The sequence below is a fragment of the Dama dama genome, chromosome 4 (genome assembly GCF_033118175.1).
Source record: "Dama dama isolate Ldn47 chromosome 4, ASM3311817v1, whole genome shotgun sequence".
In the NCBI taxonomy this organism is placed as follows: Eukaryota; Metazoa; Chordata; class Mammalia; order Artiodactyla; family Cervidae; genus Dama; species Dama dama.
In genome coordinates this window covers 58,511,852-58,788,967 of record NC_083684.1, presented here as the reverse complement: position 1 = coordinate 58,788,967, position 277,116 = coordinate 58,511,852, and the positions used below count along the sequence as shown (strand labels likewise).

Sequence of the window (277,116 nt, the reverse complement as noted above, 5' to 3'; positions counted from 1 at the left end):
GGGGAGGGGACGCTGCCCTCCCAGGGCCTGGACGTTCTTCCTGTAGTATTTCCTGCAGTTGTCCTACTCTGATTTGGCATTGTCTCCGGAGATGAGCAGGAACTCCGTCTCAACGGAGCAGCTCTGATGGAAGGAGTGGCAGAGCCCACAGCCCTCTCGGTGCCCTCCCTGGGATCCAGGGCCGCACTGCCTCCGCTGGTCACCTGTGCATCGCCTGGGGGCCAGGGACAGCTCAGCCTGGGCCTGGGCAGAGCTGGGAGGCGGGGCTCCCTGCTTGGGGGCATCTTGGCCCCCTCTCCTCTTCACTCTAGTTCAGCTTTTATCCCCCTTTCTGGGGACTGCCCTCATCTCCTGTGGTATTTGTCGACTTCACCCAGCTAACATCCGCTGCTCTTCCTTCCTGGCTGGCTTAGTCTGTTCTGTTCTATTTTATATTCTTCTGTTTTTTTGTTTTTGTTTTTGCCACACCATGTGGCATGTAGGATCTTAGTTCCCCAACCAGGGATTGAACCCACATTTCCTGCATTGGAAGGTGGATTCTTAACCACTGGACTGCCAGGGACGTTCCCTCTTAATTTTTAATGACTTTATTGAGGTATAATTGACACACCATAAACTGCACATATTTAAAGTGTACAACTTAAAAAAAAATAAAGTATACAACTTGATAAGTTCTGACAAACGTGTACACCCGTGAAACCATCACCACAGCCTAGACAGTGAACATAGCCGTCACCCCAGGGTATCCCCGTGCCCCTCCCAGCCCCTGCCTGCAACTCCCCGATCCCCAGGCAACCACTGATCTGTTGGAGAGCAGCTTGCATTTTCTAGAATTTTATGTAATTGAAGTTACACAATGTGAATTTAAATGTTTTTACTTTAAAGAGACACTGGTTACCACACACCGAATTGATTCTGCAGCTTATGATCATAGATCTGCAGTTTACAACCCCTGCTTGGAAGGCTGTCATACCCACAAGCCACCTCACATTCACCGCCCTTCAGAAGATCCTGGCCTTCACACCTCCGGTCCCTATACTCACCCTGGGTTCTTGGCTCGGGGAGGGCAACCTGTTAAGAGAATGGCCACAGCAGGAGGCAGAGGAGAGAAGAGTGAGGACTGACTGGGTCCAGGGGCTGCCCAGCGGGGCAGTTACTGGAGAAGATGATGTGTCAGGTCCTCCTGCTAGAGTGGACCCTTAGCCCCATTAACTGGCTGCTGGCGGGGCCCGCCACCCTCTGGGGTTTCTCCTGGCTGGTGCTCACTGACTCTGCAGCAACAGAGCTTCCCGAGAAAGATCCAAAGTCTCCTCAGATACTTCGTGACTAACTTCCCAAGAACCTGTCTTGCCCATGAAGGTTATTCAAGTGATCTTATCACATGGCCATAAAACTTTAGGTCATCAAATGGTGTCATGCACCACTCACGTGCCTCTGGCCCTAATAGTCACCCATAAAGTCCCCCCTCCTGGTGAGTCCCAGCGGTCCCGCAGATCAGCCCCTCAGGAGTGGCTGGTGTTCAGGGTGCACCCCTGGAACTGAATGCGGAACAGGTCCCTGGCTAGCAGTTGAAAGAAGCTCCCTGCTAAATGGTCCCAGCCTGTGGGGGTTAGCATGCATTCCTCTGGACTCCAAATATTTTGATAAACCCATACATACTTCCTTTCTTGGAGAAGAAGGTGATAAATTCCTAGAATCAGAACTGTGAGTCAGTGTTTTCGTTTTCTTCCAATAAATACCCAGGAGTGGGATTGCTGGATCATATGGTAGTTCTATTTTTAATGTTTTGAGGAACCTTCATACTGTTCTCCATGGTGGCTGCACCAACTTAACTATCCCAACTTAACTGTCCACGAGTTCCCTTTTCTCCAAGTCCTCACCATCATTTGTTATTTCCTGTCTTTTTTATAATAGCCATTCTCATAGGTATGATAGCTCATTGTGGTCTTGATTTGCAGTTCTCTGATGATTAGTGAGTATAATAGCTCATTGTGGTTTTTGATTTGTAGTTCTCTGATGATTAGTGACGTTGAACATCTTTTCATGTACCTGCAAGCCATCAGTATATCCCCTTTGAAAAAATGTCTGTTCAGATCCTCTGCCGGTTGAATTGTTTGGTTTTTCTGTTGTTGAATTAAATGAGTTCTGTATATATTTTGGATATTAACCCTTTATCAGATATATGATTTGCAGATATTTTCTCCCATCCCATATGTTACCTTTTCTTTTTGTTTATGGTTTTTTTTTTTTTTTTTTTTTTTTACTGTGTAGAAGCTTTTTTAGTTTGACTTGTTTATTTTTGCTTTTGGTGTCAAATCCAAAGAATCATTGCCAAGACTTACGTTAAAGAGCCTACCACCTGTTTCTTCTAGGAATTTGATGGTTTCAGGTCTTACAGTCAGGTATTTAATCCATTTTGAGTTAATTTTTGTATGTGGTGTAAGATGTGTGCATGCTAAGTCGCTTCAGTTGTGTCCAACTCTTTGCGACCCTATGGACCATAGCCTACCAGGCTCCTCTGTCCATGGAATTCTCCAGGCTAGAATACTGGAATGGTTTGCCATTTCTTTCTTCAAAGGATCATCCCAACCCAGGGGTCAAACCTGCATCTCTTATGTCCACTGCATTGGCGGGCAGGTTCTTTACCACTAATGCCACCTGGGATAGTGGTACAATTTCATTCTTTTACATATGGTTGTCTGGTTTTCTCAGTGTCTTTTATTGAAGATAATATTTCTTCATGATTCAGTCTTGGAAGATTGTATGTTTCTAGGCATTTATTCATTTCTTTTAGGTTGTCCAATTTGTTGGCATATAATTGTCTGTAGTACTCTCTCTTGATCCTTTGTATTTCTGTAGAATCAGTAATAACTTCTTCATTTCTGATTTTATTTGATTTCTGTCTCTTTGTTGGTCAGGCTAGCTAAAGATTTATCAATTTTGTTTATATTTTCAAAGAACTGGCTCTTGGTTTCATTGACCTTTTATATTGTCTTTTTAGTTTCTGTTTCATTTATTTCTGCTCTGATATTTGTTATCTCCTTCCTTCTATTACCTTTAGGCTTCATTTGTCCTTCTTCTAGTTCCTTGAGGTATAAAATTAGGTTGTATATTTGATATTTTTCTTGTTTCTTGAGGTAGGTGTTTATCACAATGAACTTCTCTCTTAGAACTGCTTTTGCTGAATCCCATGAGTTTCGGTATGGTGTATTTCATTTTCATTCATTTCAAAGTATTTTTTATTTCTCCATTGACCCATTGTTTGTGCAGTACATGTTAAATCTGCACGTATTTGTGAATTTTCCAGTTTTCTTGTAATTGATTTCTAGCTTCATACCAGTATGGTCAGAAAAGATACTTGACATGATTTCAGTCTTCTTGTTAAGGCTTGTTTTGCAGCCTAACACATGATCTATAATTGGAGAATATTCCATGTACACGTGAGACTTGAGAAGAATGTGTTTTATGTGACTTTTGGATTGAATATTTGGCTTAGAGAAGTCTTTTAAATGTATTTGGGTTTTCAAAATTACATTACTTACTAATGTTGTCAAAGGAACATGAGTACTTAAAGAGTCAAATACATCTATGATTTATGATAAAAAGAGGAAAACTCAACTGTCTTCTTTTCTACCTCAGTTCCTGTTCCCCAGTTTAACTATTTTATCTCTTTTATTGTATTTACCACTGCATTTTCTTTTTTTTTTCCCAATTATTTTTACTAGTTGGAGGTTAATTACTTTACAATATTGTAGTGGTTTTTGCCATACATTGACATGAATCAGCCATGGATTTACATGTGTTCCCCATCCTGAATCCCCCTCCCACCTCCCTCCCCATCCCATCCCTCTGGGTCATCTCAGTGCACCAGCCCCGAGCACTTATCTCATGCATCCAACCTGGACTGGGATCTGTTTCACACTTGATAATATACATGTTTCGATGATGTTCTCTCAGATCATCCCATCCTCACCTTCTCCCAGAGTCCAAACATCTGTTCTATACATCTGTGTCTCTTTTTCTGTCTTGCATATAGGGTTATTGTTACCATCTTTCTAAATTCCATATATATGCATTAGTATACTGTACCACTGCATTTTCAAAAATTGTTTTCCCTCTTAGAACTGCTTTTGCTGATTCCCATAAGTTTTGATATGTTGTATTTCATTTTCATTCATCTCAAAGTATTTTAAAATTTCTCTTTCAGTTTCTTCATTGATCCATTTGTTGTGCAATATATGTTGCTTAATTTCCTTTAAAATTTAAAAATAGAACTATATACAACCCAGCAATTCCACTCCTAGGCATATATCTGGAAAAAACAGAACACTAATTTGAAAAGATACATGCACCCAGTGTACATAGCAGCACTTTACAATAGTCAAGACATAGGAACAACCCAAGTGCCCATCAACAGACTATTGTGATTTTGCTGGGAAGAAGGGGGACCTCAGTTCTTGTCTTCTTTGAAGGAAGAATTTAGCAAAGAGACTAAGACTGTGAAACAAAAATAAAGCATTTATTAGAAGCAAAGTATGTGTGGAAGAAAACACAGGGGAGCTCAGAGTGAGCCGTGTGTCAGTAGGAGAGATGTAGGCCGCTTGTATCCGGGCAGTCTTTGGGTTGCCTCTGGCACCATCTTGTCCGTGTCCGTCTCCGGTGACTCAGGCTCCTCCCCAGTGTGTGTGTGTGTCTCTCAGCCAAGATCAGTTCCAACGTGAAGGTTTCTGGGAGGTTGGCAGGACAAATTATGGGCTGGTGTCTCCTCCCTCCCTTTTTGTCTCCCCTCCCTGAGGACCTTTTCTGCAGTGTGTCAGGCAGGGAAATCCCCTTAACCACAAGAATTAGAAGAATGTGGTTGCTTTGGCTTTTACCCGATCAAGGCCCAGTAGTCCTGATGGTACCTTATATCTCCAAGTATCAGCCAGGAGACTATTTGGAGCTATTCAACCTGGGGCCCCATCTAACTCCTGCCTCAGTTGGATTAAAGGATGTGAGATATATATCTAATATGTGTGTGTGTGTGTGTACGTATACATACATACATATATAGAGAGGTGTGTGTGTGTATATATATATCATGGAATGTTGCTTGGCCATAAAAAGTAAATAGTGCCATTTGCAGCACCATGGATGAACCTAGGGAGTATTATGCTTAGTGAAATAAGTCAGACAGTAAGAAAGTAAAATACTATTTGATATCACCTATATGTGGAATCTAAAAAATAATACAAATGAATGTATATGTAGAACATAAGCAGACACACAGATACAGAAGACAAACTTGTGGTTACCAAAGAGGAAAGGGAGGTGGGAAGGGACTGATCAGGGGTGTATCTGTTTATCTGTTAATCTGGGATTAACAGATACAAACTACATGTAAAGTAGATAAGCAGCAAGGATTCACTGTGTAGCACAGGGAATTATATACGTTGTCTTGTCATAATCTGTAATAGAGTATAGTCTGCGAAAAGACTATCACTATGCCGTACACCTGGAACTCTTGTCCACAACACGTAATATATTCACAATATTGTAAATCAGCATACCTCAGTTCAGAAGAAGTGAAGGTTGCAGTGTGCCACCATAGCATGATGTCAAAAATTCCAGCAGAGTGACTAAGGGCAGATGAGCAGGTTAGGCCAATCCTGCCTTTCTCTTGGCTAAAGCGACCTGTGAAATTCTCTCCTCCTTGGGAAGGGCAGCATTCTTGACTCCTGAGAGATAGGATAAACATCAAGCTCTATTTAAGATATAAACTTCAAAACAGACAAGAATGTTTGGACAAAACTTGGATGCTTATAGTGACATTAAATACAGTAAATTTGAGGACACCTGAAGGAAAGATGAGCCTCATCCACTCATTAAACATTGCCTGAGTGCCTTCTCAATGCCAGGTGCTGGACTGGGCATTTCTGGGAACCTGCCCTTCAGTCTAGCCTCCAGGCAGTGACAGAGGAGTTCCCCATGAAGCAGGGAGAATTTGCCAGAGGCCTCAAGAAACTTGAGAACAGTGAAACCAGCATTTTTGGTGAAAGGTCAAACAAGCCTGAGTGAAACTGATTTCTGTAACCATTTTAGAAGCAAGGAGTTCTACATCCATATTTAAAGAAAAAAAAATTCAACCTAGAATAAACAGTGTCATGATAAGGAAGCCTGGGGAGCTTCGGGAGCCGAGAGTAGTATTTGACGCAGCCTAGCTATCAGAGAGGTGTCTTCCTCTAGGAAGAAGAGACACTCCAGCTGAGACCTAAAAACGAATTGGGCACAGTGGGAGAGGAGGAGTGGGGGGATGGTATCCCAGGCAGAGGTGAACTCAGGTGTGAGATGGAAGGGCGAGCAGAATGGGCCTGCGCCCAGCCCTTGCAGAGTGACCCAGTGGGGGAGACAGATCTGTCACCAGTGACACCCAGGATTGATCAGGGCTGGGATGTAGGAGCCCAAGGAGCTGAGGATGCCCCGAGGGGTCTTAGTCCTGAAGAAGGAAACACCTGAGACACATCTTGAAGAACAACTAGGAGTTAGCAGGCATTTCATAGAGAAAAATCAACAAAGTCAAAAGATGGTTCTTTGAAAAGGTTAATACTACTCAAGGGGAAAGACAAATTTCCATTAAAAGGGATGAAAGATGAATTCAGATCCTAACTCTAGGATGACAAGAGTATATCATGATCAACTGTAGCCCCAAAATTTGGCAATGTAGAGGAAATGGACAGTTTCCTTGAAAAACACAATTAACAGTATTGACTCAAGAAAAAGTAGAAACTCTGAATAGCCCTTTATCTGTTAGGGACATTGAATCTATAATTTAAAACCTTCCCCTTAAAGAAAATCGCAGGCCCAGATGGCTTCAGTGATAAAATTCTTCCAAACATTTAAGAAAGAAACGAGGTCATTACCCAAACTCTTCTAAATAATAGAGAAAGTGGAACACTTCCTTATTCATTTTATGAGTCGAATGAGATACTGATGCCACAACCTAACAAGGTCATTATAAGAAAGAAAACTTTTGGGCCAAGATCCTTCTAAACATGGATTCAGATATCCTGAACAAAAATGTTAGCAAGTAGAATCCAGCACTGTATAAGAAAGATAATACATTATAACCTAGTGGTATTTATTCCAAGACTACAAGGCTGGTCTAGCATTTGAAAAGCAGTCAAATATGTGGGGGCCTAGTTTTGGACAGTCTGTTCTTTCCCAGTCCTCTATTTGTCTGTCCTTGTACCAGTACTGTCTTGTCTTAATTACTTTAGCTTTGTAGTTAGTCTTGAAATCTGATTGTGTAAATCTTCAAACTTTGATCTTCTTTAAAATTTTCTATTCTTAGGACCTCTGCATTTCCTGTAAATTTTAGGGTCAGCTTGTCCCTAACAACAAAATACTTCATTAAGATGTGTGTTGAAAAAAAAGAGACGTGTGTTGGGATTGTCTGGGTTGTGCAATGCCCTGTGATTCAGCAGTTTCATTCCTGGGAAACCTTCCTACTGTAGGCTCCCTGAGTGTCCATCCGCGGGGTGTGGGTGAATGAACTGTTCAGTCAACACAGTGGATGAACTGAATGCATGGCAACACCATGAATCTCACATATTGTTGAACAAAAGAAGTCAGAACAGAAAGAGTGATAGAGTGATCTATCACAAGGAAGACAGAATAGGATTTAAGGGAACATATCATCTATCATAAGAGGTCAGAATAGTGATTTTAGGAGTACTGACTGGAAGAGGGCCATTTGGAGTGGGGGAATGTCCTAGATTTTGATCTAGGTGATGCTTACATATTACAGAATTATCCAGCTCTTGGGGGAGAATGGGCACATGTGTATGTATGGCTGAGTCCCTTCACTGTTCACCTGAAGTTGTCACAGCATTGCTTGTTAATCAGCTACACCTCAATACAAAATAAAGGTTTTTTAAAATTATCTAGCTCTGCAGTTAACACTTGTGTACTTTGTGTAAGTTATATTTCACTAAAAAGGGAAAAAAAGAATGGATTGGGGGGGGGTCACTGCAGAGAAAGTTATTTATATAACTCAACTGTATCATCACTGTGTACCAGCCCCAGCCAAATGGAAAATGGAGTTTAAAATACCATGAATAATAATGGCAAAACTGTTAGTACCTAGGAATAAATAAAATTAGAGAAGTGCAAGGCTGGCAGAAAGAATGGGAGGCTAAGTGGAGAGAGAGACACACTCATGGATTGAAAGACTCAGTGCTGGGAAGATGTCACTGTCCTAAACATGATCTGTAGATTTGGGGATTCCAACCAAAGTCTAGGACAGTGGCTTTCAGCCTTTTGCCCATGTTCCAGTTGCACACACAGTCACATAGTCCCACGCAAAACAGGAATAAAAGTTTTGTGAAACAGCCCTTGCCCTGAGTACATAAGATTGGCTTGGATGTTTTATATTCTTTTTTGTTGTTGTTATATCTATGAGCTTGGTCTTTTGTTGTTGTTTTAGTTCCACATGTAAGTGAGATCATAGGGTATCTGTCTTTCTCTGACCAACTAGGGTGATGCCTGCAGGAAGGGGTACCCCTTCCAGGGCCCGAGAGGGTGCTCTTTTCTAACACCTGGAAATGCGTTGTCTGAGGAGACACACATGCTGACAAAGCGAAAGACTTCATTGGAAGGGGCACCTGGGTGGAGAGCAGAAGGGTGAGGGAACCCAGGAGGGCTGCTCTGCCACGTGGCTTACAGTCTCAGGTTTTATGGGGATGGGATTAGTTTCCAGGCTGCCTCTGACCAATCATTCTGACTCAGGGTCCTTCCCGGTGGTTCGTGCATCACTTAGCCAAGATGGATTCCAGCGTGAGGGTTTCTGGGAGGTTGGCAGGATATATCATCTCCTCCCTCCTCCATTGGCTTCCCAGGTGGCGTTCGTGGTAAAGAACCCGCCTGCCAATGCAGGAGGCATAAGCAACTTGGATTCAGTCCCTGGAGGAGGGCACGGCAACTCCCTGTAGTATTCGTGCCTGGAGAATCCCATAGACAGAGGAGTCTGGCGGGCTACAGTCCATGGGGCCACAAAGGGTCAGACATGAATGAAATGACTTAGCTCTCACCCTCCTCCTTGGGCTCCTCCTGAATTCTGGGTTAATTTTACAAGACATGCTGTGGGCGGGCATATCCTCCCTCCTCTGGTCCCTTCTGAATTCTCCAGGTTAGTACTTAGCAGCAGTACCTCATTCTTTATCAGGACCTCCTGTTGCAATACAGGTCATGCAAGTGGTTATCATCATACCTGACCAGGGTCAGTCACCAGTTGCCTAAAAATTACATTCTTGCTTATACTTTTAATGATAGTTTGTGCAAACACACTGATCTCATGACCCACTTATGAGATACGCAGTTTGAGAACTGTCATTCAAGAGAAAGTCAAGTCATCCTAGAAAATCATTGTCCACCTGAGAGCAAACTGCCATGTGCTCCATGGAGTAAGAGGAGAGAAGCTGGCTGACCTTGATCCTGAGGACACATCAAGGCATCCAGACCCCTCTGCCAGCCGGCCCTACCTTGACACAGCCCATCACAGGGACTCCTTTCTAGTGTAGTCACGTCACACCGAACAGTGTCTCCATGATTGTTGCCTTGTATGTGCCATTTATTTTCATTTTTCTGACTTGTCTGATGCACAGAGGGCAAGGGACTGTACTGTGGCCCGGAGGGGCTGCTGGCTTCCTCCTCGGCCATGTTGGGAGCCAAGGGAGATGGTGAGAAGAGTATAAATATAAGAATAAAATATATATTACAAATTACTTGTAGGAATGGGGAGCAGAGGGGCCAGGGAAAGATGAGGTGCTCATCTCTTACGGTGTGACTGGGGGACCAATAGGAAATACAAAAGATATCATTTCTGTTGTGTTAGAATACAACATTTTCAAACACCTGGAGCATCCTTTCTTTGAAGTATTACCGAAATCCACATACTTTTGTGATTTGGTGCCTGCCGTTGCCCGGTTTATAAGAAAAAAAAAAGAAGAGCAAGTTCTTTTACAGTCAAATTTTGTGTTGTCCCTTTTTGTCCTTGAAATTATACTTACAGTTTCCTTCCCTGAAGAATTCTGTCTAATGAATGATGTATCAGCAACCAAAATATGTACAGAAATTCAAATTTGAATCTGTTTAATTTCCTGTGTAAGGTTCTAAATGTTAAAATGTTTTCTTCTGGTTTGAATTGCCTTTAAAATTATTGGTCCAAAAAATAAAATTATTAGTCCACAATTAATTAAAATATTTTATGTGTTCTACATTTTCTGGATAATTATTAAACATTAAAAGTAAAAGGAGAGGTAGGAAAATGAATCTCCGGATGAGCCAGAAAACAGGGCATCACCACCAATAATCCCAAGTATCCTTGGGTGAATGTTAACTGTCACATGAGTGAGTCAGGGTTCAGCATCCATTCTGCCTTGGTTTCTAAGACTCAAATGCTGAGAATCTTCCTTCACAAAGAAACAGCTAGGCAAGGAAGTTTTTTGTTCTAGCAGCATCAGTCAGCTCTGAGCTTCTTCTAGGATATGTGCCCAGAACCTCAACGTGAGGAGCTCCATCTTCAGGGTCGATGAAGATCTAGGCTGGAAGCCAGACTTGCAGAGGATTGGGCACCCTGTGCTCACAGTCGCTTAGCATCCATTCCCACATTTCAGCTGCCCCTTCTTTGGATCCAGGAGCCGCCCCCCGGGCCCCGCCCGCCCGCCCGCCCCCCCCCCCCCCCCCCCCCCCCCGCCACTGCATTTGGGGAAGATCTGGAAAGAAAGGTTTCTGCCTTTCTCAAGTGGGTGGGATGATGGTACCCAGGGAGGTGGCTTGAGAGACAAGCAGGAGCTAAGCTTTCAGCAGTTGACCCTTTCTTTACACCTCCTGGGACTTTGCACCCTGGGAGCTCCTAGTAACCTTCTAGGATCTTGGTCCCCAGTCTTAGAACCTCCCCTCTGGGGCACAGTTTCTCATTCCTGGCCCCTTGCCAGAATCTTCTGGGAGATTTATTATTATTTTTTTTGGGGGGGGGGTAGATTTAAAGGATGCCCTCAGGGTCACTCCAAGAGGGGTGACTGGCGTTCCTCAGACCAGGCCAGGGGCAGGGTCTTCTTTAAAGCACCTCCCTGGTGATTCTGGCGGCTGTGTCCCCAATTCTCTGACCTAGAAACCGAGACGTGGTGGGTGGGCGTGGCAGGGGGCCCCGAGCGCACGACCTGACCCCTCTCTTCCCTCGCAGTGTACCACTGGGTGGAGATGCGGACCAAGATGCGCATCATGGGCTTCCGGGGCACGGTCATCAAGCCGCTGAACGAGGAGGCGGCCGCCGAGCTGGGCGCCGAGCTGCTGGGCGAGGCCACCATTTTCATCGTGGGCGGCAGCTGCCTGGTGCTGGAATACTGGCGCCACCAGACGCAGCAGCGGCGCAAGGAGGAGGAGCAGCGCGCCGCCTGGGACGCCATGCGGGACGAGGTGGGCCACCTGGCGCTGGCGCTCGAGGCCCTGCAGGCGCAGGTGCAGGCGGCGCCGCCAAAGGGCGCCCTGGAGGAGCTGCAGGCGCAGATGCGAGACGTGCGCGCCCAGCTGCACGCCAGGGACCTGCCGTCCACACCTGTGGCCGCATCCACGTCCCAGGCAGTGTCCTCACCCAAGAAGTAGGAGCTTGCTGAAGCCTGAACTTGGACGTGGCCTTGTGTGCCCTGATGTGACCTTCTCCCTGAATTACCCCTGCCTGTGCTGGCCCAGGGGAAACCACCAGGATGTGGATGGATGGAACTTGGCTTAGGTCACCCTCCTGCTGACCCGTGATACTTCCTACTGTGACCAGCGGCCCCTCCAGCCTCTGACTCAGGTGGTGCAGTCCGCAGTGCTCAGCTCTCCCACCCACTCAAAACTGCGCAGACCCAGGGCCCAGCCAGCAGGACAGCAGGCTCACTCCTCTGGCAGAAGACCTGGAACTGGACTTGAGCCAGATCAACCTGTCAGCCCCCATTTACGATGATCAGTGTTAAGTTTCCCTGGGACGCTCATCCTTGACACCAGAATACCTCCTTCCCTTTGTCAGGTGGCGCCGACCATTGTGAGGAAATGTGCCTTTCAATGTGCTTCTGCCTCCCTCACCTTCCAGGGTGGGCTCTCTGGGCATCACTCCTCTCTTTGAGGGGAAAAAACGGGGGATCTTGGCTTACAGTTGATCCGCCAAATATTATATCTTTCCCCTTAACCTGATCCATGGTCTCTTCCCCTGAGACACTCAAATGGAATTTTCCAACAGAACCAACTGCCACCCCCTTCCCTTCTTTCAGTCTAGGGCACAACCCGCTGGAATGGCTGTGCAGGGCCTTCTAGCAGTGCTCTGCCACTCCCACTGCTGGTGGAAGATTCGGTCCTGCCAATGGCTGGTCTGGACTGTCTTGCAGCCTGAGCCCTCTGCTTACCTGTCCTCAGAGTCCCGGGCCTTTCCTGACGTGTCCTTTCCTGCCTTCCCACCGTCTTCTGCAGTGGCGTCGCTCAGGGGACTGCCCGCCATGGATTAGATGACCGCATCCCCGTGTTCCATCAGATCTGTAGATCTGTGTGCTCTTGCTCTCCTCTCATGGGGCTCTCGTCCAACAGCCCCTCTTCACGCAGCGTTACCCTCCTGCCTCCAATCCCCAGGTTCCACCTCCATCCCACTGGGCTTGGCTACCAGTTACCTTTGTTATTAGTTTCCAGGACTGCCATAACAAATTACCACGAACTCGGTGGCTTAAAGCAACAGGAGTTTAGGGACTTCCCTAGTGGTCCAGGGATTAAGGCTTTGCGCTTGTAGTGCAGGGGGCGCAGGTTCAGTCCCTGGTTGGGGACTCCACAGGCTCCCTCCCTCCACAGGCTCTAGGGGAGGATGCTTCTTGCCTCTTCAGCTTCTGTGGCCTCAGTCACCCCTGGGTTTGTGGCCACATGTCTCCAGCCTCTGCCTCCATCTTCCCATGGCCTTCTCTTCCTCCCTGTCTCTTTGTGAAGACTCCTGGCATTGGATTTAGGGCTCACCCTAAATCAAGGATGATTTCACATCAAGATCCTTGACTTAATTACATCAAAGACTCTTTGCAAATAAGGTCCCATAACTTCCTGGGTGAGACAGCCCAGGCATACGTTGGGACTCCTGCCACCCCGTGGGACATTTGGGGAAGCACGGGGGTGAGAGGAGCAGTCCGGGAACCATCCTTCACAACGTGGCTTCTCTTCCAGGACTCACCTCTGAAGCGGGAGGGGTCTGGGCCCCACCAGGCAGCATTCAGTCTTTCAGGCTGTTGCTGTTGTTTAGTTGCTAAGTCGTGTCCGACTCTTGCAACCCCATGGACCATAGCCCACCAGGCTGCTCTGTCCATGGGCTTTTCCAGGCAAGAACACTGGAGTGGGTTGCCATTTCCTTCTCCAGGGGATCTTCCTGACCCAGGGATCAAACCTGTGTCTCCTGCATTGGCAGGCAGATTCTTTACTACCGAGCCACCTGGGAAGCCCCTTTCAGTCTGTAGATGTTGCTTACTTAAAGGAGCCCTGGAGTCAGCTGACGGATGTTTGAGAATCATGCGCTGATCTCCAGAACAGGTACAAGGCTTATTAAAATTAGAAGAGAAGCAAGAAAGATGAGAGGGAGGTGGGCCACTCCGGGAGGGGGCAGAGATCTCTACACAATAGCGAAAGGAGGGGGTGCAATTCTCTATCAGAACAGCCCCCCATTACACCCAGTATCTTCGCATTTGACGAATGAGGTGAGACCCATTCCACCTGTTTCCTAGCAGCTGTAGGTGGAGTGGGAGGGGCCAGCTTTCTCTCCCTCCCTCCCTCACCTCATTTCCCCAGGGGAGTGAAAACCATCTGGACACAAGACCTACCCAGATAGAAAACCAAGAAGCTGGGGTTCTGAGACAGCATCTTAATTCCTTCTAGAAGAGCCTCCACTGATGTAGAGGGAGCTGAGGAGGTGGGCCCAGGCAGGGATCCTTTTAAAATGGGAAGTGACTTGAGTGGGTTAAATGATGAAGAAGGCAAGAGACAGAGCTGGCACGGCATGATGGAGTGGTTGATGGAGCCAGGTGAGCCGGCTCAGTACCTGTTTCCATGGTTACCTCTGGTGGGGAGGGGTGGGGCCACCCTGGCGCTGACACATCTCTGGAGCGGGGTTTCTGGAGGCCAGGGACTGTAGCTGCCCTCCCCGCATCACGTCAGTGTCAGTGACATCAGTGTCAGTGACCTCTCTTGTCAGTTAGATGCGGTCATTATCAGAGTGGTGGCGGTGGTGGTTTAGTTGCTAAGTCGTGTCCGACTCTTGCACCCCGTGGACTGTAGCCCGCCAGGCTCCTCTGTCCATGGGATTCTCCAGGCAAGAATACTGGAGTGGGTTGCCATTTCCTTCTCCAGGAGATCTTCCTGACCCAAGAATAGAACCCCGGTCTCCTGCACTGCAGGCAGATTCTTTACCAACTGAGCTACAAGGGAAGCCTCTGGTGGAGTTAATTACTGAGTTCCAGTTAGGCGCGGGGCACTGTTCTAAGTGCTTCACATAATCGGCATAACATTATTTTCTTTTGTTTCCTTGATGAGGAAGCTGAGGCACAGAGAGGGAACGTCACCTACCCAGGGTCACACAGGAGGGGAAGAAGCAGAGGTGGGAAGAGAAGACGGGCAGTCTGGGTTGGAGCGCCTACCCCTGCGCCACCTCAGATCTCGGACTCTGAACGCAGCCCTGATGCATACTCATGTGTGGCGAGACTTTGTGGGGTGTAGCCGCTTCACCCACTGCGTGTGGGTGGGGTCAGCGCATGTGAGGGGAAAGAATCGCCCCCAAAACGCACAAGACCAGAGGATGGCTCATCGCTCTGGTTTCCTGCTAGCTAAAATTTTGTATCTATTTGTGACTTGGGAAAAGGGGTTAGAATAAATTTGTAATTCAAATTGGGTGTCTTCAAGTTGATGTATTTTTCCCCCACATTTAAAAATCCCTGTTAACTTTAGAAAAGCTGTCCTTCGTTTATTCTTTCATTCAAAGAACTGTCACCGAGGGAATTGCCTGGTGGTCCAGTGGTTCGGACTCTGCGCTTCCACTGCATTGTGCAGGAGCTTGATCCCTGGGTGTTGCCGTGCCTGACCAACAAACAAAAAACTGTCACCAAGGCGCCCACCATGTTCCTTACCATGTTCTGTGCAGAGCTGGTGTCCCAGCCATGAAGGAGACAGCCCCAACCCTACCGCCCAGGGGCTTACAGTCCAGTGTTTCTCTTCCAGTGTTATCTGCCCTGTGGTTTATTTGGGAAGGAGGCACTCCTCCCCTCCTGAGGAGGGCTGTAAGCCATAAGAAGCAAATTCTTCAACAGTGGCTCACAAAAGCCTCATCCGGTGTCCTGAGGACTCTGCCTCTCCCATCTCCTGGCAGGCCCTGTTGACCCCCATGTTAGTTTCCCCGTTGCACAGGCCCTTGCCTGGGGAGAGTCACCCCAGGAGAAAATGGACTTCCTAAAGCCCCCACCTGACCCCCTGGCCCATCACTGGGCTGGCCACTGTGATGCTGTGGGCCAGGCTGGGGTCCCCCAGCCCCATAGGCAGAAGGAGAGGAGAAGCATGTCCAGAGGAGGGTAGAGAGGGCACCATCTACCCGCTTACTGGACAGATGTTTACTGCGCTCCTGGCTGCATTCTATCTAGTAGCTGGGAGTCAGCCAGGGACTAGACAAGGTTGCCGCTACCACGGAGCCATCAGCTAGTGCGGGGACATGGACAGTAAAGGAAAAAAACTAGGGTCTTCCCTGGTGGCTCAGTGGTAAAGAATCTTCCAATGCAGGGGATGTGGGTTCGATCCCTGGGGGTGGGGTGGGGACTGAGATCCCACATGTCTTGGGGCAATTAAGCCCGCGAGCCACGACTGCTGAGCCCATGTGCCACAGCTAGAGAGCTGTATACTGCAACGAAGACCCAGCGCAGCCAAAAACAGGAAGGAAGAAAGAAGAAGAACTAATCCCTGTCTGGGTGATGAGGGCTGAGAAGAAAGTTTCAGGAGTAATGGAGATGGGGATGTAAATTGGCTGGTCAGGGAGGAGATGCGAGGATCCCTGTTGGCAGCCGCCAGAGTGAGAAAGGGTTAATAGGCCCTGCAACGGTGTGGGGTCTGCCTCTTCCTGGACCTGCAAGAGGCTCTGCTACAAGAACAGAGCTGGGGTCAGCCTGGCGCTGCCTGTCTTTGGGAATAAAGATTTATTGGAATCCAGCCACACTCATTTGTTTATGTCTTTTTATGGCTGCTTTTGCACGGCGATGGCAGAGTTGAGTCATTTGTGAAAAATACCATTTTGCCTTCAAAGATGCAAATATTTACTATTTGGCCCTTTACATAAAAAAGAGTTCACTGACCCCTGGAACAGAGTAAGCAAAGGAAGAAGGATGGGCAAAGGGCTCAAGAGGACAAAGTCTGGCCCCCTTGCCTCAGCTGGCACAACTCTGGAGGGGCCAACCAGCTCCAACATCCCCATCCGGTCAGCTCTTACGCCCCCCTGCCTGGTCCTGCTTCCATCACTCTTCCAGTCCCCACCCACGGGAGCTACTCCCTGGAGACGCCGCAATAACCCTGCCGTTCTCAGATTGCAGAGTCTCCATCTCAATCTACAGCAGCAAGGTGAAATAGGACCTATATTTTACATAATCCACCATATATATGTATAATAATTCACAACTCACCCTCTATGTTGGATAAACATTGTGTAATTCCTGCATTATGTGACATAGCATATAATGGAATATAAAAACATTTTATGTAATATGTCACATAGCACTATATATGTTGTGTGTGTTTGTGTGTAGAATTTATCATTGCAATGAACATTTCAGTAATTTACCCTTAATATGTGCCGTGTAGTCTGATATGTCCTGTTTTATTGTGTTGCATTTAGAAAAACTACAGATAAATATGTATCATAAACATAAAATCCATCATATCATAAAACACATGTATGTTAATATCATGTGTTATATAAGGTAGAGCGCTGAAGAATTAATGCCTTTGAACTGTGGTGCTGGAGAGTCCCTTGGACAGCAAGGAGATCAAACCAGGCAATCTTAAGGGAAATCAACCCTGAACATTCATTGAAAGGACAGATGCTTAAGCTGAAACTCCAGTATTTTGGTCATCTGATGAGAAGAGCTGACTTATTGGAAAAGTCCCTGATGCTGGGAGAGATTGAGGGCAGAAAGAGAAGAGGGCGTCAGAGGAAGAGATGGCTGGATGGCATCTCTGAAGCAGTGGACGTGAAGCTTGAGCAGACTTCACCGGAGATGGTGATGGGCAGGGAGGCCTGCGTGCTGAAGTCCATGGGGCCGCAAAGAGTTGCACACGACTGGGCGATGGAATGACAATGTTAATATCATACATACCTTGTCAGAACAAAATTTCGCTAAACAATAATTGCCCTTACTTGTTTGTGATGAACTCTTGTTACTTTCTATTCACTTTTTTTTTTTTTTAAAGAAAAGCATACACATAGGTATGGATTATACTAACCTCCATAAAGCAGGCTGCCTTGGGCCTCAGTGAAGACTTTGGCTTTTACTATGGGGTGAGCAGGAGCCAGGGGAGGGCTCTGAGTGGAGGAGCAATGCAAGCTGGCTTAGTTTTAACGGGAGCCCTGTACACACTATGAGCGCGGGGCAAAACTGGAAGCTGCCAGCCCAGTGAAGAGGCGACTGTGATTGTCCAGACAGAGGTGATGGTGACCGGACCAGGCAGAGGAAGTAGGGGTAGGGAGAAGTGGGATTCTGGGCAGGTTAATATTTCAAAGGTAGAGCAGACAGAATTTGCTCAGGGATGGGAGATGGGGAGTCACTGATGGCTTCAAGGTTTTTGCTCTGTGTACCGAGAAGGGCCACGTTGGTGCCCAGGGGCTGAGGCTGCAGGAGAACCAGTGTGAGGAGATGTGGATAACCTTCCCCTTCCCCACCCCTTGGTTGTCTCAGATCTGGGTGCCCTCTGGCAGGCTTCGGTTATTCTGAATTGTAGCCGGCGGGGGCTGGTCCTGGACGCTGTCCTCACACTATGTAACTGACATTGTTTATCTCCAGCGTACCTCCATCAGGGGACACTCCTAGGGTCCATATGGGACACCCTGGAGAAAGGAGGCAACTGGAGGTGGCGGGCTTGGACTTGGGACTCTGGTCTTAGGGCTGTCCTCACCCCTGGAACAACAGTGCTCAGGCCAGGCTCCCCAGAGGCACCTCCACCAAGTCAGGGCTCATATGGACCTGGTTTGGGGGGTGCATGAGTACAGTGGGCTCTGTCTCACTCAGGGGTCACATCCCTGTACCTCGATATTTATATTTGGAAATTGCACAGTCTCTTCCTAAAGTTCAGCCACTTCAGAGAGACAAAAGTTCCCTCCCTAAAAGGAGTCTTGTTTCTGGTGAGGGCGAGGGGAACACATTGGCAAGAACCCTTTTGGGAGTGGTCTGGCTGCAACACGTCTACTAAAGATCTCCCTTTGTGGGCACGGGTGCTGTCCCCCTCTTCCCTCTTGTGACAGTCAGAGATCTGCCCATGCCTCTGTGGCCACCATGAGCGTTTCCTCAGGAAGATGCCCAGAGCTGAAAGAACCAAATACATTAAAGATATTTATTCTGGGCTGTGTGCTTAGTCACTCAGGCGTGTCTGACTCTTTGCAGCCCCACAGACTGTAGCCCGCCATGCTCCTCTGTCCATGGGATTATCCAGGCAAGAATATTGGAGTGGGTTGCCATGCCCTCCTCCAGGGGATCTTCCCAACCCAGGGATCGAACCCACGTCTCTGCGTTGCGGGTGGATTCTTTACCGACTGAGCCACCAGGGAAGCCAAAGACAATTATAGTTAATATAAAAATGCCTCGTAGGGACATCCCTGGTGGTCCAGTAGTTAGCACTCTGCGCTTCCACTGCAGGGGGCATGGGTTCAATCCCTGTTTGGGAAACTTAAGATTCTGCAAGCTGCGTGGCTCGGCCAAAAAAGGAATGCCGTCTAAAATCTCAGTGAAGTGTCAGAGGAACTGTCGACACTTGCAAGGATCAAACTTAAAAAAAAAAATTTTCAACCCACACAAGTGCACGGTGGAATTTCATTATTCTTTTAATTTGCACTTTCTTGTTTTAACCCGTAGGATGAACATCTTTTCCGCCGCTCATTGGACATTTGTACTGCTTTTGAAAGATGCCTGTTTTCACTGTCTGTGAATTAATGTCCATTTCTGGTGTGTTTTGTCCTGCTGAAGTTTTTTCGTTTTAAAGTAACCAAATCTATGAGTCTCTTTCCTTTTAGGCAGTTGTTTTGTTTGTTTGTTTCTGTGTTTATTTGAGAAGGGCCTCTCTACCCTAAGAATTTATATCTTCAATGTCTCCCTTCTTCTCATATTTGTGTTAATGTTTCCTTTGTGCTTGTTGTCCACTAAACTTGTGTTGTGTTGCATTTTGGTTTCTGATGAGTGTAAGGTTGGGTGCGATTTGCGATCTTCAGTTTCCAGATGTATGAGGGACTGGTGTCTCGGAGTGCGTGGAATGGTACATCCTTTCCCTCCTCATCTGAGACTGGACAGCAACGTCCGCTACGTTCCCCAGACACAAGTACCTCTTTCTTGATCCTGTTCTGTCTACCGTTTGTCCGTCCTGCACCAGCACCAGGTCTTTTGAATGCCAAGAGCTTGAAGATATTTTTTGGTCTCTTCAAGGCAAACTGGTGGCCTCGTCCTTGTTTTCAGACTTATCTGAGTACCTTTGTTCCTTGATATATTTTCCAAAATTAATAGACTTTATTTTTTGAGAAGTTTTAGGCTTACAGAAGGGCTTTCCAGGTGGCTCAGTGGTAAAGAATCCACCTGCCAATTCAGGAAACAAGGGTTTGATCCCTGGGTTGGGAAGATCCCCTGGAGGAGGTCATGGCAACCCACTCTAGTATTCTTGCCTGTAGAATCCCATGGACAGAGGAGCCTGGTGGGCTACAGCTCACAGAGGTCACAAAAGAGTCAGACATGACCTGGTGACTAAACAACAAGAAGGCTTACAGGAAAATTGAGCAGAAAGTACAGGAAGGGCTTCGCTGGTGGCACAGTGGTAAGAATCTGGGTTGTAACTCAGGATGCGGGGTCAAGGATCTGATCCCCACGCCACAACTAGAGAGCAGCCTGCTCACCATCATGAAGAGCCCGCATGACTCAACTGAGGCCCTTCACAGCCAAATACATAAATAAAAGCTCGTTTTAAAAAATATGGAGACTTTTGGATAGCAGCCATCCTGACTGGCGTGTAATGGTACCTCATTGTGGTTTTGATTTGCATTTCTCTAATAATGAGTGATGTTGAGCATCTTTTCATGTGTTTGTTAGCCATCTGTATGTCTTCTTTGGAGAAATGTCTGTTTAGTTCTTTGCCCCATTTTTTGATTGGGTCATTTATTTTTCTGGAATTGAGCTGCAGGAGTTGCTTGTATATTTTTGAGATTAATCCTTTGTCTGTTTCTTCATTTGCTATTATTTTCTTCCAATCTGAGGGCTGTCTTTTCACCTTACTTATAGTTTCCTTTGTAGTGCAAAAGCTTTTAAGTTTCATTAGGTCCCATTTGTTTAGTTTTGCTTTTATTTCCAATATTCTGGGAGGTGGGTCATAGAGGATCTTGCTGTGATTTATGTCGGAGAGTGTTTTGCCTATGTTCTCCTCTAAGAGTTTTATAGTTTCTGGTCTTACATTTAGATCTTTAATCCATTTTGAGTTTATTTTTGTGTATGGTGTTAGAAAATGTTCTAGTTTCATTCTTTGACAAGTGGTTGACCAGTTTTCCCAGCACCACTTGTTAAAGAGGTTGTCTTTTTTCCATTGTATATCCTTGCCTCCTTTGTCAAAGATAAGGTGTCCATAGGTTCGTGGATTTATCTCTGGGCTTTCTATTCTGTTCCATTGATCTATATTTCTGTCTTTGTGCCAGTACCATACTGTCTTGATGACTGTGGCTTTGTAGTAGAGTCTGAAGTCAGGCAGGTTGATTCCTCCAGTTCCATTCTTCTTTCTCAAGATTACTTTAGCTATTCGAGGTTTTTTGTATTTCCATACAAATTCTGGAGAGGGTGTGGAGAAAAGGGAACCCTCTTACACTGTTGGTGGGAATGCAAACTAGTACAGCCGCTATGGAAAACAGTGTGGAGATTTCTTAAAAAACTGGAAATAGAACTGCCATATGACCCAGCAATCCCACTTCTGGGCATACACACTGAGGAAACCAGATCTGAAAGAGACACGTGCACCCCAATGTTCATCGCAGCACTGTTTATAATAGCCAGGACATGGAAGCAACCTAGATGCCCATCAGCAGATGAATGGATAAGGAAGCTGTGGTACATATACACCATGGAATATTACTCAGCCATTAAAAAGAATTCATTTGAACCAGTCCTAATGAGATGGATGAAGCTGGAGCCCATTATACAGAGTGAAGTAAGCCAGAAAGATAAAGAACATTACAGCATACTAACACATATTTATGGAATTTAGAAAGGTGATAACAATAACCCTATATGCAAAACAGAAAAAGAGACACAGAAATACAGAACAGACTTTTGAACTTTGTGGGAGAATGTGAGGGTGGGATATTTCAAAAGAACAGCATGTATACTATCTATGGTGAAACAGATCACCAGCCCAGGTGGGATGCATGAGACAAGTGCTCCGGCCTGGTGCACTGGGAAGACCCAGAGGAATCGGGTGGAGAGGGAGGTGGGAGGGGGGATCGGGATTGGGAATACATGTAAATCCATGGCTGATTCATATCAATGTATGACAAAACCCACTGGAAAAAAAAAATAATAATAATAAAAATAAATTAAAAAATTTAAAAAAAAATATGGAGAATTCCCACATATCCTCTCCCCCCATACACACATATAATTGCCACTATTATCAACATCTTGCTTTAGTATATTTGTTACAATTGAGGGGTCAATATTGATATATCACCAAGGTCCATAGTTTACATTAGGGTTCACTCTTGGTCTTGTATATTCTATGGGTTTGGACAAATTTATAATGACATCCACCATTATAAAATACAGAATGATTTCACTGCCCTGAAATTCCCCGCTGTGTCCATTTATTCATCGGTCCCTCTCCTACCCTGAGACCCTGCAGCACTGATCTTTTTACATTCTCCACAGTCTTGTATGAAATGAGACCTCTGTCACCCACCAACACTCCTGCATTTGCTGAGTCAGTGAATCCATGAGTTTCACAACGTACCTGGTCAAACCCCAGCCAACCTGTAGCCTCCAGGCCCTCCCACCCTACAGTGGCAAGTGGTGGCCCTCAAAGAGCCTCGGACCCCGTCCCTGCATTCCACAAATGTGATCTTGTCCCATAAAAATGTTTGCAGACATGATCAAATTAAAAATACTGTGAAGAAGAGATTTTACAGTGTGCTCCTAAGAGACAGTCAGAGGGAGGTTGCACACCCAGAGAAGAAGGTGATGTGAAGATGGAGGCAGAGATTGAAGTGATGCAGGCACAAGCCAAGGAATGAAGCCAGAAGAGACAGAGAATAGATTCTCCCCTTTGGCTAGCTGCACTGCAGTATTCTGGGCTTTCCAGGTGACTCAGTGGTAAAGAACCTGCCTGCCAATGCGGGTTTGATCCCTAGGTCGGGAAGATCCCCTGGAGAAGGAAACGGCAACCCACTCCAGTATTCTTGCCTGGGAAATACCAAGGATGGAGGAACCTGGCGGGCTACAGCCCATGGGGTCACAAAAGAGTTGGACACGACTTAGCAACTAAGTGACTAAACAAAAAATCTGAAAGACATCTGAAAACATTCCTTCACCTAACTGAATATTCTTGTGTGTATGTCACAAAATATTTATTATATAAACTCTTTCTCCTTAAACTCAGCATCGCTCTAACATAGAACAAAAATTTGACTATGGGGAGTTCCCTGGCAGTTCAGTGATTAGGACTCCACGCTTCCACTGCAGGGGGGATGGATTCAATACCTGGTCAGGGAACTAAGATCCCGGAAGCTGCGTGGCAGGGCCAATAAAGAAATAAATAAATTTAAAAGGTTCTTATTGAACCAATTTAAAAAATGATTATTATAATTTTCATTAGGGTTGACAATGCACACGAAAGACCTTCTGTATTTATCAAGGGTCATACCAAAGAAAGTCTCTGGATCTTCCGTGAACAGTTGTCATGGTCTTTGAGTTGAAGATATTTAAGTTGATATATTTAACATAAACTTTAAAAAGAAACAGGATTTTGCTGTTTATTAACACTGGGTTATTTTATAATTAACATCTGGAGAGCTGATCTCAAAGCATGGTGTGGCAGTAGTGAAGTGAACATTGTTCTCCAAGGCAGGAGAAATACATTCTGACCCTAGCCCTTTTCCTGTGTGGCCCAGAGAAGGTTATTCTCAGAACCCCAGTTTCCTCATTTGTTTTAATGGAGATGCAGACTTGATGAACAGGTGATAGATGACCAGGACATCGAACAACCATGACTCAGAGTATGATGAAACAAACAAAAAAGAACAGGTTCTCCCCTCAGGCTTTGAGAGTGAGTGAAGCCCGCTCACAGCTTCATTTTGGGGCTGGTGACGCTGATTTTGAACTTCTCTCCTTCAGAACTGTGAGAGAGCAAGTTTCTGGGTGGTGGTTGTGTTGTTTTGTTTTCTTCTGTTGTTTTAAGCCATCCAGTTCACAGTTACGTGTTACGGGAGCCACAGGAAGTTGATCCACTCCCGCAGTCTGTCTAATGGCTCATCCCGAGTAACTCTGGCCTCTCAGTTAAAGAAAGGACAAGCCTACTTCATTTGGCTGGGGGTGTGGAGGGCCTGGGTTTTCCAGAGACTTCTCATGGCTTTCCTCTGTGTTGCTGGAGAGAAGGTAATTCCTCAGCTAGACACAGGGATTTTGATAGCACGTTTAGTAGTCTATGGTGAAAGAGTAGTCGTGTCTTTACTAGCTTGTATTTTATCGAGCAGTTAATTTTTTCCAGATTTTCAAAGCTCTGTTTCTAACCTTGGGCCATTTTTTTTCCCCATTACATATTTCCCTTTTCTTTCTTTCTTTCTTCTTTTTGGCTGCACTAAGTCTTCACTGTGAAATGTGAGCTTTCTCTAGGTGCAGCCCGAGGGCTTAGTTAGTCACTCCACGGCATGTGGAATCTTCCCCGACCAGGGATTGAACCAGTGTCCCCTGCATTGCAAGGCAGATTCTCAACCACTAGACCACCAGGGCAGTTCCTCTGATTGTGTTTTTTTCTGTTTTGATTTAATGTTTTTTAATTGGAGGATAATTGCTTTACGATGTTGTGTTGGTTTCTGTTGTACAGCATAAAGAATCAGCTATAAGTAGACACATATCCCCTCCCTCGTGAGCCTCCCTCCCATCATCTGCCACCCCATCCCTCTAGGTCATCACAGGGTCCCAAGCGGAGCTCCTTCTGTTACGATTATGGTTTTAATTTGTCTTTCTCTGATGAGAAATGATGTTGAGTACCTTTATGTGTGCTTATTGGCCATGCTCATCATCTTCTTTGGCAAAGATAATAATTGCATCTGTTAATACCATTATTTGATAATAATTAGATCTGTTCAAGTCATCTGTCAGTCGTATTAGTTTCCTGTGGTTGCTGTAACAAATTACCGCAAATTTGGTGGCTTAAAAGAATACACGTTTAGACCTAACAAAACAGAAAGAGACTCACAGACTTAGAAAACACACTTATGGTTGTTTAGGGACAGTTAGGGACTTTGGGGTGGTCATGTACACACGGCTATATTCAAAATGGATAACCAGCAAGGACCTGTTGTATGGCACATGGAACTCTGCTCAATGTTATGTGCCAGCCTGGATGGGAGAGGGCTTTGGGGGAGAATGGATACATGTATGCGGATGGCTGAGTCCCTTTCCTGTCCACCTGAAGCTACCACAGCATTGTTCATCGGCTATACCCTAATACAAAATAAAAAGTTCAAAACAAAAATACACATTTATCCTCTTAGCAATCCCCGAGGCCAGAAAACTGAGATCAATATCACTGGACTGGAATGTTGGCAGGGCTGTGCTCCCTCCAAAGGCTTGAGGTGAGAACCGGTTCCTTGCCTCTTCCAGCTTCCGGTGGCTCCGGGCTTTCCTTGCCTCATGGCAGCGTCAATCCACTCTCTCCCTCCTTCTTCACATAGCCCCCTCCCCTGTATGTCTGTGTTTTCTTTTCCTCTTCCCTCTCATATAAGGACACTTGTCACTGGATTTAGGGCCCACCTGGGTAAGCTAGGATGACACCACCTTAATCAGCAGCAGAAAAGACCCTTTTGCCAAATAAGGCAACAGTCACATGTTCTGGGGACTTGGGTGTGTTCATCCCTTCCTCCTACTCCAGTGATCAAATCTCCCCCTGCCTCCCTCACACAGGGACCCTTTGGGTTACATTTAGGGTCCACCTGGATAATCTTGGATCATTCCCCATCTCAAATCCTTAACTCCATCACATCTGCAAAATCCTTTTTCCACATAAAGTAAGATTCACAAGATCTGGGGATCAGGACCCACTATTTACCACATCCCCTTTTTTTAGGCTGTTCTGTCATGATTTCTAAGTGCTCTACAGAGAGTTTGCATACTGCCCCTTTGTTGGTCCTTTAATGGACCGGAACCTGGTGGTCCGGAGTCAACGATGAGAAAGTGAAAGAAGGAAAGAGGCTAATATTCCCTGGGTAATGCAGCCGGCTTTTGCATTCCAGGGAATTAGCCAGAAATAGAGAGATAAAGAGAGGAAGAGAAAAGAAAGAAAGACACGGGAACCAAAGCTCTGATGGAGCAAAGGTGTTTTTATCAACATGGCGTGGGCATATATACTGTCTTACAAGGTAGTTACTCTCAGCAAAGATAAAGATTAAAATTCCAGACTTACAAAACACAGTTCAGTTCAGTCACTCAGTCGTGTCCAACTCTTTGCGACCCCACGAATTGCAGCACGCCAGGCCTCCCTGTCCATCACCAGCTCCTGAAGTATACTCAAAATCATGCCCATCGAGTCGGTGATGCCATCCAGCCATCTCATCCTCTGTCGTCCCCTTCTCCTCCTGCCCCCAATCCCTCCCAGCATCAGGGTCTTTTCCAATGAGTCAACTCTTTGCATCAGGTGGCCAAAGTATTGGAGTTTCAGCTTCAGAGTTTCCTCCCTTGTCTGGGAAGAGCTTCCTTGCCCCAGGTTAGAACCATCCCCGCCCTAAGGGTGCAGAATGGTAATAACGTTAATTTTACAGAGAAGGAAACTGAGACACAGAAGAACATAATCTCTTCCACTTCACATTTCTTAGGTTCCAGGCACTGCAAGAAGGATTTTACAAGAGTCATATCATTGAACCCCCGAATCTCCCTGTGTCATGGGTCCTCCAAACCATCCTCAGACCCTATAACTTATCCAAGGACTCAGAACAGCCAATATAGCATTACAGTGAAAGGATACAAATTCTTATCAAAGGGAAAACATAAATGGGGTGAAGTCCAGGTGCAGAGAGAACAGCATGTGCAAAGGCCCAAAGATGAGAGTGAGGAGGGATGATTTTGTCACGCAAGTGTATGCTCCTCGGTTCTTTCACAACAAAAATTTGGAGTGACAGACATTGAAGCCCCCTCGGCAGGTCACAGCTCTTGGAGGACAGACTGTGTTATAGCTCTTAAATAAATCAGTGTTACAGCTCTATTTATTTAGATAATAGCAGGAAAATCCATCTTTGAGGCATGAGGGTACGTCGATCCACAGACTCGAAGAGAAGATCGCCCCATCACGCAGCAGGGGAAGAGAGAGAGAGAGAGAGAGAGAGAGAGAGCTTTGGCTCCTCTTTTTATATGTTTCTCTGTCCCTGGGCCTGTCTTATGTAAATTGGGCCAGGCAGGAGTGTTGTTTGTTTTACCTGAGGTTCTCACTCCTCTTTTTCCCTATTCTAACTACCTAACAATTTAATGGCATAGTCTTGGAGCTTAGCAGGCAGGACGAGAGGCGGGAGACCAGATCACACAAGGCTTGGGGCCATGGAAAGGAGGGTATGGCCTTTCTTGACTTGGGAGCTGAGGGCACTGGGTGGTCTGGAGTTGAAGGTGTCAGTACAGAAAGGAATTCCACTCCAATCACGTTATTTCCCAATCATATTTAGGAGACAACAGGTTCATTATAGAAACAGCAGTGAAAACTGAGAAACAATGAAATGAAAAAAAATCATCTGTAATCCCACTACCCAGAGATGATCATTGTTAACTTTCAGCTGTATTTCATGATCCTAAATGCACACATGCGTGTGTGTGTACAGAAAAAAGTTATGCATTGTGTATATATTGGTGTGTGCTAAGTCTCTTCAGTTGTGTGACCCTATGGACTGTAGCCCACCAGGGTCCTCTGTCCCTGGGATTCTCCAAGCAAGAATACTGGGGTGGGTTGCCATGCCTTCCTCCAGGGGATCTTCTCGACCCAGGGATCGAATCCACGTCTCTTAGGTCTGCTGCATTGGCAGGCGGGTTCTTTACCACTCGTGCCACCTGGGAAGCCTCATATATATTGGTAGATATACACATATGTATTAATATAAAGTGGGAATCATTCTATAAAATGCTCTGTATCTGTATGTTAAGTGACCGAGAAGGAGTCTTGGAGGAGAAGGCATCAGATCCCCTTGGCCAGGTGAAGGTGGATGGATCTATGAGCCCCTGTTACGCACTAGCAGCAGTGTGGGAGGGAAGGATGATCTAGTAAAGGGCACGGCTTGCGCAAGTATCCGGTGGCTGCAGGGAGCAGTGGCAGTGGCTGGAGCAGGGTGGGGCAAGATGAGTTGGGCTGGCAGATTTGTTCAGGACCTCAGGGGCCCGGAGAGCTCCTGGGAACTGTGCGAGTTTTTCCTGCTTGTTTGTTCGTTGGTTTTGTTTATTCAAGCCCGTGCAGGACTGAAGGGTGGGCTGGTGTGGTGAGGGATCCAGCAGGGGGCTAAGGTCCCCAGGGACCGGATACTGCCTGGAGATGTCAGACAGGCACCAGGAGGACTTCGCTGGTGCTTCAGTGGTTAAGAACCCACTTGCCAATGCAGGGGACACAGGTTTGGTCCCTAATCCGGGCACTAAGATCTCACGTGCTTCGGAGCAACTATGTACTTGCACCACAACTGCTGAGCCCATGTGCCTAGAGCCCATGCCCTGAAACAAGAGAAGCCACTGCAGTGAGAAGCTTGCACACGGCAGCTAGAGAAAGACTGCGTGCAGCAATGAAGACCCAGCCCTAATAAATAAATAAATGCCTGCATGCTAAGGCACTTCAGTCATGTCTGACTCTTTGCAACCCCATCGACTGTGGCCCTCCAGACTGCCCATGGAATTCTCCAGGCAAGAATACTGGACTGGGTTGCCATTTCCTTCTCTAAAATAAACAAATAAATATTTGTAAATGTCTTTAAAAAGGGGGGGGGGGAGTACCAGAAGCAGGACCCAGATGGGCAGATGCAAGAGCTTGCAGCCCAGCCACAGAGGGGAATGGGGAGACAGGCCCCACCTCCACCTTGTCCTGTTCCCACCTTTTTTTTTTCTTTATGTTAAAGCTTTTTTGATGAGGACCATTTTTAAAGTTTTGTTACAATATTGCTTCTATTTTATGTTTTGATTTTTCGGCCCAAGGCACATGAGTCCATCTTAGCTCCCCGGCCAGGGGTTGAACCCACCCCCCCTGCACTGGAAGGCAAAGTCTTAGCCACTGGACAACCAGTGAGGTCCCTATCCCCTCCTCTCTTGAGGGCACTTCCCGAAGTCAGTGTCCCCCAGAAACAGAGGAGAGGCACTGAGCTCCCCAGGAGTAGAGAAGGGCAGCCGAAAGTGGAGAGAGGGGGTCTGGGGGTGGAGGGAAGTATCGTGGCCCCAGTATTCCCCAACTTTCCAGGTGAGCATGAGACCAAGACCACTGATATCAACGGCTCATTTAAGCTGTCCACACTCAGGGGCAGACCCTCACCCATCACATTTTTGCTGTATATTTAAGCCCAGCCTCTGTGCCACTAGTTACCTGGTGTAATCTTGCAGAGTGAGACCTAAGGTCCTGGACGTGGTGAGTCACACTCGAAGCATTGAGTTGGTTCCAAGGTTTTTGCCTCCCTCCCCAAGTGTGACTCAGAAGGCAGGTGAACAGGCTGCCCTGCAACACAGAATACTACAGGTGACTGCGGGTTAGTGCCCGATTCCCAGGGGACCTCCTCTCACAGGGCCGGTGGGGCTCGTGTCCCTGGGAGAGAAGTTCACTTGGATCCACAGAGGTTCCAGTCCCAAGAAGGGAGATTGCTCTTGTTCCTGTTCTGTAACACCTGTTCGTGAAATGTAATCAGCCAGAAGGAAAAGAAGAATGTCCTGCATTTCTAGCCAGTTAACACGACGATTTGCCTTTCATCAAAGCCAGATCAGAATGTGTGCCCATCAGTATCAGGCTTGTTCTGTTAAGGACATGTCTGCTTGAGAACGCACACAGATCTAATCATCAGTCTTTGTTTTGTTCTGTAATACACGGAGAAGAGAAAAACAAACTCAGGTCACCACCAGCCCAGTTCAGAGACAGGGCTGCCTGTGACCTTGGAAGTGTCTGTGGGACCCTCGAGGGAGGCAGCAGGCCCGACTGCAGTGTAGTGGCCCTCAGGGGATTTCCACCTGGTGGCGGCTTCCAAAAACCAGGAGACCCCACCCCTGCCTACGTTTGGAGTTGGCCGTTCTTGTGAGACACCCAGAGGACTTCCCATCACACATGCACACACACACACACACACACACACACACACACACGTGAGGATCTGGGACCTGGGACGGGGAGGGGCTCAGAGGAGGGCAGAACACAATTGGGACTGCCCCTGATGCCACTTCAAATGACTTTGAAAGGCCCTGCCCCCCACTCTGTTTGGAAGAGAAGTTCTTGTGCCTGCCCTTACCCTGGTGACAGGTAGACTGGGCCCAGAGAGGTCAGGACACTTGTCTGAGGTCACACAGTAGGTAGAGAGCTAGAACGCAACTAACTTCTTGGCACAGATCCCTTGTCTGGTAGCAGACAAGCCCCAGGGAGGAGGGCAGAGCTCCCGGGAAGGAAGGAGTGAGAAAAGGGTCTCTGTGACCCCCAGAGCAGACAGAGAGGCTGCCAGCGGGGTCAGGACCTACCTAGAGCTTTCTGGGTGTACACCCTGCAGTCTTCAGCCTCTGACTTTTCCGGGTCCATGGGGATGACCATGAACTTCCCCCAGGTTTGGCAGCACCTCTGCGTGGGGCGGTGGAAAGGGTAGAAGCCTCTGCAGCAGCTCCACTTCTGGTCCTTGGGGTCCAGCGCCAGGCTGCCGCAGAGCTGCCAGCGCTCCTTTCTCACGACCAGCACCATGCCTGCGCCTGTGGGCCAGACTCGGCTCAGTGGGAGGGCCCGGGCGGAGGGGCCCTACCGGTGCCCTGCTCCTGTAGCTTATCGCTCTCACATCCATTCATTTCTGGGGGTGGGGGATGTTTTCTGTCTTTTGTGTGGTTTCTTGGCTTGCTCTGGAGACGTTGGCAGTGAAAGCACGGAGTCCTAACTACTGGGCCACCAAGGATTTCCCTCTTCCCTTGTGTTTTTTTCTTAAATACCTTTATTAAGATACAATCCAGCGGACTTCACTGGTGGTCCAGTGACTAGGACTCCGAGGTCCCAGTGTAGGGGACCCAGGTTTGATCCCTGGTCAGGGAACTAATGGGGCTTCCCTGGTAAAATGGGGCTCAGCAGTAAAATAACCTGCCTGCGATGCAGAAGACGTGGAGACGCAGGTTCGATCCCTGGGTCGGGAGGATCCCTTGGAGATGGAAATGGCAACTCTCTGCAACAATCTGGCCTGGAAAATCCCATGGACAGAGAAGCCTGGTGGGCTACAGTCCATGGGGTCACAAAGAGTCAGACACAACTGAACGACTAAACAACAGGGAACTAGATCCCACATGCCACAACTAAACCATTCTGCACGCTGCAGCAGCAGATCAAAGATCCCATGCACCACAGCTAGGACCCGGCACAGCCAAATACACTCAGTTCAGTTCAGTCACTAAGTCGTGTCCGACTCTTTGCGACCCCACGAATTGCAGCACGCCAGGCCTCCCTGTCCATCACCAACTCCCGGAGTTTACTCAAACTCACGCCCATCGAGTTGGTGATGCCATCCAGCCATCTCATCCTCTGTCGTCCCTTTCTCCTCCTGCCCCCAATCCCTCCCAGCATCAGGGTCTTTTCCAATGAGTCAACTCCTCGCATGAAGTGGCCAAAGTATTGGAGTTTCAGCTTCAGCATCAGTCCTTCCAAAGAACACCCAGGACTGATCTCCTTAAGGATGAAATGGTTGGATCTCCTTGAGGTCCAAGGGACTCTCAAGAGTCTTCTCCAACACCACAGTTCAAAAGCATCAATTTTTTGGCACTCAGCTTTCTTCACAGTCCAACTCTCACATCCATACATGACCACTGGAAAAACCATAGCCTTGACTAGATGGACCTTTGTTGGCAAAATAATGTCTCTGCTTTTTAATATGCTATCTAGGTTGGTCATAGCTTTCCTTCCAAGGAGTAAATACATTAGTAAATACTAAAAAAGAGAGAAACTGACAACAACAAAGAGATAGAATTCAGGGGCTTCTCTGGTGGTTCAGTGGCTGAGACTCCAAGCTCCAAATGCAGGGAGCCAGGGTTTGATCCCTGATCAGGGAACTAAATCCCACAGGCTGCAACTGAGTTTAAGTGGCCATAACTAAAAAAGATCCCACATACCCGAACTAAAAGATCCCCCATGCACAACGTTTAACAATGAAGATCCCGCCTACAGCAACTAAGAACCGGCAGAGCCAAATAAATAAATTAAAAAAAAATTTTTTTTAAAGGTAGAATTCACATATACAATTCACCCATTTCAAGCGTACGATTCAGTGGTTTTTAATATATTTTAGAAGATGTTCGATCACCCTAAAAGGAAACCCTGTGTCTATCAGCAGTCGCTCCTTTCTTCTGCCCACTTCCCCACATGCCCCAGCCTCGGGCAACCACCACAGGAAGTCTACTTGCTGTCTTTTCTGGACACGGCCCCATTTTCCATTTCCACCAGCAGTATATGAGTGCTGCTTTCCCCACATCCTTGCCAGCCCATGATGTCTGAGTTTCTGATTATAGCCACTCCTTTGTGGGTGGGAAGTGGTATCTCCTTGTGGTTTTGATCTGTATTTCCCTACATCCATTTATCCCTCACCCAGCACTGAGGTCCAATGTCCAGTTCACCTCTGTCCCCAGAGCGCACGTGCCCCCTTTCCTCTGGCTACCCCCTCATCTGCCTTCCTCCTGGCCCAGGGGCGTGGCTTCTGTGCTGAGCTCTCTGGCCCTCAGTGGGCAGAGTTACAACCACTCACCTTGGGTGCCCCGTCCCAGCAAAAGAAGTGCATACAGCCAGTGGTCATTAAAAAAAAGTACTGATCAGCCTTTCTCAGTTTCCAGAAAGAGAATGGGACAGTGAGGAGGACTTCCCTGGCAGTCCAGTGACTAAGACTCCATGCTCACATTGCAGGGTGCCTGGGTGGGTTTGGTCCCTGGTCAGGGAACTAGATCCCACGTGCAGCGACTAAGACCCAGTGCAAATGGAAAAATAAGTTGTTTTTTTTTTTTAAGTAGAGGAAAGACAACTTGCCGGGTCAAGGTTTAAGCCCTGTTTTTTTCCCCTCACCTCAGGCAATTAACTTCACCCTCTGAGCCACACTTTCCCCATCCCTAAAATGAGATTGTCTGCTTCATGGGGGTGTCACCAGAGTGAAAGTGGTTGTCAGGCAATGATGATACAGAAGCTTCCCCAACTGAGCCTCTTGTAGAAAGGGACTTTTGACCATGACTCATCTGGGCTTCCCAGGAGGGACATCGGTAAAGAACCTGCCCGCCAGTGCAGGAGATACAAGAGAGAAGGGTTCCATCCCTGGGTTGGGAAGATGCCCTGGAGGAGGGCATGGCAACCCGCTGTAGTACTCTTGTCTGGAGAATCCCGTGGACAGAGGAGCCTGGTGGGCTGCAGTCCAGGGGGTCGCAGAGGGTCGGACACGACTGAGCACAGCATGGTTACAATTACTGGACTCAGCTGACCTCTCCCCATCTCCCTCCAAGCCCCATGTCTCCTCCCTCCTGAGAAGTCCCCCTACCCCCCAGCACAGGGGCCTGGCAGAGGGGATCCTCCCAGAGGCAGCCCCAGAACCTGAGGGTGGAAAGTGGGTCAGAATTCCGCACCCAGGCTGGCATTTCAGTTGAGCAGGAGCACCGAGGTGGAAGCCGGGCCCCTCCCCACTGCCCGGCCACCCCAGAGGAGCCAGGCTCCCCTGCCCCCCACACCCCTGCTCACCTTTGGAGGCGTGGGGCCAACCTTGCAGGCCTGGGAACAGCAGGAGGAAGAGAGCTGCAGGAGAGAGAGACATGAGAGCGGACCGGGGAGCTGGGCCGGAGGAGGAGGGTGGGGAGAGGCCTGTACCCAAGAAGATGAGGCGTCGGGACCCTCTGCTGACTCTGGCCCTGCGCCCCAGCCTGCCTCTGGCTGCTCCTGGCTGCCACATGTCTCGGGAGGCCAGCAGCGCCCCGGGAAGACAGCTTCTGTCTCCGGCCGTCCGCCCTGCAAAGTGAGTCGCCAGTGAGCTCCAGATGACAAGGTATCGAGTAATTCCTTTGTATGAATAATAATATATGCAGGTGTTTTTGCAACTCCTAACAGCATTTCAGAATCATCCATAAATTCCTAAAGGTTGGGTGTGTATCTGTTATGCTAATGAGATTACTCAAACCAGGCTGGTCACCAGAAAGACCTATGTATAAGGTGTAGATAGAAGATATACAGCGTTGTGATTTTGTTTTTATTTTATTGGAGTATGTAGTTAATTTAGCACATTGTGTTAAATTATACATATGTATTCAATTATACACATGTAATTTTTTTCAGGTTCTTTTCCATTATAGATACAGAGTAGAGTTCTCTGTGTTGTAAAGTAGGCCCTTCTTATTTACCTATTTTATATATAGTAGTGTGTTTGTGTGAATCCCAAACTCCTAATTTATCTCCCCCCACCTCAGACCCCCAGAGGGTTGTGACTTTAAACTAGCCATATTGAGACCGCCAAGTTTAATCACTTGGCGGAAGAGTTCATCATTCCTGATGGAACAGTGCTTTCTGGGTGGCAACCTGATTCCTGTTCTGATCCTCAGGGAGAGAGCAGGAAGCTCTCTTAAACTCTCTGTGCATCCTTTATAATGAAACGGTAATTGCAAGTATGTTTATAATGTTTTTAGGGCATCTATGAGTTATTCTAGACAGTTTTGAACCTGAGAGAATTGTGGTCACCCCGAATTTGTAACCAGTCGGTCAGAAGTGCACCTGGCTTGGGAACCCCACTTGTGGTTGAGGTCTGGAGTAGGGCAGTCTCCTGGGATGAGCCCATACCATATGCGGTCTGCACTAACTCTGGGTGATCATCATCCAGGTCATATTGCAGCACACCCAGTTGGTGTTGACCACTTGGGGGTGAAATAGAGCAGTACCTAAACCAATTTCTCATTATCAGGTTACCTTTTCTTTTTAAATTGTGGCAAGATATACATGATTTTCCCTGGTGGCTCAGTGGTAAAGAATCCACCTGCCAATGCAGGAGATGCAAGAGAAATGCATCTTTACCTCTTCAGAAAGTAATTATGGGAATAATAAATGACTATTATTCTTTGACTCTTAGAAGGGTAGGTACAAGGGGTGCCTGGAGAGGGAGGTGAGACAGAAAAGGCAGGAAGTCTTTATAGGATATGTTAGTGAGCAGGTTACTCCTGTACCTGGGGCTCAGTCTTGCAGGGACCCCTCCAAGAGACAGCGTATAAGGTACCCCAGAGTCTGCCACTCTGTTCTTCTAAGTTTCCCATGAGCTTTGAGTTTTAAGCTTGGAAGATGGACATGTCACACACCAAACAGCTTTAAGCTTTAAGCTTAGAAGATGGACATGTCACACACCAAACAGCAGCTCCACTTCTACTTGATCTGAGAGGCAGTATCAGGACACCTTGGTGACTGGGAGGGAAGGACCTTCCCAAACAGCCACGCTAGGCAGAAAGGTGTCCACAGGGACCTTGGACTGAATCTTTGTGCATGCCAGTGAACCCACCTGCCAATAGAGAAGATGCGGGTTCGATCCCTGGTAGAGAGGAACCCCTGGAGAAGGAAATGGCAACCCACTCCAGTATTCTTGCCTGGGAAATCCCACGAACAGAGGAGCCTGGCAATCTACAGTCCATGGTGTTGCAGAGTCCTACAGGACTTAGTGATTAAACAATAAGAAGATTCTTCTTAAGAATAACACCTGGGTGAAAAAAAGAGAAAGAACTTCCCCAACAATCCCGTGGTTAAGACTCTGTGCTCCCAAAGCAGGGTTTGATCCCTGGTTGGAAAACTAAGATCTCACAAGCTTCTAGGTGCTGCCAGAATTTTTTAAATAATTAAAAATAAAAAATAAATGTAAAAAAATCCCATTGGGCCTTGTGGCCATTTTAAGGAGTCAGGACATTTTCTGTGAACAAGTAGAGACCACTGTAGTAGGGTTTTCTGCAGGAGAGGGCTGTGGCTTAACATTGCGTTTTTACTTTCTGGGATGATCACTTCTTGGTGGGGAGATGCAGGGGGCGCCAAGGGGCAGAGACTGCGATACATCAGACCTGGCGACCAATCAGAGCAGGGGGCTGAGGATAGGGGCTGCAGTTCTCAGGTCCCATGAATATTGTGTCTGTGCCAACGCGTGTGTGTAATTACACAGTTCAGTCGCTCGGTAGTGTAATTACATTAAACGTTTATTTTTTTAATTCTCAATTTAAAGAATAAACATTCCTGGGGCTTCCCTGGTGATCCAGTGGTTAAGAATCTGCCTGCCGATCCAGGGGACACGGTTCGATCCCTGCTCTGGGAAAACCCACATGCCCAGGAGCAACCAAGCAGGTTCAGCAACTACTGAAGCCGGCGCCTCTAAAGCCCGTGCTCTGCAACGAGAGCAGCCCCCTCAGTGAGAAGCCCGCACACCACAACTAGAGAGCAGTCCCTGCTTGCCGCCGCTGCAGAAGGCCGCTGCACAGCAAAGAAAAACCCAGGGCAGCCAAAAAAAAAAAAAAAAAAAAAATCAATTAAATCTTTAAAAAAAATAAATAAGCATTTTCTAAGGCTCCTCATAAAAAGCAGCAATTCTCAGCCACACACCACCCACTCTGCACCCCTTCTCCCGCCACAAACTCTTCAGTCCTTCCTCTCTGTTTCTAAGTAAGTTCTTACCCTGCCTTCCCTTGGATATTTTTGTCAAAGCACCTTTATTGAGGTATAAGTGACACACAATACAATGCATGTATATAAAGTATAAAATTTGATGGGTTTAAAATTTTTAAATTGTATTGAAGTATAATTGACTTACAATATTTTTTCTATATATATAAAATATCTCTACTTATAGTGTTATCAATTTGATGAGTTTTTTAAAAATTTATTATTTTTGGCTGTACAGGGTCTTCATTGCTGTGTGTAATCTCTAGTTGCTGAGAGCAGGGGCTACTCTTCTTGGCAGTGCGTGAGATTCTCACTGCAATGGCTTTTCTTGGTGCCAGGCTCCAGTAGTTGCAGCAAGTGGGCTCAGTAGTTGTGATGAGCGGACTTAGTTGTCCTGAAGCATGTGGAATCTTTGAATCCATTTATTGAACCGAAGTGCCCTGCATTGGAGGCGGATTCTTCTTGCAGGGAGGGTAGCTCAGGGAGGGGCGGGGGGCAGAAGCGGTAGCTGAGGGTGCCCTGCTGGCTAGGACGGTCATAGAACAGGTCTGGGGCTGGCCTGCCCTGACTCCAGAGCATCCCCCCTCCCCTCCAATTCCATATGAGACCATTGTACAGTCTTTTTTTTTTTTTTTGCCTGAGTCAGGTTTTAGTTTCAGCACCAGAGATCAAATTGCCAACATCCAAATTGGCATCATAGAGAAAGCAATGGAATTCCAGAAAAACATCTCCTTCTGCTTCATTGACTATGCTAAAGCCTTTGACTGTGGATCACAATAAACTGTGGAAAATTCTGAAAGAGATGGGAATACCAGACCACCCTATCTGCCTCCTGAGAAACCTGTATGCAGGTCAAGAAGCCACAGTTAGAACCGGACATGGAACGGCAGACTGGTTGAAAATTGGGAAAGGAGTATGTCAAGGCTGTATATATTATCACCCTGCTTATTTAACTTGTATGCAGAGTGCATCATGCAAAATGCCAGGCTGGATGAAGCACAAGCTTGAATCAAGATTGCCGGGAGAAATATCAATAACCTCAGATATGCAGATGACACCACCCTTATGACAGAAAGTGAAGAGGAACTAAAGAGCCTCTTGATGAAGGTGAAAGAGGAGAATGACAAAGCTGGCTTAAAACTCAATATTCAGAAAACTAAGATCATGGCATCCGGTACCATCACTTCATGGCAAGTAGATGGGGAAACAATGGAAACAGTGACAGATTTTATTTTCTTGGGCTCCAAAATCACTTTGAATAGTGACTGCAGCCACAAAATTAAAAGATGCTTGCTTCTTGGAAGAAAAGCTATGACAAACCTAGACAGTATATTAAAAAGCAAGAAGCAGAGACATCACTTTGCCAATAAATGTCCATGTAGTCAAAGCTATGATTTTTCCAGTAGTCATGTTTGGATGTGAGAGTTGGACCATAAAGAAGGCTGAACGCCGAAGAAATGATGCTTTCAAACTGTGGTGCTAGAGAAGACTCTTGAGAGTCCCTTGGACAGCAAGGAGATCCAACTAGTCAATCCTAAAGGAAGTCAGTCCTGAATATTCATTGGAAGGACTGATACTGAAGCTGAAACTCCAACACTTTGGCCACCTGATACAAAGACCCAACTCATTGGAAAAGATCCTGATGCTGGGAAAGATTGAAGGCAGGAGGAGAAAGGGGTGACAGAGAATGAGATGGTTAGATGACATCATCGACTCAATGGACATAAGTTTGAGCAAAGTCCTGGAGATGGTGAAGGACAGGGAAGCCTGGTGTGCTGCAGTCCATAGAGTCGAAAAGAGTCAGACACGACTAAGTGACTGAACAACAACAAAGTGTGTGTGAAATAGAATCTCATGTGGATTTGATTTGTATTTCTCTGCTGACTAATGTACTGAGCATCTTTTCACTTGCTTATTAACAGTTTTCATATCATGTTTGGTGAAGTGTCTGTTCAAATCTTTCCCCCATTTTAGCTGGGTTGTTTATCTTCCTGTTGTTGAGTTTTAAGAGCTCGTTATGTGTTCTGGAACAAGTCCTTTATTAAATATATGATTTTCAAATATTTTCTCCCAGTCTATGGCTTGCCTTCTCACTTTCATAATCGTATAAAATGTAAAATTCCTTTTTTATTTAACAACATTTTTGAGATATAACTTACATGCAGTAAACTGTGCTTATTTTAAGTGTTCACTGTGATGGGTTTTTTTTTTTTTTTTTTTTTTCACTAATGACAATTTATTATAATTTGCTGGAAGCACACAGGTTGACTTTGGTTAAACCAGAACTATGTCTACATAGAAGTGGGCAATAATAGGTAGCCATTCTATGGAGAACTTTGCACTTAGTCATCATCCTCACTCTGTTTTAGTTTCTTGATCGACTGCTTATGCCGCTCAATTTCTTTCTGCAGGCGCTCAATCTCCTTTGCATGATGAGAGATCTCATTTTCATGGTGTTTCTTCAAGGTGGCCAGCTGTTCTTTAGCACGAGCTCGGAAGTATCGTTCCTCTTCGGCCTGCTCTCTTTTTCCGAAGGCCCCACCGGCGTCCCGGATCACGCCCGCACTGGACCTAACATTATCTCCCTGTTCCGAGCCAAAGCCTCGGCCTTGCATTGCCCAGACGCTCCAGACGGCCTGCCGGGTACGCGCGGCCAACGCCGTGGCTGCCATTGCTGTCAGTGAAGCACCCCTCCAGTGACCTGAAGCGCAGCTTGTGATGGGTTTTATCATGGGTATTTGCCATGAAATCACCACTGTTAAAAATATTTCTATCATCCTCCAGATTTCTTTGTGTTTTTTTTTCAGTCCATCCCTCTGGCCACCCCTGCCTTCAGGGAACCAGTGACCTGATTTCTATCACTGTGCATTCATCAAAGTCTCTTCCCCTGCCCCCAAATCGCAAATGTTTATATATATATATAAACATTGCTTCATATATATATATATATGTTTATATATATATATGTTATTTTTTTGAAATAATCTTTTACTTTTAATATATTTTTATTTATTTATTTGGCCACAGCAGATCTTAGTTACGGCATTCGGGCTCTAGTTCCCTGACCGGGGATCAAACCCTAGCCCTTGCACTGGGAGCTCGGAGTCTTAGCCACTGGAGCACCAGGGAAGTCTGTAATCTTTTACTTTCAATTGTTACATATTGCAGACATAGAGTAAATAATGTAACAAACACCTATGTACCTACCACTTAGAATTAATGGAGATGAACATTTTGCCCTACTTGCTTTGGGGGTTTTTCCCCCTTTTTTAGGAGATAAAGTTAAAAAGCCTCTTTTCTCCCTACTTCCTCCCTCATCTTCCCTGAAGTTGCTGAGTATTATTCCACGTGAGATTTTACTTTTCCTAAACATGTGTGTGTCCACAGTCAGTGCACATTCTTGTTTTTATCACACTATTTGTATCTGTTGGAACTTGCATTTCTTCTCTCCGTGTTATGCTTGGGAGATTCTTGTGTGTTGAAATATATAAAGCTCCTTTGCAAATTATGAGATTTATTTATTAGTAGTGAAATAACTCTGAAGTGTTGGTAAGTTGGCAAAAATATGCCTGGGAATTTAAGACACTCCTAGGGAAGCAAACGTGAGTGATTTCACCATTTTTTGTTTTGTTTTAACTACTGTGCTTGATAACCATAGCTGCGTTTATAGATGGTGACATAAAATCCTCCGCAGTTTCAAGCTGAGATTCCCTTTAGAGCCTTTACCTTTAAGGAACTGTCTAGATTTGTGGAGGCAATTGACTTGTGGAATTTGAATATTTTTAAAACTTGTGGTTCAAATCATATAATAAAATTATATTATAAAGAGTCTCTTGGGGACTTCCCAGGTGACCCAGTGGTTAAGACTCTGTGTTTCCAATGCAGGGGACACATTTTAGATGCCAGGTCGGGGAACTAAGATCCCACATGCTGCTTGGCCAAAAAAAAAAAAAAACCTGCCTTAACAGCTCAACAAATTTTGTTTTTTAAACAAGAAACGAATGTCTTCTGCTATATTCAAAATGGATAACCAACACGGACCTACTGTATAGCACAGGGAACTCTACTCAATGTTTTGTGCCAGCCTGGATAGAAGGGGGTTATGGAGAATGGATGCATGTGTATCCATGTATGGCTGAGTCCCTTCCCTGTTCACTTGAAACTATCACACCATTGTTAATCAGCTATGCTCCAATACAAAATAAAAAGTTTAAAGTTTGAAAAAAATAATAAAATTACAAATGTTTTAAAAAAAGAGAGAAAGGAATGTGTCTTTGAGTCCCTTTAACACAAGCCATAGTCATACCCCTTCCCCTCCCATTTTGAGTGGGGGACTGGAATTTCTCAGGCCTGGCTTCTGAATCCATTTTACCTTCTAACAGACCTCAGGGAGAGTAGAGAATTCATGGTTCCATCACAACCCTGTTCCCTGCTCCCTGCACGCAGGCAGAAGCCTGGAGGACATCATAAGACTGGGATTCCTCTTGGGAGGGGTCCGTACAATTTCCCAACTGGAAGAGGATTAAATAGGCAGTCAGGGCACCTTGAACTTTGATATCTCAGGCTCATCTGACAGGTGGCCAAGGCCAAGTCTGATCGCCCACAGGCAACAGGGAGGAACAGACTGATGAAGGGCAGGGCACCGGACGGTGGCATTTCTCTGGCCTCTCTAGATGTTGCGAGTGAAACCCACTTGGGAGAGACCAGGAAGGTGGGTGGACAACACTGGTTCATTTGGGTTATGAAAAATTTTAACTGGATTGTAATGTACCTAAAGCAAAGTGTACAAATCCTAAGTGTCCAGTTTGATAAACTCACAGAAAGAATAGCAAACAGAACATAACCAGCCCCCTAGAAAGCCCACCATGCCCCCTTTCCAGTCACTAAGCCCGCCAAGGGTAACCACTCTCCTGACTTGTAACTCCGTGGGTTGAGGTTGCCTCTTGGGGGATGTTACATAAACGAAATCACACAGCAATGTACGCTTGTGTGGCCTCTTTCACTCGACACTATTCAATTTGCTGTATGTTGTCATGGTCCACTTGTTCTCACTGCTGTTGAGTGTTTCACTGTGTACATTTTTTAAAAAAAAACCAATCCTGCTATTATGGGTGGGCATTCAAGTTGTCTCGGGTCCTTTATTCATAGCACTGAGATGAACATGCAGGGACGTGTCTTTCGGAGAACATGTGACAGGTTTTGGTGGGTGTCCACCCAGGAGCGGAATTGCTGGTTTATCAGGATTGGATGCTAAATTTAGTAGTCACTGTCAAACAGCTGCCAGAGTGGGTGGGTGTGCTCAATGACTTCCTCCAAGTCTGACTGCAGTTTGTCTTTGGCAGCACTTAGGATGTGTGGAAAGAAGCTTCCCTCATAGCTCAGTTGGTAAAGAATCCGTCTGCAATACAGGAGACCTGGGTTAGATTCCTGGGTTGGGAAGATTCCCTGAAGAAGGGAAAGGCTACCCACTCCAGTATTCTGGCTTGGAGAATTCCATGGGCAATATAGTCCATGGGGTCCCAAAGAGTTGGACACGACTGAGTGAGTTTCACTTCACTTCAGTTGTGTGGTTTTCATTTCAGCTCTTCTGGTGGGTAGGTGTACAGTGCTTTCTCTTTGTGATTTTAATTAGTATTTTCCTGATGTGTAATAGAGGGCAGCATTTTTTTTTTTAACTTGTCTAGTGGGCTTCCCTAGTGGCTCATATGGTAAAAAATCTGCCTGCAATGCAAGAGACCGGGGTTTGATCCCTGGGTCAGGAAGATTCCCTGGAGAAGGGAATGGCAACCCACTTCAGTATTCTGCCTGGGAAATCCCAGGGAAAGAGGAGCCTGGAGGAATACAGTCCATGGGGTCTCAAAGAGTCATGGTTGAGAGTCTAACACACACACACACAGAGTGGCCATTTAGTTCTTCTCCTCTTAGGTGATTCAAGTCTTTTTCTATTGACTGGTCTGACATCCTCTTATTGATCCCCAGGAGGTCTTTGCATATCCTGAATCGGAGTTTTTTGTCAGATAGGCGTGGTGCAAATGGCTTCTCCCAGTCTGGAACGTGCCTTTTCTTTCTCTTGCTGGTGTCTTCCCCCCCCCCCCCCCCTTTTTTGGTCACATTGGGTCAGCACGTGGAAACTTAGTTCCCCCACCAGGGATCAGACCAGGGCCCAAGGCATTGGATGCATGGAGTCTTAACTACTAGATTGCCGGGGAATTGCCCTCTGGGGTCTTTTGAGGAATGAAAGTTTGTAATTTCAGAGCATTCCAGTATGTCAAACTTTTCCTTTACGGCTGGTCCTTATCATGTTTTGCTTAACAAATGTCAACAGAAAAAGATCAAAAGCGGTCAACCTTTGGAGTCCCCTGGTGGTCAGATGATTGGGATTCTATGCTTTCATTGACGTGGCCTGGGTTCAATGCCTGGTCAGGAAACTAAGATCCTGCAAGTCACCGAGTGTGACCAAAAAAAAAGAAAAAAAGGTGGTTAACCTTTGAGGACTAGGAGGACCAAAACTGGAGGTGAAAAGATGGACTTTTGTCTTGCAACTTACCCACTTCTGTGTAATCTAAATGATCCCCACCCCCACCCATGTGTATGTTATTTTTCTAACTTAAAGGAAAAACAACAACAACAACAAAATTATTAGGTCAGCCTGATCGCTGTGGAGGATGGTTGGAAAGAGTCAAGTATAAATGTTTTCAGAAATTCATCCCTTAATGAGCCCAAGGAACCTTATTTTTCCCATCATTTCTTGTATCAATGAATGAATATTAATTATTACTGCAGGGATTCAGGCTTAAATATCAACTCTAGGACACTCTTGCATTGACAAACGAGGACAATGGTGATAACCCTTGTTCACACAAGTGATCAGATAAGGAAGTTGGCATTAGAGCAGGAGTCCCAGCCCTGAGCTCCGTACAAAGCCCCAAACCCCACAGTGAACTCACTTCAGGACGGAGTGCATCACCATCAGCTCCACCTTCGGGGAGAGGGAAGGAGCCTGGCTGGTGGGTTGGGGGTGGGGAAGGAGCAAGGTTTACACCTACCCTGGGCTTGTGACCACTCACCTCCCCCTAGAGATGCAGCCCCACACCCTGGACCTTCCCTCCAGGGCAGCAATTCTCATCTGCAGTAGTTCACCAGAACCTTCTGGATGTTTTCAAAATAAAGCCCTCAAGACCACTTCTGGCCAGGTAACTGAGAGGCCCGGTGGTCTTGGTTAAGGCGCCCATTTCCCACTAGCACTCACGATTCTGGCCGCTGCGTCCCGACTGCTCCGACAGGGACACCGAGCGTCGAGGGGCAGGGCTTGCGGTCCCAGCCAAGATCCCCAACCCTTCTCTTCCCCTGTAGTGTACCACTGGGTCGAGATGCGGGCCAAGATGCGCCTCATGGGCTTCAATGCGGAAACCATCAAGCCACTGAATGAGGAGGCGGCCGCGGAGCTGGGTGCCGAGCTGCTGGGCGAGGCCACCATCTTCGTGGTGGCCTGCAGCTGCCTGGTGCTGGAGTACTCGCGACAAAAGACGCAACAGCGTCGCAAGGAGGGGGAGCAGCTCGCCGCCTGGGACGCGATGCGGGACGAGGTGGACCACCTGGCGCTGGTGCTGGAGGCCCTGCAGGCGCAGGTGCAGGCGGCGCCGCCGCCGGGCGCCCTGGAGGAGCTGCAGGCGCAGATGCGAGAGGTGCGCGCCCAGCTCTGCATCCAGGACCTGCCACCGGCGCCCCAGGCAGAGCCCACACCAGAGGATGAGGGGCCGCCAGACCCAGGTCTCGGACAGGACTGATGTCTGGGCTGCCATGTCTGTCCACACTGTCCCTCCCTGATCCCGCCCAGCTAATACCACCAGGCCCCTTTAGGGGCAGTCGGGATTCTGGACAGGGGTTGAGCCAACCAGGCTTTTGGTCACCTCCCTACTAACCTGTCCGATGAGGGCCCTACTAACCTGCCCACCTTCTACTGGGACTCCCCCATCCACTGGTGAAACGTTCCAGCCCAACCCCCCACCCCTACTCCACTGGTTTAGCACTTTGGAATGGAGAGGCCGTGTCTTCATTGGACCCCACCCGCCCACCACTACACCATCTCTCATTTTATCACTCACATCTTCAACCTACCTGAGGAGTGGTCCTCTTCCTGGGACCCCCATCTACCTTTCCCCCCTTCTTCACTGGTACAGAACATTGTAGTGGAAATACAGAAACCTGTGATGGACTTCCTGACCCCATGACCTTCCATCTACCTTACTCTTTTAGGGGGTTAGGAATAGGATGGATCTTGGCATGCATTAGCTCTTCTGAGTCACTCTGTGTCTCCTGTATTTAGTCCACCATTGGTATCCTGACTGGGATCCTCCCCTCTTTAAGTGGATCCCCCCCCCCCCCACCCTTCCCTCCATCCAAATCTGCTCTTCAGAGTACTCAGGGATTCCCCCTTACTTTCTGCCTTTGAACTGGACACTCAGTTACCACCCCTCACCTTCATGCAAAGTCTTCCGCCAGTGAAGTCTGCCTCTCAGCCCTGAAGTTCCCTACCTCCAACAGAATGGAATAATTCCACCAGGCAGTTACCTACCTCACCTACCCCCTGCCCACCTAATGAACCACTGAAGGGGTATGTATGACAGCTGATTCCTGAATTCTACTTTTCTTTTTGAGACTGTAAATATTGTAATAATTAAAGGAGCTCTGGGAGGAAAAATGTCATCTTAAGAAAGTGTCTTGAGAACCATGATGTACATCTGCCAAATGGGTACAAGGCTCCCTAAAATTAGAACCTCAAAGGGTTCCCAGTGGGAGAAGGCCTGAGTCATCCTTTGAGCCCTTTCCCAGACCAAAACACCAAGGTCCAGGAGAACCAAAGGGTCTGGCCCAAGGGCAGACGTTCAATGAGGGATGCCCTTGGCTTTCTCTAGGGCTGGGTGGAAAGGAGTAAGGAAGCTGCCTGTTGAGGGGCACCAGGAGGCCAAGAAGGGGCAGAGGAGCAGGTTCGGGTGGGAAGGAGGAAGGTGAGGGAAGGTGGGTTACTGGGGGAGGGAGGGACACGACCATCCTCATGAGAGCAGCCATTCAAATGACTCCAGAAATCTTAGCATTTATAAAAACTGGCAGATTTATTCCGCAGGGGCCCATTTCCAAGAAGCTAAAGGTGAAGGTTAAGAGGAGAGGTTTCCTCTCCTATTCCTTTCCCCCTTATCTTGTTTCTCCCCAGGGGGTAAAAATGGCCTGGACCCCAAAACCTACCCAAATAAAAAACCAAAAAACTGAGGTTCCAAAAAGTTACAGCATCTTAATTCCTCATAGAAAAGGGGAAGGAGCCAGAGGGAAGGGAGGGAGGTCCCTGGGGTAGGGGGAGGCACCCCCAACCTGGTGGGACAACCCTCCTTACACAGCTGTCCCAAATGGGACAAGCCAGGGACACAGCATTTAAAAACTCCCACATCCCATTTTATCAAAACCAAAGAGAAAAAAAAATTTCCTCCCCCCCACAAACCTAAATATATATATATATATACTTTTTTTTTCCTTAAAAAAAAAACTTCAAAGGCATTAAGCGTTAAAGTGAATCTACAACAAGGGAATGTGAAATTCCCTCCTTCCCTCCCCCTTACTGTGGGGTTACTTGGTACATCCCCAGCAGAGGAACCAGCCCCAAGGGGATGGCAGAGGGGAAGGACCAAAGGGAACAAAGAGTGGGGGCTTCCCCATCCAATCAGCAGCCAATATGGGTGTGGGCGTGGTGCTGGGGAAGCCACACCCCCTTGGAATTTTCCAAGTGATATAGGGAGTGGGGAAGATGCATTCCTGTGTAGTCTTCAGCCAATTCCAAGTCAAGTCGAGGCAGGGAAAGCAGGGTGACAGGCGGAGGGGATGTGCGGAAAGGAGAAACTGGATTTTCTGGGGCCCAGTGGTCAGGGGGCACCCCGCTTCCTCAGCTCCTGGACAAAGGCTGGAAGGAAACAGTGGGCAGAGGTCAGGGGCAGAGCCTCTTCCCCTTCTCCCTTCCAAAACAAGGGCTTGTCAAGGGACACCATGCCTCCAAAATAAATAAATGTTTAAAAAGAAAAAGAAACACCTCACCTTCAATTATTTCCTCTTTCACTTTTTGCAATTCCTTCCTCACCTCTTCCAGAAGCTCCTGAAAATAATGGGGGTACAACCAATAAGGAAGAGTACCTGGACTTACAGAAGTGAATCCCCCGTTTCTTATTAATGACTGAGGGGCCAGAGGAAGGAGGGTCAAGACCTGTATCCCACACACACCATGACATCACTGGCCAGGCCACAAAGTGACTGAGATTTCTAGGGGAGAATTCTGGATCCTCTAGCCAGAGAGAAAAGTACTGGAGAACATCCAGTACCAGGGCTGGCAAATAAGACATTCCAGTCTCCTGCCAACTCCGGGTGGTGATAAATGTCTGCGGCCAGTGTGCTGAAAAGGATTCTGGATACTCATCAGGAATGAGTGCAGTGATAGATTAGTAAGGTCTGTCATGGGCATTGGACAAAGCGGTTATGGGGTCTGTCATCCCTGACACGACCCAATTTCTCCAGTTCTGAGACTGGGAAGCTGAGGGTTCCAAGGCCCTTTCTAGAATCACATAGCAGGTCAGTGGCAGAGTCTAGGCCCAGATCTCTTTTCTATCCCCTGAGCTTCACCCCCACTCCCCTCCCCTACCTGTTTCACCCTCTCCAGGTCTGACTCGTCACTGGAGCTAGGCGTAGGGGGGTGGGCCTCAGAAGTGGTTGCTGAAGAAGACGACTTCATCCTGGGAGAGGTGGCATGGTGTGGGGCAGAAACGAGGTTAGAGAGAGGGTCTCCCTCCCCTGCCTCCCATTCCAGCGGTCACACTGTGTTCCTCCCTACAAATTTGGCAAGTCCAACTCTTTCTGGGGGTGGGGCCCCAGTATTGATGGCCCACCTTGGCAAGGTTGTGCTGTTCTTCTCCCAGGGTCTCCGCACAGATTCTGGGGGACAGACAATAAGTCAAAAAGGTCAGAAACAAGGAAAGCCCTGCCTCAGCCTTTCTTCCCGAGCCTCATCTGCCCCCATTCAAAGAACCATCTCAGGAGACTACAATCCACAGAATTATCTGTACAGACTCTCCCATGAAGGTGTGTTATATATGAGAAGACGGCATCCTGGAACTCGAAATTCCTGTGACTAGACTGGGCTCTCACTCACCACTGTGGGCTGGGACTCTGGCGTCTGACTCCTCCTGCTGGTGGGAAATAAAACTGTCACGAACCAGACATGGCCATTCTGCTCCTTTTCTTCCTCCGCCTTCAAATATCGCCAATCCCTATCACAGCCCCCACCCCAATATTCCTACTCTAATGGTACATCCTAAGATGTATGAGGCAGGAAGGGTCCCTAACTCACATTGGCAGATTCATCCTTGGCGGGTTTCTCCCCAACTTGCGTGGCTTTCCTTCTGTGAGAGAGAAAGGCAAAAACAGATGGCTCCAGTCCTCTCTCAGCTACTCAACAGTTCCCTTCCCCAGAGTTCTGGAAAAGTGGGTCCTAGGGTGCAGACTTCTGGAATTCGTCAAGGCTAAGCACATTTTAATTTTAGAAGTTAAAAAGGGAACTGTTCGCGAATTGGGGTGGGGGGTTTAGGATTCCTGCATTTGGGAATCACAAAATTCTCAGGGCAGAGTCCCCAGCTTCTGAGGTGGGGTCACCTAAGGTCCTAGAATTCTGGGTTCCAGAACATTCCAGAGGCTACCTAGGGGGTTGCAAACCTCAGCCATCTCAGGAGAATGCAGTCCCCATCATTATATCTCAAACCTAGCTATCAAAGGATGAACTTTCACCCAAAGAAACAAACTACCCAGGAATCCGAGCCCTCCTCACACCTGGTCCTACTGAACTGGAATCCCAGCCGTGATAACTGCTGGGCTGAGGGGTTTGTTTTGAGAGCTTTCTGCGACCATTGAGAGCTCTGGGCTCAGGCTCACCTCCGGGCCAGCATGGCGTTCATCTCTTCCATGAGGCCCCCGCCTGTGCTTCGACTGCTCTCAGCTTTGGGGGCCACGGGCCCCGCTGAAGCCTCCTCCTGCTGGAGAAATTACAGAGAAGAGGGGGCTTACGGGCAGGCCTCCCAGCCCTCCTTTGAGGCTCCCAGGCAACTCTGGCCTCTTTCCATTATTATACCAGACCCGTCACCCCATACCCACTGCACCTGCCCCTCACCTTGCTAACTTTCCTGAGTTTGGCGCCGGCAATGGCTGAGGCCAGGCTGGGGGCCCCAGTCCCTCCACCACTGGGACCTTGTGCTGTGGGGAGAGGGGGTGCCGGGGGTGGGCCTCCCCCTGCTCCCTGTGAGGCGGCCGAGACCCCTGAGGAGGAGAGACCAGGGGGTGGGGGTGGACCCGGAGGAGGGGGAGGTCCCGGGGGCGGTGGTGGTCCCCCAGCTGGTGGAGCAGGCGGGCCTCCTGTAAGAAACACAAAACAGGAGGGGTGCTAAGCGAGAAGCTTCATTCTTTATTGTCCGGCTGGCCCACCCCCTCCTCTGGGGTGGTCCCCTGACCCCCGAGGCCAACTGGGCAATCACCTGCGTTGGAGGCTCTGCGCTCTCGCTCCATGAGCTCTGACTGCTGCTGCCTGGGGAGGGAGGGTGAGTGGCTATCACTCAGGGCCCCCAGATAGACAGCAACCGCCCAGATCGCCCCTCAGAGGTGTCCCGGCAGGGCTGGTTCCTAAGCCCCACTCATGTCCTCTATCCCCCATGGGCCCAGGAGAGGGCTGGGGGGTGGGGTGGTAAGGGCAGGGACAGGGCGAGACCAGGATATGAGCTATCTAGTCATCAGACCATCAAGAATCACAAAATGCCCAAGATCCTTTAAACAATTCAGTTCTGGACTCTGGGAGTCCAGGGGACTGGGATTTGAAGGGTCAGAAGGTTCTGTAACTTTGGGCATCAGTTTTTCAGACTCCACGTGGGGAAGGGTGGTTCTTAAAGATGTGGATTTCTAGTCCCCTGGGAGTTGGAACATTCTGAAAATCGAAAGTTGGAGAGGTGTGAACTCTAGGCGTCAGGGGTTTTGGAACCACCTAGAACTCTGGCCGGGGGAAGGTTCCCCACCCAGGGACCGGCCCCACCTTTTCTGCTGCTCCATCTCCTCTGGGGAGGGGCCATTCTGGGCAGACCAGGTGGGAGGCGCTGCAGGTGGTGGTGGGGGCGGGGGCCCACCTCCTGCAAGTGAGAGTAAAGGCTAGTGAGTCACACGGAAGCCAGCCCCACCCCTTGGCACGCTCCCAAGGGGCCCCCGGGTACCCTGTGAGGAGGGTTGGCACCCGCTTCCCCTGACTGAGCTGACAGTCAGGCGGTGGAAGGATACCCAGATCACAGGCAGGACAGCGAAGCCCCAGAGAAGGGGGTCGTCCGCCCCAAGACCTGCAGATGGGAATCTGCAGGGACAAGACTTGATTTCAGGCAGATTCCAGAATCCAGGCTCTTGACGCACAGTCACAGCTGCTCAGACCCCCTACCTGAGAGCTCAGAAGAGGCTGACAGCCCCCTCCTCACCCACCCCCAGGCCTCTGGCCCCCGTGTGTTTCCTGTGCTTCAGACTGCCACTGAAGTTGCTCCTGGAAGCAAACGCCTCCACCATTTGATGACTGGCAAACCTCGATGCACAGCCATCACCTAAAACCTTTGCTCCTCAAAGCGCTCTTTATGGACTGGTAAACTTTGGCATCCATCAGGGAGCTTGTTGGAAGCACAGAGGCTCCGGCCTTGGCCCACCTACCTGATTCAGAATCTGCATTTTTTCCTAGATGACTCGCGGGCACATTCCAGTTTAAGAAATACCAACTGGAAGTTTTTTCTCAACATTGTGGCTGACAATGTGACTGACAATGACGTCAGTCCATCTAATGGTTACCTGGAGAAAGGGCACAAGAAACCTCCCGGAGGCCTGAAATATTTCTATCTTGATCTGGGAGGCGGTCACACAGAAGTGTGCAAGTGTAAAAATTCGTGGAGCAAAATGGGCTTTTAGGAACCATGCATTTTACATGTGGGTGCCCTCAGGGCAAAGAGGAGCCCACAAAACTGGGCTGGCCAAAAAAATCCATTTGGGTTTCTCAGTGACATCGGAAAAACCTGAATGAGCTTTTTGGCCAGCCCAGTAACTCTCCATAGCAGCAGTGAATGAGCCCTGTTTTCAGATGCGTAAACTGAGGCCAAGTGGAAAAGGGGCGGCCCCAGGCCCCACGGCAGGGCTCAATGGTCCCCTCTGCTGGCTGTCTCTAACCTTCCAAGGCCTCTAGGGCGCTGGCCATGCCGTTGGCAAACTGCGTGGCATCTTCCTTGCTGCCAAAGTTGAGGCCCCAGACCTGCCGGGCGTCACGCCACTGGTGGAAGTTGGGGGTGGCCTGGTTATACTTGACACCCCGGACGATGGCACAGTTGATGACCACCTGGCGGGAGTTGGGGGGGAGAAGTGGGTGAGGGATGGTGAGGTACCACAGGCAGAGGGGGCGAGGAGGAGGGGAGCCTCACCTGCTGGTCCGGCAGCATCTTGCGGCCGACCACCCGGAAGGAGTTGGCGGTGGGGTTGTGATAGATCTGGACGCGGCTGAAGGCCTGCGGGCCCGTGCCGGCGGGCAGCCAGCGCTTGTTGCTGTCATCGTAGAGCATCACCGTGGCCCGGCTGGTGCACACAACCGTCTCGCTGCAGAGAGGTGGGCGGGGGAAAGGGAGAGAGGCCAGTTAGCTGTGGGGAGCCTGGCATCCTCCCCCAGGGGCTGGTCACCTTTTCGTACCCCCTGGGAGATTTGGAGACACAAAGACAGTGTGCCAGGAAGAGGGACCCATGGAGAGGAAGAGGAAGACAGACCGAGAGAGAGGGCTGAGGACGGGCCCTCAGAGAGACCCAGATAGGGAGACGGGAGGAGAAAAAGACAGGTGGGACGGCGAAAGACAGACTGGGAGAGACAGACAAATAGACAAGCTGGGGGATGTGAGACAGACAAGGAAAGAGACAGACAGTCAAACGGGGAGCAAAAGACAGGAAGAGGAAGAGTCAGACCGGCTGGAAGAGACAAAAACATACAGACTGATGATGGGGAGAGAGAGGTAAGAAAGGGGGTCAGATTGGTACAGGGGAGACGGACCGAAAGGAGTAATGGGGAGAAGAGATGCAAAGGCAGAGAGCAGAGAAAGAGGCCGATGGAGAAGGACAGAGATGGACAGACAGGCGGAGATGTGGTGTGAGAGCTGGAAGAGGGGGGCCCGGGAAAAGCAGATGAAAGGGACAGAGCAGGTGTCCTGGGCAGCACTGGGAACAAGCCCCTGCCCGATGCCCTTGGAGCCTCAGTTTCCCTGTCTCTGTCGGGAGGCTTGGACCTTCCCGCCCCTACTCTCCACTGTGGAGGAGGAAGCTGAGGCTCAGGGAGGTGAAGGGTGAGGCTTGCAGCAAGTTGGGGACCGATGCCGAGATCCCAGCTCTTCCCCTTCCTGCTGCCCACCCCATCCATCCGGCGCCACCCACCCTCCCCCACCCCCTGGCGCCAACAGCCATCAGCAGACACTCCCTGCTCTGTGTCAGGCAGTGACCCAGACAGCCCCGGCCCCACCCTCCAGGGCAGGAGAGCATCGCAAGGGACTGTCCTGTCCGCACATGGTGATAATCCAAGACCAGGCCTGGGGTTGCCCAGAAGAAGGGCCTGCCCCTGCCTTTGGATCAGAGAAGACTTCCTGGAGGAGGTGACATCTGACTTAGCCCTGGGGTGGGGGTCTCAGTAAACTGGCTCAGGATCTGATCCAGACATAGGTTCAAATCCCTGCTGGGCCACCTACTCCATGTGACTCAGGCGAGCAACCTTCCCACAGAAGTCATCTTCTTTGCCCGCAAACTGGGGAAATGACAGACCCCACCTCCCAGGGCAGTGGGTGAAGTAAATGTGTCTGGGCATGTGGAGTGCTTGGCGTGGGGCCTGGCATGAGTGCTGAGTAACTGTCAGCATCCCTTCCCCGGGCGCTCTGAACAGGCACCAAGGGGCCCTCCTCCACCCCCCACCAGTCCTTCTGGGAAGGTTCAATGCCCTCCTCTCTCAGTGGGGAAACTCAGGCTTCCAGACGGGAAGTGACTTGGCCAAGGTCACCCACAAACCAGGGGGAAGCACTAGTCCCTGCCCGGCCCCAACCCCCACCGGACTTTTTCCTGAAAAGAGGAAGTTGGTGGTCAGAGGTTTCCGGGGAGAGAAATTATACCCCCCAAAGGCTCTGTCTCTACCAGGGCTACGGGCTGGAGCGTGACAGGGACTCTATAAACGACAAGGCAGGGAGAGCCCCTTCGGACCCAGATCTGAGTTCTCAGGCCAGGGAGGTAAGCCCCCAGGTTATAATCAGGGGGCCTCGTTCTCCTGAGGCACTTCAACCCAGCCCTTTCTCCAGAGTCTCTCATTTTATTTTAACTGCAGCTCTTCTAGGTGGGCTATTTCATCCTCATTCTGCAAGGACTGCAAACAGTGGCACAGAGAGGTCGCATGACTCACCCATGGTCACACAGCGAGTAGCTAGCAGAGTGAGGATCTGAACCCAGGCCACCTGGCTCCCCAGTCCACTGTCTTCACCACCGCGGACTGTGTGGGCCCTACCCACACACCAGGTGCTGGTTCTAGACAAGCGCAGCCTCAGGGGCTGTTTCTGGCTTCCACTGCCCCTGGCAGGGCAGGGTTAAGGCCTTGCCCACACCTGCCACCCACACCCAGAGCAGACTCTGGCCAGGTGCCCAGGGCCTTTGTTGCTACCCCACCCTGGCTGCACTTTGCTCTCTCCAAGAGCCCCTGCCTGCTCAGTCTCTGGACTAGCCTGAGCACTGGCTATTTGCTGAGTGACCCCGGACTGGTCTTGTCCCTCTCCAAGCCACGGTGTCCCCATTCCAGCAAAAGGATCCTGTTAAAACACAAGTCAGATTGTGTCTCTCCTCTTCTTGGAAGCTCCCCTGGTGGCTCTCAGCAGAATTTTTATGCTGGCCAAGTTCTCTCTGGGGCCTTCGTGATCTGTATGATCTCTGATCTCCCCTTGACTGGCCCCACCAGCCATTCTAGCCCCCACTTCAACATGCCAGACACATTCCCACCTCCGGGCTGTGCTCTCATTCTCCCTCAACCTGGATTTTCACCTCCTTCGGGTCTCTGCTTAGCCATCACCTCTTCCGAGAAGCCCTCCCTGACTACCCTACCAGGAAACGCTCTCACTGCATGAACCATGTTTCATAACACCCAATTCCTGCCTGACAGGGCCCTATCTGTCTCCCCCACCAAAATGTCAGGACCACAAGGGCAGGGATTTTTGTCCTTTCTGTTCACTACTGTGTTCTCAGAACCTAGACTAGTGCCTAGAACCGAGCAGGTATCCAGGAGTTGTTAAATTAGCCATCTATAAAAAAAAGGAAAGTTTTTTCTAACAGCAGCTGACATGTATTGGTTAGTCTGTGTCCCAGACACTGTTGCAGGTACTGAGCTCCAGCTGCCACAGTGAACCTGGCAGTGACCTCAGTGCACACCCTTTTTCCAGACAAGGGACTGTGGCCACAGAGAGATGAGGACAGTCATCCCAGGTCACACAGCAAACAAGCAGAGGGGCTCATATTTGAACCCAAGTCCTGATCTTCCCCACCCCCAATGTTCTTAACCTCATTTAAAGATGAGGAAACAGCTAAGCTGATTTTTTTTTTTTTTTTAAGGCAAGGTATAAAGTGGTGTGAGAGGTTTTTTTTAAAAAAAAAAAAAAGGTGGGGAGGATATAAATACCTCTGTACCCAGAGTGGTGAAAAGCAGAGGTTGCTTCTCAGGGGACTAGCCTCCCTTGCTCGCCTCTGAGGCATTGGGGCACCGGGGGTCTGACGAGGGAGGCAGGAAATGGACAGTTCGCACTGTTTACCCACTTGAGTTGCTTGATTATGTCTTTTCTTTTTGCTTTGTTTTACCATGGGCTGGTATTACCTATAAAAAATTAATTCATTACTTAAGTACAAAAAAAAAACACCACCACCTATAAACCAGACAAAAAGCTAGATCGGAAAAATCTCACAGCCAGGAAGCCAGGAGTGAAATGCAAATGAGGTCTGCTTAATTCCAGTGGTCTCTGGGGGCTTCCCTGGTGGCTCAGACGGTAAAGAATCTGCCTGCAATGCAGGAGACACAGGTTTGATCCCTGGGTTGGGAAGATCCCCTGGAGAAGGGCATGGCTACCCACTCCAGTATTCCTGCCTGGGAAATCCCATGAGAGGAGCCTGGAGGGCTCCATGGGGTTGCAAAGAGTCATACACAACTTGAGCAACTAACACTTTCAACTTGACACTGGGGTCTCACAGCCTCAATGTGACATGAGACAGCCTGAATCCTCAGTCAGCCCAGAACTCTCCCACAAGCCCTCCCATTCTGGAAATCTCCAGTATGTGGTCACTAAAGGAGGACTGAAGTCACCCCCTTGCTGCATGGCTTCACCTTTCTGAGCCTCACTTTCCAGCCCTGGAAACCATAACTCACTGGGGTTTGGTAAGGATTGAAAAAGATAAGAAAAGCCTTAAGCGCAGGACCTGGAATTTGATACAGGACCAAAAGGGAGAGTTTCCTGATGGCTCAGAGAGTAAAGAATCTGCCTGCAATGCAGGAGTCACAGGAAGTGTGGGTTTGATCCCTGGATTGGGAAGATCCCCTGGAGAAGGAAATGGCAACCCACTCCAGTATTCTTGCCTGGAGAATCCCATGGACAGAGGAGCCTGGCGGGCTACAGTCCAAAGGGTCACAAAGAGTCAGACTCGAGTGACTAAGCACACACACAACATATAAGGGAGCCGAGAAGCAATACAGGAAGGAGAGAGCTTCTCATCACGGGAGGCAATCAAGCACAGTCACTCTGGTTTACTGAAACTTTCCTGTTGAGAGGTTTGTCCTTCCTTCTACCCCTTCATCTGATAGCCCCTTAAATTGTAATCCACCCCACAAAGACCCAGGCATACACAGCCTTTCCAAACTACGAAATCTTTGAAGCAATCCTGCATAGAAACACAGGTTTAGGGTTTGTGGGGCTTGTATGGGTTCACTCTAGTCCCTCCTTCCTGACAGGCCTCAGTTCCCCATAAGTGAACAGGAAGGTAACTGGGTTCCTTCTTGCTTATCAACATTATCTTCAGTGTTTGTACAGTAAAAGCAGGTTGCTTGTTTTTTTCTAAGGCCACTAAAGGTTTGATTTTGCTTTTCTTTAAGAGTATGATAGTCTGGAAAGAGGCCTGGGTTCATATTCAGACTTGCCTACTGACTTTAATAGGTAATCTGTTTAATTCCCCTGTGCCTCAATTTTCCCATCTGGGAAAGGGGGGACGATCATAACAGTATCAATCTCTTAGAATTGCCGTGAGGATTAATTTGAATGACACCTGGTACAGTGCCTGGCACAAAGGAGTTGCTTGATCAAATGATCTCTCATTATGAAAAACAATAATAAATGAACCAAATTCTTCTAGAGGCTCCTCTGCCCCAAGAGTCTCAGACCTCTGCCCCTCTTCCCAGAATTCCAGCAGAGTCCCGGACACAGCAGACACTCAACAAATATTTGTCAAACTGAGAAAAAAAAAACTGTAATTTTCCATCTTAACAGCCTCTCTTCCAACTGTCCCCAAGACCGTCTCCAGCCTAACCAGCCAGAAATCAGAGGATCCCAGTGCCCTCCCACCCCTCAACACTACTTAGAAATTTCTGAGGGATCTTGGGCCAGGCCTTTCTCTCTTTGAGCCTCCCTCAGTTTCCCCAGCAGCCCCTAGACAGGGCTGTGGGTCTTTTTGAATCCTAGCTGTCCTGGGAGAAGGGGCACAGCCCAAGAAGGCCAGTGTGGCCATCAGCAGAAGACCCTTTAGGAGATGGGAGTAATCCTCTGGTGGGACAGGCATCAGCTAACTTCTGCCCACCCCCCAGGAGATATAGGAGGTTTGGTCAAGGCTCGCAGTAGCAGGGGGCCTTGTGGGAGGGCCAGGGCCTCTGGGACTGGGGGAGGCGGGGGCGGGAGGCTGGCCCAGACATTGCTCCTGCCCTTTTACGGTCTCAGTGAGTGAGGCAGCACTAACTCGGACATCCGCCATCCGCCTTCCACCGTGCCTGGGACCGGAAACGCGAGGGGGGGGGGCACAAGGGGCGGGGCTGGGGGCAGTGGGAGAGGAGAGTCCCCAGGGAAGAAGGTGAAGGAAGAGGGCCTGACTCTCCAAAACTGCCCTCTCTGCCGGGCAGACCTTTTAGAGGTGTTGCTATAATGGGGGAAAGGGTAGGCAGGAAGTCTTGTGGGTGTCTGTGGGTGCCCCCATCGCTCCAAATTTTCCAACAATCCCTTTTCAGCAGAAGGAACAAATGTGGGAGGGGGGGGATTCTCTAATGACCACAAAAAGGAATGCCACCCAGATGTCAAAGGGCTGGGAATGTGGCGGATGAGAGAGGATGTGGGCCCCAGGGGGTTAATCCCCAGCGGCCCCCCAGGGGCCTCTCCCTCAAGCTGGGGGCTTTGGAGCAGGAAGTCTCTGAGAGAGTAGAGGAAGGGAGATAGTATTGTCAGGCTCAGGCCTCAAGGGAGAGATTATGGGGGGCCGGGGGGGGGGGGAATGGGAGAGTGAGGGGGAGGGCCAGTCGGGTCCCCCAGTCCGCACCGGCCCCGCCCTCAGGTGAGCCCAGGAGTTTGGAGGGAGGCTCCGGGAAAAACAAAATCCCTGGGTCCCTTGGGCCCCCCAGCCAGGATTAAATTCCTGGGAAGATAGCTGGAACTCTCTGGGAAGCCTGAATCCCAGGGGGAGAGGGCTATGACCTTGAGGCTTTCCAACGCCCCCTCCTCCAACGGCACAACTCCGGACGGCTAGGGAAGGGGGAGCGGTGTTGAGAGAAGGGGGAGGCGCCGTGGTGGGGAAAGCAGCCGGCCCAAGGCGCTCTCAGCCCGCCCCCCCCCCCCCCACACCAGCTGTCTCGACAGGTGAGTCAGTTAGACAAAGGGCCCCCTTCCCCCAGCTGCTGCGCCCCCTCCCTCTCCAGGGCCGCGCAGGTGGGGGAGAGGGGCCGCCCTTCGGGCCGGGGCTGGGGAGGCGCCCTCAGCACAGAGCGCTCGCTCCCTCCTAGGCACAGCCTGTTTTAAGCACATTGTGGGTGGGGAGCGGCGAGGAACTGGAGTCCCAACCAGACCCTCCAGGCTGCGTCTGGGTCCCTGGATCCGTCCACTTCAACCTCCTTCACAGGGGGATGAACCACCCAAATTTAGGGGTTAAGTACCCCCGAAGTTAATGATCAAAGTCCCTCGTGGGAAGAATTTCCAGCGCCATGTATGGGGGACCCCGAAAACCAAGCTCTACGTTTCAATCTCTCTTCCAGGTCCCAGGGGACTCCCAAACCGGCCCCCCATAATCCCTCTCAGGGCCACGTTGAGATTTGGGGGCAGTCTGAGTCCCGCCTAACCCCTAGCCTCTATGAGGGGATTATTTGCCAACTTGGAGGTTCTCTGAAAAGTCTTAAAATTTTCGGGAGTCCTCGGAGCGCCCCCAAACCTAAGGGCTCCCAGGAGAATCTCACGGCACCACTCAGAGCCTTGAGAGTCAAGGGGAAGTGGTCAGTGTTTGGAGCTCGTCCAAGGGGGCTCGGCCTCAAATCCGAGGCTCCCAGTGCCCAGTCCCCAAATTCCAAGCGGGACCAAGCTGGGGGGAGGAGGGGACAAAGGCAGGGCGGCAGGAGCCCGCGCCGGCCAGGGAACGGTCTGGAGGCAGTTGGAGGCTCACCTCATGGCTGCTCGGCGGGCGGGCGGAGCGCCCACGGGCTAGGTGCTCCCGGGGCGCCCCCGGCTCGGGGTTCAGAGGTTCAGCGCTGGTTCTAGGTTCTGTTCAGTCTCCCCCAGGGTCCCGCCCCATAGAGTCCGGCTTCCTGCGGAGGAACGTGGACAGGGCCGGGGCGGGTCCTCGGGCGCCTCTTCCCTCTGGGGTTCTGCTCGGGGGGTCCGTGCGGCAGAAAGAGGGTGCGGCGTCCCCTCCCCGGCGCGCCCCCTCAGCCGGCGGCAGCTACAATGTTACTCTTACTACTGTACTTCTCTTTGCTACATTTCGTTCCAAAATTCCACTCCCCGCACCCACAATGCCCTGCGCCTTAAAGGGGCCGCGGACACCTTAAGGCGGTGGGGTTGGGGGGGGTGTTGGTGGAGGGCGCTTAAAAGGGCAACGCGGAACCTTCGACTTCCGCTATTTCCCTCTTCCCCAACGTTTTTGCACAGCGATGCACTCTGGGGGTCACCCCCAAATTAGAGGGGAAGCTTGATAGAGGGGAAGGGATCCTTCCTTGATCCTGAGTTCTCTCCCACGATGGAAATTCTTAGGGGAATGAATATCAGTGGGGGCACAATTTCTTCTCACTCTCCTCATCGACTTTTTTTCATTTCTTTACATTCTACTCAATTTGGGGGGCGAGGAGGGCCCTCGGGTCAAGCATAGATTTTCTCCGATTTTCTCCCTTAAATCCTACCTTCGGGACGTCCCCCCCGCCAAGGTCTCCCTCCTCCCCCAATTTATGAGGGGTCACTAAGGGGTGATCCACCTCTCTCGCCGAGGAGGGGGATGGGTGGGGAGGGGGCCCACCTCTCTTGTTGCCCCCCACCCCCGCCCGCCCAGGGAAGGTGAGGAGGAAGTGGGCCGAGGGGGCGCGGCCGGCCGCTGACTCACAACCGCAGGGTGTGTGTGTGGGGCGGGGTGGGGGGGTGGTGCAGCGGTGGACCTGGGTGGGAATGGGACTCCCGATCCCTGTGTGAATAAGGCTCCCGGCCCCCTACCCACGCATGCCCCGCCGTGACTCAGTTTCGCGTGCGGAGGATGGTGGGATCATGCAGCAATCCGAGGGCACGGAGTTGGGGGACCCTCCCTATGCCGACTCCTGCGAGCCCCCTCCCCCACGCGCCAGGTTCAGGCTGAGTCCCTACACCCTCCCGGGCTTCCGCCACGGGACCCGCAGGCTCCACCCCCACGTGACGCAAGCAATATGACCACGCCCCTCCCGTAGAGCGCCACCTGGCCTGGGGGGCAGGAGTCTGGGAAATCAGCTGGAAGTTTAGAAATGGATAAACTGAGGTCTAGAGGCAGGGAATAAATCTGGGCTAGAGCCCTCTTGATTGAGCCACCAGGACTCCAGTGGTTAATGAGAGTAAAACAATTTTCAGGGCCTAGCTGACTTGGTGAGGGAATCAAGCGTCCTACCTTTTTCCAGAAGGAGACTGCTGCTTGGGTGATACCCGGATCTCCTTTACCTCATTATTCGAGGCCAGTCTCTGATATTCTTCTCTGAAGAACTGAGTAATCCTCTCCCCTTCGCTACCCCCCACTGCTGCTGCTGCTGCTGCTAAGTCACTTCAGTCGTGTCCAACTCTGTGCGACCCCATAGACGCAGCCCACCAGACTCCTCCGTCCACAGGATTCTCTAGGCAAGAATACTGGAGTGGGTTGCCATTTCCTTCTCCCCTACCCCACAGCGGAAAGCCTTAAACCCTGAACCACTGTAGGTTATAATTGTTTCTCCGCGTGTCTCCTCAGGCTGTGAGTCGTTTGGGGACAGAATTGAGAACCCCAGTTCTTTGTGACCATGGGCAAGTCCTTATTCCTCTCTGGGTCTCAGCTTTCCCATCTGTGAAATGGGAAAGTGGTGCTTCTGTGTGCCACTTGCACTATAGTCAGCAAATGTTTTGGTAAAGATCCAAATAGGGACTTCCCCCGGTGGTCCAGTGGCTAAGACCACAAGTAGGGGGCCCGGGTTCCATCCCTGGTCAGGGAACTAGATTGCACGTGCTGCAAGTAAGACCCAGAGCAGCCAAATAAATAAATCCAAATAGAAAATATTTTAGGTATATTAGACATAGGTCCTCTTTTATGTATTTTTTTACAACCCTTTAAAAATGTAAAAATTATTCTAAGCTCAAGTGCTGTACAAAACAGGTGGCAAGACCCCAGCACTAGAGAAACTCTTGCATGTGTACACAGGAGTCTGATCAAGAATCTTTATGGCAGCAGCAATGTAAGGGTAAAAAACTGGAAACAACCTAAATATCCATCAAGAGGATGATGGGTATTGAAACCATTCCATATCTCTTGTCTGAAGTGCTGAGAGGCAGCTGAAAAGAATGAGGTGTGTGCAAGTAGCAGGAAAGAAGGCTCCAACACATTATTGAGTAAAAGGAAACAAATTACCAAATGATACATAGGGTATGAGTAAAAATCAAGAAAACATTTTAAGGTACCATATATGTGTGTGTACTTGCCTAATAAAAGTTCTCGAAACATCCACTCCAAACTCATTGCAGGGATTATCAATAGGACAGTGAATGGCATCATGGAGAGTTTGATGGTCATAATCTCAAGCCTCATCTCTAAAATGCCAAGTTTGGGACTTCCCTGATGGTCCAGTTGTTAAGAATCCAACTGCCAGTGCTGGAGACACGGTTGGGGAAGATTTCCACATGCCCTCAGGGCAACTAAGCCCATGTGCCACAACTACTGAGCCCAGTGCTCTAGAACCTCTGAGTTCAACTGCAGAGCCCATATGCCTCAACTACTAAAGCCCATGTGCCCTAGATCCCAAGCGCCTGAAGTAACAGAACCCCTCCCTCACTGCTGTCAACTAGAGGATGCCCATGGGCAGCAATGAAGACCCAGTGCGAGCAAAATTTTAAAAAAGAAAGAAAGAAAATGTCAAGTTCAATCTTTCCTCTAGGCTTTCACACTAGCTGTTCCTTCTGCCCCAAGGGGTTTGTGCATGGCTGACTAGTTCTCTGTTAGGTTTCTATTCAGCTGTCCCCTCCTCAGAGGTCTTCACAAACCCCCCTGTCTAAAGTGACCATCCCCAGGTGGAAAATAGAGTGATTATGGGTGGGGACTTGTCATTGTATACCATTTTGTGCCCTGTGAATTTAAAACCAAGTGAACTTATTACCCATAGATAGCAATGTAAAAAACCAACATAGTTCCCTTAGATGTTTTCTTAATCACATCCCCCATCTCCTTTTTTTTTTTTCTAAGACCCTTGTCAGTGTCTGAGATGACCTTGTTATGGGTTCCCTTGTTTGCTGTTCCCCCACCCCGCCCACCCCCCAGACCAGGAGGTTCCAGGGGGAGGAACTTCAGTGGGTCTGCCAGGTTGATGGCCATGAGCAGGGCCTTTTGCCCACAGCAGGTGCCCCATACATATTTGCCAAATGACAGAGCAAATAATGCCTATGGGTTTTTTTTTTTTCCACAAGAAAAATATATTTTGAATTATGTAATTAAAATTTAATCATAAAAACTTTCCCCAACCTCCCTGCCAAATAGATGAAAAATAGGAAGCGAAGAGAAGGTTATTGAACTGGGTGCTTTTCAGGGTCCAGTCAGCTCTAATTATTAGACATTTGGTTTTGGGGTTTGGATTTTTTTTTTTTTTTTTTTTTCGGTCTAGCTGGTGGGTGGAATTTCCCCTCTCTCATAAGACGTCTTATGAGAGGGAAGTAGGAGAAAGGGAAATAAACATTCTGGGGTTCCTCCATCAGCTTCTCTTCCTTCCGCTGGTCTGCATAACTGGGGAAGGGGAGTTCTCTTCCTTAATTCCGCTGAGGTCCCAGCTGGGCAGTGGGTTCCTCAGCCCCTTTCTGCCCCTTCTGTAAAAACAAAATGTGGAAGACGGTGAATAGGAACCCCTTCCTGCCTCTCAGTATTTACTCCCTGGTATTCACAATGCTCCACTTCTATTTTTTCCTTCGGGGAACCAACATTCCTCATCTCTTCAACCCCTCTGTTTTAGGGCGAGGGGACTCCAAGGCCAGGCACTAAGGGATGGGCCTGCCAGCCTGGCCAATCAGAGACACGGCGGGCACGTGACCCAGTGTGGCCAATGAGAAGCAGCTCTGGAACCGCGGCTGCCCGTACTGGGAAACGCATGCTCTCCCCACTGGGGATGTTAAGTTCCTGGGATGTGAGCCTGGAGCAGCAACTCTCTGCCACCTCATGTGGAGACCCTGCCAGGAAATGAAGCCAACTCAGAGAAAATAAAACTAACCGCATGACATCATTTGACAACTGGATGCAGTCATGCCTTAAGTCCCTGAACTCTTCAATTACACGGACCAGTAAATTCTCTGCTTTGTCTTCGCAGTTTAAATGAGGTTTCTGTCACAAATCAAAAGAATCCTTACGAAGTTCTCCTTTCTGCTGCTAAGAAATTATCCATACCCTCCGCCAAAGAGTAATAAATAACCCAGCTCTCTTCTCTGCCCTGCAAAGGCCTTCCAGTTTCCATTCTCACATTTCCTCCCAGACTTCCACCCCATACCTTAGCGTATATGGCTTCACCCACCACCTCCTTGGACATCTTCAAATAAGCTTTGTGATCCCATGGACTGTTGTCCACCAGGCTCCTCTGTCCATGGAATTTTCCAGGCAAGAGTACTGGAGTGGGTAGCCATTCCCTTCTCCAGGGGATCTTCTCAACCCAGGGATTGAACCCAAGTCTGCTGCATTGCAGGCAGATTCTTTACTGTCTGAACCACTAGGGAAGCCCCCCAAATAGGGTATCTGGGCCCAATCCACAATCTCTCTCCTCTAAGACCTAGACCACCCTCAGAGATGTCCTGGTGGTCTCTGCAGCGCAGTCAAGTTGGTCATTAACATTCCGTAAATTTTTCGGCCTTATTCCTGGATGGAGGGGGTGGTGCTTGGGATGATGGCACTTCATGGAGCAATGTTGTTGTTGTTCAGTCGCTAAGTCATGTCCGATTCTTTGTGACCCCATGGGCTGCAGCAGGCAAGACTTCCACGTCCTTCACTATCTCCTGGAGTTTGCTCAAACTCATGTCCATTGAGTCGGTGATGCCATCCAACCATCTCATCTTCTGTTGCCCCCTTCTCCTCCTGCCCTCAATCTTTCCCAACATCAGGGTCTTTCCCAATGATGGAGCAAAGTCAGAGGCATATTTCTTGGAGAAGAAGCACAATCTTTTCTCTGCTTCTGCTTCCAACCCCACCCCCCTCCCCCCCATCTATCACAATTCTTCAGGACCAGGTGTGAGAATTTATTAATATATTGGGCAAATCCACCCTGGCTGCAATTTCCCCATCACTTAAAGGAGTGGGGTGGGGGCCTGAATTACATGCTCCTGAGAAACGTTAAAGAATACAGGGTCCTTACCACCCAGCGCTGTCTTGAGGCCTGGCAGAACTGAGAATAAGCTTCAGCGATGACTGTGGCCCTAGAGAGCAAAGGAAGGCCTTCAGGAGGGCATCCTCCTCCTGCCAGCAACGCTCCCATTCCAACCTACCCCCCCCCCCCAACTCACTTGCAGTATAGCCCTCCCCCAGGAGGTAAATCCGGGATGTCCTCAGAGGCCAGAGTCCTGAAAACTGTGTTCAAGCTGGGGGGCTCTGAGGCAGAGGCACACAGCTCTGAGAAAGAGACAAGAATTGTGAGGTTGCTTGGCTGGCAGACAACCCTTTCTGCTGGACTCCCAACACTGCTCACCTGCAACTCTGCATCCCAGGGCTGCATCGAGCAGTACCTCCTTCCTGATGGCCTCCTCACAAGGTCTGGGAGCCCCTGGAAAGCAGACCAGGAGGCAGGTCATGTTGTCCAGGCTGCCCTGGAGAAGGTGGAGAAAAGAGAGCCTGGTGGAACACGTGTGAGGGCCAGGGCTCTATGCCTTGGGCAGCAGTGTCCCAACGTTCCCCTTGTTCTAGTGCCCCCTTCCCAATCTGGTTATGCGCATTTCTCGAAAGTACCACCTTTCTGCCACTCTAAAGCATGCCTTTCACAAAGACCAATTGCTTAGGCCACGCCCTCTCCTTCTGTCCTAGCCCCACCCTGTCAAGGAGAACCACTTTGGCCACCTGATGCAAAGAGCCGACTCATTGGAAAAGATCCTGATGCTGGGAAAGATTGAGGGCAGGAGGAGAAGGGGGCAACAGAAGATGAGATGGTTGGATGGCATCACCGACTCAGTGGACATGAGTTTGAGCAAACTCCAGGAGATAGTGATGGACAGGGAAGGCTGGTGTGCTGCCGTTCATGGGGTCGCAAAGAGTTGGACATAACTGAGCAACAGCAACGACAACTTCTCTTTTCCAAAGCTCCTCACACTATGCTGCTTAGCTGCTCTTCCTTCTGCCACTAATCACACCTCAGTACCTACCTCTAGGCCTAAGCGTTTGTGTTCAGTCACTTCAGTCGTATCCGATTCTTTGCCACCCCATGGACCGTGACCCACCAGGCTCCTCCGTCCGTGGAATTTTCCCGGCAAGAATACTGGAGTGGGTTGGCATTTCCTACTTCAGTGGATCTTCCCAACCCAGGAATCGAACCTGCGTCTCCTCCATCTCCTACATTGCAGGTGGATTCTTTACCACTGAACCACCTGGGAAGCCCTAAGAGCTGTCCCATTTCAAAAGACCACGCCCTTTCTCTTAAATCCTTCCTGCGTATCTATCCATAGCATCTTGTCTCCAGTCTTCCCTCAGTCTCCGCCCTCTGCATCTTTTGACCCTGACCTGTTCCTGCAGGCCCCGCCCCCTAATGTAGCCCCACTTATCCTCTAGTTTTACTTTAGCCTCTCCATCAAAGCTCCTCTTCCCTAAGTCCTGAGGTTCTTCCTTCAAAGATCTCAAACCCCGCCCCCAGGACCTTGCAAAGACACGTGTCCAACAGCTGCGCGCAGAGAAGCTCTGGGGCCAAGCCCAAACAGAGGCGCGATGCCACCAGTCCCGCTAGGGCAGACCCGGACATCGCATCCCACACGCCATCAGAAGCCAAGAGCATGAACTCGTCCTCCGCTTGGCGTGCCAGGGCGGTCACCTCAGGCTCCGCGGAAACGAGTTGCTGTTCTGGGGGCCTTCCCGGAGCCTCTTTGTAGGCAAAGTCTCCCAGTGCTCTGGACACTGCCAAAGAGCCCTCGAGGCGCCGACGGCTGATGGTGCCGCCCGCGTCATGGATGCGTTCACGTTCTCGGGGACGGAGGGGCCGATGGTCCTCGGTGCTGAAGGCCACGGCGCCGGCGCGACTCAGCACCGCGCGGGAGTCACCGCAGTGCGCCAGGTACAGAAAGCGCGGGGAAACCAGTAACGCCACAGCGGTGGAGCCACCCGGCTCGCCGCGGGGCCAGAGGGCACGCAGGCGCGCGTCTGCGCTCAGAAAGGCGCGGCGCAGTGCTTCGCACACGCCCTGGGGCTCGCTGGGCGCCGGGCCCAGCGCCTCGAGCACTTGGCCCTTCAGGTGGCGGGCGCCGAAGAGGGCGGCTCTTGCCCCGCCGTGGCCGTCGAGGACTGCGAAGAAGGCCCAACCCGGGGGCAGCCCGGGTAGCGCAAGCCAAGCGCAGTGAGCGTCCTCCATGTGTGCGCGCCAGCCCTGCACTGCGCTAGCCCCGAAGCGCAGACCCCACGCTGCCGCCGCACCCCCGTGCGGCCGCTGGGCGCAACGCGGCGCGTCTAGGAGGGACTGAGGCCGGTTGGGAGACCTGCATCCCTCCTCTTCTTCCTCCACCTCCTCTTCCTTGCGGGCTGGCCAAAGGAGACGTTCCAGCAGGCGGGCAAGGGCCGCCATCCTTCGGCCTGGGGATCAGGAAGGCTCCACCCTCTGCACCTGCTAACCATCCCCGCCCCACCCGCTCACTAATCCCCTGCCTTGTGACATCTTAAACCACCTAAATCTCCTTCCTATGCCCTTGACTTGCACTCAAGTCACTAGAAAGCGTTGAACTCTTAGGGCTTCCCTCCTTCCGCATCTTCAAAGCGAGGCTTTGGGTTTGGATCAGAGAAAAATGACAATAGTGCCAATCTAGCACTGACCATAGCTACACATAATTTTACATCATCATCTCCGGTTTACCGGAGAGGAAACCGTGTCACAGAAGTAAACAGTGTTATTGGGAAAGGATTTCTAGAATCTGTATTCTCAACACAACACTCGGCTCCGGATACCCAGCCCTGCTCTGTCCAATCTTCTCCCATATCAGTGGTCCCATCCTGGGTTTCAAAAGCTTTCGATCCTTAACTTTTTTATTTCGACCTCTCGTTCTCTGTCTAGTCCCCGGGTTTCAGTCCCTTCTCTTCCAGGTCCCGCCCATCCATTCATACATACAGTGGCTCCAAACATTTGCTATCCCGACTGGACTCTAGCTCCGCCTCTTAGCTACAGGCCCAGCCCCCTCACTCCAGATTGCGCTCACCTTCTGAGCCAGACCAACTCCCTTGTTTGTTCTGCCTTATTCCCCCTAGGCCACGCCTCTAGCTCCTCTGTCTCGGACTGACTCCGCCCAACTCTGAATAATTCTAAATTAGCTTAAGGCCCTTCAAGTCTGAGCTCCTCCCCTTGTCTCAAAAGTTTCCAAGTAGTTTCTTCCCGCCCACTTTCCCACTCCCGTTGAGATTCAAAGCTCAGGCTTTATCTCCCAGCGGTAGAATCTTTGTACCCTCCCTTTATTGACACCTCTAGCTCCACCAGAACCGGGTCTGAGTTCCACGCCTCCATCCTCTCCGCCTAGGCTCCTGCATCGTTATCTCGCTGAGCCCGTCACCCCACTCTCGGCCCCACTCCGTACCCACCAAAGGCCCCGCCCTCTTCTCTCCAGACCCCGCCCTTCAGACCGCCTTCCGCGACTTCTCGGCCAGTAGCCTACTACCCTGGCTCCGCCCCTCTATTAGGAAGGCCACACCCCTCCATCCTCCCGAGCTTTTCCCCGCCCCCTAGCCCTCCCTCAGTTTCCGCCCCCCGGTCTGTGGCCCCGCCCCTGGCCCCAGCGCTGCAGTGCCCCCCCTCAGCGGCCCCGCCCGCCCCTGCCGAGCCGAACTGAGGGCGGCGGCGGCGGCGGCGGCGGCGGCTGCTGCTGGAACGGCCCGGCAGGAGGAGGCGGCGAGGATGGCGGCGGCGGCGGCGGCGTCCTGGGCGCGGCGGAGATGAGCGCTCGCGGCCCCAGGCCCAAGGCGGCGTGGCCGGAGTGGGCGGGGGTCCCGATGCAGTCCCGAGGGGGGCCATGGGGCAGGTCCTGCCGGTCTTCGCCCACTGCAGTGAGTAGGGGAGGCCCAGGCCTGGTGTGGGGCCCAGAGGCCCGGGTGGGCTCCTCTTCGGTTTCCCCTCCGACCTGGGCGGCGGGAGAGCCGAAATAGGGGAGGAGGTGAAGGAGACAAAGGAAGATCTGCCCTCCCCCATGTTCTGGCAGCGATGGGGGCGACTTGACCCGGAGAATCTGAGTGAGACTCGGCAGAGGTTGGGGGCACTGAGATAGCCGAAGGGGGGCGCGCTGGGCGCTTGGATGAGCTGCGGGGCTCCGCCCGGGGAAGAGGACGCTCTCCAGGAGCTGTCCCCTCGCCCTGGTGCTGGCCGCCGCCGGCGGGGAGGGGATTTCAATGGAGGGGTAGAGTCAGGATGGAGAAGAGGGGTCTGACTCCCCCTCCCCCGCATCACCCATCTTCGCATCCCACCTCCGTTTTCTGCCCAGAATCAGAGGCAGCCCCGGTCTCACCCGAAGTGTCCAATCCCCAGTCCCCAGGAAACAGCCAATCTCTGGGTTGGGGCTAGGACTCCTGGATCCTTAGCTGATTTTACCACTCCAGGTCTTTCATTCCTGGTCTCCTATTCCCCATCTGAGGAAATGAGGTGGGGGCGGGGGGCATGCGATTTCAATTTCCAAAAGGTATTGAGCATCTCCTGTAGGCAAAGCCCCAAGCTAGCTCTGAGAGGCTGAATTCCATAATTGACATTGCCTTGTCTAAGCCTCATGATTTCTGAACCCAGAGCTCTAATAGTCCTTGTCTAACATTCTCTGTCTCACACCCCCGAGGTTCTGAGAACTGGGGATTTCAACACTGACCTAGCCACTTGCATGTCTTGGGAGTCCAGATGCCAAGATTCTAAGAATTTGTTATTTCAACATTTTAGCGTATCATCCCTACATTCTAAGATCTTGTCCCTACCTGCACTTACAAAGGAAGGCCCTTCGTCTTCTCCCCCCCCCCCCCCACCCCCCGGCCCCAACCTTACCTCACTGCTCTCATCTCCCATCATCTTCCCATCAGTCACCCTGTTCCAGTCATATCTGCACACTTCTCTGTTCCTCAAATATGCAAAGCTTAGTGCTTGCCTCAGGGCCTTTGCACTGGCTTTTCCCTCTGCCTGGAAGACTTTTCCCTAGATATTCTCATGGCTTCATCACATGATTCAGATTTCTGCTCAAATGTCATCCAAGGAGTCTTCCTCACCAACCTGTCTGAAATAGCATCCCCTTATTTTCTCTTCCCTTTCTTTGATTTTTCTGCATACACTTAGCACCCAACACCATAAGTTTAATTGTCTGTGTCTATCTCCCCTATAGAGTGTAAACTCTGTAAGACGAGGGGTTTTGTTTACAGTTGTATTTTCAGGATCTAAAATAGTGACTGGCATTTATTAAGCACTCAGATAGTGGTTGTTGAAAGAATTAATGAACTGAAACCTCCTAAAAGCCTCCTAAAATCCCTAAGGGCTTCCCAGGTGGCGCTGTTGGTAAAGTACCTGCTTGCCAATGCAGGAGACGTAAGAGACGCGGGTTTCATTCCTGGGTTGGGAAGATCCGCTGGAGGAGGGCACAGCAACCCGCTTCAGTATTCTTGTCTGGAGAATCCCATGGACAAAGGAGCCTGGGGGGGCTACAGTCCATGGGATCGCAAAGAGTCAGACACGACTGAAGCAATGCTTAAAGACTCTAAGATCAAGATTCCTGGATGTGAACTTCCAAGACTGAGCTTCAGATAACAGGGATAGGAAGGTTTTACAGTCTGTATGCAGAATGTTCTAAAGGTCCTGTGATGAAAATTATAAGATTCCTTAATTCAGATAAGTTTCCAGGACTGGCTCACTACTGTAACTCGGGCAGTCTAAACTTCTAAGAGTCTTCGATATTTTCCTCTTGCAGAAGAAGCTCCATCTACAGCTTCATCTACCCCTGACTCCACAGAAGGTAAACAAAGAGGGAGGACGTGAGAGTGTAACTTGAAGGGGGCTCACAGCTGGGCCAAGGGGTTAAGGGAGTGGGTCAGGGTCTTCGTCAGAGGAGCTCATGCCCTCCTTTGCTCGTGGCAGGAGGGAACGACGATTCGGATTTTCGGGAGCTGCATACAGCCCGGGAATTCTCGGAGGACGACGAGGAGGAGACCACGTCGCAGGACTGGGGCACTCCCCGGGAGCTGACCTTCTCCTACATCGCCTTCGACGGTGTGGTGGGCTCTGGGGCTCGCAGGGAATCAGGCGCTCGCCGCCCACGGCCCCAGGGCCGCTCAGTCTCGGAGCCGCGAGACCCGCCCCCTCAGCCCGGCCTGGGCGACAGCTTGGAAAGCATCCCCAGCCTGAGTCAATCCCCGGAGCCAGGGCGTCGAGGTGACCCCAGTTCTGCCCCTCCAGCTGAGCGCCCCCCGGAGGACCTGGGGCTTCAGCTGGATCAACTGGGCTGGGCGACCCGGGGAGCAGGGACTGGGGAGGACTCTGCCACCAGTAGCTCCACTCCGCTGGAAGACGAGGAGCCCGAAGGATCAGTTGCTGGAGAGGCTGGGAAAGGTGAGATGTCTGAGGTGCTGAGACTGAAGCCACAAGGGGTGGGTGGTTTCTCTCCTTAGGGCACCTCCAAAGCAAAAGCTCACAGCCTTCTCTCTCTAACGCACCAGAATTGGACCTACCACTCGGATTCGTTCAGTCCTCGCCGCTGGAAGTCTTTACTCCACAGCCCAGCCCTGTCTCTGGGATCCCCCAGACCCCCACCCCATCCCCACCTCGATCCCGGGATTCGAACTCTTGGCCGGATGAGCCCTTGCTGGACGAGAAGGAGGAAGAGCCGTGGGGGCAGCTGGAGCAGGAGCCAATCACGGGGCAATGCCTCGATAGCACGGACCAATCAGAATTCACACTGGAATCACACGTTCTAGGTAAACTCCGCGAGGGAACGTGCTACTTTGGACCACTGGGAGGGTGGAGGATTGATATTTAAAGGCACCAACCTCCCGAAGGAACTGAGGAGAGTGGAGAAACGGAGGAGGTATTGCTATTGGCAGGAGATTATAAACTCTACCCTTAAAAAAAGTCCCGTTACCTAAGATTGCCACTGGCTCTTTTTATATAGCTGCCCCGCCCACTCGATAAATTAGCCCGCCCATTGAGGGTTTAGGATTGGGATTGGCTAATTGCTAAAAAAAAAAAAAAATCCCTCTTTTGTAGTGCTCCCCCTAGAGGCTGATTTTGGACTGGTCGAATCCCTGAAAAAGTAAGGCTCTCTGTTCTGAATGTGGCCACCCGGCTCGTAAAAGTAAACTCGGAGCCTTTTAAAACCTTTCCTCTTCCCTGACCGCTAGCATTGGCAAATTGTAAATAGACCCGCCTTGCTTTAAAGTATGCTCAGTCTCCATGAACGGTTCCTATAGGTTGGTTGTAGACATCCCTGCTTTCGGCTGTTTACAAAGACAGCCACACCGTTTTGGAATTGTTCCCACCTCTATGGAGAGCCATTGGCTGGGTACAAAGGGGGCCCCGCCCCCTATTCCCTCCCTCCTGGTTCCACTGAAGTGGGCAAAATCCCTGAGAAGCAGCGGTGTCTGTAGCCTCTCACTCGGAGGAGCCGAGATGGGGAGTAAAGGTGGGCTTTCGGGGCGGGCTGGGACGCTGGGACGCGAGGGCTGGGGGACCATGGAAAGGGCCCCAGATTCGCTTTTGTCGCCCTCAACTCTGGGGGATGTTTCCTCTTGGTCCCAGACTCCCCAAGCTCCCCCAGCTGGGGCTGAGGGGCTGTGGGGGTACCTAGGGAGGGCGTGGTGGGAATGTGGGGTCCCCTCTCTCTCCAGCCGGAGCTTTGGGGCCCGAGAGCAGCGAGGCCCCCTCCCCCCAGCCTCTGGTCCAGGCGGCGCTGTCACTCCGTAGCCGGACAGGCCAGCACAGCTGCGGGAGAGGCTCCCTCCCCCCAGCGTGCCTAAACTTAGCCCCCGCCTCAGACGACCCGGCCCCTCCCCCACCCAGTGGCGCAGGCCTTGGGGAGCCTGCAGGGGAGGGGTTGAGGGGAGACCTACCCTAGTTACAGTAGATGGGAGGATGTGTAAGGGAGGATGCGGAAGTGAGGAGTGTCAGACTCTGAGGGGGACTGGTTGGGATGGGTCAGTTTGAGTGCAGTAAGGGTGGTAGGATGGAAACAATCCAGAAATAGATGGCAGGGTACCAGGCTCTCAGTTCAAGGCTCAAAGGGGAGCCGATTATAGGGAAAGCTGTTAAAAGTTAAGATGCGTGAGATGAAACGTGGTCCAAAGGCCACTGATCAAAGTTTAGGCTGGGCTTGGGAGGTGAGTTAGAAATTTGAGTTAGAGCCTAGGAAGGAGAATGATGTCATTAATACATTTAGGACTCAGATATGTGTGTTGGTAGGGGTATCAGGGAGATGTTACTTTATACCCCTCAGGGTGCATAAAATAAAAAGAACAATAACACCCATTGCTGGGTAGGGTGCTGGGGAAAGGTCACTTTCATTTCACAGAAAAAAGGATTGTTAGACTCTTGTTTGTAAGCAATCCGATAAAATTTATGATACTTGAAAATACAAAATTAGTCCACCCTGTGATTTGACCCCTGGGATTGTATCTCAGAAATAGAAACTCCTGGAGGTAAGAATATCTACAGGAGGCTGTTGTTTGCAGTACTGTCTAGGAAAGGGATTGGGGGGGGGCACAAAATAAATGGCCTGGTAATACATACGTGGTTGAATAAAATGAATAATGGTGTAGCTACACCATGGAATATTGTGTAGCCCTTAAAAAGAATGAATTAAAAGCTGTTCCAGTTGACCAGAAGAGAATTCTAGGAGAAAAAGTAGAGTGAGATATGCATGATTTTTTTCACCCAAACTTCCGTTCACACATAATCTATGGGCAGGAGTAAGCTTGTGGGGACTCACTAGACAGTTAACTTGGGTTTTCCAGGAGGCATGCATGGAATGAAAGTGTTAGTTGCTCAGTCATGTCTGACTCTTTGTGACCCCATGGACTGTAGCCCGCCAGGCTCCTCTGTCCCTGGGAGTCTTCAGGCAAGAATGCTGGAGTGGGTAGCCTTTCCCTTCTCTAAGGGATCTTCCTGACCCAGGGATCGAATCCAGGTCTTCCACATGGCAGGCAGATTCTTTACTGTCTGAGTCACCAGGAAAGCCCTAGCATAGAATAAAACAAGACAAATAAAAAATCTGGAAATTGGGTTAAGGCTCCCACAGGTGTGTCAAGAGGTCGTGGTTCAGCCCCAAGACAGGAAGTAGGAGGTCAAGAGGTCAGCCAGGGCAGCTCCAAACCCCAGCCTGATTGCCGCCCCCTCCCTCCACAGTGGCGGACCTGCTGTACTGGAAGGACACGAGGACGTCAGGAGTGGTCTTCACAGGCCTCATGGTCTCCCTGCTAAGCCTCCTGCATTTTAGCATCGTGTCCGTGGCCGCCCACGTGGCCCTGTTGCTGCTCTGCGGCACCATCTCTCTCAGGGTTTACCGAAAAGTGCTGCAGGCCTTGCACCGGGGGGACGGCACCAACCCCTTCCAGTGAGAAGCCCCAGCCCGGCCCCCCACCCCTTATCTCTATCCAGACCCTAGCGCTGACCCATGACCTCAGATCAGGCACTGACTTCTCAGTCTGGCCCCGACCCATCCTCTTCCTGTTCCTAACTCCAACCTGATACCCTGACATTAAACTGGACTCTGACCCTTGGCTTCCAGCCCTGACCTCTGACCCTAACCTCTGATCCTTAATCCTTGATCCCATCTCCTGACCCTGACCTTCACCCTACCCCTCCACACCTGGCCTCCTCCCCAACCCTCATTTCTGGCCCTTGTCTTGGGCATCACCCTGGGCCCCCTCCACCCGCCGAGTCGCCTCACACACCTCTGTCCTCTCAGGGCCTACCTGGACGTGGACCTGACCCTGACTCGGGAGCAGACTGAACGTTTGTCCCAGCAGATTGCCTCCCGCGTGGTCTCTGCGGCCATACAGCTGCGGCATTTCTTCCTGGTAGAAGACCTCGTGGACTCCCTCAAGGTGCCCTGAAGCCCCCCCACCTCCCTCCTGGGTCCCCAGCATTCACCTCCTTGCCCCTGGTGGGGTGGAGGGGGAGGAGGGCCATTGCTGGGTGAGCTCTCAGCCTGGGTGCACCCTGTAGGCACTGCTGACCCTCACCCTCACCCTCAGCTGGCCCTTCTCTTCTACATCTTGACCTTCGTGGGTGCCGTCTTCAATGGTTTGACTCTTCTCATTCTGGGTGAGCTGGGTAGGCTGTGGAGGGCAGGGTGGGGAGGTGGGCCACTGGGGCTTGGTGGGGGACAGGGTCATGAATGGAACTGTTAATCTCCGGGGAGTACCCTGACCGCCCCCATCTCTGTGTCCGCAGGAGTGATCGGTGTATTCACAGTCCCTCTGCTATATCGACAGCATCAGGTGAGTGTGACAGGCCTTCAGTTGGCAGTACCCCAACCAAACACAACTGGTCTGATCGCCCCCTGCCCCCCAACAGCCAGGGTCGATGACAAATGTCCCAGCCCAAGATGAGAGGACCAGCTGGTGTTCCTACCCCGACAGAGTCAGGGTCTGACTGACACGTGCCAGGCACAGCTGATCTGCCTGCTGCCCTTCCTCCATGCAGCTAGAGTCTACCTAATACATTTCAATAGTCAGAGACAGGCATTTTGGTTGGTGTCCCATGACAGAGCCAGTGGCAGAGCCAGGATCTAGCTGATGTATCCCAACCCAAGGCAAGTGGACTCACCAATGCTCCTCCCCAACAATGATGCAAGGCCTGCCTTGACATGTCCTAGCTCCGGAGAAGGAGCCTGACTGGTGTCTTCTCTCCCTGACACAGCAGGAGGCCAAACAACAGTCAACCTAGCTAGAAACAGGCAGACAGGTGAACACCTCCTCCTGACAGCCTGATACCCTCTGTCCCTGTGATACCACCAGGGACTGACAAACACATATTCCATTTGCAGACAGACAGACAGACTGATGCCGTCTATCCCTACACATAGCCTGGGTCTGACTGGCACCCATCCCAGCCAATCAGGTGGACTGACTGATGCCCTCACTCCCTGAAACTGCGAGGGACTTACATTTCAGTTAAATCAGGTGGGATGTCCGTTACCCAGAACACTGACAGAACCAGGGCCAACTGACATACATCCTATCCAGAGACAGACAGATGGACCACATTCCATTTTTTACATTCTCAAGCACAGCTAGAGCCCAGGGATGCCCACCCCTGCCAGGGATATAGTCCTAACTAACTCCCTCACATGCTGAAATCACCAAGACTCACAAAGTCAGCTAATGTTGTGAATTAAACTAGTATTTAAATCAATCCACTCAGGGACTTGACAAGCAACACCAATGCCCTCTGCTCTTACGCTGTCCCTAAACACACATACATACACACATCTCAAAGATTAACAATAGTGCTCAGGACACAAACTCACTGGCAAATTCTTGTGTCTGCCTATCATCCCTTCCTACACAGAGTGTGGTCCAATCAGCTTGACACTTTAACTTGGACTTCTGACTTCCAAGGGTATTTTATTAGGTTTAGAGTTGAAGGTGGCATGGTGGGCCGCTCCCCCCAACTCCTGATTTGAGTCGGGGGAGGAAGCATCCTCCTTAATGAATTAGGGAGAAGAGCAATCTCCAATCTCTCCTTTCACCCCTTTTCTTCATCCCCCCAGGCCCAGATTGATCAGTATGTGGGATTGGTGACCAATCAGTTGAGCCACATCAAAGCTAAGTAAGTGCATGTGGTGGAGATGGATGGGATGGGGAATGGGGAAACTTGGGAATGTTCCCCTTGCCCCCTTGGCATCCCCACCTCCCCATATTCCTTATCCCTAAATCTGGGGTTGAATATCTCCTTCCTAAAAGCTAAGAGACAGTTCCATCTCAGGCCAGTAGGTGGAGGGTTGGGGCTGGTTTGGGCCCTAGGTTCCTCCTTCCAGTTTTCCCTTTAGTTCTCAGAGTTATCCTCTCTTGCCCCACCCCTTGACTCCACCTGTTTCTCCCTCAGGATCCGAGCTAAGATCCCAGGGACCGGAGCCCTTGCCTCGGTAGCAGCTGCAGTCTCCGGACCCAAAGCCAAAGCCGAATGAAAGAGGTGTCTCTGCCTGCGGGACGCCTGCCCCCACCCCCTGTAGCCCTCTGCCCTCTTCCATCTCCCTTCCATCCCTGCCCTCATTCAGCCTCAGCCCGAGCCATTTCCCAGTGGGTGTCAGGATCACTCACACCAGGGAGTTTGCGCAAATTGCCTGAGCGGTCAGGACTGCATTTCCCAAGAGGCTCTGCTCTAGGAGTCCAAGGAAAGCGAGGCACCTTGGCCGCGGGGCCTGCTGGGACTTGTAGTTGCCTAGATAGGGCACACGCCCTGCACTTCCGTGACCCCACCGCTGGAGGCGCCGTGAGGGCTTGGTGTCTCTTTCGACGCCACTAGCCCCAACGCTGGGGCTTTGCATGGGGCCCAGGGGAGGCCTGAGCTTGGATTTACACTGTAATAAAGACTTCTGTGGAAAACCCAAGGCCTCCTGTGCTTCCAGCCCCCTCCAGCTTTCATATTCTGCCCTGAAAAGCGCGTAAGTGATTCTCAAGAAGGAACCTTCCCCATCTCTGCAGAAGAAGAACCGAGAGGCGACGGATCCCAGGGCTCGTCAGGCCTTGACAGTCGCTTTCCACGCCTGTACTCCTGGCAGACAGCACTAGGCGATCCCCACACTCCGCCTGCTGTGCTCCCATCTCACCTGAGTCCCAGACCCATGTATCCAGCTGCCTTCTGGAGGACTCCCCCCTCAAATCTATCCAAACCTCTTCCTGGTCTTACCTGATTTCCAAGTCCGGGAGTCCCCCTCCTGTCCACCAGAGACCCAGATTTGGCCCTGGGCTCCTACTCCCTCATCTATTCAGTCGTGAAGCCACGTCTATTCACTCTCTCAAACGTCTCTCATCCACCCACTTCTCTCTATTCCAAATGCCTTGGGAATAAACACAGGGCCTCGTGGCTTCTGGGCCTCGGTTTCCAAAACTAAACCGGGGCGAGAGGAGGCAGGAAGCTCGAGCCTACAGACCAGGGATCCTGGGACTTCCTTGGAGGTCCAGTGGTTGAGACGCTGTGCTTCCCCAGAGGGGGCCGTGGGTTCGATCCCTCCTGGGGGAAATAAGATCCCGCAGACTTTGCAGAAGGACCAAAAAATAGGAAAAACAACAACAAACCAATAGATTGGATTTGAATCAACTTTTCTACTTTTCAACTACGTGACCTTGAGCAGGAAGCCTCCCTTTCTTCAAATGAAAAGTTGTCACCCTAAACTACCTACCTCCCACTCAGTTCCTTGGACCTTGATGATCTATATATCATCTGTTCTGCTAGTTGACTATTTTGTTCTTTTTTGCCATATCACATTGCTTGTAGAATTCAACCCCCCGACTAAGGATCAAGCAAGGGCCCTTGGCAGTGAGAGCACGGAGTCCTAACCACTGGACCACCAGGGAATTCCCTAAATTGTTTTATTAAAAAATAAAGCAAACGTCTTTTAAAATGAAATATTACTCCCACCACTAAGGAAGTCAGTATCCCTTGCCAGCAATCGAAGATAACAGTTAAACATAAAACTATTACCGTTTAAAATGTTTACTTGAAAAATAAATAAATAAACAAAATGTTTACTTGTGCATCACTTAAAATCTTGCCTCTAGTGAGACATGTCACATTTTACAAGATATATAATAACGTTACAAGAGTGGTAGTTACAGTCTCAGTTTTTGTATACAGGGGTTGCCTAGCAGCAGCTTCCTACTTAAAAGAAAGAGTACTTGAGGGGCTTCTCCAGAATCTGGATTTGGCAAGCAGGGGCAGTGTTTTGTTTTTGTTTTTTAGGGGCAATGTTTTAAACCTCCAAATAAAATAGTAACACTTCCTAAAGATATTTTTTTTTCCTAAAGATATTTTTATTGATACTTTCTATAAGTCAACGTGTCCGTTTGTCTTTATCAAAAACTGGAGAAAGAGGGACTGGTTGAGATTATGGATACAAGAATGTCTAAAGCCCCCAAGCCCATCCTTGGCACCCCCACTGGAGGCAGGAAACAGGTTGGTGATGGAAACATTCTTAATTGAGTCACTCACAGTGTCATGTCTGGCTTTTATATCCATCTGCTTGCCATGATTCCCCCTAGTTGCACTAGTTTTGTTTTTCAGATGGGGAAACTGAGGCTCAGAAAAAGATGGTGTTTTGGGTTTTTTTTTTTTTTTTTTTTTTGCCCCACAGCATGCAGATCTTATTTCCCCACCTAGGGGTGGAAACTGTGCCTCCTTATAGTGGGAGCACAGAGCCTAAACCACTGGACCACCATGGAAGTCCCCATATTCTTGCATTCATTGTACAAACATATAGTGAGCATCTGGCAAGTGCTCAAGCACTCTTTCGTTATCAGGGACACAGAAATGAACCAAAACAAAGTCCATGGTTTCATGGAGCTGTTATTTTAGCGGGAGCAGCCAGACAAAAAGCAAATGGACATAGACAAGGGCAGGTGGTGATCAGGGTGATGGAGAGAAGTCCAGCAGAAGAAGGGGACAGAGTGACAAGCCTTGCTATTTTAAACTGGGTGGTCAGGGAAGGCCTCATTAAGTGGTGATATTTAAGCAGAGGCCAGAGTGAAGGGAGGCAGTGAGTCATGGAAACATATGGAGGAAAGGAGATTCAGACATGGGGGTCAACAGATGCAATGGCCCTGGGAAGCAAGCATGCCTGGTGTCTGCAGCAAGCGATCTGTGTGCCAGAAACCAAGTGTATGAGGAGAGAGGAGTAGGACGACATGGGGTCAGAGAAGTGGAAAGGGCTAATTGTCAGGATTGTAAAGCTGCGGTAAGAGATTTGACTTTTCCACTGAGAAGGGAGACACGGGAAGATTCATGTCGGGGAATGACATTGTTGTCAAAGGATCACGGACTTGGATTATAAAAGGATCACTTTTTTTTTGGTTTGTTTTAAATAATAATTACGATGGCACACTTTCTATTTTTTCACGTGGATGGGCTGTGTGGATAGGGTAGGGTACTATCCGTTTCTATGGCTCACTTTCCTCGGCCATAAAATGCAAATGCAAAAACAGATGATCTCTAGTGTTTAAGCTCAATAGGGACAGAAATTCTGTCATCCCCAGTACCTAGGATTGTGTCTGGGACTCTGTAGGCGCTCATTGGAAAAGACCCTGATGCTGGGAAAGATTGAAAGCGGGAGGAGAAGGGGACGACAGAGGATGAGATGGTTGGATGGCATCACTGACTCGATGGATATGAGTTTGAGCAAGCTCCGGGAATTGGTGATGGACAGGGAAGCCTGGCGTGCTGCAGTTCATGGGGTCGCAAGGAGTCGGAGAGCACTGAGAGACTGAACTGAACCGAGAGGCCCTCATTAACCTTTTGAAAGGTTTAAATCGCTGAAGTTCCACAAAAGAACAGCAGGTGTCGCACCAGCCCTACAGCCGCCAGCGCGGAATCTCCGCGTCTGGGCTAAATCAGACTCTTAACAGGAACGCACACATTCGAATTCAGATTTTTCAGGAAAGAAGCTTCTGAATCCCGAATTATGAATCTTTTTTGTTTTAAAAAAATAAATGGACTTCTCTCTTGGATAAAAGGGGCTTCAGTCTCTTTAACGGCTAGACACGACGGGGCCACGTCCTCTAGCACCTTTTCCCAGAATGGGCGGTGCTATGCAAATGAGATAGTTTCCAAAGCGACATCAATCAATCCATAGGAGGCAAACGCAGCATTTTGGGAGGACGTCTGTCGTAATAAACTTGGGAGAATTTATAGATGTTGAAATCAACAGTTTCACACCCTTGCAAACTATATCACCATAAGTGTAAAAAATTAAAAATTTCTGTCTTTTATATGGCTGTATGGGTCGAGCTTTAACTCGCCCGGATGATCCTCAGTGGTCTGGGGTGCAGGCTTCAAACCTGTAGCTGTCTAGCGACAGAGTGGTTCAATTCCACCTTTCGGGCGAGGCTCTTTAATTACCTTTTTCTTCCAAACTGGATATTAGAATGCGAGTTGGCCCAGAGGACCTAGGACCCGCTTCTGGAGATGTCGCTGCAGTCTTTATTTTTCGCCGCTCAAGTGTTTCCCTGTGAGTACATTCACGTACCTCACCCCTGCCCGCCCCGGGGAAAACCAAAGAACTCCGAAAAGATGAAGAAAAACTCGTGTATACTCTCAGTTCTAGGAAATTTACAGTTAGAAAGTGATCCTAGATTCTTCCCCTTCACTTGCTTACTCACTTATTCGGTCATTTACCCACTCGTGTATTTAATCACGCATGCACTTATAAAACAGTCGAATATTTATTCCTTTGATCATTTATTCATTCACATATTCAACAAGTATCTGCTGGGTGACTGCGCCATGCCCAGCCCTGCACTGAGCGGTCTTGTGGACACGCTGATGACTACAAAACCCTGACCCTGACCTCGTGACCAGTGGAGGAGACAAACTTTAAACATTAATCAATTCCCCATTGAATTAACAACTATCAAAGTGTTCACTACTGGGAAGGCAGGTACAGAGCCTATGAGGACATCTTATAAGGAGACCTGAGTTCAGGTAGGGTGTCAGAGTAACGTTTGAACATATACCTGAAGGATGGGAGTGAATTAGGTAGCAGAAGGGGAGAGTATTCCAGAGAGGGAAACAGGATGGCTGTAACAACGGGGATGAGGATGGTAATAATTGCACGTTTACTCTGTGCTCAGCGCTGGCGTGTATAAGCTCACTGATACCCTTCAGCCCATTCTGCAGCTGGGAAAACTGAGGTTCAGAAAGATGAAACCTTTTGTCCAGGATCACCTTTGGGAGGCCTCCAACCCCAGGGCTCTCAGACCCCTGACCCACACTATTTACCACTGCCCCCTGCTGTCTTTTCCTGAGCCAGTTACTCACCAAACCCTGCCTGTTTTGCCTCTTCGAAGTCTTTTGAATCCTTCCGCTCCTCTCCAGCCCACAGCCCTGGTGCTGCTCCAGGCACCCCCTCACACCTCAGTGTTCTCATCCTAGCCTCCTCCCTGGTCCTCTGCCTCATCCCCGCCTCTTTCCCAATTATCCTCAGCCTGGCAGCTAGAGGAGTCTCCCTAAAGCACAAAACTGTCCTTGAATTTCTTATGACCAAAACCTGCCAGGGCTCCCCAGTACTCTCAAGAGAAGATCTAAACTTAGTCTGGAGTTTTAGCTTGCAGAATCTGGTCCCTGCTCAACCTCTCTCTTCACGCCTTTTGTTCTAGCCCCGGGGGAACCTCTAGTTTCCTCAACGTACCAGCGCCCCCACCCCACCTCCCCGCCCCGGTCAACTCTTTGCACTATTTCATTTGAATCAGTTTTTTCTATTTCTTTCTATGCCCTCTGTTTATCCTCTAAGACTCAGTTTAGGGATCCTCTCTTCCCAGGAGTCTTTCCTGACTCCCAGACCAGGTTAGGTGCCCCCACGGGGGCCCCCCAAGTCCCATGGACCCCCCAATTCTGCTCAATTTAGATCATCCCTGATTGGGAACAGGTCTGCGTCCCCCACTCGACTGTGAACCCTGGGAGGGGGAGCTTGAGACTGCCTCAGTCTCTGCAGGGTCCCCAATCCTGGGTGCATAACATCGTGTGTGTGTGCTCAGTCGTGTCCGACTTTGTTTGAACTAATTGACAGTTGGAAATGAATAAATTAGCAAAATTTTTGAGCTAATAAATAAATTAAGGGGATTATGACAAATCCCCCTGCTTAGTCATTTACTAAGATACCTAACCTCTGGACCAGTACTTCAATTCTCAAAGTGCTTGCTGCTATGCAAATGAGAGTGGGCTTGGATTTTGCAATGGGGATGGCTCAGTGTATCTGTGGACAAAGTGGTGATATCTTTGGTTTAGTCAATCTTGGGTTGTTCCCAATATGTTCCTAACCCAGAAGACATGATCATGTGAAAAAGCAAAAGGAAACTCATCTTCACTGTAAAGTGATCCAAGTTTTATGATTCATGTAACCTTGAGGACTCCCAATGTACCTGAGTGGTCTTCAACAGTTCAAATTTTTTTCTACCTCTCACTTTTGCTCAGGCCAACCCCAGAGCATTACATGGTCAAGTATAAATTCTTCCTTCACCAGGAAGCCTACCTGAGCCTTTAGTATTTTGGTATCAGACACCTCATGGCTAATATTCTGCCTCATTACTTCTTCAAGGAGGAGGTACAGCCTGTGTGTGTGGGAAGTCCTTCTGACTGTCTAGCCTCCCTCCATCCTGCTGTTGACTGATTCACTAGTAAGAGTTCCAGCATATATGTATGTGTGTGTGTGTGTGTGTGTGTGTGTGTGTGTGTGTGTGTGTGTAGTCCTGTAGCAATCTAACCTCACTCCCTCATGCTGAAGGGAAGGCAGATGATGGGTGTCAGGAGCAAAGAGACCCTGAAGCTTGGTGGATACATTTTTACGAGCGTTTTATTGGCGACAGTGCAGAACCACGAGGGGGAGGATAGCGGCCCAGTGCCAGCCAGCCCCAACCCCCGGGGGGTCAGGTGCAAAATACAAAAAGAATCACAAATACAGCATGGGGGTGGGGTTGGGGATTCAATACATTGTGGTCTGCAGGGGCAGGCCCTGCTCACAGCCTCACACTCGCACCCAAAATTCTCAAAGATACAGATTGCAAAAATCTATAATCCCTCAGGCTTACTCAAAAAATAAAATATCAGGTCCCCAACAAACCCAGAGTCAGAAGACAGCTGGAGAACCAGGGACAGTCACATGGAAAGGGTCAGGTAAAAACTGGCAGGGAACACACAGACTCAGGAAAGAGATAGCTGGAGATGGCCAGAAAACAACCAGAGACAGTCAGAAAAGAGACAGCTAGAGACGGAGGCAGCCGGAGACAGGCAGCCTGAAGTTTCCAGAAGCAGTGTTTCCAATTCAACGGCATGGCTTTGAGGGCCAACGTGACCTAGGCCAAGGATGCAGAAGCGCTCACACACTCACACGCGCGCACACACACTCATATATAATATATTTATTTATACATAATAGATATAAGTGCCTTTCGGAAATCGAGAAAGGGATAAATAGCCACGGAAGTGGGTCGGGGGCGTCTGGGTTCGGGGCAGGAGCCGCAGGACGGGGCAGTGGAATGTTTTCCATGCAGCACAGAGGGCGGCGTGACCCACCCGATATTAAAAAATATCAATTGGCCTCATGATAAAATCCTCATGAGGGGAAAGGCAGGGTTAGGGAACCTAAACCGAGAATTGGGGCTGGGGCTGAGCGAGGGGAAGCTGGAATCTCGGGGAACCCAGTCCCTTGGAGTTTGCCAGTCCAGAAATATTAGGGGGTGGTGGGGGTCAAAGCCTCAGCCTTTAAATCTTCTCCGGGAAAATGTCGGGGAGCCCTGGCAATCTCCCCTTGCTCCCTTTCTAGAAGGGTTGTGGGAGGCCAAGGCAAGGGAGAAGTTGGCGTCCTAGGCTGGGATAGGGTGACAGGCCTTAAAGAAAAAGGCCAGGGCTTGGTCTGGGGCGCGGAGGCGGGGCGTGGGTCCTGAGGAGAGAGGCCACGCGGATGGATAACTGTCATCCCCTCCGGATTCTGTCACCCCCTCGAGTCTAACTCATTTTGAGGGGAGAAAGGAGGCAGACAGGGGGAGGGGAGACCACGGAAAGGCTTTGGGGAGTGGGGGGCACAATCCCTCCGGAGGGGTTCTGTCCCACCCGGTTCCCCCCACAATCCGGCCAACTCGTTTCACAGTATAAACACTCCAGCAGGACAGGCATCACAGCGCCCCCTGCTGCCTGAATCAGAGAGGCCCAACAAGGAAGGCCCGGAGGGGAGGCTGTGGGAGGTGGGTGGTGGGCAGGGGGAGAATAATACTGTTATCAGAAAGAAGGGCTGGGGGCTGAATGTTGGGGGAGGCTTAGGAGGCGAGAAATTCGAAATCGGAGCCAGTTTTGCCCGGACGGAGCAGCTGGACGGTCAGGGAGGGAGGTTCACATTTCAGACCAGGTCTGGGTGGAAGGAAGATTATCAAAGAGGGGGGGGGGGGATCAACTTCCCTCTAAAGGGGGCTCAATTCAGAGGAGGATCGAAGCACGTGGAAATGTTGGATAAATAAGCTAAGGTCGTGGGGGGCGGCAGGGAGAACCAGCCTAGTCACCCCGGGAAGGGTGGGCGTGGCAGAAACGCTCTGGGGGTTCGGTGGCATTTCCTTGTTGGACCTCTCTGGAGAGAACTCCAGCCCACCCCACAGCCCCGCTCCCTCCAGCCCAAAGGTGGGCATCGCCCCCGCCCCCACCCCCCATCCCCAGAGCCTGGGTCCAAGCGAAACGGCCCACAGGCAGCCGTGGGCAGCCTGGGGGGGTGTCCATCCCCTCCCCACCCCGTGCCCCCAAAGTCACCAGCTCTCTGGCCTCGCCGGGCCGGCAGAAACAAGAGGCGGAACAGAACACAAGGAAGTCCTCCTGTCCGATGGCAGCGGCAGCAGAGGGTCAAACAGGAGAGGCAGGGAAACCACACGCCCGCTTTTTCTCTTCCCCTCTCTCCTCCAGTTCCTCCTCGTCCAAATTTCTCTCCCTTGTGTATTTGTTTGTTTTGTCTAAAGTTCACAGAGCAAGAAGGGAGGGCGAGTTCAGGGGGTCGGAAGGCTGGTCACTGCCGCTGGTGCGTTGGGCGCCGGCGAACGCGGAGACCTCCGGGCAGGTGAGGACAAACGAGGAAGTGTACGAAGGGTTAACAACGGGGAAGGGGTCGCCGAGGACTTGAACTTCACTGTGTGTAAAGAGAGAAGCTGTCAGGTTGGGGGGTGCGTCTTGGCTGGTCTGGAAGGGCAGGGGCGGTGGTGGCGGGGGCGGCAGCAGCCAGCTGAAACCATCTTCCTTAGTGGATGCTGACCCCGGCAAATCTCTCACCTCCGCCAGCGGGCCCGGCCCGGGCCCCCCGGGCCCCTCTTCGTAGGGGATCTTGCAGCCCGGTTTGTGGGCCACCAGCACAAACTCCAGACGTTCCTTCTCCTTTTGGAGCTCGGCGATCTCCGACTCCAGCTCCGCCTTTTCTTCCTCTAACTGATCTGTCTCCTGAGGTCCCCGATGGCCACGATGGAGCACGGAGGAGAGCAAGGAAGGAGAAAAAGGCCGTGAGCGACTGGAGAAGGTTGGGTCATGGCTGAAACCAGCTCTCCTACTCTGAAGGCTAAGGCCCATGGCTGGAAGGCAGCTCCTGATTGAAAGACCCCCTGAAGTGGAGGCCTGGTGTACTAGGGGACTTGGGGCAGGGGTCTTGCCTTCTAGGACCCTCAGTCTCCCCATCTGTCCAGTGGTTGTTTGGAAAAGGGCCAGGAACACATGGGAAGTCTCTGGTTGCAAGAGGCACTCAGAGGTTTGTTGAATGAACCAACCATCCTTACATGTTTTCATGCCCCCTATTCTCCTTGTTACCCTTTCCCCTCTGCCTCCCAGAGAAGAGACCAGGTAGCTCAGGGAAGTAGACAATTTCCCTGATTTCCTCCAAGGTGAGCAGGTCTCCCTACAAGCATAAAATGGAAAACTCTCAGACTGAGGTAGGGCATGAAAATAGAGGGGCACCTTGGCACAGGCCACCAGCCCAAGATAGAACTACAGGTGGTGGGGGCAGGTGGTGGGGGAATTGACATAGAATTAAAGGATTTCGTTTCTCAGACCCTCCAGAATGTTAAAGCTAGAAGGAACCTGGGAGATTCAATGAGGAGATAGAAAAACTGAGGCAAAAAGGGTTATCACTTGCCCAAGACCAAAAAAGGGACATGAGTGAAGCATCCCTCTATTAAAGGTCACTCATAGGTCCCCCTCAGGATGAAGTGAAGGCCAGGCAAGTGGTCAGGGGCAAGAGGGGGTCATCAACCAGGACAGGACTGGCCAGTGAGGGTCGCTGTGTGTGAGCTGGCTGACCCCACCTGTATCCAGTTCCACATGTGGAACGTCTTGCTCTCAGTTCAGGATGGAGGCACAGGTGGTGGTGGGCAGCAGAAGATGGGGAGAGAGCCCCCCCTTCAGCCTTCCCTCACCCCACCCCACCCCTGGGACCATCCTCACCGCCTGGAGTCGGTCAGTCAGCTCCCTTCGCCGGTTCCTACACTTTGCTGCTGCCAGTTTGTTTCGTTCTCGGCGAACCCTTCTTTTCTCCTCCTCCTCTGGGGTGAGCTGAGTAGGAGAAATAGAGATGGTGAGTTCTGGGGACACGGTGTACCTCCCCCTCCATCCTGAACCTCCTCTTCATCAAGAACCCCCAGGAGTCAGAAAAGGACCAAGTCCTCGCTGTGGGGAGGAGGACAGGGTTTCTGCAGTATTGAGGCTGCAGGTGGTCCCTCACCCCAAGAGTGGGAAAGTTCCTGCCTCTCTCACTTCCACCCTTTCAGCCCCCAGAGCAGCTTGATGCCCCTTACTCACCGTCTCCTCTCGGGCTCTCCTGGGCCGGGCTCGAGCTGGGCGAGAAGGCCCAGGTCCACTGGTGGCTCCGCTGGTGGAAGGCCCACCACTGCCACTCGCCCCGCCACTGCTGTAGCCACTCATGCCCGGCGTGGAGTAACTGGTTCCTGGCATGTCGTAGGGGTCGACGGCCGGGGGCTGGGAGGCCAGTGGCTGCCCCTGGGACTGGGCCATGGAAGAGATGAGGGTGGGTTGCACAAGCCACTGGAGGTCCTGGCTGGTTGTGATCGCGGTGACCGTGGGCACGAAGGAACCGGGCATTTCCCCAAGACCGGCGCACTCCTACGGGGTGACACATACACACACAGGCGTAGACACACAAACAGAGACACCGACACACACACACCCAGCACACATACACACACCGACCCGGTGAGTGAGCACAGGGCCAGCGGGTGTGGATGTGTGTGTCACAGGCAAAAAGCCACAACACCCACCCTTCCACTACACCGTGACGCAGTGGTTAATGAGAGGATTTCTGTGCAACTGGCTTCTACCTCCTCCTTCTTCCTCGGGGAAAGGTTGCACGGTTCCAGCGGGTGGTGAATCACACCCCGGGTTGGTGACTCTTAGGTGTGGGGGGTGGGGAGGAGGCTGGACACAGCCGGGTGACAGAACCCCCGGGATGGAGTCACAGCCACACACACAGCCACAACACCCCACCCCCACCCCAGAGGCAAGGGGAGGGAGAGGGAGAGGCCTTAGGCTAAGCCTTCCTCTACACTCACACTCATATACACACCCCTCTGAGCGCAGGGATAAGGGACTAGAGGGTCCATGAGACCCCAGTGCAGGGGCGGGGGGTCCCAGTTAAAAGAGGCTTGGGGGACGGGCCTAGGAGTTTAGAACAACGTTTCAAGTAATTGTCTCTCCCCAGAGTGAGACTGACAAGCGACAGGTTACGGTGGGCAGACAAGGAGAGCAAGTGAGCAGCCAGGCTCCCTCAGACTGTCGCGGAGGCGGGGTGGGGTAGGTCGTGAGACCCCAAGCCCCAGCAGCGCTCATGTCCCCCCCCCCCCCCAAAATGTAATCCTAGAACTGCTCGGAAGGCTCAACTACTCTCGCAGGGGGCGTGGTGAGGGATGGGCTGGCTCACTGGCCAATCAGCGCCCGGGAAACTCAGAGGGGGCGGGGCTCCTGGAGACCACCTGGCTGGATCCCCCAGGGCTAGCGGCTTTAGTCCTATTTTCTGACACACCGGAGGCACCGGGCGTCCGGAACAGAAGGAGTGAGACTGTGTCTGTGTGTGCCTGGAGGGGTGGGTGACGGTCACTACGTCTCCCAAAGGAACCCTGGCACACAGACACGCTCTGACCCTGACAGCAGAGGGACAGGATCCCTGCCAGATCCTTGCGGACTCATTGGGTCGCAGAAGATCGCTCCTGTGGCGACAGGAATCCCCTCGCTCTGCCTCTAGAGACCCGTGAAAGAGACCCTAGTGCCGGAGAACCACAGGTTCCGGGGACGAACTGTGGGAAGGAAACTGCGCCCTACAAATAGGAAGCGAAAGTTGATTGGCCACAGGTCGTGCCGCGGCGGCCAATCGGAACGCCGAGCTGCCCCCTCCCTTAGCAACGTGGCCCGGCGTTCCAAAATAGAACGCTCCCGGGACGTCAGGGGCGGGGCGGACGAAGGGGGCGCCACGCGCCGTGCGTGCCCCGCGTCAGACGGAGGATTCCAGCGCGTCAGCCGTTACGCACGGGTACCCCGTTACGTCTCCGCGCAGGAGGCGGAGGCAGCGCCACTGAGGGTTCGAGGCCCGCCTTCCCGCTGGGTCGAGGGTGACCCGGCGCTGGAGTAGGCGCTAGGATGGAGGAGGAAAAAGAGGAGGCTACTGGAAGCTTCTCCGGGATTTCCCCCACCTGCCTAACCGCTCTAGCTTCAGGTTGGTGACCTGAGTGAGGGGCAGTCCCCGAACCGGCTAAAAGTTCTCAGCCCTGCCACCTCTCACACGTTGCACTGAGCGGCGCGCTCTCCCCACCCCCAAAGCTCACCCCTCTGTGTTCCCTCCCTGCCCTCCACGCACACAGCCAATTGCAGGCACGTCCGGACTCTGCAGTTTGCAAAGTGCGCTGTGAGCCTACTCCCTGTCAGATCCTAGATTTGGACGCGTTTGATTTGGGGTGAGGGGATTGATCGCTCCACCCTTGAATTTAAAAAATTTATAAACCACAAAGCAGTACCCCAAACCTCTAGAACTTACCTGGGAGGCGGCGGCGGTGGGTGGACTGCCGAAGGAGTCCACCGAGGACAGATACTGAGACTCGGCGGAGGGTGAGGAGCTGCACCGGGAGCCGGAGTCGTAGTCTCCGGGGAAAGCTTGAAACATTTCCCTGGGCACAGGGGGGCCCCTGTGACCACGCTGAGGTCGCCGGGAAGCCAAGGCTATGGCCGGGTGGGAGAAGAAAGGTGCGAGTCCGGGGTGAGCCGAGCGCGTCCCCAAAGTGCGCTGTCCGGGGAAACTCAGGGTCGGGGCAGCGTCCCGCTCCAACAATGGCAAAGTTTCCGTGTAATTCCTTTGCGGTGCTCAGGCCCCCACAAGATGCCGCTGTGTCTCTTGATAGTCCAGGCTCCGCAGGACCCGGGGGCGAGGGGGGATCGCTCCCCCAGAGGCGGAAAGCTCTGTCCTGCTATACAGAATCTGCTTCGGGTGCGGTCCCCTCCACGCGTCCGGCGGGTCCCACGGGGGAGGAGGGAGTAGTAAAGAAGATGAAAAAAAAAAAGTAAGTCGATCCTCCGAAAGAAAATGTAGAATTATCTAGAAGAATCCTTCCAAAAACTTTCCGGAAGAAAATAAACCGAATTTCACAGCCCCCAAGAAGAAGAACCACAACAATCAAGTTCCAGCTCCGCGTGTCCCAGCCTTGACCGTAGATCTCAGTCTTATGAATGAAGCTCGGATCCGCCAGCCTGTATTTATATGCCCGGGGCCCGGCCCCCTTGTTGACGTCACCCGTCCCTCACTCGGCAAACTTCTAGATATCTCCGGCCCTTGTGAACCCAGCCCCACACCGTCCGGCAAGAGGTCTGTCCTAGCCTCGATCTGATCATCTGCATCACCCTCGTGGCCTTGGGGGTCTTGGGGGCTGCGTTCTGGAGCACTCGGCGGGAGGGGATCCCGACCGGTCTCCCCGGAGTTCCTGTGACGCAATTAGCCATATAAGGAGCTCGGCCGGCGCGGCTGAGTGTTTGTTTGGTATCCTAGCAATTACGTCAGAGGGAATCCCTCGCTCGCTCGCGCGCTTGCCCGGCGCGCCTGCGGAACCCGCCTGCGTCTGCGCAGTCCAGCGCCGCCCGGGGCGGTGGGGCGGGGGGGTGTGTGCTGGTATTAATAGGTTATTAGACTGACCCGACAAAGGATCCCGGCTAGGGAGACCCCAACTCAGGGGTCCATCTCACTCTGGCCGCCCCTCCCATTTCCCCTGATGGTGCAGCGCCCTCTCTCGAGAGGAAGGTCAATCTCCAAAAGGAGACTCTGGGTCTGTGGTTGTAGTCACATAGGCGGGGAAACTGAGTCCCGAGACGGGTGGGTGGGACTCTGATGCTCCCGGTGAAAGTGGAGGTGCGGGTGGAGTCCCTAGGCTCTTACGAGTTTCTGCCCTGACTAGTTGTGCAACCTTGAAAAAAAAATTTTTTTTTCTCTCTGAACTTCAGCTTCACTTTTCCCGGATGGACAAAGAGTGTGTATCTTGGACCCTGCTGCCCCCAGAGGTGCGGCGTTTGGGAGGTACGCGCGTTTGGGGGGGAAGGGGAATGAAACTTGGGGTGAAGTGTCCCTGCTGCTGCTGGTGTTCCCCTTTCTGCTTTATAATCCTATCCGTAGTCAGAAATAATACGTGTGACGGCGGTGGGGGCTGGGGTGGGAAATAAATGATAGTAATAATAATGATCTAATAACAATAATAGATGCCGCGTAGTTAGCATTTACCAAATACCGGCTCTTGTACTAAGCCTTTTAATACAAGATTTTCACTCCTTGTACAGCTTCAGAAGTTTAAGGGAGGAAAATCTTCATTTTATAAAAGAGGAAAAGGATAGATCGTGACTTGCCCAAGATCTCATCTCAAGAAATTCAAACCCAGGTTTCTCGTTCTCTTCCTGACTTCCGAGAGCTGCCTGTTTCAGTGAAACTCCCTGAAAAACCTGGGTGTTGGGATTATTTAAATAACAACTTCCATTGGTGGGGAGTGATACACCTTGCAAACCTGTCCCTGTCTGCTCACAGCATACACTATTATAACCCAGGTTCTGGGTCGAGCTGTGGGGGTGATGGCGGGGCGGGGCGGGGGGGGGGCCTGGGGGGTGGGAGCAAGCTGCTCCCCTCGATGTCCAGTTAGGAAATGTGGTTCAAGAGTCTGATTAGGGTATTTCAGACCCCGCAGCCTCCAACTCGTTAGCACCCACCGGTAAGGATCTCACCAGCTGCTTCATAAACCTGAGTTCCTGGCATTTACCTCCCAGGTTGGAGCCTGGCTCAGCCAGGGCACAGAGGAAGAAGCACCTTAAAACTGTTGAATCCCATAGGCCCAGAGAGGGGGAGGGCTGGCTCCTGGTCACACATTAGGTATGAAGCCAAGCTGGAGGGGTTAAGTCTTTCCTCATTCCCAGGAGAGTTTTGATTCCCTGTCCCCAAAGTGGGGAGGAGGGAGGGAGATAGGGAAGGCTGAAGGGACATGGGCTCAATACTGGGAGGTTGAGAAAAAAGCCCAGCCTCAAACACCTCGTTCCCCCACGCCCCCTCTGTCTGCCACCAGTCTGGGAGTAGGGAGGGGACTAGGAGATGACACAGCAACCGCCAGCAGGCAGTGACTCGGCTCCAGCATCAGACAGGGAGTGACCCCTCATTCCTGTTCTGTCCAAGCCCCTCATCTCCTCTCCCACGGAATAAAGGAGACACACAAATGCCTACCCTCGCTGCCCAGAGACCTTCATACCCCGACCGAGGTGGCCCATATGACCAGACAACTGCTGGCATATCCTCAAAGGGGCACACTTGGGCATTCAGGTTTCACACACACACACACACCGCACACAGAAACACACTTTCACATGGTTACCAACACACGTGACAGGCACATCCTCACTATAGATACATGTGGTTGCTCTTTACACACAATGATTAACAAAATCGTGTGTTAATTCTTCTGAGCACTTGTATTAATTTATTTAATTCTCACAACACTCCTACAAGGTAGGAACTATCATTTTACAGGCAAGGAAATAGAGGCCCAGAGAGGTGAAGTCACTTGCCTAGAGTCACACAGCAAATTAGTGGCAGAGCTAGGATAAGAATGCAGCCCCTGCTTTTAATTATTATTGAATGAGTTATGTACGTTGACATATTCACAGGCAGATGGTGACACTCATGGCACTAGGCGTTTACTGCCCTCTTCCCCCCGCCCCCCTACCCACAGGCAGACCCAGAAACTAGGTGCCCTCCGCTTACATTCTACCCCACCACTTAGTAGGTGTATGAACTTGAGCTGGTGATGTCTGGAGCCTGTTTTCTCTCCTTGGAAAAGAGGAGAAATAGTGCCCAGCTTATCACGCTGGTGGGAGGATTATGTGAAGTGAATATCTTGGAACATGCCTGGCACAATGAAGGGGCTTGTTTTGTTTTTAAAACAAAGCCACCCTGGGACTTTGCTGGCGGTCCAGTGGTTAGAATGCACTTTCAAGGCAAGGTACGTGGGTTTAGTCCCTGGTCAGGGAACTAAGATCCCACATGCTGTGCTACCAAAAAAAAAATAATAATAATAATTCATTTAAAAAATAAGTAACGATAAAAAATAAAGCCACCAGACACACCAGATCACATTGCAGCTTTCATGAGTCCTGAGTACTTTTGCCTTTGTGGGCCTCTTTCTCCATAAAGACATCTTTAAAAGTGTTATTTCATGACTGCATTGGTATAAAGACAAATACTGAATATTAAAACATTTCACTTGACCTAGAAGTTCAGTTTTTCTTGGATTTTATTGGGTTGGCCAAAAAGTTTGTTTGGGTTTTTCCAGAAGATGTTACGGAAAACCCCAGATGGACTTTTTGGCCAACCAAAGAAAAGAAATTAAACACTTACACGGGCCTCTAAAGTTATCATAGGTCCTAGTACCATGCCCTCCGCACCTAAGGGAAAAATTGGCCCTGCAGACACACACCACACACACACATACACACCCTCACATTCACGCAGTCTCACTCGAGCATACACGCAGACATGCATACCTTGCCCTCGCAGCATGGCAGTGGCAAGGCAAGTCTTTCTCCATGAGGCTCAATCCCAGGGAGCTTCCAGGAGGAGGAGGACTTGAGTGTAGGGGAGAGGGCAGGACCCCTGCTCTGGCTCCCAAGGGCTTGGGCTCTGCAGGTGGTGGGGAGCAGGGGGAGCCCTGAGCCTCCTGTTCCTGTTGGGGGTGGGGAAGCAGTGTCAGCTACGTTTGCTCAGAACATCCTGTAAACAGCCCGGGAGACCCAGTTCTGCCAAAGGGAGCCCTCATTCTTTAATTCTTCCTTTGGCAAAACCCTTGCTACTGTGTTCCTCAGTACCCCCACCCATAAGGCAAGAAGGTTGGATGGCCATGGGCTCTGAAAGGCCTTTCCAGCTCTGAAATTTAATAATAAAAATGACAAGGAGAGGCTTCCTGGTGGCTCAGTGGTGAAGCATCTGCCTGCCAATGCAGGAGACATGGGTTCAATCCCTGGTCTGGGAAGATCCCACTTGCTGTGGAGCAACCAAGGCCCTGTGCCACAACTATGGAGCCTGTGCTCTAGAGCTGGGGAAATGCAACTGTTGAGCCCACGCACCCAGAGCCTGTGCTCCGAAACAAGAGAACCACCGCAAATGAGAAGCCCAAGCACCGCAACAAAGAATAGCCCCCACTCACCGCAGCTAGAGAAAGCCTGCACAGAAGATCCAGCACAGCCCAAAATAAATAAATGAAATGATTAAAAAAAAAAAAAAGAGGAGGAAGATATGGAAAGTAAACACTTAGCTCTGCTCACATGCATTATCTCAGTCATCCTCATACTACATCAGCCCCATAAGTAGGTTCTGATATTATCCCCATTGTACAGAGAAGGAAACTGAGGCACAGAGAGGTTAAACCTGAGAACAGGGTTTTCCAGCTGTTTCTGTGAAATTAAGCCAGCTGGGCAATCTGGTTACAACACATGTCTGGTGTAGTCTTTTGTGTTTCCAGGCAGCCCCTGGGTGATGCCAAGGCTCTGGCTCCAAAAGACAGGTCTGTGAGAGTTTCTGAGGCATGAGGGGAGAGGGTGCACATGCGTGGGTGTATGTCCTGCTGCGGCGACTGTGACCTCCAGGAGGGCAGAGCCGAGCTGGTTAGTAACTGCTGGCTCCTCCGGGCCCAGGGTTAAGTAGTGAGTGTTACTGGCTGGCTGGGCCCACTCTCCATTGAGCAATCCTGGAGGCCTCCTGGAGGAGGTGTCTGTGGAGTTTCAGGGAAGCCGAGCAGTCCAGACTTGCGACTCTTAGCTTGCCCTCAGTACCCCTGCATCCTGCATTCAAACTCCTCACACCACAGCCCACAAGGTCTGGCATGACCTGGCTGGGGCCGACCACCCCAGTCTCATCTCCCGCTCCTCTTCTTCATGTGGTCTGTCTCCCTGGTCTTCAGATCTTTGCATGTGCTCTTCCCTCTGCCTGGAGCATGCCCCCTTTTCCTCCCTCTAGCTCATACTCTCTTCCTCCAGGTCTCAGCTCCTCTGTCCCCTCCTCCAGGGAGCCCTCCCGGGGTTAGCACCCTTCCCTTAGAGAGCCCCCCTCCCCTCTATGCCTGTCTGGGTTCATCACTCTCTGGGGACAATCTGCTCTTCTTTCATTGGGCTGTATTATTATTCAAACCTGAGTCGAGGTTGTCCAGGCACAGCCACATCCCCAGCACTGTGCCAGGTACTCAGCAGGTGCTCAGTAAATATTCTTCACCATCCACTCACTTACTCAGGTATCAACTCTGACAGACTGGCCTGGACAGAAACATATCTGTTCCTTTGCCATTGCATGGATTGAAGGGGGAAGATGCTATAGACTAGTTGACAGGCAGAGCGGCTGTCCATGGGTGTTGGGACCTGGCTCTCAGTGTTGATAAACATTCACCTGTCTGTCCTCCCTGCCTTTTCCCCGCTGAGCTGGTGACCCTGGGTCCTCCCAGGGTTGAGGTGGACACATCCGTCAGGGGTGGGAAGGAGGAGGCTTGGTTTACAGAATCCAAACCGTGGAGACAAAAAGACAGACACACAGGAGGACAACACAGATGTGCATGCACACCTCTCACCTTTGTCTGCACAGACACACAAAGAACTAAACGAACACACAGTCACACACAGCTTAACACATGCTCTCGTGCACACACATCACAGAAATGTACAGACACCAGACAGCAGATACTGACAGGTGCACAACTCTACACACACAAACTGGCAGAGCTAGGCACCCCCACTGCCATGGAGAGGCCCCCAGGGCTCTGGACTGGCAGAATTTCTCAGCCACCCACATTTGTGTGGAGGTTCCTGCCTCCAAGTCACTCAGACACAAGGAAGCTTCACAGTCTTGCTCAGTTACATACAAACCTACAGAACAAGGCACATAGAGACATAGCATCAGACACTCAGATCCCATTACCGTGTACCCTCTTTCCCACGCATGCTCACAGCCACACACACACAGTTTCACGTGTGAGGGCATGCAGACACTGCTAAGCAGAGGCTACTCTCAGATGCTGACTTGTCTCAGGCCCTCGTCCAGAGGTCCTGTGAACCCCCTCACTGTGGGAGCCAACCTCTCACCCATCCCAACTTGGACCCACACAGTGTGATAATGTATCACTGACTATAACCACTCCAGGCGTTGTGGGGGTGGGAGTGCTTAGGGAGGCCTGAGCAAGTCAGGAGGGCTTCCTGGTGGAGGTGGATTTGGGCAACTACTGTCAAATCCTGAAAAGATTTAGATAAGGAGGAAGTTCATGAAAGCACTCTCTCCCTACTATAGACATTCAAGACCAAAGAAGAGAAAGCAGGGGAGACTGCAAGAAGCTAAAAGGCAGGACCGGACCAAGGTGGCAAGGATAACAGTTTTGGAGACCTTTCCAGCTGCATTTTGAATGAAAATAATAGTAGTATTAATAATATAGCTGGCAGTCACTTGAGAAAACTAACCATGTGCCAGTTGCTCCATACAGATTCACTGTATTTTCTTGTGTAAGTCTTCCTATATGCTATAAGGAGGGCACTAGCCGTGTGACTCTGGGCAAGCAACTTCTCTGATCTCAGTTTCCTCATCTGTAAAGTGGAGATAATAACAGCACCTTCCTCCTAGCATTTTGAGGAATAAATGAGTTTGTATGTAAAAATGCTTAGAACAGTGCCTGGCAGAAAATACCTTCCCTGTAAGTGTAAGCTGCAATGGCAATAATTATTATTATCCCCATTCAATGGATCAGGAAACTGAGGCCAGGAGCCCTTAGGGAATTTGCCCAACCTGCAGGTTTGTGCGGAGTGAAGACTGGTTCCGACCCTGGTAGTGAGGCTCTGGGGTCGTGGGTGGAGGGAGGCAGGGCCTCCCCACTTTGGTGTGTGTGTGTGCTTGCGTGCGTGCGTGCGTGAGCACACGTAGGGTGATTCCATTGTTCTCTGCGCAAACACCCAGACCCCGTCCCACCCCCAGCAGGTCATCTAACTGCTAGCCACAACCCACAGCCTCCCAGTCATACCGCTGCGGGTTTCCTCTTTACGGCCCAGGGGCCTCCCCACCGGCTGACCCGCTCCCCCGCCTCCCCTTCCTGCACCTTGAGGATGCTGTGGCTGGACTGGGTGGTCTCAGGCTGGAGCTGCCCCGTCCCTGACTCAGGCCTGTGCCCCCTCACTGACCTGAATGCGGCCTGCCTGGCCCCCACAGCCAGACAGCCACGCGGGGGTGTCATGGGGGGGGGGTGTCACAGCGGGCCACGTGCCCGCACCCGGGGTGGCTGAATTCCGCCTGTGATTCAGTCGGCTTGTCTGGGTCGCCGGGGGTGCCCTGGTCTGTGATGTCAGCGGCCAGGTATGCGTCCGGGGTTTCTCCGAGTGTGACTCAGGCCTAGAGCTACCCTCTCCCTCCTGCAGACACTCTGGGCAGCTCTCCAGGGCTGGCGGCCGGCAGGCAGCCTGACGCTCCCTTCCCGGCCCCCTCCACGCCCTCCACACCCCTGAGCTGTGGGAACGGCAGACTAGGGGACCGGCAGGAGGCAGATTCCAGAGGCTCAGACCCCAGGCCAGCCCCGGCAGCCCACCGGGACCTCCCCACCTCCCCTGGAGACCAGGACTCACAGATTGTTATGGGATGGAATTCATTCATTAATTTATTCATTCAACCAGCCATTCAAACACAGGTTCTCAGCACCTCTCCTGTGTCAGGCTCTCCAGACACCGGGAACAGAGCTGAGAATAAGACAGAAATTCCTCACAGTGCCCCATCAGAGCCTGCAAGTTGTATAATATTGTTATTGCTATTGTTATCCCCCCTCCCCAGATTCCACCAGGCTGCAAGACTCCGGTTCGTTTCTGTTCCTCCAGGCAGCTGTCCAAACAGTTCCAGTTACTTTTAATCCTTGGCTCCCAAACAGTCCCTGGGAGGAATTCCTTTCAGGACTCTGACCTTCAGCCAGCCTACTGCAGCAGGTGCCTTTCCTTCCCTCTTGGACTTTCCTCATTCCCTGTCCCAATGAATGATTTAAGCCTCTGTTCTCCCCACCCCCAAACTCTTACCCCTCCACTGCCTTCCCCAAAACCTGAGCTTCACAGTGATGATCACAACTGGCCTTGCAGACACCGAGGGCTCCCTAGGTCCTTACACCAAGGTCAAGACTTAGAGACACACCTTCATCTGGTCACAGCCACCCGTGGAGGAGGCCTGTTGTCATGCCCATGTTATAGGAAGGGAACTGACGCTAAACCACACAGCTAACGCCTGAGCCTGTAACTCCTGTTCTGGACACATGCCTACAGGGCACACACAGAGAGGAAGTAACAATACTGCTGACAGTCAAGTGTGGTATTTCGTAAAAGTTTATTCTGTGCTGAGCACTTTCTAAATGTTCTCTGTAGGAACTCATTTACTCCCCACAACAGTCCTATGAGTGCGGGCAATTATTATTCCCATTTTACAGATGAGGTCCACAGAGGTCTTAATGCTAATACGATTCAAGTCCACAAATACTGAAATCCAGCTATGTTTCCCAGCGTGGTGGTGCTGAAAATTAGAGCTATACAACTGGACACGGCTTACCAAAAGCCGCAAAGCTGGAAGGCACACATAGGAGACACAGAACCATTCACACAGTTACACAGACATGTGCACTCAACATGGACACATGAGTCACAGATTCAGTTACTCAACAGTAATTACTGAGTACCTACTGTGTGCAGAGAAGTGCTGGGGATCCAGCGGTAACCACAACAGCCTTAGGCCCTGTCCTCATGGAGCACACAGCCCCATGGGGGAGACAGTAAACAAAGAAATATATAACTAAAGACTGTGATAAATTCTGTGGAAAGAACTGAGAGATAACTGACTGACAAACACAACCACCGGCACAGCTGCACACAGATGACCCTACACAGGGATCCAGAACTATACATATACACACACAGAGACAGAAATGCAAGCTAGAAGCAAAACTGTACACGTCCATATGTATGTATCTGTAAGTACTGTATATATAGGTACTTACATAGTCATATTTCACATACGATCACACAAAAAGACTCAAGTACACACACCCAAACACATCGTCAGCAGGGTTCAGATACCCATACATCCATTTGTTGGTGGTGTAGTCGCTAAGTCATGTCCAACTCTTGCAACCCCATGAACTATAGCCCACAAAGCTCCTCTGTCTATGGGATTTCCCAGGCAAGAATACTGAAGTGGGTTGCCATTTCCTTCTCCAATACATCCAGTACACAAGTGCAAACTGGGGAAACCACTCGCTGAGTCCGTCAGTTGCTCTCACACACATGAAGGAAGCCCTCATAAGCACGCTCTCACACGGGAAACCCCAGATAGACACTGTCACAGACAGAATAACTCATCTACAGTCACAACCATTCACCATCAAACACTCAGTTTTTTCTCTCTGCTTGGAGATTCGCCCCAGCCCTGGTCACATGAAGCTACTAGTTGGGGGGTGTCGGGGGTGTGTGTTGGGGATGAGTTATTAAAACCTCCCAGCTGTGGACAGCTTCCCAGACACAGAATGGAAGGACTTTGGGCTGCCTGTCTGATGAAAGAGCTTCGAGGAAGACAGGCAAGAAACCCCGAGGGGAGCAGGGAAAGGAGCGGGAGGGAGCTCTCGCGCTGTGGCTCCGGGTGTGTGTGTGGCCCCTGCCTATCTCCACTGGTTGGGACCCCAAACTCAACAGCGCACACAGGAAGCCGGGAGTCTGAGGCAAAAGCAGAAGGCCAGAGAAGTGTGCTTGGATCTATTTTAGTTGTTATTATTTGGGGGAATGTGAGACAGCCACCGCGCGGGAGATGCTGGACAGACAGACATGCCGGGGAGGAGGGGGCGCAGACGGACAGATACCCAGCGGAGGCGGTCCTGGGTCAGACAGGAGGAGCGGGTGACAAGCAGACGGCGGCTGTCTAAAGGGAAACCGGCAATTTGGGGGTCTGGTTCTCCCCCGCTCCATCACCGCAGCGCCCCCCCACCCCCCCCCACACCAGGCTCCCGGACGGCTTGTCTGTCCGCCCCGGCCGGTCCTGGTTGCACCCTGTGCGGCCGCGCGGCCAGGCCCGGGACAAACAGCCTTCACGTTGCTAAGCGACGGCGTTCCACAGCCCGTCGCGTCACCGCGTCTGCGCGGGCGGGGGGGCGGTGAGCGCGGAGACGGCGGCTGAGTCGTTTGTTGACGTTGCCTGGCGACCGCCGAGGCGCTGCCAGGCAACGCCGGCCGACTGTTCATTCTCTTAAAGAGGCAGAAACATTTTACCGGATCCTGCTGGACCGCGCGGCGGGGACTGAGGCTCTGCAGGGAGAGGGGAGAGTCGCTGCCCAGGCGTTGGGGAGATTTAGGGAATCGGAGGCTGGCTTACACCCTCCTGGAGTAGAGAAAAGGATATAAGCTGGGGACTGTTGATAGTTGAACTAAAGTTTTTAAGATGTTAGTGCAAGATGTTAGATAGATTGCACACGTGCATAGGCGCACTTGTAGGCACGCACTTCCACAGGAGAGTGGGTGGCAAAGATAAACCGATAGAGAGACCCGGGTTCAAATACCCACTCTGTGACCTTGACCTGTAACTTCTTTTTTTCTGAGCATCTTTGCTTCCTGAAATGGGAGTGATAGCATCACCCGCCTCCAGAACTCTGACTGTATGAAATCCTGTTAAGTACTTAGTACATAGTAAGTGCTCTGTACATAACAGGTAAAATTATATTCTTTAATAACTGAGTTCTTTCTCTACCTCACTGGGATTTGGAATGAGATGGTATTTGTAAAGTACTTACTGCAGGACAGAGTGCTAAACACACAGGGGCTGTCATATTATTGCTGATGTTTTAACTATTATTTCCTCTACTCTGTAAAATAACACATCACAGGGCATTGTCAGTTATTGCCTTTCTTTGTGTCTTAGGGTGCAAAGGCAAGGAAATCAGGCAGATGTGATTGGAAGTTTTGTTCTGCTGGTCCTGGCTGTGTGACCTCAGACAAATGCCTTGCCTTCTCTGACCCTCTGCTTTCTCCTAGGTGAAACCTGTGATCTCTCACCTCTCACATAGTCACTTCCAGGTAACAGTCCTGGGTGAGGGGTCCGCTCTCATCGGGTGTGTCAGGTCACTGCCCCATGTCTGCAGCATGACTCATGGGGCTACATTATGTAAAGCTCTTAGATTCTGCACAGAGGGCAGGTTATATAAACGTGTTTAATGTGCATCCTACATGTCGAGTCTAGGGAGGGGACCTGGCTTGCTAAGCCTGCAATTGCCAGACTGGCACTGGCACCGTCTAGGAAGTCAAGCCTATCATGTATATTGCCTCATTCAAAATATACCTCTATTGGGGTCTCTCTATCCCCCTAAATGATGTGTCTCAGTCTCTGTCTCTTAATATGTCTTCATTCCCTCTGCATCTTTCTGCTGTCTCTCTGTCTCTGTTATGCCATCTCTGTGCTTTTCTGTCACTATCTCTGTTCCCTTGAGTCCCTTTCTGGGTTTCTGCCTCCCACCCACTCCCCTTTCTCTGGGTTTTTATCCATTTCTGGGTCTCCCTCTGTGTCTTTGTGATTCTCTTTAATTCTTCATTTAACTCCCAAATTTGTTCCCAGAGTCCACTGATTCTGAACAGCACCAATCCCAATCCCCTCACAACAGTGCTGTGGGTGTCGGGATGGTTCCTCTGCTCCTTGGGCCTCTGCTCTTCCCTTTGTGCAAAATCAGATGGAGTACCAAGTGGCACTAAAGGTAAAGAACCTGCCTGCCAATGCAGGAGATATAAATGATGTGGTTCCATCACTGGGTGGGGAAGATCCCCTGGAGAAGCACATCGGCAACCCACTCCAGTATTCTTGCCTGGAGAATCCCATGGACAGAGGAGCCTGGTGGGCTACAGTCCACGGGGTTGCAAAGAGTCAGACACGACTGAAGCGACTTAGCATGCACGCACTGGCAGTGCAGATTGACAGGGAGCCCCATCTCCTGGGCAACTTGATAAAGGTGGGTTGCCTCAATCCCACACCCAAAAGCTGTGGGTCAGAATCTCAGAGAAGGAGGTGGCAGAGATTATGACATGTGAGAGTCTGCCTGAGAGATTCTGAACAACTGATCTGAGGCCTCCACACGTGTCCTGATGCCAGCTGTTGTTTTTTTAATGGTTTTTTAAATTGAAGTATAGTTAATTTACAATGTCGTGTTAGTTTCTGGTGAACAGTAAACTGATTCAATTATATGTGTGTGTGTGTGTGTACATACATGTTTACATACATATATATACACATTTATATACTTTTTTTCACATTCTTTTCCCTTATAGATTATTACAAAATATTGGGTATAGTTCTCGGTGCTGTACATAGGTCCCTGTTGGCTGATGCAAAGTTCTGATGCCACATAATAGGTGAGGTTCTGTGGAGACATGGCCAGGGACAAGAGTGATTTCCCCTGCAGGTAGAAGGTCTTGAGTGTGGACAGAGCAGGGGGTCAGGGTGCGGAGAGAGACAGTTAGCAAGACACAGACAGACAGAGACAAAAAGATAGAGGCAGAGAGATATGGAAAGAGAGAGAGAAAGTCAGAAATTGCATTTTCTGCACACTGCCTGGAAATGCACCTTCATGGTGGAGGGCCACGTACCTACCTGCGTGCGAGTGTGTGACTGTATTCAACAGGTCGCTGCAGGCAGCACTGGGGTGTGCCGGGTCCAGTGCTGGGGCTGAGTGTGGGAAGCAGATGATGGGCTGGGAGGTTCTGGGTGGACCCTCTCTACATGTACCTGCCTGCCTTTAAGCCAGTGTCCCGGGCCAGCATGGGTGACTACCTGACAACTGGAACCCAGTCAGACAGCTTTCTCTGTCAGGCCACCACTTTCTACGCCCACTGGGTGCGGCTAATAAGGATATAGCTCCAGGGGTCCTGGATAAGTTTGGGTATAGCTCCAGACTTCGAGGGTGTTGTGGACTTGGGAAGAGCCAACCTAATAGAGGGGTACCATTTTGGAGCCAGACTGAGCTGACTCCTTAGGCAAGCTGAGTGACCCCTGGGAGCCTCAATTTCTGCATCTGTAAAATGGGGAGGATAAGGACTTGTGTGAGGATTTTGTGAGTTCTCTTTCACAAAATGGTAACTGCTGCCATCTATTGAGGGCTTGCCATGAATGTGCCTGTCAGCAAATTCTGCAGCTCTGCCTTCAAACATCTCCAGAATCTGATTCCTGTTGCCCCTTGTCCAAGTCGCCATCCCCTCTTGCCTGGACTATTGCCTGGGTCGCCTCGCTGGTCTGCCTGCCTGCACTCTGGCCTCCCAAAGACCATTCCCCACATACAGCTGGAGGGATGCTGTTTAAATCAAAGTCAGTTCATGTCCCTCCTTTTGCTCAAAACCCTCCCCTGGCATCTAACTCACCCAGAGTAAAAGTCAAGGCCCTCACCATGGCCCATAGGCTCCTTGTCTCTGCTACTCTCCCTCCCCTCCCTCTCTCTGCTCCAGTCACACCAGCCTCCTTTTGTTCCTCCAACACACCAGGCATGTTCCCACCTTAAGGCCTTTGCATCTGCTGCTCTCTCTGACCTGGATGCTCTTGACCCAGATATCTCCACGGCTCCTTTCTCCCCAACTTCGTCTTTGCTCAAAGAATCACCATCTCATGTCGACCTTCTCTGACCACCCTATTTGAAATGGCAGCCTCAACCCTCCCTTCCTCTCTACCTCCCCAGCACTGCTACCTTCCAACGTGCTATGTAAGGCCCATCATCTTCCCCATTCCCAAAGTGGGAGCTTCTGGGAGGACAGGGACCTTCATCTTGTTCACTGTTGAATTGCCAGCACTTACCACAGTACCTGGCACAAATATGCTGAACGAATGAATGACGTGCCAGGAGTGTGCCACGAGTTCTAGGCCGGTGAATGCACTGAATCCTTACGTTGAATCCCTATTGTCACAGCAGTCCTCTATGCTAAGCGCTACCCGTTTTACAAACACGGAAACTAAGAGTCAGAGAGGGAAGTCCCTAAAACAGAAGCTCAAAGGCCCGGACGATCCGAGGTAGATTATCCTGCCTTCAGGGGCGTCCTTGCGGACCGGTGCGTTGTCTGTGTTTATCCTCATCATCCCCATGTTTATTTCAGGGCTCATTCCTTCTTTACTTGGTTGCGCGGCCTCTATTACTGAGTCCCAGACAGCTCCCTTCAGACTCTACGAATTTCCCGGGGTTTCTGACTCCGGAGCCCAGAATCTCTACTTCCGCGTGGCGCTCTCCCCGGGTCCCTGCGCCCGGTGGACCTCCGGAGGCGAAGGCCCCAGCCGGTACGCCCACCCCGCCTCCGCGCCCAGTCTCGGCCCCGGCGCGGCCGGGCTCGCAGCGGGCAGCACTGGGGCGGGCGGAGCCTGTTGCCCGGAGACCAATGTTTTGCCGTGGCAAACTGGGTCTCTGGGCCACCGCGGGGGGGCAGCCTGGGAACCCGAGCCGGGCGTGGGAGCGGGCTGGGGAGGGGCGCCGGTGGCCGGGGGTCTGGGGCCGAGAGAGCCCGGCATATGTCTGGAGTCGGGAGGGAATCGGAGACCCGATTTGAGGGGAATGAAGTAGGGATATTAGGGCAGTTTCGGGAGACAAGGAGGCTGGGATTAGGGACGAGAAAGTATTAGGGGTCAGTTTGAGGGAGGTGGGGAGGGGTTTGGGGAAGACAGGTGATGGAGGAAGCTTGGAGAAGCCACGGGAGGAGATTGGGAGGGCGAGGGGGGGCGGGTAGAAAGTTGGGGATAGTTTGAGGGACCCTGGACAGGCTCCCCCCACCCCCCACCCCCAACCTCGACATCGGTGAGTGAAGGAGGGCGTGGGAAACTAGACGTTTAGGGGATTCAGAAATGACAAAGGACTGGTGTGAGGGCAGGGAGTTTGGGTAGAGGGCTCATATTTGCAGGCCGAGACAAATTTGCAGGCCGGGGCAGAGCTGAAATTTAGGGGGGACCAAGAAATGAGGGTAGAGAGCTTGGGGGAGATACGGATCCCTGAGGAGAAGGAGGAGGCTTAAACGGGACGGAAACAAGGGTGAATCAGAGGAGAAGGTGCCCTTGCCACTTCCAGGTTCCTGGCGGGAGGACTTCTCCCCGCCCATTGTCCCCGGCCTGGCCAGGACGTCCGGAGACATCTCAGGGGACGCGACGTCGGGGTTATGTAATACCGCCAGGCCCCAGGGAGGGGCGGAAGTTAGGACTCCCGGGTTCCTTTCACGCCCCATCCCAAGGGAGGGACAGGGATCGGGATCCCCAAGCGGCTTGTGACATCACATGTGGGCGGAGTCCACCACAGGCAAGAACTCGTTTTCTTGCTCACCCCGACTCGGGAAGCGGGGACTGAGATGAGACCCTGGGTGGGGAAGGGTATTCTTAGCAATGCCTCTGGCTGAGGCGGCCTGATGGCCAGGGCTGTGAGGCAAGAGATCCAAGGAGTGCTGATCCCTTTCATTCCATTCATTCAACAAATATGTACTGAGCGCCTACTGTTGTGCCAGTCACGTCCTGGGTGATGGGGACCCAGCCGCAAACAAAACAGAAGTCCCTGATCCCAGCAGCCCCTGATTCTGTGCCCAGACCTACTCCATCCCAGTCAAAGGTGGTTGAAACTAGACCTTCTTCACTCAACAGAGCCTCAAATCACGGATCCTCCCACCCAAACTTCCCTGGTGTAGGGGGCAGAACACACTGGCTCAGCGCCTGAGTCCCCTGGTCTCTGAATGACTGCATCCCTGTTGCCCCCACCCCCGTGGCCTGTCACTTCCTCTCATCCTCATGCCCCCCACAGGGCATGACTAGAGATGCTGGTCGTTGGCAAATCACTCCAACGTCATTACAGCCGGCAGTGCTATCACCATGTCCCTGAGTTGTCATCAAGAAGCCTCAGTCTGTCCCTGTGAACACCTCTGGGGTGTGAGGAGGGGGCACTGCCCTGCTGCCAGGGACGCCTCAGCCCCCGCAAAGGCAGTGACTTGCTTCCATCCAAACCCTTCATCAGAAGGTTCTGGAAGACACCTTCCTAGCTTTCCTCACTCCTCCTCCAGGCAGCCTCCTTGAACTCCCCGTCACTCCCCTCCAGGTCCTTGGGCTCTGGACCCTGACCCTTTGGACCTGTTCCTCTGATCTCATCTGCTCCCATACCTTCAAGTTTGAGGAGCCTTCGCAGCCAGACCCCTGAAAGGACACATTCCTGTATTTCTCCAAAGCCTCAGTTTTCACTTCTCTTAAATGGGTATAGCAGTGGTGCCTGGCTTACACACTGGGTGATGAGTGATTTGGACAAGGTCACTTCTACGATGGGCTTAGCACAGGCTGGGACATTGTGAGAGCTCAATGAATTCTGTTAGCCAAGGCACAGAAGATGTAGGTAGTAGTGAAAAGTGGGGATCAGAAGGAGGAGGGAAATTTACTTTTTCAAAGTATACTCTTTTGTATTTGCCAATATGCGTGTGTGCCAGGTTGCTTCACTTCAGTTGTGTCTGACTCTGTGACCCTCTGGACTGTGGCCTACTAAGCTCCTCTGCCCATGGGATTCTCCAGGCAAGAATACGGTGGTGGGTTGCCATTCCCTCCTCTGGGGGATCTTCCCAAACCAGGGATGGAACCCACCTTCTTTATGTCTCCTGCATTGGCAGGTGGGTTCTTGACTACTAGCGCCACCTGGGAAGCCCATTTGCCAATATATGTTCCCTCAACTTTTTTAAATCCCCCTTTTTAAAGTTTAAAAATGACCCTCTTTGGACTAACTTTGAAACTTACCTGGGCCTCCCCTACCCACACCTGCTCTTCCTCCTCTTGGGCCTCATGTCAGGGATGACCCCACCATCCCACTCTCACCTGAGCAGAGACGCCGGCTGGATCTTGGCTGCCTCTTTCCCCTCCCAGCCTCTCAGCCACCAAGTCTGGCCCTTCTTGCCTTCTGACTGTCTTTCAAATCTGCTCTTTCCTCTCCTCTCACTCCTCCCTAGGTCCAGGCCCCTCCTCTCCTCCTCCTCAGTCTACCTCCAGGAAGCAGTCAGAAAGGTCTTCAAACCTGCCTGTGTCCTTCCTCTCCTCAGAACCTGCCTTGGCTTTCCCAGTGCCCCTGGGGGAAATAGTCCAGGCTCCTCACCATGGCCCAAGGGGCCCAGGGTTGCCTAGTCCTTGCTCACTTTTCTAGCCTAATTCTTCGGTCCAGCTGCACAATTCTTCCTGCCTTAAAGGATCCTCCAGCCCAGTCCCTTTGCCTGCTGGTTGACGTCCCATCCAGACAACATAATCATCAAGACACCTGCCTAAAGCTCTGTGTCCACTACGGTCAGGGACAGCACTTGAACGTGCCTTCCATCCACAGCCGAAGGGTTCTGCCTGAATTTTCATCGAGACGTCATTCTACAGGGCAGTTTCTGTTCTGTGGCATTTCAAAGACGAGAAAGATGCAGACACTGAACCTCAGGTAAGCGTGGTATAAAATCTTTGAGGCTGTTTCTGAGAGTAGGCACTGAAAGAGTCGCAGGATATCAGAATAGGAAGGTGCCCCCAAAGGATCCAAATGCAAAGGGGAGACCCACGCCCAGAGGGAGCAGGGTTCTCGGCTCTTCCCACTGCCTGGGGCTATCGTGTCCCTGACTTGCAAGGAAGGGAAGAATCATAGTTGAATTGGGTTTGCTGAGCCCAACAGTGGGGCGCCGGGCTGAGCCCTGACTGGTGACACAGAGACCCCAACTTTGGTGACAGCAGGCCTGCCTCTGTCCCCAGTCTGAGCCCCAACCTTGGCCCAGGCTTGAATCCCTGACCCTTGGCAAGTCTGAGCCCTGAAACTGGCTAAGACCAGAACTAAGCCCATCCGATCCACTACAGAAACTAGCCAAGAAGTCAGAGCCTCACTCCCAGCCCTCTGCCTGGCTGGTCCGGCATGACTTCCTGTGACCTCTGCATCGTACCCCCATAGAAGTGGAGCTGAGGGATGGGGGTGGGATTCAGAAAGGTGAGAGAGAATACGGACAGGGCTTCGGGAAGGGTGGGCTGAGGGTTGGAGACGAATGTCAGCGGGGCACTTGGGGAAGGGGCGGCAAGGTTAAGAATAAAGGCTAGGATACGGAAGGGGAAGCTGGATAACGGTCAGGGGTGAAGAACAGAGGGGAAACTGAGGCGTGGGGGACCAGGAGACAGGGCACTGCGGGGGATGGAGGGGCTAGGGGCGCTGATTCGAGGCTGGTGACAGCTCGGGAGATGCGGGTTGGGGTCGCAGTTGGGGGCAGCGCGGGGACGGCGGGGGCCGGTCGTCCGGCCGCAGCTACGCGGAGAGGCCCAGCTGAGCCCGGCCCCACTCCCCTCGCCCCCCCGCTGCCTCCCCCTTCCGCTCCCCGGAAGCGCTGAGTCGTCCTGCCTTATCTGGGGGCCGCTATTTCGGGCTCCGCTCCGAGCGCGGGGACTATTTTTAGCGGCGCTCGGGTAAAAATGGACGCGGCGCCGCGCGAGTTCCCGAGGCCGCGCACGCTCCCTCGCGAGAACTGGGGGCCGCGCGCCTGAGTCACCGCCCGCCCCCCTGCGAGGAGCGCGGACACCCGCCCATCCGCACAAACTCTTGGATTCCTGAGTGCTTGGAAGCCAGCGCGGCTCAGAATATTCCAGGACCGTCGGGAAGCATCCACCCGGGCTCGAGCGGTGAGGGCCGACTTTTGGGCAGAGGCGCCGCGCCCCCTGGTGGCCCCTGCGGGGATCGCAGGCAAGGGCCGGGCCAGGAGTTCACACCCCCCCACAAACCACCCCCCCACACACCCCCGGCTGGCCACACACCCATTTTATAAATGAGGAAACTGAGGCCCGGACATGAACTGGGTTGGGGGTCTCGCATCATGAATTGCAAGGTACTGCTCGTTCAGTTTCACCTCCAGCACTTCCCTTCATGGAGAACTCACTACCTATCAGAAAACTAGGCACCCTATATTTTTATAAAGAGCATCTAGCTAGTCACTGGACAAGTATTTATCAAGGGCTTAGTGTGTACCAGGCAACATGCTAGGTGATGAGGACACAGCAGTGAACGAGACAGACCTCAAATATCCTTGGTGTTGTGGGGCTGACATTCTAATGGGGGTGACTGAATAAATAAGATGATTTGGGACATCCGTGGTGGTCCAGTGGTTAAGACTGTCCTTCCACTTCAGACGCATGGGTTCGATTGCTGGTTGGGGAACTTAAGATTTCGCATGACATATGGCATGCCCCTCCCCCCCACCAAAGACCGTAAGATGATTTCAGATTGTGGTAAGCACTGTTAAGAAAATAAAATGGGAGGATCTATTATAATTAGAGGAATGCTTTGGTAAAAGTGGACTTCCCAGATGGCTCAGTGATAAAAGAATCCTCCTGCTGATGCAAGAGGCGCAGGAGACTTGGGTTCCATCCTTGGGTAGGGAAGGTTCACCTGGAGTAGGAAATGGCAACCCGTTTCCAGTATTCTTGCCTGGAAAATTACATAGAGGAGCCTGGCTGGCTACAGTCCGTGGGGTTCGCAGAGTTGGACGGGACTGAGCACCCACACACTGTAAGAGTAATCCAGGGGAAGCCTTTTTCTAAGGAGGTGACACTCTAAAATGATCTGGTTTCATTCAGTCCCCTTACCCCATTTCATAGACTTGGAAACAGAAACCCAGAGAAGAATCACTAGGGGACTGAGCTTGTATAGTGTAGATTGCATGAGTTTTCACTGAACTGATTGCTCAGCTTCAGTTTGGTTTCCTCCTGAGCCTGGGTGCTCATTACCTCCCAGCAGATAGATGCCATTCATCATCAATAATAGTAATACTGATTACTGGTTTTTAAATAATAGCTACCTCTTATCCAGCACCTACTTTTTACTGAGCAGTCTACTAAATGTCTCACCTGCATTAATTCATGTAATCCTCATCCTGACACTCAGAGGTGAGATCATAATCCCACACCCTATTAACAGATGAGAAAATCTGTTTTCCCATCTCCCTTTGCTTCCAGCCACATGAGTATCTATAGTTTTGCTGAACTTCTACTTGTTTTTTTGGGAAACCACCCCTTTTTCAAGTTCAGTTCACCTGATTGTCTTGGGGCTCACCCCATCCTGGTTCCAGAGAAGGACACCTGACCTAGGTCCAGCCAGTCAGAGTGTTCCAATTGGGCTGGCCTCTGAGGACAGTGATTGGGTCGGCCTCTGAGGACAGTGATTGGGTCAGAGGTGAGTATGTGGCCCATTTAAGACAATGAATGATGAACCCTTGAGCAGGAGCCCTTTCTTCCCTCTGGGATGGCTAAGAGGATGAGATATGAGCCTAAAGCTGTTAGGGCTGTCTTTGCTACTTCAAGGAATGTCTTCCTGAAGAGAAAACTAGAGAAATAAGAAACCCAGATATGGGACAGTGACTTCATATCATTGTTTAAGCTCCTGGATCAAGCTGTGACTGAAGCTGGTTTTACTCCTTGACCTTTTGAAAACGTGAGCCAATACACTTCCCTGAGCCAGTTTGCATTTCAAACTAAGAGACTCCTAATTAATTCACTTTTGCTTTCTAACCACCCCCACAACCAGGAAGTTTCCACCACCTCTAGTCCTTGGCAGTGGATAACTGTACCCCCTGAAGTACCCATTCATTAAACATACACACACACTCACACACACACCCATGGAGGCATGGACTGCTTGTATACACCTGAGCCCCCACCCCTCATCAGGCAGGCACTCCTGTGGTGGCTCTGGGTCTGCTCATCATCCTGTCCCCAGGTATAGACCAGAATGAGAACCCAACTCCGAGCCTACTGTTCTGGGAAGGACTGCTTTTCACTTTCATCACTGGCTGATGATGGGTTTACCCTACTGCACCCTCCCCTTTCTCCCACTGTCAGGATTTCAGCCTGCCTCCCAGCCTCTGCTTCTCCATCTCTCCTGCACTCCAGACCCATGTATCTAGAAGCTTCTTGGATGCCTCCCCCTGGTTGTCCCACAGAATTTCACCCTGTCCTCAATATCTTCCTCCTACGCCTGTGGTTCCTTCTCCCAGGCCCCCAGCTTCCACTTAGTCCCACCTAGACCCTGTCTCTTGGACCAGAGTCCTGTTGGTGCCTCCCTCCCCTTACCTCCCATAGCCCATCACTTATCTCCATTCTTTTTTTTTTTCCCCACACTGTGCAGCCTGTAGGACCTTAGTTCCCCAATCAAGGATCAAACCTGTGCCCCTTGCAATGGAAGCTCAGAATTCCTAACCACTGAACCACCAGGGAATTCCTCTATTCTTTTTTTTTTTTTTTTGGACTGCTCTGGGTCTTCATTGCTGTGCTCAGGCTTTCTTTAGTTGCAGCAAAGTCTTTAGTTTCCGTGCACGGGCTTCTCACTGCGGTAATTCCTCTTGTTGCAGAGCAAGGGCTCTCGGGCACACTGGCTTCAGTAGTTGCAGCACGTGGGCTTGGCAGCTGTGGCAGTCTCGGTGTCCTGTGGCATGTGGGGTCTTTCCAGACCGGGGATAACTGTGTCCCCGGCATTGGCAGGCCAACTCCTAACAACTGGACCACCAGAGAATTCCTCCCTCCATTCTGTCTTTTAAAGATTTTATGTGTTCTCCTTCCTCCTCCTCCTTACTCTGACCCAGCTGCCTCCTTGGCCCCCTTTCCCCACTTCTTCCTTCATATCTACACTCATCCCTGGTTTCCTGCCGTGGGTCTGCCCCTTCCCACCTGCAAGGATTTTACTAAACCACAAACCCGCTCTTTTCAGGTCTCTCCCCTGCTCAGAGCCTGCTGTGGCTCCCCATTGCTCTGGTCCTGTGATCTGCAAGGCCTTCCATGGCGTTCCGTGGCCTGCTGCTTTATTCAACTCCATCTCCTGCCCCCCCCCTTTCCCTAACACACGCCACTTCACCTTCAAACAATACTCGAACAGCTCGCCTTTCTCCAGTGCCTCGTGCATGTCTCTCGACTCAAACATTCGGCTGTCTCTGCCCAAGTGCCTTTCCCATCCTTCTCCACCCAGTGAATAGTGCTCCATGCTTTGAGGTCCAACACAGTGATCCCCTCTGCTGAGAAACCTGACGCGACTCCCTCCAACCTAAGCCAGGTCCCAACCTCTCAAGTAACCTGGTGGCTGTTGGAGTGCATTCTCTGCCTGGCACTGTGCCAGGCCCTTTGCACACACGGCCTTACTGACTTCCCCCAAAACCCTTCAGTGCACAGGAACAAACACTTCCAGTTTCTGGATGAAGAAACTGGGACTCATGGAAGGAATCCCAGCCAGGGAGGGGACAGAGTCAGACTTTGAACTTGTAATCTCACGCAGCCCGGTTCATCCGGGAGTGTTTTCTCTCTGTTTTGTTTGTTTCAAGGGTTTTTATTTTTGTTTGTTTTTTGCCCATGCCACCCAGCATGTAAGATCTCAGTTCCCTGATCAGGGATCAAACCTGCACCTCCTGTATTGGAAATGTGGAGTCTTAACCACTGTTCCACCAGGGAAGTCCCTTCATCTCCGTTTTGTAAGTTTTTATAATGTTTTTAATAAGGTCACACGCGTGCGTGCTAAGTTGCTGCAGTGGTGTCCAACACTTTGTGACCCTGTAGATCAAAGCCCACCAGGCTTCTCTGTCCATGCAATTCTCCAGGCAAGAATACTGGAGTGGGTTGCTATGCCCTCCTCCAAGGGATCTTCCCGACCCAGGTATTGAAACTGCGTCTCTTAGATCTCCTGCCTTGGCAGGCGGATTCTTTATTACCAGTGGCACCTGGAAAGCTCAATAAAGGCATGCGTGTATATGAATATTTATGAATAAAAAATGTACTCTGTACATCGAGTGGCTGCAAAGTCCTGCCTGGCTCTGTGGTCTCTCCTGGCTAAGTAGCTTCTTCACCTGGGTCTGGTGCAGAGAGGAATTTGAGAGCATCCTTTAAGGCCAAGTTTTTGACGTGAGCCTCAGTCACTTTGTTTGAACCTGCTTCTGACATGGATTGTTCCAGAACAATCACAAGAAATCCTGAGGCTCAGTGACCCCTGGAACAAGTGGCACCCCATCATCTGATGCCCTCCCGGATGGAAAGACAGCAAATCCCATGGACCAGCGCTGTCCACAAGAAATAGGACGTGAGCCTGAATGCCCTAGTAGCTCCCCTGCAAAAGCCAAAAGAAACAGGTGAAAATAATTTTGTTCCTGTATTTTATTTAACCAGATAGATGCAAAATATTATTTCAACATGTACTTAATATCAGCAGTCTTCTTTTTGAAAAACAATTATTTATTTTTGGCTGTGCTGGGTCTTTGTAGCTGCTCATGGGCTTTCTCTGGTTGCGGTGAGCAGGGGTGTCTCTGGTTGCAGCGCACAGGCTCCTCATTGTGGTGGCTCGCTTGTTGAAGAGCGTGGGCTCTAGTCTGTGCAGGCTGCATAGTTGTGCACAGGCTTAGCTGCCCCAGGGCACGTGGAATCTTCCTGGACCAGGGGTAGAACTTGTGTCCCCTGCATTGGCAGGCAGATTCTTAACCACTGCACCACCAGAGAAGTCCAGCAGTTTTCTTAACGAGATAGTTTCTGTTCTGTTTTTTTTCTTTTTTATCACACTAAGTATATGACATGTGATGTGGATTTTACCCTCACGACACATCTCATTGTGGACCAGCCATGTATCAAGTGCTTAAGAGCCACGCGTAGCCATGTTGGACATCACGCAGTAGCCAATGCCTGACCAGGGATCTGGGAGTATGGCTTCCTCAGAGTTCAGATTTAACGTGAGATGGTGTGCCTCCAGGTGCCAGCAAGGCTTCACATCAAGAACCTAGGCTCTGAAGCCAGACTACAGGGTTCAGACTCTGAAACTTCCAAACTGAAACTCTAGCCTCTCTGTACCTCGGTTTATTCCCCTATGAAAGGAGAATCGGCAAGACATCAGAGGGGGTTTTGTGAGGATTAAATGAATTAATAGATATTTAAGCAGTTAGAACAAGACTTGGCACATACTGAGTGCTGTACAAGTGTTTGACTTTTATTATTATTTGGAATTTTGTGAGAAAATCTCTCAACTCCACTTTAAGAGTTGAAGACTGAAAAACTCCCTTAAAGACTCCCCATCCTCGTGGAAATGTCAGAGCATGGTGGACACACCTGACTTCTAACCATCATCTGAAGGACACCTGGACCACTCTGGGCTCTCGAGGGCACGTGCTAACATTCCCCACTGGAACAGGTGTGTGCAATCACAAAGCTTTCGACACCTCCCGGTCTAAACTCTGCCACGTATTTTCCTGTTCTCATTTTCCTGTTTTGATCTGTGTAATGAGTTGAATGATGTGCCCCTGTCCAACCCAAGATAAATCCACCTGAGATCTGTGAATGGGAACTTATTTGGAAAAAGGGTCTTTGCAGATATAATTAAGGTTAGGATCTCAAGATGATATCACTGTAGATTATCCAAGTGGTCCCAAAACCCAACGTCAAGTGTCTTTACAAGAGAAAGGCAGTGGAGGGGAGATCCCCTGGAGGTCCAGGGGTTGGGACTCACACCTCCACTGCAGGGGGCACAGGTTCAGTTCCTGGTCAGGGAACTAAGATCCTGGATGCCTTGCAGCATGGTCAAAAAATAACAATAATGGATGTGCAAGATCTGTACACTGAAAGCTAATAAAACATTGCTGAGAGAAATTAGGGAAGACTTCAATAAATGGAGAAATAGATATTAAAAGAGAGGAAGAGCGAGAACAGCGGAGGGAAACTGGAGACGGATTAGAGAAGATGTGGTCGTGTGGAAATGGAGGGAGAGAGGAGACTGATGGAGTCACAAGCCCAGGAGAAGCTGGGGCCAGGAGAAGCTGGAAGAGGCAGGGAAGGATCTTCCCCTAGGAAATTCAGAGGGTGGTCTAATGGTCTAAGAATCTGCCTCCCAGTGCAGGGGACGCGGGATCTATCCCTAGTCCAGGAAAATTCCACATGCCTCGGAGCAACGAAGAAGCTTGAGTGCCACAACTACTGAGTCATCGATCTAGAGTCCGTGCTCTGCATCAAAAGAAGCTGCCGTGATGAGAGGCCCCGGCACCGCAAGAGCTGCCCCCACCGGCCAGAACTAGAGAAAGTCGGAGCACAGCAACGAAAATGCAGTGCAACCAGATTTGAGATGGTAGCATTATCTCTTGCCTTCCCATCTTTATATCTCATTTATTTTTCTTGTCCTATAGCATTTGCAAAGACTTTCAGGACGATGTCAAATGACAAAGTTGATCAGTCCTCATGTACTCCACATCACAGCCTTCTGAGAAGACTTCTTTTTTTTTTTTTTTTTTGCTATATCAGGTCTCAGTTGTGGTGTGCTGGCCCTAGAGCAACATGGGCTTAATAGTTTCGACGTGCAGGATTAGTTGCCCTGTGGTATGTGGGATCTTAGTTCCCCGACCAGAGATCAAACCTGCATCATAAATAGATGAAAGTGATAAGAAGAAAAGTTAAAAAAAAAAAAAAGAGGGAGTGTGACCCTGCTGATATTTTGCTTTATAATAGGATTTCCGGTCTCCAGAACTGAGAGAGAATAAATTTCTGTTGTTTTAAGCCACCAAATTTGTGGTAATTTGTTAGGCGGTCACAGGAAATGAATACAGTCTGTTTGGGGGCCTGTCCCCTTACATCCTGAAGACAGAGTTTCTGTGGCTTTCAAATGCTGTCTCAAAGGAGAAAACTGAGGCTCAAAAAGAAGGCAGAGTCAGAATCAGATCTCAGGTCCCCAGAACCTCATTCAAGATCCAGGGGCCACTGTGGAAACTCACAAGGTATTTTGCCTGTTTTAAAAAAAAATACAGGATGCCTGTTGAGTTTTCTTTTAAGGCAGTGGTTAGAACACAAGCTTTTGTTGGAGACCTGGTTTGTTTGCTTCTTTGCTGTGTGGCCTTGATCAAGAGACTAGCCTCCCTATACCTCGCTTTCTCCTTCTACAAAATAGGAATAACAAGATAAGTCATCTCAGGGACTTTCCGAGCAGTCCATTGGTTATGAATCTGCTTTCCAATGCAGGGGATGCAGGTTTGATCTCTGGTCGGGGAACTAAGATCCCACATACCACAGGGCAACTAATCCTGCACGTCGAAACTATTAAGCCCATGTTGCTCTAGGGCCAGCACACCACAACTGAGACCTGATATAGCAAAAAAAAAAAAAAAAAAAGAAGTCTTCTCAGAAGGCTGTGATGTGGAGTACATGAGGACTGATCAACTTTGTCATTTGACATCGTCCTGAAAGTCTTTGCAAATGCTATAGGACAAGAAAAATAAATGAGATATAAAGATGGGAAGGCAAGAGATAATGCTACCATCTCAAAGAAAGGCTAAGAGAATCAACAAACTATTTTAAACTGAGAATTAGGCCAGATTGCCTGGCCAACTGATAATAGTAACATTAATCAACTAGAAATTATAATAGAAACAAGATAAGCATGGGCTCTAGGTGATGGGGCTTCAATAGTTGCAGCACGTGGGTTCAGTAGTTGCAGCTTGAGGGCTCTAAAGCACAGGTTCAGTAGTTGTGGCATTGGGACTTTGTTGCTTCTTGGCATGTGGGATCTTCCTGGACCAGGGATCAGACTGGTGTCCCTTGCATTGCAAGGTGAATTCTTAACCACTGGACCAGCAGGGAAGCCCCCAAGCATTTCTCTTGACTTCCCATCACCCTCGTCTAGACTACTATCTGATCTTCCCTGGACAACTGAGATCACTTCCCTACTGGGCTTCCGGCTTCCATCCTTGACCATTCTCCACTCAGAATAAAATCCAAAATTTTTACCATGGCCTTTGCAATCCTACATGATCTGGTCCCTTGACTGCCTGCTCTTATTTCTTGCCATTCTCCCCCTCACTCCGTGTGTTTCATCTTTGTAGGCTTAGCAATTTCCTACCACAGGGGCTTTGCACAAACTGTTCCCACTGCCTTGAAAACTCTCCTCCCTTCACCTAGCAGATTGCCAGTCATCCTGTAGATCTCTTTAATGTTTCTTTGACAGAAAAAAACTCTCCTGCCCTCCCATTTTCCCACCCCCAGTTAAAATGATGTTTCATACTCTTGTCTTTCATATAACACTTAGGTATGTATGACTATTAGTTCAGTGATTCTTAAACTTTTGGTCTCAAGGTCGCTTATGCTCCTAAAAAGTCATGAGGACTGGACTTCCCTAGTGGCACAATGGATAAGTCCACCTGCCAGTGCAGAGGACATAGGTTTGATCCCTGGTCCTGGAAGATTCCACATGCCAAGGAGCAACTAAACCCACGAGTCTCAACTTGGGCTGAGCCCAAGTGCTGCAGCTACTGAAGCCCAAGCTCCTACAGCCTGAGCTCTGTGACAAAAGAAGCCATGACAATGGGAAACCCTCGAAACGCAGTGAGGAGCGGACCCCGCTCGCTGAAACTAGAGAAAGTCTGGGCATAGCAACGAAGACTCAGCGCAGCAAAAATAAAAATAAATACATAAAAAGTAATGAGGACTCCAAAGAACTTTGGCTGATATGGATTATATCTATCCATATTTACTGTGTTAGGAATTGAAGCTGAGATATTTAAGGATTATTTATTGGTTCATTTGAAAATAATTTTTAAAAAATCAGGTTAACAGAAATCCTATATTTTAAATTGAAAACATATTTTGGGGAATTCCCTGGTAGTCCAGTGGTTAGGACTGAGTTTCCACTGCAGGGGGCACAGGTTCAATCCCTGGTCAGGGAACTGCGATCCCACAAACCTTGAGGCATGGGGGAAAAAAAAAAAAAAATCAACCAACAAACAAACCAACTGTACTTGAAAGAAAGAGAACATTTAGTAAGAAGAGGGGCAGTGTTTTACAGATTACTTTAATGTCTGGCTGGACAGAAGATAGCTGGGTCTTCTCTGCTTCTGTGCTCAGTGTTGAGATATTTTGCAGGTTGCACTGAACATTTGAGAAGGAAAGTGAAAAAGGGAGTTAAGTGTCAGCACTATGATAATCATTTTGACCCTGGGGACCTCAAGAAAGAGTGCTGGGGAGCCTCCCAAGTGGACTGCACTTTGAGAATCACCCCTTACCTTTTGGTCCTATAGGAATTAAACACAGTATCCTGGGAACTGAACATCTCTGGGGCCAGGGGACCTGGTTTGGACACAGTTCTGAGGACATGTAAGGTATTCTTTGAGCCTCAGTTTCTTCATCGCTAACATGGGGTTGGGCTTCCCGGATGGCTCAGTGGTAAAGCATCCGCCTGCTAATGCAGGAGCTGCAGGTTCGATCCCTGGGTTGAGAAGATCCCCTGGAGAAGGAAATAACAACCCACTCCTGTATTCTTGCCTGGGAAATCCTGTGTGCAGGAGAGCCTAGCGGGCTACAGTCCATGGGGTCACAAAGAGTCGGACACGACTGAGTGACTAAACAAAAAAGACAGCAACATCATGAAGTTGGTGATGATGAAAATAATAAAAATATTTCCCTCCTAAGGTTGTAGTGAGACCCATAGGAGATAACTGTCCGACTCAAACCTGGCATGTAGCATACAGCCAACATTTGCGGTGATAGTTTGGGAAGCGTCATTTTATTTTATTACCAACAGTTTTTATTCATGCAGTTAATTTCTGCAGAGGCCTATCTTATGTTGGGAAAATGGTGATGACTGAGAAGCGCCTGGCCCTACCCTCATGGGGCTCCCAGCCCAGTGGGTCAGAGTTTTAATTTGAGGGATTGCCCTTAGCACCAGGTCTCTGAGGAGCATGAGTTCATAAGATTGGGGAGGCAGGGAAAGGCTTTCTAGGGAGTGGGAACAGCATGCAAGGAGCCATGGCAAGTGGAGAGGGGAACAGCTGTGACCCAGGGGTTTGGCTCAGTTGTGTCCATTTTTGTGCCCCCAAGACGCCTCAATCCTATTGCTGGTGATAAATACGTGTGTATATCTGGTTCATCTCCCCTCCTTCCCAACCCCTCTTCTTGTATAAAGTTAGTTCCTTGATTCTGGGCTCTTTGAGGGAAGTCCCACCTGTGATCTAACTTCAGTCTCTCGTGCTGCAGATCCTCCTTTTTGCTGCGTATCCAACCACAGTGCCCCGTGGAAACCTGGGACGTCCCAGCAGAAGAGGTGCCCGGGATGGCGCGGGGTCGAGTCCAGCGCCTCCACTGTCCCCCATCCGGGGGCCGCCGCTCCGGGCCGGGTGAGTCAGCCCCCGGCGGCTCCCGCGTCATCCCGGCCGCTCCGCTCGGCGCTATTTCGGGTTCCGGGCTCTATAAATAGAGGCTAGCGGAGCTGAGCCGCTCCCCCTCCGCTCGGGCCCCCCTGCGTCCCCGGCCCCGCCGCGATAGCCGGGCCGCGCGTCACCGCGGCTAAGTTTAGAGGCGGGTGGGGACGCTGGCCGGGTCACTGCGCCCCTCGGCCACGCCTTCGCTTCCAGAGCCTTCGGTCCGGCGGCAGTCGGCCCCCCGCCCAGAGTCTCTAGGGCGGCATTAGGGGCGAGGTGTCCTTATGTTCACCATCCTCACCCTAGTCCTTTGGAGGTTCAGAGGAAAGTCGAAGTTGGGGTTAGGGGAAGGTTTGGGAATGGGGCAAGGTCTGGACTCCGAGGAGTTGCCCAGGAACTTCGGTTGGGGCTGGACTTTGAACTTGGAGTATTTGGGAAGAAGGATGGGGAAATGAATACAGTACGGACAGCTGTTAGACTCGAACTCGCAACTCTGGGAGCTGGAAAGATTCGAATTCAGGATCCGGAAGTTCAACTTGGGAACTGAAAGTAGGAATCCAACTTGGAAAATATACTGTAGAATTGAGAGCAACTTTCTCCCCTGTCAGCTAATCAGATAGGCTCAGAGTTAACCTGAACCGCGCTCCGCGGGGCCTTTGCTTCACTTCAGCGAGAGACAAACGGGTCGGGAGATGGGAAGGGACCGCCCGCCGCCTTCGCTGGGGGGTCTTACCCGAGGGTGGGTACCTGTTCCAGCGCCCCTACAGCTCAGATCTTCTTGTGGGATGCCATCGCCCCCTGGCGGAAAAGATACGAGTTGCAGGTTTCTTTGGTAATTTCCATTCTCCCTCGGGAGAAACTGAGTCCCGCCCAGGCTGGCTTCCTTCTAGAAAGCCTCTCTGCCCTTGGATTGAGAGACAAATTTTCATAGGCCATCTCCGTGTCACTGGGGCCTCAGCTCCTTCATCTGTTAAATAAACTATCGATACCTACATGCATGCTCAGTCGCTAAGTCGTGCCTGACTCTTTGCGAACCCCGTGGACTGTAGCCCGCCAGACACCTCTGTCCATGGGATTTCCCAGGCAAGAATACTGGAGTGGGGTGCCGTTTACTCTTCCAGGGGATCTTCCTCTCCAGGGGACCTTCCCAACTCAGGGATGGAATCCGTGTCCTCTGCGGTTCCTGCACTGGCAAGCAAATTCTTTAACACCAGCCCCTAAGAGGAAGGTAATTATGAGGATTTAGCTCGTAGTATGTGCTCAATCTACTTTGATAAAAGTTATCTCATTGATGGTAATATGTACATATTTTTTAATTTATAAAGTCCCTTTTCCTGAGACTGTGTGGTCTCCTCCATCATCTACTTCACATCACTTTTTTTTTTTTTTTTTAATCATCTCCAGAACATAAATGACTGTCTGGAACTCTTTTATTTGTGTTTTTTTTCTTATTGTCTGTCTCCCATGACACCATTCGCGCCACAGTACAGAGACCTGGTCTGATTTGCTGTCAGCTGTATCTCCAGTTGGGCTTCCCAGGTGGCGCTAGTGATAAAGGACCTGCCTGTCAATGCAGGAGACATAGGAGACACAGGTTCGATTCCTGGGTGGGGAAGATCCCCTGAAGGCGGGCATGGCAACCCACTCCAGTGTTCTTGCCTGGAGAATCCCATGGACAGAAGAGCCTGGTGGACAAAGGTCCATAGGATCGCAAAAAGTCGGACATGACGGAAGCGACTTAACACGCACACATCCCCAGTGCCTGTCACACAATAGATGCTTAATATGTAGTCAGTCAAGGAATGAGCGAACCATACAGCTCAAGACATGTCTCTGTGGTCTTACTGAATTCTCACAACCTCAGCAGTTACAGATGTGGAAGCAGCAGCTCCAGTAGTAAAGTCGATTGTTGGAGGACTCTGTTTCTGTTCTTTGTTCACTCAAACAATACATGGTTCAGTAGTCCCTTCTGGTTTCTGGATGCTTTGATACAGCAGTGGTCACAACAGCTTCAGCCCCTGCTTGCCCAGGTTGTGGTCAAGGATTATATTATTTTTATGACAGACCTGAATACTGCATATACCGTCTGCCAAATACAGATGTAGGCACTTTCCACATACCTCATTTCATCTTCCTAATAGTTCTGCCATTGTTATTCTCATTTTAGAGGTGAGCAAACTGACCTACCTGGAGAAACCGAGTTGCTGGCACTAGGTCACACTGCTAATAAAGAATCCTGGGGGAAAATTACGCTCAGAGATGCGATTGCTTATGACGAAAGACTTATCATCAGTGATGACCCAGAAAGAGGACCAATATCTCCTTCTTTTTTCTTTTATTTATTTATTTTTGGCTGCACTGCGTCTTCCTGGCTGCACGCGGGCTTTTCTCTAGTTGCCAGCAGTGGGGGCTATTTTTCTTGCAGAGCATGGGCTTCTCACTGCTGTGGCTTCTCTTGTGGAGCACGGGCTCCAGGCATGTGGGCTCAGTAGTTTTGTGAAAGAGCTTCGTTGCCTTGTTCTCCGCATGTGGGATCTTCCTAGACCTGGGATCCAACCCACGTCCCCTGCATTGGCAGGCAGATTCTTAAAAACTGGACCACCAGGGAAGTCTGGACCAGTGTCTTCTAACTTTACAAGAAAAATAACTAGGAACCCAGAATTTGAGATTCCATTTGTTTACCACATGAGCCATGCAACATGTGGAAGCTTAGTTCCCCAACCGGGAATTGAACCCATGCCCCCTGCATTGGGAGCTCAGAGTCTTAACCACCAGGGATGTTCCCCTAGAATTTGAGGTTGCTTTTGTGAGGGTCAAATAAAGACATTTTCAGATGAACAAGACTCAGAAATGGCCTATCTAGAACGTTCCCTGAAAGAGTTAGAAGAGAATGTACTCTAGCAAGAAGCAAATGAATTCAGAAGGAAGAAGTTTATAAAAAGTAACAGAAAATTGTTAAGGGTTGAATTGTGCCCCCCAAAAAGATAAAGTTGAGTCCTAACCTCCATTACTTCAGAATGTGACTTTATTTGGAAATAAGGTCCAATTCCTGGGTCCGGAAGACCCGCTGGAGAAGGGATAGGCTACCCACTTGAGTATTTGCGGGCTTCCCTTGTGGCTCAACTGGTAAAGAATCCGCCCGCAATGGGGGAGACCTGGTTTTGATCCCTGGGTTGGGAAGATCTCCTGGAGAAGGGAAAGGCTACCCACTCCAGTATTATGGCATAGAGAATTCTATGGACTATACAGTCCATGGGGTCGCAAAGAGTTGGACACGAGTGAGCTACTTTCACTTTCAAGGTCTTTACAGAGACAGGTTAAAATGGAGTCATTGGTGCATGCGTGCTCAGCCACTCTTTGCAACCCCATGGACTGTAGCTCACCAGGCCCCTCTGTCCATAGGATTTCCCAGGCAAGAATACTGGAGTGGGCTGCCATTTCCTTCTCCAGGGGATCTTCCCAGATCAGGGATGGAACCTGTGTCTCCTGCATTGGCAGGCAGATTCTATACCACTAAGCCACCAGGGAAGCCCAGGAATTTATGAGTCAATTATAGAAATAAAAATTAATTAGAAAAAATATTTTACAGTAGGCTCCTAACAAAAGGTGAAATCAATGGATAGAGACAATATGTTCATGGTTATGAAAAAAGATGTCAATCTTCTTGTTAATTCATCAGTCCAATGCAATTTCCATCCCAATCTCAATAGGAGTTTTCAGGGAACTAGCTAGAAAAGCAGCTACTAAAATCCATCTAGAAGAGAAAATGGACAGGAATGGTAAAGATAGATCTGAAACTGAACAGAGGTGGGAGACTCCCCTCATATGATATCAAAACATATCTAAATAAACAGCTTGGCATGGAGGCAAGAAGCAGATTTAGAGATCAATGAAGTATAATAGAAATGTCAGAGATCAACCTGTGGATATACGGGAATTTGACAGATGACAACAGTGGAATATCAAAAACCAGGGAAAAGGACTGACTTTCTCTCTCTCTCTCTCTCATTTTTTCTTTTTTAGCTGTTTGGCAGTGAGGCTTGTGGTATCTTAGTTCTCCGACCTGGGATGGAATCTGGATCCCAGCAATGAAAGCGCCAATTCCTAACCTCTGGACTGCCAGGGAATTCCCAGAACTGCCTTTTCAAATAAATGGTGTTGGGGACTTCCCTGATGGTTCAGTGGCTAAGACTCCACATTCTCAATGTAGGGGGCCCTGGATGGGGAACTAGATCTCACACAGCACAATGAAGATAGAAGATCCTGAGTTATGCAACTAAGACCCTGCACAAAGAAATAAATTTAAAATAATAATAATAAAATTAATGGTACTGGGATAACTGTCTATATCCATCATAAATTCCTACCTTAACACATGTTCAAAAATAAGTCTCATGTGGATTCAACACAGAAAGAAAATCAAAACTAGGAAAGTATTTAAAAAAATGATAGCCTATATTTATGACTTTGGGATATGCATGCCTTCATGCCAAGTCACTTCAATTGTGTCCGACTCTTTGCAACCCTATGGACCGTAGCCTGCCAGGCTTCTCTGTCCATGGGATTCTCTAGGCAAGAAAACTGGAGTGGGTTGCCATGCCCTCCTCCAGGGGATCTTCCCGACCCAGAGGATTGAACCCATGTCTCTTATGTCTCCTGCATTGGTAGGTGGGTTCTTTACCACCAGCATCACCTGGTGTGATGCTGGGTATGGCCTCTTAAACATACCAAAAGTCAGGATAGACTAGATTGATAAATAGGTGCACATAAACACTAAGAACTTCTGTGTGAGGAACATAAATAGATAAAGTTAAAATATAAAATGCAAACTAGGAGGAAATGTTTGGAATATATGTAACTGACTAACAGGATTGGAACTCATAAAGCACTCCTGCAAATTAATAGTAATAAAAAAGGCATACAACCCCATTTTAAAAATGGGCAAAGGATATGAGCAACCAAGTCACAGAAAACAAAATATTTAAGGGCAATAAACTCACGAAAAAATGTTCTCTCTTCTTAGTAATCAGAGAGTTACAAGTTGGAACAGTGTGATTCGATCTTTCAGGAAATGACTAATACTAACTCATCACCCAGGTCTCTGCTCAGATGTCCCTTCCTCTAGGAAGCTCTTCCTGGCCCTGGGGCTGGATTAGGTGTCCCTGTCCGCACCCCGCTCCCTGGCCCTCTGGGGTCTCCTATCGAGCCCTGCCCACTCTGGGTCGCCCCTGTTGAGGAACAGATCTGTCTCTCCGAATGCGTTGTGAGCTCCAGGAGAGCAGAGAGGGGCTGTCATTATCCTTGGTCACCACTGTGACACTAGCAGTGCCTCGCACAGAGCTGGGAACAAAGGAGGCACTCGGGGATCATATGTGGAATTAAAGAATGAGTGAACGGGGAAACTGAGGCCAAGTCAATGACAGAACTGGGATTCAAACCCAAGTCTGTATTGAGAGAAGGAACCTAGTTTGATATCCTGCCATCTCTTCTCCTTTAAGCCTTGCCCAGAGCCCGGGCACACTAGAGGCGTTCAATAGGGCACTGAAATCAAACGTCTTGGCAACCCAAGACGCTCAGGGCGACAGGGCGACAGCTGTCTCCAACCCAAACCTCAGGACCCTAGAGAGCTGCAGTCCTCCAGGACCATAGAGAGCTGCGCGGGGACCGCCCCTCTACACTACTCTCTTGGGGAACGTCGGGAGCGGGCTACAGGGCTAGAGAGGCCGGAAGTGCGGCGAGCCTGGGGCCGCGCTGGCCGCGGGGGCGGTGGGAAACCTCTATCTCCCTTCGGTCTTTTCCTCGCGGCCCGGAGAGGAGGTGGGTCCTCGGGGAGCTAAGACAGCCGGGCTAGGGCAAGAGGGGTCGGGGGTGGAGATTGCCGGTGGCGATTGGCAGCTGCCAATCAATCGGTACAGCGATTGAGGAGGTGGAGCGAGGGGAAGGCATCCAGGTGCGAGCCCTGGGGGCGGGGCGGACGGATGGTTGGGGACAGTGGTCGGGCCTGGCCAACGGAAGGTGGGGAACTGTGAGGGCGGGAGAAAAGAAGGTTGGGGCCCTGGAGGGCGTGGCGAGTGGAAAGTGTGGACCCGTAAGGGGCGGGGCAAGCCGGAGGTGGTGGCTGGTTGGGGCGGGGCCTTATAGAACCGAGCTCCCTCCCTGGGTGTCTGGAGCTGGACGCTATCAAGCCCTGGGATTTTTTTTTGCGGGGGGCGGGGGGCGACTGTAACTGGGGGGGGGGCGGGGTGGTGAGTTCCTGCTGGGGAATGCCGATGTCTCATTGGCTCCCAACACCACATCTTCATTTTCAGGCCCCAGAGGAGCTTGCGATGGATGAAGAGGCAGTGCAAAAGCCCGCCGGCCCACCCACAAGGAAGAAATTCCTCATTCCTATGGACGAGGGTGTGGTCCCTCCTCCTGGGGTAGGACGAGGAGATGCGGGAACCGCAGAGAGGCGTGGGGGGCTTGGTTAGGAGGAAGGGGCCTGTAGGACCTCAGTGTGGTTAGGAAATGTTGGGGCCTGGGTCACCTTGAGAAAACAGTCCTTTGACTTATGCAGGCCTCAGTTTCCCTATCTGTAAAATGTCATAGGAGGGCTAAGGCAGAGTTAGAGAACCGGCACCAAGGGGACTAGTTCTGGAACGTTTCACGTGGTCAGCACCTTGGTTCTGCAAAAGCATGAATTTATTGCTGAACTGTAAGAATTGGAAGGTTTTACGATTTTAAAATAAGTCTGCACATCTAACATTTTTTGGTAAATAAAGGATCTGGCAGCACTGAATTCTCAACCCCACAGGAACACAATTGGCTGGTGCTAAGGCTGCCACCTATGTGCTATGAAGAAAAAGAAAGTAAGCTAAGGATATAGGGTGTGATGGGAGATACTTTATATATAGAACAGTCAAGGGAGGGCTTCTTGGAGGAGATGATGCTTTTGCTGAGATGTGAAAGAGGTGAGGGAGCAAGCTTTGTGATATGGGGGTGGAAGGAACAGCCAGTGCAAAGGCCCTGAGGTCAGAGAAAACCTGATGCATTTTAGGGCAGGAAGAAGGCCAGTGGGGCTGGAGTAGAGAAAACCAGGGGGGAGGAGATAGAAAGTGAGATCCCTGAGGCTGAGGGGTAGGGACAGCTCTTTAAAAGTCTGGAGGGCTGTGGTGACAGCTTCGGCTTTTACTCTAAGGCAGGAGCCAGCTCAGGGCTCAGAGCAGAGGAGGGACATGGTCTGACTCAGTGTGGGGAGCAGACCAGGAGATAAAGGCCAATGAGGGAACTGGAGAGGAAGTGACTGCAGTGGCCCAAGGGAGAGAAGGTGGTTGGGACCAGGGTAGTAGTGGCGGAGGAGGTAGGAAGAAGTGGCTGGATTCAGACTTTGCAAGCCCACTCACATCTCTTCCCACAGGCCAAGCCTTTATTCAGATCCACACGGAGCCTGCCCACCGTGGAGACCTCACCCCCGCCAGGCCCTCAGACCTACGCTGAGTACGCCCTCTCTGGACCTCCAGGCAGGGCTGAAGCCACACGCCCTGTGGGGCCAGAACCCCTGGCAGGAGAGGCCCCCAAACCAGGAGCAAAATCCAACAGCATCATTGTGAGCCCCCGGCAGGTGAGGACGGGGATGGAGAAGTGGGACTTTGGACTTTCTGGTGGGAAATGCAAGGGCTTTCTGGTTGGCAAGGAAGGTCTGAGTTCCACCTGTTGTGCTCTCAACAGCTCCAGTCATCCATTCAGCTAGTGTGTGTGGGTTGAGGATGTCCCATGTCCTAGTCCTTTCGGGCTGTTCTAACAAATACCATAGACTAGTGGCTTAAACAGTGAACATTTATTTCTCACAGTTCTGGAGGCTGGGAAGTCCAAGATCAAGGTGCTGGCAGGTTCCATGTCTAGTGAGGACCCGCTTCCTGGTTCATAGCCAGCTGTCTTCTCACTGTGTCCTCACAGCTTCAGAAGGGGCGAGGAACTCCTGGAGTCTCTTTTATAAAAACACTAATCCCATTCATGACACTTCGCCTTCATGACCTTATCACCTGCCTTTACCTCCTAATAAAGAATCTGCCTGCAATGCAGGAGCCGCAGGTTCAATCCCTGCGCTGGAAAGATCCCCTGGAGGAGGGCAGGGCAACCCACTGTAGTATTCTTGCCTGGAGAATCCTATGGACAGAGGAGCCTGGAGGGCTACAGCTCATGGGGTCGCGCAGAATTGGACAGGACTGAAGTAACGTGGCACACAGCACGTATGATCACATTGGGGGCTAGAATTTGGCCTATGAATTTTGGGGAGACACAGACATTCAGTCCATAATGCCCCAACTCTTTTAAAAAATGATATTTATATACATATTTATTTGGGTGCACCAGATCTTAGTTGCAGCAGGTGGGATCTGGTTCCCTGACCAAAGATCGAACCCAGGCCCCCTGCTTTAGGAGCTCAAAATCTTAAACCCTGGATCACCAGGAAAGTCCTGCCCCACCTGTTCTGGTTGGGGGTGTGACTGTATTCATGCAGCTATGTCTCCTGACCCCAGTTTTGTCCATTTATTAAAAAACTATTGAACACAGGCCCGAGTTTGAGTCCTGCTCTGCCACATTGCAGCTGTGTCTTCTTGGGCAAGTGACTTAACCGCTCTGAGCCACTTATAATCCACATAGGTGGTCAGAGTTTACCTGATGCTGTTCTAGGCTCTGGGGACAGGAGATAAAGCCTCTGTCATTGACAGGGCTGGCCTTCCAGAGGGAGAGAGCAGCAGTACATGAAGATAGCAGTAAGATCCAAGAACATGAAACGATGCTCAGAATTGTGAGCCATCAGGGAGCAAAAACCACAATGAGACACCACTTATACCCACTAGGACGGCGCGAATCTAAAGGATAGACAATACCAAGGGTGGGGAGGAGCCGGAATCCCCGTACACTGCTGGTGGGAATATGAAACGGTGCGGCCACATTGGAAAACAGTCTGGTAGTTCCTCAAATGTTTAAACATAGAGTTACCATATGGCCCAGCAATTCCGCCTCTAGGATATACCTAGAGGTATATCCTAAGTATATACATTTGGGTTTTATACCCTAGGTATATACTGGGTATATACATTTGGGTTTATACTTTTCATTGATTGTGAAAATGCTGCTGTGAACATTTAGGTACCATTGTTTGTGTGGACATGTTTCCAGTTCTCTTGGGTATTTATCTAGGTGTAGATTAGCTGGGTCATGTGGCAATGCTGTGTTTAACTTTCTCAGGCACCCCCAAACTGTCTTCTAAAAGACTGCACCACTTTATGTTCCCACCCGCCATGGATGAAGATTGCATTTCTGCCATATCCTCCCCACTCATCATTGTTGGTTTTTTGGATTTTGGCCATTCTAGGAGGGTGGGAAGTGGACAGAACGATCCTTTAAAAATTCAAATCGGATCCCGCCTCTCCCTTACCCAAAGCCCTTCCACGGCTCCTGGCGTCTCAGGTCGAGATGCCCCAGGGCTGCAGACCCTTCCCACCCCAGCTTCTCTGACCACACACCACCCCTCCTCCCCCCACAAGAGCAGATCCCACACCTTCATTCGAGCCGAATTCCACGTTACTTGATGATTACATGTTCATCCCCCAGCTGCTTTTTTGGAGGGCACTGTACTGGATCTTTGTTGCTGCACACGGGCTTTCTCGAGTTGTGGGAAGTGGCGGCTACTCTCTAGTTGCGATACGCGGGCGTCCCATTCTGGTGACTTCTCTTGTTGGAGAGCGCAGGCTTGATGGTTGCAGTTGTGGCGCATGTGCTTAGCTGATACACAGCATATGGGATCTTCCCAGACCAGGGATCGAACCCACATCTCCTGCATTGGCAGGTGGATTCTTTACCACTGAGCTTCCAGGGAAGTCCCCCAAGATGCTTCTGTTTAATGTCTGTGTCCCCCACAGCGGCCGGGATCTGTGTCTTCTTGGTCAGACTTAGACACAAAGTGGGTTCTCAGATACCTATAAATAGATCGGTGCTTGACTTGCTCAGAGTATTTCCATCCTGGGCTGCAGAGTAGAGTGTGAGGGGGTATTTAGAGGGAGGCGTCTGCTCAGCAGACGCCAGGGTGGGGGGTCACAGGCACTGTGAGGAGCTTCCTCCTGAGGGCACTGGGGAGCCACAGCAGGGCTTAGAGCAGGGAAGGGCAGGTTTGTGCTTTAGGAAGAGCTGTCTGGCTCCTGTTTGGAGGGTAGCCAGGAGGGGCAGGGGACCAGGAGGAGGTGGGGTGGGAGCCGTGGCACTGGACAGGGAAGCATTTCTGGGGGATGCTTAGAAGCTCAGTGTCCCACTTGGGGGAGGGGAGGGAGAGGGAAGCCCTGGGTCTCTGGATGGTGGGGCCATCCCTGAGTTGGGGCTGGGAGGGGGAGCAGGTACGGGGGCCAGTAAGGTAGGTGTCCAGTGGGCCACAGGACACGTAAGCTGGGGCTGGGGGAGATCCAGGGACCCTTTGGTTAAGGCTGAGGGCCAGGGGCAGCTTCCCTGGTGGTTCAGTGGTAAAAAATCCACCTGCCAATGCAGGAGACGTGAGTTCCATCCCTGGGTCAGGAAGATCCCCTGGAGAAGGAATTGGCCACCCACTCCGGTATTTTTGCCTGGAAAATCCACCGGAGAAGCCAGGCTACAACTGAAGCGACTAAAGAACAGGGCCGGGGAGGAGGGGCCTAGGCCAGAGCACCTAGAACATTCCAGGCTGAGGAGGGGGGTGTCTGGGGAGAGGAGGAGAGCAGAGCTGGGGAACCCCCGGTGCTAAGCAGGAGGAGGGTGGGGAGGGGTGGAGCAGCGGTGGGAGGACGGCCCTGGGGTGGCGCTGGGTGGGGTGGTCCCAGGGCCCCCCGCTAACGGCTTTGCTCCTCCCTCCGCCCAGAGGGGCAACCCAGTGCTGAGGTTCGTGCGCAACGTGCCCTGGGAGTTCGGGGACGTGCTCCCCGACTACGTGCTGGGCCAGAGCACCTGTGCCCTCTTCCTCAGGTGAGTGCTCTGGGTGTTCTGGGCTGTTGGGAGTGGGGAGACCTCCGGGCAGGCCCTGTCACCTCTGGGCCTCTGTGTGACCCTGTGGAGAAGGCAGGGATCTTGGCCCGCAAGTGACCAGAATGAGAGCTGAGGTCCCGGGTCCGAGGGAGGAGAGGCTGGGGGCCCGAACTCCTGCATCTGAGGGAGGAGGGGGCCTCATGTTGTGGACCCTCAGATTGGAGCCAAGGTTTCTGTATCCTTCACCAGTTAAACAAGTTTCCACCCTCCACTCCTGGGGGCCCTTCTCCGGACAGAGCCAGACGGGAAGTTAAACTTCTTAAGTTCCTGTCCTCCCTGTGGGATATGGAGCTGGTGGCTGCTGGGCAGAGACGCCCCTTTGTTCCTGGGTGGCAAAGCTGTCCCACCCCTCCCTGCCAGCACCCTCAGAGGCCAAAGCAGGCAGCCCTGGGGGCGGGTAGGTGGGCCCTGCTTCCCCAGACCAGCTGTGCAGTGCCCCGTGACCCTAACCCCCCGGGAACGAATGGTCTCTAGGGTCTCCTGTGCTCCACCCGAAACCCAGAGGTCTTCTCTTCCTTGGTGAAGAATCCGGGGGTCCACCCTTCCAGGGAGCCAGAGCCAGGCAGCCCTCACTGCCAGTCCCCACTGTGATCCCTTCTTGAAGGGTGACCTTGGGCAAGTCACTGAACCTCTCTGAGCCTCAGACCCTGGCAAGCCTGTCTGCCTCATTCTCCAAGCCCTCCAGCCAGAGGGAAGGAGGGCGTCTGGGGTGTCTCAGCCAGAGACCTCCCAACCCCTCTCTCTCTCCCCCCACCTCACAGCCTCCGCTACCACAACCTCCACCCAGACTACATCCACCAGCGGCTGCAGAGCCTAGGGAAGAACTATGCCCTGCGGGTCCTGCTCGTCCAGGTGGACGTGGTAAGCAGGGGTCACTCCCCCGGGCCTCAGTGTCCCCATCTGTGAAATGGGGAGCCTTGGACCTCCTGGTGGCCAGGTGGGTGTTGAGTCCTTTCCAAGGAGGAACACAAGTCGGAACCTCAGTGGGGAGTTTCTTGCATCTGAGCTGCAACCTGTGTTGGCGAGGAGTTGGGGTGGTCAGATTACCTATCTCCTCCTTCCGCACGCACCACCCCCTCTTCAACCAGGCCCAGCCCTCTGCCACCTAAATACTTCTTGAACCTGTTTCTTTCTGTCTGTCCTTGCAGCCCCACCCTGATCCAGGCCCTTGCTTCTCCTGCCTGGGTCTCTGCCCCAGCCTCTTCTCATCTCGTGGCCTCCAGCTTTGCTCCTTTGCAAGCGGAGGGCTCTTTAAGCACACAGATCTGAGGTCCAAACCCCCCATAGCCCCCCAGTGCCCTCTGTGAAGCCCTGCATGACCCAATCCCTGCCCTACTCTCCCAGCTCATCTCTCAGCTTCCAAAGATCAGCCTTTCATTTCACATCTTCCATCTCATAGCAGTGAATTTTATTTCCTCAAGCCCTTTCTCCCTTCCCTTCGTTTGCACACTGTTCCCATCTGAAATTCCCTTTTCCACTGTCCTTTGTTACCCTCACTGCTCATCCTCCTTCAGGTCCCAGCTCAGATGTCCCCTCCTCCAGGAAGCTCTCCCTGATCCTCCAGGTACGACAGATGCTCCTCTGGCTTCTCCACTTCAGCCCTGGGCACTCTGGGTCATCACTGTCTAGGGATGGGTCTGTCCCCCTCGTCAGACTGTGAGTCCCCAGAAGGCAGAGTCAGAGCTGGCCTGGTCACTGCTGGGTCCTGGGACTGCCCCGCCCAGGTCAGGCACCCCATTGGAGAATAGGGAGCATCAGTTGAGTGAAAGGCTCTTGGCTTCCTAAGGTGCTCAGCTTTTAAGACTCTTTAACTCCTTGCTTTCTCCAAGATCCCTCATTCTGGTTTTCTTCTCTCAGAAAGATCCTCAGCAGGCCCTCAAGGAGCTGGCTAAGATGTGTGTCCTGGCCGACTGCACCCTGATCCTGGCCTGGAGGTGAGACGGAGGCTCCCCCTCAGGTCAGGTTCCATCCCGAGAGTTCTCCCCGCTTCCACCCCCAAACCTTCCTTTGTCCTCCCAGGAATGCCCTGTGTGAGCCTGGTCCAGTCAATTTCTTTTTTAAAATATTTTGTTTATTTTTGGCTGTGCTGGGTCTTCGTTGCTGTGCACGGGCTTTCTCTACTTGCAGCGATGGAGCGAGCAGGGGCGGCTCGCTAGCTGTGGCGCGTGGGCCTCTCACTGCGGTGGCTTCTCTTGCTGTGAGCACGGGCTCGTGAGCTCACAGGCTCAGTAGTTGTGGCACACAGGCTTAGTCGCCCTGAGACACGTGGGATCTTCGTTCCCCGACCAGGTATCAAATCCACGGCCCCTGCATTGATAGGCGGATTCTTAACCACTGGACCACCAGGAAAGTCCCTGGGCTTCAATTTCTTTACCTGTAAAACAGGGTCTTCATGTCTTTCTTACAGTTGTAGGCACAAAAGAAGGTGACATAGATCAAATTCCCAGGACCATGCTAGGTACTTATGAGTTAGACGTTAAACCTGGCTGAACAATTAATTCCAAGTCTAGGTTTATAAAAACCATTTTGCTTGGTTCTCCACAGGGAAAAGAGATCCCTTCCTCACACCATAATCAGAACGAAATCTTGATGATTACAGACACAAAAAGAAAAACTACAGTAACAGTATAAGAAATCATATATATACATATATATATATATACACACACAAACACACACACACACACATATATATATATATATATATATATGAATATGACTTCCCTGGTGGCTCAGCTGGTAAAGAATCCACCTGCAATGCAGGAAACCCTGGTTCAATCCCTGGGTTGGGAAGATCCCCTGGAGAAGGGAACAGCTACCCACTCCAGTGTTCTGGCCTGGAGAACTCCATGGACTGTATATAGTTCATGCAGTCACAAAGAGTTGGACATGACTGAGCGACTTTGACGTTCATATATATATATAATGTTCTTGTTCTGGGAAAGTCTTTCAAAGCAATACTGAAAACCCAAAAGCCATAAAGGAAAAGGCTGGCTGATTTGAAAAAATTAAAATTTTGAACTGCTGGATAGTAAGAGATACTCTAGACAAAGTTAAAAGACAAGTGATGCACTAAGAGGAGATACTTGCTATAAGTGACAAAAAGACTTAAGATCCCTAATTTACTTTTGCTTTTTTAAGGAAACTTTATTTATGTGTTTGTTTTTGGCTGTCCTGGGTCTTCGTTGCTGTTCACAGACTTTCTCTAGTTGTGGCGAGCAGTGGCTTCTCTTGTTGCGGAGCACAGGCTCCAGGGTGCCCGGGTTTCAGTAGCTGCGGCTCACAGGCCCTTCGGTAGTTGCATTTCCTGGGCTCTAGAGTTCAGGCTCAGTAGTTGTGGTGCTCAGGCTTAGTTGCTCCGAGGCAGGTGGAATCTTCCTGGACCAGGGATCTAACCTGTGTCCCCTGCATTGGCAGACGGATTCTTATCCACTGTGCCACCAGGGATGTCGTAAGATCCCTAATTTATATGTTTACATGTAAATGTTATATTTATACAGTTCAAAATATTTAAATGTTTATATTCACAGGAATGTATTTAAACATGTATTATGTATTTATATATAGAAAGGACCTCCTACAGATCGGTAAGAAAAATAGCCCAGGAGCTCCCTGGTGGCCTAGTGGTGAGGGGGTCCTGGTCTTTCACTGCGGTGGCCTGGGTTCAGTCCCTGGTTGAGGAACTGAAATGCTGCAAGCCATGCAGTGCTGCCAAAAAAAAAGCCTGATTTTAAGTCTAAAGCATGTTGTCAAGAAGATATGAAAAAACTGTCAGCCAAGCAGCTTGTCAGGAAATGTCAATTTTCGAAGAACGAGGTGTTATTTTTCACCCATTAATTTGGTGAAAACGTCAAGAAACAGGCACCTGCATGCTTGGTTAGCAGGAGACCTGACTGGTGATTAAAGCAGAAAACAGCCATACTCTTTAACGCAGCTCTTCACCCTGTGAGCCTCCTTCACCCCTCAGGTTTAGCTCAGTTCTGACACTCTCTTCCTGGAGGTAAGGTCGGATCCCCCAGGTTATGGCTCTTACAGCTGCCCCATCCCACGCACGCTGCGGGCGCCAGTCGCAAGCCCAGGCAATCACCTGTGCTGTGAACAGCGGCTGCAGGTCAAGACCTCTAATGACCCTTCCTCAGGTTTGATTATTTTACTAGCACGGCTCTCAGGACTCTGGGAAACACTTACATTTACCAGTCCATTACAGGATACACTAAAGGATACAAAGAGGTACACAGGGCAAGGTCTGCGAGGGTCCTGAGCACAGGAGCTTCTGTCCCCAGGGAGCTGGGAGTGTGTCACCCTCCCGGTGTGGATGTGTTTGCCAGCCTGGAAGCTCCCTCAGTCCCAGGATTAGTGTTGAGATTCTATGGCGGCTTCTCACATAGGCATGATCACTTATTAACTCCATTTCCAGCCCCTCTCCCCTCTGGAGGATCGGGGGTGGGGTGGGAAATTCCAAGCTTCTAATGCTGGCTTGGACTTTCCAGTCACCAGCCCCCCATCTAGGAGCCACCCAAGGTCACCTCTGTGGAACAGAAGAAGCCCTTGGTGATCTTATCACTTGGGAATTTATGGGGGTTTGGAGCGCTGTGTCAGAAACAGGGACAGAGACCAGTATATATTTTCTGTTAGCTCGTAGAGGCCTTTTCAGACTGGCTTCTGTGGTTTCTCCATGTCTTTTTTTTTTTTTTTTTAATTCATTTGTCTGTATGGGATCTTAGTTATGGCATGCAGGTTCTTTTAGTTGAAGCATGTGGGATAATTAGTTCAGGATGCAAACTCTTAGTTGTATGTGAGATCTAGTTCCCTGATCAGTGATCAAAACCTGGGGCCCCTGCATTGGGAGTGTGGAGTCTTAGCCACTGGACCACCAGGGAAGTTCCCCTCCACGTCTTTTCACATCTTGGTAGTTCATTTGCTATCTCTTTACTACTGACTGTCTGAATCCACATTCTTTTTCAGCTGCGTAGTATTCTACCTGTAGCCCTGTATTGGTGGACACTTGGCTGATTCCCAGGGTTTTGCTGTTACAGGAACACTCCCACTACTGCCCCCAACCCCAGGGATGGGTTTTGAGGCCAAAGGGTAAACGTACTTGTCATTCTGTGCCCTCCCTAGGGGTGTGTTACTGCTATACTTTTTGACTACTTAGAAAAGTGCATTTATGTATTAGTTATATATAAAAACAGAAGCAAGTATGAAAAATTGCTCTCTCTTTACTGTGGGAAGTAGCACAGTGGAGTGTGGGGAGCCCGGCTGTGTGATCTTGGGCAAGTGACTTAACCCCACTGTCTGTTTCCCCCTCCATTGTCATGGATTGCAAATAGCTGCCTTACAAGATCTCTCAAGAGAGCCCAGAAGCTTCTGAAGATAAAGGGCTTTGGACAGTGCCTGGAATGCAGCTAGGCCCCCACCCGGGGAATATTTCCCATGTCTTTACATCCAAACTAGGGAATATTTGGGACCCATTAAGTAAATGGGGTCGAGGGACTTACCTGGTGCTTCAGTGGCTGAGACTCCGTGTTCCCAAGGCAGGGGCCCAGGTTCGATCCCTGAACTAGTCAGGGATCTAAATACCACCTGCTGCAACTGAAGATCCTGCCTGCTGCAACTAAGACCCGGCACAGCCAAATGAGGACATAACTGTTTTTTAAAAAGTAAATGGGGTCGCGCTCTGTCTTCCGATGTGGAAGAATGTCCTGATTGTACTGGGGAACAAAAGTGAAAGTGAGAAGTGGACACAGCATGTCCTGACCAAATGATTAAGAACAATAACAGTCCCCTCTGCGCCTAGAGCAAAAGCAACAAAGCCCACAGAAAGACACAGAATTAGAAAAATGAGTTTTCTTTTGAGAATATAAATCAGTGTTTAATCAACAAACATTGTCCTCTAGCTAGACTTTGAAGGCTAAGAAAATGCCTCAAGACAGACACTTGAGGAAAAAGGCCAGCTTTTTCCTGGTGTGAATAAACTTGAGTTCCTCTATTACGCACACAGACAGGCCCGTTTCGTGATTTAGTTGTTTCAGCTACTTTTGAGACAGTTAATTACACGTCAGAAAAACCCAGTGCCTAATGGAAACATGAATGGTGACTGTGAGGTTAGTTGCAGCAGTCAGCTTCTAGAACTTTCCTTTTGAAGGTGCACTGCATATAAAACCTCCCTCCCAGAATAGCTAACATTTCGCAACTAGGCTTCTAAGTGCCAGGCATGTCACTTAGGAGTGTGGACTTGTTTAATTGTCATTAGCATCCACCCCTCTTCCGTAGTGGCTGTCGGTAAAGAATATGCCTGCAATGCAGAGACCGGGGTTCAATCCCTGGGTCAGGAAGATTCCCTGGAGAAGAGTATGGCAACTCACTCCAGTATTCTTGCCTAGAGAATCCCATGGACAGAGGAGCCTAGTGGGCTACAGTCCATAGAGTGGGAAAGAGTCGGAAATGACTGAGCGATTCTAACACTTAGAACTTAGCATCCACCCCACTTGACAGGTGAGGCAACCAAGGTCCAGAGAGATGAAAATTGTTGGCCCAGGGTAACTCAGGTGGGAAGTGGGGCCTGAACCCCACTGGTCAGGCTCCCAAACTGTTGCCCTTAGCCACACGTCTTAGAAAAGACCTGTCAAAATGCGCCTGCCCAGCAGGGTTACCACCAGGGGACATTCAGGCAAAGTTGAGAACATTCATTTTGCTATATGAGTTTGGAATTCTAGCATCGGCAAATGAAATTAATGTAAAACATGACTTCCCTGCCCTCTTCCCCTGACCTGAATGTCTCACCCCAGCCCCGAGGAGGCCGGGCGGTACCTGGAGACCTACAAGGCCTACGAGCAGAAGCCAGCCGATCTCCTGATGGAGAAACTGGAGCAGGACTTTGTTTCCCGGGTGAGGCACCCTCCCCTCCCTGCCTGGGCCTCCCCCCAGCTCCTTCTGGGGTTCTGAGCTGCAGTCCTGATCTGAAGTCACACCTCTCCCCCCCACCCAACCCCACCCTCAGCTTCCAATCACTTCTGCCCCAACAGCAGCTAGCAGGGTCTTCCTAAGCCTGCTTTCTTCAGCTCAAAACCCTTGGGTGGGGACTTCCCTGCTGGTCCAGTGGCTAAGCCTCCGAGCTCCCAATGGCAGAGATCCTGGGTTCAATCCTGGTCAGGGAACTAGATCCCACACGCCACAGCTAAGAGTTTGAGAGCCACAACTAAACCTCCTGCATGACACAACACTTGGCACAGCCAAATAAATAAATATCAAGCAAATAAACAAACACCAAAACCGTCCCATGGCTCCCCGGTGCCCTCACCACACTCTCCAAGGTCCTGCCTGTTTGACCCGGCAGCCCCATCTAGCCCCTGCCTCCTCATTCGGTCACTGCTGTGTCCATCCTGTTCCTTTGTGGATTAGTTGCCTGGTCTGGTCTTTCCCCTGTCTCAGCTCCAATGCTTCTTTCTCCAGGAAGTCTTCCGGGATCCCCAGATCAGGTCAAGTGCCCGCACTGGGCTCCCTCAGCCCTGCCTGTCTGGGTCACTGTGTCTGGAACTGATCTGCCTCTCACAGTGGACTAGGAACTCCAGGAGGGCAGGCTTGGTTTGTCTAAGACCTGCTGGGTGCCCAGCACCACCAGACACTCAGGGAGTGCTCAGAGAATATTTGCTGAATGGACTGAACTGGGGTTCCAACGATAGGGTAATGGAGGATGCCCCCAGCCACCCTTGTGCAGGGTGTTGTGAGAACCCCCATTTGCTTGAAAACGTAGGCCCAGAGAGGTCAGTTCCTATGTCCAGGGTCTCACAGGGAGAAGGCAGTGGGGCCTGGTTTTGAACTCCGGTCCAACTTCAGAGCCTACAGTCTTCCCCAGGGCAGAACCAGCTCAAGATAAATGACTTTTATCTTCTCATCCCATGACCAGCACCCTCTCAGCGAGTTGGGGATCACTCTGAGATGACCTTTTAATCATCAAAACACATAATCAAAAAACACACCCCCAAAGCATTACTGAGCGCTTCCTGCATGCAGAGCAGCCTAGGGATACAGCAGTGACCCAGTGCTGCCCTCACAGGCTCAGTCTTGTTTTTCTTTCTTCTCCTACCTCTGCCCTCCTCTCTCCTTTCCCTACAGGTGACTGAATGTCTGACCACCGTCAAATCAGTCAACAAAACGGACAGTCAGACCCTCCTGACTACTTTTGGGGTGAGGAACAATTCCCTTGTGCCAGTTGACATTTCTACACACTTTGCTTTTCGAGGAAGCTGCCCACCTATTTCCTTCTACCTCCCAGTCCCCTCTCCTCATCCTTCCTGCCTCCCCCGGTCCCTGCAGGATCTCCCTGTCCTCCAGGAATATTGTACCCCCACCAAGCAGCTGGGGGCAGGGGAGGTTTTGGGTTCACCTCCCCTGACCGCTAGCTCCTACCTTCCTCAGTCTCTGGAACAGCTCATCGCTGCATCCCGGGAAGATCTGTCTTTGTGCCCAGGCCTGGGACCCCAGAAGGTAAGGAAATGGGGAAATGGGCTTGAGGGGCTAAGGGCAGGAGGGAGCCCCAAAGAAATGGGACCTCAGATTCCAAAGTTCTGAGGTTTCAGAAGGCCCAGAGAGGGTGGGGACCAGCCCAACCTCACACAGCCAGTCTGGGATAGAATTTAGATTGGGCTGCTTCTCACCTCACCCCCAGAGTGTCACCTCCAGGAGAAAAAGAACCAGAAGCCCACTCCGATGTATCAAACAAATGGCTCATTTAATGACCGGTTCCTTTTCTTCCTCCCCCCTCTCCAGGCCCGAAGGCTGTTTGATGTCTTCCACGAGCCCTTCTTGAAAGTGCCCCACTGACCCCAGATGCCAAGGAGGTCCTCGGTGTAATAATAAAGCACTTTTTTTTCTGGCCCAGACTCTGGCTGGTGTACTGGTGTGGTCAGTGGGAGGGGGGTTCTCTGCTCTCGCTTTCTGATGGCCCAGGTGGCCACCTTCAGCTTGTCTGAGTTGCAGTCATCGGTTTCCCCGGTGGACACTTACACGGGATCCTGCTGCGGCTTCTTCTTCCGCTTCCTCTCCTGTCCCATGGGAGCCACCTGCCCAGACTCGGGATTCAGCAGGGGCTCTGGCATCTCCTCCTGGGATGCTGTCTCGGGCACCTGGCTTTTTTGGCCCTGCTTTTTCCTCTTCTTAGTGGATGCTGGATCTGCCCTGGCCTCAGGCTGCCCCTCATCTGGCAGCTCAGGCTCCATCATCTCGCCTTGGGGGTCAGTCATCTCAGTCCCGGGCTCTGTCGCTAGATGCCCTCTTTCTTTCTTCTTCTTCTTCTTCTTGATGGATGCTAGAGCTGCCTGAGGCTCAGCAGCACCTGGCAGCTCGGGCTCCATCCTCTCTGCCTGTGGCTCCACCACTTCTGTCCCTGTCTCCATCATCACATTTTGCTGTTTCTCTTTCTTCCTTCTCTTTTTGGGGGATCCCAGAGCTGCCTCAGCCTGTGGCTCCACATCAGGTGGCAGTTCGGGCTCCATCACCTCCCCTGCAAGCTCCAGAGGCTTCACCTCTGGCTCTGTCGCCTCCAGCCCTGGCTCCCTCATCCCTTTGTACCTCTTTTCCTTTTTCTTCTTTGAGGACGGCAGTGGGATGGCTTCCTCCTGTGGCTCCGTCTTCACCTGCAGCTGAGACTCAGCCGTCGTCCCCTCCACCGGCTCCATCTCTCCTGGCTCCTTCTGCTGCTTTCTCTTTTTTCTGGGGGACAGGACTGTCTCTTCCAGAGGCTCCCTCTTAACCATGAGTTCTAGCTCCTCCACCATCTTTTCTTTGGATTCTGGCATCCCTGTTTCTGGCTCGACCATTTCTACAAACTCTTTGGGCTTCTTTTTCTTTTTCTTGGTGGTGGATGGGGACAGTGCTCCCGGAGGCTCCAACATCTCAGCAACGGGCTCTGTTGCCAATGGCTCTGTCACCTCTAGTTCTTTCAGCTGCTGCTTTTTTTTCTTTCTCCCCACATGCAGCTCTGGGGACCCCAAAGCTGTGTCCACCTCCAGGGCCCCATGCTCATTCACTGCCTCCTGAGGAACTGAGGCTTCTGGCAAGTGTCTTCTCTTTTTCCTCTTCCCTAAGGCCAAGACTGACCCAGGCCCTGTGACTGGCGGGCTGCCTCCGAAGGCACAGAACCGAGGCCTCAGGCCAGGGGGGATCTGTGGTGGGGGACTTGTGGGAATGGACTGCAGCAGAGTCCCTGTCAGGGATTCCTGGGGACCCTCAAAGATCCTCAGGCTGCCCTGGGGTGCCGGGGCACAGGTGAGTCCCCCTCCTGCCTCCGCTGAGGGGGCCAGCAGGGTTGCTTCTCCTCCAGCTCCCGGGCCACTGCTGCTGAGAACCCGGTAGCGGTGCCGCTTGCCTGCCAACTTGCCCTTCACAATCTGGGAGCCAGAGAGAGGCACGAGTCGCCCATTGAGGCTGAAAGTTGAAAAGAGGAGGGCAGAAGCTTGATCAGATTCTTTTGGTGGGACAGGGGACAGCAGTTGAGATGCAGCATTTCTGGGTTCCCCAGGAAAGGCCCTTTAAGTACCCCACCTCGTTCAGCCACTGGGGTGAGAAATGTTCCCGGGAGTTGGCATGGGACCTCTTACCAGTCTGGAGCGAAGTCTACAGGGGCCTGGATGAGCCACAGCTCTGTATCTGGGCCGGTCAATGCCTCCAAAGAGAAGCGACTGTGTTCTGAGGCTGGGGGCGTCGCAGTAAAGTTGGGGGGACAAGAAAACCGAGCAGCACCTGCAGAAGGGGAACTGGTCATTTGTGCCGGTCCAGTCCTCCAGGGCGCCTATCAGTCTACTGGTCTCAACTTCTTGAGCGCCCCAATCCTCTTACCACGGCTTTCCTCTCTCCTGTCTGTTCCCCAGAGGCGCGCCTATATCCGCCATCCCAACTCTAGTTCTCCCCACCAGTATCCCCCTCACCCCGACTCTCAAATATCCTCTATCTGAATGCCTCCCCGTCCCCACTATCCCCCGGGGGATACACTCGCCGCTTCGTCAGATTCTTTTAGTGAGACGGGGGGCAGCAGCTGAGAAGAGGCATTTCTGGGTTCCCCAGGAAAACCCTTCTAGACTTCCTCCAGGTTTAGCCACTGGGGTGAGAAGCATGGTCCGGTCTCAGAGGATGTCTCTTTTTTCCGTCCGAACGCTCTAGGGGGCCCCTTTATCCTCCCGCCGGCCAACTCTCTGCACCCTGTCGGCCCGCCGTGAAGCAACTCACCGCCGGACGGGGTCCCCGCCATCCCGGGACCCATGCCTCAGGTAGACCAAGCAACTCAGGCCCCGCCGCCGACCACGTGGAACCACGGGGGTGGGACCTCGTATGGGAGCGTCCATGTGGCACGGGAGCGCGGGAGGTGTCGCTCGGAGCTCTCTCTCTCTCTCTCTCTCTGAGCATAACTAGGGGAAATTTCCACTTGTACACAGCCGCGAAGCGAGAAAAGTCATCTTTTACTGAAAGTCTACTCCAAAAAGCAGCTGATTCGCTGTCTGGGGCGTGGGGAGGAGTTAGAGCCGCACAAGGTCCCGGCGGGTATCCCCACAGTGTTTCACACATGATTTGGTCCAACGTTGCCTTAAAGGGGCCGCCACATTCATAGGCCTTAATTCTTAAAGAGACAGGAAGATCGAGTGGTCTGAAATCCTTAAAGAGACAGGTAAGGGTTCAGGTGGGTAGGACTGTGGTTTCAGTATTACAAACCCTTCTAGGGAGGTCCAGATGCCTCGGAAGTTCAGAACTTGACTGGGAGAGGTGGGAAAGCGGAGGAATGAGGGCTTTTAACTACCAGCCAGGGGCGGGCTTTCGGGGCTCCAGGGGAGCGGGAAATATAGGGGGAGGAGCCTGTGGATCCCGGGGAGGAGCCTCCGGGCTTCCGAGCTGGACACGCGTGGGGGCGGTGCGGACTAGAGAAGGGGCAGTGGGCCAGAAGAGACGGGTCGATGCCTTCGAGGAATTAGTCTCGTGCGTGGGGGGCATTTCCAAAGACTTTGAGGAAGGAAGAATGAGTAGAAGTCCTGATCAGTGCCCCGTCTCTGTCCCCGGGCGCGTGTAAACAGCGGCACGTGGACGCAGATTTGGGGGACACGCCCACGTCGCTTCCCATGGGAATCGTGCCGCGTGGGGAGACGGGCGGAGCCGCGGGACGGTGACTAGACAGGGTGACCAGACTGCATTCCTGACCGGTGTGTCAGCGCTGATTCCCGCCCCCTCTGCCGAGATTGCGGATCCTACTTTAGAACTAGGGCGCCCACCTTCTCAGCGAGCCGGCGGCTGCCCAGAGCGGAGGGAGGGTCAGCGAAAGAGGATGGGTTGCCTCTTCCCAGGATCGCCAGTTTCCCGTGCGTGGGCGAGACACGCGGGCGCCGCCCCTGCGAGCTCCGGGACTACAGTTCCCAGAGGACGCGAGACTGGGTGGCGCCGGACGTCCGTTGAGGAAGCTGCTGGGAGTTGTAGTCCCAGCCTCCAACTTGGGGAGTTGTAGCTGCGAAATTCTGTCAAGATCCCAACCACTCTTTTTACCGATGGAGAGACTGAGGCTTAGAGATCCGAGGGGATACTAATTTTGGCGAGGCCCTCTTCTCGCCTTGGGGGCGGAATATGTGTCTCCCCCAGCCTCTGTAACTTTCTACCTCTTCGGTGGTGTCCAAATCTTCATTCAAGAAGGGGGAAACTGAGCCTGGAGGGTTAGGGCAGGGACTCAGGACTTCGTCTCTTGCAACCACAGCGAGGTAAGAGTCTGAATTCTATTTACTTAGTTAGGTCACCCTTGGATTTTCGACCTCGCCCTTCCTGTCTGTGAAATGGGCTTTATGTTAGTTAGTTCGAATGGGAACGTACCCGGCTCTGTTCCGCTCCTCCGGGACTACAAGTCCCAAAGTGCTCGAAGCGACCCCCACTCCCCCTCCCCTCCGAGACCCGCCTCCCTCCAGTCGGAGTCACGTCGTCTAACCTGTTCCCGGCGCCTGCCCCGCCCCGTCCTCGGCTCCCTGCAGCCCGAGCCGGAGCCGGAGGAAGCCCCCCGGTGCCAAAGTCTGCCCCGGATCTGTGAGTTACACCCCCTTGGGTTCAGCGGCTCTGGTGGAGCCCGAGACTCGCGTCCCTTGGGAGGGTCCTGAAGAGGCTAGGACGCCAGGTCCCAGGGCGGAATTAGGGGTGCGCAGGACGCCAGGGACCTTAGAAGGCTAAAACTTGGATGCCTGCTTTACTGGGCAGAAGGAAAGGGGGCTCGAATGCCTGAGTTCTTGGAAGGGCGGGCGCGGACACCGTAGTCCTGGGGAGAGGTTCGAAATTGGGGCTCCTCAGTCTCTCGAATTGGGAGCTTTAGGAATCCTGAGTCCTTGAGTACAATTGGGATATCGGATCTCTTGGGGGAGAAATGGGAGACTTGGACTGCTGGGGCTCTGGAACGGGCGGCCATCCCTGCCACCCTTCAGCTGCCTTCTCGACCGAGTCTTTAGGTCTAGGAGCAGAGTTAGGGACGGGGTGGGGATAGTGGAACCCGGGCTCCTGAAATGAATCGGAACTAACACCCTTGGTCTCTCTGAAGACTGTGTCCCGGCGTTCCCCCCTCTTCCTGGCTCTGGGGTGGGGGCCGGGGTTGGGGTGGGGAGGACTAGGGCAGGTCTCCAACCTTCTCTGTGCCGCTGCACGATCCCCAACATGTCATTAACCGGGGCGTCAGACCTGCCTAACCAGAGGAGGGACCTCCGCCCCAGGGCGCCCCCTGGCGGGGGCGGGGAACCTTCTATTACCCCTTGAAGGTGGGAAATATCTGGGATTTGCAAAGAGGGTTCTAGAATCCAGGGCAGAATTCCAGAAGGTGGGGTGGGGTTGAGGGGGGGCTTGCAAGGCTGGACACAATACAGCCATTATACAGAGAGGAGGGGGTAAGCTGAGTCAGAGGTCACAGTGGCAGCAGCGTTGGGGGTCAGGATTTGCCCTCCTCCTTCCACACAGCTCTCTTGGGCGTCAGGATTCCATCCCCGCCCACCGGATTTTCTGACTGACTTCTCTCCTAGGGCTCCTGGCCCTGACCCTGAGGTGAGAAATGTCACCTCCCCTCCCATCTGTCTGACCTGAGGTAGTGTGGCAGATAAGGGAGGATAGAGGCTAATTCTGGAGGTGTGTGTATGTCCTTGAAGCTGGGGGAGGGCAGACGCCCAGCACCTCCCTCCCAAGACTCCCCCTTCTCTCCACCCCTATGTGTCACGTGAAGGGATTATACAAGGGGGTGGGGGAGGCAGGGGTTTCTGGTGAGAGAGGGAAGAACTTCCTAATGTCTGGGCTTGAAGGGCATTTGCTGATAGCCTGGGATGAAATTAAAAATAATAACCGTGGCTGCCAAGGCAGAGCTCACAGCGTGCCAGGCTGAGGGCTGGCAGGTAGAGAGATGGTTCCCACTGTCTACAGAAGTCTCCGGCAATTGCCCAAAGGTCTTACTTCCACTGGGGTTTGCTGAGCCCACCCCAGGGAATGACTTCTCTTTTGTCCATTGGGGAAACTGAGGCTGGAATGAAAGCGATACCTTCAGCTTTTGCCACCTTCTGTCTGGAATCTTCCAGGGATTCCTATGCCCTGGAATGGGCCAGAACTAGAGATGGCCAGAACTCAGGAAAGCAGGGGAGAAGATGGGATGGGATTGGTGGTGGTGGGCTTGCACAACACAGCCATTATATAGAGAGGAAGGGTAAACTGAGTCATAGAAGCCACAGTTTGGGTTCTGAAATCCGAGGACTGAAGTCAAGAGGGAAGGATCAAAGTTCAGGGGTATTAGAATCTCAGAAAGATCTGAAAGGGCTGTTTTGGAGAAAAACAGTCACTTTGGGTTTTGAGCTCTCTGTTCCAGGCCTGGGAATTAGGAATCTTACCGTGTGAACTTCACTCTGTGCCCTGCGATGTTCTAAACTCTGTACATAAATTATGTCATTCAAACTTCACACTTCTTTGAGGAGAAGGTATTGATTCCCCCTTTATACACTTAAGGAAACTGAGGCACACAGAAGCTAATTTAAAGAATGGGAAGGCCCAAGCTCGTTGCACAGACGTCCACGGAGGAGGAAACCAAGTCCCAGGGCAGGGATGGGGGGGGGGGGGGGCGGGGGATGGCGGCTCCCAGCGTCTATCTAGGAGGATTTCAACCTGTGTACTGCCAGTCCAGCCTAGCGCTCTGACCCGGTTCCTACGGAGGTCCTACGGTTCCAGGACCTCCACCTCCGCCCCTGATTTTTAATTCCAAAGAACGTGGCTGGGGTGCAGAAGATGCTGGGGAAGGAGACCTAAGAGCGGAGGAGAGGGGCGCCCGGCGGAGAGGGCCTGGGGGTGGAGGACAGGGGCCGCGAGCAGAGGCGCGGCCGCGCCACCCTTGCGCCCCGCCCGGTCCCCGCTCCTCTGCCGCGGGAGGTGCTGCACCTGCCTGGGCCCGCCGCGCATTCCCGGGGTCTGAGCTCAAGGCGCTGTCCGCTCTCCCAGCTGGGGTCGTGCCGTGACCAGGAGCGCCCCCTGGCGGCCCCGACGCCCCCTTCGCCCGCCTCAGCCCCGGGACGGCTTCACGCCCAGCCCTAGCATTTCCTTAGACCCAGAGGATGTCAGCGTGGGATGTGTCTTAGAATTTGAGAATCAGAAACTCCCCGAAAGAACCACTCGCTACCAGAATGCTGGCCCTGGTGGTAGCATAGATAGTTCGTTTATATATATATATATATTTTTTTTTTCATTTATTAGTTGGAGGCTAATTACTTTACAATATTGTAGTGATTTTTGTCATACATTGACACGAATCAGCCATGGATTTACATGTATTCCCCATCCCGATCCCCCCTCCCACCTGCCTCTCTACCCGATCCCTCTGGGTCTTCCCAGTGCACCAGGCCCGAGCACTTGTCTCATGCATCCCACCTGGGCTGGTGATCTGTTTCACCATAGATAATATACATGTTTCGATGCTGTTGTTTTTTATATTTTAACAGAGTGTTTCCTATGTATCTCTAAGATTCTAAAAGATGCCGATTTTGGTTCCTATAGTCTCTACTTTTTGAGGCCTCAATTCTCAGAACCTTAATTTCTCTTGCACTTTCTGGCCAGTTGGATCCTCACAGCAGTCCTCTGAAATGAACTGCTATTGATTCTAATTTTACAGATCAGAAAACTGAGGCTATCTGGTCAAGTGGGACAGTGGTGCTACCAGATTTGAATTCTCCTTAACTGTGCTTTCAGCAGCTCCACTAAACCAGACGTTCACCTAGACTTTTAGGACTTTGGAAACCTGAAATAGATAGAACTTGGTGCAGGAAGACAGAGAAATCTAGGCTAGCCAAAGTGGAGAATTCTAGAATGTTCCAAAGATAGAATCTTGGACTCAGAACTTTCAAACCATAGACTTCCCAACTGGAGGGTTTTAGGTTCTGTAGGAATTTAGTTACAACCTCAAGATCCTTATAATTTCAGAATCTAGGGCTCCGAGGGATTAAGGAGGCCTCTTGGAATAGCTGATTTGCCTCCTCCTTTCACAGTTTGGGGAAACTGAGGCCCAAGGAGTGGAAGGGACTCCAAGTCCAAGGTCACACACTCCTAACACACCCAAATGAGCCACCAGCCCCAGCAGGTTCTGTTCCGAGGCTTCCCAGACTGAAGCCAGAATCAGCATGCCCCAGCCTGCCCTGCTGCCCACGCCTGCACCCCAAATCAAAGCTAAGCAGCCGGTTGGTGCAGCAGGGAGGTGGCAGACTTGGCAGGCGTGGCGGTTACCGTGGAGATGGGGGTGGTGCTGGCCCAACTGGTTCTTGGGGGCCTGGCTCCTTCCCACTGGGTTGGCAACTTCAGTGGCCCCTGGTCACCTCCCAGTTCTTCTGTTGACACTGGACCCGTGTGAACACGCTGAGTCTGCTCTGGGCGGGGACTCCGGGGAGAGGAAGCTGAGTGGTCCCTGTCCTCTGCAGCCCTCAGACTGATGGAGATGACCCAGAATGTCAAGTTAGGTTCAGATGTGAAACCTAGTATGCTGACTTCTTGCAGGGTGATCTGAAATGTATGTTTCTGAGCCTCAATTTCATGCCTGCTATGGAGGTTTTGATCTTGGGATAAGGTATCGAGTGTAAAGCACTTGGTACAATTCTAGGTGACAGTGACCTTTCAATAAATAGTTGTTGTTTTATTTCATTAAACTCTCAGGCAACTAGCAAAGGTCCTGGCACATAATGTTGTGGTTCAGTTGCTTAGTCGTGTCTGACTCTTTGCGACCCCATGGACCGCAGCATCCCAGGCTTTCCTGTCCTTCACCATCTCCCGGAGTTTGCTCAAACTCATGTCCATTGAGTCGGTACATAGTAGGCACATATAGACTGCAACACATCATTATTTTTAGAAAGATCCCCAGCATCTAGCACAGTGTCTCTTGGTCCCTAGTAGCCATTCAGTAATTGATAGTTGCCATTCAGTAATTGATAGTTATTATTATTGCAACCTCTGTTCACTAAAATGCCTGGCAGATAGTAGGTGGTCAATGGATAATGGTTGAAGGAATGATCCAGTTTTATTAAGACTGAGACAGAGATGAATCAGGAGTCACGTAAAGAGAGGGAATTGTCCTGAGCCAGAGGGTTTTGCAGGAGTTGGTATTTCCCAGCAGGGGCGATGGTGAGGCATAGAACTTCCAGTGGAAGGAACGAGGAGAGTAAAGGCTCCCTCGCGCTCCTTAGGGCCCCAGGTTCCCTGTAGGCGGGCCCTGAGCAGACTCTCTCCCGCCCCTGCCTCCCCAAACGCAGGCGCCCGCTCAGGCCGGCCGGCACCATGGACAGCGAGGCGTTCCAGAGTTCGGGGGACATTCTGGACCTGAAATTCCAGTGTGAGCTGGGGTAGGGGGCGGGGCTTGCCGGGGCGCGGCCCTCGGGGGCGGGGCGGGGCCCACAGTTCCCGGTCCTCATTGCCACTACCGCCCGCCCAGCTCTAGCCATGAAGCACATGGACCTGAAGCAGATGGAACTGGACACGGCGGCAGCCAAGGTGGACGAACTGACCAAGCAGCTAGAGTCGCTGTGGTCGGATTCGCCCGCGGCGCCTCCTGGCTCGCAGGCCGCAGCGCCGGCTAGGGTGAGCCCGCGGGTCCTGGTCCCCACCATGGCCCCCCGAAAAGTCAACTTCTTTTGGCCAGGAGTTCAGGCAAGCCTGTCCCATGGGGCTGGCGGTGGACTATTTAAGGGCATCTGATAAAGGGCGCCAGTGGAAGCGGCCGTCTGTCAGGACCCTCGGAAGAAAAGGGGCTTTTTTCTAAGCGGCACAAAAGCACTGTGTGTGCTGGCCCCAGCCCCGACGGCAGGGTTCCCTAGGCCTGAATCTCCAGCCCCGCCTACCTCTCTAGGGTTGGCTCTCGATCACCATTATCGATTGACTTACCAACCCTCTACTAACGTCTCTTTTGACCCCACAATGTCCCCACAGCTATCTCGGTACAGCACCAGCCCGGTCCCCGAGCCCTTGGGCAGCCGCGGGTCCTCCCGGAAGGCGACCACCGACGGCGCAGACACCCCATTCGGACGCTCGGAGAGCGCCCCGGCTCTGCTCCCCTACAGCTCGCTGTCCGCGAAGGGCCGGCCGTCGTCACCGCGCACCCAGCTCTACCTGCAGCCAGACGCCTACGGCAGCCTAGACCGCTCGCCCTCGCCCCGGCCCCGCGCCTTCGATGGCGCAGGCAGCCCACACGGCCGGGCGCCCTCCCCTCGACCCGGCCCGCTGCGACAGCAGGGTCACCCCACGCCCTTTGACTTCTTGGGCCGCGCGGGCTCCCCGCGTGGCAGCCCCCTGGCGGAAGGGCCCCAGGCCTTCTTCCCGGAGCGCGGGCCCTCGCCTCGCCCCGGGACCGCACCTTACGACGCGCCGGCTGCCTTTGGGAGCCCTCTTCTGGGCACCGGCGGCAGCGCCTTCGCCCCGCCTCTGCGCGCTCAAGGTGAACCGCGGGGCCCAACTTAGCGAGTGCGAGGGGTGCAGGGCCTGGGACCAGCCTGTCTACCCCCACTCCCCACCCGGGAACCTCATGAGCAACTTCTCCCCCAGACGACCTAACTCTGCGCCGGCGGCCCCCCAAAGCCTGGAACGAGTCCGACCTGGACGTGGCTTATGAGAAGAAGCCCTCGCAAACCGCGAGCTATGAACGTGAGTGATGGAAGGCCAGAGGGTGGGGGAGCTGGAGAGGCATTCCCCCAGACCCTACTGATTCCCGCCTCACAGGTCTGGATGTCTTCCCGCGGCCTGCTTCGCCGGGCCTGCAGCTGTTACCCTGGAGAGAGAGCAGCCTGGATGGGCTGGGGGCCAGCGGCAAGGTGAGAGGCCAAAGAAACTTGGGGAGGGGGTTTGTGGGATCAGGACTAGTCTCCCCTTTCTGGCTGTGCCCGCAGTTTCCATACCCTTCCTCGGCTTTATCGTGGATTTCCACCCCCTCCCCGACCCTCTTTTGTTTCTCCCTCTCCTTTTTTTTTTTCTTTTGTTTCTGCCCTCCGCTCCTTCTCTCCCTTCTTGCCTTTTGCCTTGACCTCCCTTGTCCTTTCCTCCACTCCTCTATCTTTCATCCCCTTAGGCCTCTCGTCCTCCCACCTGAACCCTTTCTGTCTTCCTTCCTTCCCTCTTTCTCCCCCAGGACAACTTCACCAGCGCCACTCTGCCCCGCAATTACAAGGTCTCCCCTCTGGCCAACGACAGGCGTTCTGATGTGGGCAGCTACCGCCGATCACTGGGCTCCGCGGGGCCGTCAGGCACCTTGCCCCGAAGCTGGCAGCCTGTCAGTCGCATCCCCATGCCTCCTTCCAGCCCGCAACCCCGCAGTGCCCCCCGCCAGCGCCCCCTCCCCCTCAGCATGATATTCAAGCTGCAGAATGCTTTTTGGGAGCATGGAGCCAGCAGGGCCATGCTCCCGGGCTCCTCCATCTTCTCTCGAGCTCCCCCACCTAAGATGCCTCCCCAGCCCCAGGCACCCCCCCAGCCCCAGCCCCACCCACAGCCCCAGCTGCCCCCACAGCCTCAACCACAACTACAACCCCAGCCTCAACCACAAGCCCCTGCCCCAGCCCCCCAACCCCCCCAACAGACTTGGGCCCCTACAAGTGAAGGTGAGTCAGCGCTGGGGGTTCTGGAGGGCTGGGTGAAGGGAGGACAGATGGCTGGGGACCAAACCAGCTGGGGGACCCATCACAACCAAACGCCTGTTTCCAGACACCGTCCCTGCAGAGCACGAGGCCAGATGAGCTTGGGGGCTTGCTCAGGAACTAGCCACAGCACAGTGCTTAAGCAGGGACTCTGGAGTCAGACTGGCTGGCTACATGCTGTGTGACCTTTGGCAAGTTACATAACCTCTCTGGACCTCAATTTCCTTGAGTGGAAAAGATGAATAGTGATAGAACCTACCTCATTGGGGTATTGTATTGGAATATATAATCCCTATAAAGGTTTTAAAATAGGGCCTGATGTATACTAAGCCCCCAGTAGCTATCATAGTAGTCATAATAATTATTAATAGTTTTTGGTGTGAGACCAGCTCAGGACTTGGATTTAAACAGAGTGGGTTTTGAGTCCCTCTCTGTGATCGACTTGCTCTGTGACTCAGGATAAATTAATTAACGCACACGAGCTTCCATTTTCTCACCTGTGAAAAGAGATGAATAATACTTACTTCATAGATTATGATGGGCATTCAATGAAATCATGTAGAAAACGATCATTATAAAAAGGAAAACAAGGAGAACAAGCATTATATATTTCGACCTGCTTTTAGAAAGTGATTGAGAGGCAGGAACCAAAGATGAGACCATCAAATACCAGGATCCTAGTCCCAGCAATTTTCTGCCCGAGATGTTCAGAGAGGAAATGATTAGAGTCTTAGTCAAGTCTGTCATCATAGTAGGAGTAGAGATTCTGGAGTGGGATAGAACTGAGCTCCAATTCTAGCTCTGTGGCTTTGGGCAACTGATTCGCCCTCTCTGAGACTCAGTTTCCCTTTCTGTAGTAATGAGATGATAGCCATATCAACTTCACAACGGAGTGGTGAGAATTCAGTAAGACAGGTGTGGAGAACACACAGGGCACAAGCTGAAGTGCGTGATAAATGGGGGAGGTCATAGTTGTCTGTTATTCACAACCGTAGGAAGTTGTAGTCCAGAGAGAGCAAGAACTGCCCTGAGGACACACAGCAAATCAGGCATTGGTGGCAGGTCCTGGAAGCTGTGGGGAGGGAGTCTTGAGGGGCTCCAGGGATCCCTTCTCTGATGGGGCACTTGTTCCTTCTAGGCCTCGCCAAACCTCCCGCTGATCTGGAACCTGAACCAGAGCTGGAGGGGCTGCTGACACCCGTGCTGGAGGTTGGCGACGCAGACGAAGGTGCTGTGACTCGGCCCCTTAGTCCCACACGGCTGCAGCCAGCGCTGCCGCCCGAGGCACAGTCTGTGCCGGAGCTGGAGGAGGTGGCCCGGGTGCTGGCAGAGATTCCACGGCCCCTCAAACGCCGGGGCTCCATGGAGCAAAGCCCGGCTGTAGCCCTGCCCCCCACCCACAAGAAGCAATACCAACAGATCATCAGCCGCCTCTTCCATCGTCATGGTGGGCCTGGGGGCCCTGAACCCGAGCTGTCCCCCATCACTGAGGGATCTGAGGCCAGGGCCGGGCCCCCTGCTCCAGCCCCACCGGCTCCCATCCCACCCTCAGCCCCTCTGCAGAGCAGCCCACCAGAGCAGCCACAGAGCATGGTAAGTAATACAGGAGGAACCCAGGGTATATCACTTAGCACATGGAAGTGTTTCTTCTCTTTTAGGACAGAACCTGGAAATTGCACGCCTCACAGCTGCCACATTCCACTGGCCAGGAACCCAGTTGCAAGGGAGGCTGGGAAATGTAGTTTTTAACCCAAGGGTCCAAAGAAAGAGAACATATATGGAGGGGCATCTGGAAGTCTTGACCATATAGAGACTTTCTCTGCTCCTCTCCAGTAACCTGTCCCTGCCATGGGCTTCCCTTCAGGAATCTAAGAATCTTCCAACCTGGAAATGACTTGTCTTGGCAGGACAGAGGGTTTATTCTGGGATCTGAAAAGCCTGCTGGAATCAAGGCAGTCACCATTTCTCTCTGGAGCTGCTGCATAGCTTCTCATGTCCCCTTTCCCTGGAGATCTGCTCTCCTCTTACACTTCAGCAAGCCCATGCCATGGCTAGAACTGGCCCACCCAGCCCTGAATCAAAATGACCTCTCAGTTCAAGTCCGTGGTGTCCTCCGACTCTAGTCAGAGTTTCTTCCATTCAAATTTTCAAGAACCAGTCTCTGGTCTCTGAGCCTGTAGGTTTCGTGATTAAGTGTCCCAGCTTCAGAGCAAGGCTGCCTGGGTTGACATCCCAGCTCCACTGTACTTATTAGCTGTGCAACCTTGAGCCAGACATTTAGCCTCCCTGGACCTCAGTTTCCTCATCTGTAAAATGGGAATGAGAGTAACTATAGAGTTGCAGTTAGAATCTAATACATTAATGTAATGCTTAGGATAGTGCCTGGCACTTAACTGTTAACCAGTATTGTTACTGTCATCATTTGACCAGGAGACAGTCTCCTGCTGATCTTGTTCAGGTTTCTGCATCTAGGCCGGGGGTGGGGAGCATGGAATAATCTTAATTGCTCAGCGTGAGTAGACAGGGGGAGGGAAACAATTCCCAGAGAAGAAGTGGGGGCCAAGTGGACCTCAAAATGCCTATTCCTAGGCCCTCCTGAGGGTGGAGCCAAGAAATGTTGGCTCAGCCAAGATCCTGAGGCTCAGGATCTTGAATCAAGAATGGAAGAATAACCACGCCTTGAAATGGTCAAACTGCCTCATGGTAGAATCACAAAGTCCTGGCCACAGAGAAACTTGAAAACTCACAGCATTCAATCATTAAATCCTGGCGTCACAAGCTCAAAACTAAAATATTAGAATCCTAGGATACTGAAGATGTGAACAGTAGAAGTAAAAAATTAGTAGCACAAACCCTGGTTGTACTGATTCTTGAAGTCCCCAAAACTGAAAACAAAAGACTTATTATTTGATTCCAAAAAATCACATATAAGATTTTATTTTAAGTGAGCATTTTCCACTAGAAAGGAATACACATAGTAACTAGGAAGAAATAGATAAAATAGAATAAAGAGACCAAAATCACAAGCACTCAGAACCACGATGAACATTTTAAGCATTTCCTTCCAATCTTTTGGAATGAAATTCTAACCATAAAATATTCAAGTTCTCAATCACAGAATCTTGAGAATGCAACATCCTGGATCCCCAGCAATTTGAAATGGCACGACTTTAGCATTTCTGGACTCACAGTATACTGGAAACAACATCCGAGAATTTTGAAATCAGTGGCTCTTGGTATCTTCAGATTCCAGAATCCTGAAATCATTGACATCAAAGACTGGAATCACAAATGCTTTGTGCTCAGAATAAATGAATTTTGTAGAACACCTGGAAATCAAAAATAGGGAAGCAGAAGGAATAGTATGACATATTCAAATTTCAAACATCTAAAATGAACACCTGATAACTTCATGTTTATTATCTAAATGAAACGAAACTATGAATTGAATATCTGGCTTCCATAGTCATCAACCTGATGGTCTCCCGGCCTCCTCTCAAGCCTCAGGGCCCTAGATTCCAAAATCTCTGGATTCCCTGAGTGTTGTAGGGAACCAGAGACTATAGAACTGAGGCACTCTCCTCCGCATGGCCCTCTGGACTCAGGCTCTGTACCTTCCTGGGTTCCAATTCCAGCCCTGTCTAGGTGGATGACCTGGAGCGGTCAGCGGGTCCCCAAGCCTCTGTTTTCCCCTCCAAGGAATGGGTGTATTAGCGACCCGCCCCCCAAGCCACTGAAGCATCCCCGCCCTGTCCCCCAGGAGATGCGCTCGGTGCTGCGGAAGGCCGGGTCCCCGCGCAAAGTCCGCCGTGCGCGCCTCAACCCGCTGGTGCTGCTTCTGGACGCCGCACTGACCGGGGAGCTGGAGGTGGTGCAGCAGGCCGTGAAGGAGGTGAGTGCGGCGGGTGCGGGAGAGCAGGGCTGGCGGGCTGGGAGCGGCCCGACGCGGGAATGAGCCTCCTGGTCCCCCTGGCCCGCCCAGATGAACGACCCGAGCCAGCCTAACGAGGAGGGCATCACCGCGCTGCACAATGCCATCTGCGGCGCCAACTACCCCATCGTGGACTTCCTCATCGCGGCCGGGGCCAACGTCAACTCCCCGGACAGCCACGGCTGGTGAGCCCTGACGGCGCGCGCGGCCGGCGTGGGGCGGGGTCGGCGCTGGGGCGCCGGGCGCGGCCGCTCACGCCCGCCTCCCACGCCTAGGACCCCGTTGCACTGCGCGGCGTCGTGCAACGACACGGCCATCTGCACGGCGCTGGTACAGCACGGCGCGGCCATCTTCGCCACCACGCTCAGTGACGGCGCCACCGCCATCGAGAAGTGCGACCCCTACCGCGAGGGTTACGCCGACTGCGCCACTTACCTGGCAGGTGCGAGGCGGGGCGGGGGCCCCAGCTGCTAGAGATAGTGGGCAGGGAAACGAAGCCGACTGCGGCTCCCGAGAGAGGATGCCTGGGGAGGTGAGGGGCTGTACGGACCTGTGACGGCATCACCGAGGAGGGGCCGGCGGGAGGGACCACCCGCGGGGGTGGCGGACGGGGCGTCCCACCTGGCAGGTGCGAGAAGGGTGTGTGACGGCAGCAGATTGTGCCACCTTCGAGGGAAAGTGGGGCAGGGGAATCGTGCGCCTCAAGCTGGACACCGGTGGGGACGAGAGCGGTTGCGGAGATTGCGCCGCTTTATCTGCCTTCTCATCTGTGGGGGTGGGGGAGTTGGACGTTCCAACTGTACTGTCTCCTGGCCCAGGGCTACCTGGGGGAGATACATTACCACGCACGGGACCGGTGAGCCGGCCCTGGCTTCTGGGGAGGGGCTTGGGGCCTCTTCCACTTGTAGGGAGACACGAGACTGTACCATGTATCTCCAGGAGCGGGGGGGGTGGGGTGGAAGTCACGTCATCTAAACAGGTGATGGGAGGAACTAGGTAGGCAGTACCATGGGGATGTGCCTAGGGTCTGCAGCGAAGAGGTCAACTGTAGCCTAAGTGTCCGGAGCGTCACACAGGTGGAGTAAGGCAGGCTGTAGGACGTAGGGGTGGGGCAGGGTATTTAAGAGGTGAGCCTGCAGGGATTGCACCCCAGCTTGCTGTGCTGTGGCGAAAAGTAGGTGGGAGCCAGGGGGCTGTAACACCTGCCGTAGGGGTGGGCGGCCGCAGGTCGGGACTGGGGGGTGAGGGGGGAGAAGTAGACCTTCCACCGAAGAGGAGAAGGGCTGTAACCCCCAGGTCAGGGGGGACTGTGACCCCCTTTGTCATAGGTCGGTGGAGCCTAGAGATACGAGGATTGTAGCGTCCTACTAGCCTGGACTCGGAGAAGGCAATGGCACCCCACTCCAGTACTCTTGCCTGGAAAATCTCATGGACGGAGGAGCCTGGTAGGCTGCGGTCCATGGGGTCGCGAAGAGTCGGATACGACTGAGCGACTTCACTTTCACTTTTCACTTTCATGCATTGGAGAAGGAAATGGCAACCCACTCCACTGTTCTTGCCTGGAAAATCCCAGGGACGGGGGAGCCTGGCGGGCTGCCGTCCATGGGGTCGCACAGAGTCCGACACGACTGAAGCGACTTAGCAGCAGCAGCAGCCTGGACTCGGAGAGTCCCGTGAGGATGCAGCAGGGATTGGACGGCGCGCCTGGCAGGGGGAGGGAGGGGCCAAGAAACTGGAGCGTGGTGGGCTGGACCACTAAGTGGGGGGAGCCTGGTGGACTGTACCATTTGGAAAGGGGGTAAATCCTTGGGCATTTTACCACTTAAGGGAGTCAGTGCGGGTGGGCTATACTATCTGGAAAACGATTACATCCTCTTTGCAGGCTTTATCTTTTGAGTGGGAAGTGCGCAGAGTGCACTGCACCATCTGAAAAGGGGGCGTTGGGACCACTTCCGGGGGGAGGAGTAGGGCTGTACCATGGGAAGGAGGGCTTGAGTCTTCTGTGGAGACTGAAGCACTTAAGCGGGGCGGTGGTGGGGCTGCAGACAGTTACACTTTTAGGAGTGGTCCAGGAACTTAACCAGGTATGAGAGGAAATGGGGACACTGACCCTTCCCTGGGGGTTCGTGGCCCGGCCCGATGCACCCCATTAGAGACTCCCAGCCCCAGCAGCTGACTGCAGCTCAGGCGCCCCTCCCCAGACAAGGTTACACACACAACTTTAATAGGGGCTCATTCCCCCAGGTGGGGCTGGTGTCAGATCTCAGGCTCTGTCCCTGTCCCCAGCATCCCTGAGTGTTCCCGGCCTGCCCCGGACCGGGCGCTGACCATCCCTGCGGTTTCTTGTTTCAGACGTGGAGCAGAGCATGGGGCTGATGTACAACGGGGCGGTGTACGCCCTCTGGGACTACAGCGCCGAGTTTGGGGACGAGCTGTCCTTCCGAGAGGGCGATTCAGTCACCGTGCTGCGGAGGGATGGACTAGAGGAGACGGACTGGTGGTGGGCCACGCTGCACGGCCAGGAGGGCTACGTGCCCCGTAACTACTTCGGGGTGAGCCCAGAAGAAATGTTATGCGGGTCTCCTGATGACTGGGGAAAGGGCTGATTCCCACGGGGTGGGAAGAGTGGCAAGAGAGACAGCCCTTTATACTGGGGTGGAGGGGCGGTTAGAAGAGCCCATTATTGTCGTGGGGAGGTGAGGAAGAGCCCATCATAATAACGGAGGAGGTAAGGGAAATCCCTTCTTAGAAGAGGAAAAACCCCTTGCTGGTGGTACTTCGTAGGGATACCCACCCGTACTCCTTTCCCGATTATATGATTGGTTTTTGCTCAAGCAAATTTTTTTTTTCAAGCAAATATTTTTATTATCCCTAATTATATTCATGGAGAGGTAAAGAAGAATGTATTTTAGCCAAGAGGGGTATGAAGAATCCCAGTTTGGTGATGGGAGGGGTGGCACTTGAAGAATTGTGAATTACAGGCATGGAACTTTTTGTTACACTGCCCTGGGCAGGGTGAGGAAGAGTCCATTAATATAATCGCGGTAGGATTGAGGGAGAGTCTGCTAGGTAAGGGGAGGAGATCAGGAAGATCTCATGACTTTCCTGGGAGACAGGAAGGTGCCTTTAATTAGGGCATAGGTGGCAGGTGGGTCCCAATCAGACGGCCATGGTGGGCGGGAGAGGCAGGCGTCTTTTTTACGACGGGGAAGTCTCCATTTATTCCAGCCCGCTGCCAACTGGCAGGCTCCATCTGGTGCTTGCCAGGGGATCCCGGTGTGGTCTTCGAGATGCTGAGAGAGTCTATGAGGAAGGGACGGGGGGATGGAGACGGTCCACGTGTTTGGGGGGTGGATTAGGTGATTGTGTTACATTTGGGGTGAAGCGAAAGGGTGGGAACTCCCGGCATCTGAAGAGCCTGTCTTCCCTCAGCTCTTCCCCAGGGTGAAGCCTCAGAGGAGTAAGGTGTAGCTGGAGAGAAGGACGTTTCCAAGGGAGACAGGATGAAGCAGCAGTTGCCTTCCCTCCAGACCTCCTCCTCCCTTCCTGCTGCATCTCTCTGCACCCCCAAGCCCTTGCAGCTGTGGGGTCCTTGGCAACAGCTCTCGGGAAACCCTGGGGAGAACGAGAACCCCAGTCTTAAACTTAGAAGCCTGCCTTAGCTGTGGGAGGTCGTGGTGGGGCTGGGAATATCATCAGGGGCAAGAGAGATCCCCCCATTTGCCAAATCAGGTCCCATCCAAAGTGCCTCCTACTTCCACTGCCAACCCCCCAGCCTGCGCCCCCAAAGCAAGCTAACCCACCATCCCAGCAGAGCCTGGAGTGGGTCACCGCCACTGGATTACCCTGGGAGTCACCTGTGCCCCGCATCTACCAGCAGCCTTCAGGGGCCAGGTGAGGCGTGGGCGTCTTTGTCTCTATCAGCATCCCTGCTCTACCTCTCCCCAGTCGAGTGCCTTCACATAGCGCTGGTGTGACAACAAAACGGGGAGTTTTCCTTTTTAAATAAAGGTAGTTTGCACAGAAATTGACTTCCTTCTCTTTGAATTCCATACTGACTTAGTAAGTGCTTGTCATTGTTAACGTTTGGTGCAGTTCAGTTCAGTCGCTCAGTCGTGTCCGACTCTTTGCCACCCCATGAATCGCAGCACGCCAGGCCTCCCTGTCCATCACCAACTCCCGGAGTTTACTCAAACTCGTGTCCATCGAGTCGGTGATGCCATCCAGCCGTCTCATCCTCTGTCGTCCCCTTCTCCTCCTGCCCCCAATCCCTCCCAGCATCAGGGTCTTTTCCAATGAGTCAACTCTTCACATGAGGTGGCCAAAGTATTGGAGTTTCAGCTTTAGCATCAGTCATTCCAATGAACATCCAGGACTGATCTCCTTTAGGATGGACTGGTTGGATCTCCTTGCAGTCCAAGGGACTCTCAAGAGTGTTCTCCAACACTATAGTTCAAAAGCGTCAATTCTTTGGCGCTCAGCCTTCTTCACAGTCCAACTCTCACATGCATACATATGTTTGGTAAACCAGTCTTAAAGTAGTCCCTTTGGAAGGGATTTCTCTCGTGTGAATCCAATCCTCCCTCTTTCGACTATACTTTTTTTTTTTTTTTGACTGCACCACACCTCTGCAAGTGGAAGGGCAGAGTCTCAACCGCTGGACTACCAGGTAAATTCCTGACTTCTTCTTTTTAAGCATCTTTAAACTGGACTTCCCTTGTAGCTCAGTCAGTAAAGAATCTGCCTGCAGTGCAGGAAACCTGGGTTCGATCCCTAGGTTGGGAAGATCCCCTGGAGAAGGAAATGGCAACCCATTCCAGTATTCTGGCTTGGAAAATCTCATGGACAGAGGAGCTTGGTCCCCAAGAGTTGGGCAGGACTGAGCGATAACACTTACTTAAGCTTAAAGACGTGAAAGTGAAAGTAGTGCAAGTGTTAGTCACTCAGTCGTGTGGGACTCTGCGACCCCATGGACTGTAACCCGCCAGGCTTCTCTGTCCATGGAATTCTCCAGGCAAGAATACTGGAGTGGGTTGCCATCCCCTTCTCCAGGGGATCTAAATGTCTGGTAATTCTGTCATCGGAAGTTTGGGAGTATCTGCTTTTGTAATTGGTTGTGTCTGCTGGTTCTCACTCACGGTGGCGTTTCCTCATGTGTCCTGAAAGGATGGGTTGTGAGCTCTTCTTCAACAGGGTTTTACCATGTATTCTTTTCAAGGATCTGACCCCAAAGAGTGATTTTCCTTGGTTTCTGCCCCACTTCTTTATTTCATAAACTGCTCCATGAAGATTTTTGATAAATCACAAGCCTTTCTCCCTTCTGATTTGTATTTCTTTACAAGCATAAAGCTTCCACTTAAAAAAAAAATTTCTGTATACTTCCTTCTAGTCTTTTCTTAAAACTTCATATACAGTATGATATATATTTTAAAATTTGGGCCATACTATGCATATGGTTTATAATTGTTATTTTTCATTTAACATTACAAACATTATATTGTGAACATTTTCTCTGTCATTCTCATTATCTTCAATGTCCAAAACAACTCATGGGAGTATGTAAATTATTTTAAATTAATATTTAAATGAATTTAAATTAAATAAAATTTAAGGATTCAATTCCTCAGTCACATTAGCCACTTTTCAAATGCTCAGTAGCCACGTGGCTACTGAGTACTGTTTTTTTTTTTTTTTTTTTTGGGTACTGTTTTGAACTGTGCAGATAGAGAACTATTTTCATCATCCCAGAAAGTTCTACTGGATAAAGCTGACGTATGACATTTGCATCATCCAGAAGCTCCATTGTGCCTCTTCTCAGTCTATGCATGTTTCCTCCCCATAAGGAGTAACCCTTTCTATCACTGCCAATTAATTTTCATGAATATACTTTAAAAATCAAATGGTACTGATACTAAGATATGTGTGACGAAGAAAAACGGTCCCCTCTGCCACCTCTCCCTACCCCTATCTGTTTTCCAGAGGCCTCTACTTTCAACTGCTTTAGCTTTGAAATTTTCTTGTATGTTTCCAAATATGCTGACTTTGTTATTGCTTTTTACTTTTTGGCTGTGCTGGGTCTTCATTGCTGCACGGGCTTTTCTCTAGCTGCGGTGTGCAGGCTTCTCATTGCAGTGGCTTTTCTTGTTGTGGAGCATGGGCTCTAGGGCACCTTGGCTTCAGGAGTTGCGTAGTTGGGGTTACGTAGTTGGGTAGTCCGTAGTTGGGGCTTCCGGGCTCTGGAGCACAGGCTCAATAGAGGTGGTGCAGGGGCTTAGTTGCTCTGCAGCATGTGGGATCCTCCTGGATCAGGGATCAGACATTTGAAATTATCCTTAATAAAATCCACAGGTGTCATTTCAGTGGGGTCCAGAGAGCTCTGCTACCATAGTCCTTTAGGTCTCAGTTGCAGAGAAGAATTCAGCGAGAGCAAAGGGGATAGATAAGAAGGGATTTATTAGACTAGGACAATTGTGAGGCTGACAAGTGGGGAAGTGAGAAATGCTCCGCCCTGAGAACTTAGTGGGCTACAGTTTCATAATCAAAGGAAGAGTGAGGAGGGGGAGAAGACCTTTCTTGAGTAGATGTCATGCTTTTATCCTTAGCTCCTCCTCCAGGTTGAGCAGGGGAGTTTTCTTGTCCCTGCGTGGTCAAGTTACATCCGCAAATTACTGTTTTTATGTGTACAGAGAGCATGTCCTAGGCATCGTTCACTTACTGAGCTCACTGGGCAGGAAGTGGGGCTCCTGCCACCATAGTCTTATTGTTTTGGGGCGTGTCCTGTGCTTCTGTTGCCTGGTTTTGTTGCTAAGCAAGCCTGCTTGTTTTCTTCGTGGATAAGCAAACCGGTGTTCTCGAGTCATCATTAACTTACAGGGTCTCTCATATTTTTCTACTTACAATCCCTTACTGGGATTAACTATTTAATCACCTATTTTGTCGCTTCAGTCTGTACCTGTCATCAATAACCACTGATAAAATGCTCCTGATTTTGTACAACTGACATGCTAGCAGAAGAGACAGACCATGCACAAAATGATAAGCAAAAAACATATATTCCATCAGATGTTGATCACTGCTATGGAAAAAAACTAAAGCAGAAGTGGCTATATTGTGCCTGATTGCAGGTGTATGCATTCCTTTCTTATGGCTACTGTCACTAATGACCACAAACTTGGTGGCTTAAAACAACACGCATTTAAAGAAACATTTTTTTTGTATTTATTTGTGGCTGTGCTGGGTCTTCATTGCTGCTTGGGCTTTCTCTAGCTGCAGTGAGCAGGGGCTACTCTCCAAGTCACGGTGCTTGGGCTCCTCATTGCGGTGGCCTCTCCTGTTGCTGAGCATGGGCTCTAGGCACGTGGGCTCAGTGGTTAGCACAGGCTCATTAGTCATGGCACACTGGCTTAGTTGCTCCGAGGCCACGAAGGGATCTTTCCAGACCAGGGGTCAAACCTGTGTCTCCTGCATTGGTAGGTGGATTCTTTACCCCTGAGCCACCAGGGAAGCCCCAACACTCATTTGTTTTTTTTGCAGTTCGTCAGATCAGAAGTCTGTTTCCCTGGGCTGAAATCAAAGTGTTGGCGGGGCTGCACTCCCTCTGGAGGCTGCAGGGGAGAATCAATTTCCTTGCCTTTTCTAGCTTCTAGAGCTGCATTCTTTGAATTCCTTGGCTCTGCCCTCTTTCTCCAGCTTCAAAACGGTATCTTGCTTTATTGTCCAACTGCCTCTGTTTCTGTCTGGCTGTCAAATCTCCCTCTTATGAGGACACCTGATTACACTTAGGATGCACCTGGATAGCTCAAGACCCTCACCTTCATCACACCTGCAAGTTCCCTTTTGCCGTTACATAGGCGGAAAATAAAAATGCAGTCAGTATTGCTAACAGAGCTCTCTAAAATGGAGATGGGAGGACACTGAGGAAGTGTGACTTCTGCACATCCCAGCCTGGCTAGAACCTCACCCTTTAATCACCTATTGTCTTAACATAGGCATCCAGAACACCTGCCAAAAATGTAAGCTCCTTGCACGCAGGCTCAGTAGTTGTGGCTTGCAGGCTCTAGAGCGCAGGCTCGGTATTTGTGGGGCACAGGCTTAGTTGCTCCGCGGCATGGGGAACCTTCCTGTACCGGGGATCAAACCTGCAATCGTCCTCAGCATTGGCAGGTAGCTTCTTTACCACTAGCCCAGGTTCTTTACCTGGGAAGCCTGGAATACTCCTTCTGCTACTGCTAAGTCACTTCAGTCGTGTCCGACTCTGTGCGACCCCATCTCTGGGATTCTCCAGGCAAGAACACTGGAGTGGGTTGCCATTTCCTTCTCCAATGCATAACAGTGAAAAGTGAAAGTGAAGTCGCTCAGTCATGTCTGACTCTTCGCGACCCCATGGGCTGCAGCCTACCAGGCTCCTCCGTCCATGGGATTTTCCAGGCAAGAGTACTGGAGTGGGGTGCCATTGCCTTCTCCTTCTTCCAGTATTCTCTGGAATACTCCTTCAGTTTTACCCAAATCTGTGTCTCTCCAACTGCAATTCTTAAGCACCTAAATAAACTTTTTTTTTTTTTGCCATGCTATGCAGCTTGAGAAATCTTAGTTCCCCGATTGGCCCCTTGCAGTAGAAGCACAGAATTCTAACCACTAAACCACCAGTGAAGTGAAAGTTGTTCTGCCTCTTTGCAACCCCATGGACTGTCCATGGCATTCTCCAGGCCAGAATACTGGAGTGGGTAGCCTTTCCCTTCTCCAGTGGATCTTCCCAACCCAGGAATCAAACTGGGGTCTCCCGCATCGCAGGCAGATTCTTTACCAGCCGAGCTATCAGGGAAGCCCTAAACTGGACCACCGGGGAATTCCCTAAACTCTTACTTGGGACCTTCTGTGTTTTGTTTTGTTTTTTGGTCAACACACGTGAAAGAACATTCATAGGTTCCAGGGATCTGGACCGGGAGATCTTTGGGGACCATCATCTGGCCTAGCCAGTGTGTGCTGTGCTGTGTATTGCAATTTAAATAGGGAAGTCAGGGAAGGTCTGGGAGAAGAGCCTTCCAGACACAGGGAACAGCAACTACAAAGGCCTGGAGCAGGTAGGAGGCGGTCATTCTAAGATGGCTGTCAATCACCCCTGCCTCCTGGTATTGATGCCCTTGAGTAAGCCCTCCCCTCAACCCTGGGCTTGTACTGATGGATTCTAAGGAAGGGAATACACTAGGTCCTTACTATCGGTGAGGACCAACAGCAGACTGAAAATACAGTTGTCTGTTGGTATAAGCGGAGGGACTGGTTCTGGATGACCCTCCCTCCACACACACACACACAGATACCCAAAATCTCTGAATCCTGAAGCCCCACAAAGAAATATCCTAGGACAGTTCATCTGCATCTGTGGCTTCTGAATCGGTGGATATGGAGGGCAGACTGTAAGCGTGTACTCATTGAGCCCTTGCTCTGTGCATGCCATGTACTGTGTCTAGTCGCTCAGTTGTATCCAACTCTTTACTTTATTCTTCACACACATTGGTGACCAAGACAGTCTCAGCCCTACGTTCTTGGGGCTCACAGTCCAGTAGGGGAGACAGCCATCCCAGACGGCGATGACCCAGAGCGGGCAGGGTGGGGCTAAGGGAGGGATGGGGAGCCGCACCTGGCCTAGCTGTCAAGCTGTGGGCAAGTTTTGCTCTGAGACTCAGTTTCCTCACCTCTAAAGTGGGGATAATGACCCTTACACCAACATAGGACATTTAAGGACTTCCCTGGCAGTCCAGTGGTTAAGACTTCGCCTTCTGGCGCAGGGGGTGTGGTGAGGGATCCCTGGTGGGGGAGCTAGGATCCCACATTCCTTGGGGCCAAAAGATCAAAACATTAAAAAAAAAAAAAGCAATATTGTAACAAATCCAATAAAGATTTAAAAAAAGGACGTTCTGTCACAGTCATACAAATGAGAATATACTTCCAAAGTCAGGTAAAGTCTCTGAAAATAGGGGCTAGGGAGCTAGTAGAACTCGTGATGGTGGCGGCGGTGGCCTGGGTGTTGAGCCAATTAGTGAGGTTGTTCACAGGACCCTGAGCCTTAAGACATGCCACAGTGATGCTCCTTGCAGTACCATGCAGCAGGAGAACAAACTGGGAATGAGGTAGGAGATAGACGAGCTCCAGTTTAGACATTTACAACTGGCCTCCTTTTTACATTTCATGGGGCAGGAAGAAATGGGCTTCAGGCTGGATACTCACAACTAACCTTCTGTTAGCATTTCCTGAGACAGGAGATAGGTGGGCTCCAGTTAAGGCATTTACTTTCAGCCTCCTGTATGCCCTCAGAAGTGGAAGTAACAACAGATACAGGGTAAATAGCCCGTCTTTGTCTCTTGTAAACACCTTAAGATAATAATCATGGCAAGGACAAAGAGGGGCAAAACACTATTTGAGTAGAGGATGAACGGATCTCCGCTCCCACCCCCCTTTCTGGAACAAGGGAAACACACCATGCCGGCAGAAAGGCTCCCCGTGTGTCAAAAGTCAGGGGATAATTCCAGGCCATAATGCGGCTTGCTGGTTCCAGAAGACTTCATCTCCTGATTCATCTTGGCTGAGGGGTGAATGGGCACCTCAGTGGAGGGAGGGGGGACAAAGCAAGATGACTGGCCTGAAGTAAGACCAAGATCTGGAAAACTGCCCCCTTACAACAGATTTAAACTTCCCAAAGGTGTAACCCCAGAGTCTTTCTACACGTACTCTTCTTTTCCAATAAACTTTTTACTTTTCTCTTTACCTTCTGCCTCCTCCCCCGAATTCTTTCTTAACAAGGCAGGCAACGACTGGGAATCCAGGTCCTAGCCTCTGGCCTCTGAGGTCTAGAGGTTAAGACTTCCTGATCGGGAACTAAGCTCTTGTTCCCAGCTGATGCTCGCTTCTGCTTGCTGCAAGCTGCGGTTACTACTGCGTGCATTGGAAGTCAGGAAGCGCAAATACACGGGACATCAGATAATTGGGAGCTCCTGCCTGGAGAATCCCATGGACAGAGGAGCCTGGTGGGCTACAGTCCATGGAGTCGCGAAGAGTCGGATATGACTGAGCGACTATGTACAGCACAGGGCTTCCCCGGTGGCTCAGATGGTAGAGAATCCGCCTGCAATGCAGGGGACCTAGGTTCGACCCCTGGGTTGGGAAGATTCCCAAGAAGCCCTGTATGATCCCCCAGGCTCTGACCCTCTCTGGGTTCTCCCATTCTAGACTTGGTTACTTTATTGAAGTTGGGGGGGGGGAGGAGGACCTCTTAAAACCAAAAATAGAATAGAATAAAATTGAGCATGCATTTGCTGCTCAGGTAATCTGGACAGACGCAGGAAGACCGAATGCCGGAGAATGAGATCGATTCTCTCAGTTCTCTTCCATCAACGTTTTGTTCTGGGTACTCGGCGATCCCCCGCGATGCCTCCGGCACCGCCTCTCCTGGAGCCCGCCTCCCGCAATTGCCGTGCGCACGCGCACTGTGCCGCCTGACGTCGCTCCAGTGGGGAGTGACGGCAGGCTCAGCCAATGGCCTCGCGAAGAAGGTGGAGCAGCGCCTCGAGGATGCCCTGAGGAGCCTGTTTTTCCTGAATATTCATGAGGGAGGCGGGCCGACGCCGCTTCAAGCCGCGACCGGCGCCATGAAGTGAGAGGGGGGCCCTTGGTTCGCGGCTCGCGGGCGGGCTTTGGGGTCCGGAAGATGCGGGGACGCGTGGTCAGGCCTCGGGTCCCGGCGGAGCGAAGGGAGGCTGCCGCGCTGGGGTGGGGGTAGCCGCGGGGAGGGCCAGCGAGGGAATGCCGAAGGGACCTGGAGGTTCCTAGAGAACTGGGGGGATGTGCGGGACGGACAACACGGCCGGTGCTCGGCCGGCAACCGCTCTCGGCCCGACGGCAGGGGAGTGTGGGGGCTGGAGAGGGGCTGAGGGGACGGGGGACTGATCCGGCAGCCCCCGCCGCCAGGCTCAACGTGGACGGGCTGCTGGTCTACTTCCCTTACGACTACATCTACCCGGAGCAGTTCTCGTACATGCTGGAGCTCAAACGCACGCTGGATGCCAAGGTGGGTGGGCCGGGCCCGCCGGTGCCCACCTGACAGGTGGGGCTGACACACGCGCGTCTAAGACTGAGATTGCAGCGGTCCCCAACCTTTTCGGCACCAAAGACCAGTTTTGGAGAAGACAGTTTGCGGACGGAGAGATTCAAACTCATCATTGTGCAGTTTATTTCTATTATTATTCTATCAGGTCTATCAGGCATTATATCATTAGGCCTCAGATCATTAGGCATTAGATCCTGGAGGTTGGGGACCCCTGGTCTAGAGATTAATCTGAGGTCCTTGTGATAGCCAGCGCTGCCAAACTTGGTATCTCAAATAATAGTAATTAAAAATAGCTGCAGCTGACCTTTATCAAAGGCTGAACTGCTCGGTGATTGGCTTAGGTATATAGAGACTCAGGAATTGGCTACCCACAGCAGTGTGTCCTTGGGCAAGTCACTTAATCTCCCCTTCATGGTCTGTACCTTGGTAAAATAGCCATAGTAATAGTACCTACCTCAGCTTAATATGGGGCATCCCAGGTGGCTCAGATGGTAAAGAATCTACCTACAATGCAAGAGGCCTGGATTCGATCCCTGAGTGGGGAAGATCCCCTGGCGAAGAGAAGGGCAACCCATTCCAGTATTCTTGTCTGGAGAATTCCATGGACAGAGGAGCCTGGCGGGTTACAGTCCATGGGGTTGCAAAGAATCGGACAGGACTGAGCAACTAACACTTTCACTACTTTCACTTTCATATTAATGAGGGCTGCAGGGGTTAATTCACTAAGTAAGGCAGAAATTCTCAACTGGGGACCATTTTGACCCCCAGAGGACATTCAGCAAAGTGTGGAGACATTCCCAGTTGTCAGTACTAGTGGAGTAGGGGTGCAACTGGCGTCTAGTACATAGAGGCCACATTTGCTGCTGCAGTGGGGGACAGACCCCACAGTCAAATGTTATCCGGCCTCCAAATGTCAAGAGAGTCGAGGTTGAGATACGCTGATGTAAGACACTTAGTAATAGTGCCAGGCACAGAGTTAAGTGCCATGGGGTGCTTGATAAATTAAAAGAGAGGGCTCGCTACATATCAGATAGAACTTCCCTGGTAGTGCAGACAGTAAAGAATCTGCCTGCAATGCAGGAGATTCCTGGGTTGGGAAGATCCCCTGGAGAAGGGCATGGCAACCCACTCCAGTATTCTTGCTTGGAGAACCCCATGGACAGAGGACCCTTGCAGGCTATAGTCCTACAGTCATGGGGTTGCAAAGAGACATGACTGAAGGGACTTAGTATACATACATATCAGATACTGTACTAGATATTTAGCCCTCAGTTTGTCACTAGTCCTCATGGTCATGTGATGAAGAAGAGCTTATTAGACCCCCAACCCCTATTTTTTTTTTTTTGGCTGCACTGCGTGGCTTGCATGATCATAGTTCCCTGACCACGGTTTGAACCTGGGCCCTCAGTAGTGAAAGCTTGGAGTCCTCACCACTGTAGGCCAGTTTTTAGAGATACAGAGTCCTCAGAGAAAAGTGGCAAAAGTGGGGTTCAACTCCACTGCCCCTGGGGCCTAGATTTCTAATCACTGTGTTGTCCTGTTATTCCAAGATGGTTTCATTCTGGGGGGAGGGTCCCAGAGTCTGTGTCCCTGGAGTTTTGAGTGCCTGTGTCATGTCCCTTCTGCCCACCACAAACAGGGTCATGGAGTCCTGGAGATGCCCTCAGGCACTGGGAAGACAGTGTCTCTGTTGGCCCTGATCATGGCATACCAGCGGGTAAGTGACTCCTCGGGCCCGAGGAGGGGGCAGAGGGAGGAGGCTGGACGGGGGCCGAGCCTGAGCCCGTGGTTGTCGGCAGGCGTATCCCCTGGAGGTGACTAAACTCATCTACTGCTCGAGGACTGTGCCTGAGATTGAGAAGGTGAGCCCGGGGCCATCCCAGGGCCCCCCGCCCTCACTCTCCCCTAACTCATCTGTCCCCCTGGTGGTTGCCATCATAGCTTTGGGCGTGTGGGAAGCTGGGGAAGGGGCTGGAGCCTGCCTGGACAGGGGCTTGGGCTTTCATTGAGGCCAGTTCCCCCCTCCCTCATCAACTGTAACAGGTGATTGAAGAGCTTCGAAAGTTACTCAGCTTCTATGAGAAACAGGAGGGCGAGAAGCTGCCATTTTTGGGGCTGGCTCTGAGCTCCCGGAAGAACCTGTGCATTCATCCCGAGGTGAGCGCTCATTCCTCCCCTCTCCCTAAGTGTCAGAGTTGAGGAAACTTCCGTCCAACCTGGAGTTCCAGATCCCCACCCAGACCAGACCTCTCAGGGAGATGCGCAGGGGCCCTGCACAAAGTTCTGTTCTCACTCATCAGGTGCCAACTCATCGTTCATGGCTCAGGCACACCTCCGGGAAGCCTTCCCACTTCCCCCAGCCTGGGAGAGGTGAAAAGGTAGCTCCTGGAGTCTGGCAGGCCTGGTTTCCTGATTCTGAAACGTACTAGCCATATACTCTTGCATAGGTGATTTCTGCTGTCTGGGCCTCAGTCCGCCTGTCTGTAAAATGGGGATAATTAATTACCTGCTTCATACCGTTGTTGATAAGATTGGGCAAGGAAGTAGGGGCTGGGTGAAATGGGTGAAGCAGTCAAAAAATACAGACTTCTAGTTATAAAATGTATAGGTCATGTAATGTAGAGTTGACACTTCGTATCTGTGGAACTGCAGATCAGAAGGGCCAACTGTGCTAGGCCACTTGATATTTATGTGTTTACTTAGCTGTGCTGGGTTTAGTTGTAGCATGCAAGATCTAATTCTCTGACCAGGAATCAAACCTGGGGCCCCTGCATTGGGAACTGGGAGTCTTAGCCACTGGACCACCAGAGAAGTCCCTTGAGATGCTTGCTTTTAAATAAGAGTTTGACTTAGGACTTTAAATTAAGAGCCATAAATGAAGAGGCACCATGTAGTAAATCGATGCATGGGTGTGCCCAGAACATGTTCAAAAGGTGGTTCTGTCCCCCCTTAGGATAGTAAGAAGTCGAGAATTAATGAACTGGAGTAGGTTTTCTGGAAATGTGGTAAGGACTCAAGCAGTATTATACTATATTTCAGGGTGGTGTCTTAGTTGTCTCCAGAGCTGTATAGTGACCTGGATGATATGGCTAAAGGTTGTGCCAGATATTTCCATCTCAGTATTTTCCTTCCACGGGCCTGCTGCCTTGGAAGGATTTACCAGCATAGCTGTAGTCTTCATCTGGACTGAATTGAGTTTTTCAAAGTAGATTTGCCATTAGCTCTCTGCTTCAGTCCTAGCGAAGGTTTTCAGAGTTTTAAAATACTTTTCTGTGGGAGCATCTATAACACATTTAACCTTGTGTGCCTCATATGACATACTTGGACCTATTTTTATTTATTGTCTTTTGGCTGCACCCCAAGGCATGTGGGATCTTAGTTCCTCAACCAGGGATCGAACCTGCACCCCCTGTATTGGCAGTGTAGAATCTTCACCCTGGATCACCACAGAAGCCCCTGTATTGCTTGTTAAAAGTAATAATAATAAAATGTAAAGGCATTATTATTATTTAAAAATAATAGTAACACAATGTAAAGAAAGAGAAAGAAGTAGCATAGTCTTTGCAACTGATGAAATGGGAGAGGGAGAGGGAGGGGCCCACAGCCTCAGAGCCCTCACTTTGGGGAGAGAAGGGTTTTGTTCCGAGGAAGGGCAGCCCTGGGCTGTGACGGTGCCACCAGCAGAGCCTCGGAGGGTTCGGAGCAGGGCAGGGGTAAGGAGGGTCTCAAACTGTGATCAGAACCTCCTCTGCTTCTCAGACCTTGCCGAGGTTTCTGGCTGTTGTAGCATTTTAAAAGATAAAGCAGTTACCCTTAATCTACATGCTGAAGGCTCTTCAAGCCTTAATGTTAAAAAAAAAAATCTGAGGTATAATTGACATTGTGTTTTGTTTGTTTTATTACTTATTTTTGGCCATGTTGGGCTTTCGTTGCTGCGCACAGGCTTTCTCTAGATGCAGCGAGCAGGGCCTACTCTCTCGTTGCGGTGCGTGCTTTTCATTGCGGTGGCTCCTCTTGTGGCAGAGCACAGGCTCTAGACTAGTGGGCCCAGCAGTTGCGGCACACGGTCTTAGCTGCTCCGCGCCATGTGGGATCTTCCCGGACCAGGGATCGAATCCGTGTCCCCTGCACTGGCAGGCGGATTCTTATCCACCAGGGAAGTCCTAGGGTTTAACATGTTAAAAAGAATAAGATCCCAACACTTGGGCCACTCTTGCATCCTTGCAGTAAGTTTGCAGGTGCCTTAACTGTTTAATCACGAAGCAGGTTCAGGACAAGTTTTCCACAAACGCCCGAGTCCCACCCTGGTCATCTCACAGGGTGACCTCCCACCCCCCCAGCCGTCAGGTGTTGAGCCCCGAGTTCCATCTGTGCTCCGGCTTCTTGGCCTGTCCCGGTGCTAAGATGCTCCCCGGCCCGCAGGTGACGCCCCTGCGCTTTGGGAAGGACGTGGACGGGAAATGCCACAGCCTCACGGCCTCGTACGTGCGGGCGCAGTACCAGCGGGACTCCAGCCTGCCCCACTGCCGCTTCTACGAGGTACCTGCGGGGCGGCAGGGGGCGAGGGAGGGCGAGTTGCCACAGGCAACCCCCCTGACCTCCAGCCACCCTCTCACCCCAGGAGTTTGATGTCCACGGGCGCCAGGTGCCCCTCCCGACAGGCATCTACAACCTGGACGACCTGAAGGCCGTGGGGCGGCGCCAGGGCTGGTGCCCGTACTTCCTGGCCCGATATTCAGTGAGGAGGCGCTGCGGCCGCAGGCGGGTGGGAGGGTTACAGGCTGCCCACCCGCCTGCCTGCCTGCCGAGATCTCCCTATTGGTCTGTGCCTGTATCTGTTCGTCAGTCTGTCTCTCCCTGTTCACTTCTGTTTGTTCCTCGCTCTGCCTGCATGTCTGTGTCTGTCTGTCCAGCTGCCTGGGTTCCTCTCTTTGCCTCCCCTCTGGGACCAGGGAGGGTGGAGCCCACGGGGCAGCGGGGCCCTGGGGGTGGGCACTGGCAGGCGGCCAGGGTGACCCTGCCCCCTCGGCCCCCAGATCCTGCACGCCAACGTGGTGGTCTACAGCTACCACTACCTGCTGGACCCCAAGATTGCCGACCTGGTGTCCAAGGAGCTGGCCCGCAAGGCCGTGGTAGTCTTTGACGAGGCCCACAACATCGGTGAGCAGGGAGCCGGGCGGGGAGGCGAGGCGGCCCCTCCGCTGCTGCTGCGTCCGCTTGCCTGAGCCCAGTCCTCTCCCCAGACAACGTCTGCATCGACTCCATGAGCGTCAACCTCACCCGCCGCACCCTGGATCGGTGCCAGGCCAACCTGGAGACCCTGCAGAAGACAGTGCTCAGGTGGGGGTGTCCCAGCCCATAGACTCTGGCGCCTGACCAGCCCCCCAAGTGGCCCAGCTCTTCCCACACCCCGACTCCCTGCAGGATCAAGGAGACGGACGAGCAGCGGCTGCGGGAGGAGTACCGCCGCCTGGTGGAGGGGCTGCGGGAGGCCAGCGCCGCCCGGGAGACCGATGCCCACCTGGCCAACCCTGTGCTGCCCGACGAAGTGCTGCAGGGTGAGCCGCGCCCCCCGCCTCGCCCCCGCGCCACACCCCCCCCCCCCCCCCCCCCCCCCCCCGCCTGGTGCCTGGCTGAGCCCGTCTCCCCGCAGAGGCGGTGCCCGGCTCCATCCGCACGGCCGAGCACTTCCTGGGCTTCCTGCGCCGCCTGCTAGAGTACGTCAAGTGGCGCCTGCGGGTGCAGCACGTGGTCCAGGAGAGCCCGCCCGCCTTCCTCAGTGGCCTGGCCCAGCGCGTGTGCATCCAGCGCAAGCCCCTCAGGTGCGCACCCCCACCCCCGGGCTGGGCGTGGGGGTCTCGGCGGGGGTGGGGGGTCGGCGCCCGGGGTCTCATGTCACCGGTGTCAGTAGCCATGATCAGAGAACTGACCTCGGGGAGTGTGATGGAAGACTGTGTGTGGGGTCGAGGGGCGAGACCCCAGGGCCCTGGCCAGTGTTCAGGGGTGTTCTCACTCCAGGCCATGGAGGGAGCGGCCCTGGAGAGGGGCTCCTGATGAGGGCCAGCGGGGTGGGAGATGGGAGAAAACGCTGTGGGCCCCCCACTCCCTGTTTCCTCCCGCCAGTGCCTCTCATTGCCCCTGGGCAGGAGCCAGCCCCTCGGTGTAGTCTTGGGGGCAGGGCCGTGATGAGGACCCCGGGAGCAGGGGTGGAGCTTTCTCTGCTTTTCCTTTGCTGTGTGGATCAGTCTGGTCTTCTCTGAACCTCAGTTTCCTCCTATGTGCAAGGGGTAGGGGGGCAGCCCCTTTACTCCCAGGTTCCTGTGGTGGTTTAATGACAAAGCAGCGGCCCCAGGAACCCTCCCGGTCTAGGGCCCTGACGATGAGCCGAGCGCTTTGCGGTCCACGTCCCGGGGACTCAACACAGCATCCCTGCCTCGTGCTGCCGATGAGGACGCTGTGTCCCGTGGAGGGGAAGCCACACGGCGTTGTGTGTGGTTGTGACCGGAAGCCCGGCCGGTGGGGCTCTGAGGCTCCTGGCTGCTCTGCCGCTGAGGAGGTGGGAGCCCTTGGTGCGGCCTCACCCTTCTACCGTCAGGAGAGATTTGTGAGGACAGAGCGGATCTGAGTCGCAGGATCCGTGTTCCGAGGGCCTGCCTGGGGACACAGCAGTGGCAGAGACGGCCCTGGCCCTGCCCTCCTGGGCTCACAGTCCAGTTGGGGAGACAGACCTGTCCCAGACAGGGACCGTCCAGGGCTGGGGGGGAGTCCTGGGGGCTGAGGGAACACAGAGGGGCCGTCTGATCGAGCCTGGGAGATAGAAAGACAGATTGCTTGTGGGATCTAGTCCCCTGACCAGGGATTGAACCTGAGCCCCCTGCATTGGGCGTCTTAACCACTGGCCCGCCAGGAAGGTCCCAGGAGGCAGGTTTTAAACTTGACCGTCTGCCTGGCGCCAAAGCCGGATGCTCCCGCTCTGCGGCCTGCCCCTGCCTCGAGCTGGGCGGCCTTGTGAGTGCGCCGCTGATAGAGCGTGTGTCAGGCCCGGTGTGTGAGGCCATCCTCTGGGCGCGTGTGGAACTCTAATGCTGTGTCACCAAGGACAGTGTCTGTGACGGAGGCCTCGTGAGGGTTCTGGGTGGGAGCGTACGGCCGTGTGACCCTGCAGGGTTCACGTGGTGACCGTGGGATGCTGTGGGTGGTCGTGGGTCGCCCCCTTTGATTGAGAACCTATGTAGGAGGGCGTTACCTCACGTGAGGACTGTGTGACTCTGGAGTGTTAGTCACTTCAGTCATGTCCGACTCTTTGTGACTCCATGGACTGCAGCCCTCCAGGCTCCTCTGTCCATGGGATTCTCCAGGCAAGAATACTGGAGTGGATTGCCATGCCCTCCTCCAGGGGATCTTCCTGACCCAGGAATTGAGCCTGGGTCTCCTGCCTTGCAGGCAGATTCTTTACCATCTAAGAATTTGAGCGGTGACTAGGATGTGAGATTATAGTTCTGTGTACCCTCCTGTGGCTGCGGCCCCCCGTGATGGGCAGTGGTACGAGGTAGGGACACAGAGTGACCCAGACCCTGACCTGGAGCTGTCAGGCAGCTGGGGAGGTGGCGTGTGGGCACGCGCTCTGTCTGGCCTGCAGCCTCCGCCCCTCACCCCACCAGGTTCTGCGCCGAGCGCCTCCGCTCCCTCCTGCACACCTTGGAGATCGCAGACCTCACCGACTTCTCCCCACTCACCCTCCTCACTAACTTCGCCACGCTCGTCAGCACCTACGCCAAGGGTGAGTGCGCCTCTTCCGGCCCCCTGCAGCCGGAATCAGGATCCGGCAGAGCCTAGAGGATGCCCCTGGGACTTGGACAGGCTGGGCTCTGGAGTTTGGACTTTATCTGTTTTAAAATTTATTAGCCGCACCGGGTCTTAGTTGTGACATGCAGGATCTTTAGTTGAGGCATGTGGGACCTAGTTCTCTGACCAGGGATTGAACCCAGGTCCCCGGTAATAGGAGTGGGGAATTTTAGCCACTGGACCACCAGGGAAGTGCCCTGGGCTTTACTTTGAGGGCAGTGGGGAGCCATGAACAGCCCTTGAGTGAGTGAGCCTTGTGCTTAGACGGGTTATTTTCAAAGGCTCCCTCTGGCCGCAGGTGGAAGAGGGTGGGGGTGGGCAGTGCCGTGAGACGAGGCGGGAGAGGTTCTGCGGGGTCCATTCACCCTGGGGGGCGGGGTGAGGGGGTGGTCGTTCTGCTCCTCGCGGCATTGGGGAGCCATGGCAGGTTCTGAACAGGGAGAGGCAGGGTCAGATTGCGCTTTAGAGGATTCTGGCAGAGGCCGGGCCAGGGCGCGAGGGCTGCTGGAGGGAGTCGTGGGAGGTGAAGAGGCCGGGACTTGTTGCCTGGAGGAGAGGACGCTCAGATTCCCAGCCTGCTGGGAGGGTACAGGGGAGCATTTCGCCCCCCACTCAGCAGCTCTAAGCTGCCAAGGGCTCCGTCTCATCCCCGGGGATTACTCCTCTATCCAACAAACTAGGTCAGCCTGTCTGACTGCCTGCGGGCGGGCCCGGCCTTGGCAGGAAGATAGCCCGTCCCCCACCCCAGGGCCAATGGGCAGCAAGTGTCCCTGGAATCTTCCCTCTGCCTCTGTCCCTCTATCCATCCCATCCCCCCTGTCGGTCTGTCTGTCCTCCTCTCTTCCCCACTTCTCCGTCTACCGACACTTCACATTCTTGTACCTAGAACAGCCTTCCCCATCCTCCCAACTTTCTCCCCCCTCACCCCTCAGTTCTTGGCTCAGGAGAGACGTCTCCTCCTCCTCCAGGAAGCTCCTCTGGCTCCCAGGCTGGGCCAGGCCCCCTCCTTTAGGCTCCCCTGTCCCAGCCTTGCCCACTCAGAGTGGTCACTCTGGGGACAGCTGTGTCCCCATCCCTGGACTGTGAGTCCTGAGAGGGCGAGGCCAGGGCTCTCAGTCACTGCTGTGTTCCTAGTACAGGGCTCGGCACAGAGGACGTGATGATATTTTAAAAAAAAATCTTTACTAAGTGAAATCGATTATGTGGATGTGTTCATTCATTTATTTGCTCAATAAATGGGCCAGGCCCAGCCCTGGGGAAGTGGCAGGAACCATGAAAGACCTCATTCTTGACCTCCCAGAATTTCTAGCGGGGAAGACAGGTAGCAAAGATATAAACGTGGGTAAGGAAGATTATTCCAGAACGTGATAGTTTCCATGAGAAACGAACATGTTGCTGTGTTGGAGCATGCACACAGTGTCTACAGTGACCAGGGTGGCTTTCCTGAGGAGCTTACATTTGAGCTGTGTTCTGAATGACCAGGAGCCAGCTGCCTAGGGAAGCTTTCCAGACAGTGGGGCAAGTGCAAAGGCTCTGGGGTGGAATGACTCTGGTGGGGTTGTGATTTTTTTTGTGACCCTGGTGGTTTTGAAAGTTAGGCAGGAAGCCCATGAGCACAGAGGAAAGGGGGTGGGCGTGGCAGGATCCCACTGACAGTTCTGGACCCTGGGAGGGAAGTTGGGGGGAGCCCTGGGGGCTTCTGAGCAGGGAGGGATGTGACCTGACTCGATTTCAAGGATCCTCTGGCCACTGTGAAGGGAGCGGGGATGAGGAAGCATCTGTGGTGGGCCAGGCAGGGGGTGATGGTGGCCGGTCTGGGCGGGGGCAGGGAAAGTGGTCAGAGGGCAGCCGGACTTTGGAGCAGAGCTGACCGGCCTCCTGACCGCTTAGACAGAAAGCTGGTGGGAAAAGGCTGGAGGCTTTGGCTGGAGGGGTGTGGTGGGCCCCCGTGGTCCCCGGAGGGTGAGGGGTGAGCCTTTGGTGCCCGACTCAGGGTCCTCTGTGAACATTCACATAGGTGTCAGCCCAGGGGGAGGGGTGGGCAGGTTGGGGTATATATTGGACTCGGGCCTGGGTCGTAGCTTTGGGCTGCTGATGGCTGGTCCCATTCACTGAGGAACGTGAGGGGAGGGGGACTGGAGTGGAGGGAGAAAGTGGGGGGCGAGGTGGCCGAGTGCCGTGGGTGGGGGTGCGGGGGAGTGGACCGAGTCATGATTGGTGCTCAAGGAGTCTCACCGGCGCCCTGTAGGTTTCACCATCATCATCGAGCCCTTCGACGACAGGACCCCGACCATTGCCAACCCCATCCTGCACTTCAGGTGAGATCCCACCCCAGGGGGATGTCAGCAGACCACAGGGGCCTGGCCCCCGCAGCCTGGCCCTAACCACACTGGTCTGCTCCTCACAGCTGCATGGATGCCTCGCTGGCCATCAAACCTGTGTTCGAGCGCTTCCAGTCAGTTATCATCACATCCGGGGTGAGGACCCTCCCTTCTGGCCCCCAGCCCTCTCCAGGGGGTTCCTGATTCCTGCCAAGTCCTGCTGAGATCCCTCTGTTGTCCCCGCTGTAGACACTGTCCCCGCTGGACATCTACCCCAAGATCCTGGACTTCCATCCCGTCACCATGGCAACCTTCACCATGACGTTGGCCCGGGTCTGCCTCTGCCCCATGGTGTGTTGGGGAGGTGACGGGGAGGGTGGTGGGAGTGAGGGCCGCCCCTCCTCTCTCCACTGCTCAGGAAGCTGAGGGCACGGATTCTGGGTTCTGACGGACCTGGGCTTGAGTTTGACTCCCCGAGCCTCAGTTTTCTCATCTGTGAAATGGGAACACCCTCTCTCTGATCTCCCAGGGTGGCTGAGGGGATTTAGTGAGTGTGAAAGGCTTTCATGGCCCAGGGCCTGCTACTTGGCTTACCATGGTTTTGCCTGGCCCATCATCTGGCAGTGACATTGCTAAATGACCCTGCCAGTCGGCCTCGGTCCTCTTCTCTGTAAAATGAACCTCATTAACATGGGCCTTCAGTCCCGTTTCTGAAGCTGCTGGGCAGATGTGTTTTAGAGTTGAGAATTTTCCAGACTTGAAACACTCCCAAGGGGTCTGAGCAAACCCTCTAGTGGAAATCACATTTGAGCAGAGACGTGCTGACGAGTCAGACCACGGAGACCTGTCAGCACGCTGAGCGGGCCCCGGGCAGGGCGGCTCTGGCTACTAGATGAGTCCGTGCCGGATTTAAGCGCCTGGCACTTCCCGAGGGTGTTGGCTCTCGGAGCTGCCCTGGGCTGGTGCGGACCTTCCACACACGGTGCTTCTGTGATTTTGCCTGTGGGGTGAGGGGCAGCTTCCTGGAACCACCTGGCTGGAGGCTGGGGCAGACTAGAGGGTCCTTGCTGGTGAGACACACGGACAGACTTGGGGTCAGTTCCATCTCTGTGGTCTATTTGCTGGGTGACCTTGGGCGGGCGATTCGCCCTCTGTGAGCCTGAGGTCACTCATCTGCACCCCGCAGGTAAGAGGGTAGCTGAGGGTTCACTTGGTGACACTGTGTCTATTAAAAGCCCGCAGCCCGCAAGCACACACGGGGTGGCTGCTGCTTGTGTGCTTCTCATGGCCTCTCTCGCCCTCTCCAGATCATCGGCCGTGGCAATGACCAGGTGGCCATCAGCTCCAAGTTTGAGACCCGGGAAGATATTGGTATGGTTCCCACGGGGGCTGGTTTGTGTGGGTCCCAAGAGGGGAGGTGGATCGGTCAGCATGAGCTGGGTCATGGATGCAGTAAAAAACCAAAGTGGCTTCACACAGAAGTCCTTGCCCATGCTACATGCCACTGTGGGTTGGTGGGGGCCTGCCACGGATCGCTCCCTCTGGGAACCTCCATCATCGGACACATCACTGTGCTGGTGAGGTGGGACGGGACAGGTCCTGGTGGGTTGTGCACTGGCTCGGAAAGCTCCTCACCTGGACTCACCTTTCTTCACTGGCCGTGGCAAGTCACAGGGCCACACCTAACTTTGGTGGGTCAAGGGACAATCCTCCCATGACTCTGGAAGGAGAATTCAAATGCGTGTGAACAGCTGGCAGTGGGGTTCCTAGGAACCCCAAGTTTAAGACAGAAAAGCTCTGATGGGGAGTGGGGAGGAGGACCCAGGTCAGGAGACGGTCTGATCTCTGACCCCTCACAGCGGTGATCCGGAACTACGGAAACCTCCTGCTGGAGATGTCCGCCGTGGTCCCTGATGGCATCGTGGCCTTCTTCACCAGCTACCAGTACATGGAGAGCACCGTGGCCTCCTGGTACGAGCAGGTACGCCGCCTCTCGCCCAGCGCACGGACCCTCTCAGCTCTCGACTCTGTTCCTCTATTGGCTTCTTCCCTCTTGTGTTTTAGATGGTGACATGTGTTGTAAGTGACAGGACAGTATCTAAAACACACAGGGCAGTTTAAGGAGCCGCGTTCACTGTGCCCCCACATCCAGGTTAAGAACTAGGACATCAGCGGCCTCGCTGGGCGCCTTCCCCAGAGGCGTGCCCCTCAGAGGCTGACCACACCCCACCTGAGGGGTTCCTGGTTCCCTCTTTGCTCTTTTGGGTAGGCTATAGTCAGAACCATGGATCTATTTCAGTATCAAATGTGAACGCTCAAGGCAGCCTCTGATTGGCTCTGCCTGGCCTACATCAGTCTCTCTACCAATCACCAGCTGGGGGTGGAGCATCCCGATTGGTCACCCTGGGCCACGTGCCTGCCCGACTTGTCCAAAAGATGGCAATTGGTTCCCTCCCCGGATCACAGGGTTTTCCAAAGAAGTGAAGCTGGACCCTGCCACCACCCTCCCCCGGTCTCCAGAGGGCAGGCTGAGGCCGGGGGACAGGGGTGGCCTGTCGCAGGGGCGTCAGTGGCAGAGCTGAGTTTAAGCAGGACAGCTCCGTCCTTGAACCCACTGTCTGCCGCCCACATTCTGATCTCCCTGTGTCCTCCCCGAAGGGCATCCTGGAGAACATCCAGAGGAACAAGCTGCTCTTCATCGAGACCCAGGATGGGGCTGAGACCAGCGTCGCCCTGGAGAAGTACCAGGAGGTGGGTACTGGGGGGACGAGGGGAGTCTGGGCAGAGGGGGCCAGAGGCGGCACAGCTCCCCGGTGATGCGTCTGTGTCCTGGCCTCCTCTCCCCAGGCCTGCGAGAACGGCCGCGGGGCCATCCTGCTCTCGGTGGCCCGAGGCAAGGTGTCGGAGGGAATCGACTTTGGTGAGTGGATTCGGCCCTCCCCGCCCCTGCGTGGCCATTTCTGTTCCCTGAGGGAACCTCACCCACCCACCGCCTTGCACACACAGGGGCCTCCCCTTCCCTTCATCCCTGGGCGCCCGGCAGGGCCCTTGGGTACCCCCTCCCGAGGGCAAGAGCCCCTGGGCCCCGCGCAGTGAGCCCTCTTGCTCCCCTCGCCCCGCAGTGCACCACTATGGGCGGGCCGTCATCATGTTTGGGGTGCCCTACGTCTACACTCAGAGCCGCATTCTCAAGGTGAGCCTCGCGGGGGGGGGGGGGGGGGGGCGGGCGGACGTGAAGGCCTCCCCTGGGGCTAGTGTGAGGAAGGGCCCTGGCCCCCATCTCTGCACCCACAGGCACGGCTGGAATACCTTCGGGACCAGTTCCAGATTCGTGAGAATGACTTTCTCACCTTTGACGCCATGCGCCACGCCGCCCAGTGTGTGGGTCGGGCCATCAGGGGCAAGACGGACTATGGCTTGATGGTCTTTGCCGACAAGGTGTGGGTTCAGGGCCCCCGCCAATCAGAGGGGGAGGACCAGGCTGCGGGTGCCTGGGCTCCCTGCCCAGGGTCCTGACACCTTCACCACCACCAGCGGTTTGCTCGGGCTGACAAGCGGGGGAAGCTGCCCCGGTGGATCCAGGAGCACCTCACGGATGCCAACCTCAACCTGACCGTCGACGAGGGGGTCCAAGTCGCCAAGTACTTCCTGAGGCAGATGGCACAGCCCTTCCACCGGGTGAGCCCTCTTCCGGGAAGACCCCTGAGCCCCAAACCCAGCCTGCCTCAGACAGGGAGGTTTGTGTGCGTGCCACCCCCAACCTGTGCCTGGCTGCTGGGGGAAGAGTTGAGGGCCTCTGATGTCAGGGCGTCCCCAGCTAGTCGTGGGGCCCATGGAAGGCCAGTCCTCTCTGGCTCAGACCTGGCGCTCTTGACACCTCCCTCCCTAGGCCCGTCTTCCATTCACAGGGATGGGCTGCCCCGAGTTAACCGGGCATTTCAAGTTCAAGCATCCTGTCCTGGGCCCCTGGGTGGCACCTCCTGTCATTACCAGAGCCCTGTGTGGGGATATGGGCCAGCTGATACCCCCTCTCCCCACTCACAGGAGGACCAGCTGGGCCTGTCCCTGCTCAGCCTGGAGCAGCTGGAGTCGGAGGAGACGCTGCGGAGGATTGAGCAGATTGCCCAGCAGCTGTAGCGCCAGGCGGGGCCGTGATGCCCGAGCCTTAGCCGGCCCGGGTCCTGGTGCTCGGAGGGGCCTCCGGGAGAGGCCTGGAGGTCCCCAGAGGACACCTCAGGCAGACCTTCTAGCTGCCAGATCTACAGCCTTTAATCTCGGGAGCGGAGCTCAGGGAGGCCGGAGCCGTGGGAAGCCATCAGGGAGAGGAGAGGACTCCCTCCCCTCGCCCACCCCTCCCGCTCCTCCTGAGAAGCCGCAGCCACGTGGTCCTGTCGCCTCTAGCGGGGGCCCAGGTCCTGGGTGCTGGCGCTGAGGGTCCGCGAGGCCTCGCTCAGGTGCTGCCTGGGGAACTGGGGACAGGCGGGGGCGGGTGAGGGCGGGACACGGGGCTGCCCCAGCGCAGCGGGGCTACGCCACTGGCCCACTTGTCTGCCCATCCTCCTGCATCTACCCAAATAAAACCCATCCTGCTCACGTCTGGGTGTCCATTCCAATGCCAGCCTGACCATCCCCCTGGCCTCTGGGCCTGTCCCATCCCTGATCCAGGGGTCCCCTCACCTGGTTCTCAGGCACCCTTGAGCCATCCGTGTTCAGCATGCTGAGCGACATGGCCCTCTTCATCCTGCCCAGGAACGGGGGCAGCACCAGTGAGTCTGGTTCCCACCCTGGGAGACTGGCACCAGGCTTGGTGTGTGTCACAGGGGAGACGGGAGCCACGCATGGTCCTCAAGCAGGACAGGGGGAGGGGGTGGACTCACCCGGCCGCCCCTGCCGCCCCCTCGCCTCGGAGCCGGGAGACCAGCTTCTCGCTTCCACGCCGGATGGACTCCCGGAGCTTAGAGAAGGAGCTGCTCCGACGAAGGGTCTGGGGAGGGCGCCGGGGACGCTGGTCAGCCTCCCCTGACACCCGGGCCCCCTTCCCCCGGGAGCCCGCACAAAGCCCTCCTCACCTGCTGCTGTGCGTCACCGGTGGTGCCTGTGTTGGGGGCTCCTGGAGACAGATGGGGACATTGTCGGGGGGACGCTGAGCAGCCCCTGGGGCAGGGGAGGGGCCGGGGGCTCACCGAGCGGGGCAGGCAGGGCCTCCCTGCGGAGGATCTCTTTGTACAGCTCTTCCGCCTGCTGGTACTTGTTCTGCTTCAGGTAGGCTGAGGCCTGCGGGGAGGGCATGGCCTGAGTGATCCTGGCTCATCTAGGTGCCGCACCCGGCACCTCCTTCCTGGCCCCCCAGGAAGCAGCCTGGCCTCACCCCGCACTCCAGGCCCCCGGCCACCTGCAGAGTGGGCTTGGAGCCCGAGTCCACCGCTTCCCACGGGGCAGGTGACCTGCTGGCTCTCAGCAGGGGCCTGCTCCCCACTCCACCATGAGCCAGCGACAGCTCTCTCTCTGCCTCAGTTTCCTCATCTGCACAGTGGGGCAGTGGGAGCACCTACCTTGCAGGGCCCTTGAGGACACGGTCCAGGCAAAGTCCTGAGAAGGGAGCCTGGCTCAGTAAACGCTCTCTGCTTCTGGCCAGTCTCTCCGGCCTCCTCTCTGCCCGGAGCTGTTCTCTGGCCCCCACCAGCCTGCCAGTTTCCCGACCCTTCCACGTCCTCTGAGCTGGGGAGCCTCACTGGTGTGGAAGCCCCGCGCCGTGGGGCACCCTCAAGGGCTGGGCAGAGGTGGGGCCCCTGTTCTCTGCAGGGCAAGGCCCCCTCAGACGATGGGTACCTGCCTGGTGCTGGGGCCCCAGGACGGAGCCCCTGAGCCCCCAGGGGCCCTCACCAGGTTGTTCTTCGTCTTGGCCACGTTGGGGTCGTGCGGCCCGCCCAGGGCCTCGTAAATGCTCAGGGCCCGGGCGTAGTGCCGCTCCACCTCCTCGAACTTGCCCTGGTTCTGGCAGAGCAGGGCCAGGTTGTTGAGCTGCTTGGCCACATCCGGGTGGTCGGCACCCAGGACCTAGGGATCACGGGGTCACAAGTCATCTGGGGTCATCTGGGGGTGGCAGGCCACATGTTGCCAGCAGCCGTCATGACGAGGCTCATGAGTTGGTAGCTGGAGTCAAGGGTGGTGAGTCAGGGGACTGGGCACTCTAGGTTCAAGCTGGTTCCAGGTTCACATCACATGGGAAAGGGCACGAAAGGTCCGGGGTCACGAGAACAAGTCAGGGTCACGCCAGAGCCACAGAGTTGAGTGCTTCAGGATCAGAGGGGAAGGGCTGTGTGGGATGGGGGCCCCGCAGGAGCCGGGCTGGGCAGTACCTTCTCCCGGATCTCCAGGGCACGCTGGCACAGGGGCTCTGCCTCCCGGTAACGCCCGCGCTTCCCGTAGAGGACGGCCAGGTTGTTGAGGGTGGCGGCCACCTGTGGGGTGGAGAGGGGGTCAGGGATGGGGATGCCCAGCCCACAGCCCCCCTGCTCCCCCTCCCGGGCCCCCACTCACCGCAGGGTGCTCGGGGCCCAGCGTCTGCTCCCGGATCTGCAGGGCATCGTGGAGCAGGTCTGTGGCCTCTTTGTACTTGTTCTGGTCTCTGTGGAGCAGCCCCGGGGGCAGGGGGTTAGGCCGGGGCCCTGGGCTGGGCTGACACTGGCAGGCCAGGAGCTGGCTGAACTGAGCGTGGGTGGTGTCCCCCGGGGGTCCCTTCTGGGTGTCCCCACACCTCCCAGATCTGGCACAGGGTCCCTGCATGCCCAGGTGGCTGCCAAGCCTCTGCCGCCCCAGGCCTCCGCCCCACTCTGTTGGGGGTCTCTTGCCCACACTGACTCCTCTGCCCGAGTCTCGGGGGTCTCCCCAGATCTCCATCCCCTTCCACCCCACCCCTGCGGGTACCCTGTGCTGTAGAGCAGGACACCAGGGCCCCCCACTTCTGCCCAACAACATCCCCCCTCCCCCCTGCAGCGGCGGCGGCCCCCACCGGTACACCAGCGCCAGGATGTTGAGCATGGTGGCCACGTCGGGGTGGCAGTGGCCCGAGCTCCGCTCCAGGTCCTCCAGGGCCTGCCGGCACAGCGGCACGGCCACCTCATAGCGGCCCTGGCTCGCGTACTGTATCACCAGGTTGTGCAGGGTCCGCAGGCGGGCCGGGATCTCGTAGCCGCCCTGCTGGGCCGCCGCAGCCCCCGCTGCCTCGGGGCCTGGGGGTGCAGGGCACCGAGTCACTGCAGGCCTCCTGCTCCCCCAGCCCGCACAGAAGGGGACACGTGCCCCCCCAGAGCCACCGCTGCCTCGCTGGCCCCTGGGACCACGGGCCCCCGCACTGGCTCCTGAGATGGGAATCCCAGGCCTCTCACTGGCCCATAGGAGGGGGCCTGGCCTGTGGGACGGATGCACGGCAGCCGCCGGGTTCCTGGCACTGTGGTCATCATGACAGGCCTGGTCTCCAGCTTTCCAGCCTCACCTGCCCCCTGTCACCGCCCCCCCCCGCCCCCCGCCAAAAAACACCCACAGCCACCTGCTTCACCCTCCTGACACCCAGCCCTGACCTGCCCCATCCTCCCCAGAGACCTCGGGGTCCAGCGACTCAGATGCCCCCTCCCCAGCCTCGGCCTCCCGTCCTCCATGGCTGAGCCCCGCACCCACCTCTCCGTTCCTCCTCCTCACTGGGGAACAGGGAGGCCAGGCTGTCCCGGCGAGGGGGGGACTCGGGCTGCTGCAGAGAGAGGAGGAAAGTGGGGCGTCACGGGGCTTGAGAGTCTGACTCCAAGACAGGGGTCCTGAACCCCAGGGTTGGAGGGAGGTGGTGGGCATGGGTCCCAGGGGTCTCCTGAGGGCTTGTGGAGCATCCTGGGGCTTTGTGGGGGCAGTTGGGCTTGGGGCAGGCTTCTGAGTAAGTTCCAGTGGGTCTGGGATTTGTGGGGGGGGGGGTTCTTCGGAGGTTCCAGGGAGGCCAGGGAACCGTTGAAGGTGGGGGCTCTGCAGAGGGTCAGGGGGCCCTTTGGGGGGCCCCCGCCTCGCTGGCCCGGCCGCACCTGGCTCTCCGCGGGCGGGTCATACTGCCGCAGCTGCCCCAGGAACTCCAGGTGGCTCTTCTCCTCCTCCAGCTGGGCCACGGCCTCCTCGCTGGCCCGCAGCCGCCGCTGCGTCTCCTCCAGCTCCTCCCGCAGCCACGCGTTCTCCTGGGCCAGCCGCCGGGCCTGCGCCCGCAGCCGCTGCTTCTCTGCCTCCAGCGCGCCCACATGAGCCGACAGCGCCAGCAGCACCTGCCCGGGGGGCGGGGGCGGCGAGTCAGAGGCCTGGCCCCGACCCTGCCCAGGGCCTCAAATCAAGCCAGAGCACCCCCTTCTCCCCAGGGTCCCCCAGATTACAGAGAGCCCTCCGATGTGGCTCCAGGGATGCTTGGGGAGTCCCAGGGTCACACCCCGATTCTGCTGGGGGAGCCCCTCCCTCCCATTTCACCCAGACATACAGATCACACCACAGGGACACGTCATATCCAATCCGGGCAGCCCCGAAGTCTGCCCAGGACCCACCCTTCTATGGAAGGACCCTACCTGGTTCAGGGGTCCCTGTCACACAGAAGGAACCCCCCCACAACTGCAGGCTAGGGATCCCATCTTGGGACTAGAGGCTCCCTGTCCCGGGCCGGGTGCCCCTAGGCCCCCTTTCGCCGAGACCGCGCCCCAGCACTCCTGGCCCCTCACCCCTGGGCGACCCCCCAGGCCTGAGCCACACCCCTGCAGAGAGTGCGCCCCTCACACCTACCTGGGCCTCACCCAGCCCCAGCTCGATGGCCTCCAGTGCGTGGCTCACCACCTGCTGCTTCTCTTCCAGCAGCTCCAGGCCAGCCGCCGGGCCCTGGGCCGCCAGGGCCTCCGCCAAGTGCCCGGCCAGGCCCCGGTGCTCTGCCCGCAGGGCCTCCAGCCCCTTCACCACTTGCCGCGTCTGCCGCACCAGCTCCTCAGGGCTTGGGCGCTCCGGGCCCAGCCCCACGCCTCCCGGGGCTGCCACCTGCACGGACATGGCTGCTCCTGGGGGTGACCGGGACCGGGGTGCAGGGTTGGTGGTCACTGCCGGGGCTGGGCAAGCCAGCCCCTCGGCCTCTGTGTTGCTGGGCCGCACATCCCCTCCCAGCCATCGCCCCATCCGCCCATCCCAGCCAGCCCTCTGCCTCCACGCTTTCCTCACTGCAGCCGGCAACCTGTCCCACGCCCATCCTGCCGAGCCCGCAGCTGGAGACTTTCTGGTCTCCTTCGCCTGTCCTCAGTGCCGGGGCCCAGCCCCGAGGACAACTCCCAAACCTTCCCATGTGGAACTAACCCAGGCGACCAAGCAGCCATCCCGCGGCCGCCCACCTGCCCTCAGCTCACCTGGTCAGCCCTCCCCACCCCAAGGACCCCGGATCCCCGTCCCGGCCGGCCCGGCTGTGTGACCCGGACCGGAGGTGCCCTCCCCAGCTGGGCGTGTGGGGCGGGACGTGTGGAGGCGGCAGCCTCTCCGTGAGCTCACTCTCAGGGTGTTTTTGTTGGGAACCAGTCAGACCACTGGGGGTGGGGTGGGGCAGAGCAGAGGGCCACAGGGCTGGGTTGCGCGAAGCGGAGGAGGCCTGGGGAGGTCAGGGAGGGTCCCCACATGTGGCGACTCCTGGGGACCCGAAGAGCTGACAGACCAGAGGAAACCAGCTCCACCCTCCACTGCAGACAGGCCCGGCCAGCCCCAGGCGTGCTGGGACACACGTGCGGCCCAGGGGACTCACACGGGCCGTGTGCCAGCTGAGGGTCTGAGTCCCGGACGGTAACGGGTGGGGGGGAGGGTCTCACACGTGGGACTGCATGGGGTTGTATGGGGGTGACAAGGTCAACGATGCTGGGGACGACATCTCTGGGACACACACACACACTCCCCTCTTAGAAACGGACCTCAACACACGCACACCCTCCCTTCTTAAAACCACACTATACACATTCTCCTCTCGGATATATGACACATACGCGTCCTTATTTCAAATATAACACAAGACACACTCTCAGAAATATGCCTCTACACGCACTCCATCTCAGAAAAACAACAATACACATTCTCCTTTCAGAAATACAACACACACACACTTTCTTTTAAAAATACAACTCAACACACCCACTCACATCCGCGTTTTCTTTTCAAAATACAACCTACTACAACACACTAACTCAGGCCCACACACACACATATATTCTTCTTTCAGAAATAGCATATGTAGGAACTTTCCTGGTGGCTAAGACTCCATGTTCCCAAAGCAGGGGGCCCGAGTTCGATCCCTGGTCAGGGAACTAGATCTCACATGCTGCAACTAATGATCCCGGGTGTTGCAATGAAGACCCGGCACAACCAAACAAATAAACAAACATTTTTTTTTTAAAAAAAAGGAAAATAAACAACACACATACACTCCCCTCTGAAACACACAACCCAACACACAGATACATTTTCCTTTCAGAAATAAATGCCATGGGCTTCCTTGGAGGCTCAGTGGTAAAGAATCTGTCTGAGAATGCAGGAGACACAGATTCAATTCCTGGTCCAGGAAGATCCCACATGCCGCAGAGCAATAAGCCGGTGCCTTATGGCTACTGAGCGTGCAGTCTAGAGCCCGGGAGCTGAAACCATGGAACCCAAGCGCCTAGAGCCTGTGCTCGGCAACAAGAGAGCCCACCTCGACGAGAAGCCCATGCACCACAACTAGAGTAGCCCATGCAGCAAGGAAGATCCAGCACAGCCAAAAACAAATAAAATGATTTAAAAAAAGAGAAATAAAACGCCAGACAGAAAAGAAACGTATGGTTACCAAAGGGGGCAGGGGAGGGGGAGGGATAAATTAGGGGTTTGGGATTAACATATACTTATGTAAAATCAATAACCAACAAGAATCTACTGCATAGCACAGGAAACTATACTCAATATATTATAACTTACAGCGGAAAACAATGTGAAAAATAAAGATAAAATACAACCAAATCACTTTGCTCTACACCTGAAACTAACACAATGCTCTGAATCAATAAAAATGTAAAAAATAAAAGCCAACACACAAATAAACCGTCTCTTCCCTCACCCCTCTTGACTTGCGAAAATGTAACTAAATCCCAAATCAGTCCCGTTCGGGCTGTCTCCTTGAACATTTACGCGTGACACATGCCCTCTCCCACACCCCCACACCCTGCCGGCAGCCAGCCCTCCCTCCCACGCCTGCCTCCCTCGCTGGCTCCCAGGACTCATGGTGGACCTGTCATCATTCCTCCCGGCTTCCTCCACCGCCCCTGCCTGGCCAGCCGCGGACTCGCACACAGACACACTAGAGTTTCACACACGAAATGTGCGAATGACCTGATGCTGGCTCTTCCACCTTCACAAGCGGGTGCCCATGGCACAGATGGCGGTAGAGACACACGGAGTTCCATGTTTTCGCGCAGACTCGCAGGCTGACTTCACTCCGGCCATGGCATCCCCTAAAGCAGCCCAGGGCTTTCTGCACCTGGGCACATGCTCACAATCACATCCACTCAGACACAGAGTAAGGGCAGGTGTGTAACCTTGTGGGTTTTATACACTGCAGGCTCTCCACCCCCAATCTCCCTCTTTCCCTATGTATATGTTTTTATGCACATGTTGATCTCTGTGTACGCTGTACGTGTGTGTACATACCTCACATCAGACTTACTAACAGCTTCACACCTTACATGCAAGTCCTATAAATGATCAAACTCACAACCATGCCAGTTCATTGAGTCATCTTAACCACGACCCTTATTCACGTATACAACCACCTACACATCATGCACAACCTCGAACAGCTGAGTCGACTGTTCAAGACACGGCCTCATAGAGTACCGCTCACAGCGACATGCACGGCTCCAGCACAGCCACGCATCACTCGGACTGTGTCCTTGACACGTCTCCCACCCTCACACGTCCTCCAAACAGCACACTCCCCTCCACCTGCTCAGCCCGGTGCGCATGAGCACACAGCTGACCACGATAATCACAGTCACACTCCACACAACCATCCCGTACCCCACAGCACACACCTCCCTGCCATTCCCCCACGGTCTTACCGTCAGAGAGACAACCACGGCCACGCAATTTCTTGGTCACATATCTAATCCTATAAACAGTTCAACTCTCTGCCAAACACACACACACACAGCATTACAGACTCACCATCAGAGGTCGCCCACATTTTCACACCACTGAAAGTTTCACATCATTCACACAGTCCTTCGGTGCCCCCGCAGGGCTGGACGGACAGGCCATCTCCTGTATCAACCTGTACCCACACCTGTACGCACCGCTTGACACCATCACACACACCTGAGCTTCCGACACCATCTCTCGTGCACACTCACGCCCAATCTCCACACACATATACACTTGCAGGCGGGTGTGTATGGCCCACTCCCCAAACCACCCAACTTACCCCTGGCCGGCCGGCTGAGCCCCGCGCACCCCGGTTTCACAGCCCGCCAGCCTGCCAGCCGGCCTGGCCGTCACAAGGGCCCCCTCCCTCTCCCAGGCCCCGCCCCGTCCTCGCGCCTGTTTACCTGCGCCCCGAGAGAGGGGGCGCGGTCCCAGCGGGGACTCCAGAGTCGGGGGGGCCCTAGGGCGGGACAGGGGGCGTCCAGGGACCCCAAGGCCGTCCCCGTCTCCAGGCCAGCGGTCCCAGAGGTGCGCCAGGCCCAACCCACACCCTCTGCCCCCTCCTCCATCCTCTCGGCTCCCGGGACTCCCACCCCGCACTCCCGGCGCCCACCTGACCGCGGACGGCTCCAGGTCCCGCTTCTCCGCGCTGCGCACACACGCCCGCCGCCCGCAGCTGCGCCCGGAGTCTCCGGCCGCGGGCGGCTCCTCTCGGGGGCGGGTCGGCCTGGAGCCCCGCCCCGCAGGTGAGACCGGCCCCGCCCACCGCTCCTGGAACGTTAAGCCCAGCCGCCCCAGCGCTGCAGGAATAGCAGAGCCTGTGCGCGCGTTTAGCTGGTGGTCTCTGCGGCACGTCGAATCCGAGATGATTGCAGGCGCGCAGAAAATGAGAGTCTCCGCGAAACTAGAATCTTGGAAACTCGGAATCTTAGAAACTTTGCATCCCAGACGGATGGCCTTCTTGCAAGGCCAGCCTCCGGCCCTTCGCCTCGGCTGTGCGCCCGCTTTGGACATCTCTCCACACAGATCTCGACGTTTGTCCTCTGAGAGGCCTTCCTCGCCGTTTCTAAACTACACCCTTCCCACCGAAACGCAATCTCATTTCTCTGCTTGATTTTGTCAATAAAATTTTTCAGGACCTAAAATTATGTAACATTATAATTACTATGTTATGTTACGTCACGTTATTGGCGAGGCTAAAAATCGGGCTCTGAGTTCACATCCTATTTCACCATTTACTGGCTGGCTGTGCAGGCTTTGGACAAGTAACTTAACCTCTCTGTCTCCGTTTCCCTAATTTGTAATAAACTAGTCAAAGGCTGCGAGGACTGAATGCCTTAATATATGGATTGGAAGCATTTAGCAAATATTAGCTGCTGATTTTGTGGTGTTATATTATTGGTTCTGCTTTCCAAGTGGTGCTAAAAAAAAAAAACCCGCCTGCCTACATGGGAGATAATAAGAGACGCGAGTGTGATCCCTGGTTTGGGAAGATCCCCTGGAGGAGGGCATGGCAACCCACTCCAGTATTCTTGCCTGGAGAATCCCAAGGACACAGAAGTCTGGCAGGCTATAGTCCTTTGGGTCACAAAGAGTCGGACACGGTTAAAGCAACTCAGCACATACGCCATATTGTTCTCCCCCAGGGAAAGGTCTACGTCAAGGTTATATATTGTCATCCTGCATATTTAACTTGTATACAGAGTACATCATGCAAAATGCTGGGCTGGATGAAGCACAAGCTGGAATCAAGATTGCCGGGAGAAATATCAATAACCTCAGATACGCAGATGACACCACCATTATGGCAGAAAGCGAAGAGGAACTAAAAAGCCTCTTGATGACGGTGAAAGAAGAGAGTGAAAAAGCTGACAAAACTCAACATTTAAAAACCTAAGATCATGGCAAGTCCCATCCCATCAGGTGAAGTCCCATCACTTCATGGCAAATATGGGGAAACAATGGAAACAGTGACAGACTTTATTTTCTTGGGCTCCAAAATCACTGCAGATGGTGACTGCAGCCATGAAATTAAAAGACGCTTGCTCCTTGGAAGAAAAGCTATGACCAGCCTAGACAGCATATCAAAAAGCAGAAACATACTAACGCATATTAGAAAGCTGGTAACAATAACCCTATATGCGAGACAGCAAAAGAGACACAGATGTATAGAACAGTCTTTTGGACTCTGTGGGAGAGGGTGAGGGTGGGATGATTTGGGAGAATGGCATTGAAACATGTATATTATCATCTATGAAACAAATCGCCAGTCCAGGTTCGATGCATGAGACAGGGTGCTCGGGGCTGGTGCACTGGGATGACCCAGAGGGATGGGATGGGGAGGGAGGTGGGAGGGGGTTCAGGATAGGGAACCCATGTACATCCGTGGCGGATTCATGTCAATGTATGGCAAAGCCACTACAATATTGTAAAGTAATTAGCCTCCAATTAAAATAAATAAATTTATATTTAAAAAAAAACAGAAACATTACTTTGCCAACAAATGTCCATATACTCAAAGCTATGGTTTTTCCAGTAGTCATGTATAGATGTGAGACTTGGACCATAAAGCTGAGCGTTGAAGAACTGAGGCTTTTGAACTGTGGTGTTTGAGAAGACTCTTAGGAGTCCCTTGGACTGCAAGGATATCCAAGCAGTCAGTCCTAAAGGAAATCAGTCCTGAATATTCATTGGAAGGACTGATGCTGAAGCTGAAGCTCCAATATTTTAGCCACCTGATTCAAAAAGCTGACTCATTAGAAAAGACCCTGATGTTGCAAAAGATTGAGGGCAGGAGGAGAAAGGGATGACAGAGGCTGAGATGTTTGAATGGCATCACCGACTCAATGGACATGAATTTGAGCAAGCTCCGGGAGATGGTGAAGGACAGGGAAGCCTGGCATGCTGCAGTTCATGGGGTCACAAAGAGTCGGACACCACTGAGCAACAACCCCTAGAATGCCAGCTCCCTTCGGGCAGGGCTCTGTATTGTAAGCACGCTATCCTTAGCATTAGAACAACGTGGCTCAAAGTAGGTGCTCAATAAATATCTGTTGAGTGACTTACTCAATAAATCAAGTCCTAGAAACATAAATTAGCCAAAGCTACAAGCACGGGATTTTAGCATCATCGCCAGCTTTGCGGTATCCCGGTCACTGCACTATAGGATGTTTCCAGCAGAGGGCGCTGTTGGCCCGTGGACCAGGCACCAGACTATCGCGCCGCTCTCCTGTTCTCCGAGCCTCAATGCAGATGCTTTCCGACCGGAAGCCCTCTCTGACCTCTCGCTGGAGGAAACGACCTTCCTGGGCTCCTGCGACCGTCTGGGCTCCCACATTGCAACCTTGCCCACTCTAGGTCATCACATGTCTTTCTCCCTCGCGGTGACTGGAACACCAGGAGGGTTGACAGAGCCAAGGCACTTTCCCCAGCACAGCCTGAACCCAGAGAAGGTACTCAGGTGTTGATTGACTGATGGAAAATAAAATTCAAACTCAAGCTCTTAGTTCTCCAGGTATGTCTAGGGAACAGGGTGGAAGAGGGCAGCTGAGCCCTTGTCCCCGATTGTTCTGGCCTAAGAACACTGGACACTGGTTCTGGAACCAGCGTGTGGCAACACGCTCACTCCGAAGCAGTGCACGGCGTGGAGTGGAGTCAGATGGTTTAGAGCACATCCTTACTCGATCAGTTATTGGCTGTGTGATCCCTGAACCAGGAGCTAAGCTCTCTGGTCCTCACGGTCCTGGTCTGTAGAAATGGACTCACAAGGGTAACCTATTTTGTGAGGCTGGTGTGGGGATTAATGAGTAATCCCTGTAAAAGGCAACCAAGCCTACTCGTCACAACTACTGAGTCCGTGTGACACAACTAGAATCCTCACACTGCAACGAAAGATCTCGCATGACACAACAAAGACCCAATGCAGCCAAATAAATAAAAAGAAACATGAAAAAAAAGTGCTGTCAGAAGGATGCTCAGAGAGAACAAAAGATTACAGAGTGAAAAGTAGGTCTTTGTGTCTCCTTGATCCCCAGATACTCTTCCAAGAAGCAGACATGATTCAGTTCAGTTCAGTTCAGTTGCTCAGTCGTGTCCGACTCTTCGATACCCCATGGACTACAGCACACCAGGCCTCCCTGTCCATCACCAACACCCGGAGTTTACACAAACTCATCTCCATTGAGTTGGTGATGCCATCCAACCATCTCATCCTCTGTCGTCCCCTTCTCCTCCTGCCCCCAATCCCTCCCAGCATCAGAGTCTTTTCAAATGAGTCAGCTCTTCGCATCAGGTGGCCCAAGTATTGGAGTTTCAGCTTCAACATCAGTCCTTCCAATGAACACTCAGGACTGATCTCCTTTAGGATGGACTGTTTGGATCTTCTTGCAGTCCAAGGGACTCTCAAGAGTCTTCTCCAACATCACAATTCAAAAGCATCAATTCTTCAGTGCTCAGCTTGCTTCACAGTCCAACTCTCACCAACCATACATGACCACTGGAAAAACCATAGCCTTGACCAGATGGACCTTTGTTGGCAAAGTAATGTCTCTGCATTTTAATATGCTGTCTAGGTTGGTCATAACTTTCCTTCCAAGGAGTAAACGTCTTTTAATTTCATGGCTGCAGTCACCATCTGCAGTGATTTTGACAGACATGTTTACCAGTTTCTAATATCTTCCTGAGCTAGTCCACAGAAATGAATTGTATACAACTGAGTGTCAGTGACCATTTAAGAAAAACGCAAATGAGAAAAACCTGATCCCCGGAGGGTCATGATGGCTTTGACTTTGGGTGTGGCGACTTGCTTTGGCCAATTGCAGAGGAGCACAAGTGACAGTGCTCCCAGTTCTGAGCTTAGATCTCAGGGACTTTGAAGATTCCCTCTTGCGTCCAGGTGGAGGCATGACGTAGCCCCTGTGTGTTCCCTCTTACCACAGCATCTCCATATTGTTAAAAGATAAACTGAGGCATGTTAACATTTTATTGAGTTTACTTAAAATCGATTCAAATCAAGCAGCACCCAACCCAGCAGACAGAAAGGAGCTTCGAGGAGCTAAACAAAATGGAAGACTCTCATAGGAGGAAGGGAGCAGGAACGAAAGCTCCTGGAACAACAAAGCAGGCAAACAAGCAGACTGGTTATTGTGAGGTCGCTTTCCTTTAGGGACAGCAGGCACCTGTCTGAGCAGATTGCCTAACTAGAGCTGATCTGAGTGGCTGGTTTAAGATTCAGTCTCCAGAAGAGACGCAACTGTCGTTAAGCCTTGATTTTATGACATGGGTCTTAGCATTTTGAGCCTGTTGTCTCATTTTTAACATAATGGTATGGAACAAAGCTTCCCAGTTGCACCCAGCCCAAGACAACCAACTCAGCCAGCCCCACATCCGCTTTTAAGCTCCTGCATTTTGGGGTGGTGTGTTTCACTATATTTTTGTGGTAATAGGTATATATATAATTTCCCTCACTTAGGTGGCTTCCCTTGTGGTTCAGATGGTAAACAATCTGCCTTCAATCCAGGAGATCCAGGCTTGATCCCTGGGTCAGGAAGATCCCCTGGAGAAGGGAATAGCTACCCACTCCAGTGCTCTTGCCTGGAGAATCCCATGGACAGAGTAGCCTGGCGGGCTAAAGTCCATGGGGTTAAAGTCTATGGGGCTGCATAGAGTCAGACACAACCGAGTGACTAACACTTTCACTTTAGCAATATATCTTTGGTACTATACTATGATGTACTTGCTTTCCTGGTGGCTCAGTGGTAGAGAATCTGCTTGCCAGTGCAGGAGACCCAGGCTTGTTCCCTGGCTTGGGCAGATCCCGTGGAAGAGTAAATGGCAACCCACTCCAGCATTCTTGCCTGGAGAATCCCGTGGACAGAGGAGCCTGGTGGGCTAAAGTCCAAGGGGTCGCAAAAGAGTCAGCTATGATTTAGCGACTAAACAACAACAAACAACTATGATTTTAATGTATTTTCTCATATGTTGAAATCCTAACCTTCAAAGGTGATGGTATTAATAGGCGGGGCCTTTGGTATTAGTATGATGTGATTAGATCATGAGGGTGGAGCCCTCATGAATGGGATTAATGCCCTTATAAGAGAGAACCCATAAAGCATCCTTGTACCTTCTGCCTCCTGAGAATACAAGGAATTCTGTAATCCTGGGCCCTTTAGCAGCCTCAGCATCCACTCTGTAAAATGAGGGGAAGTGAGGAAAGGAGTGACTACCTCATCCAGTCTGCTTCTTTCCAGCTGAGTGATTTTGGGCAAGTGACTCAGACTCTCTGGCTTCACGTTCCTGCTGTGTAAAATTTTCAGGACCTACCTCATAGCACTGTTGGAAAACTAAAACTGGTTAATACCATACAGTGATTGAAACCTGAAGTCAGACTGCTAGGGTGATGAAGTGGGCAAGGGGATGTGGGCCTGAAGACCTAGAAAGGGACGCTGGGGCTGACAATATAGTCTCACCTTGCTGAGAAGCCTGGAAATTATCTTCACCAAACCCTGAACCCACTTTCAGCAGCCCTGTGCCAGTTGGAGTCCCAGCTCTGCTCCTTCCCAGCTGTGCGACCTTGGACAAGTCAGTTAACCTCTCTGAGCCTTATTGTTGGTAAGGCTCAGAAGTAAATGAGTTAGTAAATGTCAAGCAGTTAGCCTAGTACTTGACATGTACTTGGAGAAGGAAATGGCAACCCACTCCAGTATTCTTGCCTGGAAAATTCCATGGACAAAGGAACCTGCTGGGCTACACAGTCCATGGGGTTGCAAAGAGTCAGGCACGACTGAGCGACTTCACTTGACATGTAGGAGTGCTCCATGAGAGTTAACTGTTGTTCAGTCGCTAAGTCGTGTCCAACTCTTTGTGACCCCCACGGACTGCAGCATGCCAGGCTGTCCTTCACTATCTCCCAGAGTTTGCAAACTCATGTCCATCGAGTCAGTGATGCTACCCAACCTTCTCATCCTCTATCGCCCCCTTCTCCTCCTGCCTTCAATCTTTCCCACAAAGTGGAGAGGCCATTTAACCTCCATGCTAACCTCCTTCTAGCATGTCCAGTTTCCCGGAGGAAGCATGATTCTGAGGGCAAGAGTTGTTCCTTCAGCCCTTGTAACAATCTTGTAAGCATTTGGTAGGAAAGCCCTTTCTGCCTAAGCTGGGTGGAGGGGTTTCCAACTGATTGATAAGGCTATTATTTACCTAGTCAACAAATAATCATTTCTCTGGTGAGCACTGGGGAGCCATGGCAGGTTCTGAGCAGGAGAGGTCAGCAGAGAGAGAGGTGGGAGGGGCCAAGACTGGGTCAGGAGACCAACGAGGAGACTAGGGCAGGAGGGAATGTGGAGGTCCTGTGGTGGCTCAGACGGTAAAGTGTCTGCCTACAATGCGGGAGACCTGGGTTCAATCCCTGGTTCGGGAAGATCTCCTGGAGAAGGAAATGGCAACCCACTCCAGTATTCTTGCCTGGAAAATCCCATGGACGCAGGAGCCTGGTGGGCCACAGTCCAAGTGGTCACAAAGAGTTGGACACGACTGAGCGACTTCACTTTCTTGAGGTATGGGACGGGGGAGGGACAAGCCTTGGAGACTGAGGGGCTCAAGGAGTGGAAGGAGTGGAAGGAAGTTATACGATAAGGCTCACAGTGCTCCCCAAGGCCAACTGTTTCTGCAAGACTCAAGATAAAGGAGGCAGAGCTTATGATCCTGCTGGAGGGTTTGATTGGCTCAGCCCAGGTCACATGACTGCAAGATCCTACTGGAGGGTTTGATTGGCTCCTCCTAGGTCACATGACCGAACCATTGCTGCAAAGGGTTCTGGGAAACTGAGTTTCTGACATTTGGGCTTCTTCAAAGGAGGTGGTCAAAGGGTGGGGAACTCCCTCAATGTAGAAAGGGCTTCGGATGCTCTGTGGCCAAGAGGAATGTCAGATGTCCACACAAGGGGTTATTAGGGGCCCCGGGGGCTGGGCTGTGTGTGACGTGGCTGGATCCTGTCTCTCCTTTGCTCACAACCCTCAGGGACTCCCATCAGAGCCCTAGGACCCTACAGATCTGCCCCTGGCCCCCCTCCAACCTCATCTTCTTCCTCCCACTCTCCCCTCCATCTGCTCCAGCCTCCTCCCTGTCTCTCTGACATGCCAAGCCACTCCCACCTCAGGGCCTTTGCACCTGCTGTCCCCCTTCCAGATATCCACATGGCTGGCTCCCTCTGGTCTCTGCTTGGATGTCACCTCCCCAGCGAGGTCTGACCTGATCTCCTCCGCTGTGTCCCGTCACTTGCATCTTTTACCCTCTGTCCCTTTCCTTCAAAGCCCCATTGTCCCCAACATTAAAATGTATAACAACTTGTTCACCCTCACTAAAATGTTACCTCCATGAGGACAGGGGTTTGGGTTATCTTCTGCTGGGTCCCAGTAAGTGCTTAATAAATAATTGTTGACATGATACACGCATAACGATTCTAGACCAGTTCCTTTTAGTTCTCTGGGTCTCAGTTTCTGTAACTATGAAGGAGTGCTTTGACCCACTGACCTTGCTGGGACAGAACAGTGAGGGGAGCGATCAGGGACTAGGCCCCAAGGAGAAAAGTTTTCTAAATAGCCCCCCTCCCACCAGGAACATCAGGAGAGGCAGAAGGGGCCCCCTTTTCCCTAGATCACTGTTCCCTGCCTAGGAAGAAGCGGGGTAGACCCAGGAGGAGGGAGGAACTCCAGAGGAAAGGAACATTCTCTTCTTTGTTTCCATACTGGGTGCTCCCTGGTTTCCTGCTCCCTGGACTTGCCCGATCCGTGCGTCCTGCAGTCTTGGTGCCTTCCAGGCCGAGGACACCATTCCCGCTGTGCCGTCCCATTTCTGCAGGATCTCCTTCTCAGCCCTTGCGGTCCCCGATCAAGCCTGGATCTGAGCGCGTCCCTGACCTGAGCTACCACCCAGCCCCCTTCCACCGTGGCTAGGGGTGGCCTCCCGAGTTCACGGCTGCCCTTGTAAGGAGGCGAGGCCAAGGGACACCCGAGACGCTGGGTTATAATTAACCCGGACACGTGGTGACCTCACCCCACCAACACCTGCCCCCACGCCCCCCCCAGCCCCAGCACCTCGGGTCTCCCAGAGGAGATCGCAGCAGTGAGCTCTAAAAATAAACTCCCTTCCCAGCAGGCCGTCCCTCCCTGTACCCTCCACGGCGGAAATCTTCCTGGGTCACTGGGCTGGTGGACTGGAGTGGGAAGGGTGACCACCACCTTCAACCTGGCCTTGAGTGAGATCCGCCCTAGCTTGGCCCAGCCTCAGTTTTCCTCCCCTGCACTTCCGAGGAGGAAGGTGCATCCTAGCACAGGCTTCTGGGGTCAGCTGTCCCCTGTTCCCACCCCGGCCTTGGTCACACATTCCCTATAGCTGGGTGATAGCAGGCAAGTCACACAGCCTCTCTGGGGCCTTTCCTCTGCAGGAAAACCAAAGACCTGACCTTCAGGGGCCATTGCAAGGTTTCCTCAGGGACACGGCTCAGGACCTGCTGTGTGCTGGGGTCAAGGCCACTGGGGGCTCAGGGGAGGCAATGGCCTAGCAGAGGGCCAGGGGAGGGTGACTTCTACGTGCCTGGGACGTTTTCTGACACTATCCCGTGGCCCTGGCCGGGGTCCAGCTGTCCCTGCCAGCCCGACTCAGCACTTGGTCGGGGGACCAGCTTGGTGGCGGGGGGGATTATGGGCCCAGACCCTGGCGCAGCCCATACAAGGCTATGGGGCTGGGTGCGAGGCATGCCTGGGTTCGGGGTGGGCACGATGCCCGGGCAGTGAGGTAGAGAGCTCAGCTGCCCTCCGGCCCACTCCCAAGGGGCAGCCCCTCCCAGCCAATCACACGGCCCAGGCCCCCCCTATATAAGGCCAGGGCTGCAAGCCCTTCCTTTGGGTCAGTGTCGCCTCCGGGATACAGACAGCCCCTTCCAGCTAACGCCCAGCCAGGTACTGCCCAGGGAAGGGTCCAGAGTGGAGTGTCTTCCATGGGAGCCAGAGTTCGCACTGTCTCTGGAAGGGGCCTTGCATGTTGCCTCCCACATGCCCCCGCGTGCAGGTGGATCGGTGTGTGGCAAGGTGGTCCTTGTGTCAGAGAGTCCCCGCCACCTGGGAGCCCCTGACTCCCGGCAGTGGCTTGTGATCGCGGGGGCAAGCGTTCTGGGGGGAGACCCCAGGATGGAAAGGAGCCTTGACAGCGGCCAGCTGTCTCTGCCCTGCAAGGGGCTGCGGGCCAGGCCTTGTTCATGATGGTCTGTCACCAGGACGGGGCGCCGTAAGCCGTGGGAGGTGTCTGTGTATCACCTGTCAGGCTCTTTGCCTTAGTGACCTTGTGGCCCATTGTGTTCTGCACAGTGTGACCTTGTGTCTGTCTGACTTTCCGTGGTTCCTGCATGAGCCCCTGTATGCCGGGTGTCCCTGAGCTGGGAGGTGTGCACATGTGGGCCCATTTACCGTGCGACCTGGGGGTGCGTGGGGGTGTGTGCATGAGGGGCTCTGGGTTACATCTGCTGGTATCTTTTGGGCTCCCCCACCTTGCTTCCCTGCCCTCTCCCGGCATGCCCCCAGAAGAGATGGGGGTGGGGACATGCTCTGAAGGGGCCTTTCTGGGTTGAGAGCCCTTGAGCCCCAAATGCATGTCCTCCCGGCCACCCTGGCCCACCTGTCTCTGGCCTGCTGACTTGGTGCAAGCCGAGCCCCTGGAATGTGGGGGTGGAGTGGCAGCTGGGGGTGGGGGAGAGGAGTCTGCCAGATTCTAAAAATAAATCCCCACCCTGGACATCAACTCCAAAGGCTTTCGTGGGTTCCAGCCCCCTTGGCCTGATGCCTCGGCCTTCAGCTCACCCTCATGCCCATCTCCTTCACACCGTCCCGCCCGCTCCCCATTCCTGGAGCTGGGAATGAGCATCTCATCCCTACCAGCACCGCTAAAGGGGCCTCCCTCCTCCTGGGTCTTGTGAATAAAAGTAATAACAACAGTGCAGCAGCCACCCTTCTAGAGGTGTGCGTGCTAGTTGCTTTAGACTCTTTGTGGCGCTATGGAGTGTTAGCCCATCAGGCTCTTCTGTCCAAGGGATTCTCCAGGCAAGAGTACTGGAAGGGGTTGCCATTTGCTCCTCCAGGAGATCTTCCCGATCCAAGGAGTGAACTCTCATCTCTTACATCTCCTGCATTGGCAGGCAGGTTCTTTACCAGGTCCCAGCTCCATGCCGGGGTGTGCTCAACTGGCTTCATGCTGGAGCTCAAAGAATCCTCCTGGCAACCCCATGGGGAAGGTTCGGTTCACAGAAGACAGAGGCTCAGAAAGACTGAGCAGCTGACCGAGGGTCACAAAGCCCAGAGATGGCACAGATGGGATTTGAACCCAGCTCTGTCTTAACTGTGCCCCGTAGGACAGTGTCAGCACGCAGAGGTGGGGGCAGGCCCCCAGCCATCCCTCCTACCCTGCCTCTCCTCCCTCGACTGAGCACCCAAGAATCTTCATAGAGAGAATGTCCCTTCTCTGCTCGCACACTCATTCCCAGTAACATCCTCCACCCTCACCAGCTCCTCGTAAATCAAAACAACAATAACAACAATAGCTAGCAAAATAATGATTAGTGTGTGTCGGGCACTATTTTAAGTGCTTTACATAATGAACTCATCGCATCCTTCCAACACCTCCATGAGATGAATGCTATTCTACCCGCATTTTACAGGTGATTACTTTGAGGCATAGAGAGGTTAAGCAAGTTGCCCAAGGTCACACACCAGAGCTGGGATTCAAAGCCAGGCTGCCTGATTCTGGAACCGACACTCTTATCTATCAGTTATCATATCTTTTTTTTTTTCAGTTATCATATCTTATCACAGTTACTACTACGGCTTGAGGGGTTCCTCCCTCCATTTTTCCAGCTGGAGAAACTGAGTCTCTAGCAATGTTACTAGCCTGGGGTCACCAGCAGGATAAGGCAGAGCTCAGACCCCAACCCCAGACTCGTGATACATCCCAGAGACGCACGGGCTCAGAGAGAGGATCCCCCTGGCTCCCTCAGGCCTGCCTGAGCCCAGGGCCTGGCTCTGCTCTCTAGCTGGTCTCTGTGGGTGTGACCTAACACCCCCCTCCACCCCTCCCCACCAGGCCCCCCACACCGCCGCCACCATGCCGTTCGGTAACACCCACAACAAGCACAAGCTGAACTTCAAGCCGGAGGAGGAGTACCCGGACCTCAGCAAGCACAACAATCACATGGCCAAGGCGCTGACCCTTGAGCTGTACAAGAAGCTGCGGGACAAGGAGACGCCGTCCGGTTTCACTCTGGATGATGTCATCCAGACAGGTGTGGACAACCCAGGTAGGCCTCCGGGGGGGCGTCACAGGGGCTGTGAGACTGGCCTCAGTTTTCCCATCTGTAAAGTGGGGACCATACTCATGGAGCTGCCGTGAGAAACAGATGAGTTCAATGTGTGAGGGCCTGGGACAGGGTCTGGCAGGTGGCAAACCACTCGCTCAACGTGTGCGAGCATCATGTGAGACACCCCTGAGGGAGGCTATTGCATCTTCCAGGCCTCAGTTTCCTCACCTGAAAAATGGGCACCCAGGTTGGGCAAACATAGGCATGTGGAGCGGCTCCTGGCTCTGAGTGAGCGCTCTGACTCTGACGGGGGGTTCCTTCTCCAGGAACACCCCACCAGGGCAGGTGGAACTCAGCCGGAGACCAGCTTCCAGCCTCAGCCCCCAACTCATGACTGAGGGGAGAGGCCCTTTCTCTTCAGGCCTCTGTTTCCCCACTTGAGAAATAAGAGGGTTTTTTTCTTTTGGCCACAAGGCCTGCAGGATCTTAGTTCTCCGACCAGGGATTGAACCCTGGCCCCCTGCATTGGGAGTGTTGAGTCTTAACCATTTGACTACCAGGGAAGCCCAAGAGGGTCTTTAAAGCCTCTTCTTATTGGTGGGGGGCTGATAGTCTCCAAGGTTCTGAACATTTTTAGGGGAAGATCCCTTGATTTGGAGAGTCTCACGTGGTAATATTTTTAGTAACTCGCCCCTCAGACTTTCCTTTCTCCTTTGTCCTGCGCTCAGCCTTCCTCTCACCGCCCACCCCCAGATACCACCGCGATCTCCCCCAGTCTTCTCTCCCCATTCCTACCCACCCTCAGCCTCCTCAGTTCTGACCCAAGGTGCTCAATGAACTCCCTTGCACATACGCACACATACACACACATACACACACGTGTGCACACACAGTCTACACTGGACCCAGGAGCCCAGGCCTTCCCCGTGGCTGACAAGCACCTCTGACCTCCCTTTGACCCCCCCAGGTCACCCCTTCATCATGACCGTGGGCTGTGTGGCTGGTGATGAGGAGTCCTACGTGGTTTTCAAGGAACTCTTTGACCCCATCATCCAGGACCGGCATGGGGGCTACAAACCCACGGACAAGCACAAGACTGACCTCAACCATGAGAACCTCAAGGTCGGCCACCCCGGGGGAGAGCAGGATGGGGGAGGGGGAGGAGACACCCAGAGAGACACGGAGACAGATGGAGAGAAACAGAGGGGGATGGGAAGAGAGATGGACAGGCAGACACAGAAGACAGCCAAGGAGATAGGGGTGGGGGGAGAGAGAGAGAGAGAGAGGAAAGCAGGTAGAAACCATCTAGGGAGTCAAGGGAGAAGCAGAGACACAGAGATGGAAAGGGAGATAAAGATGGGGAGAGAGAGAGAAAAGAGAGACAGAGCCAGGGAAGGAGGGGGAGAGAGGCCAGCAGGGAGGGAAGAACCAAAGGAAGCAGCTGAGAGCCCAAGAGGGCTGGGAGGGCCTGCGGGGGAGATCTGATTTTGGTGGGGAGGGGACAGGGCACACAGGATGGTCTGCCCTGCCCTGACTCCCACCCGTTCCCTAGGGTGGAGACGATCTGGACCCCCACTATGTGCTCAGCAGCCGTGTCCGCACGGGCCGCAGCATCAAGGGCTACGCACTGCCCCCCCACTGCTCCCGCGGCGAGCGCCGGGCCGTGGAGAAACTCTCTGTGGACGGTGAGAGCCCCACCCCAGCTCTGGACCCCCTTGAGCCCCCATTTGCCAAAACACTGCAAGAACTTGATAATCACGGGTGCTTGGTGAGTGACAGCCGGCAGTATTACCCCTGGGGGAGGTCTAAGGGATGCTGTCAAGATTTAACACCCAACTGTGCCAGGGTCCTGACATTTGTCCATCTATTCATCCATCCATCCATCCATCCAGCAAACATTTACGGTTGTTCTGGCCCTGTGTGGGGAGCTGGGGTTCCCATGATGAATAAGATGGACCAAGGTCACTGCTCTCACAGAGCTGTCAGCATGGTGGGGAGATAAGAGGAAACACTGAAACCAACAAAAGAATAAAATCATGCCCAAATGCCATGAAGCCAAGAAACAAGGGTTGTGGCACAGAATGACTGTGCGTAGCTATGTTGGAAAAGAGTTGAGACATGCTTGACAAGGAGCCAACCTTGGGAAGACATCTAGGCAGTGAACAGCAGTGCAAAGGCCCTGGGGTGGGAAGCTGTGTTGGAGGAATAGCAAGGAGACCAGTGTTGCTGGAGCTGAGTGGGTGATGGGGAGAGGGGAGGAAATGAGGTCAGAGGGGTGTTGGGGTGACCAGGTTGTACAGAGCTTTGTGGGTTGTTGGGAGGACTTTGGCTCTGACCCTGTGGGAAGAGGACAGTGGTGAGTAGAGAAGGTACAGGTTCAGACTTACATGGATCCCCCTGGTGAGGAACAGACGGTGGGCAGAGGTAGGAGAGATGGAGAAGGGCAACTGCTGGGGTCCAGGTGGGGCCGGGGAGTGAGGGGAGCAGTGGGATGAGGAGAAAGAGTGGGTCATTCTGCTAAATGTTTAACAACTGGCTCTAAAAAAAAAAAAAAAGCAGCAGCAGCCTTGATTTTCGGCCAGCAACTGCCAATTTCTCTGGTGTAAATTCTCCTACAGAGGCCAATTTTAAGCTAACCACATGACATCATACATAGAGGGGTAATGGGAAGAGATGTGCAGCAGCATGTGCTTATGTAGAATTTCCACCACACAGATACAACAGGTGACTTCAAGAACATAGAAAATAGTAAGTGTAGTAAAGTAACTAGCAAGTGATAGTCCTGAGTACTTACTATCTTCATTTTAAATACTGGGTTGACCAAAAAGTTCATTCCGAAAGATGTTATAGGAAAACTCAAATTTTTGGCCAACCCAATATAGTTTGTTTTTATAATTTATTTTTAACAATATAATATAGTAGGTAGTATATGATACAGAACATATTATGTAGTATATTAAACAAATATGTATAACATTTTAAAATATGTGTATTATAGAAATACATTATACACATAATACATATTTGTCATGTCTTATGAAGATATGAATATATACAAATGCATATATGTATTATATATTTATTATATACATAATATATGTGTGTGTGTATGCTCAACTGCTCAGTCATGTCTGACTCTTTGCAAATCCATGGACCAGCCTGCTGGGCTCCTCTGTCCATGAGATTTTACTAGCAAGAATATTGGAGTGGGTTGCCATTTCCTCCTCCAACACATAATACATACTATGTATTATGAATACCTATGAACATACACAAATACTATATATAATATTGTTTACTGATGGCTCCCAGATTCCTGAGACTTTGACTCTGTCCTACCAGCCAGCAGGAGTGGGCACCAGCACACTATTGCCCGCAGGTGGACTGACTGGATGTGAGAATTGGTGGCAGGCAAGGCAGAATCCATGTTTTTGGTCCACACCCACATGGTGTGGGTGTTCCCAGGCCTGGGCAGACAGCGGAGGAGCATGGTTTTTTTGGGAGGAGGTCATGAATTTGGGCTTAGCCACCTTTAGAACCTCCACAGGGTCAAGGCCCAGGCCCCTGAGGGACAGCAGTGTGGGGTGCCCAGGGCCTCTGCAGCCCACTTGTAGAGCAGGCTGTTGACCCCTCCTTCCTGTGGCCCCTCACCAGCCCTCAACAGCCTGACGGGCGAGTTCAAGGGGAAATACTACCCTCTGAAGAGCATGACAGAGCAGGAGCAGCAGCAGCTCATCGACGACCACTTCCTCTTCGACAAGCCCGTGTCCCCGCTGCTGCTGGCTTCAGGCATGGCCCGAGACTGGCCCGATGCCCGTGGCATCTGGTGAGGCCCCTTGCCCAATGCCCCCCTTCTGCCCCGCCTCCTCTAGTCGTCCCATGACCCTTCATCAGAGTCAAGACCATAACAGCAATTCTCCAGGGTGATCTTGCCCTCCACCCCTGCCTTCCCTGTGGTCTGCATGTCACATTTTAAGAAGCTTGAAACTCAGATTTGAACCAGACTCCCTAGGTTCAAATCCCAGGGCTGCCACTTACTAGCTGTGTGATCTTGGGCACGTAATTTAATGTTTCTCTGCCCCAAATCTCCATCTATAAAATGCGATCATGATAATTCCTAGCTCTTGGGGTTCTTATGAGGATTAATGGATTAGTTTATGCAAAGTATTCTGGGAAAAGAGTCTGGTATATAGTAAGTATCCATACTGGCCATTGGCATGATTTTTATTGCTAATTATTGTTGCTAGCTGGGTTTTCTAGTAATTTTTTAATCCCCGATTCTGATGAAAGTGAAAGTTGCTCAGTCGTGTCTGACTCTTTGTGACCCTATGGACTGGAATTCTCCAGGCCAGAATACTGCAGTGGGTAGGTTTTCCCTTCTCCAGAGGATCTTCCCAACCAACCCAGGGATAGAACCCAGGTCTCCCACATTGCAGGCGGATTCTTTACCAACTGAGCCACAAGGGAGGCCCAAGAATATTGAAGTGGGTAGTCTATCCCTTCTCCAGCAGATCCTCCCGACCCAGGAACTGAACCGGGGTCTCCTGCATTGCAGGCGGATTCTTTACCAACTGACCTATCAGGGAAACCACCCCGCACCCTCCCCGCCCAGCCCCCCGCCAGATTCTGATAGTCAAAGGCTTTAAAAGGTTTTGAGGGCCTCGGTTTCAAACAATTTGGAGAGTATAGGTTGTAAGATTTCAAGATTTTAAGTGTTTCCAGGTTCCACTAATGTCAGGTTTTGTGAGTCAATGGTTTCAACCATTTCCAGATTCTAAAGTTTTCTAGCCTAAGACTCCTTCTGCGATGTCACAATGTCATGGAAGATTTATCAATTCTGATTCTCGGTTTTCGTTTTTCAGCGATTCTAAGAGTCTATAATATTGTGCAAAGAATTAAGACCCTAAAAGCCACTGATCCCACGATTCGAGATTTCACGGGTCCTGTGACATTTAAAGGTGTACAAGCTGCTGAGACTGAGATGCTCAGGCCTCGTGCCCCTTAGGCCCGCTGCCCCCTAGCGGTGGACGTGTGTTTGCAAGAGGGAGGGGAACGGGGTTTCCGCGGAGCTGGTTCCCTGACCTTTCGCTGCGCCCGTTGCTAGGCACAATGACAACAAGAGCTTCCTGGTGTGGGTGAACGAGGAGGACCACCTCCGAGTCATCTCCATGGAGAAGGGGGGCAACATGAAGGAGGTTTTCCGCCGCTTCTGCGTGGGGCTGCAGAAGGTGGGTGCCTGTCCTCGCGTGACTCCACGTGACCGCCCCCAGCCGCTTTCCGGGCCCTCGCCCCTCGTAACCCGGCTCCTCCCCGCGCCGAAGCCACGCCCCTCAGCGGTGCTCCGCCCTCGCTTTCCAAAGCCCCGCCCTTTGGGAAACCGGCCCCACCCCTGTCCTCAAGCCCCGCGGACAAGAACCCGCCTTCAAGGCGTCCTCAGGCCCCGTCTCCTAAGAATTGAGCCATCACTTGTGCGGTCGGGCCCCTGCCCCCGAGAATCTCGTGCCTCCGCCCTCTCGGAGTCCTACCGCCACCGACATTCTCACCCCCGTCCCTCGGATCCCTGTCCGGGTGGTGGGTGTATTTGGGGGCGCCCGCAGCGCTGATCCCGGGTCCTCTCCCCCTACCTCAGATTGAGGAGATATTCAAGAAAGCCGGCCACCCGTTCATGTGGAACGAGCACCTGGGCTACGTGCTCACCTGCCCATCTAACCTGGGCACGGGGCTGCGTGGAGGCGTGCATGTCAAGTTGGCGCACCTGAGCAAGCACCCCAAGTTCGAGGAGATCCTCACTCGCCTGCGCCTGCAGAAGCGAGGCACAGGTGCGGCCCATGTTCCCTCACGCGGCTTCCAGGGCTGGCCCTTAGCGGCGGCTGAAGGGGAGCAGGGGCATCCCCACGGGTTCTGGGGGTCGGCAAGGGCTGGTCCTCTGTGAGTTTCAGTTCTTCCTCTGAAAATAGGCATCAGCACGCCTTATCTCAGAGGAGTCCATATACCATCATGGTTGTATGATTAATATACACTGTGTATGTCGCTGGCCGCCTAGGGGGCCTCACTTTCCCGTCTGTAAACGGGAGGATGGTCAGGATTCGACCCCAGGCAGCCCGGCTCCTGAGCTCAACTCCGTTACCCAAGATGTTGGATGGTTGAGGGGTGAGGTACCTAGAGCTAGCCCGAGAATAGGCAGACGCTCAGGAAAGTGCATGCATTTAACACAGTAGGCATTCACCCAGTACGTCCGCCTGCGCTGTTGGCGCGGCGGCCCGCGTTCCAGGCCCCGCTCCAGCATTTCTGCTGGCTCCTTAGCCCCTGCTTCCTACTTCCGCAGGTGGTGTGGACACGGCTGCCGTGGGCTCAGTGTTCGACGTGTCCAACGCCGACCGGCTGGGCTCGTCGGAGGTAGAACAGGTGCAGCTGGTGGTGGATGGTGTGAAGCTCATGGTGGAGATGGAGAAGAAGCTGGAGAAGGGCCAGTCCATCGACGACATGATCCCCGCTCAGAAGTAGGCGCACAGCCAGCCCGCCGCCGACTGCTGCAGCCCCAGCCCAAGGGAGGACCCAGCCCACCGGAGGCCCGCCCCTTCCTCCTGGAGCCCAGCCTATAAACGTTTGGTCCACCTGGGGCTCTATCCATCCTTCTAGTTCCAGTTCCAACCAGAATTCCAACCAATGGGCTCCATCCTCTGGGTTCTGGCCAATGAAAAACCTCCCTTACGGTCTCCTCTTCTTTTCCCCAAGCTCCGCCCACCACCAGGAGCTCTGGCTAATAGACCTCACCTGGAGCTGTTGCTTTTTCTCCACTCAAAGCAACAAATAAAAGCAATGGTGGCCTTAGCGTTGTGTTTGATAGTTATTAGTACTGAAGGAGGAGGAGGAGGAAAAACTTCGGCAATTGGCTACTATGTGACCTCAAAGTGGCTTGTTGTCTCTAGGCATGTCCTAGGGCTACACGTTTTATTCCACCTGTAAAGTGAAAGCGTTAGTCGCTCAGTCGTGTCTGACTCTTTGCGACCCCATGAACTGTAGCCCGCCAGGCTCCTCTGTCCGTGGAATTCTCCAGGCAAGAATACTGGAGTGGGTAGTCATTCCCTTCTCATCTTTTCCCATCTCTAAAATGAGGCAAGTTCAGGGTACAGCAGCTAATTAAAACATTACAAGGCTCTATGGGGAATCTGAGATCCAGAGAGGTGTGGTCCAGTGTCACAAACTGAGCTTGGGCCCTTCCCAACCTCTGCTCCCAATCACTCATGCTCAGATCTCAAACACAGGATCCATTCTAGGGAGAAACGGAGGTCAAACAACATATCTGAATTTGCGCTCCTCTTTTCAACTTCCCTTGCTTTGCTCAAGAACCTGCCATGGTTTCCCACGTCTCCTAGAATGCTCTATTATGTGTGCTTCTTCAAGGTCAAACAAATGCGTACCACATGCCGAAGGCTCTTCTTTCCAGTTCTTTTCTTATGATTCCTCTATACACTTTTCCGTTCCTTACACTGTGCAATCCCCACCCTAATGTCTGCCCAAGCTGTTTCTTCCTCCAGGCTGGAGCTTGGGTCACAGCATCCCTGTGAAGTCTTTGAGGACAGGCCTTTTGGAGAGCTTGGTTCCAGGAAAGAGCAGAAAGTGGCCTTGGGGTCGGGAATGGGAGAAGTGGGTAATGGAAGGCAAGAAACATCTGAACACGTATTGGATGTCAGCCACGTCAACCACTTCTACTTGACCCAATACGATGAGGCCTCCATTATCAAGGGGGTAGAGGGTGGGCCCCCAAAGAGACAAAGGTTTTAGAAGAAAATGTGAGGCAAAGTTAGGAAGACAGAGCCCGCCAGGGACCTGGAGGAGGCACATTTTCCATCCTTAAGTCACACAGGTAAAGGGCCCTTAGAGATCAAGAAATCTCTCCATTTTCCAGAGGGGAGACTGAGGCCTTGGGATGTCCCCAAGTTTCCAGAAAGATTATGGAAACAGAAGAGACCCCAAAGGTCAGGGCACTCAGGGTCTGGTGGATGTTTGGATGTGCTTTACAATACTGCCCCCAACTGAAGATCCCATCACTAATCTGAGCTCCACCCGCAGTGCCACATACAGCACAGACCATGGTCCGAGCATCAAGTCTGCCATCCAGGCACCTGTCTGCTACCATGTCTGTCCCTCCCATTTTGCCTCCTAAGCCTGAAGTCCACCCCTTCCCTCCCCACTTTCTGTCCCCCTGCCCTTCTGACCTGATTCCCTCCCTCCCTTCACAGCACAAACCTGCCTGCCCCTGACACTCTCTTACTCAATGACCTTGCTGTGGCTCCCCAGTACCCTCAGTACAAAGCCCAGGTAACTCTCCACGACCTTCGAGGCCGACCAGCCCTCCAGCCTCATCTCTCACAGTGACGCCACACACAGTCAAGTCACATGTCGTTTGCTGAAGGACTTGTACTTGCTTCTCTCTGCTTAGAACTCATGCCTGCCCCCAACCCAGGCCCCCCGATTCTGTCTGGTTAGCTGCTCACCATTCTCCCTGTCCCAGGGGAGCTGAGCCTCCTCCTCCAGGAAGTCCTCCCTGGTGAGGGCACTTTCCCCTTCTGCACTCCCCCAACGAGCCTCACCGACTCCAGAATCATCACTGAGGACACAGCTGCCTCCTCCCCTGGACTGTGAGCCCTATGTGAAGGCAGGGCTGGGGTTGTCCTGGCCCCCACTGTGTCCCAGCCCAGGGCTGGGAACCGAGGAAGAACTCAGGAATTGAGGTTTTTGTGACAGGGTTGGTTCCCCTGCCACACACCTCATTTTTCTACCCTCTCAACTACAAGCACCTGTCTTTCAGCAGAGTCCTGCTATGGCCTAACACATGATAGGCTTTTGATTCTGCCTTAGACCCTGAATTTTTCAACACTGACCACTTTTTTTCTCTTGAGCCAGCCACTCTTAATTTTTAGCCCCCTTCAGTTCTCATTTGACTTTCCTGTCCCATGAAGAATACAACAGTTGACCCTACCATGACTTAAAACAGGCAAGTGAGGCAGTTGAACCAAGCTTCTATCCTGGAAGCAACCCTACGTGGCTCCCCAGTGCCCTCGGATGAAAGCCCAGACTGCATGCTTTGGCCCACAAGGCTCTGGTGAAATGCCCTGCGTTCCTGCACTGGACACCTCTCTTCGGCTTGAGTCTACCATGCTTCTACTTCCCTTATTGTGACACCGTGACTTTCCTTTGAGGACCCCCTCTCAGTCCAGCCCTAGGTACAGGCCATTCCAGAGTCACAGTAACTGGTTTGGGGCGATCACATGACTTATCCGGGCCAATGAGAGCCTGTCTTGGGACTTTTGCTTGAAGTTTGCAACGAGGAACTCTGCTATTGCCGCTAACCTAGAAGGATAAAAGCTTGAACTGCTGGTGTCACCGTTAACACCAGGCACCTATTGGATGAAACTACTAGAATGAAGCTTACACTGAAAAAAGCAGAAATGAGCCAGCCTGTGGCCTGAATCCAGCTATATCTGAAGTCATGCAACCCTGGCCTATGAAATGAGCAAACAAATACCTTTTTTCCTTAGGTGTAGATGGATTATTAGTCCTAATACAGCATTTTTCTTGCTAATTTTCCACCCACCCCCAACACAGCAGCCATGCTGAAACTACCTGCAGTTCTCTGAGCTATAGCATGCATTCCCTCTTCCAGGCTTGTGCCCAGGGGATGCCCAATACCTGGTCAACTCCTACTCATCCTTCAGAGCTCAAATGCAGCATCAGTTTCTCTGGAGTGTCTTCCCCAAACCCTCTCACTTTCTCTTCTGGCCCACCCCCCTCCAAAAAGCAATGGTTCTCTAGTGTCTATCAGAACACATATCCCCCATAGACGGGCTCCCTGCATCTCCGTGTCCAGCACTGGGCCTGGCATGGAGTAGGCACCGGTCAATGACTGTTTATTGAATAAATGTACTACTGGAGTTAAGAAGTGGCTTAGAGTCCAGTATAACATGTGGGTGAGTATGTGAGTGGATGAACAGGGGTCCAATATAGGAACTGGGGCCTCGTGGATGAGGCCAAGTCCCTTCCTGCCCTCTTCCACAATCACCCTTGACCCCACACCCCCACTGCTCCCATTCTGCAGATGAGAAAACCGAGGCTCAGAAAGGAGAAACCACTGGCCCAAAGTCACACACCTCCTCTTCATCTCACTTGCAGGTGAGGGCAGGGAAGGAAAACCCCAGGGTCAGCGTGGGGGAGGGGGGACTCTCCTAAGTTTATTGGGCATCGGGCTGCAGGTGAGGGGGCTGACAGGAGGGGGGGGGGGTGTAATAACTTAAAAACCAGAGGTGAGAGCGACAGCTCCTCCAGAGATCTCTGCAGAAGGGAGGGTGTGGGGGTATTTACAAGGATTTGTACAAAGTGCCCCGCGCCAGCCTGGGGCAGGAACGTGGGATTCGAGCAGGAGGGGAGGGGCAGGGGAAGGAATCTGCCTTTCTGACCCCCACTCCCGGCCCCCCCCCCACCCCCAATTCTTCAGTCTTTAGGCTCAGCAAGTCTTCTTGTCCCTGCCCAAGGCCTAATTCTTGAGCTGTCGGGGAATGGAAGTTTCCTCAGTTTTCTTTTCTGCCCCACCCTGCCCCCAAAGTCTCCTCAGGTGCCCCATGGCAGGGTGAGGGGGGACCGGGTGGGCTGGGGGCTCCAGGAGGGTGCCAGCTCCCCCCTGCGAAGCCCCTTTGCTCTTCTCTCCTGCTCAGCGGGCCCCGGAGAACACAGAGGGGACAACCTCTGCCCCCAAATCCATTTCAGGGAAACTGAGGTGATGACAAAGGGAGAATCCCCTCCTTGACCCCCTTTCTCTGTCGAAGTGAGGGGGGCGAGGAAGAGGAGGGGACTCGGGGCCGTGGCGGCTTAGAGCTCGAGGTCGTTGGAGATGCGGGTGACGAGGGTGCGGAAGGCCAGGGCAGTGCCCGCCACGCGGCGGAAGAGAACTCCCCGCAGGCCCGGCCGGGGCAGCTGGCAGACCTCCACTTCGAAGTGGGACAGGGGCTCGGGCCCGCCCGCACCCCCGTGCAGGCAGGCCAGCAGGAACGGCTGTGGCTGGCGGCAGCGGCAGCGGGCGGCCGCGGTGGCCTGGCGCAGAGCTGCCATCAGGGCCTCGGGCGGGCGCGAGCTGGTCAGTTTCACACTCCAGGGGAATCGGAGCAACCGGGGGGCGGTTTCCGTTTGATCCCAAGGTAGATGGCAACTGAGGTGGGAAGATACGATGGGTTAGAGATGGGAGAGAAGAGGAAGGTAACCCACAGTTCCCACTTTGGGACAGGCTCTCCTAGACGTCTTCTCAAAACCTCTTTTACTCCAGGGACAGTCTTTCCACTGTACAAATAGCTGTCCACTTGGAGATTGTATTTCCCAGCCTCCCCTGCAGCCAGCTGTGGCCTTGTCTCCAAATGCCTGGATGTGCGTGGACGTGACCGGGTAACTCTGTACCACCTCTTTCAAAGGAAACTGTATGCCCTGGACTCTCTTGCCCCACCTCCTGTGAGGCTGCAACACGAGCTAGCATGGACTGTGAAGACGACAGGGCTCTAGGGAAGAGGATGTAGGAGCCTGGGTACCCGAAGGATCTCACATAACAGAGTGGCCCTGCCAGCCTGGCCTGGACACATGGCTTGTGTGAGAGAGAAACTTATTCCTGTTTGTATTTTGGGGTATCTTCCCTATAGCAGCTCAACTTGTTTCCTAATACATCCCCCTTCTGGTAATAATCATTTTTACGTTGGAGAACCAATTCTCCTCATTCTAGACTAGGGATTTCTCACACCTAGGAGCAGTACTGTCTTCCAAAGGATATTAGTAAATTTCTGAGGACTTTTTGATTGTCAAAATGTCTTGGGAAGGGAGTGCTGCCTACATTTATCAGGGTGGGGGGATGGTTCAGGAATGATACACATTCTGCAGTGTGTGAGAGGGCCCTGCCTGACAAAGAAATGTCTCTCCTAAAATACCAAGAGTGTTCTCCTTAAAAAGCATTGCAGATCTAGTCTTTCTGGTTTAGGTTGGGCAGACTCAGCTCTCAGCTCCAAGGGTGAACACGTGACTCACTTCCAGGCAAAGAGAGCAGGCCACACCTCTCCCCCCACTCTGATTGGTTCAAAGATGAGCATGTGACCAAGTCTGACCAATCAGAGTACTCCATCCTTCTGGTCACAGGCATTGGTTTAGGGATGGACATGTGACCCAATTCCAGCCAGTAAGATTCGGTCCTGGGACTGTTGGCCCTGCTGGGGCGGCTCCCTATTTCCACTGAGGTTTCTATACTGGCCCAGGGTTGTTGGCAACCGTTGTGCCTCACTGGATGAGAGGGGAAAGGTGGTGTGGTGTCAACAGGGCGAGGAGTGGGTTATAGATGGGAGAAGCTGAAGTTAAAGATGGTCAAGGGATGATGCTCAAGGATGGAGGTGGACATGAGAGGAAATCAATGTGGGGGTGCATAAGAGGAGGTGGCAGAGAAGAGGGGGTCGCAGGAGCATTCCAGGAAACTGGCCTTGGAGGATGAGGCTCGGGCCCCAACCAGGGGCCTGGTGGGGGTGGTGAGAAGTACTTACACAAGAGGGGTATGAGGCAAAAGGGGAGGCACACTCACCTTGTGACCTCAGGTCCCCCGATTCTCTCAGGTTCGTCTGTGACCCTACAGGAAGGGTGGGGGATGAGTGTCTAATACGGACATAAGCGGGCCCCCCTCCCTCAATCCACTGCCTCCAGGACGCAGGGCAGCCCTTGCTTCAGCCCTGGTTCCTCCCTGAGGGCTGGAGCTGGGCTGGGGGTCAGGATTTGATCTCCCTCTCCATACCCAGAAGGGGAGCCCATTCAGAAATGGTTAGTGCAGGTTGGAGGAAAGATACTGAAGAATTTGGAAGACAAAAGAGAGGCGGGGTGGGTAGAGACACACCTACATATAGGAGACAGACAGACACACAAACCCCTCCTTCAGCCTGTGCTCAAATGACACCTCCTTAGTGAGGCCTGCTCCATTTAAACTGTACCTTCCTTCCCCATACCCTGACACACACATCACCACCACCACCACCCCATCCCAGTTCCTTGCTCTACTTTTCTCCTTAGTACTTGCCACTACCTGATAGTCTATATATTTTATTTATTGTTTACTGTCTGGGTCTCCTAGTAGAATGCCCTGGGCAGGGATTTTACCCCTCTCGTTCACTTTACTCTGGGCTGACGATGGTGCCAAGCACACAGGAGACACTCAAAGAATAAAAATGATAGAAAACACTTATCAAGTATTTTCTGGGGCAACATTCAAAGCTCAGTCCATGTATCACCTCACTTAGTCTGCACAACAATCCTATGAGGAAGATACTGTTATTACTATCCCCATTTTAGGGAAAAGGAGAGTGAGGCCCAGAGAGGTTGAGCCATTTGCTTAAGGTCACTCAGCAGTGCTCAGGGTCTGAACCCCGAGTCTGGCTCCAGAGGCCAGACTGTTGTTTATTATCTGAGTGAATGAATGACCAGAGCCCACATACAGACCCCTACCCAACTCACAGTGCCCCCTCCCGCCAGGCCCGCGCACGGGTCAGACATGCAGACGGGGAGGCAGGACGAGTGACAGCAGAGGTGGAGGGGACTTACTGATTTTGGATCCCTGGGGCAGAGAGGCGCCCGAAACGCAGCGGTTAGAGTTCTGCCGTTTAGAGGGATCGAGGGTAACCCTGTAGTGTGAGGAGGGAGGTGAAGGGTGATGGAGGAAGAGGAGGAGGAGGAGACGGAGATGTCGGGGTACAGGAGGCAGAGTAGAGCAGAAGACAGGTTAGGTCCCATCAGCCCCCCATCCTTCTCCCTGTCCCCCAAGTCCCATGGGGCTCACCTTCGGGTCAGTTTGGAGGTCAGCTTGGTGAAGAGGTTGGTGGTGGGGCGGGGCCGCCCAGTGGGCAGGGGCGTGGCTTCGTGGGCCAGTGTGGGGGAGGCGGGGGGCCCATTCTGCACGCCCCCACCTCCCCCGCCCCCTGCCCGCCTGTCTCGGACCTGGCCACCGTGGAAGGTGCTGCGGATGGTGGAGCCGCGTGCCAGGCGGCTCCGCTCCCCTGATGGGGGAGCCAGGCTGTGACTGGAGGGGGAGGCGGGGGGCACCCGTGGGGTACCCGAGCTGTGGGCAGAGAGGTACAAGTTAGGGTGGAGCCTTGAGGCAGGCCAGAGTCCTCAGTCCCTCTGATTCTTCACTGGTCTGTCCTGAGATCAGAAACCTCTACCAGTCTGGAACTCAGAGACAAGGCTGCCATGTAGAGTGGTGCAGGCTGTGCATGTACAAACTTAGCATTATTTTACTGACCCTTCTCACCTCCTAAATCATTCTTCCTTCAGACCATCCTTTCTTCAAGCTTTGTCCCCTCCAAACCACCCCCTATCCCAACTCTCCTCTCTCCAAACTTGGCAGTTGAATACATTCAGATATACTTTTAAATGAATCCCCTGATACTTCGCCATCCAAACCTCAGGAACCACATCAATTGTGCAAACACTTTGCTATCTGAACTTTCATTATTCAAACGTGGGAGAGGAATAGATGTGAACATCAAGGAAACTTACATTCATCATGAAAATTTTCAACAGGTAAAAATAAAGAGGAAGGAACCCTTCCTCTAATTCTCAAGATTCTGTGTAGGCAGGGGTGGCTCCATTATCCCAGGACCTTCCCCAGGCCCTCTGACCCTCCCAGTCCTCACAGCAGAAGTGAGACCTCCAATTAATATCCTTCTAGGGACCCCAGGACCAGCCAGATCTCAAAGAGGGAGCCCTGACTGGCAGATACCATTACCTCTCACCCAGAATCCATACACTTTGTTTTACTCTTAGTAACCAAACCCCTGAGAGTATAAACATTGCACATGGCCAACCAGCCAAAGACTACATGTCCCAGCTTCCTTTGCAGCTAGGGATGGTCATATGACCATGTTCTGGCTAATAGGATGTAAGCAGAAGTGCTCTGGCCCATTTCTAGGTCATGCCTTTGAACAGAAAAGCAGTTTGCACTCCACTGTCTCTCCACCCATTTTGCTGGTTGGGAAATGGTGGCCACGGGTGCAGCGGCCTCAGATCCAGAGCTGCAGTCTCATGTTAAGATTGGTCCTGAATCCTTGGAGGGCCCTGCCTCCTACTTCTGGATAGTTGCATCACAGAGGACTCAACCTCTACCTCATCTACTGTGCCTTAGGGTCTCTTCACTCCTGCATCTATAACCTAACTACATGCTATCTCTTGGCCAGGACGTGGGGGCCATTTATTATAGTGATTAAAAGTACAGACTCTGGAGTCAGTCTGGAATCTTTGCTCCCTGACTTACCAGCTGTGTGGCTTTGAACAAGTTACTTAACCTATCTCTGCCTCATTTCCTCAGCTGTAAAACGCAGGTACAGGATTGATCTCACAGAATTGTTAGGGGCATTCAACCAGCTGATGTACACAGGCCCGGCCTACGGTTACTGCTTGATAAATGTTGGCTATTATTATTTTTATTTAGTAACCCCCAAATAAGTTCTGACTCATCGAATGCCTACTGTGTCTCAGACCCTGTGTGAGGCACAGGACACACCTGATCTCCACCGGATCCCTCTAAAGAGATTGGAGGCAGAGAACATCGGCTCCATTTCACACAGGAGGAAATGGAGGCTCAGACACCTGCCGATGGTCATCTTGCTCGTGGAGTGCAGAGGCAAGATTCGGAACTCAGAGCTGAATCACCACTTCCAAACACTCTATTACCCTGCCCCCACCAAAGAGTGACATCTGCATCCCTTTATTGGGTGTTTCCCAGAGTGCACCTGGGTGTCACGCCCTCTAGCCCTGATGGGTGGGAGTGTCATGATCCTGAAGCCCGCCCCACTCTGGGACTTGAACTGTGATGTGAACCAATTCATTCTCCTTGTATGCTCCAGCCAGCCTGCACTGGTTTCCCTTACTTGCCAGCTGAAGGCGCCTGAACCAACTCAGGCAAGTAAGTTTGAAATCCCGCCAACTAGAGGATGTTGAAGCTGTGACATTCTAGGGCTTCTCTCCAACTCTAAAAATGGATCATTCAAAAAAAAAATGAATTCAGGTTCCCCAGGCTCGTGGGCAGAGAGTGGGGCAGACTGCTTTGCTGCTGCTGCTGACTAATTAATTAAGGGGGGAGGATTTTTCAGGGGGGTCTGGGACAGGGAGGACATGGGTATATTCTGCCAAAGGAACGGCAGACATGCAGACTCCCCCATCCCCACACCACCCCTCCCCATATGTCTAACATCTTAGATAAGGAGGCCCTGCTCACCTATACCCCATCTCTCCTTCCCCGTTGCTGCCCTCCCTTCATACCTGTTTTCTTTGCCATTTGGCAACAAGGATGGGCGTTCAGCCCCCGGGCGTTCTGTGCAAACATAGGTGTTTCTGCGGGTCATCATGCTGGGAGGGAGGTTGTTCTGTAGGAGACAAAGCCAGGAGGAGAGTGAGGGGGCAAAGGGACACTCCTTAATCCCTTTTACCCTCTCTGGCCTCCCTCATTAGGAACGAGGCAGGGGCCTGTGTGTGAACCAAAAGTGAGTAGGTGATGGTTTATTTTGGCTAAAGACATGAAAGGTCAATGGGTCATGCCAGCAATGCAGGCTGAGAGTCGTGGGGGGCCTTGGAGCTGGGGGGAGAGAAGGTCACGGAAAGTTTCCAGGGGGCAGCCTTGCCCACCTCTCCTCTCCCAGGCCTCCCCCACCTCTAGCCATATCAAACTTTTAAAAACATACTTATTCGGGCACGTGGCATCTCAGTTCCTGGACCAGGGACTGAACCCAGGCCCCCTGCATGGGAAGGCGGAGTGATGACTGCTGGACTGCCAGGGGAGTCGCATCTCTCCTCCTAAAGGCCTTTGCACAGGCTGTCTCTTCTGCTTGGGTCTTCCTCCTACCTTTCCCTCTGACTCACTCCTAGGGATCTCTCAGGTGTCAGGTCATAACATATCCCTGCTCTGGGCCCTGGCTGAGTCAGCTACCTTCTTTGTGCTCCCATCTACAGCCTTCTATTGTATTGGCCACATTACTTTGTACTGACTGCATCTGTTCATACATACATCTCCACCCTGCACTGCACTGAATTGAGGACAGGAATAGTGTATCAGGATTTTGTTGCCTCATAAAATGTGCTGGGAAGTGATCCTTTTTTCCCTCTGGAAGTCTGCCTAAGATAGGTATTATTTCTTCTTTCGATGTTTGGAAGACTTCCACCAGTTTAGAGCCATCTGGGTCTGGCATTTTCTTTATGGGGAAGTGTTGAGACTGTTCAGGTTTTCTATTTCTTCTCGGGTCAGTTTTGGTGTGTTTCTAAAAGACATTTGTCCATTTTGTCTAAAGTGTCAAATTTATTGGCATAAAGTAGTTCCTAGTACCATCTTTCTTTTTATGTCACAATGATGCTCTCCTTTTCACTTCTGATACTGGTAATTTGTGCTTGCTATCTTCTTTCTTCTTTTTTTTTTTTAAAAACTGAAGTATAGTTGATTTATAATGCTGTGTGTTTTTTTCTTAACTAGTCTTGCCAAGGGTCCACTGACTTTATTAATGTTTTTAAAGAAACAGCTTTTGGCTTGTTGATTTTCTCTAGTGTGCATCTGTTTTCTCCTGTATTGATTTCTTCTCTTTATTATTTCTTTCCTTCCATCTTTTGGGGGAGGGGGTAATTTGCCGTCCTTTTTTAGTGTCTTGAAAGTGTGGATGTATTTCAACAATAACAACAGCTTTCATTCATTGAGTGCTTACTGAGCCAGGCACTGTGTGAAGATAGCACAAGATCCTCCCGACAACCAAAGCTCTTTGATGAGCTCATTTTTCAGGGTGGCACTGAGAAGCTCAGAGAGGGGAAGTCACTTGCTCGAGGTGACACAGCTCATCAATGTAATGCACACGCTGGTCTATGTGGCTTCCGCATCCTGACCACCTTCCTGTGACTAGCCTCCACCTCTGTCTCCTGACGTTGAGGATATTTTGGTTCTCTCAGCTTGTGTTATAGCATTCTAGGGAGCTGCAGAAGAAAGCCAAATGCTACATTCCCCAGAAACTCTTCGGCAGCCCAGGTTCTGGGTATGAATGGGATCTGGCAACCTCTGCTCTTGTGGAGATCTGGGAGGTGGAAATGGGGTGGCAGCCACCTTCCTGCCCCCTCTGACTTCTGCTCACACAGGCAAGACAATGGGATGAGGGTCTCTGCTTCAGCAGGGCACCAGTGCTGGTTCTCCAGACCTCTGGGCAGCAAGAGGCTCTTCTGGTGGAGGATGACGTTTCTGAGTCTTGCATCGTAGCCCTGACTGTATATTCTTGAGCTCAGCAGAGCTCAAGGGGGCCTCAAAGGCACGAGCTCCCTTGGTGGGTCAGCTCTGCCGTGGTAAGGTGTCTCCTGTAGGTCTTGTCCTGGGCCTGCTCCTCCAGCCCTTCCTATGATGGTGTAAGCACCACAGCTAATTCTCCATATTAAATCCTTCAAGTTGAAAGCACAGAGAAGTTCTTTTGGACACTGAATCCTAACTTATACACCAGAATCGAGCACAAGCTCAGACAGAGAGCGCCCTCAATACACGTGTGTCGAGTGAATGACCAAAAGGAGGTAACAGAACCCTGTGCGGTGGTCTGGGGACCAGGAGGGGTGGGAAATGACGGAGTGCGAGAAATGTGACCCAGCTGACACTGACAGGCTGGGCCACAGGCGGGGGGCGGCCCGGCTGCCATCCCCCCAGCACCCCCCAACTCACAGGGGTGCTCGTGCTGTCCTTCCGCCGCTCTGGGATCTCTGCCTTGTTGGGGTTGTGGGCGCTGCTGACCATGGGGCTGGAGGGGGGCAGCCCGCGGCTCCCACTCCCCGCAGCACTGCAGCTTGCCTTCCGGCCTGGCAGGCGCTCCTCCTTCAGTTCCGCCTCCCCCGTGCTGGTTGGGCTGCGCTTGGGGTGCAGGGGTGCAGGGGATGGGCCACCTGGTAGAGGGAGGGGACAGTGTTGTGCTGGCGTCAGCAGAAAAAGCAAAAATCTACACTGGGTGATCCTTAGAACCTCAGGATTCCTCGTACGGGCCGTTCTGACAACGTCTAAGTGACATGTAGTCACGGACTCAGAGGCACCACATAAATGACACAACACATGTGCAGGTTATTCACTAAATCCTACTTCTTTTTTCTTTTTTTCAGGCCAAAAGATTGGGAACAGCCTGAACACCCTTTAATATTGGAATAATTATATAAGTCAAGATATTGCCACCCAATGGAATACTATGCAACTATAAAAAATGTTCACATACAGAAAGATCTTCAAGATAGACTGTGAGGTAGAAAGGGCAAGGCTAGGTATGAGGTCTATAGTGGGCTATCATGTGTTAAAAAGAGGAGAAAGTATATACCTATCTATATCTATTTATCTGTACTTGTTTATAATGAATGGTGCCCAAAGACTATCACTTCCATTAAAAGAGGAGAATATCTTTATGGTATATTAACATATTAACATTGTATTTATACATCTTTATGCATTTTCATATCTTTCTCCTTCTTTTCATGTCTGTCTCTTTATATATTTATATATGAATAAAACTTCTCCAAAAGAGTTCATATAAAACTGGTAACAGTGGCTGTTTCCAAACGGGGCTAGGGGCTGGGAGAAGAATGTAGGACAAAGATGTTTTTACTGTCTATACTTTCTGCACTATCGAGTTTTGAAGGATGTGACTATTAATTTCAAAAACAAAACAAACTTAGTCCCTTTAAACATCTTGGAAATTTATGGTTTTAGAACCCAGGGGTTAAGGGTGCTCTAGAACTTCAGAGAGTCAGAACTTCTGTGTGTTAAAATTCAGAAAACTTAATGCTCAAAAGTCCCAGAACCATAACAAGCTCTACAGTGACAGACACAGGACACCCATCAACCATCCTTCATCCCCCAGACCCTGGAACCCAGAAGGTCTCCATGTGGATTATTTTTAAAGGTTATCATGTTCTAATCACAGGTTGTTGGAATCACAAGCTTCTCAGGGTCTTTCTGGGCCAATCTCACTATTGTATAGGTGGGGAAAAGGAGACCCAGCGAAGAGGAATGGCTTGACCATCCAGGATACTTCCTGCTCAAAACTAAGCTTACCTGACTTCCCTCTTCCTGTACTAGTGCCTGTCCCAGAGTAAGGAACAGGGATGAGAAGTAAGGAAGAGAGTAAGAGAAGTAGGGATGCAAAAATAATGGAAAGCTGGAAATCGCCTTGGCAGTTATTTAACTATTAAACATAGAGTTACCATACGACCCAGCGATTCCACCCTTAGGTACACACCCAAGAGAAACGAAAACAAAGACCCACACAGAAAATTACTCACAACAGCCAAAGGTGAAAACCCAAATGACCCTCCACTGATGATGCATAAACAAAATATCGTATATCCATGTGATGGAATATTGTTTGGCAATAAAAAAGTGGAGTACTAATACATGCTATGATATGGATGAATCTTGAAAACATGCTAAGTGAAAGAAGGCAGCCACAAAAGGCCACAGATTGTATGATTCTAATTGTAAGAAAGGTCCAGAATAGGGAAATCTATAGAGACAGCAGATTAGTAGTTGTCAGGGGTGGGGGGCTGGGGTGGATCGGAGATTTGAAGTCGATGGCTAAGGGCTGGAGAGTCTCCTTCCAGGGTACTGACCATGTTCTAAAGTTGGCTGTGGCGAAGGATACACAAATCTGTGAACACACTAATGCCACTTAATTGTATATTTTAAATGGGTGAACTGCACAGTATGTTAATTATTTCTCAATAAAGCTGTTAAAAAATATAGTGAAGATGATTAAGATGAGAGTGTAGGTAGAGACCTCTTGCAAGTTCCCATGTCTCATTTATGGTGGCAGTGGTCGTGGGACTATTTTCTGCAGGAGATGAGATATCTATTAGTTGAAGAATGTAGGATGCAAGCAGGTGTCTCCCCAGCCCCTTCCCACTAGTAAGTGTGGAAGAGAGGCAAGAGGGCAGGCTTTCAGCAGCCTTTTTGTACAATGTGTCCTCCTGTGTCCCAGTCAAGTGGATTAATCCCGACTGGACCCTGGTATCAAGTGGATCAAAGAGATTTCAGCTACTATTGAGCTGGCCTCTAAAACTGAGTTGTAAGAAGTTAAGAGACTGGGGAAAAGGTAAGGCAGGATATGAAGAAAAGAAAGGAAGAACCAGATGAACAAAGAAGCAAGACACAGAGTGTCTGTTCTAGGGTTGGCTGCTTTTCCAGTGTCTAATCCCTTCCTGAGCCTGGCTGCCTCCACATTCCATGCAATGTCCCTGAAACCTTTATAAGACGTTTCTCCCTTGGTTGCAGTTGGCTCGAGCTGGTTTCTGCTGCTTGCCAGCCAGAGCACCCTGACATCATGCAGGTCGGGGCCTTGGGGCCAGGCAGGGATGTGCACGTGCTGGGGCGATACTCACAGAAGTCGCTGTGCCTGCGCTGGCGGTGGTAGGTGGAGGAGGAGCCCCGCTGCCCTTTGCTGTGGCTCGTGCCTTTGCTGGAGCTTGTTCCATTGGTGGTGTCGCTGGGCGCCCGCACCCGTGCCAGGGCCAGCCCCGGGGCACCCCGGTCCCCACCCTCCTGCAGGAAGATGACAGATGAGGAACCTCAGCCCCTTCCCCTCTGTCCCAGAGGTCTCCCTCCACCCCAGGTATCGCGCATCCCGAATGTCCCTGACGCCTTCTGACCTCAGTCTTCCTGCCCAGCAGGAGGTAGGTGGCGGTCACTTCGTTGTACTTCTGGCTGGTCAAGGCCTCTTTGATTTCTTCCCGCGTGTAGCCCATACCCACCATCACCTCTGGGAGAGGGGGATGGAGAGGAGGTTCAGTCTCCCCAGACCCTTCCCTTTCACTCTTTTCTGCGTCACACAGTAATGCCTGCACTTTGGTCTGTCCAGTAATCATTTCCCCTCTGCCAGCAGCACCCTGGTTTTCCTTGGAAGACTATTTCTTCCCTGCTCAGATCCCCCAGCTGACTCCTGCCTGCTCCAAACCCCAGGTCTGGCCAATCAGAGTGTTCCATCCCCAAGGCCACACTGATTGGCTCAGGGTGGGCATGTGACCCACTTCTGGCCAATAAAAGAGCGGTCCATCCCCAAGGTCAAACTGACTGCTTCAGGGCTAGCCAATGGGTCCCACCCTACAGCTTCCATTGGAACATTAGGAACGTGGCTTCTCCTCCTGCTGAGGTGTCCAGGCCACTGGGATATGCTGTTGTCAGTTTGCTCCTGCAGGGAGAGCTGCCTGGGAAAAAAGTCACCACTGAGAAGATTCCTAACAACTGTCTCTGAGCACCAGGATCCAGCTGTGCCTGAAGGCGGACATATCATGGCCTTTTTTCAGTTATGTGAATGAAATAACATCACTATTAGGTTAAACCACATGAAACTGCTCATACTGATATTTTCTGAGCTATGAAAATGGTGATTTCATATGGATCAATCAATTATTATTTTCTGGTTGAAGCCAGAATGGCTTGGGTTTTCTGTTACTTGCAACTGTGAAGTCCTGATTAACACAGCCAGATCTGATGGTGGCTTCAATTTCATCAGCTGCAGAGTGAAGGTTTACTATATGGCTCCTAAGGGGCTCTTCCAGGGCTAATGCTTTAGGGCCAAGTGTTCGAGGGCTCTGGGCTGAAGGGATTGGGACTGAAGGGGTGGTGAGTGAGGCAAGTGCCAAGGTGGGAGTTTTTCTCAAGCATGCAGATTACTGATGGCTTTGTCCAAACTCTCCTGGAAGTCACCTGTGAGTTCTTGTGTGTTAACAGTCAAACTAACACAACAGCACTTATTACATGCCTACTATGACACAAAGCACTTGTTACATGCCTAATGTAAGTGCTTTATATAAATTCATTCATTTAACATTCATAACAAACTTACAGGACAGGTTCTGTGATGATCTCATTTTATAGACAAGGAAACAGAAGCACAGAGAAGGGAAGCCACTGGCCCAGGGTCACACAGCTAGAAAGTAGCAGGGCAGGGACCAGAGCCCAGGCTTCTCTGCTCTCCCCAGGTGCCTTGCAAAGTTCGCTGACGGACTAACCAAAGGGGTAGGTGCTGGGAAGTTCCTGCTCTGGGCTCCGCAGCCCCCGGCCCTGCTTCCCCTGCCCCTCACCGATTCGCTTGGTGTCCCCGAAGTCCTCCTCGGGTTCTGTGTATGGCTTCAGCTCCTCACCCTCATAGCCGATGTTGATCCACTTGTCTTTCATGATTTGCTGCAGGATTCAGGAGCAGGACACGGAAGGGGAAGGAGAGAGATGTCAGAAGACACTGGGATATAAACATAGCTCCCAAATGGGGCTCCTGCCCTGCCTTGCCCCCCACCTCCAAGGCCCAACACCCCAGAATCGAGGCCATCCTGAGAGCTAGCACCTCTTCTCCCAACCCCCAGTCCCCATCTGGAGCCTGCCGAAGCCACCCTTCCTCCTCCGCATCATCTGGGCCCCCAGCACCCTGTAATCATCCTAGGAGCTCATTAGCTAATTACTGGCATGTCGGGGAGTGGGCGAGGCTGTTGGGGGGGGCGGTGGCATCAGGATGAGTCTAGGAGCCTTTTCCTGGGCTGCCCGTCTCCCATCACCTTCCCGTGGCGGATTGGACAGGGGAGAAGAACCACGTCAGGCAACAGGGCTTCAGTGGGAGGGGTGTGGGGCCGGGGGCTGAGCTCACCTCCAGAGTACAGCGTTTAGCTGGGTTCAGCACCAAAAATCTCCGCAGGATGCTCTCACAGTCTGTTGACATGTAGAAAGGGACCCGGTACTTCCCTCTGAGGACTCGCTCCCGCAGCTCCTGGGGGGATGGGGTTACTGGGGGAGGGGTCCACCCCACCTCCCCAACCATCACACACACACACACACACACACACACACACACACACACTTTCTCTTCCTCTTTCTCAATCGGCCGACAGAAGTGACAAGGCCTCTAAGTCCTAGCCCTGAGGTGGTGGGAAAAACCCCACCACTTTCTCTCGATCTCAGTTCCCATCTTTAAAATGGGAACACTGTTACAGATGCAGCAGTTTTCAAATAGGTGTTTTTTTTTTTTTAAAAGAAAAGCAATATAACTTTTCACTCTGAGGAAATCTTACAGAGTGGGTAGGTTCTATGAGCCAGGTAAGAGGGGAGGTGGGCCAGTAGTTGGCCTCTGGGGCCTCAGTTTTCACATCTGTAAACAGGGACCACAGCGCTCACTTTCCAGGCCAGGGTAGGAGTGAGTTTAGAGAAGTGAATGCCTAGCACGAGTCAGGCCCAGAGCAAGTGCTTTTTAAATACTAGGTTTAGGGAACTTCTCCAGGTAAGAAGCTGCTTTCCAATGCAGGAGACGCAGGTTTAATCCCTGGTCTGGGAAACTAAGATCCCATATGCCACGGGGCAACTAAGCCCACTTGTTTTCGCGACTAGAAAGCCTGCGTGCTGCCACAGCTGAGCCCGTGCTGTGTGTAGTCTGCTCTGCAGTAAGAGAAGCCCGTGTGCCACAACCAAGACCTGGCACAGTCAGAAATAAAAACAAAAGGAGAGACTAGGTCTACAAAAGGGGACGAGAGAGGGGCATCCTGCCCGCCCCCCGCACCTGTCTTTCCAAAAAGCTATGAGGCCCTGGCAGTCTCCAAGAAGGAACTCTGATTTACATGCTGACTTTTTTTTTTAGGGCTTTTTAGGAGGGCCCTGCCAAGGCGACAAAAGAAAAAAACAAATTCCATGCTCCATGGCATGGCAGACCGCGGGGAGCACCTACCATCCTGAACAAAGAACTGGGAGAGAGAGAAAATGGAGTGGGAGGGGAAGGGAGGAAGGGGTGTCTCTGGGTGGAGCTCTGTGCCAGGGCCTGGGCTGGGAGTTCCCTCGGGGTGCCTTCTCCAAACAGGGCGGGATGAGGCCTGGGCCTGGGGAGCCTCCTACACTGCACATTATCACAGCCCGGAAGGTCGTGAATATTTCATAGTGATAAGTATCACTTTCAGAGCCCTCATCATGAGCCAGCTGCGTTCTAAGCGCTTCACACGTATGACATCTATGCTCACAAGGATGCTATGGAGCAGGGTCATGACACCCATTTTCCAGATGAGGAGGCTGAGGCCCAGAGAGGTTAAGTCACTTGCTCTGGGTTTGTGCAGCCAGAAAGTGGCAGGGCCAGGGTTCAAAGCCAGGCCGTCGGGCCCTGGAGCCTGTGCTGTGTAACCACCGCTCCACACTGCCTCTGTCGTGTGATGCTGCGAAGTAATCAAAGGGGCACTGACCCCTCCACCGGGGCAGCTCCCAGGGGTGACACTCTGGCCTGATGCCAAGTCCTGGTGAAGGGCCTCACACACCCAGTCTGGCTGTAAGTGTCCCCACAAGGAGAGGTTCAGAAAGAGATTTGTACAAGGTCACTTAGCAAGGAAATGACAGAGCAGACATGGCTCCCAGCCACATGTTTCCTTCATCCAGCAAGGCCTGGGGAGCCTGGTGGGGAAACCAGGACAGCAGGAAGTGACTAGAGCCTGGGGCAGGTGAGATGCTGGCCTGGCCCTTTGGGAAGATCTCCTGATTTCACACTTGGGGCTCAGAAAGATTGTTATCTGATCTCATCAAGTCCTCACTCCGCTGCTATGAGGCTGGTACTTTAGGGTCCTCACTGAACAGAGGGGGAGACTGAGGCTCGAAGGGGTTGGCTGATTGGCTGACGCCATGGCGACAAGGGGCCCCTCCGACTCATCACTCAGGGCTCTGCTGGCCTGTTCTTGGCAATGACTTCCCCGATCCCCTGACTGCTCCTCACGGCCACTTTGAGCAGGCCTGAGCATTCCTGCCCGAGTTTTGGAATTCCCACCCGAAATGCACCACCTGGATCCAATCAGGAGGAAACAGGGCAACCCAGACCGAGGGAGGCTCTTTCTGCAAGATGACTGGCCTGAACTCATCACTGCCGGCCGCGGAAGACAAAGAACCGCTGAGGAGCTGTTCCAGATGAAAGGAGACTAAAGAGACAGGACAACCGAATGAAGTGAGGGCACCCGAGGGGACACTGGGGCAGGAGAAAAAAGTAGCTGCCGAGGATATTCTCGGGGTGACTGATGAAACCTGAGCACGGGCTGTGGGTTAGAGCTGGGGACTGCATCAGCGCTGGATTTCCTGAGCGTGATCGTGGACGGAAAATGCCCCATCTCAGGAGATCCCGGCTGTACGCAACCTTCAGAGGGGGAAGGGACGTGGTGTCTACAACGGACTCCCCTGTGTTCCATCGGGAACTGCGATGGCAGGGACAGCAGGAGCGTATGCAGACACATAACATGCAGCACACGTGGCCACGGGCTGGCGATCAGCGCATCTCCCGAAAAGGACCACTGTCCTCTGTTCTCGTCTGACAACTTCTCTGCTGATCAGCATGTTTCAGAATAAAAAATTCAAAGGGAGGAAAAAAAAAAGAAACAACCCAACACTACAACTCACCCCACACTTCCCACCCCCTTCCATAGAACTGGCCAGCATCTAATGTGCTATATATTTTGCTTATTATTTTATTTTCTGCCTGGCTCTGTTGCAAGAATGTCAGCATGAGAAGGATTTTTTTTTTTAAGTGCACCATTCAATGGTTTTTCAGTACATTCACCGAGCTGTTGCAGTCATCACTCAAATCCGTTTTAGAACATTTTCATTACCCCCAGGAGAAACCCTGTCATCCAACTCCCCCCGCCTCCCTCGTCTTAGGCAACCACTGATCTGCTCTCAGTCTCTGTGATTTGCCTGTTCTGGACACTTCACAGGCATGGAATCTACCACGGGGGGCCTTTTGCGACTGGCTTCTCCCACTCAGCCTGTTTTCAGGGATCACCCAGGGAGCAGCACGTCTCCTTTGTTCACCCTGTGTCTGCAAAACTTAAAATAGAGCCTGACTCGTGGATGGTAAACAATAACTATATACTGAGTGGACGGGTGAGTGAGCAGGATTTGAATCCAAGCTTGCCAGCTGCCAAGCCCACTCCTGAACCCCGACGCGGTCCTGCGTGACCCCCGTCTTGCCTTGAGAACTCAGCCCCGCCCCTCCAGGCCTCTGCAGGGGAGGGATCTGGGGGATGGAAGCTGTGAAGGCCGGAGACCCCCTCCCCAGGGGAGTCAGAGCCCCTGGGCCAGCCCCGCCCAGCACCTTGAGGTTGTGCCCGTCGAAGGGCAGGGAGCCGCTGACGAGCGTGTATAGGATGACGCCGAGGCTCCAGATGTCCACCTCCGGCCCGTCGTACTTCTTGCCCTGGAACAGCTCTGGGGCGGCGTATGGGGGGCTCCCACAGAACGTGTCCAGCTTCGAGCCCAGCGTGAACTCATTGCTAAAGCCAAAGTCGGCAATCTTGATGTTGGCCTCGGCGTCCAGCAGGAGGTTCTCGGCCTGCCAAGCAAGGAGGGCAGAGGGCGGATGTGCGTGGCACCAGAGCTGGCCAGCCTGCAGCGGCCGCGGCCTCGTCCCTTCTTCCTGTGTGACCTCGGGCAGTGACTTTACTTCTCTGGACCTAGTTTCCGCATCCACATGATAGGGATAATCAGGACCTCACAGGGATATGTGAGAACTAAGTGACTTAGTCCGTGCAAAAGGCCTCAGACAATAGTTTGTGCCCACTAAGCGCTATGTAATGGGCTTCCCTGGTGCTCAGCAGTAAAGAATCCACCTGCCAATGCAGGAGACGTGGGTTCCATCCCTGGTCCGGGAAAATCCCCTGGAGAAGGAAATGGCACCCCGCTACAGCATTCCTGGCTGGGAAATCCCCTGGACAGAGGAGCCTGGTGGGCCACAGTCCATGGGGTCGCAAAGAGTCAGACAGGACTCAGCGACTAAATAACAACAAGCGCTACATAATGTTAGCTCTTATTCTCCCATGTGGCCTGCAGGGCTGAAGGTCCTCAAGAAACCCCCTGCCAGTCTCTGAGTCTCAGTTCATCCAGCAGAAAAAAAAGGAGGATGGGCTGCTCAACACTTATAAAAATGAAAATCATTGCATACAAAACTTATTATGCACCTACTATGCACTGGGCTTTTAGACTATCCTTTATAAAAGTAGCTACATAATGCGGGGCTAAAGTACAGGTTCTGGAAGAACCCCAGCTTTGAATCCCAGCTCTACCACTCACTGGTTGTGTGACTTTGGGTGGATTACCAGCCCTCTTTGTACCTCGGTTTCTGATGTGCAAACTGAAGGTCATTACAGCACCAGCCTCACAGGTGGTTTTGGGGTTCACTGAAAAGTGCTCATCACAGCACATGGGACAGAGTCCGCACTCAATAAATACTTTATATGCTATGCACAGGTTTTTGTCTATTTTTGGTGGCAGGTGTTTGTGTATTTGCCATTTCATAGGCGAGGAAACCAAGGCTCAGGGGGGCTACCTCATGCCTCCCTGAGAGCATGAAAGCAGCAGAGCTGGAACCCAGAAGAGGCCTGCCATTTCCATAGCCCGAGTGTGGAAGGAGCCTCCAGCATCCCTCTTCTTCTGGTGTGCTGACTACACAACGATGCACAAAAAACCTACCCTTCAGAACGCTGCCAACCTCCGCCCTTCCCCAACCCAGCGTGTGGGGCTTCCTCCTGGTTTCCCTCCCTCCTGGTGATACATTTCGGTACCACCCTTCAGCACCTCTGACCCAACAAAGGGACAGAACCCACACAGACACACAGCGAACCTCAATCCAGGGGCACCTCCATCTTGCTCAGGGGTGACACTCCCCGTCATGGCATCTGAGGCTCCAGAGTTCAGCCCCACCCTCACTTCTGGGTTGCTCCTCCTGGTGGGTCCCCTGGGTGCACTAACCGGATCCCCGAGTCCCCTTTTAGCCACTTCCAGGACCCTCCACCAGGGGGCGCGCGTCCTTCAGGCTGTTCACAATGGCTCATCACTCACACCCCTGCAGGGCAAACTCCCGCCTCTGAGGAGCTGCCTCAGGGGGCTGTGTGGGGATTTCAGCAGCACAGAGGCAGTGTTTCGAAACTTCTACAGCAGTTTGACAGAATTTTCTGTTGTTTTTTTTTTTTTTTTTTTACTCTAATAATAATCATCTTAAAAATCAGGCTTGTATTTTTTCTTCTATTTTTTTGGTCTCACTGGGTTGCATGCAGAGATCTTAGTTCCCTGACCAAGAATCGAACCTCTGCTCCCTGCGGTGGAAGCATGGAGTTCTAACCACTGGACCACCAGGGAAGTTCCTTGGGCTTGTGCTTTATACATCTCTTTTTCCTTTAATTTTTATTACACTTTACCCAAGTCCCTGTCCACAATGGCTTGGGAACTGAAGCCACTCAAACAAACCCAGGATTCTGTGGTGGAAACAGTGAGCAGTTCCTTAAGTACTCAGCCCAGGGCCTGGGACACAGCGGGCGCTCAAGAAATCACCATCATGACAACAGGCAACCTGATTCGGACCCGACACACGTTTCTTTCTCCGGTCTGGGACGAGCACTGCTGAGAAAGGAGGTTCTCTCGGCGGGGAGGTGTGGAGCGGGGGCCCTGGGACACAGCTCAGCCCGGTGGTGGGGCGGAGCAGGGGAGGCCCTGCTGAGTCTCCCGTCCCCGCCAGGCACTCGCCCTCCCTCTCAAGTTCAAAGATGCCTGTGACTCCGATACCCTGGAGGCCGTGGGACTCTGGGGCTCTAAGATCGCAATTCTCGAGGCTTCCTGAATGTTCTAAAGTCTCCGGAGACTCTGAGAGTGACGTTCCTTACTGGGTGCGCTCCAGCGACCTTGCCGGGACACATGTCGCTGTCCAAGGCCGCTCGGGGACACTTTGCTTCTTTCCCCTTTGTTCACTCCTCCTGTCCCCGCCCCCACCTGCTCCCCGCTTCGGCTGGCCTTGTTTTTTGCCACAGAAGCCTGGGGAAAGTCAAGGGGTTCTGGACGCTGAGGGAGGAGCCCGAGGAGGGAAGGAAGGGAGACGCGGAGGGCACGGGGTGCCCCGGCGGGCCTGGGGACACGCAGGCGCCTGTGGGCTGAGCTGGGGGCTCACCTTCAGGTCCCGGTGCACGATGTTTTTCTGGTGACAGTAGTGCACAGCCGATACGATCTGCAGGGGCAGGGAGAAGAGGGCAGGCTGGTTACTGGCGGCCCCCAGGGCTCTCAGCCTCCCTCAGAGACCCCACGAACCCACCTGCGACCGAGCTCTGGACTCCAGGCCTCCCCAAGCACAGGCCGTGATGCTGGGTCCCCACCGAGCGCTAACTCTGCCCACTCCCCACTCAGTCACGGCAGGAAATGAAGAGGGAGCTGCACCCACACCGCCTCCACCCGGACACCTGCACGTCCCGTACTAGACACCGGGACACCCTCCTGGCAGGGATGTCAGCACCAAGGCAACAGGACTGCCCCCTCCTGACTTTCATGTCGAGAAACACACGCGAGAACATCATACACCCAAACACAGACAGGCAGCCCCAACATACCAGGGCTTGAGCCCTGCGCACCAGTATAGCTGCGTCCAACAGCTGGACAGTCCCGGATCAACATGCTTGCTCTCTTCACCCGCCAAACCCTCTTACATACCTGAGCATCCTCACTGCCACGCACCTGGACGTCCACACTCCTCCTTATCCACCTGGACATCCTCGTGCCATATACTCTCTGGCCCATCAACCTACCTGCCCAGTCTTGGGCTCCCGTGCACCTCCTTACACACCCGAGCATCCTCACTGCCACATAGCTGAAACCACGCAGCTGGGCACCCATATATATTGTGCCCTCTGACCACGAACTTAAGATACCCCACTTGGGGTCCCCTCACCCATACACCCCAGCTACCATATGCACTTTTACCCAAAGAGCTACACAACTATATACCTGGACACCCACACTCTTTTACTTACACACCTCAGCACCCTGGTACCTGCGTGCCCTCTTAGGCACACTCCTATATACTGGGCACACCTTCACACTCACACACTGGACACTCGCCTACCTGGGCACCTCCATGCTTGGTCCTCTCACCCACCCAGCTAGGCAGCTGCACCCCTCCATCTGAATATCCTCACACCTGGGTCTCTGCATGCCCATGGCCACCTAACTGTCCACCTTCACCCCCACCCTGACTTAAGCCACGCCCCCAGGTCCTTCAACAGCCCAGACTCACAATCAGACCCTCATCCCTGGGGACTGGGCGCCCCTCCCAGCCCCGCCCGCAGCCCCGACCCTGACCTGTCGGAACTTGGCTCGAGCCTCCTTCTCCTTCATGCGGCCGTGGGACACGAGGTAGTCAAACACTTCTCCTGCAGGGCAGAGGCCGAGTGGGTCAGGCGGGGGATTGGGGGGGTGGCGCAGAGAGCAGGGCAGGGAGGGGAGAGGCCTCACCAGCACTTGCATATTCCATCACCAGGTACAGTGTCTTCTCCGTCTCAATCACCTCGAAGAGCTTCACTGCAATGGCCAGGGGGTGGTGGTAGAGGGGTTAGGCGAGAAGAGACCCCTCACCTTCCAACCGCACTTGGTAACTGTGCATGTGCTGACCATGACGCCCCTTACTCAAGAATAGTCAATGGCTCCCTACTGATGGCAAGATTTTTCCAAACTCCCTGACCCCACTTGACCACTATCTCCACTTCCTCACAAGAATGTCAGCTCTGTGAGGCTGGGGACATGTGCTTGTTGTCTTCACTGCTGGGCCCCCGAGTCTGGCACATGAGCAGCCACTCAGGGAATACTCACTGAGTACATGAACAAACGGATAAATAAATGTTGCGGCCACATTCAAGCCAGGCCATATCTGGCTTCACTGGTAAAGACCTCACTCTCTCGGCTCTGACTAATGATGACAATGACAATGGATGTTGCTGATGACAATAATCAGAGCAGCTCCCACAGCTTAGCTCCGAACTAAGTGTTCTGCATGCACTATCTTATCCAGTCCTCACAGTGACCTTGAAGTAATAAGCCCTCTTATCACCCACCACTCCAGAGGAGGACACTGAGGATCCGAGAGGTTGAGTGACTCACCCAAGGTCACACAGCCAGGAAGCAGGGATATTGCTATGAGAAAACAGGTCTTTCTAACTACTATAACAGCCAGTTCTCTTTTCCCCCTGATTTTCTTTTCCAAGTGCCCTGGTTGGTATCCACTGAACCCACTCCCTTCTCCTCACCGATGTTGGGGTGGTTTAGGCCCTTCATGATACGGACTTCTCGGAACAGCTGGAAGAAAGGAAAAAGAGAAAGATGAGGATGGGGTGTTTCAAGGACCCTCTCCCCAACCTTTCCCCCGCCTTGCTCCCACTCCCTGGGTCTCACCTTTTGCAGGCTGCTGGGGTTCAGCTGGGTTTTGTCAATGATCTTGATGGCGACCTGGAGATGGAAGAAAGGGGGAAAGGTCAAGGTATCACAGGCCCTCGAGCTGGGAAAGGTTCCCTCATCCAGACACCCTAGTGTGTCCTTCCTTTGTCCCCTTTCAGAAACAGCCCTCAACCCGGGCCATTCTTAGTGGATGGGGATTGGAACCTCAAGGCCTTTGCACATGCTGTTCTCACCATGTCCAGGGAAATATCCCCTATTCCATCATGGGGTCTGGTTGGGGCTGCTCCAGGGGCCTGTCCAGAGTGAGGGTGACCGAGACCCTGAGGGGGGCCCTTTGGGAGGGCATCTCAGACCATTCACACGGTGGAACAAGAAATAATAACCAGAGCTCACATGCACCACGTAGTCACAAAAGCCAGGCCCTGGGCTCTGTGCTTTACAAATGACAATTCTTCTTTTTGGCCACCTGGTATGTGGGATCTTAGTCCCCCAACCAGGGAGTCAACCTGCACCCTTTGCATTGGAAGCAGAGTCAACCACTGGACCACCAGGAAAGCCCCTAAGTGAGAACTCTCTGAATCCTCCCAACAACCCTGTGAGGTTATCCTCATTTTCACAAATGGGGAAACTGAGGCACAGAGCTGTTCCACAACATGGCCAAGGTTATACGGCTGGGAAGTTTGTGGGCTGGGGTTTGAACTTGTGCAGCTTGACAGAGTCAACCTTTTACACACTTAAAATCTATAGCTAGTTTTGAAAAAGCTTTGGGATAGTCATCACTGGGGAAAAATCAAAATGTTATTGAAGCCTCTTTATATTTATCTTGCAGTTTAGCTAAGTTTTTATTTTGAATTACACATTAGGGTACAGCACTTCAAAAGTCTTAATCCAGCTTAGGTCTTCAGTTTTCTCAAAGAGTTTTGGGGTTACCCTCAGTCACCCCAGATCCACTGGATTACAGAGCTCTTCCCCTGGGAGGTTCTGTTCCCTAAGAAACCCCTAGAGTCACGTTCAAAACTCACGTGAGGGGAATAATGCACTTTTTGTGGGGGAAGAGGGTTCCTAAGCTTCCTTTATATTTTCACAAATGGGTTTTTAATCTCGACAGGCACTTTTTATGCCAGTATTGAGATGATCATATGGTTTCTGTCCTTGAATCTGTGAATGTGGCAAAGTACATGAATAAATTGTCAATTTGAAAAGAACTGTGCATTCCTCAAATAAACCCAGCTTTGTCACCACACAGCTTTCTTTAATTGATATGTCAGAGTCTATTTGCTAATATTTTGTCGAAGGTTTCTCTATCTATATTCACACGTAAGACTGGCCTACGGTTTTACGTCTCGCCTGGTTTCACTGTCACTGTTGAACAAGCACATAAACTCGGCAGTGGAAACTCTCTAGTCTCTGGAAGTAACTGGCACAAAACTGGAATGTTCGGTACAATCTGCCCATAAAACCACTGGGGCCTGGTATCTTTTGTGAGTGTAGCATAGACAGCGTGAGAGCAGGAGAGACTGCTTCCTGTCGCCTTCTCTAAAACTGAAAGAGGTGTAGAGGGGTCATAAACACACCCATTATCTGTTTTTCTCCCCCATTGAGGGTGAGTTAGAGACTCCCCTCCATTTCTGCAACACTGCTGCCACACCCAGTGTGTGTATATATACACACACACACACGCCCACCTTAGAAGGCCGGGTGGGGAGGGTGCGTAAACATGAACAAACCTCTTGCATTCTCAATCAAGAGCGCTAGAAGATTCCATTGAACCAAAGTCCACCATTAAAACAGGGAGGTGGCCTAGGTGTAGGGGCTTCCCAGATGACAGTAGGGGCAGAGAACCCCGCCTGCCAATGCAAGAGATATAAGAGACATGGGTTTGATCCCTGGGTGGGGAAGATTCCCTGGAGGAGGACATGGCAACCCACTCCAATATTCTTGCCTGCAGAATCCCATGGAGAGAGGAGTCTGGTGGGTTACAGTCCACGGGGTCACAAAGAGGTGGACACGACTGAAGTGACTTAGCATGCACGCACGGCCTCGGTTTAGGCACAAAAGTCACGTGACTTCAAAGGGACCCTGCACGTGGCTTGCCTGTGATCTGACTGAGACGATCCCACAATTCCAGGGATGCCTGAAACTAGCTCTCTTCTCCTACTTGGGTTGTTCTGGAACAAAAATCTGAGATGTTCTGAGAGTCAGAGATTTACCTGCGCTCACAAAGCCAAGTGAGGGCCAAGCCTGACCTCCTCCCACCAAGCACCAGGGCTGAAGGATTCTGCCCCCAGCCCCGCCCCTCCCCTCACTCACCTCCCGACCGGTAAGGATGTGGCGGGCCAGCTTGACTTTGGCAAAGTTGCCTTTCCCGATGGTCCTCAGCAGGCGGTAGTTGCCCACGTGGGGTTGCTCCTCGGGACAGGAGGCGATGGAGTTCCGGCAGCGGGCGCCCAGGGAGCGGCTGGACCACGACGGGCCCTTGTCCGAGGAGCGGCCGCTGCCCAGGGTGCCATGCTGAGTGGGGGAGACGGAGGATGAGTGGCAGGCAGTGCCCGTCCAACCCGCCAGTGTGCTGGGGCGGTTAACTCCAGCCATGGCCACTGCCCCCCCTCAAGGCCCTTTGCAAACCCACGGGAGACAGAGGCCTTTGGTTCCCCTATCCTTCTCTCCAAAAAGATGTCTCCAAGAACAAAGATGCTGGGGGCCCCCCAACTCTTAGGCACTCGGGACCCCAGATATCAGCTGTCTTCCTCTTTACCCCTCCCTGTGATCAGGCTACCCCTGCCTCAACTTCCTTTCCTAATTACTGGGACCTCCATCAGCTCCAAGATACTTTATTCTAATGCTGTAGCCCTCAACCCCCATGTCTGAACTCAACCCTCTACCCCAACCGTCACTGCTCCCAACTTTCCATATTATCTATCTGTCCCCACCCAGCCTCTCAATTCCATGGCAAACCCACCTATCAACATTTCACTCCCAGTTTCCTGCTCCTAATGTTTTCTTCTGATCCTTACTGCCCCCAGTTCTACTCCAAACACTGTAACCAACCGTCTTTCATTCCACCCTGACACTGTAGGTCACACCCTGAACCTTCCTCCTGTAGGAAACTTTGTTGCCTCCTCGATCCGCCCCCCACCGCCACCACCTCCCTGTGAAACACCGCAGCTCCATCCACACCGGGACCCGCGGTCTCCCACTCCACGCCACAAGCTGTCCCTGACGTTCTGTTCCTGCCGTCCTGTCCCTCCTGGGCTTCTCCCCACGCAGGTCACCTGCCTGCTCCTGGCTGCCCTGCCCTCATTGTGAGCCCCAGGGACTGTGACTCCCTTTCAGAGCGGGAGACAGAGGCCCTAGCCAAGACAGCTCAGCTCAGATCCTGTGCTGTCCCTGAGCCCCTCCCAGGGCTGGGGGATGGGACTCAAGAGGATGGGGAACTGAGGAAGAGAGAAGGCTAGATATGCGACAAAGAGGAGGGCCCAGGGCAGCTCCTTGCAGGGACTCTGCCAGGCCACTTAACAGTGATGGGGACCAACATCTAATGAGCACTGGTCATTAAGGTATCATCATCCCCATTTTACAGGTAGGGAAACTGAGGCTCAGGGCTGCGCGGGTGGCTCAGATGGTAAAGAATCTGCCTGCAATGCACAAGACCCGAGTTCAATCCCTTGGTTGGAAAGATCCCTTGGAGAAGGGAATGGCTACCCATTCCAGTATTCTTATCTGGAGATTTCTGGGACAGAGGAGCCTGGAGGGCAACATATAGTCCATGGGATCGCAAAGAGTTGGGCATGACTGAGTGACTAACACTTTCACTTTCAAGTGAGGTTCATAGCTGGGACCTGAACCCAGACCGTGTACCACAGAGTTGATGTCTTCCCCTTGGCCACACCGCACTGCCTCACGCTCCTGTCATTTTTATTAAGTGGCCTTTGCTATGGGCCAAATCCTGGGCCTTAATGCACCTCATCTGCATTTAACCCCCACAGCAGCCCACTGAGGGCGGCACCAGCACCCCCATATTCCAGAGGAGAAACTGAGGCTTGCGGTGAGATGCTGCCTTGTCAAGGTCACACGGTTCATTCATAAGAAACAGGGAGGTAATGTTCCCCGTGAGGGGCAGACAACCGCAGTGCTGGAGCCCTAGCCACCCACCTGCAGCCCACCGTGCCACCACCCTGGCCTCCGAGGGGGGCCCAGTTATGATCCACACTCCCTACATGGGGACCCCAGGGCTGAGGCATGGTCAGGACCTTGCCCAAGGTCACAGGGCAGAAGGAGCAGAGTGCCTAGGATTTGAACCTGGCTCTGCAGACTCCTGAGCCCCCAGCTCCTTCCCACATCCCCCGCTGGGCTGCTCACAACCCTGGGCCTCCTCCCAGGGGAAGGTGGGAAGGGAGCTGGAGATCCTGGCAGATAATGGCTCTGATTCTCACCCAGATAAAGGCTTGGAGAAGAATCCCCATTAGGTGGCACCAGGGGAGCCAACTGGGGCTGGGCTGGCATCCCACTGAAGGCAGTGTGGCTGAGGGTCCCCTGCAAGGGACCGCTGGGGCAGTGGGTGATAAAGCCCCCAGGGGCTGGGGGCGGGAGCTAAAATTGGCCAGCACCAGCAGCTGGCCCGGCTCCCTCCCGACCGGCTGGCGCCCCAACACTGGGCCTGTTGCTAGGGAACCTCCAGAGGCTGGGTGGTAGGGGGCCTGGAACTTGGGCATGACCCCACATGGCTCTTGTCATGGCAGTCGGCGTCACGTCCAGGTGGCAAAGGAGGGGGGTATGACCTCGGATTCCACAAGGAGAGAGGTGACCCTCTGCCAGGACCGACAAGCAGGTCTTACAGACTAGAGTTGGGAGGAGAGGGGAGAATTAACCATCCCCGAATTTCCCCACACATCTGAACAAGAGAAGGAAGTGCTTGTATGAGCCCTGTTTGCCGGATGAGGAAACTGAGGTTCAGAGAGGTGAGGTCACTTGCCCGAGGTCACACAGCTAGGGCGGGACAGAAACTAGATGTGAACTTATGCTTCTCTGGATAACCAAAGTCATAACAACAACAACAATAATAGCAGCTACAATAGGCCTGGCCCTATGCATCTTACTCACAATCTCTCTTCGGCTCCTTTTACAACATCCCTAACAGGGAGGTGCTACCATCAATCCCATTTAGAGGTGAGGAAACTGAGGCTCCATGCAGGGAATGTGCCTGCAAGCCCGTACAGCAACCCATGACAGGCCTGCACTGAGGGTCCACCGCCGTCTGACTCGCACCCACAGTCACAATAGCTGTGAACACGTGTGGAGCGCGTCCTGTGTGCCAGGCTTTGCCCCTATCATCTCGACTAATCCTCTGAGGAATTCAAGTGAACACCCCCATTTTGCAGGGCAGGAAACAGGCTCAGGAGGCGAGAACCAGCTATCTGAGGTCACAGGGCAAAGCGGCTGGCAAAGCCAGGCCTGTGGGCTCCCTGTCACAGCCTGGGGTGACTGGGGGAGTGGTGGTTCTCATTGGAGACTCCAAATCAGAGTCTGGCCCGGAGCATGATGGCCGGTGGCAGCAGTGGTGATGGTGATGAGGGACAGTTTTCTGAGGCAGGGTCCTGCGAGGCGAAGGGACAGAGACAAAACTCTCTGGTGGGCACCTAGGGTGAGGGTGGCTGGGGATTGGCAGGGAGCTGGCAGAACGCCCTGGGGGGAAAGCGATGAAGAACCCAGCTGGGGAAAAGTCTGGCATTGTTTGGTGGGAGAGTCTTTAGAAGCGCTGAGAGTAATCAGAAATCAGGGAAATGAGGAATTGGGGGAATCTCCCTGGGGTTGTTCTGGGCTGTGGTGTAGGGGCAGGGGGACCTGGGAATAGAGGGAAGGGTCCAAGCCATGGGACAGGGGAAGTCAGCGGCCAAGGATACCTGAGCCAGGGGCCTGGGTCTTGAGAAAACTCCTAGAAGTTAAAGAAGAGGGTTTCTAGGCACAGTCCCTGGAAACAGAGAAAGGTCCAGGGGCCTGAAATCCTGGGGAAGGGGCTTCCCAGGCAAGCAGTGGATCCAAGGAACAAAGGCTGAGCCTGGTGGGAGGTCAGGGGCCTAGGAACCTGGGGAGAAGGCTCCCAGAGGACAGACCCCAAGAGAAGAGGGCTTAGAGCAGGGCAAGACCAGAGCTTCAAGCCCAGGAGTCTTCTGGAAGAAAGATCTGGGACCAGTCCTTGTGAGCTGAGGAAGGGCTCTGACGCTGAGGAGGGGGCTTCCCTAGGAGGCCAGACCCCCTGGCAAGGAAGAGGGAGGCCCTGGGGGCAGCGGAAGGGATGGGGGCCTGGAGCCTAAGGGGTGAGGTAGTATCCTGTGAGGAGAGGGGTCACAGGGTTGGGGGCTTGAGGAGGGGGCTTGCCTGAAGCAGAGGAGTTGATACAGGAAGGATGAGGCCTGGAGTCAGACTGGTTCAGGGCCTAGAAATCCGAGACTGAGCTGGGGGGGCCTGGAAGTTGGAGGCCAAGGTTTCCTGGGAGAGGAAGAGACCAGCGAGGGTCCAGGGGGATCTGTGGGGATGGGAGGTGCTGAGGATCCAGAGACAAGGCTGCTTGGAAGATGGGGACCAGGCCTTGGAAGTGGAGAGACCTTGAACAAGCTAGAAAGGGCCCTTGGCCCAGGAAAGGTGGAACTGGCTTCCTGTGAGGGGGTGCCCACAGGAGCCAGGAGGATTCTGGAGGGCCGGAAAGCTGTGGATGAGAGGAGGGGATCATGGGGAGCCCGGCACCCAGATCCTGTCGGGGAAGGCCAGGGGCAGAGGCAGCACCGGGCCAGGCCTTCCTGGGTTGGGGAGCGGGGGCCCGAGCTGGGCCTTGGGGTCAGGAGCCTGGCAAATCCGGGAGGGGGCCAGCTGTCGGATGCGGGCGGCCTGGAAGGGAAGGGGCTTAAGAACACGCCGGAGAAGGGAGGGGCTCCTGCAACGCAGGGGAGGGGGCTTCCTGGAGAGAAGAGACCCGAGCGGAAGCGGTCTGCAGAGGGACAAGAGAGGGGTCCCGCGAGGGGGGTGCCCCCAGGGGTCGGGCTGGGCTAAGGAGTGAGTGGGGGAGGGTCGAGAGGCCTGGAAGTCCGGGCGGGGGTCGGGGGGTGGCGGGCCGGGCTGGAAAACGAAGGTAGGGGCTTGTGTGGCCAGGGGCACAGCAGGACGAGGGGTTCGGCGACCAGACCCAGCCGGGGCTCCCCAAGGGGCCGGGCCCCACTCACCGTGTCCGAGTTCCGATCGTTGCCCGGGGCCAGCGCCGTCCGCGAAGACATCTTCTCCGAGTCCCGGGAGACTGGGCGGCCGGGTCGGGGGGGGCGGGGGTCCCGGGGTCCCCTGTCGTCCCCTCCCCCCCCCCCGCCGGCCTGGGGACGCGAGCTCAAAAGCTGGGCGCCGCGGACACCCGGGTTCGCGCCGTGGAAGAGGGGGCAGGGCGGGGGAGGGAAAGGGATGCCGAGGGTCCTAGTGGCCCCGAAAGGCGGGGGCCCGGGGCGCCATGGGGGCGGCGGGCAGGCGGGAGGGCGGGGGCCGGGGAGGGGGCGCGGAGCCGGCCCGGGCGGCGGCGGAGGGAGGCGGCGGAGGGGCCGGGGAGGAAGGGACGTCAGGGGGCGGGGCGCGCGGGGGCGGGGCCGAAGAGACCCCGCCCCCCGCCGCCGGCACTTAAAGGCGCAGGCCGGGGCCGGCCGGACGCTTTGGGGGCGGAGGCAGGTCGGGGCTCGTCGGCTCGGAGCAGGTTCTCACCGGAGAGCAGAGACTCACCGGAAGAGAAGGAGTGAGAAAGGCCGAGGCACGGTGCCAGAGACGCAGAGAAAGATACTGAGAGGCGCAGAGACGGGGAGGCCCAGGAAGAGAGACACAAAGAGACACAAAGAGATCGAGAGACAAGGGCAGGGAGAAACAGAGACACAAAGAGATGAACAGGCAGCCAGACGACGGAGTGGCCAAAAGACAGAAAGGCAGAACGAGGGAGAAACGCTGGGAGAGACAGGCAGACAGACAGGGTGAGAGACACAGAGAGCGACAGAGACTGATCGATCCACGCACAGAGACAGAAGGAGGGACGGAGGTGCAGGGACCCGAGAAGAGAATGGAGAGAAAGACGCGGGACTGACAGAGAAGCCCCCAAAGGCAACAACCAGGCCGGTGGCGCTTCCCTGTTCTCCCTCCCAGCCCCGCCTCCTCGCCAGTCCAGGAAGCTCTGGGGACCGCGGGCTAAGGATGCTTGCGGGGACGGTGTCTGGGCGGAGCCACTGAGGAAGGGTGACCAACCTCTCTAGCCATGCTGCCTCCCACCTCCCAGAAAACTCCAGACCCCAAGGTTGTGGGTTGCAGTCTCCTTTCCTTTGCGACCCACTTGAGGTCCCAGGACTCTGTGTCCAGCTCTGGGAGTCAGGACAGGCACTGGCTCTTTCTGGGCCTCAGTTTCACACTTCTGTAAAGGGAGGGGGAGGATCTGCATGCTGCCTTCCTAGCGGGGCTGAAGTAGGTGCAAAAGAACCTGGCCCAAGTATTCTGCTAGGCAAACTGAGACCAGAGAGGTCAAGGGCTTTGCTGAGATCACACAGTGCCGTGGGGACCATGCGTCCCCTCCAGACCAGGGTGGAGTGAAAGGAAGAGGGACACTGTCCTGGCCTTGGATTCAGCCCTTGCCTGGGATCGATGTCTGTATGAACGTCTTCCTGAACCTCAGTTTCCCTTTCTAAAAAAACTGGTTTGACAATGATAGCAGCCTGCTGGAGCCATCTCACAAGCTGATTGTTGAAGTCTCAGGGATTTTGGAGCTGGTTGTTAAACAGTCATTATTAAAAATTAAATTATGCAAACATACAATTAAATAAATTATATTTAAAGCAAAGATAATAGTCATCACGTCCTAATTATTTTACGTTTTGTTCTTATGTGTGATCCTGAGGTTATTTACATCTATTGTATTCTATTACAGTGAAACTGCTATGTAAGGGGTGACGGCACGTCTCTTTTCCCCCAAACGCTTTCAATGATGTCACCCTGGTAGCCTGGAATTAGCCATGGTGGGAATATTTACACCATGGAAATTGGCACCAGCTACAAAGAAAGGCTTTCCGCCCTCACTCGGCAGAGAGCTGGTTGTAACATATTGACCTGTATATCACTGCTTGATACTATCAGCTACATCTACTCACAGAGGCTTCCTCTGTGCCAGGCTCTGAGCACTTCATCCTTTTTGCTACACCATGAGATTGGACCATCATTGTCACCCCTGCTTACAGAGGGAAAACCACATGCTGAAGTCCACACAGCTGGTACGCAGCAGAGCTGAGATTTGAGCACAAGCGTCACCAAACTCCACAAAGTAGGCTCTTGGCCACTGTGGTTTCCTGTCTCTGGAGAGTAAAAGTAGCAGCCTAGCTCTGCGACAAATTAATGAGACTATGTAAGGAAAGCAAGCAGTTCTTGCGGGAACAGATTAGAATTTCTTAAACAGGTGATATTATTATTATTCAACAAATGGAGCCTGAGGAGTCTCAGGGATGGTGGGAGGCAGAGAGGGAGGAGCTCAGAATGTTGCTCCGGAAGCTTTGGGATCCCAAGGGTTCTGCGGGATGAGGGGTGGGGTCTTGGGAATGGGATAGAGGCTGAATCCGCCCAATCCCTTCCCAGCCCTAGCGCTGACAGCTGCAGTTCTCCGAAACACCACACGAGGGCAGAAGATCACCTCCCTACACAGGTTGCCCACCACTCTTCAGGGCTCACCCTGGTTCCGTAGTTCCCAGTATGGTCCCCACCTCATTTCCCAGATGGGGAGACTGAGGCTTAAAGAAGGGAGGCTGTGGCATGGATAACCTTAAAAACTTATGCTCATCAAAAGAAGCATACAAAAGACCACTTATTGTATAATTCCATTTATAAGAAATGGGCTTCCCAGGTGGCTCAGTTGTAAAGGAATCTATCTGCCAATGCAGGAGATGAGGGTTTGATCCCTGGGTCGAGAAGATTTCCTGGAGAAGGAAATGGCAACCCATTCTGGTATTCTTGCCTGGGAAATTCCATGGATAGAGGAGCCTGGAGGGCTACAGTCCATGGGGTTGTAAAGAGTTGGATACAACTTCACAACTAAACAACAACAAATTTATATGAAATATCCTGAACAGGTAAATCTTTAGTGACAGAAAGTGGATTCAGGGTTGCCAAAGGCTGGGGGAGAGCGCAATAAGGAACGAATGCGAACAAGTTTTAGGATTTAAGGATTTCTTTTTGGGGTGGTGAAAATGCTTTGGAATTAGATAGTGGGGATGGTTGCCACAACCTTGCGAGTATACCAAAAACCATTGACATATGCTTTAAAAGGGTGAATTTTATGTCATAAGAATTACAGCTCAATAAAAAATTAAGTTAAAAAAGAGGGAGAGATCCAACAGTGTCCATGGCCCATAACAGATGCTTGGTTCCAGCCCAGCCTGCCTTCTCATTATCATGGGTCCACACTGACTTGGGGAGGACAAAGCCTGTTTCTCCCCTTGCCCTCTCGGCCACCAAATCAGCCCCTTCCCCGGGGCCCTCTGCTGACAAATCCAGTCCTTAAATGGAGGCCTTCAGACCTTGGCATCTTAACCCCTGATGCACTTATTCCAACCTAATGTCCCCAGAGCCTTCACTGGGGCTAGGGGAGAAGAAGTGACCCCTGAGCCCAGCTCCTGTCCCTAATGTCAACCCTACCTCACCCCAACCCCAAGTGAGCTGAGGCAAGTGATCATTCTCTCAGGCCAAACACCTGGGATACTCTGCCTGGGAACCCAAAGGGCCACCTAAGCCTAAAACCTAGCCTTGAAAGTAACCCTAATCCTGCATCTCACTCCATCCAACCCCCAACCCATTTCTAGCCCCAACCCATCTGCTCTCTTCATCCACAACGTCCCGTCCTTAGCACTGCTCTATCCCCACTGGTGCATTCATTCCATTAACAGATCTTTACTGAGCACCTTCTCTGTGCCAGGTGTGTATTTAGAGCTATCACAATGAACAAGGTAAGCAAAATTTGCACTGAATTTACGTTTAAATGGGACAGTCAGAAAATCTACCAGGGAGCCAGAGGGACTTGATCATTTCAGGTTGTAGAAAGTGCTACAAAGGACCTGACAAATCAGAGCAATGTCTCCGGGGAGGGAGGAGAGTACGTGGCAGGCAGAAGTGCTTTTGCTGGTCGGGAACCTCTCCTTGGAGGAAAGGACGCTGGAGCTGAGACCTGGGTAATAAAGAGAAGACAGGCGTATGAAGGCGTGGGGACAGGGGCTTTTAGGCAGAGAGAACCACAGAAACAAAGCCCTGCGCAGGGCCACCCCTGAGGCCTCCAACCAGCCCCTGGTCCCAGCAGAACCTTCCTCCATGTCTTTACCTCAGAGCGGGGAACTCACGAGAGAACTTCGGGGCCCACAGCCAGCATGGGGTGTCTCCGGGGGGTACCCAGGATGGTGTTGTCACCTTGGAAGGTGTGAAGAGCAGACTGGGGGGGTGTTGCCAATTCCGGTCGGGGTGGATGAAGGTGGGGCCTGACTGCAGTCTTGTCCCTCTTCCCAGCCCAGCCACAGCCTGGCCTAAAAGGGCAGACAGATAACAAGTCCTTCCCGCCCCTGGCCCCAGGAGGGAGGGGTTTCCTGACAGGAAATTGACCTCCTCTAACCCCCCCTCCTCAGATCCAAGCTCTTGGCAGTCCTGCCTGAAGTAGCCTCAACACAGGACAGCAGCGGGGACAGAGGGACACTGACAAGGAGGTAAGCGTGCAGGAGGAGGGGAGTCACGCGCCCCCGGCGCCTCTGAATTGGGGGCTGGACCAGAATTTGGGAGAACATGTGCCCTGAAGCCAGGAGAAGCTGGGGGCAAAGAGAAACTCTAGGGCCTGACCTGGTTGCGGGGCGGGGGTGGTGTCAGGCAGCAAGAGGCTGGGGGCAGGAAAGGGGGAGCAGGAGGAGGAGGCTGCAGGGCACACCACGGCGACTCTGATGATCCAGGCTGCCAGGGAGTCATGCAGAGCTTGGAAGCACCAAGGGAGAAGAGAGACACAATGTCACTGGGTTGGAAGCTCTCTGAGTTCAGGTGGGAAGGCTGAGGCCAGAGAGGGATGGGCAGTCTGCTCTGTCCCCAAGAGATGGGGTCCCAGAGATGGGAGTGGTGACCAGGGTTGGGATGGAGATAGAGCAGGAGGCGGGATGAGGCTGGGATTGAAGATGTAGGTGAACCTGCAACAGGCAGGTCTGGTGACCGAGTTGTTTGCGGGCAGGGTCTGGATTGGGGTTGTGTAGGACACAGCTGGTCAGGGCAGTTCGCTGATCACAGGCATGGGACTGGAGGTGATGACTTCTGCAAACAGGCCAGCCGGCCTGCAGAAGGTTCGGGGCATTGGGGAAAGGCTGGCAGCAAGGAAGAGGAGGAGGAGCCCAAAGAGGGAAGCTCTGGTGGCCAAGACATCCTGCGGGGGCCTAGAGGCTGGGGGGCTTGAGGGATCCCTCGGAAGTGAGTCAGGGGCCGGGCACCCGGAGGCCGACGAGGGGGCTGGAGGGGGCAGGATGTCGGAGTCAGGTTGCAGAGGTAGGTGCTGGAGCCAGGAAAGGGAAAGACGTTGGGGTCAGTTTTGGGAAAGTGTTGCAGACAGGTCTGAGGATGTTGGAAATGATTGGGCGGGGGAGGGGTTCCCGTTTAGGGGTCGATGTCGGAGCTGGAGTAGGAATGTCAAATCTCCTTTGGGTGAAAAAAGAGCTAGTGTGAGTGGTGCTGACTTCTGCTGGAGGGAAATCGAAGGGCCCTGTTTTGAGAGGGAGGTGGAGTTTTCTTGGGGGGAGGAATGATGGAGCCAGTTCTAGGGGATGACGGAGCCATTTTGGAGATGAGGCCTATGGAGCCCAGCTTGGAAGATGAAAGAGAATCAGTGTGTGTATGTGTGTGTGTGTGTGTGTGTGTGTGTGGAGGGGCTGGCACCAATTGCCCACAGCCACAGGGGTTCCAGGCAAGGGTTGCCATGGTGACTGCCTCCCGTGGGGATCGGGGACCATCGAGACTGGAGAGAGGCTAGGATGGTGTTTTGAGGAACAGGAGGCTTGAGAGACAATGGCTAAAGTCTAGAGGCTGAAGTCAGGGAGGAAAGAAGTGGGGTCACCACCAGCAAAGGAGAGGCTCATGCCCACAGCCCAGCCAGCTCAGGGCCCCTTCAGCATCGGCCTCCTCCCAGTGCCCCCGTGCACCCCTACATCCTGTGCCCCGTCTTGACCCTGTCGCTAACCTGCTCCGACTCTGTCCCGGTTGAAAACAACCTACATGTCTGGCCAGAAGAGGATGTGGGAACATCTGATACTTTACACATTTTGTCATAGTTGCACAGTGGAGTACAGTATGCAGCACTAATTAGAGCCATAGAGATAGGCATGGACAAATCTCACATGTAAAATGTGAGGAAAGAAAAAGCAAGTTGCAGGGGATACATGCAGTAAGATTGTGTTTATAGAGAGTTTGAAACCACGCAAAGCAATGTGCTATTTCTCGGTACTAGTCTGGGTAGGCAAAGGGATGGCTTTCCTTGGGAGAGGGCTAGAGCGGGCGGGATCAGGGAGGGGTGTGGATGCTTCAGTGCTTTTGCAACGCTTGAGTCTTTGTTCCCTGACCTGTGTCTAACCTGTGCACTCGGCGGTGAAAGCAGAGTCCTAACCACTGGTGCATGCTCAGGCACTTCAGTCGTGTCCAGCCCTTTGCGACCCTATGGACTGTAGCCTGTTAGGCTCCTCTATCCATGGGATTCTCCAGGCATAACACTGGAGTGGGTTGCCATGCCCTCCTCCAGGGGATCCTCCCGACCCAGGGATCAAACCTGCATCACTCACATCTCCTTCGTTGTCAAGCGGGTTCTTTACCACTAGCGCCACCTGGGAAGCCCCCTAACCACTGGACCACCAGGGAATGCTCTGCAGTGCTTATTTCTTTAGAAAACAAAAAACTTAACCCAAGAGAGCATATATTTGCATTAGATGAAGCTAGGATCGTAAGCACAAGGGTGTTTATTAAATTTGTTTTCTATACTTTTCTGAATGTTTGGACTATTTCATTGTTTTCAGAAGTGCCCTTCCGGAACTTCCCCAGCAGTTCAGCAGTTAAGACTCTGCCTTCCAAGGCAGGGGGTGTGGGTTCAATCCCTAGTTGGGGAAATGAGGTTCCACACGTGGCCAAAAGTTAAAACAAAGGAAAAAGAGCCCTTCACAACTCCCCAGTGCCTTCGGGAGAAAGCTCAGGCCCTGCCTTGTGACTTCTGAGGCCCTGCCTAGCCTGCTTCTTGCTGACCTCTCCGGTTTGGCTTATCATTCTTCCTCCCTCACGAGAAATGAAGTCCTTGCCCCCTTCCTTTGTTTCCTGTTTGGCCCCCATTCATTCCCAGAGTGCCCGCCCTGGGAACTGAGGACACAGTGGTGACCCAGACAGTCCTGACTGAGCCCTCTCGGGGCTCACAGCCCCATCCCCAGACAGTGATGACCCAGAGTGGGAATATCAAGGAGGGGAGCACCTGATTCAGCCTGGCATCTTGGAGAGCTTCCTGGAGGCGGCAACATCTGAGCTGGGTCCCAAAGCCTGAATGGACCATGGAGAACAGAATTCCATGTAGAAGTAGATGCTGAAGCCCAGAGAAGCCTGGAGGAAGGAGGAGGAAAATGTGGGATAATGCTGATGAGGGATACAGCTGGCCGGCCTGAATTTTGTCCTGAGGGCACTGGGGAGCCATGGAGGGTTAAGGGAAGGGGAGGGGCGGGTTTGAGCCCTAACGAGGGCCTCAAAGGTGCACTGGAGGACTAGAGGCTGGAGATCAGGGAGGAGGATGAAGCAGAGAAGAAGGAGGGGGCTTGGACTAGGGTAGGAGCCATGAAGAGGGAGGAGACAGGGATGTAGATGGAATGGGCCAGACTCTGGAAGCTTCCAGCCCCACAGGGGCAGAGACTGGGTCTGCCTTGTCCACCGCTGTGTCCTCTGTGCCTGCACAGGGCTGGACTGATACAAATACCGAGTAAGTGTGTGTGTGTGTGTGTGTATACATGTGTGCATGTATGTGTGTGTGTGGTAAAATCTATACAACACTAAATTTACCATATTAGCCATTTTAAAGTATATAGTTCAGTGGCATTTCATGTATTCACAAAGTTGGTCAAACATCACCACAAATTCCAGAACATCTCCATCCCTCTAAGAGGAAACCCTGTACCTATTAAGTGGTCAGGCCCCAGTCCCTGGCAACCATTAATCTTTCTGTCTCTATGGATTGGCTTGTTCTGGATCTTTCCCAGTGAAAGTTCGCTGGAGGAATGAATGAGGCAGAGGTGACAGGAGTACTGACCGGATGGGGAGGGGACGAAGGTGCCCGAGAGGGCAGATGGTGGGGTGTGCTCTGGGTCCCCATGCAGGAGGGGACCTTCCCCTCTCAGCCTGTTTCCTCCTGGAACAGGAGGGTCCCAGGGCAGGAGTGAGGTAGGGGAAGGGTCTGAAGGCCAGTGCTCTGGGGAAAGAACCCAGGATCTAGAATCGGACAGGCCTGGGTCTGGATCCCAGCTTTCTCCCTGAATCACCATGGGACGTTAGGCTCTTAAGAGCCTCAGTTTCCTCATCTGCAAAATGGGCATAGTGACAGTGCTCACCTCATGAGGTTGTGCAGATTGCAGGGGTGTGTAAGTGCTCAGACCAGTGCTTGGCACACACGCTTCAAAGTGCTGGGTACACAAAGGCACTGTCATCAATGCCACCTGTCACCAACAATACCGATGGTCCATTTCCCCCCCTCCCGCCCCCAGGTCCTCTCCTGTCAAAATGCCCATCCTGAAGAGTCTAGGGGTGGCAGACTCTAAGGTGCCCCGGGCAGGGACACTGCCACTGAGGTCCTCTCGGAACCCCTTTGAGGAAGTCTCAGGACTGGAAGAAGAGGAGGCTGGGGAGCTGGGGGCTCTGCCCAATGGAACATCATGTCGTCGCCGAGCCACCCTGGAGAAGCTGGCAGGCCTGTCCCCCTTCCGGCTGGGCAAAACCCCCGGCCGGCGGGCAGGCAGCCCCGGGGATGGGCAGCCTCGCTCTTTCCTGGGCCGGGTGCTGTCGCCAGGGATTCGCAGGAGCTCAGCAGACTTCGGCCTCCTGGCCAGGCTTCAGGGGATCCGAGCCCAGGGCGATGAGGAGGCAGCTGGAGAGGCTGCACGGAGACTGGCCTTCCTGAGACTGGGGCGCGGGCCCAAGCCCCGGCGGGCATCACTGGCTGAGAGGGTGGTGCCCGCAGGTGAGGCGGCTCCCGAGCCCCCGCCCAAGGTCCCAGAGCCCCCAAAGGTGAAAGAGCCCTTGTCAGGTGAGCTGGGAGCCCTGCCCAGACCTGGGAGAATCACAGGGTCTCTACCCGTGACATCATTGCCATTCACATCTCCAATTTCCATCCACCCACCTCCATGGACAGGGCCAGCCTGTCCCTCCGGCAGTCCTAATCTCCATCGTCAAGCTCCAGCTTCAGCCCCACCTCCACTCCCAGCCCCAATCTGTCCCTTTCTCCACCTGCGTCCTTCAACCTTGCCCCATCCAAAGACAATCAAATCACCAACTCTGGTCTCATCTCCTCCAACCCCCTCCCTGTCTCCAGTTTCAATCCTCTTTCCCTTACTCCTCTCAAATTCAGCCTCAATCCCATCTCCTTTCAAAGTATCCACATTTGACCTTGACCTTAAACCCCTCCCTAACCTCCACAGTCCACCCCATTCCCATCCTTAGCCCTAATTCTGGCCCCAAACGCCAACCCCCACCTCAACCTACTCCTTCACCAATCTCTTCTTTTCTTCCATCCCACTCTGAACCCCAACCCTAACCACCTCAATCCTAACCTCCCAGCCCCAGCCTCCACCTTCAACTTCATCCCTACTTCCACTTACGCCCAAGTTTCATCTTCAAGCTCACGCCCATGCCTAATGTCTCCCTCCATCTCCCAGCTACATCCCCCTAAACCCACCTCCACCTGGGTTAGTTTCCTGTTAGTACACAAACTGGCTGACTTAAGACAGCAGACATTTATTCTCTTGCAGTTGAAGAGGTCTGAAATCAAGGTGTTGGCAGGGCCATGCCCACTCTGAGACCTGTCTGGTCTCTGCCAACTTCTGGCACTTCGCTGGGCGTTTCTAGCTTTGTAGCTGCATCCCTCCCACCTTCCATCCGCCTGTGGCCTTCTCTATCTTCACATCATGTTCTCCTCTGTGTCTGTCACTCTTGGTGTCCAAATTTCCCTTCTTATAAAGACAACAGTCACACTGGATCAGGGCCCACCCTGTGATCCCATTTTAACTTGATGACCTCTGCAAATGGTTTATTTCCAAATAAGATCCCATTCTGAGGTATTAAGGGTTAAGGCTTCACATATCTTTTTTTTTTTTTTGAGGTAGGGGGGACAAACACAATTCAACTCATAATGCCACTCTAGCTGTATCCTCAACCCTAGTAGTACCCCAAACCCCAATGTCTTCCTCAGTGACTTTCTGGTTTCCAGTCACACTTATTCCAACCCCATCATCTGTCTCCACCCTGAGACACATCCACACACTTATTCTCAACCCATCCCTTTTTCCAAATGCCGTCTTTAACCTGAGAGCTATGCCCAACAACATGACAACTACCAAGCGGCCCAGTCCCGTGCTGTGGCCTGTTCCTTTCCTCTCATCCCACCCTCAGTCCAGTCCCTGTGTACAATCCTTTCCCCTCTTCCATCTCACTCCCAACCCCCAACCCCAGGTCTATCTCAGTGTCCCCCTTCAACCCCACTCACCTCCCCAACGTCCTCATTCAGTTCTAGTCAGATTCCCAGCCCCCATTTTCAACCTTAACCCAAACTCAACCTCTCAGTCCCAATCCTAACCCCCAACCTCCAACTTCAACTCTCCACATTCCTAACCCCAGCTCATCTCCAGACTTCTTCAAACTCACCTCCTTCTTTCCATCCTCAGCTTCCACCTAAGCTCATCTCCAACCCCATCCTTACCCCAAAGCCCAGACATCATCCTCAATTCCTTTCCCACCTCCCTCTTCAGATTTCCAGTACCAACCTCACTCTCATCCTAAACTACCGCATCCCAACCCCCACCTTCACCCCATCCTCATCTCCAGCCTTAACCCTGACACTCCACCCCAACCCCAACCCTGTTCCAATCCCCACCTTCATCCAGTCCCACCTCCAGCCCTGTCTCTATTCCCCAACCCCCACCCTGGCCTCCCCGCCACGGACAGCCGTTGTTGCTCCAGCACCAGAGTCCCCTTTCTTCATCCTCTGATGCCTTCCACATCCTGCATCAGAGGCTATTTCAGCCTGGCGCCCTAGGGACTGGGAGGGCACTGCAGGGAGGTGCAAAGCGGGTGAGTGGAGCCCCCGCCTTCTGGAAACGGATGGGCAGAAATAGCACTGGCCAGGAAATAGTTTCTCTGCCAGGGAGGAAGGGGAGTGGGGGGAGGTGTTGGGGGTAACCCTGGGCCACTGGGACCCTGCTTCTGCTTTCACTCAGAGGCCTCCCAACCCCTCAGAGGACTCCCCTCTCCTGGGGGGGTGTGTGTGAAATCACCAGAGAGCCAGGTCACCCCCACAGTTGTCTGCACCCCGAAAGCCCCACCTCTGGTCCTCACATCCTCCTCCCACCTCCAAGACCCCATCTCTCCCCTCACCTGGATCGGACTGTCCTCCTTCAGCCTCTTCACTTTCTCTGATGCCTTTTTAAAAAAATCTTGACGCACTTTTTCTATCCTATCCGTCCTCAGCTCCCCTGACCCCTCCCCATATCCTAACCCACCACCTGATACTCTCTTCCCAGCCCTGACCCCTTACCCCAAGCCCTAATCCTTTCCTTCTTCCTCAACACCTACCCTCATCTTATCCTCTTCCTAATTAGACACCCTCTAGTCTTTTGACCTCCTTCCCATATGCAGACTCCCTCTCCCATCACCAAACCCCCTCTTCCTTCCCCAACCCTCTCCTGTCTTCTCCGTTTCCTGACTCTCTCTTTCCCTCCTTCATCCTCTCTCCCCCATCCTCCCCGCCCCAAGTCCTGACCCCTCTCCTCATTCTCTCCATTCTCCTCACCTTCCTCCCTTGACGTCCTCCACGTCTGCCCCATCCCCTCACCACCCCTAACTTTCTCCCCCTCGCCTCCCACCCTTTCCCATTCTTCTCCCCCTTCCGCCCCGTTTTCCAGCCCCTGATCGTCCGCTTTGCGCCCACAGTGTTGGAGATCCTGAGCTTGATCCAGGGGCGTGAGCTCGCGCGGGCCGACGAGCACATCTTGGAGCTAGAGGCCGAAGAGCTGGCGTCGTCGGGGGGCGGCGCGCCCGGGCCGCCCAAGGCTGAGGGCGCGGGCGGCGGCCGCCGGGCGCGGGACGTGGCTCTGCTCTACGAGGCCCTGCAGCGCGAGATGTGGGCGCTGGTGCGCGAGACGCTGGCGGGCCCCGGGCTGGGCGCGGGCGCTGGGCCGGGCGCCGTGGCGCAGCTGGGCCAGGTGTTGGTGCAGGAAGAAGCGGCCGACGGGCGCCGGGGACCCGAGGCTGCCCGCAAGCTGCGCGCCCGCTGGGCCGAGGCGGTGGCGCGCGCGGCCCGGGAGCGCCTGGAGGCGGCAGCGCCCGGGGCGCCCGGGGGCCTGGCCGGGCAGCTGGAGGCGCTGCGGGGCCGGCTGCTGGAGGACATGGGCGTCGTGCGGGGCCGCCTGGCGCCCTCCTACCCAGCCGGCCTGGGCGCCTTCGGCATCTACCTGCGCGGCTACCACGGCGCGCTGGCCGAGTGGATCGGGGCCGCCGCCCGCCGGAGGCTGCCGCTGGCCGACCGCTACGCGCTGCTACACTGGCACAACCAGGTGTACCCCAGGTGAGCTGGGGGCCAGCCGTCAGCTGCCCCGAAGTCGCGTGCAGCGCCCCTCCCTCCACCCGGCCCAGTCCCGGCCTCTTCAGACCCTAAGGACCCTGGACTTTGAATCCTAGAACTTGAACATCTTTGACCCTTCCAGACTCGGCACTGGTGACATTTACAGGCCGAGAATCTTCTGGCTCAGGACGCTTTCCATGCTAGAACTCGGCAACAGGAAGCCTTCAGATCCTAGAACCTTAATACCAGCCAGGAACCTTAGAATCCTCAACATTTGCACTCTTAGAATTTTAGCACTGCCCACCCTTCCAATCCGAGAATCTTAGCACCAGTGACCCTTGTCCTCCTGAAATCTTGGCACTGTTGACCCTTAGAACCCATACAGTGCTCTAGCCTTCACTAGCCTTCACAGTGCTCTAGCCTAGGGCACTAGCACCGATGACTCTTCCAATCTTAGAACTTTAGAATTGATGACATTTTCAATTCTAGAACCTTGGGACTGATGAGCCTTTGAGTCCTATACCTTAGTGTGTGTTTTTTTTTTTTTTTTTTCCTTTTTCGTCTGCCATGTAAGGCTTGTGGGATCTTAAATCCCTGACCAGGGACTGAACCTGCCCTCAGCAATGAAAGCTCAGAGTCCTAACCACTAGACCACCAGGAAATTCCCAATCCCCTCTTTGGATCCTAGAACTTTGATACTGTTGATCCTTCACAGTTTTAGCCCCTTGAATTCTATAATCTTAGCATCTAGAACCTGAGTACCATTGACACTTCCAGTCCTAGAATTTTATAACCATCGAGCCTTTGGATCTTAAAACAGTCCATTCTTGTGGCCAGAGGATGGAATACCATGATTAGTAATAACTGGGTCACTATGGGCTCCAGGGAAAAGGGATCAGCCACACCCAGACCACACATTGGAAGGAGAGGGAGTGGGTGGTTCCTCGTCAAAATCAGGGTGCTGACACCAGAAGAATAGTAAGGCAACAGTTACCCCTAATCCACATCCCATCTGTTCGTGCCAACCGTCAGAGGGGGAGGCAGAATAGGGAGTCTGGGATGTCGAGATGTTAAGTCTGACTTGCAGGGAGATGGGGCTTCTGGCTGAGGGGATGCGATGAGCCAAAGGCTGGTGTGTGTGGGGGTGGTAGGAAAGTGTGGGGAGAGTGGTGGCATGGCACAGGCCAGGGCATGCAGAAGGGCAGAAGCCAGGAGTGAGGGCTGACGGGGGAGGCCTGCCAGGCGGGGCCGGAGGGACTTGGGCTGGAGGTGGAAGGAAGCTCCTGTCCTGTGAACCTCTGGTGGATGAGACCTTGCGTGCCAAATCGTCACGTCTGGACTTGATCCCTCCAAGTCTTGCCCGGACACCATCCATCAGGGAGCTGACTCAGAGAGCGGGAGCCAAGGGAGCAACAATTCCAGAGACTTCCTTAGAGGGATGAGCAAAGCTGGTCCCAAGGGAGGAAGGGAGTGGCTCGGGTCACAGACACAGAGGGGGTGAAGGGATGGGTGTGGGGAGGGTCCCAGTTGTCCAGCCCCAGCTCTCACAGACCCCCTGTCTCTTTCCCCCACCCCTAGAGAGGTCCTAGGTCTGGTGGACATGGTAGCTCTGGAGAACGGGGAGCTGGGGCCCCTTCTGTCGCCCGGCACCCTTCGTGGCTTGGAGGATGAATGTGTCACAGACGTGAAGGTACCCAGAACTTGGCACTGGTGACCAGGAAGCGGGAGGCACTCTGTAGAGAGGGAGTGGTTACACTGGGCTTGGGGGGGCCTCTCCCCTCCCCCTTTCCCTATTTCCATCTCCCTTTTCCCTTTATGGACTTCTGAGTTTTGTCCAAAAGAGAGAAATTAAGCCCATACTGATCAATTCTGTCTCATGTTCAGTGTATTTCAAGCACCTAGCTGGCTATAGGGACATTCAGTAAAGGTTCAATATATTTGGACACTTAAAATTTTACAGCAAGACAGAGTCAGTCACAGGACCTTAGCTCACAGACCCAAGGATTCACAGAAAGAGGGCATCAAAACGTCTTTGCATATAAACAGGGCTGATAGCAAATAAACATGCTTAATAACTGGCCGGACACAGTTACCCTTAAGCAGAATGGCCCTTCTGTAAACACCCATCCCTGCCACGGCTGTGTTTCTGGTCTAAAAGCCAGTCCTGCCTCAGCCACAGAAATCAGAATCTTTGCAACTCTAATTCTAGTTGCAATTCTGATTCTAATTAGTTCGATTCTAAACTTGAAGCTTTGAGATTTAGGCTAGAACAGTCTAGATTCTCAGACTCACTGAACTGAAGACAGCGCAGAACTAGAGAATCAGAGATGTGTAAACCTGAGAACCTCAGATTCTTGGAATTCTTGACTCACAGAATTTGGAAACCCTGAGCAAACTGTTTTGTGGAACCTGCGAGCAGAGTCTTAGAATCATCATATAATGAGAGAATAAACCCTCAAGCCCTCTGGCTATTAGATGGAGGTGCCTTAAAACCACAGACTCTTTAATATCAGGCGCCAAATTGTAGGCTTAGGAATGGAAAAGGCTGGGGCAGTTTTCTGGGCCAGCCCCTCTCTGGTGTTACCTTGATGAGCTCACAGGTAGAATCCAGACCTGCTGGGGCCTAAGGTATGGGGATCGTGGTGGGAGAGGCTCCAGGGGTTCTGACTCCTGTCTCTACCCTCCTCCAGGCTCAGACGCGGGCAGCCCTGCTTCGAGTGCTGCAGGAGGACGGGGAGCACTGGGGGAGCACGGAAGACTGGTCCAGCAACCTGGCCCAGGACGTGTGTGAGGTACGGGGCGGGGAAGAGGAGGGAGAATCAGGTGGGGTGGAAGACTGGGACCTGGCACCCTCCTCACCCCCTCCTCACCCCCCGGACCACGCAGCTGCTGGAAGAGCACACAGAGCGAGCGCCCCGCATCAGCCAGGAGTTTGGGGAGCGGATGGCCCACTGCTGCCTAGGAGGGCTGGCGGAGTTTCTACAGAGGTACGGAGGACTGGGGGTGGGGGGTGGGAACCTGGACCTGGGATCCAACAGAGGGAGGACAGATGAAAGTGAATCAAGATGGGCAGGGGCACCTCTGTAGGGATCACAGGTTTTGCAGGGCTGACTGCCCAGCCAGGGACCCTTATCCTGTGGTGCTCCATCTGTCTGCCATTTCCCCTTTCTCCTCCCACCAGCTTCCAGCAGCGTGTGGAGCGATTCCATGACAACCCAGGAGTCCGAGAGCTGCCACCCGACACCTACATCAGCAGGACCATCTCCCTGGTCAACTGTGGCCCCCCTCTGAGGTGAGAGCATCCACAGGATATGGGGGAGATGCCAGTCCAGGGTGACAAGCTCAACCAGGGTGCCTGGATCCTGGGTGGGGGCTGCACGCCTGGCCCTGAGAGGCACATACAGGGGACCTGAGAATCCTAAACCCTGGGAGTCCTAGAAAGAACCACAGCATCACTAGATCACAGAGTAATGAAAACCTGGGGGTGTTAGAATTACAGGAACCGAGAAGCCAGACTCTAGGAATTACATTTTTTTTAAAATGTCTTTATCTTACTTGTATAGTTGATTTACAATGTTGTGTTAATTTCTTCTGTACAGCAAAGTGATTCAGTTATATTACTTCCCTTTTTATTGACTTATTTTTAACTGAATTTTTAAAATCGGGAGTGCATTCAAGATACAATAGGGCATACAATGAAAAGCTTCCCTCTGTTACCCTCTGGTCCAATTATTACTAATGTCTCCCATATCTTTGCAGGAGTATGTGATACATTTACCAGTAAATATGTATATATATGCAGAGGCACGCTTCATGCATATATATAGATATGCATGCATATGCATATTTCATACATACACAAGTAAATATATTACTATGTGCATACATATTATTCCTTCTCTTACAAAAAAACGAAATACAGGAACTTCCGTGGCAGTTAAGACTCTGTGCTTCCACTGCAGGGGACAAAGTTTCGATCCCTGGTGGGGAACTAAGATCCCACATGCACATGCCTTGCATCATAGCCAAAAAAAGGGGGGATGACTCCCCCAAAATACAAATGGTAGAATATTGAACACACTCTGTCCTTTTCCCTTTTACACCTTGGCGGTCTTACTGTGAGCACCTGAAGAGTTCCCACATTCCTCTTTCATATCTGAACTGTTGTCCACTGTCTGGATCTGCCATCTTCCATTTAATCTGTCCGCAGTGGGTGGACAGTGGCCTCCACTCTTTTGTAGAGGAAAACTTGGCACAAGTGTGGAGACTCAGGGAATATGCTCTCAGTAGGGGGTCTGCTGGAATTTGGGCAGAAAGTGCCAAGTGCCCTCCAAACCAGGTTATTCTCCTTTCAGTGATGCAGATGGTCATCAATTGTTACAATGACAGAAAATGAGAAAGGTACAATTTTAGAATTATAGTCCTTTAGAATCACAGACTTTTAGGATGGAGGCGTCCCCACTCTCACCCAGAAAGCACCAAGAGAAACAGACCCAGAGAGACCGCTTCCTTCCCACTACATCCCCCTAGACTCCCAGACAGTCCACAGAGCCCCCCAAATCCCCAACCCTCCAGACATCCCTGATATTTCTCACCCCAGGCCCTCCCCAGAGCCCCTGACTTTCACCAGCTCCCCCTCTGACCTGTCACCCCTGTGACCCACAAAATAGGGTCCGTCTAAGGGGAGACAGGTCCAGACAGTTGGGCTGAGATGTTGGGGTCCATGACTTTTGGTGCCATGGATCCCCGCAGGGCTCTGGCGGAGCGCCTGGCCCGAGTAGGGCCCCCTGAGAGTGAGCCGGCCCGGGAAGCGGCAGCCAGCGCTCTGGACCGTGTGATCCGACTCTGCCACCGCGTTCTGACCGACCTACTGTTCCAGGAGCTGCAGGTGAGAGGCGGTGGGCTGGGGTGGGGCCAGGGTAAGGGGGTGCCCCCACCTCATCCTGCAGCTCCTTTCAGCCCATGGCTCAGTGTTTGGGAAGCAGAGGGGGTGGGGTGGAGTAACGGCTATATCTGGGTGGTTTAGGGGGGTGGGGGGGTGCAGGAAGGAAAAGGCAGGAGGACATGGTCAGGGGGAGGATAGCCATCAGCGGGAAGGGGCCTTGGGACTGGTGGAGCTCCTCCTCACTGAGGTCCCCCCCAATCCCTGCCCAGCCTCCCCTAGTCCCAAGAGCCCCATTTACGCATCTCTGGGCTCCTGCACGTGCACAGAGGGGACGAGGTTCAGAGACAGTAGTGGGGGGCTGGCGGGGACAGCTGTGTGTGCCTCTGGTTGTAATTTGTGTTCAGTCCATGTTGTGTTTCAGGCTGTGTCCCACCTCTGCTTAGAACCCTCCGTGGCTCCCAGGTCACTCTGGGCAAAAGCCAAGGTCCTTGCTGTGGCCCCCCCAAGAGCCTGGATGGTCTGCCCGTTCCCTCTCTGACCTCATCTCCTCCCGCTTCCCTCCTTGCTTATTCCACTGCAGCACATCCACCCGCCAGCCGCTCCTTAATGTGTCAGACACATTCCAACTTCAGTACCTTTGCACCTGCCGGTCCCTCTGCCTGGACTTCTCTTCCCTCAATAGCCCCAGAGCTCCCTCTCTCACCTCTTTCAAGTTTTGACTCAAATGTCGCCTTCTCAGAAGGACCTCCTCTGACTGTCCTATTTAAAATAGAAGCCCCTTGAGACTCCCCCTCCCCCCGCCCCCCCGGCCTGGGCTCTGTTTGTCTCCAAAGCACTTATCACTACCTGCCATGCTATATCCTTTGCTTCCCCCCACCCCCTCACAATCTGTCTCCTCCCATTGGAATGTTAGCTTCTCAAGGGCAAGGATTTGTTGGAATGCTTCTAAAATAACTTTCTTGTAATGGAAAATTTCAAACATACACAAAAGTCGGCAGAATGACCTCCTGTGGACCAGCTCCAGCAAGTATCAACTCCACCTCTCCCCCCACCTCTCCTGCCCACTGGTTTCTTTTAAAGCACATCCTTGACATCCTGTCATCATCCATCAGGACTTCAACCTGTATCTCCAAAAAGATAAGGAATCCGGCCTTTTTAAACAAACATAATTCACTGCCACTCTCCTACCTAACAAATGGAACAATCAGTCCTTAATATCATCACATAGCAGATCAGAATTCAGATTCCACCCAATGGCTTATGATGATCACGTGCTTGGAGTTTTGTTTATCTCATTTTGCACTGTGTTCCCAAGAGTTCTCTGATGTGTTCCCAGTGATCCACGCAGGGCTGGGCCATGCAGGAAAGGTTCAGAGAATGTTTGTTGAATGACCAGATGGACAATGACCAAATGGGAATGAAAGTGAGTGAGTGTGGTGGGGGAATTGGGTACAGTCTTTATTCCAGGCCTGGCGGTACCACTTGCAGGTAGGGGGTCTGGGGCAAATGGCTTTCCCCTTGGGGTCTGTGTTTGCTCATCTGGAAGATGAGCACAGCCTTCTCAGATGGCTGTGAGGAAGCAATGGGCTTGCGGCCATAAAGTGTTTAGCTCGAGTCCTGGCTCTCCAGTACTGACCATTGTCATCTTCGTAAATGTAGAGTTCACAGCAACGGCAACACTTCCGGAGTCGAGTGCTGTACTAACAGCGTCGGCTCGTTTGATTCACACCTGCTTTCTAACAAAAGCCCACAGGCCTCAGTTTTGGAGGATCAGAAAACTGGGCTACTGTGGGATGAAAGAGCAGGAAGGGGGCGCAGGGCTGAATGGAATAGGGTACTGCTTCGGGCCCCCATGGACACCAACCTCAAAGGTGTCTGGGGACCGCCAGCTCCCAGTGTCCACCAACAGCAGCATCTGCCCTCGCTCCTCCCAGCCTCCATCTCAGGGACAGACCCACTCCCCATCCCACCTCTGGGATCTAGATGCCTCCCGCCCTCCCCTGACAGGTGACCACCCACTACATCCTATGCATCTACTACCTGTGTTCTCCTTGCCTCCTCATCCCTTCCCCCTCTTTTCAGACCCCCCATTTCTGCCTCAGTCTTGACCCCTCCCAGCCATCTCGGTGAAACACAAAGCTGATCTGCTCCCTCTCCTGCTCAGAACCTTCCATGGCTCCCCAGTACCCTCAGGAGAAATCTGGAAATCCTCACACGGCCCAGGAGGCTTCTGTGCTCTGTTCTGTTCACCTGACCAGCCCCACCTGTCCACTGGGCAGTCATACACGACCTTCCCCATCCTTGCCAACCCTAACTCCTTTTCCTGCTTAGACTGGCCCTTAGCTTGGTTTAATGCTCTGCTGCCTCTTAAGTAATTATTTTTGAACAAAGGTTTCCCTATTTTCACTTTGCATTGGGCCTGTGAATTATCTAGATGGTTTTGCCAGCCACATTGACCTTTCTGGCCCTCTGATCTGCAGGCCCATCTGAAATCTGAATCTTTCTCACACTGGCTTTCCCCTGGATTCAGCCACTCCCCCTCCCACTCTTCACTTGGCTAACAGTGACCATCTTCTGGGCCTCAGCTCTGGGGACCCCTCCTCCAGGAAGCCCTCCTTGACTCTCTATGCTGACGCAGCCATTCCTCTCTGGGTTTCCTAACCCCCTGGGAATGGGTCCGTCTCCCCTTCTGGTCTGTGAGCCCCCAGGGAGGCAGGGCCGGACTGTCTCTGGCACTGCTGTGTCCGCAGCACTGTGCAGGAGCAGAGTTTGGGGAACAAATATTGAATTGCTAAGTGAAGAAAGAGGGTGGAAAGGAGGTGAGCCTCGAACCTCTACCCACTCTGTCCCACCCAGCCGCACTTTAGCAAGCTGATGCGCAGGAAGTGGCTGAGCAGCTCGGAGGCCCTGGATGGCATCGTGGGCACGCTGGGCGCTAAGGCCCTGGCACTGCGCAGAATGCAGGATGAGCCTTACCAGGTGCGTCTGCTTGGGCGGGGGAGGGGTGCGGGGTGGAACCCGGGAGGCCGTGGGGCGAGGGGCAGAGGGAAGCCAGAGTGCTCGGCTAGGAGAGACCTCTTCTAGGTGGGGAGCAACTCTATTAGGGAGAGATAGATGGCGCTTAATCTGGGGTCTGCGCGGAGGGTGCCCACGGGTATCGGGGTGTAGCGGGGGAGGGGGGTGCCGGCAGGGTTGGGGCCTCTGGGAGGTGGAGCTCCGGAGAAAGCCGAGAGGGCTGGGATGGGGCATCCTTTGGGGGCCGGTGGGTTCGCGGGCTGATTAGGGAGCAGGACAGGGGTTCCCCATAAGGAGTCAGGAGGACTGCCGGTGGACTGGGGGCAGGGAGGGGTTCCCGTCGGGTACCCGGGGTGGGCACGGGCGGGTGGGAAGCGGGGAGAGAAGGTCATCGGCGGCTCACACCCCCTCGCGGCTTCCCCGGTCCCCAGGCGCTGGTGGCCGAGCTGCACCGGCGGGCGCTCGTAGAGTACGTGCGGCCCCTGTTCCGCGGGCGCCTGCGCTGTGGTTCCGCACGGACCCGCAGCCGCGTGGCCGGGAGGCTCCGGGAGGACGCCGCGCAGCTGGAGAGGCTGTTCCGACGGCTGGTCAGTGTGGTCGGAGGGCGGGGGTGGGGGGCTCTGAAACCAGGAAAACCTTGGCTTCCGGGAATCCGGGGACTCGATAGCCGGGGGCGGGGGCTTAGAATGAGACCCTCACACAACTTGTACCCAGCTGTAATACTCTGATCTCTGCCCTCTACGGGTAAAAAGTCGGCTTTCTCCCGGCGGCGAGAGCTCACTCTGGGCTCAAATGAGAAAAATGGTCCCTATGCGTTGTTGTGGCGATTAGATCAGTTAAAGGGGCTTAGGACCTGGAATCCTGAACATTAGCTATTATTACGAGCACAGAGTCGCTAAATGCAATAGAACCTCAGAACTTGAGCGCTCCCAAATCCAAGCTTTTAAAATCAGCAAATCTTCTTTGTACCCAGTTATAATCAGCAAGACCGGAAGGGTCTCACTCAGGCTATCCCGGGAGTTTCTAACCTAGAGTCCTTGGAATTTTCTTGTTACTTTGTGGGGAGACAACTGTAGATTCACATGTGGTTATAAGAAAGAGTGCAGAGAGAGATCTCTGGCATACTTTGTCCAGTTTCCCCCAAAGGTAACATTTTGTCCCTGAGCCCCAAATTATCTACAAACAGTAGATTATATTACGGATTTTCCTTCAAATTTCCAAAGGTCCCAGATAATCTCTGACTACAGCCCGCCCTCTGCCTGGTTTTACCGACGAGAAAACGGCGGGGCCTCGGGAGAGGGTGGTTTCGAGGGGGGTAAACGTTGACTGGGGGCGAAGGTATGAGCCCGGGGTCCTCTCTTAACTGCAGGAGTCCCAGGCCTCGTGGCTGGACGCCGTGGTGCCCCGTTTGGCCGAAGTTCTCCGCCTGGAAGACACGCCGAGCATCCAGATGGAGGTGGGGGTGCTGGTGCGGGACTACCCGGACATCAGGTGAGATTCCCCACCCCCCACGGCCGCCCTGTCCCTTTCTGCGGGCGCAGCCGCCGGCAGGGCCGAGGTCTCCCGCGAGCCCTGGCATATCCGTCCGTGCGTTTCCTGCCTCTTGGGCGAGGGAGGGAGGCGGCGAGCGTGTCTGACGGCCGTTTCCTGCTGGAAACCAGGGCATTATTAATACGATTTCCCTCCTTCTACCGCCGCCGTCGCTGCCGCCGCCGCCACCAGGGCTCACAAACAAACAAGCAGTCACAGGAAGCCCGGGGCAGGGGGGGCGCGGGGCCGCCCGGCCGGCAGGAAGGGCCGGCCCATCAGTTGAGCCGCGGGGGACTCGGGGACACGCAGGGGCGCACGGGCGCACACGCACTGGGATAGTGGCAGGGGCCGTTCAGGTCCTGATGGACTCTTTCCTTTCTCTGTGATCCTCTCTGAGCCTCAGTCTCCTCCTCTGATCCATGGGGACAATAGTTCTCTTTTCAAATGATTAGCGGGGGGATGATTTACCATCATCCGTGGTGACAGCAGTAACAACACCAGTTCTTGACTATTGAGTCCTTAGGTCAGACCTAAAACAGCATTCCACACACCCACTCTATAAGTAAGAGTTATTTTAGAATGAAAGCTATTTTAGAAATTCTTTGCAGGTAAAAGGCAAGCACTGTTCTGAGAGCTTAGCACCACTGGAGGCAGGCAGAGATTAACTAGCTGACCCCAAATGTCGCAGCCAGCCAGCAGCAAAGTTTGGACTTGAACCCAGGCAGGAGGCCCTAAGCTGGCACCCCTGACCACCACACAACACTGCCACTTGCCTAAGGTAGTGGTGGCAGCAGTCCTACAGCGTTGGTTGGGCAGACAGACGTTGGGCAGACAGACGTTCTGTATTCAGACATTCTGTATTCACACGCCACGGGACCCTGGAGTACCGCATCAGCTGGGTTTAGGGTCAGGACTTGGGGCTGAAGGGAAGGACTCTGGAACTGATTCAGGATGGATAGTTCTGGTTGTGAGGTGTGGGATTTGTATCCTTGGGAAAGCAGAGCATCCCAGAGTTGCATGGCAGTAGGGGTCCCAGCATTCCTGCTGGACTGGGGTTTCTGAACTTGAATCTGAACTTGGATATACAGCCCACTAGCTGCTATCCAAGTTTGAAAGGTCTCCAGTTGGCCTGGGAGGAGGGGTTCCGGAGCTGGAGCTTGGAGGGCCACGTTTTGCAGCTCACTTGAGCTGGAAGGTTCTTGAGTCCCATTTTAGATGAGTGTTTGGGAGCTACAGGGATTTCGAATTTGGAATGTGGACAGGTGAAGATGCTGAGCTGGATTGAAGGGGGTGGTAAAGACCCCAGAACTTTGTTTGAAATGAAAGTTCTGGAAATGAATGTTGGGTGCAGGATATTAAATTGAAATATGGTGATTCTGGAGTTGAGTTTTGGATCCAGGATCTGGAGCTGAGATGGGGTGAAGGGAAGGTTCCGATGTGATTTAGGGGCGAGGGTTGTGGAATAGAGTTAGTTTTGAGCACAGAGTTTCTGGTGGGTGTGAGGGTCCCCAAGGTGAATTTGGAGTTCTGGGGGAGAATTTTGCTTGATAACAATTCCAGGAATGGGCTAGTGGTGAAGTGAGTGTTCTGAGGTTGAATTTGGACGAGAGTCCAAAGAGCAGTGGTGGAGAATATTCTAGACCAGGTGTTGGGGTGAGGAGAGGGTTAGGATAGGGATGAGGGTGAGCACTTCCAGGCTAGATCTGAGTGGTGATGCGGAGCTGTGTGAGATGAAAGTGAAGATGAAGTTAAGGATTGCTACAGAGTCCAGAGCTGAAACAGGCGTGAGAGTAGCAGAATGGTCATTCGGGAGTGGTCTGAGCTCAGTTTAGGGGTGAAGATGGAAGGTTATTTTAATCAAGAGCTGAGATGGGATGAAAAGGAAGATTCTTGTGCTGGTTTTAGAGGTGAGGGTTCTGGAATCCATTGTGAGTAGGGGGATTTGGAACTGGTTGGGAGGGAAGTTCTGGAGGGGGGGCTGGTGGGATCTAGGGGGAGCTGGTGGGAAGGACATGATCTAGAGGGGCTGGTGGGGAGGGAGGATCTGGGGGGAACTGATATGGAGGAGGGATCTGGAGAGAGCAAAGGGGCTCCAGAGCTAAGACAAGTTCTGTCCCAGGCAGGCTGGGAGTGTATCTGGAGGCCCCCATGCACCTGTCCCCTCCTCCACCCCTAGGCAGAAGCACGTGGCAACACTCCTTGACATCCGTGGTCTGCGCCACACAGCCGCCCGCCAGGAGATCCTGGCGGTGACCCGGGACCTGGAACTCTGCGAGGTGGCAGCCCTGTCCCCACCTCGGGATCGCGCCTTCTTCGCAGACATCCCTGTGCCCCGGCCGCCTATCTGCCTCAGCCTCCCCCTCTTCCTGGGCCGCCTCCTCTCCCCGCTGGCCTGCCTGCCCTGGCCTCGGCCTCCATCTCCTTCTCCATTACGGCGGCCCCAGGCCTGACGCTGAGACTCTCCCAACCCCGCCTCGGTGCCCCCATCTTTGCTGCTGACAGACCATCCCCCCCTCCACCGACCCCAACTCCCAGCCAGGCACCACAGACCCTTGGGCTGGCAAGAACCTAAGGGGTCTTCTTCCCTCCCCACAAACTCCCTGTTCCGAGGAGAAACCCGGTAGAAGGAGCAAGGACTTTCCCAAGGCCGTGAAGCTGGTTCCCAGCACCACCTCCCCAGCCCAGCGTGGGGTGGGTGGCGTTTTGGAAGGCTGTACACAAATATCCCAGGCCCCCCCTTTCCCCTCACCTCAAGGTCTGGCCTCAATCCAATGTATTAAGGAACGTACGATACTTAGAATAAAGAGGTTTGTATTTAACACAAGGAAGGGCTGAGTCCCCAGTGTGTGGGGGGAGGAAGGACCGGGGGCAGGGCCCAGGGCCAAGGGCTTCTCACACACCCAAGGCCGGGCTAGGGTCCAACTCCTGGGCAGAGCGGTGGAGGCCGCAGGAGGCCCTGCAGGACAGGGGCAGCCATGCTGCCCAATTTACACCAAGTCCCCGAGGCTGCGTGACTCTACGGCAGGCCCTCGGCCTCTCTGGCCAGCGACCCTCATTTTGTCCATCCCCAAGTGCCTTCTCTCCTGGGCCCAGTGGTTCCACCTTGGCACACCCCCCACCCCCATCCTCAGGCGGGAAGCGGTATCAAGAGAGGAAGGAGGTTGGGGGCAGGGCTGGCGGCATCCAGGGCGCCCTCCTGGGTTGACGCAGGAAAATCTCAGGGTGGGAAAAATTCCAGGCTGTCACCCCCAGCCCCGCCACCGGATCCTAGTCCCCACGGAGACGTTGAGGTCACCTCCTTGCTGACCCCTGCCCCTCCGGCCCAGTTGGACAGGCTATGATGGATGCTTCCTGGCATGGCTTTTTTTTTTTCTTTCTGCAAAGTCGGAAGGAGGAGGCAGCCAGGGGTCAGAGTGGAGGCTGGGGTTGGAACCTCACGCACATTTGAACTCACGTTTGACGTCTGACAGTCTCTTGGAGCCCCAGGGCTGTGTGACACCAGGCAGGAAGCTGACCCTCTCTGGGCTGTAGTTCCTTGTCCCTCTCTGAGGAACTGCTTAACCTCTCTTTGCCCAGGACGAGGTGAGATGTCCAGAGGATATATGCCCCTCACTTCACATCCTAAAGTGATACTTTCAATGTCATGGATATACAAGTGGGGAGTTGAGGAATGAACCGGCTGCAGTTTGTGGGCATTTAATAAGAAATGTATTCCTCTCAGTTTGGCAGGATTCTTTTTCAAGATTTTGGTGCACCACTTAAAAATGGCTGTATTGAAATAGAATTTACACAGCAGAGAATTCATCCATTTAAAGTACACAGTTCAGTGCAGTCACCTCTGCAGTCAATTCTGGGAACATTTCATCCCCCCTAAAGAAACCCTGCATCCCTTTAACCATCAACCCAACACCTTTATCCCTCTCAGGCCCTGGTGACCACGGGTCTTCTTTTTCTCTCTGGAGATCTGCCTGTTCTGGAACGTTTTTGTGTAAATGGGATCACAGAATATGGGGTCTCTTTGTGTGTGTATATGTGTGTATGGGTGTTAAGAACACAATGTGAGATCTGCCCGCTTACCACATTTCTCAGTGCACAATCCAGCGGTGTTAACTATTGTCACAATACTGTACTGCAGATCTCTGAACTCTAACTGTATGTTCCCTCCCCCTCCCCCATCCCATCTGTTCTCTACTTTGATGAATTATTTTAATTTTTATTATTTTCTATTGAAGAGTATAGTTGACTTACAATGTTATCTTAGTTTCTGCTGCACGGCAAAGTGATTCAGTTATACAGATCTATATACATAGTCTTTTCATATTTCCCAGTGTGGTTTATTATAGGCTATTAAATATAGTTTCCTATGCTATATGGTGGGACTTTGTTGTTTACCTGTTTTATATGTAGTCATTTGTACCTGCTAACCCCAAATTCCCAGTCTGTCCCTCCCCCAGCCCGAGTTTGAGTATTTTGAATACCTCATGTAAGTGGAATTATGCAGAACTTGTCCTTTTTTGACTGGCTTATTTCACTTCACATCATGATTGTCACAGATGGAAGGATTTCTTTGTTAAGGCTGAATAATATTTTACTGTATGGCTTTACAACATTTTCTTTATCCACTCATCTGCTGCTGGACATTTGAGTTGTTTCCATATCTTGGCTACTGTGAATAAAGAAGTGATCTTTTGGGGGCCTGTCTTCTTTCACTTCGCATAGTATTTTCAAGATCCATCATGTTGTAGCATGTGTCAGTACATCATTTCTTTTCATTGTCAGATAACATTCCCCTGTATGGCTATACCACATTGTATTTATCCATGTATCAGCTGATGGATGGGCTTCTCAGGTAGTGCTAGTGGTAAAGAACCCACCTGCCAACGTAGGAGATGTAAGAGCTACAAGTTCAGTCCCTGGCTCGGGAAGATGCCCTGGAGGAGGACATAGCAACCCACTCCAGTATTCTTGCCTGGAGAATCCAGTGGGCAGAGGAGCTGGGCAGGCTACAGTCCATGCGGTTGCAAAGTGTCAGACACGGTTGAAGCAACTTAGCACACATGCATGCAGCTAGCTGATGGACATTTAGGCTGTTTCTACTTTTTGGTTATGAGTATTATGTTCCACTTTTTTCCCTAGATTACATACATTTTCTTGGTTCCCTGAGAAGTTCTGACCTTACCCTGAGCTTCATTCCACCTTTTTTTTTTTTTTGACCTTGTTGCATGCTTGCAGGATCTCAGTTCCCTGACCAGGGATTGAACCCAGGCCACAGCAGTGAAAGCCCAGGAGCCCTAACCATTAGGCCACCAGGCAACGCCCTCAGTTTCCACTTTTGTAAAACGGGGGAAGAGTCCTAACGGCAGCGTTAATTTAGCACCTATGGCATGCCAAGTCCCATGCTCCCGAGGATTCACTCAACAAACTTGCAGATTTGGAAACAGAGGCCCAGACGAAGGCAGGAGTGCCTCTAAAGTCACCACCCAGGGCTTCCCTGGTGGTCCAATGGTGAAGACTCTGCACTTCCAACGCAGGGGGCATGAGTTGGGATATTCCTGGTTGGGATACTAAGATCCCATGTGCTGTGTGGTGTGGTCAAAAAATTAATAAAAAATGTCAAACCACCATCCAAAGAGTGCCAGGGGCAAGACCCCACCTACTCACCCCAGGCTCGTGAGGAGACTGTGTGCGAGGCATCTGGCTCAGATCCTGACCCAGGGGAAGTGCTTGGAAAACCCTTAACTGATGGGATTCACACAGAGCTGATTTCTGGACTGTGGGACTAGGTCGGGGTGGTAACTGTTTATTGGGTACCTACCTATTCTGTGTGAGATGCTCCCTGAATGTATCTAACATGCAGAGCACCTCGGGACTTCCCTGGTGGTCCAGTGGGTAAGACTCCCTGCTCCCAGTACAGGGGGCCCAGGTTCAATCCCTGTTCGGGGAACTAGATCCCACGTGCCGCAACTGAGAGTTCCCATACCGCAACTAAGACCCAGTGCAGCCTAAACAAACAAAGACACAAATAAAAAAAAATATTTTAAAAATGCAGTATCTCATGGCATCGTCCCCCTGGCCCTGGGAGAAGGGACTAGTCCTCTCAGGCAGGAACCAGTCTCAGAGGTTAGCACAGTTAAGAGGCGGTGGCTGGGGTTTAAACCCCAATCAGATAGAGTCCAAGAGGTCTCGGTCACCGTCTGGCGGCCCTGCTGTGCGCCAGGCCAAGCACGTGCCTAACTCACTGTGCCCGTGCCTTGCTGCCTGGGCCTGGGCCAGCCTCCCCGTCAACCCCTGGGAGATGGATGGTGTTATTGTTCCTGGTGCACTGATGAGGTCCCCAAGGCTCTGATGGACACTCTGATCACACAGCCAGGAAGTGGCTGAGCAGCGCCTTCCTGGGAAGGGGAGAAAGGAGACGACGCCGGCTGGGGAGGGGACTATCCATATGGGCCACGGCCACGGTCCAGATGAGAGAAAGAGAGGCAGAGGGCCTCCAGGGGGCCATGTCCTCCCCTCGGACTGGGCTTGGTTCAGCCGGAACCAGGATCATTTGGCTTCATCAAAACGTGAAACTGCAGCCAGGACCATAAAGGCTCCAGGGCAGGAAATTCTGGGAAAGGAGCCGGCCTGGGGTCAGCAGCCACCCCCGCCCTGGGGCTTCCCGCAGCCGCCCCTCCATCCCCACCAAGAGTGGGTGGGGACCCTCCTTTTCTGCCCAATGCCTTTCTGATGAGCTGCCCACCCAGGCCTGGTCATTTTGCTCTGAGCCCTGTGTCTAAGGCAGCCCCATCAAAGCACCCAGACAGTGTGAAAGAGGCCCCTGAGGTCTGGGGGAGAGACAAACGGTGTCCAGTGCTGACCTAGCAAAGCCCTTGAGCCCCTCCCAAGCCTTCCACAGCCAAGCAGATGGTGAAACTGGAGGAGGCAAGCCTGGTTGTCGCTGTCTGCAAGACGAGGAGGATGAAGGTGGGAACCTACCGAACTCCCGCCCTGCCTAGGGGCCTCAGCTCCCAGGTTTTCGGTAACCTCCACCCCCTGTCGGAGCACCCGTCATCCTTGCCAGCCTTAACTGCTTTCTCTAATCCCTAGTCACCACTGAGTCCCCATGTCTCGTCCTGAGATACCACCCCTCTCTGGCTATCTCTCTCTTCGAGACCTTTTTCCTTCTGGAAGCCCCCTTCCAATCCTCAAGTCTCCATCTCTCACTCTGAGCCTCCCTACCACCTCTCTGAGCCCCTGGAAGCTGAGTCCTGTCCCCACCTTGGTTCGCCTCTCTTTTTGTCACTATAAATTCACCCATTCTATCCATTCATCCACTGAGCGCATCTTGTACACCCAACCTTGTACAGGGTGATACTGGGGACACTATAGTGACCTCAACAGCCTTGGCCCTGCCCTGACAGAACTGACAGTCCAGGGGGGAGACATGTTTGTCATCCAAAGTGGTCAAAGCTAGAGTTGGGGAGCTCAAAGAGCTGGGGAAGTTCAAAGTTTCCCTGACTTTGTCTGGGAAGCAGGAAGGCTTCCTGGAGGAAGAGGCACCTGCTCTGAGATCCAACCTTCCACTGAACCACAGATATCATCTGGCAGTTCATAATACCCCAGAGGTCCTGAGGAAGAAAATGGAATCAATAGATTCCCCCAAATTGTCCTGTAGTCTTGCCTAAAGAACTCTGTAATACATGGAATGATTTTCAAAGGGAAATTTAAAATGCTCACACCCTTGAACCTAGAAACCCCACTTCTAGGAATGTGTCCCTTTGCAGTATTCTCAGAGGTGCAAGACAGACACTGCTACGCTGTTCAAAGTGACGACGATGGAAAACAGTCAATAGGTGACTAGTTAAATTGGGTCCAGTAGGTACAGTCCCCAGGGGAATACAACATAACTAATAAAAGATTGGAGGTTGACACTCTCATCTTATTCCCAAGCTCAGAAGGGAAGCATTTAGTCTTCCATTATTAAGTGTCATGTTGTTGTTGTTTAGTCAATAAGTTATGTCTGACTCTTTGCAACCCCGTGGACTCTAGGCTGCCAGGATCCTCTGTCCATGGGATTTCCCAGGCAAAAATACTGGAGTGGGTTGCCATTTCCTTCTCCAGGAGATCCTCCCAACCCAGGGATGGAACCCGATTCTCCTGCATTGGCAGGTGGATTCTTTATTGCTAATTTATCAGGGAAGCCCAAATATCATGTTAACTGTAGGCTTTTCATAGATGCTCCATATCAGAAGGAAGAAGATCCCTTCTATTCCCAGCATGATGAGAGTTTTTGTGTGGAAAGTAAAGTTTGCCTGATGCTCTTCCTGTATCTTTTAGGGTAATTAAACTATTTTCTTCTTTATTCTATTAATGGAAGATGGATTATTTAGATTGGTGGTTGATTGTTCAAACAATCTTGAATTTTTAAGGTTAAACCCACTTGATCATGATGTATTTTTATTATGTATTGTTTGCTTTGCTTTCCTAATATTTTATTATTGTTGCATTCATGTTCATGGGGATATGAAAAAGAATTAGACATGAACTGACACCTTTTATGACAAAAAGCAATAAATAAACTAGGAATAGGAGGGAAATTCTTCAACATGATAAAGGCAATATATTTAAAAAATAAGCAATATTACATGCAATGGGGAAAGATTGAAAATTTTCAATCTTTTTGAAACTCCCTAAGATCAGAATTAAAATGAGAATATTTGGTTTCACCATTTCTATTCAACATAGTACTAGAGTTCCAGCTTCTAGAAAAAGGCAAGAAAAAGAAATAACTGGAAATGAAGAAATAAAATCTGTTTGCAATAGCATGATCTTATAAGTATAAACTCCTAAAGAATAAAAAAAAATTAGAACTAAAAATGAATTCAGCTGTGTGCAGGATATAAAATCATCACACACAAACCAGTTGTATTTCTATACACTAGCAATATACAGTCTAAAAGAGAAATTAAGAAATAATCCCATTTATAAAAGCATACAAAATAATAATAGGAGTAAATTTCACCTGGGAGTGAAATTAGGAGTAAATTTTCACTGAAAACTAAAAAAGCACTGCTTTAATGGAGAAGGAAATGGCAACCCACTCCAGTATTCTGGCCTGGAGAATTCCATGGTCAGAGGAGCCCGGCAGGCTACAGTCCATGAACTCACAAGAGTCGGACACAACTTAGCAACCAAACCACCACCACCATGCCCCACCAGGGCACCCCAGCGCTGCTGCAACACAACTGGCCCAACCTCCCAGGCAGGGCTCACAGCAGGGATCCAGAGGTGGGATATAAAAAAAAAAAAGACACTGCTTTAAGAAATTATAATTTGAAAAGATACATGTACTCCTGTGTTGACAGCAGCACGATTTACAATAGCCAAACATGGAAACAAGCTAAATGCCCATCGACAGGTGAATGGGTAAAGAAGACGCACTGTATATACAGGAGGGAATGTTACTCAGCCACGAAAAGAATGACCCAGTGCCATCTGCAGCCGCATGGATGGACCTAGGGATTATCATACTAAGCGACGTACGTCAGAATGACATGTCACTTATATGTGGAATCTAAAATATGACACAAATGAAGATATCTGTGAAAGACACTCACAGACATAGAGAGCAGACACATGGTTGCCGAAGGGGAAGAGGGGTGCAGGAGGGAAGGACTGGGAGGTTGGCATTAGCAGATGCAATTTAGTATATATGTAGGATGGTTACACAACAATGTGTAACACAGGGAGTGACTTTCAATACGCTGTGATAAACCATAATGGAAAAGAATATGAAGAAGAACATGTATTTATAACACTTTATCACCTATACTTCAATAATGTTTTTAAAGCTACAGTAATCACGACAGTGTGGTCTTGGAGCGTCTCTGGTGGCTCAGTGTTAAAGAATCTGTCTGCCAATACAGGGGACACAGGTTTGATCTCTGGTCCCGGAAGAGCCCCCATGCTGAGGGACGACTAATCCTCCGTGCCACAGCTATGCAGCCCATGCACGTGCCGAAACTAAGGAAGGCTGAGCTCCGAGAGCCTGTGCTCTGCAACAAGAGAAACGGCGGCCGTGGGAAGCCCTTACACTGCAACTAGAGAGCAGCACCCGCTCGCTGCAGCTGGAGAAGGCCTGTGCCCAGCAATAAAGGCCCAGTGCAGCCACACATAAACAAGTAAATAAACCTTTAAAAAGGACAGTGTGGTATTGGAATAAGGATATATACCATACAAACACAATAGTGCAAATAGACCCAAAGTTGATTTTCTATAAACATGTAGCATAATTCAAGGGGAGGAAGGTCTTTTCAATAAATGATCCTGAAACAACTGAATATCTGCATGAATAAAACTGAACCCAGTTCACAGTGCACACAAAAATTACCTTAAATGAATCATAGACCGAACATATAATCATAGACCTAGCATATAAACTCTAAAACTATAAAATTTCTAAAAAAAGAATTGGAGAAAATTTTCATAAACTTGGGGTAGGCAAGGTTTTTTCAGACAAGACACTAAAAGCACTAACCATAAAAGGAAAAAAAAACAATAGATAAGTGGGACTTAACAAAACTTAAAACTTCTGTCCTTCAAAAGACAAAATTAAGAAAATGAAACTGTAACTCACAACCTGGGAGAAAATATGTGTAACATGTTTTCCACCAAATTGGCTGAAATCAGAATATATAGAGTATCTTTACAACTTAATAATGAAAAACAAATTTTAAATCCAACTTTAAAATGGGCAAAAGACATGAACACTTCCCCAAAGAAGATATGTTAAAGGCCAACAAACATATCAAGACAGTCAACATTTACAATCACCAGGGATTTTCAAATTAATGCCACAAAGAGATATGACTATACATCTTCTAGAAAGGCTAAAATTTTAAAAGACAGGTAATACCAAACACTAGAAAAATATGCAGCAGCTAGAACTCTCACATAGTGTTGGAGTCCAAAATACTGGGTTGGCCAATAAATTCGTTTGGATTTTTCCTTAAGATGTAACGCAAAAACCCAAACAAATTTTTTGGCCAACCCAATAGTACCCCCACTTTGAAAAACAGATTGGCACTTTCTTGTCAAGTTGAATATACATTTACCCTGTGATTCAGAATCCTCTTGGGTATTTATTCAAAAGATATATATATATATGGCTTCCCATATATATATGGCTTCCCTGGTGGTCCAGTGGTTAAGAATCGCCTGCCAATCCAGGGACATGGGTCACATCCCTGGTCCAGGAAGCTCCCACATTCCTTGAGGCAACTAAGCCTGGGAGCTGCAACTACTAGAGTTCTCCAGACCATGCTCCGCAACAGAAGAAGCCACCGCAATGAGAAGCCTGTGCACCACAACTAGAGAGTAGCCCCCACTCTCTGCAATTAGAGAAAAGCCCAACAAGCAACAAAGACCCAGCACAGTCAAAAATAAATAAAATTATTGTTTAAAAAAACAGTGTATGTCAATTATAAGCTTCCTGAATTCAATCACTGAATTGTTGTTGTCAGAACAATGTCTTTGTTCTTAGGAGTTACCTGCTAGAGCATTTAGGGGTAAAGGATCATAAGGTCTCAAATTACTTTCAAATGGTCCATTCATTAACAGCACCACCATGACCATCATCATCACATATACACGGAGAGAAATAAAAGCAAGTTAAACAAACATTAATGAGCAGTGAATCTAGATGAAGCAGTGAACAAAGACACTAGTCTTGTAATTTAAATAGGCTTAAAAATTTTCAAAATAGAAAATTAAGAATGGTCCCACCTGTGATACCTGTTTCTGTCCTTTGAAGGTTTTCAAGCTAGACCCCAAGGTGAGGGCTTGCTCTTTCGTGGAGATGGGTCTGCAAGGTGTATTCCTGGGAGTGGCATTGCTAGGTCTGAGAGTAAAGACATATGTTGTTCAGTTAGTTAGCTATCATCAGATTTCTCCCATGGAGTTTGTATCATTTTGCATGCCCACCAGCAATGCACGAGAAGGTGTTTTCCACCTTAGAAATTTTGGCCAATTTCATAGGTGAAGAATGCCACTTCAGGGTAGTTTTCATTGGAGTTGCTCTTATTATGAGTGAAGCTGAATATCTTTTGATACAGTTAATGATGGCTCGTATTTGTTTCTCTGTGATATATTTCTTCTGCACATAAGAGGTACACATTTTGTGTGTGTGACATAAGTTGTAAATATTTTCTCTGAGGTCGTCACAGTTTTACTTTGTTTATAGCACCATCATCTTTTTCAATAATCTCAAAACTCCAATGTTTTATTAACTATTTTATGTGCATTGCTATCCAGTCTTGAAATCTGATGAAAACATGTCCAGAGTTTCTTATAAAGACAAGTGCAAATGCTCATTTACATTTTGCACATTAATAACAACAATGAAAATGACACAACAGTTATAGCTACATAAAAATATATACAAAGATTTGGAAATTCCATGGTGGTCCAGCAGTTAGGAGTCAGCACTTTCACTGCTGTGGACCGAGGTTTGATCCTTGGTATGGGAATTAAGATCCCACAAGCCATTTGGTGTGCCCTATATATATATGTAATTTTACCAACAAAGGTCTGTCTAGTCAAAGCTATGGTTTTTCCGGTAGTCATGTATGGATGTGACAGTTGGGCCATAAAGGAAGCTGAGCGCCGAAGAACTGATGCTTTTGAACTGTGGTGCTGGAGAAAATTCTTAAGATCCCCTTGGACAGCAAGGAGATCAAACCAGTCAGTCCTAAAGGAAATCAACCCTGGAATAGTCATTGGAAGGACTGATGCTGAAGCTGAAACTCCAATACTTTGGCCACCTGATGCGAAGGACTGACTCATTCTTCAGGAAAGACCCTGAAGCTGGGAAAGATTGAAGGCAGGAGGAGAAGGGGATGACAGAGGATGAGATGGTTGGATGGCATCACTGATTCAACGGACATGAGCTTGAGCAAGCTCTGGGAGTTGGTGATGGACAGGGAAGCCTGGCGTGCTGCAGTCTACGGGGTCACAAAGAGTCGGACGTGACTGAGCAACTGAACTGAACTGATGTAATAAAAATATAATATATATTTATATGGATTCAAGGTAGACTTTGATGTTATTTGGCTTATAAAACAGGTAGATACTACACAAAAAATGAGGATGTAATTTCCAGAAAAGTAAAATGTCACTTTTCTTCTTAAAATTTAACAATAAAACTCCTGTTGTAATTACTAATTCATAGTCAAATCTTAGACTAATTCAAATTAGCCAGGGTTAGAGTTAAATATTTTGCATTAAAAAAATAAGGTGTGCAATTTAATAAACATACATAGGGTTTCCTTGGTGACTCAGATGGTAAATTTGATAACATTTTGTCAAAATTATTTGAGAGCTACTTATCCAAGTCCTTCTAGATCCTGGAAACACACTAGAAAAAGTGAATACTGAACAACTGATTCTTTGGAAAGCTGCACCCCTAGCCCTGGAAAACATCCTTAAGGGGCCCAGGGATCACACGCTAATGGGGGACTTCCCTGGTGGTCCAGCAGTTAAGAATCTGCCTGCTAATACAGGAGACACAGGTTCAATCCCTTGTCCAGGAAGATTCCACATTGCTGCAGGACAGCTAAGCCCATGTACCACAACTATTAAGCCTGTGCTCTAGAGCCCAGGAACCACAACTACTGAAACCCCCACACCTACAGACTGCTCCACAACAAAGAGACGCCAACACAATGAGAAGCATCACACTGCAACTAGAGAAAGCCCTCACACAGCAACCAGTGCAGCCAAATAAATAATTAAAAAAAAAAAGAAGAGGGGGTTTGGGAAGGTCATATACACTCTGCTATGATCAAAACGGATAACCAACAAGGACTACTGAACAGGCACATGACATGAAACTCTACTCAATGTAATACACCAGTCTGGATGGGAGGGGGGTTAGGGGAGAATGAATACTTGTGTCCGTATGGCTGAGTTCCTTGCTGTTCATCTGAAACTATCACAACATTGTTAATCAGCTATGTGTGTGTGCGTGTGTTAGTTGCTCAGCTGTGTCTGACTCTTTGCAACACCATGGACTGTAGCCCACCAGGCTCCTCTGTCCATGAAATTCTCCAGGCAAGAATACTGGAATGGGGTGCCATTCCCTTTTCCACAGGATCTTCCTGACCCAGGGACTGAACCTGGGGCGCCTGCATTGCAGGCAGACTCTTTACTGTCTGAGCTGCCAGGGAAATCCATTAATCAGCTCTACCCTAATACAAGATAAAAGTTTAAAGTTTGAAAAAAAAAGGAATTGCTTTATAAAAACCCTAATGGGAAACTTACAAAGTAGCAATGATGCTGAGAACAAAGAGAGGGGAGTAATATGCAGATGTTTCATTGATGTATATAGTTTAATTAAAAGGTACGAGGTGATATTACTGTGGTTTTGGAAAAGGTTTCAACTATTCCTAGGAGATCAATTAGACACTGAGAATGAACAGTCCTATTAAGACCTCAGAAAGAACATCTCCCCTATTATCATGGTGTTATCTCACTAATAGGAAATTTAGTTTCTAACAACTCTTTTCTGTATTTTATTCTACTGGCTTGAGAAGCAGCTTCTTATTTTGAGAATTATATGACATGATATAATCATATATAATTAAGCTAATGGCTTAGAAAACAAAATGATAGTAATTTTAAAAAGGAGCAAGTACCTCTCTTGCTAGGTTGTGACACCAGGCTAAGAGGGTTTAGGGTTGGGGGTAAGTCGTGGGGGATAGTGAGGGGGTTCGGGTATAAATCTACCTCCATTCAAGGACAGGAAGGGCATGAGAAGGGTCTGGACAGCCCAGAATGGTCCTGGCACCTGGATGTACAGTTACCACGCTGGGTCAAAGACAGGCTGGTGCATCTCCTCTGCCCTAGATGCTATGGGACACAACTCCTGCTCAACATTAAACTGGGAACATAAACATCTCAAAGCATGCTGGCCAAAAACAGATTATTCACCCTCATGGTATAAAGCCTAGAAGAAGACATTTGATTATTTTAAAAAGTGGGCTAGAAAATGATGAAGTTTCTCCTTACTTCATCTGAAAAATCCAAAGAACAAATATGTTAAAAATTCTGGGACTTTTCAATGTATGACAAAACCCACTACAATGTTGTGAAGTAATTAGCCTCCAACTAATAAAAATAAATGAAAAAAAAAAATTCTGGGACTTCCCTGGTGGTCCAGGAGTTAAGACTTCCTGCTTCCACTGCAGGAGGCAAGGGTTTGATCCCTTATCAGGGAACTAAGATCCACACCCTCAGGCCACATGGTGCGGCCAAAAACAAAAACAAAAAAACTATGACTATTAACATGTTTAGAAGGCATTTAAAACATTTGTTTGCAATCCAACTCAAATATACCTGCAACTACATTTTGGATAAATGTTTAAAAAAATCCCGCTTAATTTTGATGCAAGTTTTCTTGTAACTCAGTGATATTTACTACTTACAAGGGCTGAATGTTTTGAAAAACAGAGCCCCAACTTTCTGCAAAACATCCTGAAAGTGCTTTTATCATAGAAATAGGGCGGAGCTAATGATCTGCTCTTTCACTGACAACATCCTGCAGTTATTTAAGTAACACATCATCATTTTCTTGATGGTGATTCTACACCATCAATAGCCATTGCTTGCTTCTTTTATATTTTTTGGCCAAGGCATGTAAGACCTTAGTTCTCCAACCAGGGATGGAAACGGTGTCCCCTGCATTGGAGGCAGAGTCTTAATTGCTGACCACCAGGGAAGTCCCTATCGCCCATTTCTTGGTTCTCTACTCACCTTGCCTTATCACGTTGTTGACGTCTTTCAAACTTTTAGAGGTGCTGCACTGAATTTAGACAGCAGAGCACTCCTTGGCGTAAGGACTGACCCATTCATGGAAACTCATAACAGTGATATCAGTAATCGATCCAGCATCATTTGCTGGATTGTATGCAATGTCTCTGGCCGTTAACAGAAGACT

The 277,116-nt window shown here is 52.2% G+C and overlaps 14 protein-coding genes, 1 long non-coding RNA gene, 1 other non-coding gene and 1 pseudogene across 27 annotated transcripts in view; 8 read left to right on the top strand and 9 right to left on the bottom strand.

Moving 5' to 3' along the window:
* Window positions 1-45,142, top strand: part of OPA3 (outer mitochondrial membrane lipid metabolism regulator OPA3) — a 66,347-nt gene extending 21,205 nt beyond the window's left edge. The window contains exon 2 of one of the 2 annotated variants that reach the window (XM_061139611.1): window positions 43,681-45,142. In XM_061139611.1, coding sequence (XP_060995594.1) covers window positions 43,681-44,114 — 434 coding nt within the window. In that variant the 3' untranslated portion in view covers window positions 44,115-45,142. Of the gene's footprint in view, window positions 1-11,221; window positions 16,225-43,680 lie in introns of those variants that run through there. The other variant, XM_061139612.1, reaches the window with a different exon arrangement.
* Window positions 38,528-39,054, bottom strand: LOC133051467 (ATPase inhibitor, mitochondrial-like). Its single transcript, XM_061135900.1, has one exon. The coding sequence runs from the start codon at window positions 38,997-38,999 to the stop codon at window positions 38,670-38,672; it is 330 nt and encodes a 109-aa protein (XP_060991883.1). The 5' UTR covers window positions 39,000-39,054; the 3' UTR covers window positions 38,528-38,669.
* Window positions 45,143-45,415: 273 nt separating the features above from the next.
* VASP (vasodilator stimulated phosphoprotein) lies at window positions 45,416-58,434 on the bottom strand. Of its 3 annotated transcripts, none has more exons than XM_061139609.1 (13): window positions 58,087-58,434; window positions 50,838-51,009; window positions 50,590-50,755; window positions 49,433-49,526; window positions 48,885-48,934; window positions 48,524-48,765; window positions 48,289-48,389; window positions 47,711-47,762; window positions 47,513-47,546; window positions 47,250-47,295; window positions 47,006-47,096; window positions 46,408-46,465; window positions 45,416-46,276 (listed from the first exon to the last, which is right to left on the bottom strand). In XM_061139609.1, exons 1-13 carry the CDS (start codon window positions 58,089-58,091, stop codon window positions 46,239-46,241), a joined length of 1,149 nt encoding a protein of 382 aa, XP_060995592.1. In that variant the 5' UTR covers window positions 58,092-58,434; the 3' UTR covers window positions 45,416-46,238. The 3 variants fall into 3 exon arrangements, with proteins under 3 accessions (XP_060995592.1, XP_060995593.1, XP_060995591.1); XM_061139610.1 differs by having other exon boundaries at window positions 47,513-47,549; window positions 48,289-48,386; XM_061139608.1 differs by having other exon boundaries at window positions 47,513-47,549; window positions 58,087-58,433.
* A 3,143-nt stretch (window positions 58,435-61,577) lies between these two features.
* PPM1N (protein phosphatase, Mg2+/Mn2+ dependent 1N (putative)) lies at window positions 61,578-65,902 on the bottom strand. 2 transcript variants are annotated; one of them, XM_061139606.1, is made up of 5 exons: window positions 64,982-65,902; window positions 63,827-63,944; window positions 63,645-63,750; window positions 63,497-63,557; window positions 61,578-61,970 (listed from the first exon to the last, which is right to left on the bottom strand). In XM_061139606.1, exons 1-5 carry the CDS (start codon window positions 65,894-65,896, stop codon window positions 61,914-61,916), a joined length of 1,257 nt encoding a protein of 418 aa, XP_060995589.1. In that variant the 5' UTR covers window positions 65,897-65,902; the 3' UTR covers window positions 61,578-61,913. The 2 variants fall into 2 exon arrangements, with proteins under 2 accessions (XP_060995589.1, XP_060995590.1); XM_061139607.1 differs by having other exon boundaries at window positions 65,153-65,902.
* Window positions 65,903-67,156: 1,254 nt separating this feature from the next.
* RTN2 (reticulon 2) lies at window positions 67,157-75,871 on the top strand. Its single transcript, XM_061140572.1, has 11 exons — window positions 67,157-67,359; window positions 69,243-69,287; window positions 69,410-69,880; window positions 69,988-70,245; window positions 70,707-70,949; window positions 72,668-72,875; window positions 73,230-73,368; window positions 73,519-73,588; window positions 73,718-73,764; window positions 75,039-75,097; window positions 75,374-75,871. The coding sequence occupies exons 1-11, from the start codon at window positions 67,326-67,328 to the stop codon at window positions 75,453-75,455; spliced, it is 1,656 nt and encodes a 551-aa protein (XP_060996555.1). The 5' UTR covers window positions 67,157-67,325; the 3' UTR covers window positions 75,456-75,871.
* A 3,408-nt stretch (window positions 75,872-79,279) lies between these two features.
* Window positions 79,280-79,366, top strand: TRNASTOP-UCA (transfer RNA opal suppressor (anticodon UCA)). The gene has a single exon. It is a non-coding gene; the product is annotated as a tRNA-Sec (tRNA).
* A 2,446-nt stretch (window positions 79,367-81,812) lies between these two features.
* FOSB (FosB proto-oncogene, AP-1 transcription factor subunit) lies at window positions 81,813-88,955 on the bottom strand. 2 transcript variants are annotated; one of them, XM_061139605.1, is made up of 5 exons: window positions 88,035-88,952; window positions 85,793-86,113; window positions 85,439-85,546; window positions 84,281-84,445; window positions 84,005-84,140 (listed from the first exon to the last, which is right to left on the bottom strand). In XM_061139605.1, exons 1-5 carry the CDS (start codon window positions 88,158-88,160, stop codon window positions 84,138-84,140), a joined length of 723 nt encoding a protein of 240 aa, XP_060995588.1. In that variant the 5' UTR covers window positions 88,161-88,952; the 3' UTR covers window positions 84,005-84,137. The 2 variants fall into 2 exon arrangements, with proteins under 2 accessions (XP_060995587.1, XP_060995588.1); XM_061139604.1 differs by having other exon boundaries at window positions 81,813-84,445; window positions 88,035-88,955.
* Window positions 88,956-116,269: 27,314 nt separating this feature from the next.
* Window positions 116,270-117,590, bottom strand: LOC133051463 (uncharacterized). The gene is made up of 3 exons (XR_009691887.1): window positions 117,508-117,590; window positions 116,570-116,790; window positions 116,270-116,435 (listed from the first exon to the last, which is right to left on the bottom strand). It is a non-coding gene; the product is annotated as an uncharacterized LOC133051463 (long non-coding RNA).
* Window positions 117,591-123,364: 5,774 nt separating this feature from the next.
* ERCC1 (ERCC excision repair 1, endonuclease non-catalytic subunit) lies at window positions 123,365-137,614 on the top strand. 2 transcript variants are annotated; one of them, XM_061139602.1, is made up of 10 exons: window positions 123,365-123,520; window positions 124,012-124,122; window positions 125,100-125,303; window positions 128,574-128,677; window positions 129,499-129,598; window positions 130,595-130,671; window positions 135,526-135,625; window positions 136,853-136,924; window positions 137,156-137,224; window positions 137,507-137,614. In XM_061139602.1, exons 2-10 carry the CDS (start codon window positions 124,030-124,032, stop codon window positions 137,558-137,560), a joined length of 873 nt encoding a protein of 290 aa, XP_060995585.1. In that variant the 5' UTR covers window positions 123,365-123,520; window positions 124,012-124,029; the 3' UTR covers window positions 137,561-137,614. The 2 variants fall into 2 exon arrangements, with proteins under 2 accessions (XP_060995585.1, XP_060995586.1); XM_061139603.1 differs by lacking the exon at window positions 123,365-123,520 and adding an exon at window positions 123,547-123,653.
* Window positions 137,450-140,188, bottom strand: POLR1G (RNA polymerase I subunit G). The gene is made up of 3 exons (XM_061139601.1): window positions 139,961-140,188; window positions 139,336-139,477; window positions 137,450-139,162 (listed from the first exon to the last, which is right to left on the bottom strand). Exons 1-3 carry the CDS (start codon window positions 139,992-139,994, stop codon window positions 137,740-137,742), a joined length of 1,599 nt encoding a protein of 532 aa, XP_060995584.1. The 5' UTR covers window positions 139,995-140,188; the 3' UTR covers window positions 137,450-137,739.
* Window positions 140,189-140,353: 165 nt separating this feature from the next.
* Window positions 140,354-156,827, top strand: PPP1R13L (protein phosphatase 1 regulatory subunit 13 like). 5 transcript variants are annotated; one of them, XM_061139597.1, is made up of 13 exons: window positions 140,354-140,396; window positions 146,500-146,579; window positions 146,679-146,824; window positions 147,173-147,677; window positions 147,785-147,883; window positions 147,959-148,050; window positions 148,365-148,833; window positions 150,008-150,462; window positions 152,630-152,761; window positions 152,852-152,985; window positions 153,076-153,242; window positions 155,153-155,352; window positions 156,233-156,827. In XM_061139597.1, the coding sequence occupies exons 2-13, from the start codon at window positions 146,525-146,527 to the stop codon at window positions 156,269-156,271; spliced, it is 2,493 nt and encodes an 830-aa protein (XP_060995580.1). In that variant the 5' UTR covers window positions 140,354-140,396; window positions 146,500-146,524; the 3' UTR covers window positions 156,272-156,827. The 5 variants fall into 5 exon arrangements, 4 of the variants coding, with proteins under 4 accessions (XP_060995580.1, XP_060995582.1, XP_060995579.1 ...); XM_061139596.1 differs by lacking the exon at window positions 140,354-140,396 and adding an exon at window positions 140,841-141,468; XM_061139598.1 differs by lacking the exon at window positions 140,354-140,396 and adding an exon at window positions 141,643-141,784.
* A 7,539-nt stretch (window positions 156,828-164,366) lies between these two features.
* Window positions 164,367-179,587, top strand: ERCC2 (ERCC excision repair 2, TFIIH core complex helicase subunit). The gene is made up of 23 exons (XM_061139594.1): window positions 164,367-164,447; window positions 164,762-164,861; window positions 166,540-166,617; window positions 166,700-166,762; window positions 166,944-167,057; window positions 169,323-169,439; window positions 169,522-169,638; window positions 169,937-170,060; window positions 170,144-170,240; window positions 170,325-170,458; window positions 170,554-170,722; window positions 172,562-172,680; window positions 174,994-175,063; window positions 175,153-175,222; window positions 175,316-175,417; window positions 176,374-176,437; window positions 176,926-177,047; window positions 177,725-177,817; window positions 177,914-177,986; window positions 178,189-178,259; window positions 178,361-178,504; window positions 178,601-178,744; window positions 179,111-179,587. Exons 1-23 carry the CDS (start codon window positions 164,443-164,445, stop codon window positions 179,201-179,203), a joined length of 2,283 nt encoding a protein of 760 aa, XP_060995577.1. The 5' UTR covers window positions 164,367-164,442; the 3' UTR covers window positions 179,204-179,587.
* On the bottom strand, window positions 179,464-184,123 carry KLC3 (kinesin light chain 3). Its single transcript, XM_061139595.1, has 12 exons — window positions 183,866-184,123; window positions 183,133-183,363; window positions 182,744-182,813; window positions 182,079-182,298; window positions 181,607-181,694; window positions 181,426-181,527; window positions 180,950-181,123; window positions 180,250-180,340; window positions 180,136-180,176; window positions 179,944-180,050; window positions 179,744-179,807; window positions 179,464-179,535 (listed from the first exon to the last, which is right to left on the bottom strand). Exons 1-12 carry the CDS (start codon window positions 184,121-184,123, stop codon window positions 179,464-179,466), a joined length of 1,518 nt encoding a protein of 505 aa, XP_060995578.1.
* A 13,057-nt stretch (window positions 184,124-197,180) lies between these two features.
* CKM (creatine kinase, M-type) lies at window positions 197,181-206,444 on the top strand. The gene is made up of 8 exons (XM_061135870.1): window positions 197,181-197,229; window positions 199,400-199,613; window positions 200,581-200,735; window positions 201,166-201,298; window positions 203,268-203,439; window positions 204,718-204,841; window positions 205,243-205,432; window positions 205,939-206,444. Exons 2-8 carry the CDS (start codon window positions 199,421-199,423, stop codon window positions 206,115-206,117), a joined length of 1,146 nt encoding a protein of 381 aa, XP_060991853.1. The 5' UTR covers window positions 197,181-197,229; window positions 199,400-199,420; the 3' UTR covers window positions 206,118-206,444.
* Window positions 206,445-209,485: 3,041 nt separating this feature from the next.
* On the bottom strand, window positions 209,486-239,345 carry MARK4 (microtubule affinity regulating kinase 4). 2 transcript variants are annotated; one of them, XM_061139593.1, is made up of 18 exons: window positions 239,079-239,344; window positions 234,175-234,375; window positions 231,862-231,915; window positions 231,717-231,765; window positions 230,929-230,994; window positions 230,776-230,846; window positions 229,595-229,651; window positions 226,754-226,990; window positions 223,298-223,417; window positions 222,744-222,843; window positions 221,310-221,419; window positions 221,043-221,202; window positions 218,350-218,567; window positions 215,937-216,040; window positions 213,457-213,735; window positions 213,222-213,301; window positions 212,215-212,259; window positions 210,645-210,816 (listed from the first exon to the last, which is right to left on the bottom strand). In XM_061139593.1, exons 1-18 carry the CDS (start codon window positions 239,127-239,129, stop codon window positions 210,752-210,754), a joined length of 2,067 nt encoding a protein of 688 aa, XP_060995576.1. In that variant the 5' UTR covers window positions 239,130-239,344; the 3' UTR covers window positions 210,645-210,751. The 2 variants fall into 2 exon arrangements, with proteins under 2 accessions (XP_060995575.1, XP_060995576.1); XM_061139592.1 differs by lacking the exon at window positions 213,222-213,301 and having other exon boundaries at window positions 209,486-210,816; window positions 239,079-239,345.
* Window positions 239,346-243,435: 4,090 nt separating this feature from the next.
* On the top strand, window positions 243,436-263,967 carry EXOC3L2 (exocyst complex component 3 like 2). Its single transcript, XM_061139589.1, has 12 exons — window positions 243,436-243,602; window positions 247,647-248,185; window positions 251,083-251,716; window positions 253,292-253,403; window positions 254,404-254,505; window positions 254,600-254,700; window positions 254,895-255,005; window positions 256,466-256,601; window positions 259,455-259,577; window positions 260,045-260,200; window positions 260,983-261,104; window positions 263,320-263,967. Exons 2-12 carry the CDS (start codon window positions 247,663-247,665, stop codon window positions 263,591-263,593), a joined length of 2,394 nt encoding a protein of 797 aa, XP_060995572.1. The 5' UTR covers window positions 243,436-243,602; window positions 247,647-247,662; the 3' UTR covers window positions 263,594-263,967.
* Window positions 263,968-272,973: 9,006 nt separating this feature from the next.
* The window catches only part of LOC133055117 (retinoblastoma-like protein 1), a 7,244-nt pseudogene continuing 3,101 nt past the window's right edge, over window positions 272,974-277,116 (bottom strand).

Coding starts and splice junctions, on each gene's coding strand:
- LOC133051467 (XM_061135900.1), bottom strand. CDS start 38,999: ATGGCAGCCACGGCGTTGGCCGCGCGTACCCGGCAGGCCGTCTGGAGC.
- VASP (XM_061139608.1), bottom strand. Junction 48,766..48,884: donor GCGCAGAGCCTCCAACGCAG/GTGATTGCCCAG, acceptor TGTTTCTTACAG/GAGGCCCGCCTGCTCCACCA. Junction 48,390..48,523: donor AACTCAGGAAAGTTAGCAAG/GTGAGGGGCAGG, acceptor TAATTTCTCCAG/CAGGAGGAGGCTTCAGCGGG.
- PPM1N (XM_061139606.1), bottom strand. CDS start 65,896: ATGGCGGCCCTTGCCCGCCTGCTGGAACGTCTCCTTTGGCCAGCCCGC. Junction 63,945..64,981: donor TGGACACGTGTCTTTGCAAG/GTCCTGGGGGCG, acceptor CACCTTCTCCAG/GGCAGCCTGGACAACATGAC. Junction 63,751..63,826: donor CCTGGGATGCAGAGTTGCAG/GTGAGCAGTGTT, acceptor TCTCTTTCTCAG/AGCTGTGTGCCTCTGCCTCA.
- RTN2 (XM_061140572.1), top strand. CDS start 67,326: ATGGGGCAGGTCCTGCCGGTCTTCGCCCACTGCA. Junction 69,881..69,987: donor TGCTGGAGAGGCTGGGAAAG/GTGAGATGTCTG, acceptor CTAACGCACCAG/AATTGGACCTACCACTCGGA. Junction 72,876..73,229: donor GACGGCACCAACCCCTTCCA/GTGAGAAGCCCC, acceptor CTGTCCTCTCAG/GGCCTACCTGGACGTGGACC.
- FOSB (XM_061139604.1), bottom strand. CDS start 88,160: ATGTTTCAAGCTTTCCCCGGAGACTACGACTCCGGCTCCCGGTGCAGC. Junction 85,547..85,792: donor GGAGAGCCCGAGAGGAGACG/GTGAGTAAGGGG, acceptor TCTCCTACTCAG/CTCACCCCAGAGGAGGAGGA. Junction 84,446..85,438: donor TGACTGACCGACTCCAGGCG/GTGAGGATGGTC, acceptor CGGGGACCTCAG/GAGACAGATCAGTTAGAGGA.
- ERCC1 (XM_061139602.1), top strand. CDS start 124,030: ATGGATGAAGAGGCAGTGCAAAAGCCCGCCGGCCCACCCACAAGGAAG. Junction 128,678..129,498: donor ACCTGTGCCCTCTTCCTCAG/GTGAGTGCTCTG, acceptor CCCACCTCACAG/CCTCCGCTACCACAACCTCC. Junction 135,626..136,852: donor AGCAGGACTTTGTTTCCCGG/GTGAGGCACCCT, acceptor CTTTCCCTACAG/GTGACTGAATGTCTGACCAC.
- POLR1G (XM_061139601.1), bottom strand. CDS start 139,994: ATGGGTCCCGGGATGGCGGGGACCCCGTCCGGCG. Junction 139,478..139,960: donor GGCGGGGACCCCGTCCGGCG/GTGAGTTGCTTC, acceptor CCCCTTCTGCAG/GTGCTGCTCGGTTTTCTTGT. Junction 139,163..139,335: donor GTAGACTTCGCTCCAGACTG/GTAAGAGGTCCC, acceptor TTCAACTTTCAG/CCTCAATGGGCGACTCGTGC.
- PPP1R13L (XM_061139597.1), top strand. CDS start 146,525: ATGGACAGCGAGGCGTTCCAGAGTTCGGGGGACATTCTGGACCTGAAA. Junction 147,884..147,958: donor GCAAACCGCGAGCTATGAAC/GTGAGTGATGGA, acceptor CCCGCCTCACAG/GTCTGGATGTCTTCCCGCGG. Junction 152,762..152,851: donor TGCAGCAGGCCGTGAAGGAG/GTGAGTGCGGCG, acceptor TGGCCCGCCCAG/ATGAACGACCCGAGCCAGCC.
- ERCC2 (XM_061139594.1), top strand. Junction 177,048..177,724: donor TGGCCTCCTGGTACGAGCAG/GTACGCCGCCTC, acceptor TCCTCCCCGAAG/GGCATCCTGGAGAACATCCA. Junction 178,745..179,110: donor TGGCACAGCCCTTCCACCGG/GTGAGCCCTCTT, acceptor CCCCACTCACAG/GAGGACCAGCTGGGCCTGTC.
- KLC3 (XM_061139595.1), bottom strand. CDS start 184,123: ATGTCCGTGCAGGTGGCAGCCCCGGGAGGCGTGGGGCTGGGCCCGGAG. Junction 181,695..182,078: donor ATCCTGGCGCTGGTGTACCG/GTGGGGGCCGCC, acceptor GCTGCTCCACAG/AGACCAGAACAAGTACAAAG. Junction 180,177..180,249: donor GGCCCTGCCTGCCCCGCTCG/GTGAGCCCCCGG, acceptor ATCTGTCTCCAG/GAGCCCCCAACACAGGCACC.
- CKM (XM_061135870.1), top strand. CDS start 199,421: ATGCCGTTCGGTAACACCCACAACAAGCACAAGCTGAACTTCAAGCCG. Junction 203,440..204,717: donor CCCGATGCCCGTGGCATCTG/GTGAGGCCCCTT, acceptor GCCCGTTGCTAG/GCACAATGACAACAAGAGCT. Junction 205,433..205,938: donor CCTGCAGAAGCGAGGCACAG/GTGCGGCCCATG, acceptor CTACTTCCGCAG/GTGGTGTGGACACGGCTGCC.
- MARK4 (XM_061139592.1), bottom strand. CDS start 239,129: ATGTCTTCGCGGACGGCGCTGGCCCCGGGCAACGATCGGAACTCGGAC. Junction 230,995..231,716: donor CCTAAACCACCCCAACATCG/GTGAGGAGAAGG, acceptor TGGCCATTGCAG/TGAAGCTCTTCGAGGTGATT. Junction 218,568..221,042: donor GCGCAGGCACAGCGACTTCT/GTGAGTATCGCC, acceptor TCCCTCTACCAG/GTGGCCCATCCCCTGCACCC.
- EXOC3L2 (XM_061139589.1), top strand. CDS start 247,663: ATGCCCATCCTGAAGAGTCTAGGGGTGGCAGACTCTAAGGTGCCCCGG. Junction 253,404..254,403: donor AATGTGTCACAGACGTGAAG/GTACCCAGAACT, acceptor ACCCTCCTCCAG/GCTCAGACGCGGGCAGCCCT. Junction 254,701..254,894: donor CTGGCGGAGTTTCTACAGAG/GTACGGAGGACT, acceptor TCCTCCCACCAG/CTTCCAGCAGCGTGTGGAGC.